We start from the raw sequence: 273,531 nt of genomic DNA on the forward strand, positions 1-273,531 counted from the left end.
ACATCACGATATTAACTCTAACGAACCTACCTCGAGTGAATCTGCAACGACCAGCACGCAGCCATCCAGCGGCATGGAAAAGATCCAACCTCCTCCGCAACTCCAGATCTCCGGCAACCTCGGCACCAACTGGAAAGTCTTCAAACAGAAGTTCCTCCTGTATATCGAGGCCTCCGACCTCGAGGCAGCATCGGATGCCCGAAAGATCGCGCTGTTCCTGTCGACTGCGGGGATCACGTCATCCACATCTATAACTCGCTCACGTTTGCCTATGGCGAAGACAAGACAAAGTTCAAGACGGTTCTGCTGAAATTCGACAACCACTGCGACATTGAGGTGAATGAGAGCTTTGAACGGTGATGGAACCATCAATTCACGAGACACGTGTTTTAAGATATGAACAGTGGTTTTAATCTACTTACTACAGAGCCAGCCTGTTACCCGTTGAACTCTCGATGAACTGTAGGCTGGCCCTGGACACGGTTATTTATACAGCAGTCAAGGGGGAGGAGTCGTGGGCGGAGCCAAGGGTAGAGCCCTGTACAAACTCCTGAGCATTCCCAGACCTACTCCCCCCTAGTGGTCAGATAACGCTACTGCGCTTACAATAGTATTGGTAAATACAGTGTGAATTACTAGGTTACATTCACCACAAACGGTCCATCTTCCAACAGAGGCTTCAGGGTAAGGATGAACCTTTTCAGTCCTTCTTGACCCATCTCCACATCCTAGCGCAGTCATGTAATTATGACTAGATGGCTGATTCCATGATCTGGGATCAGATCGGTTTTGGGGTCCAGTCCGACTCCCTGCGGGAGCACCTCCTCAAAATCAAACGGTTGACCCTCTCCGTCGCCATCGAAACGTGCGTTTTCCATGAGCATGCCAGGAATCGTTACTCCCGCATCAGGGCGGCAGAAAATGCAGAACTAGTCTCCCACGAGGCAGAAAGGGTGCAGGCCATAGCACAAATGCAAGGCCTGAGCATCGAGGAGAGTGGCCGATTCGCGCGCTTTTCCCGGGTCCCTACGCATGCGCGCTACGACCGGGTGGACGATGAGGCCGAAGACCCGATGCGCATGTGCGAAAATCAGCCGACCGTAGTGCGCTTGCGCGATGGCGCACAGAACGTCAGCGTCATGACGTGTCCAAATTGTGGCTCCGCCTATTTAAAGCAATGTTCAGCCAAAAGAAGGCGATGTCTACAGTGTGGAAAGCCTGGGCATTATGCAGCCTTATGCAGGTCCGCTGCACCGACCAACAGCCAGCGATCCCAGCTGCAGCACAGACGTGTCCGCTGCGTACAACAAGGCATGCAGGATTCGGATCCCGACAGCCCAACGGACCCCGATGCTGACTGCCTTGAGTCTCCATACCGGGTGGGCATAATCATCACGCGCGAGCTGGCCTCCACTGTGCCTGCAAACCGCCTTTCAATCCTCACTGTGGATCCTGACGACGAGTGGTGTGCTGTCATCACGGTTAACCAGTCTCACATACAATTTAAATTGGACGCTGGTGCATCTGCAAACCTCATATCACAGTCGGACCTCGACAGCTTCCGAGACCAACCTAGCATTCTTCCACCAGCCTGCCAGCTCCTTGACTACAATGGCAATGCCATAGCTGCCAGTGGATCATGTCAGCTAGGTGTATCTCACAAGGCAATCAAAGTGACGTTACGATTCGAGATCGTCCGGCCTGACAAGGCATCCCTGCTCGGTGCTCGCGCCTGCAAACTCCTAAATCTGGTCCAGCGCGTCCATGCCATCAGCCATGATTGAATGGCGGAGTGGACTCGATGGGCCAAATGGCCTTACTTCCACTCCTATGTCTTATGGTCTTATGCCATGTCCTCGACACCGGCGACTGCCTCGCCCAATGTAAATCTCCAGGCTGAGATAGACGACATTCTCACGCAATACCACAACGTGTTTGATGGAATGGGCACGCTCCCATATCGCTACAAGATATTGCTCAAACCGAATGCCATCCCAGTGATCCATGCACCGCGCCGGGTGTCGGCCCCTCTCAAGGATCATCTGAAAACGCAGCTACGAGAGCTCCAAGACCAGGGCATCATCTCAAAGGTCACGGAACCAACAGACTGGGTCAGCTCCATGGTCTGCGTCAAGAAGCCCTCTGGTGAACTCCGCATTTGCATTGATCCCATGGTAGCATGGTGGTTAGCATCAATGCTTCACAGCTCCAGGGTCCCAGGTTCGATTCCCGGCTGGGTCACTGTCTGTGTGGAGTCTGCACGTCCTCCCCGTGTGTGCGTGGGTTTCCTCCGGGTGCTCCGGTTTCCTCCCACAGTCCAAAGATGTGCGGGTTAGGTGGATTGGCCATGCTAAATTGCCCGTAGTGTAAGGTTAATGGGGGGATTGTTGGGTTGTGGGTATACTGGTTACGTGGGTTTGAGTAGGGTGATCATTGCTCGGCACAACATCGAGGGCCGAAGGGCCTGTTCTGTGCTGTACTGTTCTACGTTCTACCTGAATCGCAACATCATGCGCGAGCACTACCCGATCCCAAAGCCTGAAGAGTTAACCTGTCAGATGGCGCATGCCAAATTCTTTACTAAGCTGGATGCCTCCAGTGGGTTCTGGCAGATACAGTTGGACGAGTCCAGTCGGAAGCTGTGCATGTTTAACACTCCGTTCGGCAGGTATTGCTACAACCGCATGCCTTTTGGTATCATATCAGCTTCCGAAGTATTTCATCGCATAATGGAGCAAATGATGGAGGGCATCGAGGGGGTGCGTCTATGTGGACGACTTGATCATCTGGTCCAAGACGCCCGAGGATTACATCGCTCGTCTCAAATAAGTTTTCCAGAGAAAACGGCCTCCAGCTCAACAGGGCCAAATGCTCATTTGGTAGGTCCACTATCAAGTTTCTGGGTGACCACATTTCACAGCAGGGTGTGCAACCTGACGCTGACAAGGTGCTGGCAATCAATGCCATGCCAGAGGACAAAAAGGCGGTCCTGCGATTCCTCAGGATGGTGAATTTTCTCGGGAAATTCATTCCCAACATGGCATCCCACACCACAGCCCTCCGGCATCTTGTAAAAAAGTCGACAGTGTTCCAGTGGCTTCCCGCACATCAAGCGGAGTTAGCTTGAGCTGAAAACAAAGCTCGCCACAGCCCCAGTACTGGCATTCTTTGACCCAACCAAGGATGCCAAGATATCCACAGACGCAAGCCAGGACGGCATTGGGGCGGTGCTCCTCCAGCGAGACGACTCCTCGCCCTGGGCTCCAGTGGCATACACCTCCAGGGCCATGACTCCGACTGAACAACGGTATGCCCAGATCGAAAAGGAGTGCTTGGGTCTCCTGCAGGAATAGTCAAAGTTTCATGACTACGTATACGGCCTGCCAACGTTCACGGTGGAAACAGACCACAGGCCTTTAGTCCACATAATGCAAAAGGATTTAAATGACATGACACCTCGGCTGCAGCGAATTCTTCTTCATCTCCACCGATATGACTTCAAACTCGTCTACACACCGGGTAAGGAGCTGATCGTCGCGGATGCCCTATCCCGATCCGTCACCACGCCGTGTGAACAGGGCGATTTCATTCGCCATATTGAAACACAGGTGCAGCTGTGTGCCAGCAATCTCCCAGCCACTGATGAACGGGTTATACAAATACGCGAAGAAACTGCCAAAGATCCCCTACTGCAGCGCGTAATGAAGCACCTCGCCCATGGCTGGCAAAAGGGGCAGTGCCCCCAGTTCTTCAACGTTAAGGGTGAGTGACGGTTGTTGAGGGGATCCTTCAGTTGCAGTTGATGTTAGACCAACACAGATAACACATCAGTATATTCTGTTAAATGTTTTTTTTGGTGCAACCATCATGATTTTAACGCGTTTTTACGCTTGCGTTCCATTTCATATACGCTCATAGTCACAGAAATTCAAGATTAAACAGGTGCCCGCCGTCCGGATGGTAAACGCATCCCCACCAATTCGGACAAGCCGCTGCATTTCACGCTCAAATTAACATTGATTGGCCGGAGACGCCACTTGGAAGGAAGTATTGCCTTGGAGAGCATTCGGTCAATCAGATTGACCGATAGCACACCAGCCCATCCAAGCGCACCACTGCAGTGGCTGGTAGAGCATCTGTAGCACCATGCCTAAGACTAAGTCCCAGGAACTATAGTGGTGAAAAGGTCACAGGACAGGGCGGGTTGGAGATACCCTGGCGTGGGTCACGAGAAAGACGATCCCGTTGTCAGAGGGTGGGGGTGGAGCAGGTGGCTGGAGATCTCTGGCCCGTGAGGGGAGTGCTCCCCAACCCCAGTCTGAAAGGGGCCTTCTCATAGAGGTGCCCTCCCCCCACCCTGACACCCTCCTCTCACCCCCCCCACCTCCCCACCCCTACCTGCCTGAGATCGAGATCGAGAACATTTCCCGACCCCGAGTCATCATGTACCTGCCAGCTTAACGATGGTGGCTGGGCAGGATTTCCACCTCAGGCCCTGCCCATAAAATCACGCCCGGGTGAGGGCGGGCATGACCCCGAGGGGAATTATGTCCGTGTTATTTTTATGCCTTCGAACCCACCGGCAAGGGTGAGGAGGGGTGGGGGGGGAGGAGTTGGAAATTTATAAAACTCGAGCCTATCAAGGGTGTATTGGGGTCAACATGAATGTGGGGCTGAAGCCAGGATCGTATTGAACAGCGGAGCAGACTCGAGGGGCCGGGGCGCCGAGGAGCCGGGGGTGGGGGAGGGGGGGAGCCTACTCCTACTTCTCACGTTATGAATTTCGCTGTACTTCAGAATCCTGTCACATATTTTCCGCTGACTACCAATTTCATCACTAATGACGCGTCTGAAATGCTCAGTGCTGACTGAGGAACAGAACACAAGCAAATCACCTGAATAAGCAAAATGCATGTTTTGAGTTGTGTGTGCTCACAGGAAGTCAAAGCAACAGCAAGACCAGCGAAAGTTGGGGGGTGGAAAGGGAAATATTATTATGCAATAACAATTAACCAACTTTCCCCCCACAGCAAGAGCAGTGTAATAGCCAACAAAATGCTGCGACTGGTATTCACGCTGAGCTGGGCAGGTGAGGGGATTTTTACCACCGGATAAAAACTGGAGCAAAGTTCTTGGGAGGTCCATGGTAACCACTCGAGGCCACAGTAATGAGGACAGATCATTGTTCAGAGTTTGGGCCTGATTGACAAGTTGTAGGGGCCACACTAATGCTTCTCTGAAACTTTCGTTTTTGTTGGTGGAGAAGAGATCAGCAAGGCCCATTGGAGGGGAGTCAGGAAAGGTCAGTAGTTGGCCCAGATCTTTGTGGGATCATGAATGCTCACTCACGGTCCCATCAATTCTTCAAACATAGAATTACCTTTACCTGTAGGGTTTCCAAAAGGCCCTTAATAAAAAAGACCAATGGTAGGTTGCTAAAACAGTGCAACGGGGCCTAACATGTACTGGCCATAGCACCACAGAATCCCTACAGTGCAGAAGCAGGCCATTCAGCCCATCGAGCCCACACTGACCCTCCAGGAGAGCACCTTACCTAGGCCCATAACCCATGCTAACCTGCACACCACCCCAACTAACATCTCTGGATTGTGGGAGCACCCATGCATACACGGGGAAAACATGCAAACTCCCGCAGGCCAGAATTGAACCCTAGTGCTGTGAGGCAGCAGTGCTAACCACTGTGCCGCTTGTAATCAGGTTCCTACATTCGACACAAGTCCCCAGTTTATATATTTGGATCGCTTCCCAGCTGTTTCAAACACAAGTAACGGCTGGCATTGTTTAAAGGCTGACGTAAATTAAACCACTCCCGCTAGATTTACCTCCAGCTGCCAGTTGCCCCTTGGCAGATGAGAGGGTGGCAGTGGAGAACTGGCTGCAGTTTTCTGCCTTTCAAAGTTTATGTCTGTGTTTGTTCTTCTTTATAATTTTAGGATTTTGCAGTTTGAATTTTCTGCGGTTCCCTCTCTGAAAGAGAGGGGGCGGTATTCTCTCAGCCCACGCAGGGCCGGAGAATCGGGGGGCCGGGTGCAAATCGCGTGACGCCACCCTGACACTGGTCCACCGATTCTCCGGTGGCGTTGCCCCCCCCACCCCCCCCCCCCCCCCGCAGCGATTCTCCGCCCGGGATGGGCCGAGTGGCCGCAAAACAAATCGGCATCTCGCCGGCACCGTCCACGTGTGGTCTTACCCGGCGGGACCTCGACCTGCATCCCTTTGAGGGCGGCCTGGTGAGGGACGGAAGGTGGGGTCCGACCCCGGGGGGGGGGGGGGGGGCTCCACTGCGCATGCGCACATTCGGGCCGGTCACAGCGCGCATGTGCAGACCCGCAGCGCCCATTTGATGCTGATACCGGCAGCTGGAGCCATGGGTCGCTCCAGTGCTGTGCTGGCCTCCTGTAGGGCTCGGAGTAGCTGCTCCTGGGGCCTGTTGACACCGTCGTAAAAAGCGACGGCGTTTACGACGGCGTCAACACTTAGCCTCAGGATCAGAGAATCCCGCCCATGGTGTTAAGTTTGAGGATCGCAGTTACAGTTGGATTTAATTGGAAGAATACCCTGCTGAAAGTGGATCGGAGATTACGGGCGTGATCAGACCACCACGCTGGATCTAGCCAGCTGGCAAACGCCTCACACGATCCAATATGATCCCTCAAGATGCTGCAAAGTAAATCCCGCCCATTGTAGGCAGGATCACCTTTTGGCAAATCTGCACATTAGAGCGAGACAGCTAGTCTCACGTTAATGAGCAGTTTGCCAAGGCACTCGAGGTACTGGGATCTAGTCCCTTTTCCTCGGAGATCTCGGGCGAGCGCTGTTTGGTACTGGTCTTCACAAACGGGGAGCCGATGGAACGGCACTCGTGGGAGGGTGTCTGGAAATCAGGCACCCCCAAGTGGGCACGGTGATACTAGCACTGCCATACTGGCACCCTGGCACTACCAATGTGCCCAGTTGGCACTGCCAGCTGGCAGGGGCATTGCCAGGGTACCAGGTTGGCACTGCCAAGGTGCCCAATTGGTTCTGGCAGGGGCATTGCCAGGGTACCAGGTTGGCACTGCCAAGGTGCCCAATTGGTGCTGGCAGGGGCATTGCCAGGGTACCAGGTTGGCACTGCCAAGGTGCCCAATTGGTTCTGGCAGGGGCATTGCCGGGGTACCAAGTTAGCACTGCCAAGGTGCCAAGCTAGCATTTTTCACGCGGCGAATGGCCTTGGTGGGCCGTCAGTCAGTTGAGTCGAGTCGGCGGCTCCAGAGATTGGGACGTCACAATCTCTCATTACACTGAGGGGTTCCGGTGGGCAGAACTCCTCAGTGCCGCCTTGGCCATGCGTTCCCCGCTTCGGCCACCTATCTAACCCGAGTGACTTTTAATAGCCTTTTGTTTCTCAGCACTACGAGTGCTGGGAAAGATGTGGTTAAAATCGCTCGCTATGGGACTTTGTTCCCATTTAGTGCCCAACATTAACTTTATTTCTCTCTCCACTGACGCTGCGAGGCTTTACCCAGCATTTTGTTTCCATTTCAGATCTCCAGCATTTGGTGATAAGAAACACACGTTGAAAATAGGACCAGGCGGAGGCCATTCAGCCCCTCGAACCCGCTCCGCCATTCATTATGATCATGGCTAATCATCAAGTTCAATACCCTGATCCCCACCATATCCCTTGATCCCGTTAGCCCCAAGAGCTAATTCCTTCTGGAAATTACACAACATTTTGGCCTCAACTACTTTCTGTGGTAGTGAATTCCACAGATTCCCCACTCTCTGGGTGAAGACATTTATCCTCACCTCAGTCCTAAAAGGCTTACCCCTCATCCTCAAACAATGACCCCTAGTTCTGGACTCCCCCACCATCGGGAACATTCTTTCTGAATCTACTCTGTCTAACCCTGTTAGAATTTTATAATTTCCAATGAGATTCCCACTCACTCTTCTAAACTCCAATGAATAAAATCCTAACCGGTTTAGTCTCTCCTCATGTGACAGTCCCACCATCCCAGGAATCAGCCGGGTAAACCTTCACTGCACCCCCTCCATAGCAAGAACATCCTTCCTCAGATAAGGATAGATAAGGTGTGGTCCCACCAATGCCCTATACAATTACATAAAACATCCCTATTCCTGTACTCAAATCCTCTCGCTATGAAGGCCAACATACCATTTCACTTCTTTACTACCTGCTGGACCTGCAGGCTTACTTTCAGTGACTGATGCAGGAGGACACCAAGGTCTCGCTGAGTATCTACCTTTCTCAATTTACATCCATTCAAATAATAATCTGCCTTCCTACATTTTCTCCCAAGGTGGAACATTTATCCACATTATACGGCATCTGCCATGCGTATGCCCACTCGCTCAACCTGTCAAAATCCCACTGTGTCATCTCTGCATCCTCCTCACAGCTCACTCTCCCACCCAACTTCGTATCATCTATAAATTTGGAGCTAATACATTTAGTTCCCTTGTCCAAACCATTAATATACATTGTGAACAGTTGGGGTCTGAGCACAGATCCCTGCAGCAGCCCACCAGTCACTGCCTGCCAATCAGAAAAAGACTCATTCATTCCAACTCTTTGCTTCCTGTCTAGAACTAGAACATAGAACAGTACAGCACAGAACAGGCCCTTCGGCCCTCGATGTTGTGCCGAGCAATGATCACCCTACTCAAACCCACGTATCCACCCGTAACCCAATGCTAACCACCATGCTACCGTGCTGCCCTAACCAAAGTCTGCTAACCAACTTTCTATCCCTCTCAAGACACTACTCGCAATCCCATGCGCTTTACGTTTACGTAGTAATCTGCTTGTTGAAAGCCTTCTGAAAGACTAAATAAACCACATACACTGGTTCTGCCTGGTCGACTCTACTAGTTACATCTTCAAATATTTCCAGTAGATTTGTCAAGCATGATTTCCCTTTTGTAAATCCATGCTGACTTTGTCTGATTTCGAAACTGCTTTCCAAATGCTGTGCGATGAAATTCTTGATAATGGACTCCAGCAACTTCCCTACTTTGATGTTAGATTCACTGGCCTCTCGTTCCCTGTTTTCTCTTTACCTCCCTTTTTGAATAGCGAGGTTACATTTGCTACCCTCCAACCTGTAGGAACAACTCCAGAGTCCAAAGAATTTTGGAAAATTACCATCAATGGATCTACTATTTCTAGGGCCACTTCCTTAAGTACTTTGGGATGAAGATAATCAGGCCCTGGAGATTTGTCCACCTTCAATCCTATTAATTTCCCCAAAACCATTTCTTTACTAATACTAATTTCCTTCAGCTCCTCACTGAAACTTTCTCAGAACCTCCGCTACAGTATTCATGCCTTCCTTTGTGAAGACAAGAGCAAAGTATGAATTTAGTTTCTCAGCCACTGCTTTTTCCCTGTTTCTGACCTGTAATCTTTTTTTCTTTACATACCTATAGAAATTTTACAGTCAGGTTTTTATGTTCCTCGCTGGCTTGCTTTCATATTGTATTGTCCCCTTCTTAATCAGTCCTTTGGTTCACCTTTGATGAATTTTACACTGCTCCTAATCCTCATGTCTATTACTTTTATGCTATTGCATAAGAGATGCTGCATGTTAGTGGTCTCATCGACCTCACTAAACTTCACAGAACTGGAAACACATTCAGCAAACAGTTTCCCCAATTTAAAAACAAATCCGGCAAGAATTCTACTGTTAAAAAGGATTTTGTAATAAAAAAAGACTCCCAAGTAAAGCGATTTCTACTGAACATAAGAACATAAGAACTAGGAGCAGGAGTAGGCCATCTGGCCCCTCGAGCCTGCTCCGCCATTCAATGAGATCATGGCTGATCTTTTGTGGACTCAGCTCCACTTTCCGGCCCGAACACCATAACCCTTAATCCCTTTTTTCTTCAAAAAACTATCTATCTTTACCTTAAAAACATTTAATGAAGGAGCCTCAACTGCTTCACTGGGCAAGGAATTCCACAGATTCACAACCCTTTGGGTGAAGAAGTTCCGCCTAAACTCAATCCTAAATCTACTTCCCCTTATTTTGAGGCTTTGTCCCCTAGTTCTGCTTTCACCCGCCAGTGGAAACAACCTGCCCGCATCTGTCCTATCTATTCCCTTCATAATTTTAAATGTTTCGATAAGATCCCCCCTCATCCTTCTAAATTCCAACGAGTACAGTCCCAGTCTACTCAACCTCTCCTCATAATCCAACCCCTTCAGCTCTGGGATTAACCTCGTAAATCTCCTCTGCACACCCTCCAGCGCCAGTACGTCCTTTCTCAAGTAAGGAGACCAAAACTGAACACAATACTCCAGGTGTGGCCTCACTAACACCTCGCAAGGTAAGAAAAAGCAGGCGTTCAGGGACGTCTTTCTTTTCTCGAAACTCTCAGGTGCGTCACTACTTGAGGAGGTCGCAGCAAATTTGTAAAGCAGTGTGTATATTCCTCATGCCTTCAATCCAAAGAGGGCGCAAAATATTTTAACGGTAAACTGTAAGTAGCCCACATCATTTTTTTGGGAAGTTCTCATATGGTCAGCAATCAGGCAATCATAACAGCCGAGCTAGCTGCGGACATGCTCATACCTGAGTCTTTAGTCCTGCAACAATTCAGAGAAGTGATAGGAGAAGCTCATTGGGAGTTGGAAGACCAGTGAAAACCCCAGAGAATCATCACGGGAGGGATTCTCCGCCGGCGGGATTCTTCGTTTTGCCGGCGCCCGGGGTTTCCGGATGGCGTGGGACACCCCATTGACTGGCCGGCATCACGGAGAATCCCGCCAGCGGGTCGAGGCAGAAATGTGGCGTGGCGGAGAATCCAGCCCCATACGTAAATGGACGTTTGCGACATTCCTCCTGAGAATTCAGCAATCTCGTTAAAGTGATGTAGAACCACGGCCGAATTCCCAGGTGGTTATGCCAAGCACTGATGTAGAAGACGATTTTTATTTCATTAGTTACTTCCCAGTTTCTTCCTCTTTATTAGTGTGCTTAACATATCCCGTCTCTGTCCGCAAATCACTTCTCATTGAAGTTTTGCCAAACAATCTTCAATGCCTCACATTTTTGATGAAAACTTAGATGAATGAATATAATAAATCCTAACTTTTAAGCTCCAGCCATATTATACAGAGAGTACAGGCTGCTATTCCTCAGGGCTATTGCGATTTGATTGATTCTATGAGGCCAAACAGCCAATTGATGAATGGAAACCAGCATTAGGAATGGTGATGGTTGGAAGTTGCTAATTTGGGTACGGGCATGCCAGGCAACAGGCCTTCCCCTCACGTGGGGCACTACACACAAGTGGCACGGAGAAGACGCAGCCTGTCAAGACACTTTCAGGAGCAAGCTGACCCACGAGGAGGCGGTCACTCCAGTCTCTGGAGCCTTTTGCAGCTAACCACTTCTCACAAATATAGGGTGGATTCTTCTGCCCCGCCCGGCGCGAGAACGTCACGGGTGAGAGGCGGACAATGGAGAACTCCATTGACTTCAGGCAGGATTTTCTGGTCGCCGGGCGAATCCTGCCCATAGTCCCTTTGGCTATGTCAAGGGGAAGTTCTGGAATAGGAAAAAGAAGAAGAGCATGGGAAGCACGATTTGAGGAAAGACTAAAATGGCTTGCATTCACTTTGTCGTTCATGTTAAAGGAAGATGCGCACCCATGTCATACTTTATTTATGGAAATTACAGACATTTCAGTAAAGGGCGTACGTATTTGATGCTGCCATATTGAATCAGAAGATTAACACTGGAAAGGACATCAAGGTAGTTTGATGTGATATTGTTGGAAGCATATATCTTCAGTTTAAGGTGGGCTGGGAGGGGAGTTATAGGAATTGCAACATTGGTTAATTTTGTTAAACGGTCTCGAACATGTCATCAGTTTTCTGATCTCCTGTGCAGCACTCTGTGGAGCCAGGGGGAGATAAGTTGTTCTGATGCTGCCCTTTCATACAGATGTGGTTCCAAAGCAGGTCATGCCAACTTCCCATGCCAAACCTCCTTGAACAGGAAAGCTGTGCAGGGCACAGAGAGCTGGAGCATATTACATCTCTCCTCCTAATGCCTGTTGAAGACACCAATGGCTATCTTACAACAAGCATGTGCTTTGTGCATCACCCCTCTATGCTGTTCTCGCAACTCTCTCTGAAACCATTATCCATACAGAAGAAAGCATGTCCTCTCACCCACAGGTCGCATCCATTCACACAATTAACTTCCTTTAAGAGGTAAAGGAGGACAAATGGAACCAGGCAACTTCCAATAAATCTCACTGGTTTGGAGGATTCTTCGCACACGATGCGCACAATCTGGAAAAACAGGCCTGTTTGCAAACCGATACCTGTTAGCTTATTTTAACTGGTTCAGTTAGAATTGTTGACACAAAGGATTAGTTCAAGAGGTTATATTTTCCCACAGTTTACGTGCGAGTGAAATTAATTCTAGCTCATGAGTGGCAAAGCCAGGTGTACTAAAATTTTAAAAAACCTTAAAACTACCAACTACCAACATTATAAAGACAGGGGTCAGAATCTCTCTGGTAAAGATTATTCCTGTTTAGTATTTATGCTAAAATCATAAATATATTGTGGATAATTTAAACTTTTGGCCGTGGCAAAGGGTAGCTCGTTACAGCACCTGATCTGCCTGTTGACTGCAATGTAAAGGAAAGGGACCGATAATGGGTTGTCAATCCAATATTGTCCTTGTCACAGGATTAATTCATTTTCTTCCTCTTATTGCTGGAGGGTGAAAATATATTTTAATTCTAAAAAAAGAAGTAATGTTTATTACTGGAAAATTTTCTAAGCATCAATGTAATATTTTTAAAGAATTATTAGCTTATCTGGTGGTACAAAGTGTACTTGGCATAATTGTTTTATATGCTTATTTTTAAACCTCTTGGCATATTGCTTTGGCATGTAAGTTGCATGAGAGCTGTTTATTGCCTTGCACTGCAGATATTATCACTTTTGTATCCACCACCATTTGGTATAATTACCACATTCTTTTTCTATCTACCATGTTTGACAGCTTAAATGCAATTCTTTGACCATTTTAATGGAGAAAGTATCTACACTCCAATGATTTAGTCAACTACAGTTTTATCTACACATGTACAAACACAAAGAATTTTCTCATGTGAAGCAATATTCAGATGTCAATGTTAGTGCCTAGCACTACGAGGAGGTGGGAACTAAGTATTGTGCGTGAGGTCAAATCAGATGGCAGTCATGATGGGGCCTGCAGCTGTCTTGCAGATGACAGGAAGATTTATCTCAGACAAGAATACGAATTACACAAGAAATAGGGGCAGCAGGGTAGCATGGTGGTTAGCATAAATGCTTCACGGCTCCAGGGTCCCAGGTTCGATTCCCGGCTGGGTCACTGTCTGTGTGGAGTCTGCACGTCCTCCCCCTGTGTGCGTGGGTTTCCTCCGGGTGCTCCGGTTTCCTCCCACGGTCCAAGGATGTGCGGGTTAGGTGGATTGGCCATGCTAAATTGCCCGTAGTGTCCTAATAAAAGTAAGGTTAAGGGGGGGTTGTTGGGTTACGGTTATAGGGTGGATATGTGGGTTTGAGTAGGGTGATCATGGCTCGGCACAACATTGAGGGCCGAAGGGCCTGTACTGTTCTATGTTCTATCACTGCGGGTTGAAATGACCTTCATTCTTACGATATCGCTAAGAAAGTAAAAGATGGATGAAAATGCCATTGTACATGGCGCTCAGGGGAATTCTTACCGTGAGCCTTCTTCGTGAGCTGTGTTGAGGGAATAAGACTCTCTCCAGATTCTTTTAGATGCTGCATGTTTCCTGGGGAATGTTAAACTGGATTAAAGCATCTGGGGATTCGGTGGAGGGATTGTGCTGTCACTACTGTGGAAATTCCCACACTTTAAGGGTCTTGTGACTGATACAATCTATCTGCCAATACCTATGGTGCAAATTATGTCCTGATGGTCAGAAAAATATTGTAGGGATAGATTCCTTCATATTTATATATCTGTTTTGATCATCTGAACCTCAAGCAATCTGCCCAATGACAAAAGCAAGACAAATTCACACCAATAATAGTCAACACTATACAATAAACACATTTTAGGGAGCTAACTAGCTATTTAAACTGGGAAGAAGCAAAGACAGTTTCACTTGTCACAGTTTATCATAGAATTTACAGTGCAGAAGGAGGCTATTTGGCCCATCGAGTCTGCACCGGCTCTTGGAAAGAGCACCCTACCCGAGGTCAACACCTCCACCCTATCCCCATAACCCAGTAACCCCACCCAACACTAAGGGCAATTTTGGACACTAGGGGCAATTTATCATGGCCAATCCACCTAACCTGCACATCTTTGGACTGTGGGAGGAAATGGAGCACCTGGAGGAAACCCACGCACACACGGGGAGGTAGTTCTCCATTTATCTCTTGTATTTACTAAAAAAATATTCTTTCATCGTCCAATAATTGCCAAATATTAACCATCTCAGTGGTTTAGTTACTGCTCAGATTTTCCGCCCACGTTATTCCATAATGACAAAGGAAGACGTCAAGTCACCCGCTAGCAGTTAAATGATACAATGACACCTCAACAACAATTCATTGCTTTGCTTTTATTATTGAAACGTCAGGTCACAGAAAAATACAGGGCAGAGGAGGCCCTTCGAGATATTTATAAGAAATATGTAAATTATCCTTTACCTAGAATGTATCACATGGAATTGATGAAATTAGTACCATAGTTGCATTTCAGGGAAGTTGGATAAACACATTCGAGAGAAAGGGTATGCTCATAGGGTTATATGATGTTGGTAAAGAGGATCGTGTGGCCTATAAAGCCAGCCCAACTACTCGTGGCTGTGATTTGAATTCTCTTTAAATCTATTAAAAATCCCTCCGGACGCTCCTATTACATAGACAAATGCTGGCAATAGGTCTCAATTAAAAGCTTTAATATGCTTGGGAGTTTCATCAGCTACCAAATGATTTGTGCAGCCAATGCAACCCTTGGAAACCTACATTGCCAGCTGGGACATGGTCATCACTGAAGCAGCTGGTGTACAATACAGGCCCATCCTGTGTTGAATTTCTGACTGCTCTCCCTCACTCCAGCATTGATCAAGGCTGGTTGCTCAAACTTAGCCCACTATTCCATCTCCAAATTGTGCATGGTTTAGGGAACTGGTGTCACAGAGCAGAGACAGTGAATTTTATCGCCTCGGCCTGTACTATATATTGCCATGGAAACACTGTCAGGATTGGTTTCCGTCATTGGCTACTCCTGAAACCCATTGCCATAGTAACGGAGGGAGTCGGAGGACCAAGCCAGCATACAGTTTCCACGCATCATTGAGCCACTTGTAACAGATCTTTAATTGGCTTCTTAGTCCCATTCTGAATTCCATGCTCCTGTCTGACGGCCATTTAACATGCTGGGGTTAACTCATTCCAAGGACAGTTTTACTGATAAAAGTCCCAACTCTCAAAACTGCATTTTGCTGCTAACATGATGAGGAATTTCACCCATTTCCCCATTGTTCTTTGGCATTTCTTCATCAGTAAATGGGCTAATCGAAGCCACATTGCTGTAATTGCATGATATTTTTCACCCGTTTCAAATGATATATTCTTCTGAATATAACTGTGCGTTCTGTATCATTTCTCCGGATTACATCTCTTCTATTTTCTCCCCTACAATCCATCAAAGCCATTGCACTAATTATGGACTAACAATCCAGGTCATGAAGATAGACATCTTACCCAGTGTAGGCTGGTGTCCTCTTGCACAGTTGTAGGATCCTTGTTTTAAATGGGAGAAAATACAGATACAAGTTTCTTCTTCACCTTGAAAACAGAATTACGCAGTAGTTTTTACAGTGTAGATTATGCTGATTATATTTATAGTTTGAAGCAGTAAATTGAACAAAATGAATCAAAATAACCTGTTTGCAGGTGTCCTTGAAACAATCAAGGCAATGGTAATGTTATAATCTAGATAGCATCCTTAAACTCTGGTTAATACAATGATTTATCATCAGTAAACTATAAATCACACAGTAATCATCCTCACATAATTTGTCCACAGTTAAAAATCATTGCGTACAATGTTCACTAACCTGAGTATTCGTCTTCATTTTTACCACCTTTTGACAAACGTGTTGAACATTTTCGCTGTGTTGCATGCACAAGTTATTTTTCACCCACCCTAATCCGACAACGCAATGATATTTCTCAAATTACTTAGGAGAGCTAGCATTACGATAAACTTTGCATTCGTCACTCCCAGTGCGATGCACCACTGGCTCTTTGCTCCTCTTCACCCTAGTGTGCAGATATATATTTTAATTTTTACAAACCACTAATAAGTAGCACGACAAAAAAACTTGACACTGAAACAACTTTGAACCACCTGCGTTCCACCAAACTTCCGATTTGACAACATGGTCTGCAAAACCCAAACATTCACACAATCAGATAAAAGAAACAGGAAATACACTCAACCGTCTAAAACAAACCAAGATTATGCACGGATAATACTCAAGGGCATATTCGTGACAGTTTACGTTTCTGAAACAATGCAATATGAATTTAAACAATGAATAAAAATGTTGTCAGCAAGAAATCTGGAAGGAATATTGTATGCAAGTCAATGGATTATTTTTAGTTTTGAATCACAAAATGAACCCCCTGAATTAAGAGAGCAGTTCATTCTCCAGGGGTGCATGCATGGTAGCCAGAGGGGGATCTGATGAAATGTTGACAATTGTTTTTTTTCAACAGCACAGGAAAGGCAAGTTCAGCACAGTTTAGCAAGGATTTGCTCGATTTTACCTAGACGACTGTCGAAATGAACAGGCTGCAAGAGGGCAACTCATTGAAGTAATTCTGGATTCTTAACAGCTAGACCTGGTTTGCATCCTGCTGCAGTTTCCGACTCACATCACGAGTCCTAAGAAAGGCATCAACTAGCGAGAACAAAGGGACTAGCATTCCTATTCTGTATTCATTGACTATTTGCTGATGACAGCTATTCCTGGCAACACTGGCAGCTATAATCTATAATCCTTGTGGCATAATGATCGTACCGGATTTTGATAGAAATTTAAGTTAATGGTTTTATAGTCTGATATTAATTTGTGAGTTCCTTGATAGTTCTTTGCGGGTTTAAAGTAGCTTTACTGTAGAACTTTTGGTTCAGACTCACAAAACTTAACGCTGTGAAAATTCCAGCAGATCACCTTGTTTGGCCAATTGTTTCAAGTGTTATGACAAAAAAAGGCTTCATGATATTGAATAATTCAATAGACCAAATTAATTCATGTGAGCCAATTCACACTTCGAATAAAGATCCCTCCATCATTTAAATAATTCAATTATCAGGTAAAATAATAGAATTTTCAGCTGTCATTGTAACATTCTCATTGTACAAAGGAGCATACACAAGTCTTTTGTGATTCATGCTGAGAACTTTCAGAACATTCAAAATATATTGTAACGTTTTCTCCAACTGAAACAGTTGATCGAAACAGCTCGAAATATTTCTCACAATTGCGGGAAGAAGAAAAGTCATTTTTGCTTCACAAGCGCACTGGCGTCTAAATTAAACATTGCTAAGAATTGGGGGAAATTAAGATTAACGAAAAATGAAATTGGGGTAAAAGAAAATAAAACAGGGACATATCTGAGGGGGTGTTGAAATGTGACTGAGCACATCAGTGAGAAAAGCAAGCGTTTGCCGAGGTGAATGGAGGGAAACAATGGGGGTGTTGAAAAGGTAACTTCAAAGTGGAGTTAAGGAGATTTATACGTATATGCCAAAAGCCAACTCCACAGGGTGGGTAACATCAGAGGGGAAAATATATATCCATAACACAATGACTGGGGGAAAAGCGAGACAGAGACTATAAAATCCACCAGAGCACACGCATAGACAAGCGGGTAGAAAACAAAGACTGGGTTTATTTTGATATACAATATCCTCCCCTCCCCGAATGTTCTCCTTCCCTGACCTGCACCCAGGCCGGGTTTATATACTGGTGAGGTTTCACCTTGTTAAGTGGGAAACCCCCCCATCCCAAACCCGGTTATCGGGGAGGTTCATATTCTGCAGAGGTCACGGGGAATCTGATTGTCCTTATACTGTGACCTCCATGGGGGTTATAAAAGAAACAAACACACAGACTCAGTTGAACAATCTGCCGAAAAAAAGTTACAGCTGAACGGGCAGCCTGCAGATTTCACTTTTGTTGAAACTGAAGACGGTTTTTCCAAGCATGTCCACATAAACTGCGTGTGGCTGTTACTTGCTGGATTTAACTCATAGAGTTATATAATATTGGATGTATTTGGGATCAAAGGGGCATCTCAGAGTTCTGGAAACATACGTAATTGGAACCAAGGGTAAATTCCTGTGTATAGCCATTAGTGTACTCATGTGTTGCAGAGTATTAAAGTCCGTCTTGCAGTGTGTTTTTCCCTGTTAAGTTAATAAATATTTGTTATTATTTATTCACACAATGACTGGACTATTCCTCCCGGCTTCAGATATTTTTCTCAAAGAATACCAAATTGAAAATATACACCGTTAAGAATTGATGTTGTAAGTTCCTTTCTGGGTTTCGGGATACCTCCCATTTAACATCAATGGGGTTCATAGAATTTACAGTGCAGAAGGAGGCCATTCGGCCCATCGAGTCTGCACCGGCCATTGGAAAGAGCAACCGACCTAAGCCCATACCTCCACCCTATCCCCAAACTTCTACCCTATCCCCATAACCCCAAAAAAACGCTTTTGGACACTAAGGGCAATTTAGCATGGCCAATCCACCTAACCGACACATCTTTGGACTGTGGGAGGAAACCGGTGCATCCGGACGAAACCCACACACACACGGGGAGGATGTGCAGACTCCGCACAGTGACCCAAGCCGGGAATTGAACCTGGGATTCTGGAGCTGTGAAGCAACTGTGCTAACCATTATGCTACCATGTTGCCCTAACAGCACGGTGGCATAGGTTCTTAACAGTACCTGTCTACTGAACACACACAATGTTAATCAATTAAGAAGGACAGAAACCCAGAGCAATTCTGGATTCTCAAAAGCTGGACCTGGTCTGCATTCTGCTATAGTTTCCGACTCCCATCACGAGGCCTTAGATATGTACAGATTTTTGTGTTGGGACTTTTTTTCCCCAAGCAGTGCATCAAACAATACATGTAATTTATACAGAGTAACATTTGCTGTGTTTGTGGCGCCCATAACAATCAAGTCTGTTGAGCGGCACAGTGGCACAGTTGTTAACACTGCTGCCTCACAACGCCAAGGATCGGGCTCCAATCCCAGCCTCGGGTTCCTGTCTTTGTGGAGTTTGCACCTTCTCCCCGTGTCTGCGTGGGTTTCCTCCGGGTGCTCCGGTTTCCTCCCACAGTCCAAAAATGTGCAGGTTAGGTGGATTGGCCGTGCCAAAATTGCCCCTTTGTGTCTAAAGATGTGCAGTTACAGCAGGGGAGTTGGCAGAGGTAGGGTGCACTGTCAGAAGGTCGGTGCAGACTCAATTGGCCGAATGACCGCCTCTTCACTGTTGGCGTTCTCTGTCGGATGCTTATACCTATTTAATATCCATGAGACCTGAAAACAGGCCAACCAGGTTCATTGCTTGAAGAGACTCCAGCTAGCAGGCTACAGACTCAAGCATGCAGATGTGCAGTTAAATTCTCCATATTTTTACAGTGGCAGATTTATAGCTAGTGGGGCCTCATGCTCTGCATTATTTTGGGTCTCCTGGTACAAACAGCCTCAGCCCCCTTCTCCCTGATCATGCCCAACATCCCTCCCTGACTTTGCCCCCTTACCCGTCCCTCCCCTCCTCCTACCCCTTGCAATCTCGAGCAATAAATCATTTAATTGGAAGGGACCAATGTCTGAGGAATGGATGTGTCCAGATTAAATGTCTCAAGTGTGTCCGAGCACTTAATTTTCGCCTCACGATGCGTAAGTAAAACTTAGTAATAAGTTACCAAGGGAACTGAAAATGCCCAGGAAATCCCACAGAATGGAGAGAGAGTATGCTAGTTGTAATTCGTTAAACCTCTGAAGTCAAGTTAGTGGTTACTCCTAGGTGATACATTGACAGGTCAGGTTAAATGTAAAGCATGCGGTGTAGTGCGATTGAAATCGCCAATTTCTGGGACAATGAAGATTTTGACAAATTATCCCTCCCACGACATTATAATATTTAGATGAATGAATTTTCCAGTTCGTAGTTGGGCTGATTGATTTATTCATTCAAATTTGCAAAGTAGAGTCATGGAGTCACGCAGCACAGACACAGGCCCTGTGGCCCATCATATTTATGCCGACCACCAAATACCAATCTATACTACTCCCATTTACCAGCACTTGGTCCTTGGCCTACTCTTCTTTAGCGAGTTAACTGCACATCCAGATGCTTCGTAAATGTTGTGCATCAGCCTGCCTCCACCACCCTCTCACGCAGCGAGCACCATATCTCCACCGCCCTCTGGGTGAAAAAATGTTTCCTCAGGTACCCCTCCAAACCACTTATTCTTCACCCTAAACCTATGCCCTCCGTGCCACGGGGAAAAGATTCTGACGATCTATCCTATCTGTGTCTCTCATAATTTTGTATACCTCTGTCAGATGCCCCCCCCCCCCCCCTCCCCCGCCCCCCGCCTCAGCCTCCTCTGCTCCAGGGAAAAGGAAGCCAGCCGACCCAGTCTCTACTCATAGCTGATCTGTCTAAAATCGTCTCACAATATGTGACTAGTTCACCTTTGAACTCATACTCTTGGTCACATCCCAGACCCATTCAGCCACTTTATTCACAATCGCACGCAGGTACACAGGTAAACGTATTCTGGGAATACACGACGTACCATCGCGTATGAGATTAAAGTTGGTGTCACATTCAACTGTCACCCCGCGCGGCGTGATTTCCGACAACAGTGGCAACTCGCCATTGGCCGCCAGCAGCATCTTCCGGTTCCGTCGATGTCCACCTCCTTTTGCGTGGCCCCTCCGCCCGGCTGCCATGGAACCCACAGTAGGGGTCACCTTCAGCAGGGCCATAAGCTCCCGCTGGCAGTAAGGGCTGGAAAAATGGTGGTGCAGTGGTTAGCACTGCTGCCTCACGGTGCCGAGGTCCCAGGTTTGATCCCAACCCTGGGTCACTGTCCATGTGGAGTTTGCACATTCTCTCCGTGTTTGCGTGGGTCTCACCCCCCCACAACCCAAAAAGGATGTGCAGTGTAGGTGGATTGGCCACGCTAAATTCCCCTTAATTGGAAAAATGAATTGGGTACTCCAAATTTATTTTAAAAACGGGCTGGAAGATCCCACTCTCTGTTTTAGTTTTTGTTCCCAGAATCCCCAGCTGCCAGTTAGTACAGTAAGCAGACTGTACGATCAATGGATGTTCCTCTGACCGGGACTTTAATCACTGGTACTTTCATAATTAATGTTAAACAAGAGTGTGTGCGTGCAAGAGGGTGACACTGTGACACAGTGGTTAGCACTGCTGCCTCACAACTCCAGGGACCTGGGTTCAATTCCCCCCCTCGGGAGACTGTGTGGAGTTTGCCCTTTCTCTCCGGCCTGTGTGGGATTCCTCCGGGTGCTCCGGTTTCCTCCCACAATCCAAAGATGTGCAGGTTAGGTGGATTGGCCATGCTAATTGTCCAAAAGGTTAGGTGGGGTTACTGGGTTACAGGGATGGGATGGAAGTGTGGGCTTAAGTAGGGCGCTCTTTCCAAGAGCCGGTGCAGGCCCGATGAGGCCGAATGGAATCCTTCTGCACTGTAAATTATATAAATGTGACACTAACTGGTGACTATGCTCGGTCATTGCTGCCGTCCTGAACAATTGGGTGGTGATGCCGAGAGATGGACAGACCCATTTCAGCGCACTCCCACACATCCCAATGGTTTGGATGTGCCGGTTCTGGCCTCTTGCAAACTCTTATCTTCCAACTTCCTCCCATTCGTAGAAAAATTCAGGATTCATCAATAGGAACAGCATTGTGAACCAACATTCCGATTATCACGAGTTCTGCTAAATTGTGTTGGAGATGAGCGAAGTAGTTTAATGCAATGGGCTCTCCCGAGACAGTCCAGTCAGACACTTTCCTGGTGAAGAGATTGGATATCAGCTGGAGCGATCAGAAGGGAGGATTGTTTTTTTAAAGCAGGGGTCGGAGAATCCCCAGGGGTCGGCGTGAACCCCGCCCCGACGCCGGCTGCCGTATTCTCCGGCGCTGTTTGTTGGGCGGGGAGGATTCCCTCCACGCCGGTCGGGGGCCGTTGGCAGCGCCCCCCCCCCCGCCGGCGATTCTCAGGGCCACGACGGGCCGAGCGACCGTCCATTTGTGGCCAGTCCCACTCGCGGGACTGGATAGTGCCGGGATAGGGATAGAACCCGTGCTGTCGGCATCATTCTGTTCAGGCAGCTGTTTGAGGGACGTGATCAGCTTAAAGGTAAAAAATTAATTCATCAATTTTCTCTGAGGCTCTTTTATGACAAATGGAACTTCTGAGAAAGAAATCTTAATTCCGCTCCGCTGTTTCTTAATTTGAACCCAAGTGGTGAACATATGTTCACATGTTAATCAGTGTGCATCTTTGAACATTTCTGCATATGGTGAGCAGGTGAGCTAGGCTCCGAAAGCCAGTGATTTGAAACAAACCTGTTGGACTTTAACCTGGGGCTGTAAAACGTCTTACTGTCCTTGCACCAGTCCAACGGCGACATCTCCACATCATGGTCACCAATGGAGAGAGTGCCCACGGTCCTTTGTGAATTCTGGTTAATTTCTTCCTAACAGGGAATTTATTCCCAGTGATTTTCCCAGAATGAAAGAAGGTAAATGAAGTAAACTCTAAAAACGCTCTGATGAATTGCTCGTTTTGCTGTGAATCAGAAAAAATACAGGGACGGATTTCCAATGAAACACATTTTGTGCTCCAAAAATGATGAGTGAGTGAGGAAGTTGATTGTGTTGCCACCTTCGGGCACTGATCGCACCCCTGCTGCCAGCTATGGGCATTGCCCACACCCCTGCTGCCACCTACGGGCATTGCCCACACCCCTGCTGCCACCTACGGGCATTGCCCACAGTCCTGCTGCCAGCTACGGGCATTGCCCACACCCCTGCTGCCACCTACGGGCATTGCCCACACCCCTGCTGCCACCTTCGGGCATTGCCCACACCCCTGCTGCCACCTTCTGGGCATTGCCCACACCCCTGCTGCCACCTTCTGGGCATTGCCCACACCCCTGCTGCCACCTACGGGCATTGCCCACACCCCTGCTGCCACCTACGGGCATTGCTCACACCCCTGCTGCCACCTACGGGCATTGCTCACACCCCTGCTGCCACCTACGGGCATTGCTCACACCCCTGCTGCCTCTCGTTTCATTTCCTCGCTGGCTCTTTAAACACCTAAAACGTCTTTTCATTGAAGTCGCATCCAATACAGCATTTTGATTGGCTGGCGCTGGTGGTTAACCCTGCCTTCGATGGGCCTGTCTCTCCACCCGCCAGCTTACCCATGGCTTTTACTTGTGGGAAAGTCTGAAAATAGGCGCAAAGTTGTTGCTCCAAGGATCCAACTGCTCTGGGCAGTGTTACCTCAAATGTGGGAAATTATGGCGGAAGATTGAACAGAGTAAGGCACCTAATGGGTTGTAACTTCCTAGCTCCAGGGCATTGTATTTAGGGGGCTGCGCTGGGGAACCCCACCCTGGACATTCCCAGGTTAGGTTTGCACGGCAATTACCTGGGAAGGGCAAACTTCCCATCAGCAATTGTCCCACACTGGGAACCATCCAAAAAATTGTGATTTTCAACACGCACGTTTCAGCTGGTTCCAATTGTGTTACCTCAATGGATACCCAGAAACACCTGGAAGAAATAAACCCATCTCCAGCTTCTCAGAATCACAGAATCATAGACCCAGACTGACACACCAACCCACCCCATTCTCCAACTCCGCCAACCTGACTCCTCTCAAGCTCCCTAATTAACCCCCCCCCCCCCCCCCCACCCCCCAGCGGTCCCACCTGCTCTCCCCCTCATCCAGGACTCTCTAACATTCCCCTTTACAGGTCTCCCTGACACCCACCACCCCCACCCCCCGAATTGGATGTCCCCCAACAGTTGACACCCTCATCCTTCCTGAAGGCCAGGGCACTGCCGGAGTGACAGCGCCCTGGTGTCAGATTGCCTGTTCCGGGGACTTGGCAGGACGTTACCCATAGAGGCCCCCCCCCCCCCAAAAAAAACAAAGTCCCATTTAGTAGCGGGGTCATTCTCAGTGCTGCAGGCTCCAAGAAACACCCCGCTCTTGGTGCCCAAAAGGGGACTCTGTTTTTGTTTTGCTAAACCTCGCCCTAGATGTCTTGGTTTGGAAAATGCTCCCTGTTGCCTCTTCCCCTGCTGTGTAACACAGCATTCACTCCTTTGCAACATCACCTCCGACAGACTGAGTAAATTCCACGGGGAATGTGTCAGTTCTGTGTGTATGCGAGATGTTTTCAAGCATAAAAAAATCTAGTTGTTATTTCATTGTCATTTAGTGCCGGTTAGGTTCTCTGAACAACATGAATGTATTCCCGGGTTCGATTCCCGGCTGGGTCACTGTCTGTGCGGAGTCTGCACGTCCTCCCCGTGTGTGCGTGGGTTTCCTCCGGGTGCTCCGGTTTCCTCCCACAGTCCAAAGATGTGCGGGTCAGGTGGATTGGCCATGCTAAATTGCCCGTAGTGTCCTAAAAAGTAAGGTTAAGGGGGGGGTTGTTGGGTTACGGGTATAGGATTGATACGTGGGTTTGAGTGGGGTGATCATTGCTCGGCACAACATCGAGGGCCGAAGGGCCTGTTCTGTGCTGTACTGTTCTATGTTCTATGTTCTATGTCATGGCACAATTGTAAAGTAACTCGGTGGAGGAAAACCGCTTTTGCATTTGAAAATAACTTTAACATAAAATGATGGATGGATCGGCAAGAAGGCCGAAATTGTAATTGTATTTGCTAACTGCTCACTTTCTGTTTGCAGATTGAACTGAATTACTATAAGAATGTCCTGCAGGGGGCAATGTAATCACAGTGAGTATTTTCAGCAAGGTTGGACTGAATATTAATACAAAGTCACCTGCCAACGCCACAATGTGAGACAGGATGCTACTATTTAGATGGCTTTATAAGCCCAAGCGATAAATTGTGTTTTGTGCAAGGAAATTCTCCCTGAACATTTGAATATAATAGTACCTTTTGCATCAGGAGTGTCACAGTCATCAGTGTTAACAGAGCTCAGCTGAGCTTGGTAAACATTTATTTTTCATTCTGTCTGATGAGAGCTTCACCTGCAGAAAGCCCACGGGGTAATGTTCAGTTAAATTAAGGCATTGGCAAATCCATAATATCAGCCCTCTCTCCTGGTTCCTGATTCGAGATGCGGAATACTAATTGCCGTGGCTGCTTTTTTAGCTGGGTGTAAAAAGATTTTGTGTCATGAAAACTGAACGCTGCTGTGACCGTGTTAACAACCATCTGGAAAATGAAATATCAAGTTTTAAAATGGTTAACCGAATATTCCAAAGCGATCGTATAATCTTAAATTTCATCATGGAGAGGGTTGTGCTGTTGTGTTTAATAGTTTAGCATCTGTGGCTAAACAGTAAAGTAGAAGAAATACTATCAAATATAAAATACAAATACTATCAAACAAAACGCAACTTGTCATTTAGTCGTACAGAACCTCAGTAATTGAGTCTTTTTTCAACAATATCGATATACAATAGGTGCATACACAAGTATTAATGATACTCATCACCTTTGTGACCTCTGGGGCACAGTGGACTAAACAGCTGGCTTGTAATTCAGGACAAGGCCAGCAGCGCGGGTTCAATTCCCGTACCAGCCTCCCCGAACAGGTGCCAGAATGTGGCGACTAGGGGCTTTTCACAGTAACTTCATTGAAGCCTACTCGTGACAATAAGTGATTATTATTATGAAGATGATCTACAGTCCACAAACTTTCAGGAATATTCCTCTCCCTGCTGCTGATGGAACTGCACTGATTAAAAACACAAGCTATGGGCCGGGTGCAGGCAGGTGGGATTAGAAAGGACACCTGGGTGTCCGAGGGTGGGCCTGGACAAGATGGGCCGAATGCCCTCCTTCTGTGCTGTAGCTTTTCTATGATTCTGCGGTATCCAAAGTGCGGGAGCGATGGGCAGATCGTTTCAGAACAGTGTTCTGAATTGGCCCTCACCAATCATTGATGCCCCAAATTGAAGCCAGCTAGTTAGCTGCTGCCTCGTCCAACAAAGCTGCACGATCACAAAAGAAATCAACCTCCTATCATGCATGCATGGCAGAAGTGAGTTTCAGATGCAATACTCAAATGCCCAGAACAGGAGGGATGATAATCACTGCAGTAGCCTGTGATGAACGATCACTTGTACAAAGACTCAGATTGGGTACAACTGTGGCTTTATTGCAGTAAGATGCGCGGCCTCCTGCTGCAGCTGACGAAATGGCTGCTGAATAGGGGACACGCTCCTCTTCCTGGGCAGAGCCAGCAGGCAAGTGCTACCGGCGAACCTGTAGTACAGGTCCTACCTTACATCCCCTAATACAGGTGGAACAGTGGTTTACCACAGTCTGGTGAGCTTGTCAGATTATGCAGGACCAGGAAGCCATTCCTCAGGATGACCATTGCTGAATCTCCCTACTGTGCATTGCTGGGAAAATACTTGAAGAATCTTGCTAAATGGCGAGGCATCTAAAACAGGGGGGGCTGGATTTTCTGTTTTTGGGACCATGTCCTCACCCCATTGTAAAAACTGTGGACTTTCACGGCGGAAAAACTGGCGTCAAAGGGCCACATATTCCTAGCCCTGCAGGGGGCGAGCAGGGAACCAGAGTAAATCTCACAGCTTTTGCTGCAGATACAGGCCCCCGCATGTCCGGGTTGGAGGTCGAGCATGCGCATGGCTGTGGCCTCCAGCGACCGTGCCTTGCTCCATGGCGGACTCAGACTGCGGAGCTGGACCAAAACATAGTGCCCCGATTGGCCGTATGCCCTACCCTGATCGCCCACCCAAACATTGCCCGGCCCTGTATAAAGCCCCTTCCCTGCCCTCCAATCGGACCGCAGAATGTGGGAGCAGAGAGGTGCAGCGGAAGCGTGCTGGGCCCATAACCCAGAGGTCGATGGATCAAAACCATTCTCTGCTAGTTACTGGGCAGCACGGTAGCATTGTGGATAGCACAATTGCTTCACAGCTCCAGGGTCCCAGTTTCGATTCCGGCTTGGGTCACTGTCTGTGCGGAGTCTGCACAACCTCCCCGTCTGTGCGTGGGTTTCCTCCGGGTGCTCCGGTTTCCTCCCACAGTCCAAAGATGTGCAGGTTAGGTGGATTGGCCATGATAAATTGTCCTTGGTGTTGGGTGGGGTTACTGGGTTTTGGGGATAGGGTGGAGGTGTTGAACTTGGGTAGGGTGCTCTTTCCAAGAGCCGGTGCAGACTCGATGGGCCGAATGGGGGTGGCACTGTAAATTCTATGATATTCATTGGAGTTTAGAAGAGTGAGAGGGGATCTCATAGAAACTTATAAAATTCTAACAGGGTTAGACAGGGTAGGTTCAGAAAGAATGTTCCAGATGGTGGGGGAGGAGCCATAGTTTGAGGATGAGCCTTTTACAACTGAGGTGAGGATAAATTTCTTCACCCAGAGAGTGGTGAATCTGTGAAAGGAATTCACTACCACAGAAAATAGTTGAGGCCAAAACATTATGTAATTTCAAGAAGGAATTAGAGCTTTTGGGGCTCAAGGGATCAAGAGATGGCGGGAGGGAGAGGCGGGATCAATTTGATGATCAGCCATGATCATAATTAATGCCGGTGCAAACTCACTGGGCCGAATGGCCTCCTCCTGATTCTATTTTCTCTGTATGTTTCTATGTATTTGATGTAAAACTCCTTGAAAGTAATATAGAATGCTGCTACAATGAGTGAGAGCTGAGATATTGATGAAAAAGTTAATTAGGTTGTCCACTTGTTCAAAGTCAAGGGAATAATCTGGCATTGAAAATTTCAGTGGAAGGTATTTCTTCTCAGGAACTCAATTAGATCAGTTTGCAGCATCTTCCTCGGGCTCCTTTCATTAATCTTTAAATATTCCCACTTCTCATGCATTTTAAAAGCTGAATCCGATTGTGTGATTTTCTAGCCAAGGTCTAAAATGTCAAAACTCATTTTGGGCGTTACAAATTTATTATAGAAAGTGCTATATGACGTAAGATTGCTCAGTCATTGGGTCTATTCAATGAGTATTGATTGAGTATGTTCATTTCAAAACAATTAAGGGATTATGTGGATAACACAGGAAGGTTAAATTGACGTCCAACCATGATTCATAGAATCCGTACAGTGCAGAATGAGGCCATTTGGCCCATCAAGTCTGCACCCACCCTCTGGAAGAGCACCCGATCGAGGGTTGCACCCCCACCCTATCCCGGTAACCCCACCTAACCTGCACATCTTTGGACTGTGAGGGAGAAACCAGAGCACCCAGAGGAAACTCACGCAGACACGGGGAGAGCGTGCAAACTCCACACAGACAGCCAGCCAAGGCTAGAATCGAACCTGGTCCCTGATACATTGAGGCAGCAGTGCTAAGCACTGTGCCACCGTGCCGTGATTGTATTGAAGGGTGGACCATCAAGGCCCAAATAGCTTGCTTCTACTTCTTATGTTATATCATTTTATGAGCGTGACATAAGTCTGTTTCCTTGATGTTGTATATAGTACAAGGATTGGAACACCATATCCAATTAATCCAACTAGAGTGAAAGGGTTTCATTTTACATTTGCAGATTTACATATCTTGATTCAGTAGCAAGTATCACCACGGAAATACACGGCAATTCTCAAGCCTCCTTTTGTCACAGGAATTCAAGCGCCTGTTGAAAGTGTACCTGAAACTGGTTTGGGAGTAAAATTCCTTCAGTAACGCAGAAGCTCCAAATCATAAAATATATTTTAACTCTGAACGTCACGCTTGATTTTTGGTGCGAATAAAGTCCAACCATTTTTAACATTCTTGCTTTCGACTTCAGTAATAATACTTTTCGATGTTTGTAAGAGAGTTCAGCATTCGCATTTATTGATTCTGTCAAGGCATGGTTGCTGTTTGATTTACTGTTAGAGAGGCTTTAAATAAATAATCATATTTTCTGAATTGATTAGCGACTTGGATGAAGGAATTTGTATATCAGGGTTTGGAGGCGAATCTAAATTGGAAGGCACAGGAACTAATGGAGTTGAGAGCAGATAGTTAGACAGGGATGTAGATTAGAAGAGCGGGAAGGAACTAAGACCTATGGAGTTCAATTTGGGGAAATGTGAAGTCATCCACTTTGGTGGTTCAGACTAAGAGACGGGAGGTGAGGGGATTCAGGGGCCAGAAGATGGGTGCTTGGTTCAGTGGGGGGGGGGGGGGGGGGGGGGGTGTGATCAGTCCAGGAGGAGAGGCCGCACCTGGGCGAGGTAGAACTAGAGTGGGGGGGGGGGGGGGGGGTCAGTCAGCCGGTAGGACAGGAGTGAGGGACAATCTTGGTGGGGGGGGGGGGGGGCGACAAGGTGGGCTTGGATCCGGCGGGGGGTGGGGATGGTGTGATGGGTCCCCTGGGGGTTCGTGTGTCCCCAGCGTGTCCCATCCCAGGCTGGGTCTGGGTTTTTTAAATAGTTACTCTGGATTTAGAAGTGATTTTTTTTTTCAGCTAAGTCTTCCAGAGTAACTATCAGGGTAAAACTGGCAGAACCATCCAAAGTTAGTGATTTAAGTTGTTTCTGACGGATGTTTCCAGCGGAAGTTAGCACTTGGGAAGTTGGGTAATTGCTAAGGAAACCCTATGTGAGAAATTCCTGGAGGGAGTTCCCAGCCTATCAATGGGGACCCTCCAAATGTGATTCTGGGGAATAAGGAAGTTGTGTGGCTTTGGCTGTGGAGGGGCACCCAGCAGATTCATAAGAATGATACCAGAGCTGAAAGGGTTAGATGATGATGACTCATTTCAATTTGTTTTTGGCTTGCATTCCTCGGAATATAAACAATCGGGTGTTAATTGAAGTTATTAAAATACCTGGGGCGGCACGGTGGTGCAGTGGTTAGCACTGCTGCCTCACGGCACTGAGGACCCGGGTTCGCTCTCGGCCCTAGGTCACTGTCTGTGTGGAGTTTGCACATTCTCCCCGTGTCTGCGTGGGTTTCGCCCCCACAACCCAAAGATTTAGAACAGTACAGCACAGAACAGGCCCTTCAGCCCTTGATGTTGTGCCAAGCAATGATCACCCTACTCAAACTCACTTATCCACCCTATACCCGTAACCCAACAACTCCCCCTTAACCTTACTTTTTAGGACACTACGGGCAATTTAGCATGGCCAATCTACCTAACCCGCACATCTTTGGATTGTGGGAGGAAACCGGAGCACCCGGAGGAAACCCACGCACACACGGGGAGGACGTGCAGACTCCGCACAGACAGTGACCCAGCCGGGAACCGAACCTGGGACCCTGGAGCTGTGAAGCATTGATGCTAACCACTATGCTACCGTGCTGCCCTTAAAGATGTGCAGGGTAGGTGGATTGGCCACTCTAAATTGCCCCTTAATTGGCAAAATAATTAATTGAGTACTCTAAATTTAAATTTACATCTAAATTCCACATCTAAATTTAAAATAATGTATGTGGAGGGCAACTGTTTCCTTTTGAGCAATCCAGAATAGAATGGCATAGTCATAACATTAGGGGCAGCGCATTCAGGAGTGCAATCAAGAAGCACAACGTCACACAGAGCAGTAGAAACCTGACACAATCTCCTCCAAGAGGCCAAGGATGTCAGTTAAGGTTGGGATTGATACATTTATGTTACGTAACAATATCAAGAAATATGGAGCGTAGGTGGATAAATGGAGGTGATGTGTGGCTCAGTCATTTCCTAACTGAATAACAGAATGTGCTCAAGGGGGCCGAATAGTCTATTCCTGTTCCAATGTTCCTGTAGTAATCGGGCTAATTGCCAGCCAAAGCAAATAATTTCAACTCCACCCAGAGCCTGCCATCTCACACCACAGACCTACCTGGTGCTCAGTGCAATTTGGTGCAGGGGAACATAAGCAGAAAATAATTTTTATTCTTTCCTCCAACCTGCCAGTGATTGTACTGGCAATACAAAGCGAAGACCTTTGTTGTAGAAAATTATTTCATGAGCTGAGATTCATAGAATCCCTACAAAGCAGAAGGAGGCCATTCGGCCCTTTGAGTCTACACCGATCCTTGGAAAGTTTAAACCCATGTCTCCACGTATCCGCGTAACCCAACCTAAAACTTTGGACACTAAGGGGCAATTTAGCGTGGCCAATCCACCTAACCTGCACAAGCTTTCAAGGAAACCGGAGCACCCGGAGGACACCAACGCAGACACGGGGAGAAAGTGAAAATTCAACACAGATAGTCACCCAAGGCCGGAAATGATCCTGGGTTCCTGGAGCTGTGAGGCAGCAGTGCTAACCAAAAATTATTTCAAGGGGGCACCTGGATTTGAACCAGGGACCTCTTGATCTGCAGTCAAATGCTCTACCACTGAGCTATACCCCCAACAATGATTGCAAGTTGACTCTGACAATACAGGGACTAGGTGCATGTTTGTCGGTTAACTTGTATAAAAATGATAGAGCTGAGAAATTCAAGGGAATAAAATTAATGCACCTGCCTGCAAGTGTTGTATTTAAGGTCATTGAGAGGAAAATGACTTATTGAGGCAAATGATTTGTTATTTTCGCACATCTACCCAGAAATCAGCACTTTCCCCTCTTCCCCTGACTTCTGCAGAATTGCGTACGTGACATGTACAGAAATACATGGAACATCACAATGCTTCAGTGCATTTGTTCAAATAGGCATATTTTTCCTGGATATCTTCACCATCCAATCTAATCTGCCTCTAGATCTACAAAGAGACAAGCTCGCAATCCCTTTTGCGCTGAGAGCTTTATAAATCATCACCTGGCAAATGAAATACATTTCCCTGAACATTTGCTTTCTCTTTTATAACTTCTCTCACATTCATTTGTGTGACACTGAATAAATCATTATAAAACAATTGACAAGGAATTCATGAACATTCTACAGGCCTTTGTTTCATGGAAATGCATTTTTAATATTGCCTTTGAATATTTTCTAGTACTTAACTTTCATTACCTCAACAGTACTTGGCACCACCAACACACAAGGCTACACGCTAACTAATAATTACTTCGTAAGAATCAATATTTTGAACTGACATGTGTAAATATAGTGTGCGATTTTTTAATGTTGATTTGCAAATCCAAGCGTGTTTGCCAAACCATGCTGCAATGTGTGCAGAGATTAATGAGTACACCGGAGGAATGTCTTCAATTTCCTGTGATGCATTTTGTTGTACGAGAAACAATTTCTCTTTTCCCCCTGTGTTTATTGACAGATAGAAGACAACACAATCTTCAGTGGCTTGATAAATGAGCACATATCAAATATTTTGTATATTGCAATTGTGTTTGGAAATCATCACTTCAGTTCGAGTGACAAAGCAACACTTCGCTCTGCACTATTTATCAAGCACATACATTTAGTCATGAAATATACATTCAAGGTTCAGTGCAGTAAGAAAGCTCAATGTCACTGAGGATAAATTTTTAACGTACTGCAGATAGGTTTTTCTATATTTTTTTCCTTCACGGCCGTTACTGTCTCCAATAGGGAGTTCAAACAAATGAGCCTTGGTCGTTTTAGTCGCACAGGCGTCTGTGCTCTTCCCGTGCAATTTGAAAATATTGGAATAAATTGTGTTAGTTCAGATCCAGTTAGCGGAAGCTAATGGACCCATCAAATTAATTCTACTCCAGCTGGGATACAATATAATCTTTTTTTAATTCTTTTTTTTTACAGGACCGGAGGATCGCTGGCTGGGCCAGCCTTTATTGTCCATCCCTAACTGCCCTCCATTTCAGAGGGCATTTGAGAGTCAACCACATATCTGTGGGTCTGGAGTCACATGAAGGCCAGACCAGGTCAGGACAGCAGATTACCTGCCCGAAAGGACATTAATGAACCAGATGGGGTTTTTTTGACACCTCGAAAATCATTTCATGCTTATCATTAGATTTTTAATTCCAGATTTGTATTGAATTTAATTGGGATTTGAACCCAGATCTTGCTCTGGATTACTAGCCCAGTGTGAATAACCTGCGCCACTACGACCCCACAGCATATTGCCACAGTGAAGCTGATAGAAATGATTTCATAAGACTATCTAAAGTAGTTTGAATTTGATATATTTCAGATTTTGATTTTGCTTCATTTTAATCAGTTTGCCCCTTTAGGTTTTCACGAGTTGATGCTGGTCCCCAATATTCCATGTTTTTTTTTGCCGTGCGCAGGCACTTTATTTAAGTTTTGTATTTATTTATTTTTCCACAGCTGCACACATGCAGTAACTTGAGGACCAATGTCTGCATGGCCTGCGTGGAAACGTTTGGGTTGCTGCGCCTTAATGCAGCTGAAAGGAAACGTTGCTAATGTCAACACACAGAACATACACACCCTCCACACATGTGGCTAAACGTCATGTCCAATTGATTCCAGAAATTCATAGAAATAGTGAGAAAGTGACAATTTCTGAATTGATCTGGCATTCATTGCTCAAGCATCATTACGCATGCTTGGTTGGGAGCCTAAACTCAAAAGGATTATCTCCGCGGGGTTATGTTTTGGCAGTTGGAGAGGATTGTTGAGTTTGCTTGATTGGCATCTTTAAGTGGTTCTTTCTGTGGTCTCTTTTGCAAATGTCTCAATGTTTACTTGCATAAGACTTAAAGGTGTGAAGTATTTGAAGCCTCAATGATCTGTCTGATGCTTTTAGAGGGTTGCAGGAACAGTAGCTTTTTTTCAAGATTCGTGAATAGGTGTTTTTTTTAAAAGTCTGAGCAGTTCCACACATGCCATTTTCACTATATGGCTCTGTACAGTGTTCACCGGGTGAATGGCCATGGAAGATCTCTGGGTTGGCATTGAGGCTATGAGGGGCCGGGAGGGGGGGGGGGGGGGGGGGGGGGGTTGTGGGGAGTGGACGATGACTATGGTTATCACTGAGTTGGAATTGAGGACGAATGAGGGCATGGAATGGAAATGGGTAAAACACATTGACCTGACTTTGCAAAAGGTTCCCAAATGCAGACTATTTGGGAACAGTCAAGGTCGAGGTCCTTCTGAGGTCTGGGAACTGTGGGTCACGGGGAAACTGGTCTGACTCCACATAAACAGCGGGGGCTGAGAGATGCCTCCTCCCCTATAATGGAGCTGTCTTCAGCCAGAGGGTGGTGAATCTGTGGAATTCATTGCCGCAGAAGGCCGTGGGGGCCAAATCTCTGACGATCTTTAAGACAGAGATAGATAGGTTCTGGATTAATAAGGCGATCAGGGTTATGGGAAGAAGGCAGGAGAATGGAGATGAGAAACGCGTCAGCCATGATTGATTGGCAGAGCAGGCTCGATGGGTTGAATGGCCTAATTCTGCTCCTATTAAGGGCTATGGGGAATTAAGGGCTATGGGGAGAGAGCGGGTAAATGGAGTTGAAATCAACCATGATTGAATGGTGGAGTGGACTCGATGGGCCGAATGGCCTTACTTCCGCTCCTATGTCTTATGGTCTTATGGTCTTATGTCTTATGGACCCATAAAAGGATGCATTAAAATCTCAAGAATTTTCCACTTCCCTGAGGTGGAAGATCACTCAGTATGCCTTAATGTTTCTCTATTATTTAAATTTATTTTGCATCCTCCGTTCTAAGTTCGGGGTGGAGCAGAATCCAGACGACTGAAGAATCATCACTATCTATTGGTCCCATCAGCAGTCCTGATCCATTTTGTGGATTGGGTCTCATTTTCATCAGCCTGGTGGGTTATGAATGGAAAGCAAATATCACTGGGCAGGCTGCCAGATCCAAATGACCACAATATCATTATTCATTCTGTGAAACCCTTCTTCTTGTTGGCGTTTCCCTTGCCCAACACTGCTCTTTCTAGGTGCCTTCATCCAATACTTAGAAATCATTCTTTTAAATTCTGAGATTGTTAGCCTTGGGGGTGAGTTTGAGCCCCCGTTAGCCATCAGCGACGATGGTGAGGCAGGAGCAGGTCATGGTGAGAATCGGGAAATGCGATTCTCGAGGGCGAGATTGCATTTTCCAGGCCCCTCGCCGATGGTGGAACGAGAATCCCAACACGGAAGGTCAGGACCTTGTTTAAATGTATTAGTATCTTATTAGCGAGCCCTCCCGCATGGACTCCCCCCCCCCCCCCTTCACTTGTGTAGCGGGATGGAGAATCCCGCCCACAATGTTTTGGCCTCAACTGCTTTCTGTGGTAGCGAATTCCCAGACTCACCATTCTCTATGTGCAAGAAGTTCTCCACATCTCAGTCCTAAATGGTTTACCCCACATCCTTAGACTGTGATCCCTGGTTCTGGACTCTCTCGCCATCAGGAACATCCTTCCTACATCTCCCCTGTTTAGTCCTGTAATCATTTTACAGGTTTCTATGAAGTCCCCCCTCATTCTTCTAAACTCCAGCGAACATAATCACAACTGACTCAATCTTTCCTCGTACGTCAGTCCCGCCATCCCAGGAATCAGTCTGGTAAACCTTTGCTGCGCTCCCTCTATAACAAGAACATCCTTCCTCAGATAAGGAGACCAAAACCGCCCACAATATTCCAGGTATGGTCTCACCAAGGCCCTGTATAATTGCAGCAAGCCATCTCTGCTCCTGTACTCAAAACCTCTGGCTATGAAGGCCAACATACCATTGGCCTTCTTTACCGCCTGCGGTACCTGCATGCTTACCTTCAGCGACTGGTGCACAAGGACATCCAGGTTTTGTCACACATTCTCCTCTCTCAATATATATGGCCATTCAGATGCATTCCTGTTTTTGCTACCAAAGTGGATAACCTCATATTATACTGCATCAGCCATGCATTTGCCCACTCACTCAATTTGTCCAAATCACACTGAAACATCTTTGTATCCTCCTCACAGCTCATCCTCCCCCCTCCCTCCCCAGCTTTGCAAATCGGGAGATATTACATTTAGTTCCCTCATTTAAATCAGAAATATATATTGTGAATAGCTGGGGCCTAGAACTGATCCCTGTGGTACCCCACTAGTCGCTGTCGGCCATTTGAAAAAATACCTGTTTATTCCTAATCTTTGTTTCCTGCCTGCCAACCAGTTTTCCATTCAACTCCATACACTACTCCTAATTCCGTGCACTTTAATTTTACACGTTACTCTCTAATGTGGGACTTAGTTGAAAGTCTTCTGAAAGTCCAAATAAACAACATCCACTGGCTCCCCCTCATCAACTGTACCAGTTACATCCCTCCAAATGATTAATTTGGTTTACCCAATCTTTATGCAGATTAATAATTGCTCATGTTTCTTTATCGAATGCATCTCTAATTTCTTGTTTAATGCCATTCCTGACATCACCACTACAGTTTGGGGGTCTACATACAACTCTCACTAATGTTTTCTACCACTTGGTGTTTCTTAGCTCAGCCCCTCCAAATTCCACATCTTCAGAGCTAATATCCTTCCTAATGCGTTCATTTCCTCTTTAGCCAGCAATGCCACCCCATCGGCCTTTTCGTTTTGTCTGTCCCTCCTAAATACTGAATACCCCTGGATGTTCAGTTCCCATCCCTGGTCACCTTGGAGCCATGTCTCCGTAATCACAACTATATCATACAGGTTTACATATACTTGCATAATCAATTCATCCACTTAATGGCGAATGCTCCGCGCTTGAAGGCCCAAAGCCTTCAGACTTGTTGTTTTAACATTACTTGCCCCATTCCCATTATTTTCACTGTGGCCCTGTTTGATTCTGGCCCTTAATGTCTCTGCCTATTATTCCCCTTTTTGTCCTTGTCGGTGTATCCCCTCCTGTGACTCCTTGCATAGATTCCCATCGCTCTGCTATTTTAGCTTAAACCTTTCTCAACCACTCCCAAATAATCCCCCTGGGACATCAGTCCCCAGTCCTGCCCAGGTGTAACGGGTCCACTTTGTACGGGTCCCACCTTCCGAGAACCATTTCCAATGTTCCAGGAACAGGAAACCGCCTCTCCCTTCACGCCATCTCTTCAGCCACCTATTCATAGAATCTCTCCAGTGCAGGAGAGGCCATTCGGCCTATCATGTCTGCACTTACCCCTTCAAAAGGGCACCCTATCCATGCCCGCTCCCCCATCACCCTGCCCTATCCTATAATCGAACCTGCAATCCCCGGATGCTAAGGGGCAATTTTAGCACAGCCAATCCACCTAACCTGCACAGCTTTGGACTGTGGGAGGAAACCGGAGCTCCCGGAGGAAACCCACGCACGCACGGAGAGAATGTGCAGACTCCGCATAGTCACCCAAGACTGGAATTGAACCTGGCTGCCTGGCATAGTGAGGCAGCAATGCTAACCAATGTGCCACCGTACCGCCCGTATGTTAGAGCAGGAATTAGTCTTTAGGCTTTTTAAGAAAGCTCTGCAGTTTAAATCTCCCAGCATCTGAATGTCTGCTGCTCCCGCCCAAAAAGACATTCCAAAGCACAGGGATAACATTTCTCTGCTGTCCGACAAGATCGCCCGCTGGCATCACTGGGGTCAAGATGCCGCAGTTTAGCCAGCTTGTCCTCTCCAGCACTCGAGGATGAAGATGGGCAGGCTGGTTGATTTGCCATGCTGCTTCTCTTTCTTGGCAGGCAGTGATCGTTCGGGACTCCCATCTGTCATGTCACTTTGAGGGAATGTCCAACAATTGTGCACTGCCCCTTTAAATTTTCGACCCGGTACTTCTGGCTTCTGAATTTCCTGTCCTCAGTGTCAGCTCAGTAAGTTATTACACAGAGAAACATCTCGGGAACAATGCCCCGTGGCTCAGTCTCCCAGAAGTCAAATGGATGCTCTCAATGAGTTAACAGAGCCTCTAATAAGTTGCAGTTTTCACTGGGCAGGTTACTAAAGGCATGAGATACACGTGAGTCTCACAAAGTCAGGAAGGCAGGAGTTACAAAAGAGCAAATGGTGCCGTAAAAAGGGAGATGTCTCGTCTCCCCCCACACTTCCCTCTGTGTTCCCTGGTACATGCTGCATGTTTCTGTGAGAGCCGAGATCAGAAGACCCTGGAAGAAATGCGCGGCATTTTGAGTTGGGGGAATTTTCCAGGGTGCTTGGCAGATCCGCTGCTCAGAAAACGTGGGCCAATATTTCACATTTATTCTGTAATTGTTTTAAATCCCTTTTGAAAGTCGTTTTATGTATTTACAGTTACTTTACCAAATGCTGAACAGGTATGCAATAATCAATTACAAAAATATAAAGTTGACTATGAAGAAATAAATGGAGTGTTTCTGGCCCACATTAACCTTAACTACATGAATTAACTCTTAAATGTAAGACATTGGAGCAGTTATGATATAGTCCATAATTATATCTGATATTCCGTAAGAAGTCTTCCGACACCAGGTTAAAGTCCAACATAAAAGCAAATTACTGCGGATGCTGGAATCTGAAACGAAAGAGAAAATGCTGGAAATTCTCAGCAAGTCTGGCAGCATCTGTAGGGAGAGAAAAGAGCTAATGTTTCGAGTCATCGGACTCGGACTCGAAACATTAGCTCTTTTCTCTCCCTACAGATGCTGCCAGACTTGCTGAGATTTTCCAGCATTTTCCCTTTCGTTAAAGTTCAACATGTTTGTTTCAACACTAGCTTTCGGAGCACTGCTCCTTCCTCAGGTGAATGCTCACAAGGGAGCCGCCCCAACCCGCGCATGCACAGTTGGGGCAGCCCGATCCTGCGCATGCGTGGGAAACGTACCAGCGCCGGCCCCGACGCAATATGGCGTGGGTGTTCAGGGGCCGGCCATGGCGGAATGTTGGCCCGGGGGAGGAGAGGCCGTCCCACCGATCAGTGGGCCCCGATCGCGGGCCAGACGCCTTTGGAGGCCACCGGTAAAAGATCCCCCCTCCCTGCCCCCACAGGCCGCCCCCCCGACCGTTCCCATAGAGTTTAAGCCGGCAGCGACCAGGTGTGGACGGCGCCAGTGGGACCCTATCGTGTCGGAGCGGCTGCTCGGCCCATCCGGGCCGGGGAATCGCCGCTCACCGTTAGCAGCGATTCTCCGAGCGGCCCTGCGCGAATCACACAGCGCTGGTTTTGGGGGGTGGGAGAATTGCGTGCGGGGGTCGGGGCAGCGTGGCGCAACTTGCGCGGCGCCCCGCCGATTCTCCCGCCCGGCGTGGGGGGGGGGGAGAATACCGCCCGGACTTCCCTGATGCCAAAGGGGAATGGGTTTCGGTACTTACAAATTAGGCAATTTGTTGAGAAGGAGCTGGCTTTGTTTCTGAAATTGCCACCACTGGCACTACAAAATAAGATGTTATCGGAGGATGACCTTGGATATATATGGGGAGCTGATGGGGAGATGGACATCCCCGGTGGAGGAAGTCAAATAGAAATGGGAAGAGCAACTGGCGGGGGAGGGGCGTTTGAAGCCTGGATCTGGAGTGAGGCTCTGCGAAGGGTTGACTCAATCTCATCATCTGCGCGACTAAGTCTTATTCAGTTCAAAGTGGTGCATAGGTCACGCATGATGATGTTAAGGATGAGTTGGTTCTTTCCTAGGGTAGAGGATAGGTGTGGATGGTGCGTAAGGAGGACGGCGAACCAGATCCACATGTTCGGGACATGTCCAGAGTTGGAGAAGTTCTGGAAAGCTTTTGCAAAGACAATGCCAACGATTTTGGGAGTGCAGGTGGCTCCGAGCCCATGCTTGGCAATATTTGGAGTCATGGAGGATCTGGGAGTGCAGGTGGGGAGAGAGGCTGACGTGCAGAGGTGGATAGTGCTGGGACGGCGGGACATGGAGCCGTCTTAAGCGGGGGTATGGGTGAGCTGGGTTCCTACACTTCGAAATGATAAAGGGCGCGATTCTCCGCCCCCCACGCCGGGTGGGAGAATCGCGGGAGTGCCGGGCGATTCCCGCCACACCGCCCTGGCACCCGCACGCGATTCTCCCACCCCCCACCTCCCCCCCCCCCCCCCACCCCCCCCCCCCCCCCCCCCAAAACGGCGTGCTGAGTTTTGCGACAGGCCGCTCGGAGAATCGCCGCTCGCCGTTTCTAACGGTCGAGCGGCGATTCTCCGGCCCGGATGGGCCGAGCGGCCTGTCCAATCCGACCGGTTCACGCCGGCGCCAACCACACCTGGTCGCTGCCGGCGTGAACAGCGCGCAAACGCTGCGTGTGCTGCCTGTGGGTGGGGGGGGGGGAGGATCGAGCACCAGGAGGGTGCTCAGTAGGGGTCTGGCCCGCGATCGGTGCTCACTGATCGGCGGGCCAGCGTCTCTAAAAGACGCACTCTTTTTCCTCCACCGCCCCGCGAGATCACTCCGACATGTCTTGCGGGGCGCCCGCGGGGAGGACGGCAACCGCGCATGCGCACACTCCGGTTTTCACTCTGGCGTCGGCACGTAGTCTCCCGTTGGGGGAATTGTGCCCAAAGATTGCCATCAGAGCACGGATGATGGGTTCTTCTCGAGGTGGAGACTGTTCATCGACTTCTTTAAGGAGTAGGAAAATGTCAGGGGGGTTTCTTCCTTTTGAAGTTTGCTACTATAATTAAAAAAATGGGGTGACAAGGTAGCACAGTGGTTAGCACTGCTGACTCACTGCACCGAGGATCCGGACTCGAACCCATCCCCGGATCACTGTCAGTGTGATGTTTGCACATTCTAGCCGTGTCTGAGTGGGTCTCATCCCCACAACCCAAAGATGTGCGGAGTAGGTGGATTGGCCACACTAAATTGCCCCTTAATTAGAAAAAAATGTATAAAAAATAATTTAAAAGGTGGGGGTGGGGTGGAGAGAATGGGCTAGGATGGAGAGATGGGGTAGTTAGGATGTAGTTACTGATGGAGAGTTGAGGGTAGTTAGGATGTAGATACTATTTGACGATTATTGGTGTTGTTACTTTCTCTTTTTTTCTGCATATTCTTATTTTTAAAAATAATTGCTTGCCTGACTCCCTATATGTCAATTGAGTAACTGCGAACCTATCTCAGCTGTGGCTGTGAGCTCGAGCAGATGTCATAAGGAGATGGTGATGTATGCCGATTATATTTGCGACATTTGGCGGTGGGAAATGTGGCCGGCCATGGATGGATGAAGCGCACGGCCGCTCCACCATTTCTTGTTGTCCGAAATTCCGTTTTGAGCCTCCTCGCGGGATCTAGCTCTGAGGGCCGCCGTGTCACCCTTACCGATCAGGAACAGAAAACCCTGCTCCAAGATCCTTCATTGCTTGTAGGAATTAAATATTTAATCTGTATTAAAGCTGATAAATAATCTGAGTCATTACAACGGGCAGCACGGTAGCACAAGTGATTAGCACTGTGGCTTCACAGCGCCAGGGTCCCTGGTTCGATTCCCCGCTGGGTCACTGTCTGTGCGGAGTCTGCACGTTCTCCCCGTGTCTGCGTGGGTTTCCTCCGGGTGCACCGGTTTCCTCCCACAGTCCAAAGATGTGCAGGTTAGGTGGATTGGCCATGCTAAATTGCCCTTAGTGACCAAATAAAAAGGTTAGGAGGGGTTATTGGGTTACGGGGATTGGGTGGAAGTGAGGGCTTAAGTGGGTCAGTGCAGACTTGATGGGCCGAATGGCCACCTTCTGCACTGTATGTTCTATAATCAGCCAAATGGCTGGAAAGTTGATCACTTGGTGATATCATAGAGAAGCTTAATGCTTGAGTAATACAGAGTAAATGATTTAACACCGCTGATAAAATAAGAAGAATAAATCGTTGGGGGGGGGGGGAAAAATCTTTTGCATTCACATCACACAGTTTATTTTCCAAGCTATAATTATCTCTGCACTTTCAGCAAATTCTCTCAGTTCAAGGTTAGGAAATATCAAGTTTGTAACTTCATCTAATTATACAGTATCCGGCAGTGAGATTTTCTGAGCAATTCAACAAGCATAGAAACAGCAAATGAAAAATCTTCATGTGCTAATATGGCTCCACAATGTGCAATTTACCAAGTTGAAAATTTCCACTTATCCCCCTTATACCCAGATATATAATTCAGCTTGTAGACATTTGAAAAGAACATTATTAAATACCAACAATAATAAGCGACTTTCTCGCTTATGAGCCATTATATCAACATAGATTTGAATTACAGGCAACTGGAGGTTCACTAATACAAATTACATATGTATTTCAACCTACCTTAAGTAATCTGAGTTTTTAAAAAGCCTTGCATTTATATAGAGCTTTTCCCGTCCACCCAACATCGCGAAGTGCCTTACAGCCAGCGAAATGAATTTAAAGTGTTGTCACTGTTGTAAGGTTGGAAACTAAAGCTAACTAAACTTACCCATTGAAGGTAACTTGAGTTAGTGTACCTTCCTATTCTCTGGGCACCGCATTCCCACATTAACAGGGTCCCTGTTGTAAAACATGTCCCTGAATGCCACCTTTCATTTGTCAACCAGGAAAATTTCAAATGCATGACTGAGCCACACCACAGTGTACACAGTATAACTCTCGTTGGATAAAGGTGTCTGCTTTGTACATTCTCCCCGTGTCTGTGTGAGCCTCGCCCCCACAACCCAAAGATGTGCAGGGTAGGTGGATTGGCCACACTAAATTTCCCCTGAATTGGAAAAAAAGGAATTGGGTCCTCTAAATTTATTTAAAAAAAGGATAAAGGTGTCTGCCAGATGTCTAAATGTTGGAAAGAAATATCCAGACATTTCTGTTATCATTAGCTGTAACATACGGGGAGTTTGGGATGTCAACTGAGACTGGGATTTTCCTGGGTAACTATACAAGCTGACATCCCCGACTAACCTCCTCATTCCCCGAGTACATTTCCAGGCAAGAAAGTTGAGACTGTCCGTAGTCTCCAACACTAACCCAGAGTCAGAGACCATTTCAGAGGGTTCTTGGGAGCAGGGGCATTGCCCATCAGAGGTTTCAATTTCCCAGGCAATTGCCATGGAGTCATTACGTCAGGGCTTCAGCAGGGAAAACATAGCACTTTGTGGCGCAAAAACTCAGCAGGAAAAGTGATCCAACTATGGCTAACAAGATTGTATTGGATGAAAGGAAGAAGCTTAGAAAGTTGCCAAAAAAAATAGTCAACCTGAGGAATTAGGGCATTTCAGAACTCACAAAAGGATGACCAAGAAATGGATAGAGAAAGTGAAAATAGTATATGAAAACAAACCAGCAACAACATAAAATCACACTAAAAACCGACTGTAAAAGCACCAAAGGTATGTAAAAAGGATAAAGATTAGTAAAAACAAATCTAGGCCCGTTACCGGGGGAGACAGGAGAATTCATAACGGGGAATAAGGAATAAGGAAATTGCAGAGAAACTAAACAAAGACATTGGGCAGCAATGCCTGTGCTGTCGGCCAGAATGGAAGGATCCCACGCCAGACACTTGGAACATCATTAATTATGCACAGGCAAGTTCTCCTTTGTGTCCCCTGGTGGGTCAGCAGCTGATTCGTCCATCCGTCATCACCTGACAGGTTCGAAGGTCCTGGTGCCGATTGAAACACCATTCCAGCACACTCATATTACTTTGTCCAGCCCACCTATCTTCACCAGACTGTGCAGGATGCCTGGAACCCAGAGGGAAAAGGCGAGCAGCCTCACGGGGAAGTCTGTTCCTCGATTCAACCACTTTCTCCCGAGCCCATCACCTGGAAGGCGCCACTCCCTGCTCGGACCTCTGCCCACCTCATCTGGAGTTTTCATCCATTCCCTTCCAGTAAATGATGTGGTATCCCTTTGACCCTCTTGTTTGTGAGCTTTTCATGCAGCCCTGTCAGGGCCCAGCTTCCATCGTGAGCTCTTGCCTTCTCTCCACCCCCACCTTGCACAGCCCTCCTTCCACATTCCCCCCCCCCCCCCCCCCCCCGACTTGTCTTCATTATCAGGCACACACCCCCTCCCCCACCTCACTCCACCCCCGGTTGAACTTCGGACCTTTATTGCAGTGGTTGCATGAGTTTCACAGCACAGTGCTGTACAGATATAGCCTGGTGTGGCACCAGGGGGGAGAAGGAGACCCCAGCACTCCCCAACCTCAGGCTCTGTGGTGATCAGAAACGGTGATATGGGAGTCCATGGGTGCAGCAGTACAGTGCTGTACATGAAGACCAGCTCAGCATGGGGATGGAGGACTGGAATCAGTGTGGCCACAGCAGAGAGGTGAATAGCGCATCAGCAGCAGCGTAGCACTCTGGCAGTGTCGCGCTCAGCCCGAAGTCTCTCGGCAACTGAGAATTGCCTTGTGCGTGCCAGTTATTAGCAATTGGGTTTGACGCCAACGTGGCACAGATAGGCAGCAATGTTAATTAGCATTCATGAGATGCAAATGAATTTGTAATAATCCTCAAGGAAGTCACGGTATCAGGACAATTAGATTCCAGGTGACCTCCTCTGAATATGAGCTCCCCTGGTAATGAGGGGGGCAGGGTTTCCCCCTTAACCGGGGGAAGCAGACCTCTAGTATAAAGACCCCAACCTGGGAGCAGGTCGAGGATGGAGTCCCTTTGGGAAGTGAAGAATGTAATATTGTAAATAAATATATTTTCAGAATGCAAATAGCACTTATGCTACCAGCCTGCGGGAAGACAGACCGGCCGTTAACCCCCCTTTGGGAGAATTGCAACATATTTTACGCTGGTGGGTTTCCACCTTTTTGGTGCCTGCTAGATTCTCCAATTGTGCCCAACACCAAATGCACCATGGTTAGGTGGATTGGCCATGCTAAATTGCCCTTAGTGTCCAAAAAGGTTAGGAGGGGTTATTGGGTTATGGGGATAGGGTGGAAGTGAGGGCCTAAGTGGGTCGATGCAGACACGATGGGCCTAATGGCCTCCTTCTGCCCTGTATATTCTATGTATCTAAGGGCAGGTTGGGAAAATTCTGCCCCTTTCTGTCTGCATTCATGGAGAACATACAAAAACCTCCCAGAAATACTAGGGAATCAAGGGACTAGTGAGAGTGAGAATCTGAAATAGCAGGAAAAAATACAGTACTGGAGAAATAAATACGACTGAAAGTTGATTAATCCCCTGGACCTAATTATCTCCATCCCAGTGTTGAAGGAGGTAGCTGTAGAGGTAATGGAAGCGTTGGAGGGCATCTTCCAAAAATTCCATAGATTCTGGAATGTTCCGTGCAGATTGGAAGGTTGCAAATGTAACCCCACTATTTAAGAAAGAAGGGAGAGAGAAAATGAGGATCTACAGATCTGTTAGCCTGACATCTGTAGTAGGAAAATGCTAGAATCTATGATAAAGGAAGTGATAACTCAGAAAATAATGGTGGGATTGAACAGAGTCAACATGGATTTATGAACGGGAAATCATGTTTGACAAACCAGTTGGAGGTTTTTTTCAGGATGTAACTCGCAGAGTAGATAAGGGGGAAACAGTGGAGGTGGTGTATTGGATTTTCAGAAGGTTTTCGATAAGGCAGGGGATTAGTAACATAATTAGAGTATGTGGGTTTGTGGTTAATACTCGCATGGATTGAGAATTAAGTAATAGATAGTAAACAGAGAGTAGGAATAAATGGGTGACAGGTTGTTATTCATGGGGTAGAACAAGGTCAGTGCTTAGGCCTCCATCTATTCACTATATATATATATCTCAATGATATGGTTGGGGGGAACATATGGAAGACATCCAAGTTCGCCGGTGATGGAAAACTAGGTGGGAATGTGGATTGTGAGGAGGAAGCAAAGAGGTTTCAAGAGAATTTGACAGGCTAACCGAATCAGAAAGAACATAGTAGATGGAATAATTGTGAGAATAAATGTGAGGTTAATCACTGTGGTAGAAGAAACAGAAAGGCAGAATATTTCTTTAATGGTGAAAGATTGGGAAATGCTGATGACCAATGGAACCTTGTTCACGAGTTAATGAAAGTTTGCATTCATGTGCAGAAAACAATTAGGAAAGTGAATATTATGTTGGCCTTTATTGCAAGAGGATTTGTACGCAGGAATAAAGACGTCTTGCTGCAATTGTATAAAACCTTGGTGAGATAGCACCTCACACCCCCCCCCCCCCCCCCCCCCCCCCCCCCCCCCACCCGCGATATTCTCTCTCATCCAACTTCTTCCATTGGGCAGGAGATGCAAAAGTCTGAGAACGCGCACTAACAGATTAAAAATCAGCTTCTTGCCCACTGTTACCAGACACCTAAACGACCCTCTATGGACTTAACTGACCTCGCCACACATCTCGACTGGGTAGTTCTGCATTTGCAGTGTATTGGGCAGCACGGTAGCATTGTGGATAGCACAATCGCTTAACATCTCCAGGGTCCCAGGTTCGATTCCGGCTTGGGTCACTGTCTGTGTGGAGTCTGCACATCCTCCCCGTGTGTGCGTAGGTTTTCTCCGGGTGCTCCGGTTTCCTCCCACAGTCCAAAGATGTGCAGGTTAGGTGGATTGGCCATGATAAATTGCCCTTAGTGTCCAAAATTGCCCTTAGTGTTGGATAGGATTACTGGGTTATGGGGATAGGGTGGAGGTGTTAACCTTGGGTAGGGTGCTCTTTCCAGGAGCCAGTGCAGACTCGATGGGCCGAATGGCCTCCTTCTGCACTGTAAATTGTATGTATGTATTGTTCAAACAATTAAAATATTGTCCGCAAAAAAGAATTTTGCCCAGCTCTGCTGGATGACCTACATTTTATGTTTCTAGCTACTTTGCTGTGCTTCTATCCTGTGTGGCCCCAGACCTGGTTTAGAAAAAGTCACCCTAGAAACATAGATCTGACACAAGGCAAAATGGATGGCATGTGGAAATTTTGGGGGAGGGGGCACCTGCAAAATGTTCCTAAGTTCCCTGTCTCAAGCACAAGCTGGAGACCTTCATCGAGACGCTCATAAATGCCAGCCATTGCTTTCCATTTCATGATTTTCAATTGCAGAGGTTCCCTCTGGATCACTAAGTTCACGCAGAAGAGAGAGAAGTGATGCGAAACAAAAGGATTCCATCGCAGCATATCACTGTCACTGAAAGAAATAGGATCATTACATGGTTACAATCTCAATGGGGGTCGATGGGCTCAGTCCGTTGGACAGTTGGTTTATAACGTGGAGCAAGGCCATAAGCGCAGGTTCAATTCCCGTACCAGCTGAGGTTATTCATGAAGGCCCTGCCTTCTCATCCTTGCCTGAGGTGTGGTGAACCACAGGCCATATCACCACCAGCTCTCAAGCAGGAGCACAGCCCCTAGGGCTGTGGTGACATTTACAATCTCTGTGGAATGTTTCTAATCATAAACACGCCAGTGACGTCAGATTGGTCGAGTCATGACTTCCTTTGATCTACCCCAGCATATTTTAATTTTTAATTCTAAGAATTATATCTGTGGTATCGTTTGACCTGTAGTTGGTGGGAACAGAGACAAAATGGTCTTTTGAAATTTCACACACAAAGGATTTTACGCATGAGAGCTCTTTTTACGAGTTCTTAAAATTAAAATGTATTTTACTTATGGTTGGTGAATTCCCACAGCCTTTTATGAGTTATAATTCACTTGTGTTAAATTGCAACATATCAATTTCTCCTCTGAGCACGTTGAGAGGCATTTCCATTCGGAAAAGAGAAAGGGCTGGATTTTCTTCGCCCCCAACGAGAAGGAAACAGAGGGCGCACAGCAGAGACAATCGAGCACACAGTCCATCTCCGATTTTCTCCCTCAGCCATTATCTCGAGAGTGGGACGAGAGCGAGCCTGGAGACAAGGTCCCTCCTGTAAATAAGGCACCTAGCATTATTGTAGTTCAATAAAAGCCCATTTTCAGTCAAATATTGTTTGTTAAGTTTTTTAAAATTTGAGGCAAGGCGGCCAGACTTTAGCGGTTGTCAGACATCAGGGCAGCCGAACAGAGAGGGCAGGGCCAGCGGCAAGCTTAGGGTTGGAGGATGCAGCTCACAGTTTCACTGGGCCAGCTGTGTGTCGCAGAGGGATCCAATCCTATTATATCAAGTTATCTCATTTTAAAGAACGTGTTACCAGCCTTTGCTGTCGCAGGTTCCACTGCTTCGATCTCGCTATCCTCCAAAATCTCAACTTTGTCAATTTTTCCACCGCAATATTTCACGATGTCGGGGGAGGTGGTGGCATAATGGTATTGTCACTGGGCTCGGAATCCAGAGACCCAGAACACTCTGGGTCCCAGGTTCAAATCCAGCCACTGCAGATTGTGAAATTTGAATTCAATAAAAATCTGGAATTAAAAGACTAATGGTGACCATGAAACCATTGTCGATTGTCGTAAAAACCCATCTGGTTCACTAATGCTCTTTAGCGAAGGACATCTGCCATCCTCTGGCCTACATGTGACTCCAGATCCACAGCAATGTGGTTGACTCTTAACTGCCCCTCAAGGGCAATTAGGAATGCACAATAATTGGTGGCACAGCCGGCGACGCCCATATCCCATCAATTAAAAAAAAAATGGTCGCCACAGCAATGACTGCCATAGTGCATCACAACATGGTCTGCCTTTCAGCTCCTGACCTCTTGATGGGTGACTGGATGGCAGGACCATCCCTTAGACAATTACGTCCTGGCTCAGTCACAACAGCAGCTTTTCCTGTGTTGCGGTGGGAGCTGGAACAGAACCTGCCTCTGGGTTTCCACGTCCAATAGGAAAACCTGGCATCAAGTTGCAACCAGTTTTCTTATTATCATCCCGACTAGCTCACAAATAAAGTTTGAAGAAATTACAATGAGCTGGCATTGAATTATTGCTGAATATAAAAGGCAGAGTACAGTGAAGTGAGGTGTAAAAAATCTAACAGACCTTTTGATTTATTAGGCTGGGTTTCTGGGACCTGACTTGCTGGGCAAGCATGACTCCACTACAGGTTCACCTGCACTTGCGAGATGTGAAGATGACAGACTATGACAGCTGGGAGACAAACGCCAATGGCCATGGCTATGTGGGGGCTGCCTGTTTGGGAGGGCATTGGAAGAGGTGAGCAGAAACAAAAAGCTCAGTTAGCCGAGAAGACGGCCCAGAGAAAGCAGAGACCAGCAAAACTACACATTCTCAGCCCACTCTCTTCCTCTGTGACAGAGACTGTGTTGTGTATTCATGTTTGCTCCGAGATGGAACAAGGTCGCTTTCAGAGTCCGGTCACGTGACATATTGATGACACCATTGGATGTTTGCTCTGGCAAACCTTGTCAGGAGACCCGTCTTGACAGGCTGGTCAAGATGGGTCCTGACACCCATAAATGCTGATGATTGGGCCACGCCGATAGCACCCATGGCACCGGTCAGTGGAGCATTGCGCCCACCCACCCCCCTCACAACTGGGCGCCAACCTGCTGCCAGGGCATCGCACGGCCCATCCAAGGAGGACGTCCACAGTAGACCTCTCAGGAGGGTGCATGACAGAGGACACAAAGCATACTGCTGGCATGGGTAGCACCAGCCACTGGTACCCCTGCCGCAGGGACGGGTGTTGGAGTAAGAGGCCCCCCTCCCCACCGGAGGAGCCAGGCTTGGGGTGCAGAGGGGAAAGTGTCCGGGGGAATGGCCGGGGGGGGGGGGGGGGGGAATGGAGGGGTGTGGGTGTCATGCGGGGGCAGGGGCTGCAATGCAGGCCAGGGCCACGGTGTACCCCGTTGGACCTGGTTGGGCACAGAAATACTCACCATGCTAACATGTGTGCCCTTCACCCCCTCCAGACAATGGATTTTGGTATCCAACCAGGAATGGTTGGCATCTGCCTGACCACCGCAGCTTTGGCAGACGCAGTGAGGGTGCATGAGCAGGAATTGTTCAGAGAGGACCCTGCAGAACAGGAGCCTGTTCCAGAGGGGCAGGGGTAAGCCGGTGAGGATGGAGAGCCGGCCTCCCAACAGGCTGAGGAGGTGGTGGGATGGAGGCGTCACAATAGGTCCCTTATGGATCGACAGTGCCTGTTGTTCGAGGACCTGCCAGACCAGGCCCGTTGCCGAAGATTCTAGCTGACCAGGGAGACCATATGGCTTGTCTGCCGCTTAATGGTGCATCTGGAGCTGTGGAGGACACCTGCTCCCGATGGCCGTCAAGGTGACGGTTGTCCTGAGCTTTTATGCCACAGCATCCTTCTAGGTGCCGAGTGGGGACCTGTCTGAGATCTCCCAGATCTCCCTGCACAGGTGCATCCATGTTGTAACTGAGGCCCTGTGTGCCCGGCCGGCACAATACATCAACCTGAATATAGACCGAGCCCGCCTGGATGCCCCAGGTCCAGGGGGTGATCGACAGGACGCAGGTCCCCCTCTGAGCACCGCTGCATGAGGGGGTGCCCTTCACAAACCGGAAAAGATTCCACTCCCTCAATGTGTAGTTGGGGTGTGACCATATGTTGCACATCACGCACGTCGGCGCCCGATACCCAGGAAGCGTGCACGTGCCCTTCATCCTGAATCCCCGGGCTGTGGGGGGGGGGGGGGGGGGGGGGCGCGACGCTGGCTCGCCGATTGTCTGGCGCTGATTCTCAGGCGCCCGCAGGATCGTCGTCGCGCGGGTCAGGGGCCTTTGACAGCGGCCCCCCCCAGCGATTCTCCGGGCCTCAACGGGCCGAGTGCCAGCAAGGTTCAGCCGAGTCAACGTGGGTTACTCAGGTCCCACACGGCGCTACCTGCAATGTGTGTCTGCTGGGCCGTCCTGGGGGGGGAGGTTCCGACCCGGGGGGGGGCCTTCACGGTGGCCTGGCCCGCAATCGGGGCCTACCGATTGCCGGGCGGGCTGGTTCCGTGGGGGCCTATGTTCCTCTGCGCTGGGCGCCTGTAGGGCACCGCCATATTGCCCGGGGGCCAGCGCGGAGACGGGAACCCCCGTGCATGCGCGGAATCACGCCGACCGTAGCGTTCAAGCGTGGAATCACGCCGGCCATAGTGCAAGCGCGAACCCACGCCAGCCGTGCCTGCATACCGGACAATTGAGGACCGTTGATGCGGGAGTGGTTCGCGCCACTTTTCACGCCAGCGTCGGAACTTGGCCGCGGGATTGGATAATCCCGGCCCCAATCCCACACACACACACACACACACACCCTCACCCCCGGCCAATCACCCCCTTCTCCATCTCCATCCCTGCACTGTCCCCACACCTGCAACCCCCTTCCATGCTGCCCGCCTGCTTCACTACAGGGTGCTGGCCCTGGGTTGGCATCAGTGGGTCTGGTCCATGGGATGGAGGATGATGATGACCCGCTCTGCGATGAGCTCTGATGCTCCATATCATTCGACGGAGTTTGAATCCTGCCCTCGTCTGCCCGACTGATCCCTACATGTATGCCTACCATACTGTCTCACAGTCTCATCGAGCCGCTGGAGAGGCGGGGGTGGGGATGGAGTCCGGGGTGGCGGGGGCTGGGGGGAGGGGGAGACAGGATCGGGTACCGGAGCAGTGTGTGGTGATGGGTCACTCACAGTGGAGATCCTTGTCACCACACAACTGGCCCGTCCCCTGCTGCCTCCGCGGGAGACACCTGGCCTCCGACTGCCCTGGGGATCTTGGCCCATGCCCACCTCAAATGCCTGCGTTACACTACACCGGCCTCCCAACCGACCCAACTGGCACACCCTCTGCTCCCAGCCCTGCCCATGTCTCACACCCTTCTGACAGATCACCGAGGCAGCTCGGAGTGTTGGTGAACAGGTTTTTATTGTGATATATACAAGTATATATCACAAGGGGCCCGAGCCCCAAAGGCTAATATATGTGTCAACTGGTGCCTAATTCTCTGGCCCAACATTCCATCTAGGTGGGTCCCCATGCGGTCCATCAGGAGTGGAGGCGGCCTGCTGTGATTCCTGCTCTGTGGTCTGAGGGCCATTCTCTGGAGTGCCTGGGCCTGAGTGGGTCCAGCAGTCTTCTGGGTGTCACAAGTGACGAGGTAGCACCCTGTTCTGCCCGCTTCCCATCAGACGCGGCAATGCCAGGTGGGGGGAGGCTCTGCAGTGATCTGGCATCTCCCCTGCGGGAGTCACCGGCACAGGCCCCATCACCACCTCCTTCCTTGGGGTGCCTGATGGCCCTCAAGCTACTCCTTGGGATGGGGGTGCAGCTGGAACAAGCGCCGGGGCTCTGCCGTCACCTGGGGGTGCCAGTCCTGGGTCTCTATGCTCACGGCCATGGAGCACAGCAACTGTGCCACATCACTCAGAAACTGTGACAGGTCCCTCTGATGCATGATCAATTACACAAAGACGAGAGTGGGATGCAATTGAGGCTTTATTACACAAAGATGTGTGGCCTCCTACAGCAGCTGGCAAAGTGGCTGCTGTACAGGGAGCACACATATTTATACTCTGCCTACTGGGCGGAGCCAGCAGGCAGGGAACTGCCCCCGTTCCTGTAGTACAGGGCCTTACCACAAAACACCTACACCGACATCCTCTATCTACGATATATACATCAGTGGTGACTACCACATTCACCCCCTGTTAAGATTGAGTCCAGCGGAGATGGTGGAGAACTATATACAGGTAGACTTTTCAAAGTACAGAGAGCAAGCGGGCTGGAGGGGAAAATTAAGTACAGAGGGATGGTGTTTTAAAAATCCAGGTCATGTTACAGATTCAGTCGGTCCGGAGCCTTGATCTGCCGTCAGGAGCACCGCAGTGCTGGTAGTGATTCCGGTGTCGGTTTGGTCTTTGGTAACTCCAGGGGCATGTCGAAATCCTCTTCATCCTCGGGTGTGGGCAAGGGGAGGACGGATTTTCCCGGAGCGGGGGCTGCGGTGGGGTGCGCCGGGGAGGGGAGGTGGCGCTGAGTCGGGGGGCGGGAGTGTGTGGGGAACCTGCTGGTGCCAGGTCCCTGTGGGAGACAGTATCCTGGCGGCCGTCGGGGTACGCTACGTAGGCGTACTGTGGGTTGGCGTGAAGTAGCTGTACCCGCTCAACCAACAGGTCTACCTTGTGGAGTCGTGCGTGTTTATGGAGGAACACAGGTCCTGGAGCTGCCAGCCAAGTCGGGAGCAACACCCAGGGGGTGGACTTCCTAGGGAAGGCAAAGAGACGTTCATGGGGTGTTTCATTAGGTGTGCACAGGAGCGACCGAATGGAGTGCGGGGCGTCGGGAAGGACCTCCTGCCAGTGGGAGGCTGGGAGATTTCTGGACCGTAGGGCCAGCTGGACGTCCCTCCAGACCGTTCCATTGTCCCGCTCCACCTGTCCGTTTCCCCGGGGGTTATAGCCGGTCGTCCTGCTCGAGGAACTGCCCCTGTTGAGCAGGAACTGATGCAGCTCATCGCTCATGAATGAGTCCTGTCGTGTGGACGTAGGCGGGGAAGCCGAACAGAGCGAAGGTGGTGTTGAGGGCTTTGATGACTGTGGCAGACGTCATGTCGGGGCATGGGATGGTGAAGGGGAATCTGGAATACTCATCGACCATATTGAGGAAGTACGTGTTACGGTCGATGGAGGGTAGGGGCCCTTTGAAGTCCACGCTGAGGCGTTCAAAAGGGCGGGAGGCCTTCACCAGGCGCACGCGATCTGGCCGGTAGAAGTGCGGTTTGCACTCTGCGCAGACCTGGCAGTCTCTGGTGATCGCCCTGACTTCCTCGATGGAGTAGGGCAGGTTGCAGGCCTTGATGAAATGGTAAAAACGTGTGACCCCCGGGTGACAGAGGTTGTCGTGCAGGCCAGGGTCCGGAGTCAGTCCACTTGTGCGCTGGCACATGTACCTTGGGATAGGGCATCGGGGGGGCTCGTTGAGCTTACCGGGGCGATACAAAATCTCGTAGTTGTAGGTGGAGAGCTCGATCCTCCAGCTCAAGATTTTATCATTTTTGATCTTCCCCTGCTGTGTGTTGTTGAACATGAAGGCTACCGACCATTGGTCAGTGAGGAGAGTGAATCTCCCGCCGGCCAGGTAATGCCTCTAATGCCGCACCGCTTCAACGATGGCTTGGGCATCTTTTTCAACAGAGGAATGCCGAATTTCGGAGGCGTGTAGGAGGGTTTGCGAGAAAAATGCCATGGGCCTGCCTGCCTGGTTGAGGGTGGCGGCTAGAGTGACGTCTGATACGTCGCTCTCGACTTGAAATGGTAACGTCTCGTTGACTGCGTGCATTGCGGCCTTGACGATGTCAGCCTTAATACGGTTGAAGGCCTGGTGAGCCTCAGCCGTTAGGGGAAACAGAGTGGTTTGAATGAGTGGACGGGCCTTGTCCGCATAGTTTGGGACCCACTGGGCGTAATAAGAGAAGAACCCCAGGCATCGTTTGAGGGCATTGGGGCAGTGGGGAAGGGGGAGTTCCATGAGGGGGCGCATGCGGTCGGATGGGGCCCCAGAACTGTTCTGGACCACATAGCCGAGGATGGCTAAGCGGTTCGTGCTGAATACGCACTTCTCCTTGTTATAAGTTAGGTTGAGGAGAGATGCGGTGCGGAGAAATTTGGAAAGGTTGCCGTCATGGTCCTGCTGATCGTGGCCGCAGATGGTGACATTGTCCAGGTAAGGTAAGGTGGCCCGCAGTCCGTACCGGTAAACCATTCAGTCCATTTCCCATTGGAAAACCGAGACTCCGTTGGTGATGCCAAAGGTAACCCTAAGAAAGTGGTAAAGGCGGCCGTCTGCTTCGAAGGCCGTGTATGGGCGGTTTGCCTTACGGTTGGGGAGCTGGTGGTAGGCGGATTTCAGGTCCACAGTTGAGAAGACCCGGTACTGTACAATCTGATTGACCATATCAGATATGCGTGGGAGGGGGTACACGTCAAGCTGCGTGTACCTATTGATGGTCTGGCTGTAGTCCACGACCATTCTGTGTTTCTCCTCAGTTTTCACCACTACCACTTGGGATCTCCAGGAGCTGTTGCTGGCCTCGATGATGCCTTCCCGAAGCAGTTTCTGGACTGATGAATGTCCTGTCCTGGGTGCTGTACCGTCTGCTCCTGGTGGCAACGGGTTTGCAATCGGGAGTTAAATTTGCAAATAGCGACGGTGGATTGACCTTTAGGGTCGTGAGGCCGCACACAGTGAGGGGTGGTAGGGAGCCGCCGAATTTCAGTGTTAGGCTCTGGAGATTGTACTGGAAGTCCAGGCCGGGTAGCAGGGCAGCGCAGAGGTTGGGGAGGATGCAGAGGCAGAAGCCGGTGAACTCCATGCCCTGGACAGTGAGAGTGGCTGTGCAGTACCCCCGGATCGCCATGGAGTGGGACCCGGAGGCCAGGGAGATTCTCTGGTTGGCGGGGTGTACCGCGAGAAAGCAGCACTTTACCATATCGGGATGAATGAAGCACTCGGTGCTCCCAGAGTCCATCAAGAGATCTCGTGCCCATCAATTTTCACGTTGGTGGAAGCAGTTGACAAGTTGTGTGGACGAGACTGGTCGATCGTGACCGAGGTGAGATGCGGCTGGTCATCGATGGTGACAGGCGATGAGGTGCCCGGGGGGGCATGGGTCCTGGTAAGATGGCGGCGCCCATGGGCCGCATATGTCATGGGGGAGACAAGATGGCGGTGCCCGATGATCCTGGGGAGAACAAGATGGCGGCGCCCACGGGCCGCGCGTGGTCCGAGGAGGGGAAGATGGCGTCGCCCACGGGCCGCGCGTGGTCCGAGGAGGGGAAGATGGCGGCGCCCACGGGCCGCGCGTGGTCCGAGGAGGGGAAGATGGCGTCGCCCACTGGTCGCACGTGGGGGAGTCGGAACAATAGCGCCGACTGCGCGGGCCTGGCACACCGCAGCAAAGTGTTCCTTGTTGCCTCAGGCCTTGCAAAGGGCGCTCCGGGCCGGGCAGCGCTGCCGGGGGTGTTTAGGCTGCCCACAGAAATAACATTTGGGACCCCCGGGGTTGGTTGGCTGCCGCGCGGCACAGGCATGGGGTTGGCTGGGGGGGATCGCTGTTGAGGTCCACGATGGTGCGGCCGTCTGCGGAGTCCACGATGCGCAGGAGAGGTGGGTCGCACGGCCGGGGACGTAGGCCTGGATGGTGCGTGAAGCCACCGTAAGCCAGAGCGCTAGCTTTTTTGTCTCCGCGAGGTTGAACGTGGCCTCTTCTAAGAGGCGCTGTCGGATGTAATCGGACCCTATCCCTGTGACAGAAACGTCTCTCATGAGCTAGTTTGAGTGTTCCGTGGCCGTGACGGCCTGACAGTCCCAGTCTCTAACTCGGGGAATCAGGGCTCGCCAGAAATCTTCCACTGACTCACCAGGAAGCTGACGACGAGTGGAGAGGATGTGCCTGGCGTACAGCGTGTTAGTCCGCTGAGCGTAGTTTCCCTTCAGTGGCGCCATGGTTTCCGCGTAGGTCGGAGCATCCTGGATAAGTGGAAAAACTCAGCCGCATGTAGAGGATTTGAATCTTCTCAGCTTCTGAATTGGGTCTGGCGCAGACCCGATGTAAGCTTCGCAACAGGCTAGCCAATTTTGAAAGTCCTTTTTGGCGTTGTCTGCTTGCGGATGCAGCTGCAGGCGATCCGGCTTGATGCGGAGATCCATCTTCCGAAAACTTAGTGTAATAATTTGATGCACGATTAATTACACAAAGACGAGAGTGGGATGCAATCGAGGCTTTATTACACTAGGATGTGTGGCCTCCTACAGCAGCTGCCGAAGTGGCTGCTGCACAGGGAGCACACATATTTATACTCCGCCTACTGGGCGGAGCCAGCAGTCAGGAAACTAACCCCGTACCTGTAGTACAGGGCCATACCACAAAACACCTACACCGACATCCTCTATACAACATATACATTACTGGTGACTACCACACCCTCTATGTCTGTTTCAGGTCAGCCAACGGCAGGTCAACGCTCTCGATGCCCGCAGTCATGGCCTGTTGCAATTCGACCACACTCTGGAGCGCCGCCGCAATGTCCATGTGGCCCTGGCACATCGTTGCCTGTGACATGGCTGCCCTGTCCTGTGCCTCAGCCACTGCCCACACCGAGGGCCCCAGGCCTTGGACATCTTGACTCATGGCCATTACCATCGTACCAAGGTGTAACCAGGTATTGGCCTGGATGGCATACATGGTCAGAGCCGCTTCCTGACCCTGAAAGAGTTTGGATTCCTCTAACTGCACATGCAGGTGTGCGACGGTTGCTGACATCCCCTCATGTAGTTCCTGACTCTGTGCTGACATCTCCACCTTTGATGGGGCCACCTTTCATGAAGCACAAGACGCATCTGGACAGCAGCTCATACCTGGGATTAGGCCGCCCTCCGAACGTCCGTCCCCTTGAGGGCCCCTACCTCCATCTGATGTACTACTGCGTGTGTGTGTGTGTGCGTGTGGTACGCACCAGATAGTGCCCAGGAACCTCTTCACTAAGGTGTCCAGTCAAGGTGAGTGTCTCTGGGATGGTGGATGGTGCTGGTGACAGCAGTGACGAGAAGTCGGTGTCGTCCTTGAACATGTGCTCCGGGGTGTTGCGGGGTTGTGGCTGGGGGCGTAGGTCACCAACAGGTCCCGCCTCATCACCTGGTGAGCTGCGGGGTTGTGGCTGGGGGTGTGGGAGACCTGATAGACCTGCCTCGTCACCAGGTGACTCTGCAAGAGAAAAGACAGGGCGGGATTCTCCCGTACCCGGCAGGGCGGGGGTCCCGGCGGGACGGAGTGGCGTGAACCACTCCGGCGTTGGGCCGCCCCAAAAGTACGGAATCCTCCGCACCTTTAGGGGCTAGGCCTGCCCCGGAGTGGTTTGCGCCCAGCCAGCAGGCGTGGAAGGCCTTTGGCGCCACGGCAGCCAGGCCGAAGGGACTCCGCCAGCCGGTGTGGGTCCACGCAGGCACGGGAGTGTCAGCGGCTGCTGACGTCATCCCCGCGCATGCGCAGGGGGGGTTCACCTACGCGTCGGCCATGGCGGAGGCTTACATGGACGGCGCGTAGGAATAGAGTGCCCCCACGGCACAGGCCCACCCGCGGATTGGTGGGCCCCGATCGCAGGCCAGGCCACCGTGGGGGCACCTCCCGGGGCCAGATCGCCCCGCGACCCCCCAGGACCCCGGAGCCCACCAGCGCCGCCAGGTCCCGCTGGTAAGGGACCTCGTCCAATTTACGCCGGCGGGACCTGCATAGACCAGGGGGACTTTGGGCCATCGGGGGCCGGAGAATCGCCGGGGGGTGGGGGGGGGGGCCCGCTGACCGGCATGGCGCAATTCTCGCCCCCGCTGAATCTCCGGTGCTGGAGAATTCGGCGGCCGGCAGGGGCGGGATTCACACCGTCCGCCCGGCGATTCCCCTACTCAGTGGGGGGTCAGAGAATCCTGCCCACGATGCTTGATTAGATCACGGGTGGGGGTGGTGTGAGCGGGGTGCTGGGGGTGGAGGTCACACGTGTTGTAGGGAGATCGCAATTCATTGGGGGCTCACGTATCTCTGATGCTGATCTTCGCCTTGGTGACTGCAGCTGCCCAACCCCACGGACCAGGTCCAAAGCCCTCTGCTCTGCGGCGGTGAGGGGTCGCTGGTCCAGCGGGTCCCCTCCCGCCTTCTTCCTCTCCCTGTGGTTGTGGGCCACCTTCTCCTGGGAGGATAGGTGATGCACAATGTAAGAAACAAGGGCGCAGGCTGTATGGGTATTGCCATGTGGTGCAGGTTGGGGTGCTTGCGGAATGTCGGCGGATGGAGTTCGATTGCCCTCCGGGTGGCGTATGGGATGGCCTTTGGTGCCCGGGGCATGGTGGTGGTGGTAACTGACCCTGGCTGGCCTGGGGTCTGCTCACTCTCACCCAGCGCTGCCTCCTGGTCTGCCTGTTGGGGGCTGCATTGGTGGGGGGGGGTTTGGATTGATGGGTGTGGGGTGTGTGGGATAGGGAGTGGGGCCAGGGGACAGGTGTTGGTGGTGGCGACTCACCCTGGCCATCCAGAGGAGGTTGTGCAGATCCTTTCTGGATGGCTGGCCAGTGCTGGTGGGGCCCACGGCGCTCACGGCTTCTGCCACCTGCGCCCTGGCCTGGTTGCCGGCAGCGGGTGGCAGCCTCCTTCTAACCACGTGTCCGCCTCTCCTGCACGCCACCCAGCAATATCTCCAGCTCTGCATTGGCGAACCTTGGCGCCGTTCTTCAGGGTACCATCTTCTTGGCTGGAATCAGAGTGTGTGGGGAGTGGAGTGTTCATTGGCAGCTCCAGCCTGTCAGGCTCCCGGGTGCCAATCCCGATCCCAGCGAATCACACACCGGAGTACGTTGGAATCGCACTAGTTCCACATGGGCCATGCCGGCCCATTAGTATGTCCCGAATGGCTCCGGAACTGGCAGAGCTTTCCAGGCCGTAGAACACTCCTGATTCAGTCCCGGCGTCAGTACGTGGTCTCTCAAACGGAGAATCCCGCACTGTGTTCACCCACCAGAGGAGGGATTTACAATCCCCTGGGAGCGCAACTCGAGAAGCAATTCCATCGCCCTTTCCATGCAAATGTAGGCATGGCGAGGAATTTGAGGGATTACCGAGGGAATCCTGCTATCAGGCCGCCATTTTGAGAGGGCAGCTCGATTGCGAGGTAATACTGGTATACCCCCAGGGACGCCTATAACAGGGTACCCCCTCCCCCGCCCCGCCGGATGGTCAGATGTGCTGCTTCTTAAGTAGGTAGGTATGTGAGGGTGCCTCAAGATAGAAGCTTTGCCAACATTTGCCAACATTTAAAAGTAAACCGTGGACACAACCCGTAAGCCAACATTGTGGCCAGGAAGCCCCTTCACAGGATCATGTGGCCACATCTGTGGCCCTATGGTCATCATGATTGTGGCCTTCCTGAACCGATGACAGGTAGCTTCTTCCATCCATCAGCTGGGCTTCAGCCTCACCCATGGGGAGCCCGCCTGCCTTCTGGAAAATTCCAAATGGCATTTGATGACCATCCTCTTTCGGCACTTCAATTGACATAAATTGCCATCCACCTCTGGCTGGCAGGTAGCACCACCCACATTTCTCACCCAATCCCCCATGGAAATATGTGTGTGGGGGCTGTAATTGATAATGTGGAAAGATGTGTCATTTGAAACATGGAAGTCTGGCAATATCTGGTCTGAGAAAGATCCCACAAAGGGAAAGATCCCACAAAGGGTTAACAGCAGCTGCAAAGAGCAGGATTGTAAAATGCAGATAGCCTTAGTCAAGCACGCTTAGCAAACACACAGGATTTTTGTATGAAGCTAAAAACAATGGTTCACAGGTTCATTGAAATTAACTAACTTAGTAAGCATCTGGAAAAGCATGGATGAAGGTTTCAGTTGAGCTAGGTGATAAATGTAAACCTTTCAAGTTATAACAAAGTGAATTTTTAGCATACAGCTAAAAGCAATGTTTCACACCTTCATTGAAATTAACACTCTTAGTAATCAGCTGGAAAGGAAAGGATGAGGTTCAGTTGAATTTGGTGACAATTCTAGGTGTGACATTCTGCCGATATCAGGTAAATTAAACAAAATTGGAGACTATCAGTCTACGAGAAAGCCAAAATCAAAGTCAAAATTATGAGCTGGGGACACAATTGGAAAATAAAACTATAGAAATGACAGGAACCAAGATTCACACTCCTCTTGAAATCAAAGCATTTTGAACATCACAAAGGACAATGTAATCAGATCTGAGGGATGAGGCCATGCCCAAAATGAATACTTGGTCGTGTTAGAAAAATTTAGATTAAAGGTACCTTTTACAATCAAAGTGAAATAAAAGTTACTTTACAATAAAGTAATAAAAACTTAATAACTGTTAGAAAGATATATAAACCCTGAGAAAGGAGACAGGAGATTAGGAAGTCCAGGAGAGAAGGAGAGAAGCAGAGAAGGAATAAGCAGCTCAGAGTCAGCTTACAGTCAGCTCGGTTATGGGAAAGGGACAGAGCCAAGTAACCGAGCTAAAACAGCTAATACATCTAAGGAAGACCTGGGACGGGATTCTCCGACTACCCGCCGGGTCGGAGAATCACCCGGGGCCGGCGTCAATCCCGCCCCAGCCGTGTTCTGAATTCTCCGCCACCCGAGATTCGGCGGCGGCAGGAATCATGCCGCACCGGTCGGCGGGCCCCCCACGGCGATTCTCCGGCCCGCGATGGGCCGAAGTCCCGCCGCTGACAAGCCTCTCCAGCCGGCGTGGATTAAACCACCTATCTTACCGCCGGGAGCAGGCGGCATGGGCAGGCGCCGGGGTCCTGGGGGGGGGGGGGGTGGCAGGGCGATCTGACTCCGGGGGGTGCCCCCACAGTGGCCTGGCCGGCGATCAGGGCCCACTGATCGGCGGGCGGGCCTGTGCCGTGGGGGCACTCTTTTTCTTCCGCCTTCGCCATGGTCTTCACCATGGCGGAGGCGGAAGAGACCCCCTCCCCTGTGCCGGGATGACGTCAGACTTACGCCGGCCGGTGAGTTCCTTTCGGCCCCGGCTGGCGTGGTGCCAAGGGCCGTTCACGCCAGCCAGCGGAGCGGGAACCACTCCGGCGCGGGCCTAGCCCCTCAATGTGAGGGCTTGCCACCTAAAGGTGCGGAGACTTCCGCAATTTTGGGGCGGCCTGACGCCAGAGTGGGTCACGCCACTCCATCCCGCCGGGACCCCCCGCCCCACCAGGTAGGGGAGAATCCCGGCCCAGAATTTAAAGAGGAGGCAGTCAGCTCAGAGACAGCTCAGAGACAGCCAGCAGAGCCAGCTCTCACAGCTCGGTACATGGGAAAGATAGGACATAGCAACCGAGCTCACCAGCAAATACACCTAAAGAAGACCAAATTTTAAAAAGAAGATTGATTGTCAAGTTGGGCCTGAAGGTCCCTTCAACCAACTAGAAGGATCCAGAAGCAAGATCTTTTTACTTTTCTGTAAAGACAGTGATTGCATCTTTTAAAAGAAAAAAATAATAAAATAACTTAAAAGTTTTAACCTGAAACAGTGGTTATTAGCCTACTTTACTTACTTAGCAACGCAGGACCCAGGATATCAATGCTACTAAGGGGTAAATAGGTGAAATTCTTCGGTGAAGGTATGGGTGAAACCGGGAGATAACTTGAAAATATAGTTTGACCTGAAAAGCGCCCACCAAAGCCTGCATCGGAGTCAGGGAGTGAGAATCCCTGTTCACCATTTAGAATGTTGCCCCTTTTTGCTATAGGGGGAATTCTAAGAATAGTGGTGAGTTTTCAACAACAGGGTGGGGGTGTAGAATATGCTGGCAGAGACATGCCAGTCAGTAGTGTCAATATGCTGGCATACCCGCCCTCAAACAGACCTCCTTAACCCAACCAGATTTCAACCCACTGAATTTCAATTGGCCGTGCTGTCGTGCGTCAAAGAGTTCACATTTATAGTAGCACAGCTTAAAAATCAAATGTAATTTTCACAAGAAAAGGAATTGATGAGGCAATTACTTGCTTCCACGGGCCTACAATTATGAAAATGGATGGAAAAGGTTCATGCTGCCTCCATTTGCTATCACGCTAAGTACCGCTGCAAAACTGTTGAAATACGTGCAGGTTGCTGTGCATGATAGAATTCTTACTGTGGGATGTGCTTAGTAATCATAACTGTGTGACCTGGCACTGCTAGACACTAAATTGGCAATCTCACTCAGACAGGTCACAGAATGATGAAAATGGAAAGCAAAATCATTAGGTTCAGTGAAGATGGAACTTTTGTCTGTAGAGCTTAGTAAGAAGCTACAATTCAAACATAATCTAAATCAATTGTACACGATGGTTGTCTAAGGAATGAATGTAATCAACACCTGGTACGATATAATAACTGCATTCTGTAACTATTTTATGACAAATAAACATTAATTAAGTCCTCACGCACAAAATTAATGAAGCCAATTCCACGTTCAATTGAGAACAAAAGGTAGCATGTTTCTCAAAGGTGGGGTAGGTGCGTTAGGCTGTTGCAGCGAATGGCCACAATTGTAAGATAACCTCCCTATGTATCAGGACAGGATGCACTGGGGTGGGAGGGGGAATAAGCAATCAACTCTCAAGAAAACAGAAAAATCAGACAGACGTGAACAAAATGCAAACATTTGGGGTTTTTAAAAATTTGTGTCAAGTCCAAATTGCAAAATGAGCAAATATGGCAACATCTTACAGTCGAATGTAGTCATTCTCTTAAAGTGGCAAGTCAACCCAAATCTAAATATTCAAGTTGTGGTGATATGCATCGCTGTAAATACACAAAGGGTTAATGTAAATACACTATGACTAAGTAAACACTAGAGGGAGCACCAGTGACATCAGGACATGCAGACATACAGCTAATGAACACATAGAATAGGACACGACCAATGGGCAGTCAAGACACCCAGAGGTGACACTACCACAAGGGGGCATTATACAACCTATATAAAAGGACAGGGCACACATGCTCTTTCTCTTTCCACAGGAGACACTTAGAGAGAAGGACGGGGCAGATCAGAAGCATCACACCCACCACGTGGCTTAGAGCAGACTGATTAGTTAGACTGAGTTACTATAGCAAGATTAGCAGGAGAGTCGAACTCAAGTAGGAGAATTGTTAACTGTTCAATAAATGTGTTAAACCTATCTCCTAAGTCTGAACCTTCCTTTGTCAGAGCATGCATCAAGGAAGCAGCTTATGCTATATGAAGAAGCACAACACAACATAAGTGGAGCAAAATGGTAATTTTTCAGAATAAATCTAAACGTCCGCCATTTGAATTGAACTCATCGCGAATGCTTGTATTTTTAACTTTGGTGTTGAAAAGGCTGTTCAGTTTTTAGCAAAGTAAACAAACGTACGGCCAGTTCTAATAGTCGGTTTGGATAATATTTTACACAATATGCTAATAAGTGGCACCTCATGAAGAGAGACAAACCCGGTTGCCTTTTCCACCTTCTAACACCTCATTATGACATTGCCCATTGCTGAGAACGTCAATAAACTCAGCTGGAGATTTTTGATAAGACAACAGGAGGCAAAAGGGCCTGAAGGCAACCGAGAAACCAAAAGCAAAAATTGCATGTGAACTAAGAACTCCCATTCGTGATTATTCAGATGAACCGATTTCCTCTATTGAACCTTCAAGGTAGTGTCAGTAGCAGGGAATGGTTATGCTGAGTTTGGTGATCTATCGTCATGTAAAAGAAATTGCCACTACCTATTCAGAAACTAAAGATAATAGAACGTGCCAAGTGCTGATTATGAACTCAGTTGCAAATACTTTGGCACAGCATAGCCGATTGAAGCAAATAGTCCTGTCCAAACTGTGGGAGGAAACCGGAGCACCCGGAGGAAACCCACATAGACACGGGGAGAACATGCAGACTCCGCACAGACAGTGACCCAGCAGGGAATCGAACCTGGGACCCTGGAGCTGTGAAGCAACTGTGCTAACCACTGTGCTACCATGCTGCCCTTATAGTTAGACCCAAAGACTAGACTCTAAACTGGAATTACACTCTGATATTTTTAGGCTTGTCACATATCATTTTATCACAGAGTTCCCTCATGGAGAATCCCCCCTTCATGTGGAATGTGGAGGAAATTATGAACCACAGAGAGGATGCTGGGTGGGTTGGTTATACAAGATAACCTGACATGTATCCAACCACAGTCAACCACAAACTTAAATCTCAAAGCAGATGTGACCAGACCTCCTTTAAATAAACAAATCATGTATGCCAAAGCTCTAACTCTTTAACTAGGCGATGTCAGTTATGTCCCTGAGCTACAACTTCACTCTATAGCCAGAAATTTCAGGCTGACGAGTGCCTGGTGCCCGTCATCCAGAGAGTCAGCGGCAAATGCAGCAAGCGGACTTCCCTCTGCACGGGGATGGACGTCCCGCCTTGGACAGCTGTCGGCCAATCTGACTGGAAGCGGTACTGTGCCAAGTTCTGAGATCGCACTTCAGGTAAATACCATGGGCCTGGGGGAATGGTAGGTAGGGGAACCCACGGGGGACGATCTTGGTGTTGGGGGATGGAGGACTGGAACTCCCCGGTAAAAGTCTGGCCCATATTTTTATTAAATATATAGAAATAATGCAGGGCTAATTTATAGAATCTTTAACATTGGATGAAGAATATACAATGAATGAAGTCATTTCTGACTATGGTCAAATAGTGGAAACTTTGTTGCATTCAGAATGGCCACAATCTTGTTCACCTGAAGATGTTCTAACAGCCCTGTGCTTGCAGAGACCAAATTCCCAAGGGTTCTATAAAGGCCCAAAGGCTAGAAGCAGCCATTGGAGACAACCTGTTTGATAGGACAAAGAACCCCAAAATTGCCTTTGAAACATTTAATTGTTCAAACATAACTCATTTCAAGAATCTAGATGAAGAATTATACATCATTTATCCAAATCAAAGCGGAGAAGTGGGAGTCATATCACATGACCCCCCCTCCACCGAAGCATTTTGCCCCCTTCCATCAAACAGACAGTAGCAGATCCCTGAGATGTATCCAGGGTTACATTTCCTGGCCCTCCTCTATACTGTTTCTACAAGACCTTCTGAATTTCTATATCGTAGATGTGGGGCGGAATTCTCCGACCCCCCCCGCAGGGTCGGGGAATCGCCCGGGGCCTTCGTAAATCCCGCCCCCGCCGTGGCCGGAATTCTCCGGCACCCGGGAATCAGCAGGGGTGGGAATCACGCCCCGCCAGTCGGCGGGCCCCCCACGGCGATTCTCTGGCCCGCGATGGGCCAAAGTCCCGCCGCTGTCAGGCCTCTCCCGCCGATGTGGTTTAAACTACCTCTGGGCCGGCGGGAGCAGGCGGCGCGAGCGGGCCCTGGGGTCCTGGGGGGGGGGGGCGCAGGGGGCGATCGGACCACGGGGGGTGCCCCCATGGCGGAGACGGAAGAGACCCCCTCTGACACTCCGGCGCATGCGCAGACTCACGCTGACCGGCGAAGGCCTTCCGGCCAGCCCCGATGACGGTCAGCGTGGCGCCAAAGGCCGTTGCTGCCAGTCAGCGGAGCGGGAGCCACTCCGGCGCGGGCCTAGCCCCAAAGGTGAGGAGAATTCCGCACCTTTGGGGAGGCCCGACGCCGGAGTGGTTGGTGCCACTCCGCTACGCCGGCACCCCCTGCCCCGCCGGGTAGGGGTGAATACTGCCCGTGATCTCTTCTGGAAAAGTGGATTATCCAGCACTCAGCTTCAACCTACTGACTCTGTGAAAGGACGCACCATAGGACTTTGATTACGGATGCTGGACTCGCATGAAGCAATCACCCTCACCTTCTCTGTTCTCTTTGCCCTATACCCCTTTGTTTTTCTTATGCCTCATTTATTGTATGACTGCACAGGGGGCTCTGTAGCGACACCCATTCCCACATTTCGAGTGTGTGTATAATAAATCAACCCCGCGAGTTCACCCTGTCTCCAGTTTGCTGTGGGATTCTTAATAGAAATTAAACCATGGGAAATTTGCCGCCATTTATAAAGCAGAATCTGAAAAATAAAAATAAAACACCTTTCTGTTTCTGCACAGATGGTGAGGGGAGAAATCAGGGCTGTTAAAATCAATCCCCCCGCCCCGTCTGTAATCACAACACAGATGTGTGCAATGTCCTGACCAACTGGCTTGCTGGATGGATCTTAAGCGATATCCCGGTTACAACATGTCACACTCCAGCTGGTGCTGCAGAAAAGAAGGCATTACCCAGGTGACCATTCTGGACGCAAAGCAATTTTGGTCAGAGAAGCCAATGTAGTTGGTAGTGATTCCAATCTGGGAAGACCCAGGAGCTGTTTCTTTCTTTTGTTCTTTTCTTATCGCCGGTAAGGTCAGCATTTATTGTCCATCTAAAAAGGTCGATGGGGAGCCACGTTCTTGAGGAATTGCAGTGATGTGAAGACGTTTCCTCAGTGCTGTTGGGGAGGGAGTTACAGGGATTTAACCCAGTGAAACCCAGCCTTAACTTAGCAAATGGCAGAAATGAAAACTGCAGTGTTCCTCGTGCACCTTTCCATAATGCAGAGCAGGATGATTGAAAAAAAGAGTTTCACGTCTTTTGCGCATCAGAATCATCACCACATAAGTTCATTCATAATTAATCTCCTGCTACCAAGGTTCTACCCAGAGGATTTAACTACGTGAAAATACCTATGACATAGTCTGTGCAAATCATTTTTTGACGGCACTCTCATCATTGAGCTGTTTCTTGGGCCAGATCTCCTTCATGTTCAATTAATGCACAGCTTGAATCTGCTCACACTAGTCTGTCTGCTTCTACTGAACTGCCAATACATTTGGAGTCCATCCTGACTCACTGAGAAACGCTTGGGTCTTGCTCAATGTTTAAACAGCTCCATATGCTCCCAAAGCTCAGCGTGTTCAGACACCTAGTCAATCAATCTGTTGTGTCTTTAAAACTGATTATACTGCCTCAGTATGTCAAAAACGATTACGGTGAGCTTAATCTTTTCAAATAGCCTTTGATAATCCAACCAATGATGGACTGGGTTACCCAAGTGGCATCAACTAAAAAAAATGTATATCTTTTAATAGGGCACAACTAATACTGGACCATAAACAGTCACAGTGGAGTTTGTTGTGTATGGAGAGATTTACACTGTATGATAGCCAACCTTGTACTCTACTGCAAAGCGTACAGTGCCACAGTAGTTAGCACTGCTGCCCCATGGTGCCAGGGACACAGGTTCAATTCCGGCCTTGGGTGCCTGTCTGTGTGGTGTTTGTATGTTCTCCCCGTGTCTGCGCGGTGCCGCAGTTGCGCAGGTTAGGCTGATTGGCACTTGATTAATGTCCGGGGTCACAGTGACAAAGCAGGGGAAGTGGGCCTGGGTGAGGTGTTCTTTTGGAGGGTTGTCGCACGCTCGATGGGCCGAATGGCCTCCTTCTGCACTGTAGGGATTCTATAGTCGGGATTCTAGCCATGGAATATATTTCTGAGCCTCCTGAAAGGAGGTTACCATCTGCAGGTATGTAAAATATTAAATGTAGAGGGACAGAAAAGATAGACCATAATATTACTGGAAATTAAACCATAGTAATAGGACAAATTCTAATTTTTGAAAGGAATATTCAAAATAGACTCCAAAAAAGAGTGATCAACAATGGAATGGGTCTGTGAGGAGAGCAGCGAAGACAAATACTGAGGAATGTATTCATTTACAGCTGGATGCTGGGGTATGCAAGTGTACACCAAATCTTAGCTTTGTTCTGTATGCATGAGCGAGGGTAGACTGAACTGTCTTCCACAATCTGTGCCGGGATTCTCCGTTTGGTAGATTTGTTTTATCCGGGTGATTTGTGTTTGCCTTGGCCAGTCGTGACATGCAAATTGGCCAGCATTCTACCCACTTGAATTGAGAGCAATTCCCATTGCCCCTGATGTCTGATTCGCTGGGACCGGAATTAGCCCTGAAGAGTCTGACAAGCTGGAGTTGCTTATCAGCACCCCCCCCCCCCCCCCCCACCCCCCCCTGCCAAACACACACACATTCATTCATTCCAGCCAAGAAGATGGCTCCAAGGACACCTGCCACCTGATTTTGGGGGAGTGAGCTGGACCAGATGCTGAACACAGTGGAGGAGAGGAGGGACACCCTCTTCCCCAGGGTGGAGTAACGACTCAAGCCAGCTTTAGTCAACAGGGCCTGGGAGGGTCTAGCACAGGTGGTCAGTGATGCCAGACTGACCAGGATGGCTGGAACCCAGTGCTGCAAAGGGATGAATGACCTCCTCTGGCATCACTCCCGCCCCTCACACCTCACTTCACCCACAATCCCCTCGAGGCCAACTACACTGTACCTACCTGCAACACCCTTAAACCCACCCTCCACCAAACCTGAACACCTGTACTGTCCTCCTCGGCCAGGAGCCTTGCACACACTTGCCATCAGCTACAGAACGCCCCCCACCCCCCCTCAGTAGAACCTGCCTCTGTATGTCTCACCATGTCCTTTCTGTGCCCCCAAGGTTAAAGGGGCCTCACGGTAGCATGGTGGTTAGCATCAATGCTTCACAGCTCCAGGGTCCCAGGTTCGATTCCCGGCTGGGTCACTGTCTGTGTGGAGTCTGCACGTCCTCCCCGTGTGTGCGTGGGTTTCCTCCGGGTGCTCCGGTTTCCTCCCACAGTCCAAAGATGTGCAGGTTAGGTGGATTGGCCATGCTAAATTGCCCGTAGTGTAAGGTTAATGGGAGGATTGTTGGGTTACGGGTATATGGGTTAAGTGGGGTGAGCATTGCTCGGCACAACATTGAGGGCCGAAGGGCCTGTTCTGTGCTGTACTGTTCTATGTTCTATGTTCTATAACAAACAAGAACAGTAGACCAGAGGAGGCAACACTGAACTGTGTGTCCAAACCCCTGTGGAGGAGAGAGCAATACAGCTAGCGGGCGAGGCTGAGGAAAGATGGCTGACATGGAGGTCAGCATGCGGCAAACATGTGCCTCACAGCGCCAGGGCGGACTTTCCACAATCAACTTGGTCTTAAAAGTCCGAAGATGGCAGCACGGTAGCATAGTGGTTAGCATAAATGCTTCACAGCTCCAGGGTCCCAGGTTCGATTCCCGGCTGGGTCACTGTCTGTGCGGAGTCTGCACGTCCTCCCCCTGTGTACGTGGGTTTCCTCCGGGTACTCCGGTTTCCTCCCACAGTCCAAAGATGTGCGGGTTAGGTGGATTGGCCATGCTAAATTGCCCGTAGTGTCCTAAAAGGTAAGGTTGAGGTGGGGGGGGGGGGGGTTGTTGTTGTTGAGTTACGGGTATAGGGTGGATACGTGGGTTTGAGTAGGGTGATCATTGCTCGGCACAACATCGAGGGCCGAAGGGCCTGTTCTGTGCTGTACTGTTCTATGTTCTATGTGCCTGTTAGTTGGGGTTACGGGGATAGGATGGGGGAGTGAACCTGGATAGGGTGCGCTTTCAGAGGGTTGGTGTAGACTGTAGGGATTCTAGGGTTCTATGGTTCTAAGTGAGAGTCCAATGCAATGCTGATATCCCTATAGCAAGTGAGTCACGCTTCTCCCACAGACCATTCCTTCCCAAGATCTCACCATGTCTCTTGCCTTTTGTCTTGCAGGACCAGCAACAGTCAAGGCCAAGCCGTCCGGGATTGCTCCTCCCTCCCAGCCACATCCCCAGCACACCCCCTGAGCACCAGTCCGGGGAAAACACTTCTTATCACTGCTGTCACCAGCATCCTCCACCATCGCAGAGACTACCACCTTAGTGGGACATTTTAGTGAAGAGGCTCCTGGGTCACCTTCTGGTGCGCACATCACACATATTGCAGCACATCAGGTGGAGGTAGGGACTCCCGAGGGAGATACAGACACAGAGCCAGGATTTACAGGAGGGGGTGTCAGCAAATTTCCAGAACTTGCAGGTGGATCTGGAGGAGCCCACGAGCCTTCAGGTAGGAGATGATGCTGACAATGCGTGCTTCTCAGGCCAATAGTGAAAGGGTGGCAGTCACAGTTGAAGGCCTGGAGCAAGAAGTCAGAGCCATGGGTGAAGGCGTCCATGGCTTGGGGAACACTGTGCAGTCAATGGCTGAGTCTCAGGCCAAGACAGCCCAGTCACAGGCAGACATGCATCGGGCCCACATGGATATTGCTGTGGCGTTCCAGAACTTGGCCCATTCACAACGGATATTAGATCCGACCCGCTACGGTCATGTCATCAGCAAACTTGCAGATGGAGTTGGAGCCAGATTTTGCCACACAGTCGTGTGTGTACAGGGAGTATAGTAGAGGGCTAAGTACGCAGCCTTCCGGGGCACTGGTATTGAGGGCTATCATGGAGGAGGTGTTGTTGTTTATCGTTACTGATTGTGGTCTACGGGTCAGGAAGTCAAGGATCCAGTTGCAGAGGATGGAGCCAAGTCCTAGGTTTTGGAGCTTTGATATATGAGCTTGGCTGGGATTCTGGTGTTGAAGGCGGAGCTATAGTCAATGAATAGGACTGTGATGTAGGTGTCTTTGTTGTCAAGATGCTCCAGGGATGAGTGTAGGACCAGGGAGATAGCATCTGCTGTGGACAGGTTGTGGCGGTATGCGAATTGCGGTGGATCAAGGCATTCTGGGAGTATGATGTATTTCATGACCAACCTCTCAAAGCACTTCATAATGATAGATGTCAAGGCCACCGGATGGTAGTTGTGGCACGTTACCTGGTTCTTCTTTGGCACCGGTATAATGGTGGTCTTCTTGAAACAGATGGGAATCTCGGAACGGAGTAGGGAGAGGTTGAAGATGTCCGTAAACACATCTGCTAATTGGTCCACGCAGAATCTGAGTGCACAACCAGGGACCCCATCAGGACCCATTGCTTTCCAAGGTTTGACTTTCAAGAAGGCCTGTCATGTTCTGTAGACTGGCCAACATGAATGACGAACGATAGAACATCTAGTTTAAATAATTTATTATGAAACAACTGCGTGATAAAGACAATGAGGATAAATAAGATAATAAACTACTAACACTAGCTTACTATTATAGATTGACTCCAAAATACGTCTAACCTCCGACACGACTTACTTCCAACTCCCCGGACACAGGGTCACTTGATGGGTTTACACTGCCACCTGGTGGTCGGAGGTCGTGTATAGTATTATCTACAGAATTGCTTTATGCATATCATTAGAAGGCCGACCGTACTTCGGAAGCTGCGACTGTACGTATGGGTGTGTCCGAGGCTGCTGGGGCAGTTGACAACGATTTGTTGGTTTCCTGCTCGAAACGAGCATAGAATGCATTGAGTTCATTGGGGAGCGGTGCTCTGTTGATGGAGATGGTCTCCTCGGTCTTAATTGATTTCTTTGTTTAACTCACAAAAGACTTCAGGACAGCATGCCCGCTTGAACAATTTTGTACAACTACGCGCTGGCCAGCAGCGAGACTTTATATGATTTTATTTCAAGAGGCCCCCCCCACAGAAAATAAAATCGGAAAATCACAAAGTGGGACATCTATCATCTATCTGCATGTAATGAGACAAATCGATTCGGCAAAGAAAAATCATCTGTTTGATCGTAATCTGTTGAGTTAGCAGTTTTTCTGTAAAATATGTGTCAGGGCTGTTGTTTGGACCAATCGGAATCGCTGAAAGATGCCAATAGGGAATTTTCCAATGTTTTTCTCTCCAATTAGCCTGGACTTGTAACCTCTGCTGGAAAGCTACCTGGTGTAAAAAAGTATGAATATATGGAACCAGTTGCTTGTTTCCTGTCTGACACTGTATTTCACTGACGATATTCTTCCTAATTTGAAGGAAAATTCCTTGCCACAACAACCACAATTCAGCACACCTTCCCCCGCCATGCCGTCAGTAATGGGATGTTTACTGATAGTTACACAGCGTTCATTCTGTGATTCCTCAGGCAATGAAGTGGGGGCTGAGTCACATGTTTGGATTGGCTGTCGGGTTGTCGGGAGGGGTGGTCAGGTGATTTGGAAGGTTCGTCCCAAAGGGAATAATCAGGTGGTTCAATGGAAAACTTGGTAGATTATAATGATAGTTTAGAGAAAGCAATTAGTCATTTCAGCTGCGCATTAATATAAGAAAGATAGTGGAATACTGTGACTCTATGGTTTGGCATGTAATTTGATTTTAGTTTTGGTGTTTGGCTTCTCTTCACATACCCGCACCACCGATTTCCACCTTTGTAACATTACCCAATTCTTCCCCTGCCTCAGCGTTTTAGCACAGTGGGCTAAACAGCTGGCATGTAATGCAGAACAACGTCAGCAGCGCGGGTTCAATTCCCTTACCGGCCTCCCCGAACAGGCGCTGGAATGTGGCGACTAGGGGCTTTTCACAGTAACTTCATTGAAGCCTACTTGTGACAATAAGTGATGATTATTATTATTATTAGCTGCTGAAACTCTGATCCATGTCTTTGCTCCCTCTAAACTTAAATATTCCAACATGCTGCTGGTTAGTCTCCATATTCTATCCTGAAGTAACCCAAAATTTGGTGGCCAGAGTCTTCACTCGCACCAAATCCTTTTCACCTATCATAGCCGTGCTAACTAACCTGCATTGTCTTCTGGTTAAACAACGCATCTGCTTTAAAATTCTGATCCTTGACTTCAAATTCCTCCTTTGCCTAGCCCCCTTCTTATCTCTAGAATCTCCTCTGGCCCCCACAATCCTCCAAGATATTTGTGTTTCCCATGATTCTGGTGTCTGAAGGATCTCCGCTTAGTGGTTGCATTTTCAGCTGCCAGACCATTAGCTGTGAAATCCCCTCCCATTTCCCTGCCTCTCTACTTCACTTTTCTTCGACTTCAGCCCCCGTGTCTTCTGATCTTCTTTAAGAAAACACCCTTTTGACCAAGCTTTAGGTCACTTGCCCGAATATTTCCTTGACAGAATTGTACATTCCCCAGAGCTGGTTGACAGGCAGCAGAGCCATTTGATCCCTCATGCAGCCTTTCAGCCAGGCTCCCACCCACCTGACCTCTCTGTAACTTTACAGCGGGATAGACGAGGCCGAGACCAGCACCCACCTCAATGTCCCCCTGCCCCTACCCTCCCTTGCCCCACTTAATAATAATAATCTTTTATTATAATAATCTTTATTGTCACAAGTAGCCTTACATTAACACTGCAAGTTACTGTGAAAAGCCCCCAAGTCACCACATTGTGGGACCCTGGTGCTGTGAAGCCATAGTGCTAACCGCTATGCTACCGTGCTGCCCACAGGCCCTTAAGTGGCCAATTAATGACTAATTAAAGGTCGTTTCCCACCTGAGGAATTCAGGGGCAGAGGGCAATCCCAAATAATGATCCAAGTCATGCTTTGGGTGGGAAGGAAGTGAGTTGTCCCCATTAGCATGGGCACCCCTCCCACAATGATTGGCTCCTGCCACCCCGGCCTCTCCATAAACAACCGCACAGCACTCGGCTCAGCTTCCCGGGTCACACCTCCCCTCCCCGCCCTGAGATTCCCAAAACTTACATCGTCCTGAGCTGTGGGGATTTAAGACTGTAGTACCAGTACAGTCCTCTGCAGCCTCTGGCACTGCTGGGTCTGGTGTTCAGCTGGTCCATCAGAACAGGCTCCGAGGTGGGACTTCTTCCTAAATGAAGGACCGAAGCCCCTCCTCCAGCCAATTAACATTCATTGGAGCGTGAAAAGGCTATGGGGCAGCCATAGCAGCGGTGATCAGTCTGCGACCAACTGCTCGAATGGCAGTATTGGAAATGCCCCCCCCCCTTCCTGGGAACCCTGGCCCTTTGTAGTTCACTTTATATTTTTGATTTAAGATATTCTTATAAAGCCCGTAGGATGTTTTATTAAAGCACCAAATAAACAGAAGTTATTGTTATTCCCATAGTATCTTCCCAAAATAATAACTTCACTGATCTATCCAAACTATTACCTTTTTTGTACCTTGTAAGTGATAAACCACTTCACAATGCTAATCTTGACAACATTTGTTTATTCAAGTTACTGCACAATGTGAACAGGCTGTGGTACATGACCAAACACTTTAATGATACAGTCATATGATGTGATCTGATTGGCCACAGTTAGGGAGGTAACATGTCTGTGTTATGAAGTGCACATTGTTCAACAGCTGTATAGAGTAGGGGAGCTGGTGACATGGTGGTATTGTCACTGGACTCGTGACCCAGAGACCTGGGTTCAAATCCCACCATGGCAGATAGTGACATTTGAAAAAAGTCTTATGATGGCCATTAAACCATCTTTGATTCTTAAATGGCCTAACAAACCAAGTTCAAGCACAATAATGGGCCCAGCCAGCGATGGCCTGAATGAGTAAATACAGAAATCCAATATTGTTAATGAGCTATAGTCTACAAGGGGCCCTCAGCATCTTTCACTGTTAGAGAGAATCCAGTAGTATTATAACTTAAGGGAAACCACTCTGCAAGGAATGTAGGCCGACATTCATGAACAAGGTGGTACAGGGATTGAACCCGCACCTTGGGGGCATCATTCGGCTCCACGTTCTCGCCATCTAATAAATTGACTCTAAAAAACCTAATATTGAAAATAATTAAATACCTTTGATAAAATAGTTCTTGAATTGACAAAATCATTTAAAATCTCAGATGTCTGCGCTCCACCCATTCTGGCCTCTTGAGCATCCTGGACTTTATTTACTCCGCCATTAGTGAGCAAGCTTTCAGCTGCCTTGACCCCAAGCTCTGGAATTCATTTTATGGGAGGTGAGCATCGCTGGCTTGGCCAGGATTTATTGCTTGTTGCTAACTGCTTGTTGCTAACCCATTTCGGATGGCATTTGAGAGTCGACCACATCTGGAGTCACATGTAGGCCAGACCATGTAAGGATGGCAGATTTCCTTCCCTAAAGGACATCAGTGAATCAGATGGGTTTTACGACAATCAACAATGGTTTAATGGCCATTATTAGACTTTTAATTCCAGATTTCTATTGAATGCAAATTTCACCATCTGCCACAGTGAGATTTGAACCTGGGTCCCCCAAATCCTGCTCTGGGTCTCTGTATTACTAGTGCAGTGACAATACAACAGCTCCATTCCCTCTCTAAACCTCTGTATCTCTCTCTCCTCAATTTAGGATGATCATACGACCTCGATCCTTGCCCACACCTTTGGTTAGCTTCCCTAATCTCTCCTTATGTCACTTTGATTGAAATGTCGTTTGATAATTCTCTTGTGAAATGTCTTGAAAGCACTATAAAAAGGCAAGATGTTGTTGGTCAACGTGAGAGACGACAGATGGAAATAGAACAACACGAAGTGTTAGAACTGATGAATCCGCTGGACTCCATTGCAGCTGAAATAGTACAGTCTATTTCATGTTCAAGCTGGCTTTAATTTTATACTGACTCCTAGGATTTCCAAATGTCTTTATTTTGGGTGCACACCCTCAATCAGAACTCTTTTTATTATAATCATATGCCACTCCGTTGCACCGCCGTGCCAAGAATGCTTCTTTTTATTGCACCATGATCCAGCTGCAAAGGGTTGGGGGTTGCAGAATATAAAGGGGAGTGGGTGGAGCGGAAGGTGGCTACGAAAGAATGGTGCACCGTAGCAGCTTCTGACTGCTACATTTCTGAGCACTTCAATTCCCCTCACTGCCTCATAACAAAACAGACCTACTCAATGGATAGTTACAGTAATCGGTTTACCAGGAGCACAGGAAGAAATGTCTGAGAACAAAAACAGAACAATAGCGCTTCGAATTAATGAAGCGATTCTAATTAGGAAACCTGCAGAAAGAAACTGCTGCCACATTTTCACAGCCAGTTAATGCGGGGAGCTCAGGCAACTTGGCGCTAATAAATTTCCAGATGTAAATCCGATGATATAACTTCGCCTCCAGTTAACATCTTCGATGGAGACATTCTGAAACAATTTAAGATCTCCCACAACTCAGCTGGAACTCATCATTTTGAGAGCGTTTAAGCACAGGGAAGGTTTTCTCCTTTTGATCGGCAGCAAAGTTGCCGCCTTTGGTTTCTCCCCAGCATTGCCACCAGTGAGGCATGTCAGTCTCAGGGGAAAAACAACAAGAGGAGAAGTAGATATACGGGGCCACAGCATCAGGCAGGACCACCAAGCAGGATTCAGTGGAAAATACTAATGAGCTCAACATATGCAGTCGTTCACACATCACCCACTTTAAATCAACACATTCCCATCTTCGAGTCATAGATGTTTACAGCATAGAATGGTGCCTGGCTTTTGGAGTACATTCTGATTTTCATCAAACTGCTGTACTTGAGAATACAACTTGTCAGATAGTTAACTTTGGCCTTGTTTGTAATGAGAATGTGTTAACGCATGGCATTTCTGAAATTATTTATTGTTCGGTAAATACTACAGCGGTGAAAACTTGAAACCCAGGAAAATTGATTTTCAATCATTTTGAATAGATATTTTATGCTAAATAAGGGTGAGGATGTCACCTTCTTATTGCATTATAGAATCACTGAATCTTTACAGTGCAGACGGAGGCCATTCGGCCCATCGAGCCTGCATCGAGCCTCTGATTGACCACCACCCAAGACCACTTCCCTGCTCCATCCCAATAACTCCTTAAACTAACCTACACATCCCTGGACACTGAGGGGCAATTTAGCACGGTCAATCCACCTGAACTGCACATCTTTGGACTGCGGGAGGAAACCGGAGCACCCCGGAGGAAACCCACGCAGACACGGGGAGAACGTGCAAACTCCACACAGACAGTCACCAGAGGCCGGAATTGAACCCAGGTCTCTGGACCTGTGAGGTAGCAGTGCTAATCACTGTGCTTCCATGCCGCCCAAAGCTTAATTTCTTACAAAGCTTCATTTCTTCATCATATTTTGCTGGCTGCAGTTTGACTCCAGAACCAAATACATCTCAATGAGCAAACACATATGTGAAAGTGTCGGACAATGAGCCTGTCACACGACACTTCGAGTTCGTATAGTGATATTTTAAAAATGATAACTTAGTAAAGATGGTTTGCTAAGTTAACGATGGCCTTTGAAAATTGGATGACACTTGTGAAACAAACTAGGTGCCGGATGAATGGCCACAAAACAGACATCCCTGTAGTCAGGGAGCTACCCTAATAACGACGGGATGCATCTGGAGTGGGGTTTGATTGTTCACAATTGCTTTTCTGTTCGATGTCACGGTCTTTGAAGTTCTTAATGCCCGTGATGAACAGCTTCTGAGCAGTTAGCCAGCTCTTCGTGGGTGTTACAGAGCACCATGAAGAACAAAAGGCAGCGAAAGAGATGTAGTGTAGAGTCTGGAAATACATGGAATCATCTGTTAATATCATTTGTGACCTCAGGGGTTGGCTGCAAAACCTTCAGCGGCTTGGAGTTAAAACTAGGAAGCAGGTTTCCCGACTTAGGTGGTGATGTGAGGAGTTTGATCAAGAGATTGCCTTTTTCAAAATTGACCACCGTCGGAGGGGGCAAGAAAAGAGCTAACTCACGGAAATGGATTATTAGATAAATCACAGAAATCACAGAAAAGTACAGTGCAGAAAAGGCCCTTCGGCCGAGCGAGCCTGCATTGCCGCATTAAAGGCACCTGATCAGCCAATCCTAATCCCATTTGCCAGCACTTGGCCCACAGCCTCATGTGCCAAATGCGCATCCAGGAATTGAAATGGGTTTGGCTGGTAATCCTCATGGCTGGCTTTGTATTTGTACGAACAATGCATACACTTATCAGGAATCTAAAGCCTTTTGATGGACACACAAGTGCCAACATCTTATAGTTAATGCAGGTCCCACACTGCAACAGAACACTCTAGGTACGGTTTATAAGGTCCTTCTTGCAGAGAGTCTGCCATTAGCTATCACCGTCTAATTCTGTTCTTCAGTAAATCCCAAATGACCAAAGGAAAGTGGTGTTAGCAGAGAAAGGAAAATCACTTTCAGAAAACCCAAACACGAAGGGCGGGATTCTCCGTTGGCTGATGCTGGAATCGGGAAATGCGACTGGGCGGAGAATCGGCTTTTCGGCCGAAATCATGTTGGGCACCAGGTTCATGGCAAAATGCAATTCGCTGGTGTCTTGACAGCACCGTCAATGCGTTCCAGAACGCACGTACAGTGTTGGCGTATTATTAGTAGGCCCAACCCGGTATTCTACAGGGCCCCAGTGATTCTCCGCCTCCACTGGGGCGAATTCCCGATGGGGAGGTTCACTTGTGCTTTTAAAAATTGTGAAACAGGCGGCATGGCTGCTGAGGGAGAGACAGTGGGTACGGAGAGTGTCCAACATCGCCATTGCTTACTGACAGTCATGCCGCTGGCAGGGGGGTTTCTGCCAGGGCTGGGGGGGGGGGGGGGGGGGGTAGCAGGGGGTGGCCAGGTGGCAGGCTGTGGGGTCAGGGTGGACAGGCATGGAACACCATTGCCGCAGCCTGCCAGGCAGCCATGTGGCTGCACACGCCGCTGACTGCCCACCGGTAAACTTAGAGCCACAGGTTGTACGGGTGTCCTCTAGGCCACCCCCTAGGTGCCCTCTGGCCCCAGCTGACCTATTTGAGGGATGGCCTGGCTCCAGTGCAACCAGTGCCATCCTGTTGACTGGGCTAGTATGTGTGGGAAGTGAAGTGTATTATTGGCTGCAGCTTCTCAACCTCCTGAGTGTCCATCACGGACCCGGTGAATCCGCACCGTTTCCCATTGGAATCGATTCTGTTCCACGTGGAGCCGGTGCTAGTCCCTCCACAGTCGCTGAATCGGTCCTGATGCAGCATCAGTGTTGCTGTTGTGGAAGTCCACGAATCCTGCCCCGGATGGATTTTCCGATTGCCGATGCAATTGCATTCGGCGGCGTCGCCTGAGGCCCACCCACGATGGGCCAACTTCCCGATGGCGTGGCCGCATGTGCTCACAGTTTTCGGGGACCTCGCGTGGCGGCTGCAGACTGTGTCCAGCACCACCACAGTTGGGGTGGGGGGGGGGGGGGGGGAGCCGTTCCGCTGGCCAGTGGGGCTTCATCGGAGGCTGGGGGGAGGACTGGTGGCGTACTCCGGGGTGGCGAGTGGGGTCACAAGGGGGGCACTACCTGGCAGGCGGATTCGCGCGCGGCCAGCCATGTTGTACGGTGCGACCGCCGCAGGTTGCCGTCGTGCACATGCGCGGCCACGGGCCCTGCAATTCCCCATCTGTATCTGCAGGTAAAGCCGTTGTCTCTACGTGGCGCGGCTGCTCGCCCCCCACTGGGCGGAGCATCGGTGCGGGGGCGGTGCCGACGTTTTGGTCGTAAGACGAGGCACATACTCCAGGCATAGCCTCAAAATGGGAGAACCCAGCCCTTAGTCTCAGGAATCCAGCCCAATATCTGTGCTTTCTAAATAATACAAACATCCACCCCATCGGGTCTGAAACTCAGAGATACATTCCTTTGAAAGCTTTATGTAATAACATCTGTTCCTGCGGAAAACAACTTAAATGTACTGAGCGTTCTCAACTGGTTCACATTACTGACTCGTCAACAGTCCTCAAGTAAAACCATTTTTCTGATGGACTAGGATCCATTTGCACATATGCGTACATACAAAACGCATAATGCCGGAGTTTACAGTGAATAAATACTTGTGAAATCATTTCAAGGCAATAACCTGATTGAGGTGTTTAGATAAATCATAGACCTTGAGAACTCAGGTTATTTTGAAACGTGTTCTGAACCCAGAACACAGAGATACTGTTACAACCTTGAAATCCCAGCAGAGCCCAATTCTATGTTTAGATTATCTGTTGCTATAAACCTTTCATCGCCATCATCAGAGTTGGTTGAATTAAATTAAACACTTTCTCTTTGGAGACTTCACGACATCCCCCAACACTTAGACCGCCCGATGTTACTGAGGGAAACTGTCTATAATCGGACAATTAACGCTGGCCATTTACCAGGTCCATAAGCGTGGATGGTCAGGATTTATTCCCATTAACAAAGAACTCAATAACGAGGATTTCTGGAAGGATGAAAGGAGAGTGGGTGGAGCAGAGTGAGTTGTTTGCACCTTGTGGCTGTTGCACGGAAAGCATGTGCTCCAAAATTAGCTGTGCTGTTGGTCCAACTGTTTCAGTACAGCTGCAACATGGGCATCAACCCAACATTGTCGACAGTACAAAAGCAAAACACTGTGGCTTCTGGAAGTCTGAAATAAAAGCAAAAACAAGGCTGACGTAATTTCGAATGAAAGGTCACTCGACCTGAAACGTTGACTCAGTTTCTCTCTCCACAGATGGGGCTTGAACTGCTGAGCTTCCCCAGTATTTTATTGTGTTTGTTTTATCTAATGTGGAAAATTGCCTCGGTACGTCTGCCGACAAACACCAGGGCAAATCCAATCTAGCCAATTACCCCAATTAACGTGGGCAGCACGGTAGCACAGTGGTTAATAATAATAATCGCTTATTGTCACGAGTAGGCTTCGATGAAGTGACTGTGAAAAGCCCCTAGTCGCCACAGTCCGGCGCCTGTTCAGGAAGCCAGTACGGGAATTGAACCCGTGCTGCTGCCTTGTTCTGCGTTACAAGCTAGCTGTTTAGCCCACTGTCCTGAACCAGCCCCGTGGCTTCACAGCGCCAGGGTCCCAGGTTCGATTCCCCGCTGGGTCACTGTCTGCACGGAGTCTGCACGTTCTCCCCGTGTGGGCGTGGGTTTCCTCCGGGTGCTCTGGTTTCCTCCCACAGTCCAAAGATGTGCAGGTTAGATGGATTGGCCATGCTAAATTGACCCTAGTGTCCAAAAAGGATCAGAGCGGTTATTGGGTTATGGGGATAGGGTGGAAGGGAGGGCTTATAGTGGATTGGTAGAGACTTGATGGGCCGAATGGCCTCCTTCTACACTGTATGTTCTATGGTCTATGTTCTATCCGCTCAGTGACATTATACAAATGTACAGCATGTGAAAAGTTAATGTCATGTTAAAACTAGCCAGTAGAGGGAGCTAAGGGAAGATACTATAAACTGCACTGACTCTTAGATTTCTGGGAGAGAAGAAAGAGTGAGCTGGAGAGAGTCCAGGAGAGGAGAGTAGAAGCGGTAGAGAAGATGATTAGGCATAGGAGACATCAGTTTATTTGAGAGTTCTGCAGTTAGAGATCGCATAGTTTAATATAGTAACCTTATAATTTAGGAATACGTACAAATCTTATTTAGTCGTGCTAATAAATTAGTTTTGTTAGTTAACAAAGCTTGTTGTTCTTTGTTCAACACTACACATCCAAGCCATCCAGGTTAAACAAAGCAGAGAACAACGCACTCCCCATTCCTAATCATTCTACTCTCAATCATCGATAAAGTGATGGAGGTTGTCATCAACAGTGTTATCAATAGGCACCTATGCAGGAATAACTGGCTCACCGATTCACAGTTTGGTTTCTGCCAAGGTCTCTTAATTCTGTGCTTGGGCTAAAGGAGCTGAAGACAACGTGAGGTAGGAGTGACTGCCCTGAGCATTAAGGTAGTTTCTGACTGTGTAGCATCAGGATGCCCTAGCACAGCAGAAGTCAGTGGGAATCAGGGGGGAAACCACTCCACTGGTTGGAGCCATACCTACCACAAAGGAAGATGGTTGTGGTGGTTGGGGGTCAATCATCTCAGTCCCAGGGCATCATTGCAGGAGTTCCTCAAGGTAGTGTCCTAGGCCCAACCACCTTCAGCTGTTTCATCAGTGACCTTCCCTTTCTAACAGCACTGCAGGTGTACCTGCACCACACAGATTGTATAAATCCAAGAAGGAGGCTCACCACCTAAGAATGAAAATAAAAGCTCCCCCGTTAAAAGTGTCTAGTTCCAGATTGTGCTCATCTGCACTAACTGCAGCAGATTGGAAAGGAGGAAGCTGATGACCGTCAACGCAGAAATCAATGTCTGAAACAAGATGGAGGAGGTGTTAATGGAGGAGCCAGCATGATCTCGCACAGCACCTGGGTCTTCCTAGATGTACTGTTGTCAACTTAAGGGCAGCATGAATGCCTGTTCACTAACTGAATCATAGAATCATTGAATCATAGAATGGTTACAGCACAGAAGAGGGCCAATTGGTCCATCGTGTACATGCCAGCTCTCTGTCAGAGCTACTCTACATTTCCCACACCCCTCACCTTTTCCCTGTGGCTCTACAATTATTTTCTCTTCAGATAATTATCTGATGCCCTTTTGACAACCACGATTAAACCTGCCATCCCAACACTCGTTGGTCGTGTATTGCAGATACTAAAATAGTATATCATCCGTGCCGCTGTTGCTTCTTTTGCCAATCGACTTAAATTGGTGTCCTCTCGTTCTCAATCCTCTGCCAATGGGAATGCTTTCTCCCTAACTGCTCTGTCCAGACTACTCAGATTAAATCACCTTCCTACCTCTACTCCAAAGGCAACATCCCCCAGCTTCGCCAATCTTTCCTCATACCTGAAGTCTCTCCTCCCTGCACCAATTCTTGTAAAGTTATTCTGCACCTTCTCTTCGTTGCCTTTGCTTGCTTCTGAAAATCTGGTGTCCAGCCCAGAATTGACTGCAATACTCAGTGGAGCCTAAACCAATGCTCTATAAAGGTTCATCGCAACTATTGGACTCCATGCATCTATTTATAAAACCTTCAATCCTGTATGCCTTCTTGGGAGGGTAGCATAATGGTAATGTTAGCCAGCAAGATGCTCCGGAAACATGAGTGTAAATCCTACCACGACAGATAGGGAATTTAACTACAATTAATTAAATATAGAACATAGAACATAGAACAGTACAGCACAGAACAGGCCCTTCGGCCCTCAATGTTGTGCCGAGCCATGATCACCCTACTCAAACCCACGTATCCACCCTATACCCGTAACCCAACAACCCCCCCCTTAACCTTACTTTTATTAGGACACTACGGGCAATTTAGCATGGCCAATCCACCTAACCCGCACATCTTTGGACTGTGGGAGGAAACCGGAGCACCCGGAGGAAACCCACGCACACAGGGGGAGGACGTGCAGACTCCACACAGACAGTGACCCAGCCGGGAATCGAACCTGGGACCCTGGAGCTGTGAAGCATTTATGCTAACCACCATGCTACCCTGCTGAAATATCTGAAATAAAACGCTAGTCGCATTCATAATGATCATGAACCTATCAGATAGTTGCAAGAACACGTTTTATTTGCTCATTTCTTTTAGAGCGGGAAGTCTGCTGTCCTCACCCTATCTGGCCTACATGTGGCTCCAGATTCACAGCAATGTAATTGATGCTTCTTGGCCTGAATATTTTGGATGGCAGAGTTTCACTTCCTGTTATCTGAAGAGTTAAGTGGGTAACACATCACCAGTGGGGGAGGTTGAAATTTAGGCCCTTGTTTTCTGAAATAACCTATCAAGCCACTCAGTTGTTGGTGGTTCAGCATGACCTGCTCGAGGGCCATGAGGGACAGGTGATAAATGCGGGCCTTCCAGTGGCACTCACCTTCAAAGAATGGATGACAATAATTAACCACGTTCTCAATCTTTCAGCCATCTTCAATCATGCTTCCACATATAACCCCAGGTCACTCTGCTCCTGCACCTCCTTTAGAATTGTAACCTTTATTTGAGAGTGTCTTTCCTCATTCTTCCAACTGAATTGAGTCATTTCACACTTCTCTGCAGTCAATTTCATCAGTCACTTGCCCATTCATTCCACCAGCCTGTCTACATCCTCTTGACGTCTGTCACTATCCTCCTCACAGTCCACAACACTTCAACTTTTGTATCATTTGCAAATTTTGTTTTTACTTGTTTGTTCACAGGATGTGGGAGTTACTGGCTAGGTCAACATTTATTGCCCATCCTTAATTGCCTATGAGATGGTGGTGATGATCTTGAACCGCTGCAGTCCCTGTGGTGTAGGTGCACCCACAGTGCAGTTAGGGTGGAAGTTCCAGGATTTTGACCCAGTGACAGTGAAGGAATGTTCATATTGTTTCAAGTCAGGGTGTTGTGTGGACTGGAGGGAAACATGGAGGTGGTGGTATTCCCAGGCGTCTGCTGCCATTCTAGGTGGCAGAGGTCCTGCGTTGGTGAGGTGCTGTTGAAGAAGTCTTGGTGAGTTGTTGCAATGGATCTTATAGTTGGTAGCTTCCACAGTGCATTGGTGGTGGAGGGAGTGAATGTTTAAGGTGACGAAGCGTGCTAATCAATTGGCTACTTCATTCTGCATGGTGAGGAGCTTCGAGGGTGTTGGTGGAGGTGCACTCATCCAGGAAAATGGGGAGCATTCCATCACACTTCTGACTTGTGCCTTGTCGATTGTGGACAGGTTTTGGAGAGTCAGGAGGTGAGTTACTCACTACAGAATCCTCAGCCTCTGACCTGTGGCCTGTACACTCAGGTACAAGTAATTACATTGCAGCAGTCCTAATGCCAACCTCTGGGGAAACCATATCATATATCTTGTTCCAGTCTGGAAGACCACCATTCACCACTACTCTTGGTTTCTAGTCACTTAACCAGCTCAGTATCCATGCTGTTACTGTTCCTTTTGTTGCATGGGCTTCATCGTTTCTAACAAACCTGTTATATGGCACTTTGTCAAAAGTCTTTTGGAAGTCCATGTACACCACATCAACTGCAATATCCTTATCAATCCTCTCTGTTCCTTCATCAAATTAGTTAAGCATAATTGTCCTTTAACAAATCTTTGTTTTTTTCCCTTCGATAATTCCTATTACTCCGAGTGACTATTAATTTTGTTGTAGGACCAGTTTCAAGGCTTCCACGTGGGCTTTTCTCCTGTGGCTCAACTCAGTACAAAGAGCAGCAGACACATCAACAATCTGAAGACGGTTTTATTTTCTACAAGCTTGCATTCATGTACCAGAGAGATAAGACCTGGATAGCTGCCAAGATCCTTCTACAGAACAAAGACACAAACTCAGCACATATTCAACTTTCAAAAATCAATAGCCCTTCCCTGTTGGACACGATCCAATCCCTGAAGCTGCTATGTTTAAACTCATCCAATAGAATCGCAGGCAATGTTCAAACTTCACCCAATAGAATTGCAAGCAGTGTTCAAACTGGCAAGGGGAACCATGGGGTGGCATACCCATTGTCTTCCTGCTGCCGGGAAAGGTGGCAGATTGACCGCCCAGCCTGAATCCAACTGAGCTACTGACGTGGCCAATTAAAGGCCTTTCCTGCCTCTGTTGGCAATTTGCTCACATCAAACATGTTGGTAGACTGCCAGGTAAACCCTGGCAGCCTCCCAATGGGGAGGGAGGAACCTTCTTTTTTGGGCACTCCATGGCCCACGCTCCCGGTGGCAATGTTACCGCACGCCACCCGCCTGCAGTGGCCTGGCTGCCTTGCCCCAGCATTCCCAGACCCCAATTACCTGTGTTTGAGGGCACCAGCCACGGTTGTACTCCCCCAGCCAGCAGGTGCAGGCGCAGCCACTAGCTGATTGGTTGTTGGCTCTCTTGGGGCTGGATCACGCTGTCTGTATTCGGATGGCAGCTCCAGTAGCAATGACTAAATTGGCTGCTGCCAGCAAAATGCTGCTTCAGGTCCTGCCTCTGCCAAAGTGGATTCACCTCCCTCACTTCCAGTCCTGATGGCAAGACACCTGCTGCCTCCCATAAGGTCTGGCCATTGATTCTAAAAGCCTTCTTACCACCTTAGGTGCTGCATTTATCCATTTTGAACAAGACTGTAACATTTGTAACTTTCCAGTCTCCTTGCACCACCCCTGGGGGTTTGGAATGATTCTGATCATTTATTCGCATCTCAGTGGCTAGGGCACTGGACTGAAACCCCGATGATATCGTTTATTTTGTAAGACTGTGCAGAAAGAATATTTCACTCCAGGAGTGATTGCGTAAAGAAATAAGGCTTTGGTATTTTGAAACAAAACTTTATTAACAACACAGTATTAAACTCTTTAACATGACACCCAAAAACAGCTTATAATTATCCGCTAAACAATGCTACTCAATACAGGAAATACCGTAACGTTAATTATTATCTTTATTCCCAATTAAACAACAAGAAAGAAAAAACATACAGTTCTCAATCCATCCTACATCCCAAAGGCGCAGAGTAATACTTTCTTTCTAGAACAGATTTGGCTCCTGTTAGACCCCTGCAGACTCTGGCTGGTGTCTTCAACAAGCTGTTTCAACTGGTTTGTTTCAGCATTCCTCTGGCCCCCAGACAATTCTGCTCTGCTTTAAATACTATTACTCTTTTTTTTAACTATCCTACAGGGAGAACAACAGACTTTACTTGTGGTCCAAAAGGGTAGCCAGATTAGAACACAACTCACTAAGATTTTTCAAAATGACTGAATACTTTAGCTCCACCCAGCAATGACATCATCTCCCCAAGCTGAAAACAAACAAACTCTCCAGGCTGAAAACAGATTAACTCCCCAGTAACTCCCCCGAGTCAAACAACATTGCGTTAGCGCAGGCTGAAAACACATTACTCTGGGCAGTTTCACCTCTGGTTCCCAAAAGCATTCTGGTCTTGCAAAACAAGACTATTTTAAAAACATGACTACTGCAGTCAAACACACTCTAACCCCAGGCTTTTAACCCTTAAATTGTCAAATGTTTAAAATCCAATATATCTAAAATTATGCATTCATCATACATTTTTTTTGGTAATTCCCACCGTTACGTCCCAGATACGGGCCCGCGCACCCCCGGTTCCAAATCCGCGCATGCACATGGCGGCGGCTTTCAGGACTAGGACCGTGGAGGCATCTGGAAGATGTGGGCCCCCCCGATCGGCCGCGCGCCTGAGGATCTGTCCAGCCTGGCTGCCCATAAGGAGCCCCTCCCCGGTGCCCAATCCCCCCGTCCCCCACGTGGACTGTGTCCGCAGTCACCACACGAGAGTCCCGACCGGCCATACCAGGTTAGTTCCACACCATTGGAAACTTGGCCGGACGGGAGCTGAGGTTCGCTGGGCTGGCCTCGGCAATGCCCCCCAGCTGCATGACATAATTCGCGAATGCACGGATATTTGGCGTCCGGAGTATCGCCGGAGCGGCGCTGGGCCCCATTCCGTCGGGAAATTTGAATCTCCGCCCGTTCCCTCTCTGGGGTAATTTGATATAGCCCTGCCATTTTTCAATTCTAAAACTGACGGTCTTTGGTCCACTTGGCACCATTTGCACAGAGCAAAGGACGATCTAATCATTTTAGTCATTGTCCTGTAGGATAGCTTTTTTAAAATAAATTTAGAGTACCCAATTTTTTTTTTCCCATTAAGGGGCAATTTAGCATGGCCAATCCACCTAACCGGCACATCTTTGGGTTGTGTGGGTAAAACCCACAAGCATGGGGAGAATGTGCAAACTCCACACAGACAGTGACCCAGGGCCAGGATTCGAACTGGGGTCCTCAGCGCCGTAGTCCCAGTGCTAACCACTTCGCCACCGTGCTGCCCCCCCCCCCATCGGATAGCTTTGATGAACATCAAGTGAGAAGGTCAACCAAACAATTGAGTAAGATCTCAGTGAAGGGTCTATGACTCGAAACGTTAGCTCTTTCTCTCCTGATAGATGCCACCAGCCCTGCTGAGTATTTCCAGCATCCTCTATCCTTGTTTCAGATCCCAGCATCAGCAGTATTTGCCTTATTTTAACAATTGAGCAACATCATCTATGAATTTCAGCGCCGGTGTGTTGGCAGTTACATAGGCTGTTTGTCCCAGCAATTGGTTGACCAATTCAAACAGCATGATCCTTCATTGTTCCTGATAGGCAGAGTACAGACCGACTCAGCCAGACCACACTTGCAATACCCAAACCAAACCATATTCTGTTAGTTGTGATTCCTGGGTGTGCTAATAGCTACACTAACAACCAATTCTCGAAATTCAGTCCAAGCTTTTTTGAGTACAAGAGTCGGCAGGTCATGTTACAGTTGTATAGGACTTTGGTTGGGCCACATTTGGAATACTGCGTGCAGTTCTGGTCGCCACATTACCAGAAGGATGTGGATGCTTTAGAGAGGGTGCAGAGGAGGTTTACCAGGATGTTGCCTGGTATGGAGGGTGCCAGCTATGAAGAAAGGTTGAGTAGATTAGGATTGTTTTCGTTGGAAAGACGGAGGTTGAGGGGGGACCTGATTGAGGTCTACAAAATTATGAGAGGTATGGGCAGGGTGGATAGCAACAAGCTTTTTCCAAGAGTGGGGGTGTCAATTTCAAGGGATCACGATTTCAAGGTGAGAGGGGGAAAGTTTAAGGGAGATGTGTGTGGAAAGTTTTTTACGCAGAGGTTGATGGGTGCCTGGAACGCTTTGCCAACGGAGGTGGTAGAGGCGGGCACAATAGCATCATTTAAGATGCATCTGGACAGATATATGAACAGGCGGGGAACAGAGGGAAGTAGATCCTTGGAATATAGGCAACAGGTTTAGATAAAGGATCTGGATCTGCGCAGGCTGGGAGGGCTGAAGGGCCTGTTCCTGTGCTGTAATTTTCTTTGTTCTTTGTTTGTTAAGCTCGTAATGTGGATCATTTATACTTGCTGGAAGCGATGTACATTCATGTGCAGGGAGCCATTCTCTGCGAACAAAAACATTATGTTCAATGTTTGCACCTTTCTCGAATTACCCAGGAGCTTGATGAACCGACAGTTCGCCATTGTTTTCCCAATGGAAGTACCTCAGCCAATCTAGTTGACTTGCCGACCAAACAGCACTCTTTTCTGCTGTAAGTATAAATTGTTGTGAGAGTTTGAAATTTCTTGCACTTTTTTCTGATGAGTGCAAGACCGACATCTTCAGCAACACATCTCTTTATTCAACACTATTCAACCTTAAATATAGCCAGCTTATCTAAGTCCTGTACTTTCTCATTCTTTTAGCCCATGCAGTGTTTCATCTATCTGCTCTTTCACTACTACATTGTCTTTCTTGGTAAAGACAGGCGCAAGATAATTGGCCCTACTCTTTTTCCCACCCCCTTTCCTATTTAATTTTGGATTCTCTTTTCTGTTGGCTGCCAGTATCTTCTCATACTCTCCCTTCGATTGCCTTATTTCTTTTTTCACTTCCCCTCTGAACTTTTTATATTCAATCCGGTTCTCACTTGTATTATCAATCTGATATCTGCCATACACATTTTTCTCTGCTTCATCTTACTCTCAATTGCTTCAGCTTTCCAGGATGATTTAGATTTGTTTTTATTATCTTCCTCCTCGTGGGAAACTACCTTGATTGTACCCAAACTATCTCCTCTTTGAAAGCAGCCCACTGTTCAATTACAGTTTTTGCCCGACAATCTTTGATTCCAAGTTACCTGGGCTAGATTCATCTCGCCTGATTGGAATTGATCCACCTTCAACTGATCATTTTTATTCTGGATTGTTCCTTGCCCTTTCCCATAGCCAACCTAAACATTATGATACAATAATCACTGTCACTAAAATGTTTCTCTGGTGACACTCGATCCTCCAGACCATCTCCTTCCCCAGAACTAGAACCAGTCACATATCCTTTTTCAATTGACTGGGCGCAGTAACTGATGTGGAAAATACCCTTCAACACATGTCAGAAACTCTTTCTGCTCTCTGGATTCAAAAATATGGCAGATAAGACTTGGTGTCCATTCTGCCAGACAAAAGCAGGGCAACTGCTGATTACAGAGTTCCCCGCTGTTAACAGGCAGGACCTCAGCGATAAGGTTCAGTATAATTCTGTGTTCTGTAATATGGCTGTTGATGGCCTGGACTTTACAGTCAGCAGCAAAGGAGCAGTGCTCCCTGCTGGCCATGATAAAACTGCCCACAAAGATTTCAGCAGGCTCTCGAACCTGGATTTCATCTGTTCCCATGTGACTTTGGATTTGGCACCAGGATAGTGCAGCCAGCAATAAGGCTGATCAGCCAAACAGACTAAAGACTTCTCAAAGGCAGGAACAGTGCCCCTGTTGGGGCAGCAGGGTAGCATGGTGGTTAGCATAAATGCTTCACAGCTCCAGGGTCCCAGGTTCGATTCCCGGCTGGGTCACTGTCTGTGTGGAGTCTGCACGTCCTCCCCCTGTGTGCGTGGGTTTCCTCCGGGTTCTCTGGTTTCCTCCCACAGTCCAAAGATGTGCGGGTTAGGTGGATTGGCCATGCTAAATTGCCCGTAGTGTCCTAATAAAAGTAAGGTTAAGGGGGGGTTGTTGGGTTACGGGTGTAGGGTGGATACGTGGGTTTGAGTGGGGTGATCATGGCTCGGCACAACATTGAGGGCCGAAGGGCCTGTTCTGTGCTGTACTGTTCTATGTTCTATGTTCTATGAAGTTGAAAGCAGTGATGGTAATTCACATTATAATCACTGCACAGAAATAAAGATGGCAACATGATTGCATCTGTATAAGACTGCAACAGTGCCCCCTGTGGAGGAGCGGTGTATCACTGACACAAACCGCAGATTTCCATATTAAACTGCGCAGGTGCCAGAAGCTGCTCTCAGTTCTGAATGTTAATGATGGTGATTGCTGGCAATTTCACCACCATTCCAACTGCAATTTTAGAAAGTGTGTCCCATATAAAGGGTGCGATATAATGGGAACTTTCCTAAGTTTCATTTTGGGCGCATTTGGCAGAGTGGTCCTTGACGGCCATGTTGGCGAGATCCTCCACGAGCCATTACTGGTTGTCTCGGTATCTGATTCGTCAGGTTCACTCCTCAGCTTCTCGCTGCTAACAAGGGGGAGCTGCTTTTAGACGCTCCCCTGCCAATCACTCCCAGTCAAAACACAAGCACGGTAGCGCTCAGACCATGCTCCTCGCTTTGGGGATGCTGACCTGGCGCTGTGAATGATACGTGGGGCACCCTGTTCTCCTGAAGGGGTGGGAGGACCAGTAGCAGGGTCAGCAATGCCGCCTGGGAGGCAGTGGCAGCGGCTGTCAGTGCGGGCAGCATGACCAGGAGGACTGCCGGCCAATGTCGCAAGAAGACCAACTACCTCCAACGAGCTGCAAGGGTAAGTTACCACCTAGAACATAGAACATAGAACAGTACAGCACAGAACAGGCCCTTCGGCCCTCGATGTTGTGCCGAGCCACGATCACCCTACTCAAACCCACGTATCCACCCTATACCCGTAACCCAACAACCCCCCCCCCCAATTAACCTTACTATTTTTAGGACACTACGGGCAATTTAGCATGGCCAATCCACCTAACCCGCACATCTTTGGACTGTGGGAGGAAACCGGAGCACCCGGAGGAAACCCACGCACACAGGGGGAGGACGTGCAGACTCCACACAGACAGTGACCCAGCCGGGAATCGAACCTGGGACCCTGGAGCTGTGAAGCATTTATGCTAACCACCATGCTACCCTGCTGCTGTCTGCTGGCATCAATTCTGCCTGCCACCCCTTCAAATTCCCAAACCTACCCCCCTCCTCCGCACCCACAAATCACAAGCTGACACCTCGCACCCTCCCTACATCTGCTCTCAGCCATACAGTGACCCCCAACCCACCAAAATTCCTGGAAACCTTCAGGGAGCTGCCTCCTTCGGTTTTAAATCCTCCAGCTAGGTTGTCACTGGGCCCAGTGCCCGCCACGTTCCTGCCTCCACCCACACAGAGACCCAACCAGAAGGTGTGTTACAAACTGGGTGGGCCTTAATTGGCCACCCAGGGTAATATTGTGTTGAAAACCCCAATCTCGGGCAGGGGCGGGTTCCACATTTGCGTCCACTCCGGACATGCCCGAAGGGTAAAATTCAGACCCTCAATTTCCTGCTTTAAATATATCATTAGAAAAGTGGGATTGTATAATTTTCCAGAATTACCAAAGAACTAGATTTAAGGAGCAAATAAAAAGAGTACGGAGCGGGCAAAGGTTCATGGTCAAGTTGATCCCATTGAATTGGGAATAATTAAGCTACATTTCCTGTGTCTTTATTTTTCACCCTATGGGCAGGTGATGAGAATTCTTAAGTAACTTTATAGGAGTGAAACGGTGTGGTAATGAATCTAGACGAAGAGCATCAATCATTTCCCTTTATGCTAAATTTGGCTTTGATATAAAATTGAAACTGAAGGGTCAAATAGGGGCATGAATTGCAAAGTCCCAATTGGAAACATTCCATGTTCCCATCTACTTGCCTCTGGCAGTCTTTACATATGTGTGAACAGCATGCTGAGTTATTTCTGGCATCTTGCAGTGAGGTGCTGCTTACAAATGCTTAGCTCTATATATATCCTTTGTCCAGAAATGGCCTGGCTGCTGTCTATATCCCACTGTTAGTGTTCTACTTCATCTGAATGGGTTCTTCACAGAAAGAAAATCTGATTATAAAAACGCACATAGAGCATGTACCACTTTCTTTAGGTTAGAAATGAACTGAATGTAATATATATTTTTGAAAAACCCTGCTTTTATTTTCATTTAACATGTCCTTATCACGCAGGGAAGCCCAGATAACCCAGTAACTTGTTCCTAACCTTCTGGCAAATACCACTGTCTGGGCGGCACAATAGCACAGTGGTTAACACTGTTGCTTCACAGTGCCAGGGTTCCAGATTCGATTTCCGGCTTGGGTCACTATCATTGCGGAGTCTGCGCGTTCTCCCTGTGTCTGCGTGGGTTCCCTTTGGGTGCTTTGATTTCCCCCCACAAGTCCCAAAGAGACATGCTTAGTGGGCGAATTGGACATTCTGAATTCTCCCTCCGCATACCCGAACAGGTGCCGGAATGCGGCGACTAGGAGTTTTTCGCAGTAATTTCATTGCAGTGTTAATGTAAGCCGAATTGTGACAATAAATTCTTTCTATATGATGTAATCAGCTTCCAGAAAATATAGACAAAAGCAGATTTGTCCTTTAATACTCTTCATTACTTCTTACAAGGAGTTTTTAAAATAAAAAGTAAAATTGTTTTTGTGAGACGGGGTAAATAACCAGGAAGGGTTTGTTTCTGTGGCCTCTGCAGATTCACAGGTCTCGGCACATAGCAGCCTGATCTTGGAATGTCACAACCTCATGTCCATCAGGGGTCACTTTCGAACACTGATCCCCTTGTCAACAGCGCTGCTATCGTGAGTTATTTTTACACGCCTGCCTTTGTTTTCCCTGCTGTTCCCGATTGTATTCATTGTGTATTCTCTCGAAGGGGAATTATATGACAAGGGGCAGCAGATGTAGCGATCCATCAGACATCTATTCTCATTACAACTGACCTCCAATTTCAGCCACAGAACCGGTGTAAAAAAGGAATTGGACTTCACCCTCCATATCGCCCATGAAAATAATTTCTATTCATATGGCACCGTGAACACAATGAAACACGCCAAGCCACTTCGCAGGAGCATTATAAAACAAAGTACCAGAGCCAGGAGCTATTAAATCAAATGACCAAACATTTGGTCCTTTAATGAATGTCTTAAAGGAGGAATGTCCAGCAGAGAGGCATCGGGAGGGAAGTCCAGAGTTGGGAGCTTAGGCAACTGCAGTCACAGCCACCAAGCAGGGAGCAATTAAAATTGGGCATGCTCAAGAGGCCAGTATTAGACGAGTGCAGATATCGTGGAGGGTTGTGGGGCTGGAGGAGATTCAAGAGGGAGGGATGAGGTCACGGAGGGATTTGAAAACAAGGGTGGGAATTTTGAGATGAAGGTGTTGCTTGACCGAGAGCAGCTATGGCCGAGCAGAGGGGTGGTAGATGAACGATCTTGGTTTAGGGGTAGACAGAGACATCACCAATACTTTCTTTGAAGGAACGCAAAGGGGAGCCCCTAATTCCAAAGTGTGCAGTTCAGTCAAATATTACTAATTACTTTTAAATCTACTGATCGCAGAAAAATTAATTATTTTGATATATCGGTGCAAGTGCTGCTTATACCAATGTTAAGGTTTTGGGCTGCAGTGCTGGAGTAAACAGAATGTTGTCTCCAGCAAGGTAGAAGTAACATTTCCATCTACCTTTCTAGGATGTTTGTCACATGCAGGACGTTACTTTACATTAGGTTCAGTGTTAGTCCTAACACAGGGCAGGATTTTCTGGATGCCCCGCAGGGGGTTTTCAGGCGGTGCAGAAAGTTCTCCATTGACCGTCGGTGGGGTCTTCCGGTTTCTACGGCATTTTGCGTGTTACGCCCGATTGCCACCAGAGAAGCTGCTGTGGGCATTGTCTTCGGCGGGGGACTGGAAGACTCTGCTGGTGGGATGGGCTGGAAAATTCTGGCCACTGGGAATGGACTCCGCAGAGCGAACCGCAATCGGGTGGAGAGTCGGGCGTCCGTCAAAAATCGAGGTCCATGCCCAGCGCTGATTCGGGCACCATGGGTGGAATTCTCTCCCCCCCCACGCCGGGTGGGAGAATCGCTGGAGCGCTGAGCGAGTCCCGCCACGCCACCCTGACACCCGCACGCGATTCTCCCACCCCCCCCCCCAAACCGGCGCGGCGAGATTCATGGCTGGCCGCTGGGTGAATCACGCTCGCCGTTTGTCACAGGCAAGCGGCAATTCTCCGGCCCGGATGGGCCGAGCAACCTGCCCAACACGACAGGTTCCCGCCGGCGCCGTCCACACCTGATCGTTGCCGGCGGGAACAGCGCGGGAATGCTGAGGGGGCGGCCTGTGGGGGGGAGGGGGTTCTTGCACTGGGAGGGGGCCTCATAAGGGGTCTGGCCCACAATCGGTGCCCACCGATTGGCGGGCCGGCCTCTCTGAAGGAGTACCTCCTTTCATCCGCTGCCCCGCAAGATCCATCCGACATCTTCTTGCGGGCGGCCGCGGGGAGGACAGCAACCGCGCATGCGTGGGTGACGCCATTTACGCAGCGCCGCTTTTATGCAGCGCCAAGGCCCGGCGCGTGAATGACACGGCGCCGCTCCAACCCCCCCGGGGGCAGGAGGATAGGGGGCTGCGAGCGGCCTCCGACGCTGGAGTGAAACACTCCGGTTTTCACTCTGCCGTCGGGACTTTGTCTCCCGATGGGAGAATTGCGCACCATGTGCCGGCCCTTCACTGGCTGCGATATTTGCGAGGTTTGTGCCCCACGCTGGTGGCAGCGTGAAAACCAGTATTTGCATGCGTTTAAATGTGATTAGCGGGTTGGACACAATATGCTCCGCCCCTCTCAGGCGGACGTTTCGTAGGTTTGAATTACTACAAGTATTTTCAAATGTGGACTGGGCACCTTGGCTGCGGGGGGGGGGGGGGGGGGGGGGGGGGGGGGGGGGGGGGCGCCTGACGGGAGCTAATAAAACACAGTTGGGCTTGCTGGGTGATGGCCGCCCAGGCCGGGGGCAGTTGTGGGTGGTGACTTGGTGCCCAGTCCGTGGACTCAGGGTGTCCCCATCGGGATGAGTGTGGCCTGGCTCAGACTGCCAACGCTCCAGTCCGTCTTTTAAACACATCCCTTTGGTGCTACTTCGAGGCTCCTGGCTGCTCACACTGCTGAGTGCCGCTGGTGTCCTTTAAATGCTCAGAAGGCCTCTGGTCATCTGGGAGCCACAGAGGCCGCCCCTCTGTGCACTCTCTCATCATCAAGGGCTAAGCTCAATCAGGGGCCCATCAGGTATTCGCACACCTCAGACGCCCTGCCCCATTGCAGAGGAGGCCGGAGATCAGCAGAGCTCATCCCAACCAGAAGACACCTGCACCACGGCCTTTGGAACCCTCTCTGGGTCTCTGCCTCTCTCAGGGCAGAGGACTCACGAGTGAGCCTCACCCCTCCGGATCACCAGCTGTCTCCGCCTAGTGAGACTGGCAGCGCTGGCTGCCTCTGCCACCCACCTCCCAGGCAGTGCTCAGGAGGCAGGGTTGAGTCTGTGGCCCACCCTGGGGAAGAGGGTGTCCCTCCGCACTTCAATGGCATGGAGCTGTGGGTCCATCATTGCCTCCTGACCTATGGGGGCAGGTCTTCATGGAGTTACCGTGGTGGCTGCATTGAGTGTGTGGTAAGTGGAGCATTTAAAAACAGCTCCAGCTGCCAGGCTCTCTGGCGCCAACGCCGGCCCCAGCAGTTAGAATTCCTGCTGGGTCGGGAATTGCTCAGAATTTGCGCCAGCAGAGTCCCAAGCAATTAGCATATACGGAACTGCTCCAATGTGAATCCCCAGTGAGAATGTGAATCGCAATTCAGTCCCGGCATCAACACTGAGGATTGGATTCTCCGATTCTGCGGCAATGTCCGGAGGAAGCGCCTGGTCTTACAACCAATAAGTTGGCATTGCCCCCGTACCGACGCTCTGCCCGGTGGGGGGCAAGCAGCTGCGCCATGTAAAGCCCCAGGCTTTACCAGCAGATACGAATGCAGAATGGACGTGCCCCACTGTAAACCCCCTCGCCACCCCCAGATCACCCCCCCACCAGTCCCCTCAGCCCCCGCCGAAGCCCACCTGCCAGCGGAACAGCTCCTCCCCCCCTGGCTGTGACGGTGCTGGACACAGTCCACAACCTCCACTCGAGGTCCCCGAAAATTGAGAGGACATGTGTCCCACACCCTCGGCAAGTCGGCCCATCGGGGGCAGAGCATCGGGAGAGAGCTTCAGGTGACGTCCTGAGGCCGTTCCAACGGCGTGCGGCATACTCCTCGAGTACACCGGTTTTGAGGTGGCGGAGCATCCGAAAAAAGGCGCCACCCCCGATTTCGGCGTAGAAACAGATTCTCCGGCCAATCGCCAAACTGATTTCGGCGTCGGCAATCGGAGAATCCTGCCTTTTCTCTCCGAAATAGAGAAATTCTCACCTGATGTTACATTAAAATAAACTGTAAACTTAAAGAATACAATTTATGTGCAGCGCAGTAGCACAAGTGGCTAGCACTGTGGCTTCACAGCACCAGGGTCCCAGGTTCGATTCCCCGCTGGGAATCTGTGCGGGGTCTGCACGTTCTCCCCGTGTCTGCGTGGGTTTCCTCTGGGTGCTCCGGTTTCTTCCCACAGTCCAAAGACGTGCAGGTTAGGTGGATTGGCCATGATAAATTGCCCTTAGTGACCAAAATGGTTAGGAGGGGTTATTGGGTTATGGGGATAGGGTGGAAGTGAGGGGTTAAGTGGGTCGGTGCAGACTCGATGGGCCGAATGGCCTCCTTCTGCACTGTACGTTCTATGGTCTAATTAAGGCTTGTTTCTGTGTTTCTATTCTATCCCATTTTGCAATCATTGTTAATTCCATCATCATTGCTAAAATGGAGCAAAAGTGTTACCTCTAAATGGCTGTTACAATCGCACGTATCAAGGTACTATTGTGTTTAAAGTTACAGACCAGGCTCCCCTTCATTGCAGCTTCTATTCAGGTAGCCACTGCCAGAAGTGGATGCTGAAGCACAGCAGGGGAAGACATCAGTGTTGCCAAACCATACAGCACAGGATTCATCCGCAAGGCCACAACCAAATGTAATGATCCAAGCCGGTGTGGAAACTCGCCACTCGCCCTCAGCTATCACACAGCCCACAGCCAACCAGACCATAACAAGCTCAGTGGCACAGAGCCAGGATGGGCTTGTCAAGCGGCCTCCACCACCCACACCAATGCGGGGGGTATGAAGGGGGGCAGGGGGCAGGGAAAGAGATAAAACATAAGCTGAGAGGATAGGGCGGCACGGTCGCACAGTGGTTAGCACTGTTGCTTCACGGCTCCAGGGTCCCAGGTTCGATTCCCAGCTTGGGTCACGATCTGTGTGAAGTCTGCACGTTCTCCCCATGTCTGTGTGGGTTTCCTCCGGGTGCTCCGATTTCCTCCCAGAGTCCAAAGATGTGCAGTTTAGGTAGATGGGCCATGATAAATTGCTCCTTAGTGTCCAAAAAAGGTTAGGTTGGGTTACGGGGATAGGGTAGAGTGTGGGCTTAAGTAGGGTGCTCTTTACAAGCAGGGTAGGTGTGGACTCGATGGGCTGAATGGCCTCCTTCTGAACTGTAGATTGCCTGATTCTATGAAGCTAAAAGCAGGCAGCACTGCCTGACTTGAAGCAATCCAGGCAGTACTGATATAAAGTTAAGGTGCCACGAGACCTAGGTGCCCCTGAATACTTAAAGCTGTGGTAAATGTGGTTGGTTCTTCTCCTCAATTAATATTTAAAGATATTGATCTTTGACCAACTGAGCACAAGAGTCGGGAAGAAGCATTTGGTTCGAGGCTGCTGCAGACTTGGAAAGTAATGAGTATAGACCCCATCCATGCTTCACTGCAGCAGTGCGCCAAATGAATGGCACGACGTACCGTGTGGTGGCAGATGAGAAGCAGAGAATCTGGCAAGAGCCAGAAATCTGGAAACCAGGGCCGGGATTCTCCCTTACCCGGCGGGGCGGGGGGTCACGGCGGGATGGAGTGGCGTGAACCACTCCGGCGTTGGGCCGCCCCAAAGGTGAGGATTTCTCCACACCTTTAGGTGCCAAGCCCTAACCTTGAGGGGCTAGGCCCGCGCCGGAGTGGTTGGTGCCCCGCCGGCTGGCGGGAAAGTGGTTGGCGCCACGCCAGCCGGGGCCGAAGGGACTTCGCCGGCCGGCGGAAGTCCGCGCATGCGCCGGAGCGTCAGCGGCTGCTGACGTCATCCCCGGGCATGCGCAGGGGAGGGGGTCACTTCCGCGTCGGCCATCGTGAAAACTATGGCCAACGCGGAAGGAAAAGAGTGCCCCCACGGCACAGGCCCGCCCGCCAATTGGTGGGCCCCGATCGCGGGCCAGGCCACCGTGTGGGCACCCCCCCGGGGCCAGATTTCCCCGCGCTCCACCCCCCCCCCCCCCCCCCCCCCCCCACGGGGAGCCCGCCCGCACCGCCCTGTCCCGCCGGTAAGGGAGGTGTTTTGATTCCCGTCAGCGGGACCGGCATTACAGCAGCGGGACTTCGGCCCATTGTGGGCCGGAGAATTGACGGGGGGGGGGGGGGGCGCAGACAGGCCCCGCCGAATCTCTGGTGCCGAAGACTTTGGGAGACGGTGGGGGCGGGATTCACAACGCCCCCCCGGCGATTCTCTGACCCGGCAGGGGGTCGGAGAATCCAGCCCCAGGGCTGAACTCACCCAGGACACAGCTCTGCTACAGCTTCTCTCCTGAAACTCAACTTCACCCCCTTTTGACTGTGAGCAGCCTCTAGGTTCGCAGCTGAAGGCTATTTCAAATGAGGAATTAGCATTGGTCGTTGTGAGGGCTCTTCACACTTCTGAACGCTCAAGTGCCTCCTCGAAGGAACAGGTTCCATGTCTGACAGAATGATTAGTGGACTGGATGTCCTGCAACCTCTGGTGCCTGAACAGCGTGCCTGAACTCGAGGAGTGACAGCACCATAGAGACAGCTACCAACAATCAAACACTAAAGAGCAGGGCTTCATGTAGGGGCTGGTTTAGCACAGGGCTAAATAGCTGGCTTTGAAAGCAGACCAAGGCAGGCCAGCCGCGCGGGTTCAATTCCCGTACCAGCCTCTCCGAACAGGTGCCGGAATGTGGCGACTAGGGGCTTTTCGCAGTAACTTCATTTGAAGCCGATTTGTGACAATAAGTGATTTTCATTTCATTTTTCATTTCATTTCCCCTCTGAGGCCAAAGGGTCAGTGGGTGGATGAGTGGAGGACAGCTGAGCACGGCCTCCCTAGTGCTGCTGGCAGAGGTCTGGGATCTGGACTCCTGATCTGGTCGGAGCTTTGCTCACAAAACTGGCTCATTGCATGCCGCTCTGAGAGAAGGCGGGAATGTCATGGTAAGGGGGAAGGGCTGGGGGATTTGAAGGTCCCGGGATGGAAACCTGAACAGATTGTCGGTCTCTCTACTTCTTCAATTCCTTCCAGATATAACAATGTTTTCTGGAGTAGATCCCGCGGAGAAGGCCCCCGCTCTGCTTGCAGCAGCCGAGACGGGCAGACACAGAGGCCGGCTACAAGATCAACGCAGGCTGGAGGCAGCACCACACGTGCACACACTGAAGACCCGGCTGCCCATCAGGCTGAGGACGGTGCCAGTAGAGGAGGTCAGTGATGTGCCAGAGTGTACACAAGTCATTCGTTCTTTCATGAGCTGATGGACAGCAGATGCCGCAGAGGACTCCATCTCACCAAGGAGACTGTGCGGCATTTGTGCCACGTCTTCACGGACATGGCGCCCCGTGGAGGGGGAGGACACCTGTTCCCGGTTGCCGGGAAGGTCACCGAAGCCATAAACCTTTATATCTTCGGGTCATTCCAGAGCTCGAGCGGGGACCTGTGTGGCATATCACAGTCATTCGCCCACAGGTTCATCCAGGAGGTGACGGATGCTCTGTGTGCCCAGACATTCAGCCCTATTTCCTTCAAGTGGATCAGGCCCAGCAAGGTGCCTGAGCTGCAGGATTCGCTCCCATTGCCTGGGTGCCCCAGGTCCATGGGGTGATTGATGGCACGCATGTCACCCTGTAGCACCGCGGCATCAAGGAGAATCCTATATTAACAGGAAAAGGTTCCACTCCCTGAATGTTCAGATTGTGTGTGACCATTGCCTTAAGATCATGCACGTGTGTGCCTGCTACCCTGGGAACATGCATGGCAGCTACAACCTGGGGCACTCGGAGATCCCCGGTGTCTTCGAGGACCACCTCAGGATGATGGGTTGGCTCGTGGGGGACAAGGGATACCCGCTGAGGTCATGGTTGATAATGCCAGTGTGGAGGCCTGAGACTGAGGCAGAGACCCAATATAATGAGGCCCATGTTGCCAGCTGTTGACGTGCTGGAGGAGGAGGGGGTGGAGTGGGGACATGCGGCTTCAACTGAGGAGGAGGCAGACCAGGATGGGCTGGGGGAACGAGCCAAAGGAGGAGCAAGCGGATGGAGGAGAGGCGGTGGCAAGGGTCCAACATGTCACATCATCTCCTGATTCTCCTCGGAGCTGTGTCCGACAGCTCAACGTCCCCTTCCCTCCACCCTCAGCACCCAACCCCTCCTCCAATCACTCAGCCCCCTCCCCAACCATCTGTTCTCCCTCCAAAGTTCGATGTAACATCACTCCAGAGTGATGGAATTGTGTCAGCACTGTCAACTGTTTGGCCCCTTGTTCCGCATTGTAACCAATCACTGTTGATGTACCATTTGTCAATGTACACTGTTGATTATTCTTTTTGTCTGCTACGTACATACTGTGTACGTTCCCTCGGCCACAGAAAAATACTTTTCACTGTGATTCGGCACATGTGACAATAAATCGAATCAATCAATCTTTATACAAGGCAAGAGAATGATGACCACTCGCTGTGAGGAACGTTCCAGTGCGCCTCAGAATCTGATTAAGTCTGACTGCTGAATTTAAGCCGACAGCGCAGTCACACCCATCCTCATCATAGAATTATCATAGAATCATAGAATTTGCACTGCAGAAGGAGGCCATTCGGCCCATCGAGTCTGCACCGGCTCTTGGAAAGAGCACCCTACCCAAGGTCAACACCTCCACCCTATCCCCATAGCCCAGTAACCCCACCCAACATTAAGGGCAATTTTGGACACTAAGGGCAATTTATCATGGCCAATCCACCTACCCTGCACATCTTTGGACTGTGGGAGGAAACCGGAGCACCCGGAGGAAACCCACGCACACACGGGGAGAACGTGCAGACTCCGCACAGACGGTGACCCAAGCCGGGAATCGAACCTGGGACCCTGGAGCTGTGAACCAATTGTGCTAACCACTATGCTACCGTGCTGCCCTCATGACGGAGTCTGCATCGGGGGCTTTTGATCATGGACCACTGTGCTGGTTCGAGGGTGGGAGGGGAGGAGAGGGAGCAGTAGGAATAGAGGGTGGGGTGCGGGCAGGCCCGCTGTGAAGACTAAAGTGGCAGAGGCCTCACATGCCTCAGGTATGAAATGTTTTAATGGTGAACAATTTAACGTGGTAGATTTCTGTTCCTCCTAGCGGCGGATAGTGACCTCGCCAGTGTCACTCCATGCTCCTCAATCTTCTTGATCTTCTGTGGTCCACTGCTACGTCTCTAGCTGTGTCCCCAGGATGCGATTCCAGATGGTCTGGCCGCATCAGCTGGTGATTGGGCAAAGCAATCAACATGTGGTCAGTGAGCGGGAAGGATAATTGTGTGGGACATCAACAACTCACTTGAGATAGGTCATCTGAATGAAGAGGCAGTGGATCTCCACCTCTCTGGTGCACGCCGACCTCGCTGTTAGTTATTGCTCTCTCCTCGCGCAACCCTGCAATCTTCAGCACCAGTTCCTCATAGGAGGTGAGGACTCGGATCTTTGGAATTCCTCCCATTATCTTTGCCCTTTCCTTCTTATTATGGGCTATCTTCTTCTGTGGGGACAAAGAGAGGACATTGTGAGCCGCACCATTGATTGCTCAGGGGGGTCTACAGCAGATGACATGTGTGGGCACCACACCTAGACATGAATAGGGTTGTGCTGGTGGGCGTCAGGGGGTTCTGAGTTACAAGCTTGAAGATCGGATGCGGCAAGGGTTTGAGATATCAGCCAATGGATTGGGTTGCGTGGTTTAGGAATTTGAGGGTTGGCAGGCAGAACCATTGCCAGAAGAGTTGTGGTAACTTACCCTTGCAGCTGGTTGGAGGTTATTTGTCTTCTTCTGACACTGGACATGGGTCCCCCTGGTCATGCTGCCGGCAGTCATTGCAGCTGCCACTGCCTCTCAGGCAACACTGCCGACCCTGTTGTTGGTTCTCCACCCCCTGGGTGGAACAGGGTGCCCCGCCATTCATCCATGGCGTTGAGGAGCCTGGCCACATTGGCATCCCCAAAGTGAGGATCAGGTCTTCGTGCTGCCATCCTTGTTGCTCAAGTGGGAGTGAGTGCTGAGGGAATGTTTAAAAGCAGCTCCCCCTTGTTAGAGGCGAGCAGCTCAGGCGCGAGTTGGGAAAATTAGATGGCGAGGGAGCCAGGCAAGGCGAGGGTCACGGGGGAGTTCAATTTTAGGAACTAAGAGCGGGTGAATAGACGTCGCAATCTCGCCATTACAGCCGACGCGAAACACCCCACAAAACCCGCCCAATCGACACTTTGAAAGATTTTGGATGAATCGCGCCCCATTCTGTTTAGTTAATAAAACTCCCGTTTGTTGGAAGTCCCCAGTGCAGTTGTTGATTTAATGGACCACGCAGAACTATAATAAATATAAAAGGAGAATATGCCTCTCTGTAGTTTAAGTTGTCCAGAAGATTAGTGTTTTTTCCTGGCCATTTGTAACAGTGAAGGTTTTAAAACGTGAAATCTTGTCATGCCATTCTTTCAGCGATTGAAGTTTGAATCTATTTGTAAAGCTATTGGTCTCTCTGGGTTTTGGAACAATCTCTTTATGAAACAACATATTTACCTTTCCCAGAACCTAACAACATCCTCTTCAAGCTGCAAGCACTCCCAAGTTATCATTTTCAAATCTTTCGCATGCAAATTCTGTTGACTGGTTGTTATGCACACTTCTGAAATGATCTAGAATACTATAACATCCAGGGTTTACGATCCAAACACAAGGTTCATCAAAATAATTAGTAGTATTTTGACATTTGGCAATTTCATTAATTTAATGTAGTCTCAATAGAATCCATATTCTTCACCAGTTACTACTCGATAGGATTAAAGTAAAAACTTCTATTTTTAATTAGTTAACAGTCAACTGGAACTTATCTTTAGATGTTTACATTAGGCAAAGGGTATGTGTAGTAGCGTGCCCCCTGAAGGGACGCAATTGGCCAGTCAGGCCAGAGCGCGTGGATCCCGGGCTGAGTGGGTGCTTTCCGGAGCATTATCAACCCTACAGCTGTACCAGTCGGTAGCACATCCGAGCACTTTGGATATAGATATAGTTATTCTAATTAATAGTTTATTGTTGTTCAAACCCGGTGGTCGCCAGTCACTCAGCTATCATATTGACCACAGAAAAATACTTTTCACTGTACTTCGGTACATGAGACAATAAATACCAATCAATCAATCAATCAATATTGGTGACGATGATCATCGGAAGCGCCTTTGTGACCATATTAAGGCAAATAGCAGAGCATTGTGAATATGGACTTGCCCTTAATGACATGTTAAGAGACAGTCTAGTGTGTGGAGTGAATAACATTGCGATACAGAATAAATTGAGTACAAGATCATCCTGAAAAAGGCACTGTAGAATGTTCTAGCTATGGAGAGCACAGAAAAAGGTGCTTTCGAGCTTCAAAGTGTGCACGGCGGCAAAGTCCATCAGGTCTGGAAAGAAGCTGCTAGCGGCAGCAGCGGCAATATTGGGGGCATGGGTTTAATGAGCAGAGAAATGCAGAAAGCGAGAGAATACAGAGATATTAAAGATTCAGTCAGCTGCTTAGGAGCAGGAAAGAGTGCAATAGATGTCAGGAGGGTCCAAAAAATGTTCCAAAAGTAAGGAAGCTGCATGTTTTGACTGTGGTAGAAAAGGGCAGGTAAGGAGCAAGTTTTGGAATAAGGATGGCCTGCCCACTGAAAACAGGTCAGCAATCTGGCTCCAGGTGCACAGCATTGAAGGTAGCTCAGAAAATGGGCCAAAAGTCTTTAGATTGAATAATATGAAGGTGGGCAAGTAGCCCCAATTACAATAGTGTTAATGGTCAATGGTCGTCCACTCAAGCTGGAAGTAGTCATGGGAGCCTCCGCCACGATATCGATAACTCTATGGAGGGGTTCAACCCCTAAGATTAAAGAACGTTGCAGCCGGGCTGGCCATATGGGTGAGGCTATCAGGATTGTGGGGACAACAATTCCCTTATGAGTAACATGGAACAATCTGCCCAGTTACCCTTAATCATAATTTCAGGCCAGAGGTCAGGTTTGATGGGGCATGGTTGGTTCCAAGAGATCAAGTTAAATTGGCTGGATATTTTCAAGATAAATGACGGCAGCCTGCATGACATCCTAAGGAAATACCAAGAGATCCAGGAGTAATTGGGTAAAATAAGAGGGTCAAAAATCAAGATTCATGTTAATTCTGAAGCTACACTGAGGTTGTATAGGGTCAGACCTGAGTCTAACAGACAAGGGAAAGGGGGGAACCTGGCGGAGTCATGGAGAATGAATGGTCTTGATCTTAGTGAGAAAACCCTTCAGGCTCTTACAGTTGTTGGAAGTAAGCTTGGAGGAATCCAAGACCAGCTTAAGTCTGCAGATCTTGTGGATTATGTATGAAAGCAAAATGAAGAAAAATCATGAAACTATATTACTCCTGGGCAATGAAGTATTCCTGATAACTTTGAAAACTTCATTGCGGGACACTGAAGGGATTTTCATCCTGGACACCTGGCAGAAAATGGGCCTTATTAAAAAAAACACACGTTCTCTTCCCCACTCGAAATCTTCACCAACCCGTTGGTTCCAATTTGATGTGACAGCTCTGAACAGGTAGTGAAACCGCCCGTCCACAAGCATTTGACAGAATTTGAACTGAGGGCTGCGATGTCTTTTATGCCAGGTAAAGGGGGGCGTGAAGAATATTGGGAAGCGGCAGAGACTCTCCAGACAGAAACAAGGACACCACAAGCAAAGTTATGAGCTGTTCCCCCACCCCTCCCCCATTCTGCAAGCGCCTCCTGAATTCACTTCTCGACAATGGTGGGAAGCTAATTGAAACCAGCAATTCCCCAGCAGAAAAAAATCCATTGAAATCCCTTCCCCCGTGTAGTGATCTCTGTATGTGTCAATACATGTTCAATTAATGTAAAGTAAGTACAGACAGATGATCACTAGATGGCAACACTAACAGGACCTATAAAAGGAGTTTCCCGCTCTTTCGTAGTTAGTGTGCGTGTGGTGAACAGTTAGAGTTAAGACGTGACCAGATCAGAGTGTAGTGTATTTTTGTAATTGTTAATTTAATATAAACTTACTTAATTCTTTTATTAGTTTAGTTTTGAAGTGAAATAACTCACTAGTTTCTTATATATTACTCAATAAACATTTTTGTCATCATCTGGAAGATTTTAACTATTTCTCATCAGAATTCGATACAACTCGGCAAGACTAAAGGGCAATATTTATATTACAATTTAGTAATATAACACCCCACATTAAGTATGCACATAACATATTTAGACCATAGCAAGAAATTACCAGTGATTCTATGATTTGGGTCACTGTGTTATGTAGAGAGGATAAGGAAGCTAAATCTATTTCAATTGAGAAAAGAGATTAACGTGGATATGCATCCACCTTAAAATACTAAAATAATAAAGGAAATAGATCGAATGCAGATCAAGGGACATTTTTATGGAAAACCATGAGAGACGGACCAGAGAATGTGGCGATTAACTTCAGCCTTAGAATAGCTGAGTAATGGAAAAGACAGGCATGCATTCAAGTCTGGTGAAGCATTCAAAGCAAAATTATTTTGGTTCCTGATTCCAAACACACCCGTGGGATTGTCAGTCCTTCAGCTGAAGGGATTCTACGAGCAAATTAAATAGGATGAGACTGTTTCAAAATTTTTGAATGAACCGTGAGCAAAACTCAACATGCCTCTGAAACTGATGATTCAGAATTACCTAAAGCAGATTCGAATGGAATGCCTGATGACACGTTTACTGCATCGTACCTAATCCAAGTAATCTCCTGCACCACTCAGCATAATCTCATTTGCTCCCTTACCCACTGAGTCATTGTCCCACTTTTCCCCTTGTACATTCATCCCTTTGAATGTTTCCTTTCACGTTATCCGACCACACTGACAACCCTAAATGAGATTTAGTCATCCTCCAGTCTAACCCAGTGACTCGTGTTCAGATGAATAGAAGTCCCTGACATCTTTCAAAATAATGGACTCAATTGTTCCTCGTCTCATTGAAGTCTTTATAAACCAAGATTTGCTCTGGATTATCTCAGCGTATCTGATGCACAAACCCATGTTTCTATTTGTAGCTGCTCTTTCTGTGTTATACTAAATGATGCATTTACATTTAGTCATCAAAGTGCAGGAAAACATAATTATATGCTGAGGTTTATATTAGTTTGCGGAACAAGTTTCTCTCAGCAGGTTTATGATAAGGTATTAACAAAATGGATTGAATTGTTCTTTTGCCTAAAGTATTTCCGGTTTCGAACTGTGATGGGTTACTTCATTCTTTTCGTTGTTACCAAGAATGTTTTATTGTATTTATTTTGGGAGCAAGAAGGAAACGTCAGCATTGAACTGTGGCATTTTCATAAGCAGTTTGTGGAAAAGCACAAACACTTTTATATCTTCACTGTAAATGCCACATGTTGTGAACTAATTGGTCTACAGCTCCAAGTCAGATAAAACATGACCCCTGTGCTCCTGTCTTGGCAATATATTATATCTATATATATATATATATATATAGTCTTTTGGGAGAACACAACTTGAGTATTTCTGTAACAAGACACATGCTATTGAAGCTTTTCATCTTGCACTCACCAGGACATCTGCACAAGATAAACCAACAGTAAACGGAACAATAATTCATACTGCATGAAAAGAGAGTGGTGACTGGTTGGCAAGTGGGCTCATGTCCACACATTACACCTTTTCCAACTAAACAATAGCTTGGGATATCACCATTCCTTAATTCATTTCCCATGGCAATGCCTTGACCAATCAGAGTCGATCTGCCTGGTTTGAGTTTGAAACCAAAGCACAGCATTTATCTGTTAACTGTTCTCTGCTGCAGTTCCCAGGGCAACACCTCTAACAATCAGAGTCCACTTGCCAACCGAACCACACTCTGGGGGTAGAGGGTAGATGCACCACTCGGTATAATGTGAAACCAAAGGAATGAAGACCTTGGACGGGATTCTCTGTCCTGCCACACCCGCTTTCTGATGGGCCCCCGCAAGCAGATGGATTCTCCATCCCGGCAGCCGGCCAATGGGGTTTCCCATTGTGTGCACCCCCACGTTGTCGGGAAATCCCCGGGCACGAGTGAGCTGCCGGTGAAACGGAGAATCCCGCCGGCGGAGAATCCTGCCCCTTGTACTTAAGTTATGCCTCACACCTTTTTGATGCAGCAAAACTCTTTACAGTCAGTGAATGATTTCTGAAGTAACTGTTGCATTATTGGAAAATGTGACAGATAATTTACGAACAACAAGGTCGCACAAACAGCAAACGAAGTGAAAGATCTGGGAACTTTTTTTTGATGGTGTTATTTGAGGGTAGAAGAATAGCTGGAATAGCAAGAGAATCCTTTCTCTTCCTCGAACAGCGCAGTAAAATCTTTTACATGAAAATGAAAATGAATGAAAATCGCTTATTGTCACGAGTAGGCTTCAATGAAGTTACTGTGAAAAGCCCCTAGTCGCCACATTCCGGCGCCTGTCCAGGGAGGCTGATACAGGAATCGAACCGTGCTGCTGGCCTGCTTGGTCTACTTTAAAAGCCATCAATTTAGCCCAGTGAGCTAAATCAGCACCTGGGCAGACAGACATAGCCACTGCCTAACATCTCAACTGGAATGAATAGGGGCTGGTTTAGCACGGAACTAAATCACTGGCTTTGAAAGCAGACCAAGGTAGGCCAGCAGCACGGTTCAATTCCTGTACCAGGCTCCCTGAACAGGTGCCGGAATGTGGCGACTAGGGGCTTTTCACAGTAACTTCATTTGAAGCCTACTTGTGACAATAAGGGATTTTCATTTCATTTCATTTCAATGGCTGGAATTTTCCATTTGATCACGCTGGCGGAATTCTCGCTCCGGTCCAGCTTCAGGGAATGTTGTTTCGGCTGAGCGCCAAATTCTCCGTTCTCGCTGGTGGCGGGGTGAACTCGGATCAGGGAATCCAGGCCAGAGCCTCTGACAATGCAGCACTCCCTCAGTCCTGAACTGAAGTGAAACATTAGATTATGTGCTTGAATCTTATTGCCAGGGAATAACTGGTTCGACCCCTGCATTGTTTTTCTCTGTCAGGGTATTGGCACTAAAATTATTTTCCAGGACTAGACAAGAGGAGTAAAGGAAAACTCTCCTGAAATGCAGCAATCTCTTTGGGAAAGTTTGCCCGTGCAGACATGAGGTAAAGATAAGGATCGTCTCAGGTTCGCTTGTAAGGCTCCCTATGGCAATATAATCTAACACTCTTATTTTCCAATTGCAAACATAACAACAACAATTACCCTTGAGGAGGTGCTTCACTGGCTGTAAAAAAAAAATCCGGAGGTTGGGAATTTATGCAAAATATATATAATTCTCACGTTCTCCCCGGGTTTGCGTGGGTTTTCTCCGTGTGCCTCCCGTTTCCTCCCACAGTACAAAGATGTATAGGTTATATGGATTGGACATGCTAAATTGCCCTCTAGTGTCCGAAGGTTAGGTAGGGTTATGGGGATAGGGCAGGGGAGTGCGCCTAAATGGGATGCACTTTCGGAGAGGCGGTGTAGACTCGATGGGCTGGATGGCTTCCTTTGCACTGTAGCGATTTTATGATTGTATGATTTGAATGATTTTATCTTAAGCCTCTATCTCTTTGATATGGTCAAAATTTGAGCGGAAAAAGTAGGGAAATAGAACCATAAAGTTTCATAATTGATAAACATAGGTAGGATATTGATCTTCTGAGGACTTTATCCCTATGGATTTTATGATCCTCAATCCATGAATGTCTTTCATAAGGAGCTCCATTATTTTTCATTTCTTTAAGGAAAAGGTCATGGACTCGGATGGAAGGTCAGAAATCAATTGAATAGGGCAGCACGGTGGCACAGTGATTAGCATTGCTGCATCACGGTGCCGAGGTCCCAGGTTCGATCCCGGCTCGGGGTCACTGTCCGTGTGGAATTTGCACATTCTCCCCGTGTCTACGTGGGTTTCGCCCCCACAACCCAAAAGATGTGCAGGTGAGTAGGATTGGCCATGCTAAATTGGCCCTTAATTGGAAAAAAAATAATTGGGTACTCTAAATTTAAAAAAACAAAGAAATTAATTGAATGACCATTGTTGTTTTAAGCACCCAGCTAATTTCTCTCCTAATGCTCGACACCTATTGAAGAGGATCGTCCTCTTATTTTCAATGTCCAGGCCATGTGAGGCCATGAATGTAATTTTGTAACAAACTCAATCCACGATTACTTCACAAAGATTCCACTGCTCCCAAACAGCAGTTTTGCATTGGCAACAAGTTCACTCTGCTATTTTTGCTTCATGGAGACAATCATTTGTGAGGATCATGAATTTAAAATATTATGGGCATATGTTTTAGCCCATATCACAATTATGGAGTGATATGGTGACACTATAATCAAACAGCTTGTGCCGCATCGAAGTGAATACTTTTAATATAAATGTACCCATTTTGTGCTAGATTTAGGTAAAATATGTCCCAATTATCAATGTTTACTCGGGGTATTTAAGTAAAACAGTATATTAATAAGTTTACATGTATTCACTATCTTCACTGTTTTATTTGTTCCCTGGCACTCACTCATGTATCATTCCAACTAACTCTGGTATATTCCTAAATAATAAATTATCTTTATTTCAGGACCAGAAAAAAAAACACAGCCCAGGCAGAGAGAGTATGAGTGACTAGCCTATTTATGGAAAGGATTAACAGTTTAAATTTCACTTCAAATTAGCAGCTTAATTATCAAACCCGTGTTTAACGTGTAAGCATAGTCTAAGATTTAAAAAAATATGTTTGCCAACTTTCTTTAGCTTAGAAAGCAGGATATCTTCCAATATATTCAGGTTTCTGCAGTTATGTGTGAGAATCTGGAAGTCGTATTTCAGTCACTTTTACTGCAAAGCTATCACTCAATGTAAGAATAGCTAAACTGCATTAGATAACACACATTGTCTGAATGGCTCCAGTAAGCCAACAGCTGGGTCCTCTTATACAGTCAATAGATGTCCAAACTAATCTATTTCTGGCTACTCTCTTGACCTGAATAGGCTATAAATGTTGTGGTCTATTGCTTTGTTCTTTACAATGACTGTCTCAGCAAGCATTACAAAGGCTCAGTTGAGATCTATCAGAAGTTCATGATTCAAGTTTAAGACAAATTGGTGAATGTTTTCCTGCGTCTGTGCAAATCCAGTTTAGAGTTTGCAGCTTCCATTAAACTAAACTCATAAAAAGGAAATGTTATTAACGTTTTTATTAAGAAATTCATAAGAAATGGAGCCATGAAGAAATGCATGTAGTGAGATCACAGTAACTTCATTGTAGTGTTAATGTAAGCCTACTCGTGACAAAGATTATTACATTAAAAATTTCAACGATTATCAAACTCAGTTAAACCTATCATTAATAATAAAAATGTTGTGTTTTTTAATCCATTCAATGCAGCAAAATTGCCGGATATTTATCATAACACCCTGAGCTAATGCATGATCTATTCCAGCTCCACTTCATAGCTTCATTTCTTATGAACACATCTGTCCTTGGGCTCTAGATCACTGGTGTTCCTTTCTCAGGCTCCTTTTTGGGCCTCTCATTGCCATCAGGTGTCCTTGAACAATTGTACCCCTTCGATCAGGAGATTCAACCAAGTAGGTCTGTTCTGAGCAAGGTGTTGACATCTATGATGCATTTCTTGAGATAGGCCTTCAGAGTGTCTTTGAAGTGCTTCCTTTGGCCTCGTCTTATTCAGGAATCTTCTTTAAGCTGGGAAAAGAAGATTTGCTTTGGCAGTCAAGACTCTGACAACCAGTCTTGGTCTTTCCTGATCTTGTATCAGATGGTTTCTTCATAGCTTGAGATGATGGCTGTCTTCAGCTCTTTATAGTTTTCATCTGCTCCATTAGAATCGACACGTTGGAGATTTTGGATAAGGCATTGTTGGAAGTTCATGAACATGTTATGCTATTGAAGCCGTTCAACATTGATCTTTTTTCTGAGCTGTTTCTTCATATCCCGCTGCTTTTGCTGGAGTTTGATGGACACAGAGGTGGATGAGCCGGTGGTCTGTTCATCGGAAATCTGCACTGGTCATTGCTTTGGTTTCAGGGTGGGATGATGACGAAGTTGATCATGTGCCAGTGCTTTGATCATGCAGGTCTCCAGGAAGTCTTGACCTTGTAATTTCCTCGGTCGGCGGCTACTTCTGGACGGTCCTGGGATCCAATGGGAGAAGTCTGACCTTGTGGAAGGTACGCGGTTGCGTCTGATGGGGTCCCAGGCGTTGGTTGCGATTTTGGGGTCGCCGGGGGGAGGGGAGGGAGAGCATGTTCATGATCTGGTCGGACCCCGAGGTTCCATGTGTGCAGGTCGACCGGTGGGTTTGGGTCCTTGTGTGGGGTCTCTGCCATTTTGGGGGTGTTTAGTCCACGTTTTGGTCGCTGGCAAGGTCTTCCTAAGTCACATCGGGCACATGTTTGGTCCCAGTGTTGGTGGTCTGATCGGGCGTTCCTGGAATTGGAACTTGGAGTCGGCCTCTACATGGATTCTACTCCTTTCCACCATCTGCCGGTAAGTCGGTGCACTGGGCGGGCCTCTCCGGGTTGGGTCGGGCGTTCCAGGGGCCAGGTAAATTTCAACACGAGGTCAGGGTCGGACTTCCAGGTGGAGCCTCTTCCACTTCTACTTCCAAGTCGAGGCCCGGGTCAGATCATTGGAGGTATCCTGCCGGGTCGAGCCAGGTCAGGTCATGTGGGCCGGCCCACGGATTTTGAAGGATCTTCAGACCTATAGGTAAACATAAAGAGAAAGGTTAGAGATAGTGTTGGCGATGTTTTAAAAGGTTAGTATGGTTGTAAGAAATGTAGGACGGCAGCACGGTGGTGCAGTGGTTAGCACTTTTGCATCATAGCGCCGAGGTCCCAGGTTCGATCCTGTCTCTGGGTCACTCTCCTTGTGGAGTTTGCACATTCTCCCCGTGTTTCCGTGGGGTTTGCCCCCACAACCCAAAGATGTGCAGGGTAGGTGGATTGGCCACGTTAAATTGCCCCTTGATTGGAAAAAATGAATTGGGTAACTAAATTTATTTTAAAAAATAGATGTAGGAAGAGGATCTGTGGATGAGAGCTCGCAGAGAGTTACCACGCTCCGCCGCTTTATGTCTTCTGTTTAAAGATACTTCCCTATTATGGATCCACAGCCCGCAACACGGTGCACAGTGGTTAGGACTACTGCCTCACAGTGGCAGGGGCCCGGGTTCAATTCCCGCCTTGGGTGACTGTTTGGCGTTTACACGTTCTCCCCATTGTGCTCCGGTTTTTCCCCACAATCCACAGATGTGCAGGTTAGGTAGATTGGCTATGCTACGTTGCCCCTTACTGTTCATGGATGTACAGGTTAGGTGGGGTTATGGAGAATGGGGAGGGTGGGGGGCAGTGGGCCTCGATAGGGTTCTCTTTCAGAGGGTCGGCACAGACTCAATGATCTGAATGACCATCTTGTGCACTGTAGGAATTTTAAAGCTCTATGGAAATAAACAGAAAGGACTCTTACACATTAGTGAACGTGATCTATTATATCCAGTTCTGAAGGAGAATCATATTCGATGTGAAACATTAAATCTGTTTCTCGCGCAACAGATGCTGCTATCTTTTTTTCCAGCATTTTTATAACTATTATGTTGCGATCATTTTTCCCTGGAGAGCAAAAGCCTGAAAAAAAAACGCAGTGGGGAAAAAAGTAACTCTTTAAATGCAAATGCCTAATTGATTAGGAAGTCCGTTCATTTTGGACACATTAGGATTTTATATATGATGGTTCCAAAGTGCAGAGAAACATGCAAAAATTATTAATTGTCCTAAAATATAAAATATTAGTTTCGTATTCAATCTTTGTTTGCACTGTTTTGCCAATGATATTGCTACGAAGCTAAAGTGGTTAGTTTTATTGTTCAGCTCGCAGTATTAGAACTTCAAATGTACCATACATCTCCTTTTGACATATTCTGCATGCCCGTTAGGATAGTGTCTACAAATTATTTTGCAACTTTCCAACCTGTCATGGGCAAAATATTCTCTGATTTAGGGTCAGAAGCATTTTACTCAAAGCAGCAACAAGTGCGCATGGTGAAATATTGTTCCAGTGGGACATTATGCCATTACAAGAAGGGGCAGCTAAATCAATTTCAACTCAAGTTATCTTTGGGGATAAACTGCTTCTCCTCTGATGACAGTACAAGAGTCACCCTATGTTTTATTAAATGAAATCCAACACAAATGCAGGTAAGTGTTTTTTTTGTTGCACTTTTATTATGTAATATATCAAAATGGCACACTTAAGACCCCCAAATCATCAATAAATTCCAATTTTACACAATCTGAAGTTGGATTTGTTATCATTCTGAAGTCAGTTACAGTGAACAAACGGGAAACAATGTTCCCCAGCACCTGTGGCCATACATAGCCTCCGAGGAGGCCAAGATTGGGTTGCGTGTCTGCTTAGCCTGTTTTAGCACAAGGTGACATATTGGTCAAGGAGTTGGAGCACGTGCTACGCATAGCCATCCAGAGGATCACTGAGGGGGCTGATTGCCACTTAAATTGCCTGCCAGCGCTCATTAAAATGAAAGCATAGCATTTATGGGCCTCCAACCATATTTGAAGATATATTTTCTTACTGCTAGAGGTTTGAAGAGGACAGTTGAAATGGAAGATTCTCTGGGACACTTTTTCAAGACTTCGCCAAGAGTCTATCAAGATTTAGTCTGGAAATTCGTTTGAGGACTTCACCTAAAAAGAGTTAAGTGCTGTGTTATTCTAGTTTATTAGACGTCTTATAGGAGTTACCATGAAAAAGGCAATGCTTGGTCGTGGACATTTTGTTAGGAGTTACTCCTTAGTCTGTCGGAGGTATGGGAGAAGGAGATGAGGCCCTGCAGAGCAGCAGATGCTGTGGGGGTGAGGGTACAGGAGGAAGAGGTGGACTTGTCCCCTCTGTGGGTACGGGACATCCTCCTGTAAACATCGTCTGCCTTGAGATCCCCAGCACCTCCCAGATATCCTGTGTGTCCCCCCTCTCCCTCAGTCCCATCCTGAAGCATGCCAACCACTCCTCCAGTGCAAGTGGGCACACAGAGCTTACAAATTCTACTCCACGAAATTGCTTCTCATCAAAGTCTACATTAAACTTGCAACCTGTCTGTTTTAGTAACTCCAGTCAGTTTCAAATTATGGTAAACAGTAATTAGGCCCAAAATTACACACCAAATTTAGGCTTTCACACAGGGCTGTCTTATTAACAAAGCACCTTCTCAGCACCTGCTTTCAACCTTTTACCTAAATAACCCCAGATAGTGTATTATGGATCACAAGATTTCGCTGGATAGTATTTTCTCCACCATACTGAATTTTGCCAGTTATTTTAATTCATAGCTTGCCAGTGCTACAGTTCTCGAGATTGACCTCTATCCAGGCTGCAATAGAAACCACAATTAAAAGAATCACCGTGTATTTTGTAGCGCAAGGGGCAAGCTTCGAGCTCTTTTATCTGTATTTTAGGTTCAATAATAATCATAAAAGACTTTCCTTTCAAGCATTCTGCGAGCACTTTACTGAACTTTGAAGAAAGATCCTAATACATGTACTTCAAAGCTTTAGACTGTCAGAGATAGCAACTATTTGAGAGAAAATAAATTTCATAGTCATGCTCAAACTATTCAGACATTGGAAGAGCAAGTTTATATTTTACAACCTGTAAAACTCCTTTTGAGGAGGACCTCAATTATAATTGCAGGTTGAGTGATGCCTTGGTTCAGTTAGGGTGGCATGGTGGCACAGTGGTTAGCACTGTTGCATCATAGCGCCAGGGACCCGGGTTCAAATCCGGCCTTGGGTAACTGCCTGTGTGGAGTTTGCACTTTCTCCCTGACTCTGCATGGGTTTCCCCCGGATGCTCCGGTTTCCTCCAAAGGTACACTGGTTAGGTGGGGTATGGGGTTACAAGGTTAGGGTGGGGGAGTGGGTCTCGGGAAGGTGCTCTTTCAGAGGGTTGGTGCAGACTAGATGGGCCGAATGGCCTCCTGCATTGTAGGAGTTCTATGGTTATAGTGCATCTCCACTGAGTACTGTGTATTGAGCAGGACAGCATCAAAATAAACAGATGGCCAGATTATTTTCAGTAAGCGGCAAGCACAGTTCAACAGTTTCAAGCCTGTGATAGTGTAGGATTTCATCCAAGAGTCCCAAAAACAGGGGTCAAAGTCACAAGCGGCTTAAACATTTATTTAAGAAGCAACAGTTTAGATGTTATGCACAAGCTAAATTGGCAATAAAGTCATGTGACATAATAAGAACAGTTACTGGTTTTCCAATCCCGAATCGGACAAATGGACCTCAGGTAGATGGTGGCAGCAGTTTCTTCTCCTGTCTGTTTTCCTCAGTAGCCAGGATGTTAGGCCAGAGCTGTTGCTCATTGTCGCTAAGTGTGCTTTGCACTTAATTTGCTCTGTTTAATCATCTTGCTCTAGAGTCGCCAGGTATGATACCACCACGAGGTTCAAGTTCAAGTGCTGATCAATAACTCAATACACCAGTTAGTAAGATTCAAATCAAAACACATTTATTATATACACAGTCAATCACTACTCATGCATAAAATACTACTCACTAGGCTATTTCTAACACTAACAGGCCAATACTTAGCTTTGGAAAAGGGACCCACTAGGTCAGGGAACAATGGCCTCTCATTCGATCCTGAGTCTGCAGGCTTCCAGCTGGTATGGACTAAGGGTTAGGAGTGCCTATCTCGTAGCGTGCATTGACTGGACACTTACTTGTTGGTGCAGCTGCTAGGCAGCTCTCTCGTTGTTGAGAGTCACGGTCAAGACTTGTTTCGAGCTGCTGAGAGACCCTGCCAAGAAGGACGAATTGAACTTGGGGACTCTACTTTATAGTCCCCAGGGGCTTCGCGCCCTTTTGGGCGGACCCCGTACCTGGTTCCAAGTGATTGGACTGAGTTCTGATCACTTGGATCGATTTCTCCAATACTGGAGCTGTTCCCTGATCGCTGGGCGGTTCCCAAGTGTCCGTTGGCCTTCCTTTGTTTTGGCTCCCGCTGGCGCTGAGGAGTCTGGCTTGGCCTCGATTATCTTAACTGTTTCAATTGTTCCTGGGGATCGCTCATCAATATGTAGATGGTCGTCAGTTTCAGTGCTGTCTGGGTTTCTGCAAGTTCTAATATACAGGAGATTTTGCACCTGCTTGTTTGCCTGCGTTTGGCCCTTTCTCCCTGCATTCTTAGCGAATCTCCATTTTAAAGTCGGGAAGTGGCCACCCGAGGTGGCTACAGAGCTAGCGCGTGTCCAGCCCGGGAAGCTCTTCTCCGTCCCCAGTGCATATTTAGGGAGCTGGTGAATGTTTCATGGCAATCATTTATTCAATTGTCCAATTAGCAAGGAGCAGATATCCAAGGTATTACTATCTGCGAACCCATTAACTCATCCCATAGCTTATCTCTTGCTGGGAAATCATGTCAACCGTATCCAGACAGTTGGTTTAAATATTTGCATGATATTACAAAATCAAGCTTCGGCCTGTTTTGTACCAAGACCAAGTCCTTGATCACAGGTCTATGGTGTCCTGTGTTTGTGTGCATCTGGCAGACTGTTATAGATTCTTTCTGAATAAGGGAGGAAGAGAGAGAAAACTTTGACATTCAATATTGATAAATATATAATTAATTTCTGATGATTTTATAAGGTCGTTAGCAGCTATTTCTTACACAAACACTCTGAGCTTGGAAGGGGAAGGTTGTTCATTTAATCCAGGCTGACCCTTCAGTACTGAGGGCGTGCTGCACTGTAGGAGGTGCTGTCTTTTCGATGTGATGTGAAACTGTGCTCCTGATTGACGAATGAACGAAGAAGAGCCAAGGATATCTCCCTGGTCAATATCACTCTTGCCCAATGAGATACGTTCAATTACGACACAGGAGAGAAGATAGGTAATTCAAAGGCTTTAATCATCTGAGAACTGAACAGCAGCCGAGAAGTGTGCTCATCACATGCTGCCCAGTGAGCCTCATCTTATATACCATTTCCTGGGGGCGGAGCCAGAGACGGAGTCCCCCAGGGTTCCAAGCCCGGTCTTAAAGGGCCAATGCATTAAAGGTAAGGTACCGTTACAGCAGCTACTGATAACATTCATCACACCCAACATCACTAAACCACATTACCGGCTATAAGTGTCCCATTACTGTTGATGGGACTTTACTGTGTGTGAACTGGCTTCTGCATTTCCTACATTTACAACAGTGGTTACACTTCCAAAGTACTTAATTGGCTGCAAAGTGCTTTGCAAAGTCCACAGCTCCTAGAACCATGGAATTCCGGCAGTGCAGAAGGAAACCATTCGGCCCATTGAGTCTGCTCCGACCCACTGGAAGAGCACCCCACCCAGGTCCACTACACCACTTTATCGCCGTAATCCCGTAACCCCACTTGACCTGTACATCTTTGGACACTAAGGGGCAATTTTTTAGCATAGCCAATCCACCTAACCTGCACATCTTCGAACTGTCAGAGGAAAATCATGCAGACACGGGGAGAACGTGCAAACTGCACACAGACAGTCACCCAAGGTCGAAATTGAACCCGGGTCCCTGGTGCTGTGACGCAGCAGTGCTAACCACTGTACCACCACATGAACCACCGCCCCCTGCCATCTTGGAACATGTATAAATCCAAATTCCTTCTTTTCTTTCTTTATCAGTTAATTACAAACATGAAATAATTTGAGACTTGTTTTTTTTTTATGAGAACAATAATAATGTGAAGATCGGCACTGTACAATTACATCCTCAATGCAGTCATTTCAATATCTCTTCAGCTCTCTGCTGAGAGGATTGAACTTTAGTTTTGTTTGAGGTGCTTCCATTTATAAAAGCTTCAAATGATCTTTGTTCATCACTCACATCAGTCAGCTATTTAATTCGCATTGTTCTAAGCCAATTGAACATGCTCATTTACATTTGATTAATAAATAGCAACAAAGGTAATGAATATGCATCATAATAGTTAGGTGGGACTGAATATTTAAGCAATAGTTATCCACGAACCTTTCAGCACAGACAGGCTTGGACATGGATTTTGCTAAACTCTCACCCACGTGAGTATGTTCATATTTTATGGAATGTTTTGATGACTTTCAGGTAGAAGTGTGATACTGCAACCCAGAATGAAGTTCAATGCATCAGTTTAGTGGTATCTTAGCTCAGCCGGCTCATTCTCATGTCACTCCCAGGTTCCGCAGCAATGGCTACAATGAGGACAGGCATGATGCAATCTCAACCCCAAAGGACCAATCCATAGATGGAATTTGGGGGTGTTGGAGTTGGAAATAAGCTCTGACAAGGTATGACAAGGGATTTGGGATGCATTCAAAGACACTTCCCTTGACACGGTTGAGGAAAGGTAGAGTTGCACCTTCACCGACATCCAGCTGTGTGCAGCACAGCCACCCTTCACTTTGATGTGGAGATGCCGGCGTTGGACTGGGGTGAGCACAGTAAGAAGTCTTACAACACCAGGTTAAAGTCCAACAGGTTTGTTTCAAACACGAGCTTTCGGAGCACGGCTCCTTCTTCAGGTCACCTGAAGAAGGAGCCGTGCTCCGAAAGCTCGTGTTTGAAACAAACCTGTTGGACTTTAACCTGGTGTTGTAAGACTTCTTACTGTGCTCACCCTTCACTTTGCCATCGAGCCCACTCCATTATGTTGCTCTGCACAACACTTAACTTGCACTCCTTCTCCATCAATGCACGTCCTCACCACCCCATACATCCATTCATCATTGCCACTTTCTCTCTCGTCCTTCTGCAGCGTCCTCTCTCAATGATAGCCAGCCTCGACAAAGGCACTACCTTGATCGGGTGAGCACATGATATTACGGTCACTCAGAGGTCAGTTCTCCGTCCACTGCAGGAAACAAGTCACAAAACACCAGGGAGAGTGCAGGGACCAGAAATGGTCCTCCTCAGCTTTCACAGCTAGCAATGGGAGAAAAGAATGCAATGGAGATTGGTGAGTGTTTCAGTGTCCTTGGCTATAAGAGGTGGGGACCTCCCAACTAACTAATGATGCCATTAAATATTGTTGACCTAAATGTTCTACAGCACTCAGTCATGTTGTTTTGATGTTTACACATATAAGATCGACAGAGGGCTGTCTGAAGATAACTTAAGATGTACTTAACTGGCTAGTGGTAATTCACATCTTTTTGTCCTCCACCAGTTCAATCACACATACCACAGGAATCCATGGGCCTCACAGGTGATGGATCCTCTGAGGAACTGATTGATTCTGAGGATGCACCATCACAGGTGCAGCACGGTAGCATTGTGGATAGCACAATTGCTTCACAGCTCCAGGGTCCCAGGTTCAATTCCGGCTTGGGTCACTGTCTGTGCGGACTCTGCACATCCTCCCCGTGTGTGCGTGAGTTTCCTCCGGGTGCTCCGGTTTCCTCCCACAGTCCAAAGATGTGCAGGTTAGGTGGATTGGCCATGATAAATTGCCCTTAGTGTCCAAAATTGCCCTTAGTGTTGGGTGGGGTTACTGAGTTATGGGGATAGGGTGGAGGTGTTAACCTTGGGTAGGGTGCTCTTTCCAGGAGCCGGTGCAGACTCGATGGGCCGAATGGCCTCCTTCTGCACTGTAAAATCTATGTAAAGGATTCATGCTCACCATACACCAGCCCAGATATTTGTACTTTGACTGTTTGAGGGATAATTGAGTTTTCACCTGGTGACTGTTATGCCTTTAATTAGTACATCCCTGCTAATGAAACATCACATTAACTGTAGTAAATTCAGCAGGGTGTTTGTTTTAGTTCTCCTCTTAGACTTATATCTCCTGATCGCAACATCTCCGGAATAAATCTAGCATCGTATTTGGAAGAAACCCAAGTTCGTGGCAACTCCATAATTTTTCTCTTTGCGTCGCTTTTAAAATCTAACAAAAGAGAAAACTGGCGACGAGGACGAGGCACTAAAAACGGTCCACGAGAAAAGTGAAAACGGGCGGCTGAGAGCGAGTAAGAAGATTCTTGGGATTGGATTCAAATGTTGATTAAGAGAGAAGCCGCAGATGCAGAAAGGTTTGAAAAAATACAAAGTACAACCGCGAGTCAGAACAAAGGTTTTAAAAAGAAAACTAGAAATGTGGGGGCAGCACGGTGACGTAGTGGAAAGCACTGCTGCCTCATGGCACCGAGGTCCCAGGTTCAATTCTGGGTCACTGTCTGTATGGAGTTTGCACATTCTCCCTGTGTCTGCGTGGGTTTCACCCCCACAACCCAATGATGTGCAGGGTAGGTGGATGGGCCTCGCTAAATTGCCCCTTAACTGGAAAAAATGAATTGGGTACTCTAAATTTAAAAAAAAAATGTGTAGACACTAAGCTGCAGAGACCATGCATGTGGTGAAGTGAAATGGACTGCAGGAACAGGGATTCAAAGTCTGCCGATTCTGTGCAAGTTTCTACTCAAATCGAACAAACGATAGCCCAGGCGGAAAAAAAATATTTTGCATTGTGGCTTAGGAAACCTCTTGCTTCATACATAGAAAAGAAATAGAAGGGAGGAAGCTTGAAGAAAGTATAGACCCTGGGAGCCGATATCCGAGATGGCGGGCAAAGGTTGCTCCATGAATGCATTTGATAAAGGCTGTGAGACCTGGAACTCGTAAGAAGAGAGAGTTCAACTTTATCTCATAGCTAATCAAATACCGGAGGGCCTAAAGGTTACAGTTCTCAGTTTGCTAGGGTGTAAGACCTTTATGATACTGCATCATAGTCCATCCAGAAAAGCCGGGAGCTAAAACCTACAATGAATTGATGAAGACTCTAAAAGAGCATTTCTCACCAAGCCCAGTTATAATAGCAGAAAGGCTCCAGTCCCACTGCTGTAATCAGGAAGAAGGTGAAAGCATCTTACAATGTGCGGCGACCTCAAAGTTAGCAAAATCCTACAGGTTTGGTGCAACGCTAGACAACACTCTTTGTGATAGGCTGGTATGTGGACCCTACAACGAAGCTAATAAGAAAAAGCGACTTACTGAAAGCGCCTTAACTCTTAAATCAGCAATAGAAATTGCCACGGCAATAGAGCTGGCATCAAAAAGATGGAGCCCACCAGAAACAAGCTGCAAGAACACAACCATGCCATTTGATACGCTCAAGTTGGACACTCAGCAGGGGAATGCTGGGGTAGCGAAGGAAGGGCCAGAACTGTAGCAAAAAGGGCCATATTATTAAAGCACGCTGGACACAGCAAGCTTCACCAACACCCAAGGTGTGTAAGAAAAACAAAACATCTAGCCTACTAGTCAAGTCTACAAGAAGGTAGACCAGGTTCAAGACCGCTCAGGAGGCTATGTATCTGGACAAGAGCTGAACCTAGGTATCTTGTCATTCAGTGCCATCCACAACGTTTCTGGGCATTTCCAAAACTGATGGCAACCAAATCAAAATGGAAGTGGTTACGGGAGCAGCTCTATCATTAACACCAGAGATAATCTATAATCAGAAGTTAAAGCATCAGCCATTGAAACCATCAAATATTATCCTGCGAATAGGTGGTACCACTAAAAGGATGTTGCTCCATGGCTGTATGGCGTGGAAGTAAATGGACAAACAGCATAATTGTCTCTCCACACTGTCCTGGGAAATTTCCTCCTTTATTTGGTGGGGCATGGTTAGGAAAAATCAATTGGGGAGCGGCGAATCAGTTGGCTGATGGGAAAAGGACCTATGACAACTTCTTGAAAGGTATAAAAAGGTGTTTTTAAACTCACTGGGCTTAATGACAGGAGTTGAAGTCTAACTCAAAATTAAGCCAAATAGTACACCAAAATGTCTCAATGCCATAACCTTGCCATGCTATTAGACTAAAATAGCAGAACTAGAAAGACTAGCCCAAACAGGAGTTATTGAAACTGTTACCACAAGTGAATAGGTTATCCCGATAGTTCTGGTACTAAAACCAGATGGCTCAGTAAGGATAGGTGGAGATTTTAAGATTATAATGAAGAGTATTGTGCGCAGATCACTATCCACTCCCGCTGATTGAAGACTTATTCGCTGGGCTTTCTGGAGGTCAGAAATTCAGCAAAATAGATCCATCACTGGCGATTTTACAAATGAATGTGGCTGTAGAATCACAGCCGCTATTCACTATCGTGACACACAAAGGGCTGTTCCATTTGAGATAACATCTGCACCTGCTCTATTTCAGAGGTCCATGGATCAATTTCTGAATGGGCAAAATGGGGTGCAATATTCGCTCGAAGAAATCCACGTCACCGGCTCAAGTGAACAACAGCAATTGAAGAACTTGGAAGCTACAGTGGAACGTCTATGAAAACCAGAATCTTCGAGTTAAAAAAAGAAAAGTGTGACTTTTTGAAGACATCTGAAAACTACTTGGGTCACATCATTGATTAAGATGGCTTGCCTATGGAACCAAAAAAAAAAGATGATAGAAATCTTAGAAGCAACACGTCCTCAAACTGTGTCGCAACTGAGGTCATTTCTAGGATGAATAAACTATTCTGGTGAATTGGTTCCAAATTTGTGAGGGGCTGTTTAGCACAGGGCTAAATCGGTGGCTTTGAAAGCAAACCAAGCAGGCCAGCAGCACGGTTCAATTCCCGTAACAGCCTCCCTGAACAGGCACCGGAATGTGGCGACTAGGGGCTTTTCACAGTAACTTCATTTGAAGCCTCGTGACAATAAGCCATTTTCTTTTCATTTCATTTCAATTTAGCAATGCTATTGACACCATTACATACTTTTGTTATGTGGCAAACAAACATGACACCAGACAAACAAATGCAAAAGTGCGTATAAAGAGGTTAAAGTCTCCTTAAAGAAGTCATTTCACTACAATGCCAAGCTGAAGGCACAGCTTCCTTGCGACGCATCACACTATGGGTTTGGCACAGATGTCTCACACATAATGCCTTCAGGAGAGGAACGACCGATATCATTTGCTTCACAAACTCTTACTCGCAGACAAATTCTGCTCAGCTGGAAAAAGAGGCTTTTACTATTATATTCGGAATAAGGCTTCATTGCTACTTTTATGGAAGTCATTTTACTTTCTTGACAGATCACTAACACTTGACGACAATCTTCAGGCGCTATACAAATATATTCCTTATTTAGCAGCTAGTAGGTCACAGAGATGGTCTTTGATACTCTCAACACTCACCCACAATATTCAATTTCGTAAATTGGAGCCATGTGCGAATGCTGATACTTTGTCAAGATTGCCGTGGCATCGAAGCGAACACTGCGAGGATGGCAACCGCAGTGGACAACCTCAACAGCATGTCCCAGTCGCTGGGGGACCCGACCAGTACCAGGTGGGCGTTGATGAGGTGATGCGGAGCATATCTCAGTCTCAGGTGGGCATTGCCGAGGAACATCGGAGCACCTCCCAGTCGCTGGGGAACGTGTCCCCGTTGCAGGTGGGCATTGCCAGCGCGCTCCAGAACATGTCCCAATCACTGAGGAGCATCACCAAGGGAGTCGACACCGTGCGGCAGACATTGGGGAGATGCCAGGGCTGGCAGAGCCAGATGGCGCAGGGCCAGCTGCCTCTCCGTACTGAGGTGAACCCCAAGGCCATATGGGCACAGACCAGGAGGAGGAGTTTGGGATGCCAACCCAGAGCCACCCTACAGAGTGGTGATGGCGGCCACCAGCTCCCCCAAGACAACGGCACATCTCAGAGTCTGCAACCGGAACAGGGTGATAAGGTGGGGAATGTGCCGCCAGTAGGTGCGCTGGTACCCTCTGGCCCCAGAGCCCCCAGAGGACGCCCGCTAAGGGTATTGGTGGCCATGGGACATGGTCGGCTGAGGCTGCCTTCACCTCTGATGTGCATCCTGGGGACACACCTACACACAGTGGTGGAGCTCATAAGGCACATCGGCGATCACTGATAGGGCATGGTGGGGGTTGCCGGTGGCACCATTGGGAGATTGGGGCAGTTGGGGAGAAATTTGTTAATAAAAATCATTCACCTCGACCAATATGAAGCCTGTGGCACTTTTTTCTTCAATGCTGGCCGAGCACCCAACCCATGCCCCATCTCCCAGTCACGGAGGTCCTCTTCCCTGCCCCACAACCCAGCTCATCACGTGCAGGTGACGGGTGTGAGCAGATTGGCAGGGGGTACACTATGGTTTGGCTTGAGGAGCACCAGTGCTCAGCTCTCAGCGGGCGAACATCCCCCAGCCCTCAATCGTGGCCCGCTGACAGGCCGACACAGTCCCATCACCCTGGAGTGATGTTACACAGACCCTGGGAGGGTGGGGAATAGTAGGGGAGTGGGGAAGGGGAAAGGCTGAGGGACTCCCTCCTGACATGCATCCCTTCTGTTAGCCCCTGGACCTGGGGCATCCCTTCGATGGCGGAGAAACCAACTGGTCAGGCATCCTGTTGGGCTTAGCCCAGGTCAAAGTTTATATAGTTAGCTGTCCAGGCAAACAGGGCATCCATGACTTCACCATTTGCTGGGGAGGCCGTGTCACCCAATGGCACAGGTGCAGTTGGAGCAGTCTTTGACACGGCCCTTAGAGGCTCCAACAGCCTGAGATCATTGGCGAAGAGCATCTCAGCTATCAGCAGGAGGAGCCGGCTCGACTTTTGTTCTCCTTCGGGGGATAGCAGCACGTAGGCACAATACAAAAAGGAATAATGAAGTTTGATATTTATACAGGTGTCTGCACATCTGGGGGTTTTGTGGCACAGTGATAGCTTCCTTACCTCCAGACCAGAAGCTCTGGGTTCAAGTCCAACGCCAGGACTTGTTGGCCATGGAAGGTGCATTTATAATGCAGTTCAATCGGCTGATAATCAGCTCAGGAATCCTTCCATCACTTTCCCAATATTCCCCACATGGAAAAAAAGTGTGAAGATATGCTTTAAAAATAATGTACGCACATGGGTGAGTGAGATAATGTCATGTTGTGAAATTTGACTTCCTTAATAGAATCGCATAAACTATTAGTTAGTTCCATTTCCAAGGCCGGTGGAAGTGATACGAGGCGGCCTAGACAAATAAAACAACTTTGTGACCCCTACCTACCACCACAATTCTGAATTTATAATTAGATTCAGTTTACATGTAAAATGAAAATCTGATGATACTGATTGTACATTCTCAGTGTTCCACACTTTTCACAGGCTATGTAGAAGAAGAAATGCCCATTGTGATCTTCAACATGACTCACAAGATACAGTACTATGATTCGGAGCTTTGGAATAGTCATGTGATGGGTAGAATTTTCCCAAGATTGCACAGAGTGCTGGATCAGGCAAGAAAAGCTGTATGAAGCTAGCTGGCTTGAGCAATGCCTTTGCTTGCAGCATTAAACGACCCTCTGCAATTTCAAAGTGGTGGCGAGGACCACACAGGCAGCTGTGGGGGTGGGGTCTAAATACTCGGGAAAGGGCGCCCCAACCTCAAATTTACAAAAAAGGCACCCCCCCCCCCAACCAGGGAACTCCTGGCAAACAAGGGGAACACCCGCAACACCCAGACGCAGAAGGGCAACTGGGTAAAAGCACCAAAATGTGCTCAGCGTTTCAAGATGTCAGCTTTTTGTGAAGTTAGTTTGTGCAAAACAGGATGAAGTCCTGACTAACAGCAGCACATGAGCATGCTGGGTTATGGGCATCATAGCCAGAGATGATTCAGTAAGGGGACAAGGTATCACCACCCATGAGCTAGGTTAGCCATCTGAGAATACTCAGTTGATCACCTATGAAGGCAAGGCGAGTTAGTCCCAGTGATTCAGGGCAGATGATAGGAGGAGCGCAGGATACTATTCTTCCTTAGTTCCTTGGTATTTTCTCTCAAATTTGGATTATTTTAAATACAATTCCCGATAATTGTATTTAAAGTCATCAAAGTCATCTCAAGTTTCAACTACTTGACGCAATGAAACAGAAATCAAACCGGCACAAAGAAGCAGTTTCTTATTCTCCTTATTCAAGGTGTAAATGCATTAGAAACAGTTCAGAGAAGGTTTACTAGACTAAATACCAGGAATGGTCGGGTTGTCTCATGAGAAAATGTAGGGGAGGTTAGGTTTGTACGCACCTGGGCGGCACGATGGCACAGTGGTTAGCACTGCTGCATCACGGTGGCGAGGACCCGGGCTCGGTCCCGGCTGTGTCCATAAGACATAGGAGCAGAATTAGGCCACTCGGCCCATCGAGTGTGCTCCGGCATTCAATCATGGCGGATATTTTTCTCATCCCCATTCTCCTGCCTTCTCCCCATGTGGAGTTGGCACATCCTCCCCGTGTCTGCGTGTGTCTCACCCCCCACAACCCAAAGATGTGCTGGATAGGTGGATTGGCCACGCTGAATTGCCCCTTAAATGGAAAAAAATTATTGGGTACTCTAAATTTGAAAAAAAAGGTTTGTATCCACCCGATTTCAGAAGAATAAGAGGCGACTTGATTGAAACCTTTAAGATCCTGAGGGGTATTGACAGGGTGGATGTGGAGAGGATGTTTCCACTTGTTCGAGAATCTGGAATTAGGGGTCACTGTTTAAAAATACGGGGTCGCCCATTCAAGAGAGATGCAATTATTATTATTATTTTTAAATTTAGAGTGCCCAGTTGTTTTGTTCCCATTAAGGGGCAATTTAGGATGGCCTAAACTCAGGCAGACATGGGGAGAATGTGCAAACTCCACACAGACATATTCGTATATAAAGAGCAAGAGGGTAACTAGAGAAAGGATTGGCCCACTCAAAGACAAAAGAGGGAATTTACACGTGGAGTCAGAAGAAATGGGTGATGTACTTTGCATCAGTATTCACCAAGGAGAGGGACATGACGGATGTTGAGGCTAGGGATGGATGTTTAAATACTCTAGGTCAACTTGGCAAAAGGAAGGGGGAAGTTTTGGGTATTCTAAAAGGCATTAAGGTGGACAAGTTCCCAGGTCCGGATGGGATCTATCCCAGGTTACTGAGGGAAGTGAGGGACAAAATAATTGGGGCCTTAACAGATATCTTTGCAGCATCCTTGAGCACGGGTGAGGTCCTGGAGGACTGGAGAATTGCTAATGTTGTCCCTTTGTTTAAGAAGGGTAGCTGGGGTAATCCATGGAATTATAGACCTGTGAGCTTGACGTCAGTGGTAGGCAAACTGTTGGAGAAGATACTGAGGGATAAGATCTATTCACATTTGGAAGAAAATAGACTTATCAGTGATAGGCAGCATGGTTTTGTGCAGGGAAGGTCATGTCTTACAAACCTAATAGAATTCTTTGAGGAAATGACAAAGTTAATTGATGAGGGAAGGGCTGTAGATGTCATATACATGGACTTCAGTAAGGCGTTTGATAAAGTTTCCCATGGCAGGTTGATGGAAAAAGTGAAGTCGTATGGGGTTCAGGGTGTACTAGCTAGATGGATAAAGAACTGGCTGCGCAACAGGAGACAGAGAGTAGTGGTGGAAAGGAGTGTCTCAAAATGGAGAAAGGTGACTAGTGGTGCTCCACAGGGATCCGTGCTCGGACCACTGTTGTTTGTGATATACATAAATGATCTGTACGAAGGTATAGATGGTCTGATTAGCAAGTTTGCAGGTGATACTAAGATTGGTGGAGTTGCAGACAGTGAGGAGGACTGTCAGAGAATACAGCAAAATATAGATAGATTGGAGAGTTGGGCAGAGAAATGGCAGATGGAGTTCAATCCAGGCAAATGCGATGTGATGCATTTTGGAAGATCTAATTCAAGAGCGGACTATACGGTCAATGGAAGTCCTGGGGAAAATTGATGTAGAGAGAGATGTGGGAGCTCAGGTCCATTGTACCCTGAAGGTGGCAACGCAGGTCGATCGAGTGGTCAAGAAGTCATACAACATGCTTGCCTTCATCGGACGGAGTATTGAGTACAAGAGTCGGAAGGTCATGTTACAGTTGTATAGGACTTTGGTTAGACCACATTTGGAATACTGCGTGCAGTTCTGGTCACCACATTACCAGAAGGATGTGGATGCTTTAGAGAGGGTGCAGAGGAGGTTCACCAGGATGTTGCCTGGTATGGAGGGTGCTAGCTATGAAGAAAGGTTGAGTAGATTAGGATTGTTTTCGTTGGAAAGACGGAGGTTGAGGGGGGACCTGATTGAGGTCTACAAAATTATGAGAGGTATGGACAGGGTGGATAGCAACAAGCTTTTTCCAAGAGTGGGGGTGTCAATTACAAGGGGTCACGATTTCAAGGTGAGAGGGGGAAAGTTTAAGGGAGATGTGCGTGGAAAGCTTTTTACGCAGAGGGTGGTGGGTGCCTGGAACGCTTTGCCAGCGGAGGTGGTAGAGGCGGGCACGATAGCATCATTTAAGATGCATCTGGACAGATATATGAACAGGCGGGGAACAGAGGGAAGTAGATCCTTGGAAAATAGGCGACAGGTTTAGATAAAGGATCTGGATCGGTGCAGGCTGGGAGGGCCGAAGGGCCTGTACCTGTGCTGTCATTTTCTTTGTTCTTTGTTTCTTTGACAGTGACCTTGTTATTATTATGAGGAGAGATTTTTCTCTCAGACGCTCGAGTGTCTCTGGAACCCCTCCTCATCAAAAGGCAATCGAAGCAGAGTCTTTGAAATTTTTAAGGCAGAGCTAGATAGATTCTTGATTGACAAGGGGGTGAAAGGTTATCAGGGTTCGGCAGGAATGTGGGGTTGCGGTTACAATCAGATCGGCCATGAACTTTCACCGACAAGATACAGGAAGCCTGAGAAAATGTGGATTCCCCATTAATGTTAAATCTGCGCAGAAATATCTCTCCAGTCGAGCCAGTTGCAGAATGTAAATATTCCTTCCACCTCCCCCCAAAGAGTTGTGCTCAATCAAATTTGCATGTCCAGGGCAGCAGAGTGGCGCAGTGGGTTACTCCTGCTGCCTCAAGGTGCCGAGGTCCAGGTTCAATCCCGGCTCTGGGTCACTGTCCGTGTGGAGTTTGCACATTCTCCCCGTGTTTGCGTGGGTTTCGCCCCCACTACCCAAAGATGTGCAGGGTAGGTGGATTAGCCAGGCTAAATTGCCCCTTAATTGGAAAAAATGAATTGGGTGCTCTAACTTTATTTAAAAAAAACTTTGCATGTCCAAGTTAAAAGTAGAAAATGGTGGATTGGAGCCGACGCGCTCATATTTCTGCCAGTTTTGACCCACACCGAAACCCACAAATCCCCCAAAGTCTTTGGAAAAGTGATAGGGGGTCGGGGTACAAAGGGGTGGTCACTGTCACTTTGTTTTCTTCCAATGATCCAAGGAAAATGAAGGAACAGCGACAGGAAATAGAAAAAAACACCCCAAGAGATTGATGAGATGAAAACGCAGGGAAGCGAGAGAAATGAAAACATAACAATAATTGGAAACAGAATTGAGGAAGAGAATCAGCACATGCAAGTGGTAATTTTGCAGAATAATATTGTTTGCTTGCGACGCATAGTTGAGTTCTTCCACCTTGACTGGGACATTGGTTTCCTTCTAGATGTCTGAAGCTCCTTCAGTGATGTGCTGCATTTTGATAATCTATCTGACCATCTAGCCCCCATGTTACCCTTCTCTTCAGCATTAGGCCCAGATACATGGGCCCTAATTTTCATGTGGGCAAGGGAAACCCAACCCTCACACTTTTGTGCATTGCGAAATGCACACCCAACCTATGTGTGTCTTTCTCTGGGAATTGTTGTTTTTTTCAGGTTCACAATATATCTTGTGAACTGTGATAATGTGTGTGAGGTGTATGAGTACAGAGGTGGGACAGTTAAACGGTCCACCCTTGATTTGCTAACACAGCAGCTCAGCCCCCAACATTGTTTCAATGCCGCTCAACCTCATCCACCCCATGCCCCCTCAGATCGTCCACGCCACCTCCATGCCCACCTCGACAAACCCTCCATGGTCCCTTAGCCCTGCAACATCCCATGCCACACCATGCTTCCTCAGTTCATCCATGCCACTGCATGATCCCTCAGATTGTCCATGCCACCTTAACGCATCCTCAATAGCCACTCACCCAGTAGGCACAATGTACAATCCTCAGGAGCAATAGAATAGCAATGGAAATTATTTTTAAATCATTTGGAAAAAAATTAAACCTCAACAATTCCAGAGAATCCTGAATTCAAATGCTCCTATCATTTATACTAAAAATAAAGCTACTCCAGTGCAAATAAAGTTGTAACCGTTTCAGTGACTATTACATTTGTAATTAAACAAGAAACCACATCAAAGACAGCCTCTTAAAAGCTTTAATTCTTCTTGGATCCATAGTTCACCTGCTGAGCTGAAGCCATTGACATTTTTTGAAACCCAACCAAGCATTCATAATGGCTACATCTGACCATAAGAGTATCAGACATAAGAGCAGAAATAGGCCACTCGGCCCATCAAGTCCGCTCTGCCATGCAATCATGGCTGATATTTTCTCATCCCCATTCTCCTGCCTTCTCCCCATAACCCCTGATCCCCTTAACAACCTAACAACAGCTTCTTGCCAAATTGTCTGAAACTGCCAAAACAGAATGGTGTCCCATTTCCATTTCAAAGCAGAGTTCCTGCCAATCAATGGAGGGGAGTAGGTGCAGAGAGATTTTCAACTTTCAAGAATATATTCGAACAGATCAATGCAAATCATAGCACAAAGTGTGACAGTAGAGGCTGACAGGACTTTTATATTCTATTTTTTTTAAAGGGGTAATTTAGCGTGGCCAATCCATCTACCCTGCACATATTTGGGTAGTGGGAGTGAAACCCACTCAAACACGGGGGGAATGCACAAATTCCACACGGGCAGTGACCCAGAGCTGGGATCAAATCTGGGATTTCATCGCGTGAAGCAGCAGTGCTAACCATGCACCCCAGTGCTGCCCCTTATTTAACATTTTTAATGCATTATGGTACTTTGACAATTGAAAAAAGTACTGCAGTGCATGCCAACAAAGACAGAATACTGATGGTCAAGGTAAAGCTTATGTTGCAAGACAGATCCCTACAATGCATTAAAAATAGATTTACATCATAACACAACATCTAGGAATGATTTTTTTAAAGTTTCAAAATATTTTGCACTGATCTTTCAGAATGTTCCCGACTCCACAGCAGGTTTCCCCAAGTGGTCATGAACTCTCCACGGTGCATTTTTTGGGAGGTTTCCAAAACGTACACCAACATACAAGAATTGCGTGCGGGAGGAAATAGAATTTTCCTGTGGTCCTCACAATTGTGACCCCGATCACGACCCCGATCACGGTGGGAATGCACCCCAGGACGTCGCCACCGTCAAAGGGCCACAAAAAAGTGGCGTCGGGTCAGGAAGGTACAGGAACAATTATTTTTCCAGCAAAGAAAATACAAATTCAGCATTTCGCAACCAGATTCATATCTCCCCTCAAGTGAGGAATATCTGCCGCTGGTTAGAGCAACTGCCAGGAATCAACAAAACGTCCCAGATACAGACAAGGGCTAACTCCTGGGCTGTGCATTCTGCTTCCTGTTTCTGTCTTCAGGAATTGAAATCTAAACATTAAGTTTCGAAGTGCCTTTAACAAGTTACAGAATAGCGAGTGCGAAACAAGTGTTTATGTTAGTCAGTTCTCTGCCTTAGCTATCTTCTCAGTTTCTGCAGGTTTGTGTTGAATGCAATAACATCTTCTGCAGGACACTAAGTACACAATCTGCTCGGTCTACGGTTATAAATAACTTAAAACCCGTAATAGAAGTGAAAAGCACAGCAGGTCTGAAGGTGTCGATAAGGCGAAAAGGTAAGTCACCATAATCAGGTATAAAAACAGAAAATGCTGGACAAATATATTAAAAATATATGACATAAAATATATATTATTACATCAGATGCAAGGAAGGTTTTCTAAAATTCCAACATTCATAATTTGTATTAGTAAATATTAAAAACTATACCTTGCTTGACCAATTATTTCTAAACTAAAAAGAGTAAATCCACAGATCAATTGCTTTAAATCACAATAGTATATCACTGGCTATCTGCAGCACAAAATGAAAGTAATCACAAAGGCCACATCAATCGCATGACATTTTGTTCATTCCATTTTCTGCTGAAAATAGATTTTTAAGCATCGATTTACAGGCTTTTAAGTTAACAACTCTGCCCTCGACTCCAGCAGACAATGCAACATTACAAACTCAAGTCACATCTCAAGGAATAATTGCACCCGGTACCTGCAGGGAAGGAAAGGACAGAAGGTGAACAAAAGGCTTTACAGATTCACAGTCTGCAACATTTGCCGATGTGGCTTCTGAGCTTCAATCCTAAATATAAATATTCAGGGAAATATTGAGGGCTGAATCAAGTTCACCATGAGAAGTAATCACTGTCCATTTATTGCATTTGCTTATTCATCATTTGTGTAAAGGAGGGTGTGGTAGTCACCACTGATGCATAAGGCCCCTGTACTGCAGGTACCAGGGTAGATCCCTGTCTACTGGCTCCGCCCAGTAGGCGGAGTATAAATATGTGTGCTCCCCGTACAGCAGCCATTTCATCAGCTGCTGTAGGAGGCCACACATCTCAGTGTAATAAAGCCTCGATTACATCCTACTCTTGTCTTTGCGTAATTGATAGTGCATCAATTTATTACACTGAGCTTTCAGAGATGGACCTCCGCATCAAGCTGGATCGCCTGCAGCTGCATCCTCAAGCAGACAACGCCAAAAAGGACTTTAACATTGGCTAGCCTGTTTCGAAGCGCCAGATCCTTTACACGCGGCTGAGCTCCAACGTCTTTCCACTCGTCCAGGAGGTGCCGACCTATGCAGAGGTCATGGCGTTACTGAAGGAAAACTACGCTCAGCGGACTAACAAAATCTACGCCAGACACCTCCTCTCCACGCGGCACCAGCTTCCCGGTGAGTCAGTGGAAGATTTCTGGCACGCCCTTCTTGCCCTAGTTAGACGCTGTGACTGTGAGGCCATTTCGGCCATGGAACACTCGAATTTGCTGATGAGAGACGCATTTGTTACGGGCATAGGGTCTGACTACATCCGCCAGCGCCTCTTAGAAGGAGCCACGCTCAACCTCGCAGCGACCAAAAAGCTAACGCTCTCACTTACGGTCACATCACGCAACATTCAGGCCTAAGCCCCCGACCGCGTTGCCCACCCCTCCTGTGCATCGTGGACTCCGCAGATGGCCGCCCCATCGTGGACCCCATCAGCGACCGCCCTTAGCCAGCCCCACGCATGTGCCGCACGGCAGCTAACCAACCAGGGGGGGCCCAAATGCTACTTTTGTGGGCAGTCAAAAGACCCCCGACAGCACTGCCAGGCAAGGAGCGCCCTCTGCAAGGCCGGTGGCAAGAAGGGACATTTCGCTGCAGTGTGCCAGGCCCGCTCAATCTCCACTATTGTCCCGGCACCCCCCACGTGTGGCCAGTGGGCGCCGCCATCTTCCCCTCCTCGGACCATGTGCGGCTAGTGGACGCCCCCATCTTGCTCAACTCGCAACACGTGCGGCCCATGGGCGCCGCCATCTTGTTCCTCCCAAGATCAATGGGCGTCACCATCTTGCCTTCCCAGACTATGCGGACAAGGCCCGCCCACTCATCCAATCCCCCGTTTTCCCACTGATGGCCGAGGCTCACCAGGCCTTCAATCGTATCAATGCCGACATTGCCAAGGCCGCGATGCACGCGGTCGACGAGACGTTACCATTCCAAGTGGAGACCGATGCATCAGATGTCACTCTGGCCGCCACCCTCAACCAGGCAGGCAGGCCCTTGGCATTCTTTTCCCGCACCCTCCATGCATCCGAAATTCGGCATTCCTCCGTCGAAAAAGAGGCCCAAGCTATCTTTGAAGCTGTGCGGCATTGGAGGCATTACCTGGCCGGCAAGAGATTCACTCTCCTCACTGACCAACGGTCGGTAGCCTTCATGTTCAACAACACACAGCAGGGCAAGATCAAAAATAATAAAATCTTGAGGTGGAGGATCGAGCTCTCCACCTACAACTACGAGATTTTGTATCGCCCCGGTAAGCTCAACGAGCCCCCCGACGCCCTATCCCGAGGTACATGTGCCAGCGCACAAGTGGATCGACTCCGGACCCTGGCCTGCACGACAATCTCTGTCACCCAGGGGTCATTTTTAACATTTCATCAAGGCCCGCAACCTGCCCTACTCCATTGAGGAAGTCAGGGCTATCACCAGAGACTGCCAGGTCTGCGCGGAGTGTAAACCGCACTTCTACCGGCCAGATCATGCACACCTGGTAAAGGCCTCCCGCCCCTTTGAACGCCTCAGCGTGGACTTCAAAGGACTTCAAACACGTACTTTCTCAGTGTGGTCGATGAATATTCCCGATTCCCCTTTGCCGTCCCATGCCCCGACATGACGTCTGCCACCATCATCAAAGCCCTCAACACCATCTTTGCTCTGTTCGGTTTCCCCGCCTACGTCCACAGCGACTGCGGATCCTCATTTATGAGCGATGAGCTGCGCCGGTACCTGCTCAACAGGGGCATTGCCTCGAGCAGGACGACCAGCTACAATCCCAGGGGAAACGGGTAGGTGGAGCGGGAGAATGGGACGGTCTGGAGGGCCGTCCAGCTGGCCCTACGGTCCAGAAATCTCCCGGCCTCCCGCTGGCAGGAGATCCTCCCCGATGCACTTTACTCCATTCGGTCGCTCCTGTGCACGACTAATGAAACCCCCATGAACGTCTCTTTACCTTCCCCAGGAAGTCCATCTCCGGGGTATCACTCCCAACGTGGCTGGCAGATCCAGGACCCGTTCTCCTCCGTAGACACGTTCGACTCCACAAAGCAGACCCGTTGGTTGAGAGGGTACAGCTACTTCAGGCCAATGCTTACGTAGCGTACCCCGACAGCTGCAAAGACACAGTCTCCCTCAGGGACCTGGCACCAGCAGGTTCCCCACACATCCCCCCCCCCCCCTGCCCAGTGCCACCCTCCCTTCCCCGGCACATTCCACTGCATTCCCCGCTCCGGGACACTCCGCCCTGCATTTGCCCACATCCGGGGATGAAGAGGATTTCAACTCACTCCCGGAGTCACCGAAGACCAAGAAGCCGCCGCCGGAGTCGCCACCAGCACTACAGCGCTCTCTACGACAGATTAAGGCACTGGATCGCCTGAATTTGTAATTTTATCTGTACTTTTAACACCCAATTTCCTGTATATAGTTCTCCACCACCCCCGCCGGACTCATTTTTAACAGGGGGTGAATGTGGTAGTCATCACTGATGTATTGTATATAGAGGATGTTGTTATAGGCGCTTTACGGTCAGGCCCCTATACTACAGGTATGGTGGTAGCTCAGTAGGCAGATTATAAATATGTGTGCTCCCCGTACAGAAACCATTTCGTCAGCTGCTGTTGGAGGCCACACATCTCAGTGTAATAAAGCCTCAATTACATCCTACTCTTATCTTTGCGTAATTGATAGTGCATCGGGGCGGGGAGCATCAATTTCATTCAATTGATCAGGGAAACCAACTTTGACTCACTCCAACTTGTTCCAACGTGGGATCATCAAATGAATCAAATTTAGATACTTGCTGTTTTGAAATGTAATTTGTTAATATCAAGGTGGCTCTACTTTAGGAATATCCAAGTTTTTGTTGGTCTTCGGATGTTGATTGATGTGCATCATGGGAGTCATATATAAAGGTTTCCACCCATGTTTGCATTCATTTGCATAAGGAAATAAGGAAGCTGCAGCTATTAACAGATCCAAGTGTCCGGATTTAGCATTTCTCCAGCAATGAAGAAACACTGCTTAAGACCAACTCTTTCCAAACTCCCAGACCCATGAAATTTAAATACACATATTATGGATTATCTGGTCATATTAGTGCTTGTGGGACTTTGGTGGGCACATTTCCTACATTACAGCAGAACGCTTAGAAAGTACTTAACTGGCTGTGAAGTGTTTTGGGGGCACACTGAAGTTGTGAAGAGCACGATATAAATGCAAGTTTTTTTTTTACAGCCTATGGGCGGGATTCTCCGTCGGCAGATGCCGAAATTGTAATCGGCGATTGGATGGAGAATCGATTCCGACGCTGGAATCGAGGTCAGCGCCGGTTTGACTCTGGTTTGCGATTCTCCAGCGCCGCCACACTCGGCCGGAATCCGTGCCACTGGACGGGGGTGGGGGCGGGTGCTATAAGGGCGGGGGTGTCTGGTGGGGGGTGGCCGGGGGGTGGGCTGTGGGGTGGCGGTGGGCGGGTTAGGTTACGCACATGGCCAGCACCATGTTGTTCAGCACGACCGGTGCAGACCGTCAGCAGGGCACATGCGCAGCCCGGGACCCGTCCATTCTCGATGCGATCCGCGGGCATTTCACACAGTGCTGCTGCTGGCCCCAGAATCGGTGAGAGTTTGGCACCGATATTTTTGATGTGAACCTCCCGCGGATTCTCAGTTTGAGCCGGCACTTAGCTGCAGGAACAGAGAATCCAGTCCCATAACTTTCACCAGCAGGGGAAAGCCATGGGCTGCTGGAAATAGAAGGATTTGTTGTGTACTTACCGCCGTTGAAAAATCCCATTGGAACTCCCGACAGGAGCAACAGCCCTCAGCCTGCGGCAGGGCGGCCTCCACAGGCCCCAACGCGGTGCAGGGGGAGTGTAGCCATGCCATCTTATGGCAGGGCAAGATTGGGAATTCTGATTTTTATTTTAAATCAGGTTTTCTTTTGTTATTTCCTTTAAACAATTAATGCTGTTATTATTAGCTCAAGAGTAATTTGTTTTAGTTATGATTTATGATTATTATTCACTATTTATAAGTGAACATAGGTTTTGTTATTTGTTTTAAATCTTTGAAACTATATAAATTGGCAATATATTATGCAACTTTACGTGTGGCATGCTTAAAAGTATTCATATGTTTCAACTTAGAAAACGGAAACTCAAAATAGTGAAGAAGAAAAGCAGAAGTTCACAGACGATGAGTTGGATACAGGCTGTGTATATATATCTTCATAGGTAAAGTAATTGCTAAAACTTAAAATCCTAGTTTCCGACCGTAAAAGTTAAGAAATGTTGTTCTGCCTACTCAGTTTGTGATATGCCAAATGTAACCTTGAAAACACACCATGATTATGCTGTGAAGTAGCCAGTCTAGTATAAATAAGACTGTCTCCTTGCTAATTTCATGAGGTATCGTAAAATGCTGTTAGCTTGGATATGACTCTGACCTGGTCATAAGTGATAAAGTGGAAAAAGTCCCCTAGGGTACAAGCTTTCAATTGTTTCAGTCCTTCAGGAGATGATAACAAGAATTTTAAACTCTGTTTCCACTTCTTTCTGCAGGCAAAACAGGCCCATAATGCCCAAGAATATTCACAGACAGGAGGGAGTGTACCACTGTCTTTTCTTACGAGTACTCCTTTTTAAAATTGTTCTGTGAAGTTGGGGTGAATGCCTGGGCCTGGAGGGCCATTGACGCCGGTGTCAACACTTGGCCGGGGTTTCGGAGAATCCCGGTCCACTTGTGTCATATCTCCATTTAACCTCTTTCTCTGCAAGGAAAGCTTCCTAACTTCTCCCATCTATTCTCATAACTCAAGTTTCTGACCCCTCCAACTATTCCTGTGAACCTCTTCTGCACTCTCTCTATTGCATTTACATTTTTCCTATAATATGGCGCCAAGAACTGTACTAACAGTACTCCAACTATTGTCTTTTTTTTTGTTAAATTTTAGAGTACCCAATTCATTTTTTTCCATTTAAGGGGCAATTTAGCGTGGCCAATCCACCTACCTTGAACATCTTTGGGTTGTGGGGGCGAAACCCACACAAACACGGGGAGAATGTGCGAACTCCACATGGACAGTGACCCAGAGCCAGGAACGAACCTGGGACCTCGGCGCTGTGAGACTGCAGTGCTAACCACTGCGCCACAGTGCTGCCCATCCAGCTATTGCCTTGCATAGGTTCCTTGCTACTAGGATACTATATGATTTATTAAATGCTCTCTCCATCTGTCCTGCCACCTTCAATGATCCATGCACATATATCTCTGCTCCGACAACCCCTTAAGAACTATACCTGAAGTTGCGTGACCTCTCGAAAAGGGAGGGGGGGGAAGCTCCATTGACCACATGACCGGCTCTGGGCCAACCACGTGGCAGCGTGTGAACCCCGGCCAATGGGGAGTTTGCGTGGGGCACTGGGAGCAGGACCAGGGAGCTGAAGAGGAGAGATGATGTTCTGTGCCTTTTATCTAACTGCCTTCGATCAATAAACCCGTTTGTTTAGTACTGAAAACCTCTAATGTATGCCGCAAGCCACCACAGTATCCATTATTTTATATTGCTCTCCATGTTCTTCCTGCATCACCACAAACTTCTCCGCATTGAACTTCATCTGCCACCTGTCCGTCTGCCCCATTAACCTGTCTATGTCCTTTTGAAGTGCCAAGTGTCATGGATAAACTTAACAGGCTCAGAGGTAGTTTCGTGAAGGGAAAATAATCTGTTATTGTATTTGTGTTAATTTGAAGTAATTTTAATATCTTGATATAAAATGACAAGTATTCTTGCAAGCGACAAGGGATGGGGAAAATTTTTAATAATTTAGATAGACAAACTCACAGAATAATTGTGGCAATACATTTCGGTCCATGCCTAAAAATACAAATACCTCCAGTAGTCAGTTAGTACTAAATATCCCAGTGTGAATAACATGGAAAATATCCCAACATACTCTTTGTTTCAATATTTCTCAAATGCTCGTTGTCAAAGGTGGCTCGGATAAGCAAGCCTTATAAGGAAGCAAACCTCCCGACAAACTGTAATGAGATTTAACGTGCACAATATCTAATATTGTAGCAATGCCTAAGGGATGCACAGGCATTCTGGTTAATGTAATAGTTACTGAATTAATACTAACTCATTGTCTCCTCCTAATACTATGACAGCAGAAGCGTAGCCGCTATCGAGCCATGTAACTCAACTACAAATCAGGTTTAATAATATTGACTAGGTTGCAGTAGAAAACTGATGCAACAGATTTCATTTGTTTCCAGGACATTGAATTTACACCACATTGGATATACAAAAATCACAAAGCGCATCGACATTTCTCAGAGTAAAACTACATCCGGATATCATTCATTAGGTTTAGTCTCGCCATCACAGGGTCTCAACCTCGACAAATGCTGCCTATTTTACAACACACGCCTCTCTTATAGAACATAGAACATAGAAAAATACAGCACAGAACAGGCCATTCGGCCCACAATGTTGTGCCGAACCTTTGTCCTAGATTAATCATAGATTATCATAGAATTTACAGTGTAGAAGGAGGCTATTCGGCCCATCGAGTCTGCACCGGCCCCCGGAAAGAGCACCCCACCCAAAGTCAACACCTCCACCCTATCCCCATAACCCAGCAACCCCACCCAACACTAAGGGCAATTTTGGACACTAAGGGCAATTTATCATGGCCAATCCACCTAACCTGCACATCTTTGGACTGTGGGAGGAAACCGGAGCACCCGGAGGAACCCGGGGAGGATGTGCAGACTCCGCACAGTCAGTGACCCAAGCCGGAATTGAACCTGGGATCCTGGAGCTGTGAAACAATTGTGCTATCTACAATGCTACTGTGCTGCCCTTAAGAACAAATTAATCTACACTCCATCATTCTACCGTAATCCATGTACCTATCCAATAGCCGCTTGAAGGTCCCTAATGTTTCCGACTCAACTACTTCCACAGGCAGTGCATTCCATGCCCCCACTACTCTCTGGGTAAAGAACCTACCTCTGAGATCCCCCTTATATCTTCCACCGTTCACCTTAAATTTATGTCCCCTTGCAATGGTTTTTTCCACCCGGGGACAAAGTCTCTGTCGACTATCTATTCCCCTGATCATCTTATAAACCTCTATCAAGTCGCCCCTCATCCTTCTCTGTTCTAATGAGAAAAGGCCTAGCACCCTCAACCTTTCCTCGTTAAGGCCTACTCTCCATTCCAGGCAACATCCTGGTAAATCTCCTTTGCACCTTTTCCAAAGCTTCCACGTCATTTAAGGTACAGGAAAGATCTCTGCCGTAGGTTAACCAACCTTAGCAAATTCAAGCGATGAATTCCAGAACACCTTCCAGATGCAGGACCCCAGCCCATTTTGTCTTGCATTTCCCAGCCCTTAATTGTTTAGCACAGGGCTAAATAGCTGGCTTTTAAAGCAGACCAAGGCAGGCCAGCAGCGTGGGTTCAATTCCCTTACCAGCCTCCCCGAACAGGCGCCGGAATGTGGCGACTCGGGGTTTTTCACAGTAACTTCATTTGAAGCCTACTTGTGACAATAAGCGATTTGCATTTCATTATACAAACGTACAGCATGTGAAGAGTTAATGTTATGTTAAGCCTAACCACTAGAGGAAGCTAAGGGACAGTACTATAAATTGCACTGGCTCTTAAGCTAAGGGGAGGAGATTAGACTGGAGCTGACTAAGATAAGATACATAATGCATTCCAGAGTTAGTACATTGCAGAGTTAGTTAAGATATAATAGTTATAGTTAGTGCATAGAGATAGTGTTAGTGAGTGTAGTTTAATTCTTACATGTATGTTTGCTATTCAGAATAAGTGTTGAACTCAAATTTAGTAGTGTTAATAAAATTAGTTTAGTTCTTCAAAAGAGCTTTATGTATCTTTGTGATCACAACACCTTCCATCCTGGAAACACCTCACACAGATCAATACGATGTGGAGATGCAGCCATTGTACTGGGGTGGACACAGTAAGAAGTCTGACAACACACCAGGTTAAAGTCCAACAGGTTTGTTTCAAATCACTAGCTTTCGGAGCACTGCTCCTTCCTCGGGTGTTTTAAGATTTCTTACAAAGATCACCACAATAGTGACTGATTTCAGGATGAAATATGCAGTCTGCGTGAAATGGTGTCGCTAACAAAATACCATTTGCATGGGAGTAATGCATTAGAAGGGCGGCACAGTGGTTAGCACTGCTGCCTCACAGCGGCAGGGACCTGGGTTCAATTCCAGCCTTGGGTGAATGTGTGGAGTTTGTACGTTCTTCCCGTGTCTGCATGGGCTTCCTCCGAGTGCTCCGGTTTCCTCCCACAGTCAAGCTGTGCAGGTTAGGTGGATTGACCATGCTAAATAGCACCTTATTGTCCAACAGTTAGGTGGACTGTGGAGCTAGGCAGGGTGCTCTATCAGAGGGCTTATGCAAACTCGATGGGCCGAAGGGCCCTCTTCTGCACTGTTGGGATTCTATGATTCAAAGTGACAATTTTGCATACCTGACAGTCACATGTATCTTCTCTGCCATGTCGAAAACATTAAGAATGAGAAACCAGATTGCTGAGTGATTCTCACTCTGCAGGCAATAATGAAATGTTAAATGAACAACTACATCTCATAAATAGTTAATAATATATAGACACACACGCAGACTTTTTATGATTTGCAGTGTGACAACACCTATTCATCACACAGAGCAGGTAGATTAATATTTCTGGATATGCACACACGTTTTGCCAAAATAATTCTTGCTGCAACATTTTCAACAGTTGCCATGGTAACTAGATCAAAGCAAGTTCATATCGCTTTCTTTAAAAGGAAGCAATTTTTGTAACAGAAGTGTGGGGGTGGAGGGGCGGGGGGAGAAAGAGAAAGCAGCCAGGAACAATGGAAGAATGAGAGAAAGAAATAGAGAATGGAAGTCTAGGAGGCACAATAGACGCTAATTTATTTTAACTTTCATCCATAGTATTTACAGAGGAAAAAGTCATGTTACACAATCATTTTAGGTGGTTACATTTATTTGATTCCCGGGCCAGATTTTATGGATCTCCCTTCCCTGCCAGGGTTTTAGGCCGGTCGTGTGGGGCGGGTGGGGTTAAGGAGACGGGATTCCCTCGGTGTTCCTGCCTGCACTTGACACACAGTGACTTGTCCCGTTTTCCCAGTCTATTCTGTCCCAGGATATCAAAACCATAACACTCTACATACTGATTCTATTCTTCTTCAACTTGTGAAACCAAACTTGACGGGTGGCCCGGTAGCGCAGCGGTTAGCACAGTTGCTTCACAGCTCCAGGCTCCCAGGTTCGATTCCCGGCTTGGGTCGCTGTCTGTGCGGAGTCTGCACGTTCTCCCCGTGTCTGCGTGGCTTTCCTCTGGGTGCTCCTGTTTCCTCCCACAGTCTAAAGATGTGCAATTAGGTGAATTGGCCATGCTAAATTGCCCTTAGTGTCCAAAAAGGTGGGATGGGGTTACTGGGTTACGGGGATAGGGTGGAGGTGTGGGCTTGAGGAATGTGCTCTTTCCAAGGGCTGGTGCAGGCTCGATGGGCCGACTGGCCTCATTCTGTACTGTAAATTCTATGATTCAATGATCACCTAAACAAACACATTTTTCCAATTTACCTCATTCCTTTTTACATAATGTGATGCCCTGCACAATAGACATCTGAGCTCTTCATCTTGGTTTGTTCAAATATTACTTTAATCATCTTATCACACCTGAACGAGAGTGGCATTCTCAATACAGGCCAATTTTCTGAGAAAAGCTTCTGGACCTACTCACTTTTAAAATACCTTTTGACCAAAATCGTATTTAAGAGAAGCACTGGAAGGGGGGTGGGGGAAGGGGGGTGGGCACACACAGCTGTGAAACCCTTGGCTGAAGGGAGTGCGTACAATGCAACATATTGAATGGTTTCTGCTAAAATCTAAACAATTGGCCAATATGCGGATATTGTCTTGTCATTCAGAGAGGCAGCTAGCAGCCTGGTATTGGCTTGATTTCTGCTGCATGATGAGATGCCTATAAAAGTCTGAACTTACCACACCAAAAAGGCAAAGAGCTGTGCAGGGGCCGTGGGGTGGGGGAAATCTTTGTTCATGGCATCATGACATGGTACCAGGGGGTATTTATTAATTTAAGTTGATGAAGAGCGGAATGGTTATTGCTCACATTTTCTCCATATTTATTTATTTTTTTAAATATTTTTATTCAAGGCTTTTCAACAAAATATAAAATATACCCCCAAAAAATCAAAAGGATAATCAAAGAGCAACAAAAGACCATCACAATCACCCACCCAGCAACCCCAGCCCTCCAATGCCTCTGACATCAACCCACTACCATGTGCCGCCTTCCCCATTTTTAACCCACCCTTAACTCCCCCCCCCCCCCACAAACCTCCCTGCTCCTTCACTGACCCCTAAACCCTGCTTAAAGAAAGGTCGATGAATGGTTCCCACCTCCGAGTCAACCGTTCCACCCACCTCTGCAGAGCAAATTTGCACTTCTTGAACTGCCGGAGTTCTGCCAGCTCACTCACCCACACCCCTGCCTTTGTCAGCTCCGAAGCCCTCCAACAAAACAAAATCCATCTCCGAGCTATCAAGGACGTAAAGGCCAATACGTCAGCCTCTCTCCCCCTCCCCCCCTGCACTCCCGGGTCTTCCGACACCTGCAAACGTCGCCATCTCCGGACCTGGAGCCACCCTCACCCCCAGAACCTCAGATATAACATCCAAGAACCCCTGCCAGAACCCCTGCAATCTTGGACACGCCCAGAACATGTGGTTGTGATTTGCGAGTCCCTCCGCCCACCCCCGATACCAACACCTGGGCGGCACGGTAGCACAGTGGTGAGCACAGTTGCTTCACAGCTCCAAGGTTCAAGCTTCGATTCCCGGCTTGGGTCACTGTCTGTGCGGTGTCTGCATGTTCTCACAGTGTGTGGGTTTCCTCCGTGTGCTCCAGTTTCCAAAAAAGGTTAGGTGGGGTTACTGGGATAGGGTGGAGGTATGGTCTTAGGTAAGGTGGTCTTTCCAAGGGCCGGTGCAGACTCGATGGGCTGAATGGCCTCCTCCTGCACTGTAAATTCAATGATTCTATGACTCTATTATCCTCCACCCCCTCGAAAAACCTACTCATCCTCGCTATGGTCATTTGGGCCCTGTACACCACTTTAAACTGGATGAGGCTTAATGTCGCACACGATGAGGATGCATTCACCCTCCTCAGAGCCTCAGCCCATGGCCCAGCTCCTCTCCTAATTCCTCCTCCAATTTGCACTTATCATCCTGTACCTGGGAACCCTCCCACTCCATCAGCTATTTGTAAATATCCAAAACCTTCCCCATCTCTATTTCATCCTCCGACATAAGCTCATCTTCCAGATGAGGAACAGTGAATTGGCTCCCCTTTTATCCGGTCCCTTTGGTTAGTCGCAGTAAAGGTTTTAAAGAATTTTTTTCCCCCATTGATACATTTTCCAGTCCAAATGTATTCACCTTTTAAACAAAATCCATCCAAAGATATCTTGAGTCAGAAAACAGGTTATTTTATTAATTACTAAGACCCACGAAAAAACAGACACACATTCTCTGGATTTGTCTTTCAAATCATAGAATTCCTACAGTGTAGAAGGTGGCCATTTGGCCCATCAAGTCTGCACTGACCCTCTGAAAGAGCACCCTACCTACTGAGGTAATATGGGTTGAAGTCAGAAATAGGAAAGGAGCAGTCACCTTGTTGGGAGTTTTCTATAGGCCCCCCAATAGCAGCAGAGATGTGGAGGAACAGATTGGGAAACAGATTTTGGAAAGGTGCAGAAGTCACAGGGTAGTAGTCATGGGTGACTTCAACTTCCCAAACATTGAGTGGAAACTCTTTAGATCAAATAGTTTGGATGGGGTAGTGTTTGTGCAGTGTGTCCAGGAAGCTTTTCTAACACAGTATGTAGATTGTCCGACCAGAGGGGAGGCCATATTGGATTTAGTACTTGGTAATGAACCAGGGCAGGTGATAGATTTGTTAGTGGGGGAGCATTTTGGAAGTAGTGATCACAATTCTGTGACTTTCACTTTAGTTATGGAGAGGGATAGGTGCGTGCAACAGGGCAAGGTTTATAATTGAGGGAAGGGTAAATACAATGCTGTCAGACAAGAATTGAAGTGCAGAAGTTGGGAACATAGGCTGTCAGGGAAGGACACAAGTGAAATGTGGAACTTGTTCAAGGAACAGGTACTGCGTGTTTTTGATATGTATGTCCCTGTCAGGCAGGGAAGAGATGGTCGAGTGAGGGAACCATGGTTGACAAGAGAGGTTGAATGTCTTGTTAAGAGGAAGAAGGAGACTTATGTAAGGCTGAAGAAACAAGGTTCAGACAGGGCGCTGGAGGGATACAAGATAGCCAGGAGGGAACTGAAGAAAGGGATTAGGAGAGCTAAGAGAGGGCATGAAAAATCTTTGGCGGGTAGGATCAAGGAAAACCCCAAGGCCTTTTACACATATGTGAGAAATATGAGAATGACTAGAGCGAGGGTAGGTCCGATTAAGGACAGTAGCGGGAGATTGTGTATTGAGTCTGAAGAGATAGGAGAGGTCTTGAACAAGTATTTTTCTTCAGTATTTACAAACGAGAGGGGCCATATTGTTGGAGAGGACAGCGTGAAGCAGACTGATAAGCTTGAGGAGATACTTGTCAGGAAGGAAGATGTGTTGCGCGTTTGGAAAAACTTGAGGATAGACAAGTCCCCCGGGCCTGACGGGATATATCCAAGGATTCTATGGGAAGCAAGAAATGAAATTGCAGAGCCGTTGGCAATGATCTTTTCGTCCTCGCTGTCAACAGGGGTGGTACCAGAGGATTGGAGAGTGGCGAATGTCGTGCCCCTGTTCAAAAAAGGGAATAGGGATAACCCTGGGAATTACAGGCCAGTTAGTCTTACTTCGGTGGTAGGCAAAGTAATGGAAAGGGTACTAAGGGATAGGATTTCTGAGCATCTGGAAAGGCATTGCTTGATTAGGGATAGTCAGCACGAATTTGTGAGGGGTAGGTCTTGCCTTCCAAGTCTTATTGACTTCTTTGAGGAGGTGACCAAGCATGTGGATGAAGGTAAAGCAGTAGATGTAGTGTACATGGATTTTAGTAAGGCATTTGATAAGGTTCCCCATGGTAGGCTTATGCAGAAAGTAAGGAGGCATGGGATAGTGGGAAATTTGGCCAGTTGGATAACAAACTGGCTAACCGATAGAAGACAGAGAGTGGTGGTGGATGGCAAATATTCAGCCTGGAGCCCAGTTATCAGTGGCGTACCGCAGGGGTCAGTTCTGGGTCCTCTGCCGTTTGTGATTTTCATTAACGACTTGGATGAGGGAGTTGAAGGGTGGGTCAGTAAATTTGCAGATGATACGAAGATTGGTGGAGTTGTGGATAGTGAGGAGGGCTGTTGTCGGCTTCAAAGAGACATAGATAGAATGCAGAGCTGGGCTGAGAAGTGGCAGATGGAGTTTAACCCTGACAAGTGTGAGGTTGTCCATTTTGGAAGGACAAATATGAATGCGGAATACAGGGTTAATGGTAGGGTTCTTGGCAATGTGGAGGAGCAGAGAGATCTTGGGGTCCATGTTCATAGATCTTTGAAAGTTGCCACTCCAGTGGATAGAGCTGTGAAGAAGGCCTATGGTGTGCTAGCGTTCATTAGCAGAGGGATTGAATTTAAGAGCCGTGAGGTGATGATGCAGCTGTACAAAACCTTGGTCAGGCCACATTTGGAGTACTGTGTGCAGTACTGGTCGCCTCATTTTAGGAAGGATGTGGAAGCTTTGGAAAAGGTGCAAAGAAGATTTACCAGGATGTTGCCTGGAATGGAGAGTAGGTCATACGAGGAAAGGTTGAGGGTGCTAGGCCTTTTCTCATTAGAACGGAGAAGGATGAGGGGCGACTTGATAGAGGTTTATAAGATGATTAGGGGAATAGATAGAGTAGACAGTCAGAGACTTTTTCCCCGGGTGGAACACACCATTACAAGGGGACATAAATTTAAGATAAATGGTGGAAGATATAGAGGGGATGTCAGAGGTAGGTTCTTTACCCAGAGAGTAGTGGGGGCATGGAATGCACTGCCTGTGGAAGTAGTTGAGTCGGAAAAGTTAGGGACCGTCAAGCGGCTATTGGATAGGTACATGGATTAGGGTAGAATAATGGAGTGTAGGTTAACTTCTTAACGGCAGCACGGTAGCATTGTGGATAGCACAATTGCTTCACAGCTCCAGGGTCCCAAGTTCGATTTCGACTTTGGTCGCTGTCTGTGTGGAGTCTGCACATCCTCCCCGTGACTGCGTGGGTTTCGTCCGGGTACTCCGGTTTCCTCCCACAGTCCAAAGATGTGCAGGTTGGGTGGATTGGCCATGAAAAATTGTCCAAAATTCTATGATTAACCTAGGACAAAAGTTTGGCGCAACATCGTGGGCCGAAGGGCCTGTTCTGTGCTGTATTTCTCTATCTCTATCTCGGCCCACCCCCATGCCCTATTGCCGTAACTTAATCTGTACATCCCTGGACACGAAAGGGAAATTGATCATGGCCAAACCACCTAACCTGCACATCTTTGGACTGTGGGAGAAAGCCGGAACACCCGGCGAAACCATGCAGACACGGGGAGAACGTGTAAACACCACACAGACAGTCACCAAAGGTCGGAATTGAACCCAGGTCCCTGGAAGGCAGCAGTGCTAACCACTGTGCCATCCCCTTTGTTCAGGTCTGCGTTACGTTGAAGGCACATCTTTTGCTTTCAGAGAGAGAGAGAGAGAGAGAGCGAGAGAGAGAAATATCCCGCTGCTCTTTTTCAGCTGTGTTCTTCGATAACTGCAATGTTTCTTTCTTCCCTCTTGTCCCCTTTCTCTCTGCTTGGCAGATCCAGTCCTTAAACTCATTTCTGTATATTACTGAAAAGGAATTCAATTAAGAACTCTTTTACCGACTGTTGTAGTAATCTTATATTATTTTTAATCTTTCATCTCAGAAACCTTTTGACATATTTTTGAGATGTAAAGCCACAAGAGATGGGATAATTTTGTGCTCTAGAGAGGGTTTAGAACATTCAACATTTTGCATCTTCAATGCTTTCCTTTCAAGAGTCTCTGTTCAAAGTGAACCTTGGCACCCCCCGCCCCCCCCCCCCGCCACCCCGCCCCCCCACCGCCACCCCACCCCCCCACCGCCCCCCCACCCCGCCCCCCCACCACCACCACCACCACCGGATGTGAAATTCCATGTCACAAGTTTACAGTGAAATTGACATAGATTTTTCAGAAAAGTGGTCAATGTTACACTATCAGTTATCAGGTGACTGCTGGTGTCCATCTTTGGTCAGTGTTGAAGTGTTGGCTAGTGTAGGCTTGAGAAATGAACAGACACTTCCAACACTGATGAAGGTTCAACTCGATTTTATTAACTACTTCTAACTAACTAACACACGCTGACTGTGGGTCTAAATGATGCTAACTTAAACTAGAGACCTAAGCCTGGTCCGAACCAGTTGATTCTTTCAGCACGTGTTGTAAGTCTGTGCTGGGCTGGATGAGTTCTTGTTACACTCAGAGGCAGCACCCAGAATGAGCGGGAACTGTGGTGCCCTCTGCCTTTATAGTGTGTGTATTCTAACTGGTGATTGGCTGCGGTGTTAGTACATGTTGATTGGTCCCTGTGTGTGTCCATCAGTGTGTGTCTGCACCATGATATACTGGTGTATATTATGACAAGTGGCTTTACTTGTTTTAAGAAAACAGGTCTTCTTTAAACAGTTCAATATGTTCATGGTTAATTGGTGAAGTGCAGACAGTTCTCACTTTGTGATTGTGACATCTAGCTGTCTCTATTCCTGTCCACGCCAAGGCATGTGTTTCTGCAGTGGTCAGGGGTATGCTTGAATGCTCTCTCAAAGCATGTACCTTTCTTTAAGAATTCCTCGGCCTCATCATGCTCCATCTGCTCCCTCAGCCAAGAAGTGTGGGAGGTGAAAGGCATGAATTGAAAGACATTAATTAGAACACTTGCATAGTGCAGATCTCCACATTTCAGTTAGTCATCAGAACATTCACAAAAGATCGATGAAGATGTGCCAATTGGCAGGAACTTACCAAAATCTGGCACATCTTTGTTCTCCATCACCTACTGCTAATATTTATACCACTCTGCTCATCTCCAACAGGGTGATTTACAGTGCTGTCAGGGTGGATGTCGGTCTCAGCCTCTTCCGGCAGTTGTCAGCTCTCCTGCTGCAAAGAGAGATGGCAGTGAGTTAAGAGTGTGAGAAGTGGAATGACTGGATAGGACGAAATGACAAAACCTTTGAAAGCCGACCGTGAGAGATGGGCACATAAACCAGACTACGTGTCAGTTGTAACTGTTCAAAATGGAGATCTGTGGATCTGCCTTTTGTTAAGGCCACAAAGAATCCAGCACAAGTTTGCCGAGTCAAAAAGAAATAACTTTATTTACAATTACATATATATATACACAACAGCGGCAGTACTCCACCACCGCGCTCTCCTCTAGCTGGTCCCACACTGGCCAGCTCTATTTATGCAGGTGACTCTGCTAATGATTTCTCCGCCCTCCTCATTGGGGGAGCTCATACTCCTTAAGGATTGTAGGATTGTCAATAGTCCCCAGCCAATAGTAATCAGGCAGGTTATAACACTGCCTGAAGATTGAGACATGAATGAAGCTGCAAGGTGTATTGATCAGAGGAGGACTGGGCAGGAGAATGGAATTCATAGAGTGTCGCTTGGCTGCACCTCTTCCAGACAGCGCAAGCAAATTTTCTTGTGGACATTCGGATGCCTGCCACGGTTCAATTCATTGATGAATGTGCGTTGTTATGAAATGAAATGAAAATCGCTTATTGTCACGAGTAGGCTTCAAATGAAGTTACTGTGAAAAGCCTCTAGTCGCCACATTCCGGCGCCTGTTCGGGGAGGCTGTTACGGGAATCGAACCGTGCTGCTGGCCTGCTTGGTCTGCTTTCAAAGCTAGCAATATCAAATCCCACTCTTGGATTGGTCAGGAAACCTGGAATCAGGATCCCAATACCGTTGCTCAGTTACAGAGCCGCACTGAAACATTGGTTACATTCCTATGGATTCCTGAACCATTTCGGACCCTGCCATTGCATTTGGCGCTGTCATTTCAAAATGTCACCACGGTGAAACAATAATTGCGCAAATTCTGAAATGAATTGCAGTGTGAAGAACCAACGAAAAAAAAGTTACATTTGCAGAATTCTAGACAAGCAGGTTCAATAAGTGATCCCAAGATCATTTTCCCCTGTTAATGGCTAAATGCGAAGACCTCTTGCAACATTGCTCATGGTGCATGCAATAGGAACAGGAGCAGAATAAAGTTGAAGATTTAATTAACATAATTAAGGCTAACAGCAGCCTCACCTGGCTTTTTTTTTCCTCAATAATTCACTTTTCGCGGGTTTCATTGGCATTTATTGTCGTTCCTAATTTGTTCCAGAGGTGAGGGATCACAGTTGCTTGGAGAGACTGGAGAAGATGGGGTTGCTCGCCTTGGGGCAGCAGGCTGAGGAGATTTGAAAGAGATGTTTAAAATCATGAAAAAACAAAATAAATAAAGTGAAACTTTCCAAAGGCTGAAGGTCCACAGTCAGAGGGCAGAGATTTAAGGTGTTATTGCAAAAGAGCCAGAGGCAACTGCAGGTTTTATGTATTTAGGATTTGGAAAGAACTGCCTGATAGGCTGATGGAAATTGGTTCAATACTTCATTGTTTCAAAATGGAATTAAATAAATACCTGAAGAAGAAAATGCAGGCAAATTGCAAATAGTACAGGGTGTGACTAACCAGGGGCGGGATTCTCCGACCCTGTGCCGGGTTAGGGAATCGGCAGGAGGGTGGGCGCGAATCCCATGACACCACTGCGACACCGGGCCGCCGATTCTCCGGTCGCCAATGGCGACCATGGCACCGGCGCAATCGCCGTGCCGCTGGTTGGGGGGGCCACGCCCAGCGACTATCCGCGCTCGATTGGCCGAGTGCCCGCCGGGTTCGGCCGAGTCCCGCTGGCGTCGTTCGCGTGTGGTCCTACCCAGTGGGACCTCGACGTTCATGCTGCGGGAGCCGTCCTGGTGTGGGGGAGGGGGGTATCCGACTCCGGGGGAGGCCTCCCCGGTGGCCAGGCCCACGAGCGGGGCCTACCATGCGCGGACTCACGCCGGCCGTGACCCGCATGTGCGGGCCCGCGTCGCCTGTTCTGCCACCCATATCGGCAGCTGGGGCTGCGTGAAGCACTCCAGTGCCGTGCTGGCCCCCGTGCAGCGCAGGATCACTGATCCTAGCGGCCAGATGACGCCGCCGTAAAACGCTCCGGCGTTTACGATAGCATCAACACTTAGCCCCATTATCGGAGAATCCCGCCCCAGATCGCTACAAAATGGATAGCCCAGACTTGATGGGCTGAATGGCCTCCTTCTGTGTTGCACGTTTCATTTTTAAAATGCTATGGCCTTTTGAGCAAGGGTTCCATTCTGGGACCTTCCCGTCCAGTTGTAACAACTGGGATGGTAACACTTGCATTTCCGTAGACTTTATCAAGTCTTCAGAAACATTGTAAAAAAAGACCAACTTTCCACTGCAGGGAGAGAAAAGAGGTAATATTTCGAGTCCGATGACTTTGACAAAGAGTCATCAGACTCGAAACGTTAGCTCTTTTCTCTCCCTACAGATGCTACCAGACCTGACGCGATTTCCCAGCCTTTTCTCTTTCCTACCAGGTACATTGATGTCTTCTTTCACGTTCAGTGGGAATGGGTCTGCTGCCATGAGTTAGTGACAGTACGATTTACTCTATTCATGCTTCCAGTCTGTCTGGTGAAGCTAGTAGCACTTGTCCCGTCATTTATCTTGCCTCAATGATTAATCCATCACTGAAGTGCTGTGACATACCCACAAAGGAAACATGCATCAAGCCACATCAACAATGATCACTGTTCCACCCAAGCCAGATTAAAGAGCAACTAAATGCTCATGCAGCAATGTATCTTCACATTTATCAAGCCAACAGAGATGAACAAAATACCATCTGTGCTGGTGGGTTGGCCCACTAGACATGATAGCAGAAGTTGCCTGCATGTAAATATCTCTTTGGCTTGGAGGTAAGCACAGGCTTGATCATTTTGCCACATGCGGACTTTTCTTAGAATTTGGACCAATTTGATGGCAGCAGAATCGACAGAGTGCAGAGCACCACGTGACAGATCCAAGGAGCGTAAAAGACGCAGCAGAGGTCGTTTTCAGACTTGGAGGGAATTAAACAGTGGTGTTCCCCAGTAGTTAGCAAAGGGATCACCACAGTTTTTCATATGTCTGGATTATTGATGTGGACTTGAGCATAATTTCAAAGTTTACCAATAACATAAAACTTGGAAAAGTGGCAAACATTGAGGAGGATAGCAACAGACTTAGGGGGACATAGGCAGAATGGAGAAGTGCATAGAATCAGGCAGATTAAATTTAATGCGGAGAAGGTTGAAGCAATGCAGTTTGGTGGGAAGTACGGGAGGAAGCAATTTAAGCTAAGCATTTTAACACGTTTTAAGGAAGTGGAGTAACAGAGAGACCTGTAGATGTTTGGGAGCTCCAGGAGAAGTTGGGAAAGGCTGTTAAAAAAAACATATGGTATCCTTGGCTTCATTAATAGATGCATAGAATATAAAAGCAAGGAAGCAATGCTAAGGCTTAAACAAAAATGTTGGTTGGGCCTCAGCGAGAGTGCTGGACACGATAAGTTAGCAAGAATGTCAAGACCATGAAGACAGCACAGAAGATATTTGCTAATACTGGTACCAGGGATGAGGGACTTCAGATATGAGGGGAGAGCAGAGAAGCTGGGATTGTTGTCCTTTGAGTAGATATAGTTAAGAGGAAATTTGATAGAAGTGTTCAAATTCATGAATGGTTTCAATACGATAAGCGAGGAGAAATTGACTCCAGAGGCAGTGGATGGACAACCAGAAGACCCAGTGTTTGGCTTAAAGAACCATAGTTGATGGGAAGACTTTTTTTCCCCAAACAAACCAAGTTGCAAACAGGAATTGCAATGCCTGAAAGAAGCAAAAATTCAATCATAACTTTCAAAAAGGAGTTGGATAGCTACCTGAATGGAAATACTGATAGGGTGAAGTAATGGGATTAATTGGATCACCGATTTAAAGAAAGTATGATGGGTCAAATAATCCTTCTTTTGTACTGTTTAGGGACCTGTTTAGCTCAGTTGGCTAAACAGCTGGTTCGTGATGCAGATTGAGGCCAGCAGCGCGGGGTCAATTCCCGTACCGGTGGAGGCTATTCAAGAAGGCCCAGCTTTCTCAACCTCGCCCCTTGCCCGAGGTGTGATCCTCGGGTTTAAACCACCACCCAGTCAGCTCTCCCCCTCTGAAGGGGTCAGTAGCATGTGGTCATCTGGGACTATGGCGACCTGACCTTACCTTTCGTACTGCATCATTCTATGATTCGATGAAAGGTGAACACCCATTTCATTAATTTGTCCTTATGACCTCCACTTTCTTTCATTTGCAGTAAGAAATAGGAACAGCGTGTTTTGTAAACATACTTAAAGGATGAACTATCCCAGCAAAAAAAAAGCCAACTACCTACATCCATGGAGAAGAATTATATTAAATAAACATTCATTTGATATAAGCACCGGTTATTGTTCCCATTGTAATGGAACAATACCAACAAATGCTGGTAACCTGCCACCATTTATAAGAGGACAGGTTAATGTTTCTGGGAAGTCACGCAATGATATATTAGGTTTATGTTACAAGTGTGTAGATGCACAACACACAATACTCTGGGCACCTTTTCAACTGATAATAAACCGGTAAAGCACTGCTTCTGATGCAGCGTTAGCTTAAATTCTCTTTCTTTTGGGTGGCGCAGTGGTTAGCACTACTGCCTCACGCCACATTTGATCCCGGCCCCGGGTCACTGTCCTTGTGGAGTTTGCACATTCTCCCCATGTCTACATGGGTCTCACCCCCACAACCCAAAAAGATGTGCAGGGTTGGTGAATTGGCCATGTTACATTGCCCTACAGTTGGAAAAAAATAAGTGGGTACTCTTAAAAGAAAAAGTTTTAAGAAGCTTAAATCCTCTTTTAGAGCAAAGAAAATCATCATTGCATTTCCAGATTCTGTTAGGATGACATTACAATCATCTCCTTCAGTCTGCAATGTCACTTAAATTCTACTTTTAACTGTCAAAACCATTGTTTTCATTTTACAAAGACAGCAGGGAATGACTATAATGTTGTCACTTAATCACTCGATCTTTATGCTACCTATAACCATTTGGGTTTTGCCTGTAATTGCTGTTATTTGAGCTCCGCCAAATAATAGATGATTTGATTCATTCCAAATTGTTCACAAATTTAGTCATATTTTTGTAACATGCGCAAAATAAGTGATTCGAAACAATGATACTTATAAACGTTTCTAATGCACACAGCAGCGTAAACATTCAGAATGAAACTACTGCAACTTCAGGATCTTATGCCCCAATGACACGCTATTGCTTTCACGTTCTTGCACAGGACATTGTCCAATAGGTGGCGAGACGCTAATAGTTGAAGGCTCCTTAGGCAGCATCTTCCAAACCCTTGACCGCTACCATTCAGGAGGAAAAGGGCAGCAGGTACATGGGAACACCACTGCCTGGAAGTTCCCCTGTCAGCCACTCACCACCCTGACTTGGAAATATACCACTGCTCCTTCACTGTCACCGGATCAAAATCAAGGAACTCCCTCCCTAACCATATGGCACATGGACTGCAGCGGTTCAAGAAGGCTGCTCACCACCATCTTCTCAAGGGCACTTGTGTCCACATCCCATGAATGAATATTTAAAATGAAGCAAAATCCAGTGTACGATTGAAGTTTCCAACCTTGAAATTCCTGGGACTTGGGAATACGATGCAGCACTGTAAAGTTATTATCATAATATCCACTCATGTATATCATGAGATGTAGACAGGCAGTGATTGACACACAGGATAACCAATGAACACACACGACACAGAACAACCAATCACCATACAGGACACCACCACTATAAAGCCCACAGGGCATTAAGGCTCTCCCTCTCTCACAGGACACGACGAGGGAGATAGTCGCAGTGCACAGGCCAATGAACATCATCACCATGTGGTACAGAGCTAGTCTGGTCAAGCCAGTTAGGAGGTTATCAGTTTGGTTAATAGAGTGTCAACCCACAGCAGATTATGTACAGCAATCAGCAAGTTCAATAAAACAATGTTGGACCATCTCCTGTGTCGGAAGCCTGTTTCTCGTTGCAGTCGATGTTAGACCAACTCAGATAACACATCAGTTATCAGACCATAGTCAGAATTTGGGGGTGGGGTAGAAACTAAGCGCCACTGAATCGCCAACTGTTTTCTTAGTTAGAAAAATTCCATCTGTAGTCCTTGGACCTGAATGGGAATGGCAGGGGAAGTTAAAGTATTGACCACAGGCTCACATTTCCAGACAGCACCAAGGTATGCAGCAAAGCAACAGGTATTTGGCTTCCTCACAATAGAGAATGGCATACTTTGAGTCTATTATATTGTAGGATGCACACAAATATTTCCAGTGTTCAGACATAGGGCATGATCGAACGGCCCTCGTCGCACCCAACTCGATGACATAACGAGGCCGTTAAATCTCACGCTCTCGGAAGATTCACGATACTTGGAACGCCTCACAAGATCTCACAAGATGTCGCAATCTGGATATCGCCCTCACTGGGCAGGATCCAGGTGTACATATTTAAATGAGCAATTGTGCTCATCTAAATATATTAGTACCTGATTCTCCAAGTCCCAGGCATGAATGTCCGTGTCTCAGAGATCTCATCATGGCGCTATTTAGTACTGGTCCGCACAAACATGGACCAAGCATAATGGCACATTGGGGAGGGGTATGTCGGGTCATTGGAGACACCTGGGTGGTCAGGGACAGGCCATAGTGGTAAGCTGTCTCTTCCTCTGGCTCCCGGGAACCTTGCATTGCCACCCTGGCACTACCAGGCTGACAGGGATGCTGCCAGAATGCCAGGTGGCACTGCCAAGGGCTGGGGGCCTCCTAAAGGTTGGGGGTGTGAGTGGTGTGGGCCATGAAAGGGAACGGGGTCCATGCCTGAAATGGGGGTCCCAATACCCCATTGCGGGGTGTCCGCACTTGGGGAGGGATGTGGGGTATTGCCCATGTGTGCAGGGGCAACGTTGCTCATGGGTAGGTGATGTGGGGACCCTCAAGCTCTCTTAGAGTTCGGGGCACCCTTTCAAAATGACGGCCCGATGTTAGAGGAGCCGGTCTCTCCGGCGAGTTATGCTCCGCATTGCTGAAAATATTTCTAAGTTTGGACTAGACAGGGAGAAACTCCCTAAGGCCTCCAAAAAGACCAGGGCACGATTCTCCGACACGGGACAGAGTGTCCGCGCCATCATGAACGCTGTCGCATTTCACAACGGCGCAAAACGGGCGCAGGCAGTCGGGATTCTGGCCCCCATAGTTCACGCCACTCCAGCCTTACTTCCTGGCGCGCACTGGGGGCGGTGGCCTTACTGAATGCTCCAGCCCCAATGCAACATGGCATGGGGGTTCTGGGGCCAGACGCACAATAAAGTACGCCCGGGGGGTGGGGGGAAAGAGGCCGGCCTGCCGATTGGTGGGCCCCGATCGCGGGCCAAACCCCATCGGAGGCCCCCCCAGGGATGAAGCCCCCCCCCCCCCTCACACTGACCGTTCGCCCAGAGTTCCCGCCGTCAGCGACTAGGTGTGGATGGCGCCGGCGGGACTCTGCTTTGTCCACGTAGCCACTCGGCCCATCCAGGCCGGAGAATTGGCGGCCCTGCCGCGTACAGCAGCCCGCGACTGGTGCCGCGCCAGCGCAAATGGCGCTGATTCTCTGCAACTCGGAGAATCGCGCACCGGCGTCGGGACGGCGTGGCACGGTTGCGGCGATTCTCCTGCCTGGCGCGGGGCTGGTAGAATCGCGCCCCCAGTGTGGGTAAATACAGGTGTGGATCTCACCAAAACAGCCAACGAGAAACACCCCGCCAAACCTGCCCAAAATGACACTCAAACATCTTTCCATGAAATCGTGCCAATACGATGTGTTTGGGGCCCGACACAGTGTTGTGGAAAGAGGTAAATAGACCATTCGAGTTATCTGAAGAAGTGCTGGAAAAAGGTGGCTCTGCAGACTGTTGCACGTTTTACTATGGGCGTAAAACGCGTTTATTGGGGTGTATTAACTTCCAAGTGCTTAACACCACTAGGCTCTGTCTTATGTATTTATTCAGCTTTAGGAGTCGCCAGTTGCCGTATAGACAACGTCACTAGTATTCCAAGGTCAAGTTCAAAGTAATAAAGACGATACACCGATTAGTAAGGTCCAAACGATAATATTTATTATACAGTAATAATAAATATTCATGCACACACTAAGAGACTAAGCTATGACTAAACTAAAGTAATCAGAATACTTATCTAACAGGAACAGGCAAGGTCAGGGAGCGAGGCCTTCGTCCTGGTCTTGGGCTGCAACCTTCAGCAAGCGTTCTGGTCACTGGGGGTTCTAGCGGGCTTAGTTCGCGTAGCGAGCGTCGTACTGGCACTTACGGTTCGGCGGCTGGTGCTCAACGGCTGGAGTCAGGAGTCAAGTTCAGGATCACAGGTAGCCGAAGCACAAAAACAGACCGGACAACACGAGGTCCCTATCTTTTATAGGGGTTCCATTGTCCTTCCCTCTTCTCGGGCGGGCTCTACCTATTGGATCAATTTCTTATCGATACTGGATTAATTCCCCAATGCGAGGGGTCTCCGTGATGGAGGGGGCGTTTCTTATGTCCTTTTGTTTGGAGGTTTCTGGTGCCTCGATGTCTGGGCCTTGATTAGAATGTGTCCATTCAGAACCAAATGTATCTATTGTGTGGGTGTTCAAGTCTGATGGCCTCATTAGCATGCAAAGCGTTTTGCCATTTGCACCTAGCTAAGGTCTTCTCACCTGAGCCCAAACTGGTTTCTGCTGCTGCAGAATGCAAAATGCTCTTTGCAGACTGCTGTTCTGGCTAAACTGTCTGTTTCCCAGCAGTCTTAGCGCTTGACCTAATTTTGTAGCTCAGCATCCATTTTAGGTGGCTACAAGACAGGTGGAAGAGTGAAGGGGAGATTCCTGGAAGGAAGGATTGAGGTTAATAAAAGCAACTTTCAAAATTATTTTTCAAATGTCTTCAAATTAACATCCATTTTAAATGGACACTCAAGGAATTCAATGTGACCCCGGTAAAGCTGGGGCAATGACACCAATGCTTTATCGGCAGGTTTCGCTTAAATTTTGAAAACTTCAGGAGGCTACTGCATAAAACAGTCGATCGGTCTTGACGTACGAAAAGGAGCAGTGGAGGAAATACCTCTTACATCTCCAGGTTTGATCATTGCAATGTTCGCATAGGCCCGTCACCCATTCTTCACCTTCTCTAAACTGCAGCTTATCCAAAACATAAGCATCTGTATTTTATGTGACACTGATCACTGCTGTCCTCACTAATCCATGTTGGCTTCAAGCCTCCCCAACATCTCCAATTTAAAATAGTCATCCTCGTTTTTAAATCCCTTCATGGCCTCACCCTCCTATCTCTGCCATCTCCTCCAGCTCAGTCACCCTCCCCACCTCAAATTGTCTCCGACTCTGGTTTGTTGTGATCTTCTGCCCTCTGTTTGTCTGACCATTGGCAGTCACACTTCCTAGGCCTCATTCTCTGCAATCCCCCCCCCCCCCATTAAACCCTCTTCTCATTAAAGGTCCTCCAAAACTTGATCAATACTCCTTCTCTGAACGAGAATCCATGTTTTTTATTACAACTCAAAGTGCTGCACATTGAGATATTTCTTTCTACATTAGAGGTGCTATATAAATGCAAGTTGTTGTTGTTCTCAAAATGACACTTTAGATCACGTTTTTCCTCGCATGAATGCGAATGGGTGAGGACATTTTCAGAAAAGTGTAGAAATACTTAACCTTGGTGCGTTCTCAATCGGCATACAGAAAATTCAGCAAATCTTTGAACATTCTTGAGGTGGAGCTAGATAGATTTTTGTTTAACGGGGGGGGGGGGGGGGGGGGGGGGGGGGGGAGGCGAAAGGATATCGGGGGTAAGCAGGAATGTGGGGTTGAGTGACAAGCAGATCAGCCATGATCTTATTGAACGGGGTAGCAGGCTCGAGGGGCCGGGGGGCCTCCCAATTCCTACACATGCTCGTATGTAAAACGATCCTGATTAGACAGCACAACTCTGAAGGCAGGAACCTAGTGGCTGACATGTACGACAAGTTAAGCATGGGTGTAAACTAGTTTCAGCTTCTAGCAACAACAGACCGCGGTGAATTGCGAATTGGTTGCCAAGGTCCAAACTGACAAAGAAGTGAAATGCAGCGAAACTGTCTCCTGCAGGGAGTCTTATTCTGTCTCACCAAAGCTGGGCGCTGACTCAGGAATGAGGTTACATTCACAGTTCAACTGCAGCATCGGTGTGAAAGCACACACGTCACAATTTTAGTGTGTCTACAGATTCAGTTCCTTACACTTTTAATCATTTCTTTTGCAGTTCAAGTTAGTTAGATTTACTTTCACTGTTGACTTCCATGGCAACTTTATTTTATTAGAAATTCTGGAACTGGAGCGATTTATTCAGTACTGGACCATATTTGGCACTTGTATCGGGGATTATCAGTGCTTCTTTTAAGGTCGTAAGTAGACTTTGGCTCGCTATTGTTTGGTTTGGCTGGAATATTTCAGATTCACTGGCATGTGAAACAATCGGGTATCTTGGCTGAAGTGAGGTACTTCCGAGCATTGCCAAACTGAAAACAAAGAGTAATCTCTCAGCTTTGACAATGCCACTCACGCTGCCAATTTGCAAGGAATGGGCATGGAATCAGGTGAAGAAAACGTGTTGAAACACAATCCAAAAAGAAAATCCAGGAATTTTCCAGGCCCTGCGGAGATGGATTTGGAGACAGGATCAGGAGGAAATTGAGAGAATCCCATTTGAGGGAGTCACTTTGGGGCTGGTTTAGCACACTGGGCTAAATCGCTGGCTTTTAAAGCAGACCAAGCAGGCCAGCAGCGCGGTTCGATTCCCGTACCAGCCTCCCCGGACAGGCACCGGAAAGTGGCGACTAGGGGCTTTTCACAGTAACTTCATTGAAGCCTACTCGTGACAATAAGCGATTTTCATTTCATTTTCATTTTTCACTTTGCCAGAGGCGGAGCCTGATCGCCACCTGGCAGCAGCTCAAATAAATCTCTACATGGAGTCAAATTGATGATACCACTGTGATCCTCCCCATAGCAACTCGGCTCCGTGCTGAAGCCAAAGCTGGGTCATTGATGGAGGATAGCCTTGCGGTGACTAGGGGCAAACTTGCGGTTCTAGGGGCTCACTCTGAATTCCCTTCTCTCCCCCAAAGCTGTGGGTGCCAGAGGGCAATGATAGCAGCTGCAGGCCATGCTGTGGTGGCTTTCCTTCTTCATAATGACAGCTTGGCAGCAGCAGGAAGATCTATTTCTACCTCTTCAGAGGAGACTTCCATTAAGGCCTCAAGTTCTTCGCCCAACATCAGCAGTGTCCACCACTTCCCTGTCAGTCTGCCAGCTGGACATCATGTGGACCCTCCGATTGGGCCTGCTGGATCCCTGCTCCATCTATTGTCCTTAATTGGACAGGGGTCTCAGAGAGCTTCTTAATTGGTCGCCTCCAGAGAAGCATGACCAATGTCCCTCCATGGCCACTTCCGTGTTCTGGAACTGAGTCAAACATCAGGATCCTGAAGATCTCCGGAAAATGCTAGCCTTACTACATCCTGGACAAATGACAGCATGTTTAAGGTTAGGGGATGCTTATCACAGTCACAGAATCCCTACAATGCAGGAGGTGGGCATTCGGTCCATCAAGTCTGCACTGACCCTCTAAAAAAAAAAGCAGCCTACCTGCGCCCAATTCCCCATTCTGTCCCCATAACCCCACCCAAGGGCAATTTAGCATGGTCAATCCACCTAACCCGCACACCTTTGGACTGTGGGAGGTAACTGGAGCAACCCCTCTTAAATAAGGGGAGAAAGTACAAACTCCAAACTCATCCTAGGTTGGATTTGAACCCGGATCCTTGGCGCTGTGAGGCGCCAGTGCTAACCACTGTGCCACCCAGTCAAATGTTCATTTGGAAAAAAAATGATGTTGGGATGCTGTTGCCCATGCTGCAAATATCAACTCTAGGCCTAGTATTGAGACAAATAATAATAGTGAACATTAATAATTCCCTCACCATATTGGGCAGAAATTTCAATGGTTTCACTCAACTGGTGCACGTTGGAAGAGTAGGGCCCAAATCTGCTCTAGTCCAAATAGGGATGGGTGACCAGCAGGTATATCAGCAGTGCCTGCGTTTATCTGGTGAAATGGCAAACAGGAAATATAACTCCCTCAGGGAGTCGAGAAAGCCTGGGAAGGTTAATGGGAAGAGTTGCACAACTCTCAGTTTCCAGAAGGGACTGTGGGACAACCATGGCAAGGTAACCAATGCTCCCTGGGATGAACTTAATTCCCTTGAGTATTTCCATGCCATTTTGAATAACCGTAACAGGACCTCCAGCTATTTGGAGCAGACACGAGTTGCATTGGTGTGAGATTTGACCATTCTCCCAGACATACTCATTTTGATGTGTGTACATGGACTGGCGGTAGAAGATGCCCACATTGGAATTTTACAATCCTCTCCATAGAGGAATATATGTATGTATTGATTTGCTGTAGATACTACACTAATTAGCTCCTGGTTAGGAAACCTCTAAACTATTACTTTGCAATGAATCTTTGGACATTCAATATTGCTTTTTCAAATCTGTCCAACTGTGGGGACTAACCTGGCCACCTCGTTAGGTTTCCTGATTCAATTGAACAGAACTCCATAGGAATAAAGAGAATAAGACAGCAGATACTCAAAAGCGAAGAAAGTTTGCAGTCAAACCATTAATTCCACTCTTCTCTCCACCGGCTACACCAGAGGACTGAATACTACCTGCATTGGTTCAACTTAACTCATTGAGAACAAATCACAGAATTGTTACAGTGCAGGAGGCAACCATTTAGCCCATCGTGTCTGCACCAGCTCTCCAAATGAGCATTTTAACTTTGTGCCATTCCCCTGCCTTTTCTCCTTACCCCTGCTCATTATTGATTAGAAACAATGGCCCAATGCCCTCCTGAATGCCTCAATTGAACCTGCCTCCACCACACCGTTCCGGGCCATGTATTCCAGGCTGCAACCACTCGCTGTGTGAAAAATGTGTTTTCTCACATCACATTTGCTGCTTTGAAAAATCACTCAATCCGTGCCCACTCGTTCGTGAACCTTTTACAAGTGGGGACAGTTTCTCCCCATTTACTCTGTCCAGCTCCCACATGGTTTTGAACATCTCTATCAAATCCCCTCTTCGCCTTCTTCTCTCCAATCTACCCTCACAACTGAAGTTTCTCATTCCGCACTCTCTCCAATGCGTTCACATCCTTCCAATAATGTCACGCACAGAACTGAACACAATATTCCAGCTGAGGTCTAACTAGTGTCTTGTATAAGTTCAGCAAAACCTCCTTGCTCTTGTACTCTATGCTCCTATTAATAAAGCCCAGAATACTATATGATTTATTAACTGCTCTCTCCACCTGTCCTGCCATCTTCTATGATCTATGGGCAGCACGGTAGCCTTGTGCATAGCACAATTGCTTCACAGCTCCAGGGTCCCAGGTTCGACTCCGGCTTGGGTCACTGTCTGTGTCGAGTCTGCACATCATCTCCGTGTGTGCGTGGGTTTCCTCCTGGTGCTCCGGTTTCCTCCCACAGTCCAAAGATGTGCAGGTTAGGTGGATTGGCCATGATAAATTGCCCTTAGTGTCCAAAAATGCCCTTAGTGTTGGGTGGGATTACTGGGTTATGGGGATAAGGTGGAGGTGTTGACCTTGGGTAGGGTGCTCTTTCCAAGGGCCGGTGCAGACTCGATGGGCTGAATGGCCTCCTTCTGCACTGCAAATTCTATCTATGATATCTATGCACAGATACACCCAGGTCCCTCTCTCCTGCAGCCCCTTAAGAATTGTACCCCTTATTTTATATTGTCTGTCCACGTTCTTCCAACCAAAATGCACCACCTCACACTTTTACACATCTGTCCATGATGAAATTGATAGGAAGGAATTTCTGCAAAATAAAGCTGTTCAATTATGATATTCTACAATTTTTATTATTGTCACAAGTAGGCTTACATTAACACTGCAATGAAGTTACTGTAAAAATCCTCTAGTCGCCATATTCCGGCACCTGTTCGGGTACACAGAGGGAGAGTTCAAAATGTCCAATTCTCCTAACAGCACGCCTTTCAGGAATTGTGGGAGGAAACAGGAGCTACCTGGAGGAAACCCGCGCAGACACGGAGAGAATGTGCAGACTCCACACAGACAGTGACTCAAGCTGGGAATCGAACCCGGGTCCCTGGCACTGTGAAGTGACAGTGCTAACCACTGTGCCACGGTGCTGATGGAAGGAGTCAGCATTGATACCATTGCGTAATACCGCACCTCCTCACTCATAACCGTTTCCTGATATTCAGTCGGGATTCTATCAGACCCACTCAGTTCGAGACTTCATCACACAGACCCTGGTTCCAGACATGGTCAAGTGCTGAATAGCCCAAAACAAAAAGGGACAGAAAATGTTCTCATGGTATAAAATCAATCAATTTTCCACCTAGGTCTCTTTGGCCATATAAAGCCATGCAGTATGCCTGAGGAATGCTTGGTGACACCTCAAACACTGCCCCCAACTGGTTACTTGGGGGAGTAGCATAGAGGCGATTCTCCCTCCAATTCTTCTGCTCTGTGGGGAGGTGGGTGGTTTCTGGCATCCCTTTAAACTACCAAGAAGCTGTTTCTCTGGTGAAGTTCCAAACAGGAAATATCACTTCCTCAGAAGGTGAAAAACACAGGATCATTATAAATAGACATTTGTCATCTCAACACAACATATTTCCTCAGGGAACAGTGCTTTGTCCCACTGCATTTCGTGTTTCCATTATCATTCATGACCGATATTCCTCGTAAATGTAGAGACGGTTCACTATTGCTTCTGTGTCCAAAGGTTCGGGTTTTAATCACTTTCCAACACCCTGTAGTCTAAACCAGTGTTTTTCAAACTTTTTTTCCGGGGACCCATTTTTACCAACCGGCCGAGCTGCGCGACCTGCGCCAGCCGACGTTCGCAACCCACGCCGGCCAACCTGCGCTACCCACCATTTTCTCTTACCTTGTTTGTTGCTGACAAAAATGGAGGAAATGGTTTTGGGTCCCATTGGCCCCAATGGTCCCTTTGTCCCTGATGATCGGGCACGCATGCGCAGTGCGGCCCAATTTTATTTAGCTGTTCCTGGCCATTTTGAAGGCCGCTCGCAGCCGGCATTGTTAAAAGCCGACTGCTGCGGCTGTCGCGCGCGGATTTGCGTGATCGGGAGCGCCGCAACGGTCGGTTCCGCGACCCTCCCGACACCCGCCCGCAACCTACCCGCAGGTCACGCCCCCGAGTTTGACAATTCCTGGTCTAAACTGACGAGGATTTCTGCATTGTTCGAGATATTAGGGCACCATTTGTGGAAGTCGATTATTAACATTCGTAATCGTTGCCCATCTCAAACTAATCACAACTTCAGCACGTTGGGCACGCACAGAATAATGTGAAAATGCTGGAGCTTGTGGTCTGTTGCTCGGGGTTCTGCGACAGGCTCTGCTGCGCACCCCCGCTCCCTCACCCCAGCCAGAAATTAGGGAAGATTTCACCTTCCCTGCTCCCTCATTGATGTTAGAAATCCATTGCTCAGTCAGATGTAACTGGAATTTCACAGCGATATGATTAATGAAGTCTGATAAACAACAGAACTGTGAATTAAGAATTAGTTTTATAATCCTGAGCGTTAAATGATTCGCAATTTTTCAAGCTACATTTTTAAAATAATTTCTTCATGAGAAGGTTTTTGCAGAATATCTTGGCTTGAACCGTCACCTGATCTGTATGGCCCAATCTTTAGTTTGCTCAATGGAAAGAAAATTAAAAATGATCCTGTTTTAATGCTTTAGTTTCCTATTTGGGGGGGAAGTGATGCAAGGGTCGGATAGGTGATCAGGGAAAGAATATTTCCTGCACTTTGTGAATCAATAACAAGGGTATTGAAAGTCATTACTAAGAGAATGAAGAGGAAAGAGGTCTGATGGAATTCCTTTACCTTGAGGTTTGGTGAAACATTGATGTTTTACCACAGGGGTGTTTGAGGCAGGGCCCATTGCATTCATAGAACATACAGGGCAGAAGGAGGCCATTTGGCCCTTCGAGTCTGCACCGACCCACCTAAGCCCTCACTTCCACCCTATCTCCATAACCCCTCCTAACCTTTTTTGGACATTGGGGACAACTTAGCATGGCCAATCCACCTAACCTGCACGTCTTTGTACTGTGGGAGGAAACCGGAGGAAACCCACGCAGACACGGGGAGAACGTGCAGACCCCGCATAGACAGTGACCCAGCGGGGAATCAAACCTGGGACCTCAGCACTGTGAAGCCACAGTGCTAACCACTATGCTTCCGTGCTGCCCTCATTCTTAAGTCAGACCTGAATGTATATCTATTGAAAGGCCCAGAGCTGCCGTGCAATAGGATCAGTACGAGAGTTTCTTTAAAAAGTGCCATCTTCGGCGTGATGAGATAAAAAGCCTCCCCTTTTCTGCAGTAAACTCCTTTGATCAGCCGTTACCCCTCAACAAATACCACCTAAAAACATATATGGCTGTCACAAAGGTCTCTTACAAGTATCAGCATTAGTTTTCGACATTTAAACATAGAATGGGGAAGATCAATTTATTTATTATTTTAGGCGATAGCCTTTCTTTAGGTGCTGTCAAACTAGTGCAATTTCTAAAGATCGCCAAAGAAACTACCCATTTGACTCTTTCCTTCGAAAAGTAATTCACACAGCATGGTCAAAGCTGATTTAGCAATTCCACAATTGAAATCTTGGACCATCATTTGGCTGCTCTCTCTTGGATTTTACCACATGTCAGAAGTCAGATCTGTAATTGCTTTTAATACAAAACAAATTTTCTGCTGAGCAATGCACACAATGCATGAGAAAAGTAGGCTTTTATTTAATCTTTGCTGCACTAATGGTTGCCTTGAAAAAATAACAGAGTGGATAATAATCCCTGCATTATAAGCTTTCTTCCTACACAAGGGATCATAGTGGAGACCACATACCACAGAATTCCTACAATGTAATTAAGGCTATGAAGCCTATTGATGCTTTTCGACAATACATTGTGCTACGGATGCGTTTGAAACTATCGGTAAATAATCCACTCTGTGAAGATTACAATTAAAAGTGGGAAAAGGCAGCACAAGTCTTCAGACATCCTGACATGCTTTCAGGAGGAAAGCAAAACTTGCATTCATATTGTACCTTCAACATACAAATTTATTCATGGAGGAATGGGGGAGACGTTGAAGTGGGTCAGTGACTGAAGACTTTTTCAGAAAGAGATGCTTTTAAAAGGAAACCTCAACACCATCTCTCTCAACTCCTCCACTGTTGCTCAATTATCAGACTGTTCACCGCTCCTTAGCAGCAGTTTTCTCACACCTTGGCCCAGGTGTGAATATGCACCATGTCTATCTCTTTCCACTTTCCTGACTTTACCCCGGTCCCAGCTCATCTGTGGCTGAAACCCTCATTCCTGCCTTTGTTACATTTAGACTTGACTATTCCATCACACTCCTGGCTGATCTCCCACAGTATGTCCTCTGAGCCAGAGGTCATGCCCTTATCTTAAATGGCATCAAATCCCATTGACCCATCATCAGCTTGAACAGGAACATTAGTTCCTGTTCAGAGACCCCTCCCACCCAGGCATTGCCTTCTTCCAGGCCCTTCCATCAGGCAGAAGATACAGAAGTCTGAAGACCCGCACATCCAGACACAAGTACAGCTTCTTCCCCACAGCTACTACACTCCTCAACGACTCCCCCTCGGACTGATCTGTTCCCTGTAAGAACACAATTCACGACGCCCTATGCAGCTCTTGCTCATGTATTTGCTTTGTTTGGCCCCTTTGTCAATGTACTCCAAGGAAAATGGTACAGCTCCTCAAAAATGTTTCAAAACACATAGATTCAGAAGGGGACAGGTGGATAGCAATATGGTTGGCGCAGCACAATCATTAGACTCAACTTGGTGCTCCAATACCCATGACCAGAGAACCAGGGAGAGGAGGATAAAGTCATGAAAACATAGTGGTATAGTGCACTTTTCCAAGAGTGATTACTCGCTACAACCATGAGAATTTAGGATAAGGTCTTCGCACCATGTTCGGGTACATATCTCCCTCAACTCCAGCAACCCCAGATCACCAGTAACACACTGTAAATTCTTCCCCTCAGACAGCAGAACCCGTAGGTACCCCTACAGGAGCCAATCACAAATTCTGTAACACCACCCTGACAAAAACAAACTATTACAAAGAAAATGCACGAGAATGCCAGTTCCAAATGGATATTTTACATATGCCACCAAGGAGCAACTCAACCCCAATCTCAAGCAGAGCACAGAACGAGCATCATTCCACACAATTAGGGGCCTCACGGTAGCATGGTGGTTAGCATAAATGCTTCACAGCTCCAGGGTCCCAGGTTCGATTCCCAGCTAGGTCACTGTCTGTGTGGAGTCTGCACGTCCTCCCCGTGTGCGCGTGGGTTTCCTCCGGGTGCTCCGGTTTCCCCCCACAGTCCAAAGATGTGCGGGTTAGGTGGATTGGCCATGCTAAATTGCCCGTAGTGTAAGGTTAATGAGGGGATTGTTGGGTTACGGGTATACGGGTTACGTGGGTTTAAGTGGGGTGATCATTGTTCGGCACAACATCGAGGGCCGAAGGGCCTGTTCTGTGCTGTACTGTTCTATGTTCTAATTATACAGAAAGGATCAGCAAATATTCATACAATAGATTTGGATTATAATCAGTGAGGCCAGCGCCTCCCATCAAGCTAACTAAGACAGGAAAAAAGCAAAGAAAAATGACTAGGAGTAGAGGGCCTCAGGATAAAAAGGGCCAGCACACAGCCATAGGCCCATGTTCCTCAGGTGCATGCCCTCCACCACATGACAAGAGAGAAAGCAGATCTTTTAGATAAAAGATGGTCCCCGATCATAAGGGCGGGGGTGGGGGGGGGGGGGGGGGGGGGGGGGGGGGGGGGACAGGTTATAAACCACAGTGCAAGACCTGACCCCAAGTGCACGTGGCATCAGGAGACCAAGGATACTCAACCCTCAGCCACTAATAATTATCTGTGAGAAAGGACATCCCAAAACATAAGGCGGCACTGGGAATGCCAGCCATAGTACCAGACCTGGCCTAATGCAGCATATTATTGCACGTAGGAGTGAGTAGCCCCAGGATACCCAGCACCATGCTGAACCCTATCACCCAGCCAGCCCCGCTTCCTCGCTAACCGCACCTGGAGCTGCGCATGAGCCGAACCAACACCAGGGAAATCACATCAACCTCAACCAAGGAGACTCCACCAACACAGAGAAGAAGAACCGTCAAGACACCCATTAATTGGCCGTCTTGGGAGGGGTGTCGATTTCCCCCCCCCCCCCCCCCCCCCACCTTAACCCAAAACAAGACTAGCAATGGCACACTGCACACCCAGAAAAAAAGAGTAGAACCCCCCCCCCCCCACCCCCTCCCCTCCAAGGGAGAAATGCCCTAATCAACTAAGGAATGTTGGACACAAACCAGTGCCGTATGCCATTACAAGGAGAATACTAGGGAACAAAGCAGCACTACGTCAACAGAGATTTAAAAAGCACTGCCTCCCCATGGAAAACCTATTACATCAAGGTGGAGATTCAGGAAACCACTATACAAGACCACTTAGAGAAGGGGGCCTAACTCCCCCTAAAGCCTACCCCTAACCTAAAGAAGGGCTCCAACAACACAAGGATGTAGATTACAGAATCTCACTTTAGCACCTTAAGTGAGGATTATCCGACCATGCCCAGGCGCACACCATCACACCCCCTACTCCAACAGCTCTGAAAACATCAACCACAAGGAAGAATCACATTGAACCTAGTCCTCTTCAGGATACATGATCTGTCCGGACCTTTGCAGAGATAAGCACGGATTCTCATGATTCAAAGTAACAAAAAAGCAAAATAAAAACACGATACAGATCGCTCTGACTGAGGTTTCCTCAACCAAAGGGAGGACGTATCTAACCCTACCACGCACCTCCATACTAACCTCCCACCCACCACCCCAACATGGCTCCAATCATCTTCGCTATAAATATGGCAAGGGGTATTCAAAATACACTCCTCCCTCATAAATGCAAGGATTGCAGTACAGAAAAGAGGAAAGACGATGCATAAACCACATACAGTATCACTTTCCCGACTCAACATGGTTTTTCCAAAACAGGAAACACCCCTGTCAGGAGAAAGGCAATAACACATAATCAACAACATAATCACAAGGGAATAAAGCCCAGGGGGAATGATGAACTGCAGAATAATAGCACCGCCCATGCCACTTGGAAAGGCCAAAGCCATGACAATATCGTTGAGCAACCCTCAGGAGTCCTCAGAATTTCTATTGAACGAAACTACGCACAATCCACGCACGAGAGAACCTAGGTCCCGGTGAAGGGGGAAATAACTTGATATGACCAGCCACCTCCAACCCCTTACGATGAACATAGAGGACAGGGACAGACAACAAGAGACCATTGGTTGGGGCCTCCAACCAACCCCAGACCTCGAGGATCAGGTACAATGCGTTCAGTCAAACCTGAAACATCTAGCCTTCACAAATCAAGATTACGAAAGCAAGGCAATAATTCTCAAAATCAGTCGGGAACTGGCTCCCCACTCCGCGCCAGGCTCGAGGCAACAGGCGGCACAGTGGTTAGCAATGCTGCGTCACAGCTCCAGGGACTCGGGTTTAATTCCGGCCTCGGATGACTGCCTGTGTGGAGTTTTCACTTTCTCCTCGTGCCTGTGTGGGTTTCCTCTGGGTGCTCCAGTTTCCTCCCACAGTCCAAAGATGCACAGGTTAAGTGGATTGGCCATGCTAAATTGCCCCATAGTGTCCAAAGGTTTAGGTGGGGTTATGGGACGGTGAAGGTGCAGGCTTAAGGGTCAGTGCAGACTCGATGGGCCAAATGGCCTTCTGCAATGTAAATTCTATGATTCTGTGAACATTCCTAGCCCTGACCCCAGTCCCGGTTTGGACAGGATAGGTGGTCTGTCATGCAGCAGCATTTCCAAGGACTGAAGGTGGGCCCCACCAGGGAAATTGCTTCATCAGAAAATAGGATCCTCTCCTGTGCCTCTATTATTTTACAGATACTTTGCAGTCGGTCAAAGTGCGCAGCAAAAAATCTGCCCCAGGCAGCTGAGATCATCTGCCAAAACATAATTCACGATGGCAGCCATCATTCGGATAGCGACAGCCCTGCTGAGGTATCAGGCCGTTCACGAGCAAAACCGCCATTGCAAACTGGGCCCCGCCCCAGCCGCCTCCAACCCCTCCAATCAAACAAGCATTCTCTCGGATTTAACTCAGCACCTCATTGCCAAAGTCCAGTCAGGACCATCCAGGGACATGTACTTTATCCCAAAAATAATTCTGGGATGTGCATTAAGATAAAATAAAGGATTACAAAACAAGCAGAACCAGAGCTTGTGAAAACGCAGCCGTTCCCATCACACCATCCCCATAAATGCTGACATCTTAAAACCCCATGTTGGCAGATGTGATTTTTTTTTCCTTTTGCGGAATTACAAATCGGCAGACAGATTTGCAACATTTTAATCCTCGTCTCAAGATGGTAAGTATAGATTAGAAAATAAACCAGGCAATTTGTTTTCCATGTTTGTTCAGATTACCGTAGGTCTGTGCAGTTCATCGAACTGCAATTTTATATTATACTGCATTGTTGACCTGACTTGTTACAGAGTACACGCTACAGCATATTTTTCCACAACTTAGTGAGAGTCAAACATAGTTTTAAGTTCTGTACATTAGAATGACGTGCTCAGACGCAGCAACTCTGATAGAACATAGACATAGAACAGTACAGCACAGAACAGGCCCTTCGGCCCTCGATGTTGCGCCGAGCAATGATCACCCTACTGAAGCCAATGTATCCACCCTATACCAGTAACCCCCCCCCCCCTCCCCCCAATTAACCTGATTTTTTTATGACACTAAGGGCAATTTAGCATGGCCAATCCACCTAACCCGCACATCTTTGGACTGTGGGAGGAAACCGGAGCACCCAGAGGAAACCCACGCACACACGGGGAGGACGTGCAGACTCCGCACAGACAGTGACCCAGCCAGGAACTGAACCTGGGACCCTGGAGCTGTGAAGCATTTATGCTAACCACCATGCTACCGTGCTGCCCAAAATATCCATTTAACCCTTCCCCTATCTCCTCTGATTCCACACACAACTTTCCACTACTATCCTTGATTGGCCCTAATCTTAAATGATGTAAGACTGTTGGATTGATCTTCATTGGCAAATATACTTGCTGCACAGAGAGATGCTTCTGAATTTGCCAAGTGGTAACGACTCTTCACTCACCTTGTCAGAGATCAAGTGTAACAAACGCGCCGATGTTATCTGCGAGAGTATCCCAACTTGGCACCGATGCTCCGCGCCTCTCGAATCGCGCGCCGGCGTCGGGGCAGCGTGGCGTGGTTGCGGCGATTCACCGGCCCGGCGCTGGGCTGGGAGAATGGCGCCCAAAATGTCTGATATAATTTCAATACAGTCTTGGAAACAAAAGTTAAAGCAATTGTGAGCAATTTAGTCAGCAGTCAAGACCAGGAAATCTTGGATGTAAAATCACCTTGGAGTGGATTCGCTATTGAAAATGGAAGCTTTGTTTCAAAGTGTAATTTGTAAAACCCGAACTGGATTTCGGAATGCAAACCACCACGGGAAAGTATTATATGAAAGAAATATTTAAAGCATTGTTTTGGGAGTGGGGATTGAAAACTCTCATGTGACAAGCATCTTGGGGGATTCTGAGGAGAAAACCACAGACACTAATTTGGCTTCAAAGTGGAGTGTGTATTTGACCAGTCACCTTGTTTGCTTAAAAGGGATTTTTTGTGTTAATGAGACCATTGTCACTTAAGATGTACTTTGCAGTCCATGTTATTCTTTAAATAGTGTGTACTTGTTAAGCCAAGGAGTATTGTACAATAGTCCAACTTTTCATGTTAATAAAAGGTTTTTTCTTGTGAAAATAATTGACGGTCCTGTGATTCTATTCCTCCACATTTTATATTTTAAAAAAGTAAAAGTTACACTGTTTTGAACCAGGGTTCCATTCTGAAATTTTCACATTCATAACAGTGTGAGGACATTTGAATACACTTGGGCATGTGAAAATTGGAGCATATTTATTATTTTATTTTGAATGTGATTGAAGTACAGTAAATATTCTCTTTTCTTTTAAAAACCTTTCAAGAAGATCTGTCTTGTGTGTATCTACAGTCACAGCATGTAAAAGTTAAACACTCATACAATTTGCAAACATATCCTTTTAAGAAAAACCTGTTGTGGTCGAAGGAGGAACCAGGCTAATCCTCCGCAAATGATTGTAACTACCAGAAAATAGACTTCCCAAAATCACCCTCCCAGAAGCTGCCTAGTACTGAGCAGAAGCTACAGGTGTGTCAATGAGGTGCCTTAATGAAAAAAGAGCTAGCTTTAATGAAATTGGTTAGTGCAGCTTTTACAGAGCGATGGGCAATACGGACTGTAGCGATGGTCAATATTGTGATTAAAACAGGAACTGGCTGATGAGCAACAGGATCCAGAAATCAGCCGATGATATGACTGCAGCACGGCACAGGCCAGTGCAGGACAGAATGAGCCACAAAAAGTCCCAGTGCCGGAGCAAATGCTCCAATGAAGTGGAATATCCAGTCCAAGTCTAACATCAGTGGCTTTGCTGGCAACTGTCTGGCAGGATTCTGTTCTTTAATTGTCCAGAAGAGACTTTCTGAAGGCCAATAAAGAGCGATGAGAGATGGCAGATACTCACCGGTTATAACTGTCTGCATGTGACCACCAGCCATTATAACAGACCAGTAATATGTTCGCTCTTGAAGAGCAGAATTTAGACTGGAGTACATGTATGAGGGACAGAGTTTTCTTAGATATTCTAGCTTCATCAGTTGTTTGCATTCCATGGAAACGTAGATGGTTTTTCTTCTGCACTTTTTCTTCACAAAATTATCACATCATTGTAGGTACAATCTTGCGAGGATACATTTTCAATTGTCCATGTGGCTGAACCTTTCAAATGTTCCTAACTCATGTACTTTGCAGATAATTTTTCACTCTTTTCAATACAGAAAAGAACGTTCACTGGAAGCATACGGGATATGTATGGTTAAGCATATCTTCAGAATGTTTTCCACATTTGGAAAGGTTGCCTGAAAACCATCACAGAAATCTGTACAAATCAGCTGGACATCTCAAAGTACAGAGCTCATCATTAATGGATGAAATGAATGGCTTGTTTCACTTCACCATCAAAACGATGTGTGTCTGTGTCCTCACAATAGAATTAAATTAAACTATTACTACAGCGGTATTCACATTCTCATCCAAACTTTTGTAGAAAAGCACACAAAATAATTCAGCTTCTTCAGAGATTTATTTCTACTCTGCAATTGCACCATCATTGTGTCACAATTATATTGACAGTCTCAATGATGATCTTCTCTTTCCCTTTTAAAGTGATTTCGTAGTCTTTAGTTAGATCAAAAAAAAAACTTCCCATGTCTTGTAAGCTTATCATCTGAGGGACTTGTATTCTTTGTTAATGTTGGTGCTAGTCATTTTGAACTTCGATGACAAAACTTCTAACTGAGGCAAACATTTGTGAAGCATTCAATAAATTGATTCAACTTTTGCAGCAATTTGCTGACAGCATTAATTCGTTGAAGTAAGTGGTTCCACATAAAAGTAAAAACAGCAATTGTGAACGTTTCAAAAACTTCCCTGCAAAGGATTTTACTTCTGCTTTCACATGTGGTTGCTCTGAATTTGATGTGGATATGTCTGATGAGCATTCCTTTAGATCAACAATGTTCAGTCTCAAAGCCAGAACAGCAGCAACACAAACGGGGCACCTGGTATCACAAATTCCTTTGACCGTCAAATGCTATTCATGTGTCTATTGTCATGTGACAGTACCTTAAGAAATGTGTGTGTATGTAAATATCAGTAGTGAGAGAACCTTTAAAAAATGGGTGATTATTACTGGAGTGATGTCAGAAAGTGGGTGGAGCTAGGCTGTCAACTTTTGCCTTTCGCTTTAAGCTGTTTGCTGCAAAGTGTGTTTTAGTTTCATTTTCAGAGCTGGATAGCTGCAGTCACAGCCAGAAGGTGTATTAGCGTCTCTCTCTCTGTACTCTAAAGAATGTAAATCGATCCTTTGGTGACTTAAAACTAATAACTGCTCTCAGTAGTGACTTTAACCTGATATACTTCTGTTTTAAAGGTTTTTTAAAAAAGTCTTTTGGGTGTTAAAAGGAAAGCTTAAAGGATTACTTAGTGTTGTATTTTTGGGGGTTTGGTTGCTAAGATGTTCACTGTGTGTTCTAAAAAGGTGAACTTGAGTTCCTCGAATAAACATTGTTTTGCTTTAAAAAATACTTTTCCATTTCTGCTGTACCACACCTGTAGAGTGGGCCGTGTGCTCTCCATACCATAATCTATTAAAAGTTGTGGGTCAGGTGAACATGATACACTTTGGAGTTCTCTAAATCCTGGCCCATAACACTATTCCAAGTGTGATTGTACCACCATTACATGGAAACCAAAAAGAAGTTTGATCAAAGTCAAAAAAAATGTACGGCTGCCTCACATGATTCAGTTGCTGCGTTGCAGATTAAATTCAAAGAGCGGCTGGAACATGGTATGAATAATACACAGGGGCTTGCATTGTTCGGTCTTGCTTGCAGACCTGAATATTTTCCTACCATAGTTGTGGCATTATTGAAGCTCTGCCCTCGACAATTACTAATGCCCATACCCCAATTTGAAACTATTTCCAAAACTGGTGTCTCCAGGCACATGGTTTGTAGCTGGTCAAAACAGAGAAATTGCTCGACAACTTCACCATCGCTGATCACGTTCCTTAAAATTAATGTTAATTGGTCCTTGTGCTGTTGAATCAACTATTATGGAATAGTATTTGGCATATTTGACTTCATTGGTGAATTGGTTTCGGAGCCTCTCTGCCATTACAGTGACGAAGTCATCGTAGGATCTGTGCGTTAAAAAGTTAGTCTTCCCTGAGTCACAATGTCGATAACTTTTCAAATGCTGAAACTCATCAAATTCACGGAGATATTCAAGGCAGGCTAAAAAATTACCTTTTCAACTCGACACTGATGACTCATCATGTCCTCTTAGAGGTAGCCCGAAAGAAGACAACAGTTTGACTGCGACAATAACACTTTCCTTCAATAAAAACACACTTTTCAAACTGAGCTGATGACACAGAATCAATTCTTCGTGAGAATTTACATCTTTGAACGAACGCAGACAGAGTCTTATTATAACGTTTGGAAGTTTCATGATCAGCAATATCGCTTCCAACATTTCTCCAGTTCGAGTGCCCATCGAGAGCGATTGCTGCCCTTTAATAGTGTCAGGGAAAATTTGCAAATACACCAGTAGACAGCCTTGGAGGTTTCCGAGAAAAAAAATATCAACCAATTTCTCCTTTCCGCCATCCCATTTTTATTAAAAATTATTATTGTCACAAGCAGGCTCACATTTATACTATAATTAAGTTTCTGTGCAAATCCCCTCATCGCCACACTCTGGCACCTGCTCGGGTACAGAGGAAGAATTCAGAATGTCCAATTCACCTGACAAGCATGTCTTTCGAGACTTGTGGGAGGAAACCTGAGCACCCTGAGAAAACCCACGTAGGCACGGGGAGAACGTGTAGACTCCGCACAGATAGTGGCCCAACCAGGAATCGAACCTGGGACCCTGGCGCTGTGAAACAACAGTGGTAACCACTGTGATATTGTGCCACCCATTTAGAACATAGAACATTACAGCGCAGTACAGGCCCTTTGGCCCTCGATGTTACGCCGACCTGTGAAACCATTCTAAAGCCCATCTGCACTATTCCCTTATCATCCATATGTTTATGTCTTCACCCTCTGAAAATGGGGCTCATGAAGACTTCTAAAACTGCTTTCGGCCCTTGAAAAGAGCACCCTACTGAAGCCCATGCCTCTACCCTACCCCATAACCCAGTAACCCCCCCCCCTAATCTTTTGGACTCTAAGGGGCAATTTAGCATGGCCAATCCACCTAGCCTGCACATCTTTACTTCGACCCTAATGGACAATTGCAAGGCTGAGGCTTCTCCATTGCGACCTTCTGGACCACCATATTTTCCCCACTCATATGAGGCCAGGGACCAAATTTGGCCTACTTAACCAATGGGTTTTGACTGCCCCTTAGAACAAAATGTTCAACTTTCCCCTTCGCTGATGTACCGCAGTGTCTGAAGCTAGGATTCTAGTTCATCAACTAGGAGCTGAAGTGCTTGGAGCTGCAGGCACTTATTGTGGATGTGGATCAGACTGTGGTGTCCACCAGCTCCCACATGCTACAGCTGCAACACATCACCTAGTCAATTATTGCTTGTGGACTCTTGCTGTGCATATGTTTTAGATCCCATAATAACAATAATGACAACACTTCAAAAAGTATTTTGACTATGAATTGTTTTGGGATATCATGAGGTTATGACTGCACTCTATAATTGCAAAGGTGTTCATTAGTAAAGCTCTGTTTTAGATGAGCCACCTCGTATTTTCTACCTGTGACTTTCTGTTGAATCTTGGCAGCGTCAAAAGAACCATTTGGGAATCAATGATCCACACATACTGTTAAATTCAGAGTCAGAGTAAATCTGACATTAATTGCCCATACGAATTCTTAACAGTTCACCAAACTTCTCAAAGTAATCCTCTCCATTCATTTCACCTACTCATACACTGAAGAAAATTTTTTTCCAAACAATTGTGTAGTAGATTACTAATCACAATTCTTTGCATCAATTTTGCTAAATAGATGCAAATACTCCCCTTGAAATATATTTTGCCTTGTAATAGACTAGCAATGTTTCACACAGGGTACACACTTGGAATAGGGGAGAAAAACGAATACCTTGCATGGCCATCAGTACCGGAACAGCTTACCTGTGAAAATTAAACCTTTGAAATATTATAATTGTGTTCTTTAAAAGGGAAATATTCTGCTGAATTGGACCATACTCTGAAGTGCTATAAAAGATTAACTACTTTACTGCAGGTGGACACATCCACCTTTTTAACTCCCTCTGCTTGTTAATCCTCAACAGTCTTCCTTCTGTTTTCCCATTTTCCTTAAGTATTCTGTCCCCTCTCAGGCCATACAGATACACATGTTGATCAGGGTGGAGATGCTTCCACAGAAGGCAATTGGAAATAGGAGAGGATTTCTAAGGAGAACTCTTGGCCCATGCTGACATCCACAATGTTTTGCAGGGCCCTGGAGGTGGTGCCTCATCTGCAGTTGACAGTATTGATCATGCTGGAATTGGTGACAAGCTGAAACACAAAATTAGGTCCTTTTAGGGGAGATGGGCTGGTCAGGTATTCCCTTTTTGTTACCGCGCTTCAAATCCACTAGAGAAGAGACTCCCGGGAGCTTGGCAACATGATAATTGTACACTTCAGGGAGTCAAGATTATCGCTATTAGCAGAGAGGATTGCAGCAATAATGGATTATTATTTCTAGCTCGGAAACAGTCTCTGAAATATATTAATAGGGAGTAGTTGTCAGGCTGAGGGGGGAGATCCAGGTCTTCAGTCCCAGCCACAGGCTTTCCTGAGAGGCTGTTCAGTCATAAAGCCTGAAAGTACAATCTGCAGCAAAGTGCAAGAGGGCCCAAAACACTCAACACACATGTGCGCCTAATTTCATGTTTACAAGCCTGATGGCTGGTGGAGTGGCATCCTTCAATTCACATCCTGATGATGTTGCTCATCAAGGCACTCCTCTTGATAACAGGCCAGGACTCTTGATAATCTTACATTGCCAAAAGACCTAGTTCAATGCTTCCTTACAATGCTCACTCGAAAGATGGGGCTTCCGCAACATGTACAACTCCTGCCCCATGAAGGTATATCCCACACTGTGAGGTGTGGCCCACTCCATAGCTAATGTGTGCAATAAAAGTCAAAAAGAACAAGTGCTGTTTCGTATCCAGCTGGAACTGAAGAAATAACAGTCAATCAGCTTCTTCCTGGAGCATTTTGGAGACACCAAAGTTGTTCCTTGATCTCAGGCCTGAATGCACATAGGACGAAGATGAAGCAAGCTACCACAAACCAGATTTACATTGTTCCCAGGGCAAGTAGCCGCATCAAAAAACCTACTGCAAGCACCACATTATCAGAATGTACAATGAGCATATTTTAAGAATTCTTGAAAATGACATTGCACAATTTGCTCACTTTAAGGCTACCATACTCATACATCAGCAGAGGCAGTCGAGAAGAAGAGAAGAATAATTTATGATTTAACAACACATGCAGCTCGGATTCTCAATGCTCCTTGCTGAATCTTAACTGTCTATGCCCCCCATGAATTTCACAATGGCAGAAACGAGGGTGAAATATAGTTTTCAGGTATGGAACTTTTAGAAAGTGTTTGTCTACTTTCCACAGGCAACATTTTAAATTGGAGGCTAAGGGAACACATTTATGCTGTGTTAAACAAGTACACAAGGTACTCAGCTTGAGATCAGGAACAGGAGGCCTGCACAATATACACACAAACTGGTCTTGGCAAAATAACCATTGAAACAAAAATGAATTAATCTCAGATCATTATAGAAAGGTTTTTCTTTGAAAGGAATCACTCACAATTGCAACACTGCTGATCGCGATGGTGTTCCCGACACCCAAAACTATCAATTATTATTGTGCATTTAGAGCTATCGCTTGTATTCCCACATTGGCAAAAGTGCCTATGACGTTTCCAAGGCACAATGCTAGGTTTTGCAATCACAGATAATAAAAGAAAAAGGCCACCACTTCTCCACATACATATTTTTTGAGACACATACACTCGGGTAAAATAAAACAATTACAACTCAGCCAAAAATGCAACCCATTTCACACCCAAGAAAATACCAAATAAAATAAAGCAATTGTCTTCTGACGCAAGAAGCTAAATGAAACAATTGATCATTGTTGCATGAAATTGAGGCAACTAGCAACTAGATGCAACTTCAGTGATGCTGAACGGGAAATCCAAACACAAATAATTGGACGGTCGTCTCTCTAGCCAACTATGCCTAAAAGCACTCGAGACAGATGGGAGGCTGCTGGAATTAGCGAGATCACTATTGCTTTCAGAGTCCAGAGTCACAGAGACTATCACTTTGCAAATTCAACTCCTGTCAACACTGTCCCTCACTTAGCCGCCAGGGAATCAACTGCAAAACAACAGTAGTCTCACAAATAGAGTTGCGACTTGTCCAATGAATATTTCCACTGTGGTGGTGCTGATCCACATGGGACAGAGTGTCCTGGTATACTGCAAAACCTTTGAAAACCCCAACACTTTGCCATTTGTCACTCATCAGCGAGCACAACAACTGATGCCAGGTGTATGTATCACAGCCATAGGGCAAGGGGACATAGCCAGTGTAGAGGTGGATCACCCCACATCTACTTGTGCTCTACTTTGAACACAGCAACTAGCCATGTGCGAGAGTGACCACTGTCCTCTTGGACTTAGATGCTCTCAATGAATACAGGGGCATCTATCAATGTCATGAGACACTAAACATGTACCCAACATCAAGAACGCCTCATTCTTTGCAAACCAGAGATTATGAAAAGTTTCCCTTACAGCAGTGACAAACCACTGAAAGTTCTTGGGACTTTTGAAACGGCAGTATCAGTCAAAGACATCAGAAAGAATGCTGCATTCTATGTCATAATTAAAGAATGGGACATATTTGTCAGTTTGTACACGGCAAAAGACCTGCACATATGATTGCAGTTGCAGACATGATTCCAATGTAAACCAACATTCTTGAATTGTTTGATGATCACTTCACTGGTATTGGTCAACTGAAAGGTCTTACATGCCAGTTTCATGTAAATCTGAATGCGTTTTACGTCAATGGTGTGGCAAGTACCATTTCATCATAGAATCATCATAGAATTTACAGTGCAGTAGGAGGCCATTCAGCCCATCGAGTCTGCACCGGCACTTACAAAGAGCACCCTACTGAAGACCATGTATCGACCCTATCCTCGTAATCCAGTAACCCCCACTTAACATGTTTTGGAGATTATGGGCAATTTATCATGGCCAATCCACCTAACCCGCACATCTTTGGGCTGTGGGAGGAAACCGGAGCACCCGGAGGAAACCCACGCAGACACGGGGAGAACGTGCAGACTCCGCACAGACAGTGACCCAGCTGGGAATCAAACCTGGGAACCTGGAGCCGTGAAGCAACTGTGCTAACCACTATGCTAACCACTATGCTACCGTGCTGCCCTCATGTTAGAAAGCAGACAAAGAAGGAATTTTCTCACTTACTTTCCAACAGTCAGCCCACTAGTCATGAGGAAACGATTACCGAACAACATCTCAGCTACACAAGTCTCAATGAAGGTGCTAAAAATTAGCTGACATCCAAGAGGCAACAAAACAAGATGAGGTGTTAAAACTATGCATAACAGCTATGGAATTACAAAACTGGAAAGATGGTGGCACGGCACGTAGCGGTTAGCACTGCTGCCCCACACCTCCGAGGTCCCGGGTTCCAGGTTCGATCTCGGCCCCAGGTTGCAGTCCATGTGGAGATTGCATATTCTCCCCTTGTCTCACCCCCACAACACAAAACGATGTGTGGGGTAGGTGTGTTGGCCACGCTAAATTACTCCTTAAATGGAAAAATTAAAAACAAAACTGGAAAGACGTGATTAAGAGTATCTACAAACATTGCTTGCACTGAAGGTCTTCACAAGTGTTTGAAATGAGCTCACCATTACAACCATATTTCACCGTATGTCACTCAACAACTGCTTTGTCATTCCACGACCATTGAGAATATGCTGGAGATGAAGGTCACCAAGGTATTGTCAAAACCAAGTAACTCCTTTGGGAAAAGGTACTGATCATTGCCAGCATTGTAAAACTCAAAAATCAGTGTCTGCCGTGTCAAATAACCACAATGTCAAGTATTTGTGATCCGTTCAATGTATCTCCAGGACCATGGATTAACGTTAAGAGTTGATTTTGCAGATTTTCCGTCTGGCAAATATCTGCCTGTTGCCAATGGCGACTACAGCAGATTCCCAGCTATAGAAATAGTCACCTCTATCTCAACAAAAGACGTAATCACAAAGCTCAATCAGATTCTCACATTGGAGACCCTCAAATGGCAAGAGATGACAATGGACCCCTACTCAACAGTAATGAGTTCTATTAATTGGTGAACTACCTGGGTTTCGCTCAAAGAAAATCTCAATCCGTTGGCCAAGAGCTAATGGAGAAGTCGAGACATTTATGCATATTTGAAAAAAATGACATGTACATCTACAGCTCAGAGCAAGTCATGGAAGCGAGAGCGGTCTCTTTCTTCACAATTACAGAGCGCTTCCTGGAAAGTCTCCATCTGCACTCATCTTTGCACATCCTGCGTTCACACATCTCCCTGAGCTAACCTGCAGAACAAATGCCACATGAACAGGAACGTAATCAAGAACAAAAGGACTGAATGAAAATAATTGCAGAGTGAAACATGAAATTTAGAGCTACATCACCAATGCCAGGAGATAAAGTGCTCAAGAAACATGATGGACATGTTCAAAAGCTAACAGCCCCCTACAACATCCAGCCATTTGTGGTGATCAACACAAAAGGATAAATGATCACTGCTAAACGTGGTTCACAAATCACACACAACACACCGTTCTTCAAAGCAGTGAAAATGCCATTCGCAAGCATAGAATGTAACAACCAAACATCAACAGCTCAGATGTTAGGTTAGGTGGATTGGCCATGCTAAATTGCCCGTAGTGTCCTAAAAAAAAGTAAGGTTAAGGGGGGGGGGGGGGTTGTTGGGTTACGGGTATAAGGTGGATACGTGGGTTTGAGTAGGGTGATCATTGATCGGCACAACATAGAGGGCTGAAGGGCCTGTTCTGTGCTGTACTGTTCTATGTTCTATGAAGAACAAGTTCAATGAAACCACACCCGGGCCAGAGCTTTCCAGCTGTTTACTGAATCTTCCAGACAAGTGTACTGAAAAAAGTGAATTGTGCAATCTGTCCACTTGAGGCTACCGTACACAAATACCAGAGAGGGAATCTGAAAGGAGAATAAAGGAATCCATGTTTTAAAGGCACGTGGAGTCAGACTCAAAATGCTCTACGCTGAAACTTGCTGTTTCTTCTCAAGAAATTCACAAACTTAGTAAAAATATGAACCGTTAATTGCAGCCATTGTTACGCTCTTTTGCACTGGGGAAAACACATGTTGAGTGATCTATTAGTAGAAATTTGGTGCACAACTTCTCCCATCTGACATCTCAGCATTCCATGTAATGTCATGAATTGCAGCAATGGGCTGAGGGCAACAATCGTGATGCTGTAACATTCCAATGACAACATGTATGAGGCGCTCTACACAAATGCCCAACTCCAGACTGCCCCTGTTCAGTGGTTGGGAGATGGTTCTAGAGGTCTGCAGCACATCTGCCTGCGCTGGTCAAAAACAACCATCCAGCTATTCTAATCCCATTGTCCAGCACTGGCCCATAGCCTTGTATGCCTTGGCATCGCAAGTGCACATCTAAATAGTTCTTAAATGTTAGGAGGGTCTCTGCCTCCACCACTCTTTCATGCAGCAAGTTCCAGACTCCCACCACCCTGTGGGTTAAAATGTTGTTCCTCACATCCCCTAGAAACCTTCTGCTGCTTACCTAAAAATCTATGCCCTCCGATCATTGATCCCTCTAACAAGGAGGAAGGTTTCTTCCCGTCTACTCTATGTCCCTCAAAATGTTATTCATCTTAATCATGTTTCCCCCCCCCCCCCACCCCCCCCCCCCCCCACCCCACCCCCCCACCCCACCCCTGGTGTCTTCTGCTCTACAACCCCAGCCTAATCCAATCTCTCTTCATAGCTAAAACTCTCCAGCCCAGGCAACATCCTGGTAAATCTCCTCTGCCCCTTTCCAGTGCTATTACATCCCTCCTGCAATGTGGGTCCCAGAATGGTGTACAATACTCTAGCTGTGGCCTAACCAGTGTTTTATACTGTTCCAGCATAACCTCCCTGCTCTTAAACTCTATACCCCGGCTAATAAAGGTAAGTATATCCATATGACTTAAACACTTTATCCACCTACCTTGCTACCTTAAGAGACCGGTATATATGCACATGAAGGTCCTTCCGATCTTTGATGCTTCCTATCATGTATTCTCTTGCCTAGTCTGTCCTGCCCAAGTACATCTACTCATATTTATCGGGATTTAACTCCCATTTGCCACTGCTCAGCCTACCAGCCTGTCTATATCCTCCTGTAATCCAAGGCTCTCGTCCTCACTATTCACCACCTCACATACTGATCAACCCTCCAACATTCAAGTCTAAATCATTTACATAAACCACAATCAGTAAGGGCCCCAATACCGATCACTGTGGGACCCCACTGGACACAATGGACAGGATTCTCTGATCCGGAGGCTAAGTGTTGACGCCACCGTAAACGCCGTGGCCTCAGGATCAGCAATTCTGGCACCTACAGGAGGCTAGCACAGCACTGGAGTGACCCACGCCGCTCCAGCTGCTGATCCTGGCGTCAACTGGACGCTGCGGGGTCCGCACATGCGCAGTGGCACCAGCGCCAACACACGCATGCGCAGTGGCTCCCTTCTTCGCATCAGCCCCGATGCAACATGGCGAAGGGCTACAGTGGCCGGCACGGAAGAAAGTAGGCCCCCAGCCCGAAAGGCCGGCCCCGCTGATCAGCGGGCCCCGATCGCAGGCCAGGCCGCAGCAGAGGCCCCTCCCCGGGATCGGACCCCCCTTCCCCCAGGGGTTGGACCCCTCGCGGCGATTCTCCGGCCCGGCCCCTGGCTGAGAGAATCCCGCCCAGGCTTCCAGTTAGAAAAAAAAATCCTTCGACCATCACTCTCTGCTTCCTGCCAGTCAGAGAATTCTGGATCCAATTGACCAAATTGCCTTGGTTCCCATGGGCTCTTATCTTTAATATCAATCTCCTGTGTGGGACCTTATCAAAAGCTTTGCTGAAGTCCAAGTAGACTAGGTCAAATGCATTTCCTTCACCTACACACCTGGTAACAAGGAGCAAATGAAGGACACCAAAAAGCACATAAATAACTCACTTCATAACACTTAGATTGTTCAACTCCCCTTTATGTCTATCTGTTTTGTTGACGGTATCTTGGTTTACATGAATTACTTTTATAAAATGTGTCCATTGTTAACTGATTTTTCCACAGGCACTTTTGAGTGTCAGAGATGCCGCATTACATTGCACTCCCTCATGTTACAAACAGCTATTTTAAATAAATGCTGGATGCTCAGAACCGACACGAGGATCTGAGGAGAGAAGAGAAAATGTCTGTTTGCTATTCCCTTATGGCAATTTCTTTTTGGTCCATGGACAGGGGATCAGTCCAAAGACACACCACACTCTTTGGGACTTAACCAGTTATAAAAACAACAGCAAAATCTCCTGATGATTTATGCAAGCATTTTCACAATCGTATTTAACTTTCTGAAATAAGACAAGAGAAAATTCCAGAAATAAAGAACAGGTTAAAACTTCAGGTGGAATCATTAAAAAACTCCTTTTGCTCTACGCACCAGCTGTTGCATTTCAAAAGCAATCTGCTGTCTGGCACATTGTGACAGTTCAGGAGAAGGTCATCTGTATGTGGTGCTGCTTCATATGTACTGAGCTACGAAAGGAAAGTGCATATTCCTATACCTTCGGCTTTAAGAATCAAGAAGCTACAAAACGAAATGAATTTCCCAAATTAATGACATTCATAAAAGTTTATATCATTCAATGCTGCTCACTACATTAGAAGTTGATTCGTTTCAATGTGCAAGTCACTAGATTATAGGCAAATAACATAGGCAGTAAATATCTCAACGCTTAGATCCAGTCACTGAGTTCTCAACCTTATGTCTATGCAAGCAAGGCAGAGCTATTAGCTGAAAACACTCCTAATAAGGTGGGAGTCCACACAATCATCTCCTTGGCAAATTTGCTCAGTCAGTGTGCTTCCTTCTCTGAAGTATTTGGACACTTAAAATGCTGGAGCCACATCATTTCTTGTGTTCACCATATAAAGTATTGCTCATACAGCACACTTCCTAACAGCGGAGATGTGGAGGTGATAAAAGAAATTAAGTCCAAAACGTTATTTGCAGATGACACTGAAGTAAAAATGCAGTTGTGGCATATAGAGGGCATAGTTAGCTTCAAGGCTAAGTTAACTGTAATTAACAAATCTCAAGAGTTACATTTTAGCCCAGAAAAGGATGACTGTATCGCTGTGTGTCGGCACGATATTGTGCAGACACTAATGTGACCACTTGCAGCACTGGCACACAGCAACGTCCAAACCTGGGCCATCGTTAGCACATGATTATTACAGTTGAGACATTGAATTTATGGTTTTCATACATAGGATTCAACCGCCAAGCTATGGGAGAAGCTAAATAAACAGCATTCTTCCTTATTTGTTTAAACTTCTCTATATTAACTAACTGATTCAGCACGTGTTGTGTCAATCCGGTTTAAAAATAGCAAAGCAAAGGAACGGACAAAGTTCCATACATGCTGAAACAAAAATAGCACTGTTGCTGTGTCAGCCAGCAGTTGTATTCTCCCAGTCTCCCCAATGCATGTATCAAAACAAACAATGCTGAGTAATGAGTGAGAAATGTTCTCAACTGCCTTACTGCACTGACCTTGAACTGGAAAAATGATCACTTGTTTAGAGCTTTTCGTGCATTTTGGTTTTTTTGCAGCACCCTAATGGTTAAAAAAAGGCCCATTGTCCAGATGATGATAAGAAAATATTTTCAATCATTCAGTAGGCTCGCAGACGGACAACTGCAATTCTATTGTTACGTCTATGCTGCTCACAACTTACCCTTATCGTAAATAGCTGCAGGTACTGAAAATGTTCAGCAGGTCAAGCAGCATCTGCGGAGGGAGAAAGGGGACCGCGTTTCAGGTCTATGACCGTTCACCAGAGCTGTAAAAAGTTAGAGATGGGACAGATTTTAAACAAGTACAAAAGGTCGGAGGGGTGGGATGTTGGAAGAGTACAAGGGAAGATCTGCGAGAGAATTGAAAGTCGGGGAACTCAAAGCAATCGACCGACTGTCTTGTCTTCCCATTGCAGAGATGACACCATCATTAGCAGTGATCGCAGCAGGCTAAATTGAAAGAATGTTTCATCTGGAAGGGGCACTTGGGGCCTTGAACAGTGAGAAGGAAAGAGGTGAAAGGGTAAGTGTTAAATCTACGCTTTCAGAGGAAATTGCCGTAGAAAAGGAGAGGGCTGTTTGAGGCATGGACCAGGGTATTATGGAGGACGTTGGTTCTTTGCAATACTGCTAGGGAAAAGGAAATTGCGTATGATAGTGGTAAAGAAATCCAGAAATTTATTATCACTTTTTTAAAAATGGATTTTCGGCTGAACCAAAACGATAGCTGCTGCAAGTCACATGTTTGTCCCTTCCTCTGGGAACTACTCGCAGTTGCAGGAACAAAATAATTATTTTCTCAGCCAGTGGTATCTTATATCTCATTATCAGCATGAAAACCAAGAAACTCGCACATCAAAACCTGTTATGCTTGCAGAGTTGCTAACAGATTCAGCTCACAACTGGGACTATCCAGGCCCATTTCAAAAAGAGAAGAAACCAAAGGGGCATAATTTGCATCTGTTCAGCTCACCTTGCTACCAGAGTCAGTGGCACTGCCTGGACACTGACATCTCAACACCAGACCCTCAATGCAGATGGCAACTCTTCCCACAACTAATGATGGAGATATTATCAGTCAGCTCCAGACACTGGATAAACATCCCTCTGGAAGTCATTGTGGAGAAAGGCCACATGACTCGCGTGCAATCTCTATACGCCTTTGAGAACTGAGAAATCATCAGGCTGATGAAAGGACTCCAGCTGAGCAAACGATTGGTTACCATCTCAGCCCCTCTAAGCCTCCGTCTGCTGGAAGGTGTTCTACCATCACCTGCAGCACCAACCCAATCTCTGTGCAGCTACTCCACCTGCGATATCCACAGCAGCTGCAAAGTGAGCCCCACAACTCGTGTCTTCTGCCAGCTGAATTCGAACTCCTACATTTGGACATTCCAGGGCAGCACGGTGGCGCAGTGAGTTAGCCCTGCTGCCTCACGGCGCCAAGGTGCAGGTTCAATCCCAGCTCTGGGTCACTGTCCGTGTGGAGTTTGCACATTCTCCCCGTGTTTGCGTGGGTTTCGTCCCCACAAGCCAAAGATGTGCCGGCCAGGTGGATTGTACACGCTAAATTGCCCCTTAATTAGAAAAAAAAAATGAATTGGGTACATTTGGACATTCTGAATTCTCCCTCAGTGTACCCGAACAGGCACCATAGTGTGACGACTAGGGGATTTTCACAATAACTTCACTGCAGTGTTAATGTAAGCCTACTTGTGACAATAATAAAGATTATTATTACAATATTCATAAAGCTGGTCCTTGTACTGTTAATATATATATAATTCCATGTTCTATCCACTCTTTCGTACGCATGTGTAGTAGAGCTGGAAATTATAAACACTTCTCGCCACTGGGCTTTTGAATATGAAATAAATTAGCTTTGAGTTAATTAGAACATGGGTTGCAGTGGATTCTTCATAAATTGGATCATACAAACTGAGGTTTTGGGAAAACACATCACCATGTACTTTAAAAATAGTTTAAATCGCCTTCCGTTTACAGGCGATAAGAAATAAAATAGAATGCCTACAATGCAGAAGGTAGCCATTCAGTCCATCGGGTCTGCACTAACCCTCCAAAACAGCACCCTACCTGTGTCCACACCCCCTGCATATCCCAGTAACCCCCACCTAACATTTTGGACACTAAGGGGCAATTTATCATGGCCAATCCATCTAACCTGCACATCTTTGGGCTGTGGGTGGGAACCGGAGCACCCAGAGGAAACCTACGCTGACAGGGAGAGAACATGCAAACCCCGCGTAGACAGTCACCCAGGGCCGGAATAGAACCTGGGTCCCTGGTGCTGTGAGGCAGCGGTGTAAATCATGGTGCCACCCTTAAAGCACCTCCGATAGTGCTCCCTCGTTACGTAACTGGAGTGTCAGCCTTGATATTTGCATTCGAGTCCTGGAGTGAGACTTGAACCCAAAACCTTGTGACTCAGTGATGTGATTTCTACCAACTGTGCCACAGAAATCAGTGCAATTTGCTACACTGATCCACTGAATGTGAAGGCTGGTGGGGTGAAAGGAGAGAAGAGGGTTCCATTGTGGCTTTGGAACCAAGGGAATGAGTAAGAGAAGGGGAGAGGAGGCAATTACAGAACCCTAGCCACCATGATGCAGTACAGAAGAAGATGACACCATCAGATACAACAGAGAGGGGAAAAAAATGAGAATGTCCTTTTAGGAAGTGAAGTGGATGGAAATGCAGTCCGGATAGATATGGGAGTCAGTGGACTTTGAAGATAGTGGACAATAGACAATCCCCAGAAATGTCGAAAATTCAGAGACAGACCATATGAACGTAACAGAAGGCTGTAAATGGGAAGCAAAGTTGATGAAATGTTCCAGTTTGGAATAAGAGCAGGAAATTACACTCATAAGGTCATCAACCTACCAAAAAATGACAAAGGTGGGGGGGGGGGGGGGGGGGGGGGGGGGGGGGGGGGGGGGGGGGATAAATCAGAATAGGACTGAAACAAGAATGTTCCACAAAAAACACAAAAAAGGTAGGAATAGCTAGGAATCATATGGGTTCCCTTCGAAACATCTTTCATTTGGAGGAAGTGAACAGAGTCAAACAAAACATGTCCAATGTCAGAACAAGGCCAGCCAGATAGAAAAGAGGGAGGTGGACGTGACTGGTTGGGCTTCTATTCAAGGAAGAAGCGGAGAATCCATAAACCATCCTGGTGGGAGATGGAAGTGTAAAGGGACTGGTCGTCCATAGTGATGGGCAGAGGTTTAGGGCTAGGAGATTCTGGAGGAGCGTCCCAGTAGAGTTGTGAATATAGGTGGGTAAACACTGAAAAAAGGAGGAAACGTGATGTCATCATTAGGAAAGAAAATCGGTTTGTGGGGAAGAACAGGGTACAATGATAGGTCGGCCAGAAGGTGTTAAACCTTCAATCCTGCACAATTGCTTTTATGAGATAGGACGCTGGAGGAAAGAGGCAAGGTCATTTTTGAAAACAAGTTGTTGCCCTGGCTGTTTTGCTTTTGATGGTTAGTTGAGATAGTAAATTAGGACAGTAGGTTAATTTTCAGCTTCAAAGAAGAAAATGGGTCCGTCAAACTTGTGCCACATTTCCTGATGCTTAGAGCATCATAACTAGACACTTCCTGTGACTCCCAGGACCATCTAACCCCCCTCACCATCACAGCTACTCACTTCAGAAAGGAGCAGCACATGGATCAATTTGTATCATTTTTAAGTACCTTAAGCTTCAGAAGGGAAGGTTCATTAATATCCAGTCCTACATTTAAAAAGACGCTTTTATACAGAAAGTGATAAAATAATTTTACTACTGCCAAGTGTCATCCTTTAAATATGTAATACCATCGTAACATACACATCTCCAGTTTAATTGTGATAGTTCTCAAAATTTAGCTTTTAACCAATAGCAAAACTACTCCAAAAGATCAAGACAAAGATGAAATGGGGAAAGATTTTTTGCAAATGAACGTCCACACCAGGGTTTGAAATTGCCTTCAAGGTGGGCGGCACCATAGTGCAGTGGCTAGCACTACTGCCTCACAGTACTAAGGACTCAGGTTCAACCCCAGCCCCGATCACTGTCTGTGATCCAGTTTGCACATTCTCCCCGTGTCTGTAGGGGTCTCAGCCCCACAACCCAAAGATGTACAGTGTAGGTGGATTGGCCATGTTAAATTGCCCCTTAATTGCAAGAAAGAAAGAATTGGGTACTTTAAATTATTTTTAAAATTGCCTTCACGACCGAGTGTGCTGTAATTCTATACATATTATCCCTATCTTTGTAATTTCACTGTTAACCATTGATCCTTCCTAATCTGTCAAATAAGATCAATGAGTAAACAATACAGCTTTACAAACCTTTATCTGAATAAACTCTAAATCTACACTATTCCAAAGCAAATAGAGCTAGCTCAGTAAATTTCTCAGAGTAACTAAGGTTCGTCAAGCTTTGAATCGCTCGTGACATTTCTCTGAATCTTTTCCAAAGCCATTATTATCATTTACCATTAACTGGATGGTGTACTCAAAAAGCAATCTCACCCAGGGTCTGTAGAACGACAGAATGTGATCCTCTGGCTTATATTCCCCTGTCCTATATTCAATTGATAAGAGATTTTTAATAAATCTTTTGTTGTCCATCCACAATTGACATAGAGAAGGTGGCGCCTTCGTGACCTGCTGCTATGCATCTGATATTAAGGAGAGAGTTTGGTTCGTTAACTGAAACTCAAGATCGATAAGCTACGATGGCATCATTCCTGGACTACTGAAAGATGCCAAAAGATAAACAGATGCTTTCACCACAATTTTTCTAATCTCAAAGAGCACAGTGGGACCGCTCAGTCACCAATATAACTCTGTTTAAGAGAAGAACAAAATAAAGTGGTTATGTATAATCTAAAGTCAATTGTTTGCAAGTTCTTCAAATCTGTAAAATCCATAGTTCAAGATAAAGTTAGTCAGGATGTAAAAATGCATGGGTTAATCAACAACGGCCAGATTCATCTTGTTAAAGGCAAGTCGTGTTTGACCAATAGCTTTTTTGAATAAGTGATCAATTCTATAGATAAAAGGAATGCCAGTAAATAGCATAAACGGATTTTCAGAAACATTTGGAAAGGTATCGCACAAGAGGCTTGTTTTTTTTAAAATAATTTTTATTCAAATTTTCACAAAATATCAATAACAAAAAATACTAAGAAAAGAACAACCCCCCCCCCTCCCCGTGTATACAAAAAAAGAAATAAATTAACACCCGTCATTAGCAAAGAACAAATATACACGTCTCTTCAGAGGCTTGTTAAAGGAAACGCAGAATGTGCTATTAACAGAGCGTCAGCCTAATTAGAAAGCCGTTTGATGGCAAGGAAACAGAAAAAAAAGCGTTACATATGGTCCATATCAGAGGTTACGGTCAGACTCACTCTTAAGCTGAGTAAAGAGTGGGTGAGATCTTTCGGTCCCACCAAAGGCGACCCCCGCCGATGGCGGGTTTCCTGGTAGCAGGGCGAGCAAGCCATACAAAATGCCTTGGCCAGAAGATTCCGCCAATGGTGAGCTGCCTCTGCTGCCAGCAAACATGTCGAGGGGGTGAAAATACTGCTCAAAGTCTACAGGTGATGTTCGGACTACATTCTGCCAGGTGGCACAGTGGTTAGTGCAGTGACACTGTTCAATTCGCGCCTTGGGTGACTGTGTTTGGAGTCTACTTTCCCCGTGTGTTTCCTCCGGGCGTGCTGATTTCCTCCCACAGTCTAATGATGTACAGGTTAGGTGGATCGGCCTTGCTAAAATTACCCCTTAAATGTCCAAATATTTCCGGGTTAGGTGGCATTACGGAGCTAGGGCAGGGGAGTGGGCCTAGGTAAGATCTTTCAGAGGGTCAGTGCAGACTCTTGGGGCTGAATGGCCTTTTTCTGGGATTCTATGGTTCTATTCTATGGTACACCAAAGGAGAAGTCTTGGCAAAAAGTGAGGTGTTTACAATACTTCAGGAAAACACAAGGTAGGTGACAGATGCATTTTTCTGTGGATGAGTGCAAAGTAATGCTTTCTGGAAGGATAAAACCACGAGGAATTCACTCACGCGAGTATACACTCAAAGTAAAGGCATCGACAGATGTGCATGAACAGAGGGAACCAGAGCTCCTGGAGAGTGTAATTGCAGGTAAATAAAGCCATATCCTGCCCGATAGAATTTGGGGTATTGAAATTGGGGGCAGCAAGCTTCAGAGTGAAGTAGTAAAACATTAGCAAGTGCCATTTTTGCTGTAACCATATAAATATCATTAATGTCATAGAATGCATGCAGATTCGCTAGGGAGGGGAAACTATTGTTATGAAGAATGATTTTAAATAATGAAACTGCTTCCATTGGAGGAGAGATGACCAACAGATTTGGCTTAACTTATAAAAAAAACCAAGAGCCCGATATATAAACAGAGGAAGACTTGGATTGAGAAATAATAAATAGTCATTTTGAAAAGAGTTTGGCAAAATATCTTTGAGAGGTTAGCAGGGAGCAGAAAAGTAAGTTGCATGTCTTTCATCCATGCTGCATTTTTAAAAAACATTCACTATAATAGAATACCATTAACTTTGATTTAATATATTCCTGGCATTTGAGCTTTCCACACATTTAGGGAAACTACAGCAACAAATATAAATATTAGGAGTAACTCAATCACCATCAATCAAAGCATAAGATCATTTGAAACCAGCTCCCCTAGGAGATTCAATTTTGTACGATTCAGATTTTATTTGGGTCTATAGTGCCAGAGGGTCCTTAAACAAAATGTTGGCCTATTTTTATTAAGTCTAGAATTTTCACTCTGTAGAAATAAATTAGAAGTCAATGTTGCACAAGATTGTATGTAAATCGAGACCAATAATGCAACAGAAGGGCAAGGGAATGAAGTGAAATAATCAAGAACATGCAACTACTGTGGAAAAATCATGCTTGGAAGTTCAACTATAAAACTTTTCAATTCTGGGTGGAACGGTGGTGCAGTGGCTAGCACTGCTGCCTCATGACACTGAGGACCCAAGTTCGATTCCGGTTCATTGTGTGTTGAGTTTGCACCCAGTGTCTGCGTGGGTCTCACCTCCACAACCCAAAGGTGTGCAGGGTAGGTACTTGGTCATCCATGAGCAGCACGGTAGCCGGTAGCACAGTGGTTAGCACTGAGGCTTCACAGCTCCAGGGTCCCAGGTTCGATTCCCGGCTGAGTCACCATCTGTGTGAAGTCTGCATGTTCTCCCCGTGTCTGCGCGAGTTTCCTCCGGGTGCTCTGGTTTCCTCCCACAAGTCCCGAAAGACGCGCTGTTAGGTAATTGGACATCCTGAATTCTTCCTCGGTGAACCCGAACAGGCGCCGGAATGTGGCGACTAGGGGCTTTTCACAGTAACTTCATTGTAATGTAAGCCTACTTGTGGCAATAAAGATTATTAAATTGCCCCTTAATTGGGAGAAAAAAAGAATTGGGTACTCTAAATTTATTTTAACAAACTTTAAAATTCAAATCACAATTACAAGGAACGAAAAGCAAAATGTTGGGGGTTGCAACAGGTTGAAAAGGGGCTTTGAAACTTCTGCAAAACCAGTTACTCTTTATGGAAGATGCTGTGGTCATTTATGCGTCTAATTATTATGCAGGCTAAGAAAAAGACTAAATTACAATAAAAAATGTGCATCCTAGTGAAATTGACTGAGCTTCAAGCTGAGAGATACAAAAGTGAAAAACACATTTGTGAATAACAACTTGGGACTAAAATGCATTACATCTTTTTCATCTCGACATTGTTTGCCAAAATCACAAGGGATTTCTGTGAGTTTATTCTTATAAACAGAACTGACATTTTCAAATTTTAAAAAAAATTTAATTACTCGAGCTCTAACCTTATTTTGTTCAACATCAAGATGAAATTAAATTCCATCTGAACATTTGTTCAATAGAAAGAAGCATCACAAAACCTCTGGAAAATCTTGTTTACAGCATTTAAAATATCCCCAGCCATTTACAAAACAGCTCGGTATATCTGGTCTTAAGAATGTCAAAATTAATTTCCTTTGGTTTCCTTTTAAAAAAAAATCAACAAAAATGATCACAACGTCTCATCCATCGCAAGGACTCTGCATTTTTCACTAAAATAGAAATTACCAGATCTCATGCTAATTAAGAACAGACTTGGTGAAAACAGTCAAAACAATTAAAAGAAAAATTACCTTCATTTCTATAGTGACTTTCACAACTTCGAGACATCCTAACTTGCTTTACAGCCAATTGGTTACTTTTGAAGTGCAGTTACTGTTGCAATGTAGGAAATTATACCCTTAAACTTCATGATCTGCAAATTTAAATTTCAGCATTATGACGAACCACTCTTTAGAATTATTAAACCTCCACTGAAATGTTTTTTTGGATTGGTTTCTTACTACTTCAGTGGTTCCTAATCAAACTTGGCCCCTGAACAAGTAGAGATAGAGGCTAATGTTTTTAGCACCACTTTTGGCTGAAGTTCAACTTTGCACCCATTAGCATCTGGGGACTCTGAACCATAGGAACGGCCATCAAAGCATGCAAGTGCCAAGCCTGGATAACACATGCGGAATCCAGCCTGATATATCCCTGGAGATGTGTATAAATTAAGATACAGGCAGCATCTTGTCAAGCTATGTTTGGGCACAATATGCAGCAGCCTGCAATGGCCTCAGTTATTAAACAATCTACCCAAGCAACAACGTTCTGCCGCATCGAAGAGGGGGTAAAGAATGGTCTAACTAGCCAAATAAAGGTGGCTTAAGTAGGGGGATTAAAAGGAGACTACGTTGGGGGATGTGATCCATATCCTCTCCATAATCTCACAAAGCTATCATAATTGGGCTTATTAAATGCATGTAACAGTGCAGCTTTTTAAACTGTACTTACTTACAACAAACAATAACTCAAACATGATGGATATTCTCAGGGAAAGCACTGCACCAAGTTCACATTTTTCAAACCTGCAATAAAATTACCGAAATATTGCAGTCTGATAAACAAGTTAGTAATGCCCAGACGTTGCTCCTCTCGGGAGAGATTATCTGATCTCCCCGGGGCGTGTTTCTCAATGGCAGGAGACAGCCCCACCATTGGCTGGTGGTAGGATCTCACATTGAATCCACCCCACACCATCAGGAAATCCGCAGCAAGGTTGTGCCATTGCGGTGGGGGGGGGGGGGGGGGGGGGGGGCTGGAAGATCCCACCGGCATGAACAGCTAGAAGATCTCACCCATTGGATAGAGCCCATAGATTGGTTTAATGGCAAATTTCTCCACCCAGATATTGTGATATCGTAATAGTCAAAGTTACATGACTTCAACCAAAGAACTAAATTATATAGGATGAATATAAATATTTACAACTTTATTTTTTTTTAAAATCTAAAATAACTAGAAAGATCAATTGTAGCAAAAAGCAGAACCTATGCAAAACTGACAAAGGGCTGGCTAACCACATTATTTATTCCCCCTTGCCCTAAACCCGTTTCAGCTAGATATGGCCCTGATCAATTTAAATCTGCTGAGTGAGCTCCATCACTTCATTCTTTTGAAAGGAAATCAGTTAGCCCACTGAAAACTTAACTCATTGAATTTCCCCCCGATGTTGGTTGGTAGCAATGGCTAGAATTCCACGGATGGGATTCGCCACATTTTCTGCTCAGTTCAAAAGAGAGCATGCTACACGTTTTCCCTTTTACTCCCCAGTAAGGACTAATTTTTACATAGACTTTGACACTAATATTTAGTTTAATATGCAGCATCAGTGGGTGCTCCCAAGTAGAGTCAACAGATGGCCAGGCAACTGTGCATCAGAGACAAGACTTAAAATCATCCGGATTAAAGTCTTAAATAATTGTAGCAACTTGACACCAAGCCTTAGTGAACCTATAATGCAGTAAAATTCCTGTGTATTATTTTAATGCAGTTACAAGTCCCATCGGTAAGAATTCAGCTATTTGAGCAAGAGATCATTGAAAAATGAAGTCGTAGCCACTCTGAAGTCTCCCAATTCGTGTTTTTCGGATATTTGAAAGGTTACAAAGAACAAAGAAAAGTACAGCACAGAAACAGGCCCTTCGGCCCTCCAAGCCTGCGCCGACCATGCTGCCCGTCTAAACTAAAATCTTCTACACTTCCGGGGTCCGTATCCCTCTATTCCCATCCTTTTCATGTAGAACATAGAACAGTACAGGCCCTTCAGCAAGTGTTCAGCAAACTTGGTTTCATTAGCAGTCCCTACAAGATATGAATCACAACCAATTCAATCATATATCAATACAATTTACATCATTGTTTTGCATGCCTGTAAACACAGGTTATAAAAGGCACAGTAAAATAGATTTGCAAATACACCATCCCATTCTGCAGCTCAATTCGGAATCGGAACTATCATCTAAAATATATTTACAGAAGGGTTTAAGGTAGCAAGGTCAAAATTTGTCAAGAATTGCAACACACTGACGCAGTTCACATCTCGGTCTTGGGTTGCAAACCTTTCATCCTATTGCATTTTATATTATTGAGGTTACCAGAAGAGTCATGTTTGGCAATGACCTGATGTTTTGGCCCCAAGTGAGTGAGCTTCCTTCACATATAAAACAGGATACCATTTCTGCACCACTAAACCATACAAAACCAAATTTCACTCGGCAAATAAAACTTCCCCCATATTCCCAGACTTCTTTAGTGTCCTAAAATTTACTGATCTTAAAAGGTGTGCCTAAACAACACAGAGCAAATCAAATGATCTCTAGGGTAGGAATTTTCAAAGACCCTCAATCTTTTGAGTGAAGAATTGTCTCCTCCTTGGACTTAAATGACCTTTTATCCTAAGGCCCCTAGTTCTATACTCTGCATCTTCCCTGCAAGAATTTTGAACCTTTCAATAATATCACCTCTTGTTTTTGTAAACTCGAGGCAATATTGGCCCATTCTATTCAACTCCATATCAATCAAATATTCCCGTCAGCTTTCAAGCTTAAGGTTTACCCCATCAAAAACTTGCTTTAGCTTCCCAGGTAGACCTAAACTCAGCCATTAATAATAATCTTTATTATTGTCACAAAGTAGGCTCACATTAACACTGCAATGAAGTTACTGTGAAAAGCCCCTGATCGCCACACGCCGGTGCCTGTTCGGGTACACCGAGGGCGAATTTAGAATGTCCAATTTTCCCAACATCATGTCTTTCGGGACTTGTGGGAGGAAACCGGAGCACCCAGAGGAAACCCACACAGACGTGGAGAGAATGTGGGAGGAAACCGGAACACCCAGAGGAAACCCACACAGACACTGTGAAGCTACAGTCCTAACCACTGTGCTACCATGCCACCCATACTGCATACTATCCAATAGCCTGCGAGAACATTCACCACTAAAATAGCTGCAAATACTTGTAACCAGTAGTTTTATTTTCCACCTCAACATTTATTTTCCTAATACCATTTCCAGTTACGCTCCACACAAAGGTCCAAAACCAAGTCAGATCAGATGCGATTAATATAAAGTAAATGACACCTCTGAAGATAACGTGGTTATTTAGACGAATAGGTATACTTAAATAATCCTATATTTAAAAGGCTCAATATAAAAATCAGCAAGCATGTTTATGCAGAGTATTCCATTCTTTCCTTAGGCAAGGAAAAGATTATAAAGCAATTTCTAAACGCGTTAATTGCTTCATTTCAAAATCTTTCGAGTAAAACATAAATGGATAAAATTTGCACCAAAAATGAAAAGGCAACATAAAATGTTTCTTATAAACTCTGACATAAAATTTATTTTGAAATGAACTCTGGGCCACAATAATTTTAACCAAATATTCACTAAAAAAAGTCATACTTCTGTCATCAGCTGTACAATACATACAGTATCATAAAACTAGCTACTGGGGTTCAACTAAAAACACATCAAGTGGCGACAGCATTTCACAAAAAAATGTACGTACATATATACAAAGTCAGCATTTATTCAAAATTTATATACATTATACAACTGCAGCATATTATAAACACACATCTAGTTTGGTGCTCATCTTAAAACTAACCTCTGCCATTGCAGGGTAAATAGAACACTAAATGCCCCCTTATAATAGAAATTCGCACATTTTAGCAGAACTGTGCTATCAACAACAATTGCTACAGGTGTCAGGTTGGGTGATACTGTTTAACCCAACTAAAACAAGTTACGAGACCTCAGTGCTGCAGTCTTGAACTTTGTGGAATAAGAAATTGAGGAGTTGTATAATACAGATTTCACTTGATACACACCACAATGCTTACAAAATCATTTAAAAGTTTTCCATTTCATCCAAAACTAGAAATTAATAATGGTGGTGGCTTCAGGGTTAAACAAGTTCATCATGGTGCTTTACCATAGATCAAGAGAACATATCACTTCCAGACGCCTCAGACACCAATTTTCTGGCGACACATATAGCTAGATATGTGAAACGGAATGCACTTTGGTACACACCAAATACCTGGATTTTTCTTTTCTTATTTCTTTAAAAAAAAAACGTTTGAGGTAAAACGTAAAAAAATATTGTTTTTGCCCTCTCGCATTGGGTTGACTATATTTCCTGGGAAGCTGTTTGACTTTTTTGAAGACAAAATTGAAATAACTAGCTAGGCCACCGTTAACTCCTAATAATGCACTAAAGTGTATTTCCACTGTAAAATTAAAACAAAAAATGTTTCCTTGCTAAATACTTAAATGTATATTTAAGGTGCGCACAAAGTATTCTTTGTTGCTTCTGTATTTGTTTGGGGAGGGGCAAGGTAATGAACCTTGTGCACGATATGAGAGCAGTTTAAGGGAATTTGCATATGGCACCTGCAATGGCTGGTATCCAACTAATCTAAATACAATAGGTTAAAATAAATAATTAACACACAGAACTAGCTGTAATAATTGATCTCAACAATTGTGTGCATTGGTTCCCGTACATTAACATGTATATCAAATGTTCAACAGAAGGGTATACATTTTGAAGGATTAAAAGTATTTAAGGGACTTATAGTCTGCTGAATTGGTTCATTATCCAAAATATTAGAAAAGTAGATAGTTATCACTATAATTAGACAAGGGTTCTGGAAGATAAAATCTAGAGAAGCAAGGGGCTAATCAAACACAGAACAGATGTATATCTTCTTTTATAGCATTTAGGATTGTGAAATTCAATAGGTCAAATTTTCCCTTTTAGATACTTATGGCTTTATTCATCCAATTATAGGATACTAATAGAGTAAAATTTCAATTTGGGAATGTGGACTGAAACCAATTCTGTTTTGAACATTTGTGTATAATTTATGTTGTTTCATGTTACATTAAACTGGTTTAGACACAAATAACCACCTCATATACACGTAGAGAGCAGAGGAGCACATTGACTGACTATCCATTTTTGCAAGTGCCCTGATGGCTACAACATTTGTTCTCAGTATTCAATTTTAAAACTGTATCTTAATTGAAATAATAAAAATCACTTTCCGATCCTCCTCCTAAAATTTCTTTCCTTTATTTTTCACCAATTTCCTGCTGTTCCCATGAAGCATTGACTTGGGCTGGGATTTTCTGTAGGTGTGTGGGGGGGGGGGGGGGGGGGGGGGGGCATTGACTTTTGGCAGGAGATCCCAACGAAGATGGGGCCGGAACACCCCAGCCCTGTTGTCGCAGTATGGTTCCATGAACACACCAAAAGTTCTTCTGGAACCTTGCCCAAATATATAAGATGGAGTGTCAGCAAACTACCCCACCACAGTGGTCGCTAGGAAACAAATCGGCAGACAGAGGACCAGACTGATTTACCCCCTCCCTTCTTCATTAATACACAGTGAGGGCCAATTTCCCTATCCCAACCAATGCGCACAATTGCTTTTTTTTTTCTATACTTCAGATTTTAAATTTAGAAGAAACTAAAATATAATTCATATAAATCAAATAAAATGCTGCCAAAGGATAGCTTGAAAAGCAAACAATCACAAATCACTCTATAAACTTGTAATTATATTTCTTTTGGTTACAGCTTTTCTTAAAAAGCAGCTTGAAGAAGTGAACCAGTAGCTTAGGTCTTCCTATAGTGTTGTACATTTTAGGGCTTTTAAAAAAAATAATATTCAAAGTGTGCATTCATTCTCTTTCCAGATAATCATAACAATGAAGCCAATACAACCATGTAAACTGCTACATCACTAGTGTGCCCAGTATTAAGGATTAATCAATTGCATGTAAACCCTACAACATGGCACTGATAACAAAAGGCACACTGTTAACACTAAGGGCACAATTTGCCTGCTGTAAGAAAACAAAGTTTCATATGCCTGTAAAAATCTTACATGGTATAGTTGATTTTTCTTTGTTGTAGTGATGCACTCTAATGGTCCTGATTAGCAACAACGTGAAGGACCGAGTCATTAAACTTCTGTTGTTATTATAACCTGAGACTGCATGACACCGAATTGTCAAGTCAGAACACATACTGTGGGTACGTTCAAACAAGCCACCTACAAGGCTGAATTGATTTCTAAAATTAGCTACCTGTAATTTTGCCATCTGAGCCATTTCTATGCAGTACCCACCAATTTGCAACATCGAGCCAAAGATTACCACTCCCTTAAACAAAAATGGGCTGTAATAATTAGCAAGGGTTAATCGCAAAATGTGCAATCGAGGTCAAGCTTTGTTTGGAGATGTTTCTCAACAACTGAACATACATAAAATGCTCAGAACAGCTTTCAGGCCAATCCAAGTACAAAAATATCTTTCTGCTAACGTTTTACAAATCCGATACACAGCGATAATCTCTGTAGTGGTACTTCAGTGACATTGTACAGTTACATAACATTCAATAAAAATGTATTACAAACCATAAAAGTACTATAAAAGGATTTTCAGCTATTTGAAATATTGCACCATGAAGACAATGCAACATATATTTTTTAAATACACAAAGTCAGATTTCATTCTGCACCAGTAGAATAGGTTTATTGGCTTAAACCTAAACGGAGTGCTGCAAAGCCAGATTTCAATCCTTAATTTTAAATTGTTCTTTCTAAAAACATAAAATCTTCACATAAATAGTAACATTGCCAAAAAATTTGAAGATCTGGATTATTTAAGAGTGTGGAACGGGCAGGCTCCATGTTCCAAATATGCTTTTTTTTTTCCTTTTAAGATACTTGGCAATAATTGCTAGTTGTTTTGTGCCAGCCTAACAGGGGACCATGCTTTGAATTTTAGTTTTTTCAAGATAAAAAGTTTAAAACTTAGTTGAGATTATGAAGAAATGTTCAGGTACTTAACGGCCAACCCAAGTTCTTTCAGGTAATGCAGTTTTGACATTTAGTTCCTTCAATATATTCCAGCTTTTATATTTAAAAAACCCACAATTTCTCCTTCAATCATCTCTATGTTAGGATTGCTCAGCAATCCTGCCCTTTGAACAAGCCCCCGTCTTGTAACTGACTTCCATTGCTCACATTTTCAATGACAAGTGTCTAAATAACACTGTGCTGACAAAAAGTCTTACATTTTCCAAAATAGTTCAGCCAATTTTAAAACCCATTTAGAAAAAAAAAAGGTTTGCCAATCAAAACTGTATTCTATCCAGATTATAATCATTTGTAAAGGATGTCTGTGTTCTGGCTTGTCTGCCTAGTCTGACAAACTGAAGAGTAGATGCAATGGCAGCACAAGGAAGGGCATTCACGAGAGAAATAATCAGGCATTGAAAACCAGATTCCGTGGCACTCCAGATAGAGGGTCTGGTCACAGATTTGCAAAAGCAAGTGCAAGATGTACACTTCATTACTACTGACCGGAAAAAGCCACTATCCACAAAAACAAAAATTCTAAAACACCCAATAGTGGCCAATCATCCATCTGTCATTGTTCTGTCATATAAAAAGAATAGTGACATCTTGGACAACAGTAACATGTTATATGACATACACAATTCACGTGCCAACAGAATGGATTATTCATATGCCAAGAGAATGAATAGGCAATACCCTTCACACTCAATAGATGAAAAACCAACTTCAACAATGCATGGTCCCCAGCAATTACTAAAACAAAACTGCTCTTCGTTCCCAAGAACAGAATGGTACTTAAAATTCCAAGGTTGAATAATTACAAAGTTCTAAAAAATACAAAATCTCAACTGAATAAGGCTCAGTGAAGCGACAATAAATTCTCCTCGCATTCCTGGCATAGATTCATTCAAAGTCAGCTAACTAACTTGGGCAACACGGTTCGTTGTTGAATATTCCCATTGGCATCAGTCATTTGCGCCAAATTAGTTCTTAGTTTTGACGATGAGCCTGAAGTTGGAGGCAATTTAGAAATCGATGTGATAGCACCACTGCTTTCTGTTGCTCTCTTTGATGAGCCTTTCTCTCCAGTTGGAGGCTTTGGTAAACGTCTGCGGAGCCAGGGGTGTCGCAAGGCCTGGCTGGGTGTCATACGCAAAGCAGGATCCCATTCTAAACACTGTTTTAGAAAGTCAAGAAAGAGGGGATCATCGCATCCTTTCAATGCCGCGACCCAGTCCTTGCTCCCTGGTGGGCCACGTAGCTTTCCTCTTCGTGACCGTCCTCCATTGAGAACTACTGAGCCATCGGGCAAAGTAGTGACAGTACAGTAACGGGGATAACCTTTGGAGCTCACAAAATTTTTGGCTCGTTTTGACTGATCTAAAAACTTTTGTGGTGCAATACCCAGCAACTCAATCATACAGGCAAGCTGGTCCGCTTCATCTTCGCCAGGCAACAGAGGGTAACCCGTCAGTAGTTCAGCTAGAATGCAACCCAAACTCCACATGTCTATAGGCATCCCATAGCGAGCTCCAAGGATCACTTCAGGTGCACGGTAAAATCGTGACTGTATGTATGTGTATACACGTTGGTGTTCATAACAACTAGAGCCAAAATCTATCACTTTAATCCCACTTCGCCCCTGTTGTTTCAGCAGAATATTCTCAGGCTTAAGATCACAATGAATAATTCTATTCTTGTGTAAAGAATCCAAGCACAGCAAAATTGAGTGAGCAAACTTGCGAACCAATGGCAGGCTGAACCCTTGAAACTTATTCTTTTTGATCAACTCATAAAGATTCATGCTCAGCAACTCAAATGTCATGCAAATATGGTTGCGGAATGTGAAGTTTTCCAGCATGTGAATGACATTCATGGTATTATCCTTGTCTTGCTTTTTCAGGTGCTCCAGAATCCGTATCTCTTCCGCAGCCTGCCGGTGGAAACGTTTCTCATTCCTCACCATTTTCAGTGCAATATGCTGGTGCTGCTTGTGATCATAGGCTTTCACAACCTGTCCAAAACTCCCTTTGCCAATAACTTTTAAAACTTCATATCTGTAAGTAATGTGATCATGAGGTACGTGGATATAGGAGCCCTGGTCGTCATCATAACCGCCATTATTTGAGCCACCGACGACACCTTGCCGCTTCTTTGCATTTGGGCCAACGAAGTAGATTTCAGGATAGTTGAATATCTCGTGGTGTTCAAATGCTGAAAGTTTATGTATATACTGCTTCATGGCTTGCTCTGGTGTCATGACCATGGATTTCAGCTTTGAAGAACAGTCTGTCGACTTTACCGATGCAGAGCTTCCCTGCCGCCTATGTGAACTCTCTAACTGCTTGTCGTGAACCACGGGTAATGAGGTTTTACCAACTGCGGTCAGTCCATTCGGCTGCGTGGTCAAAATTGTCCTTTTGTTGCTGGTGTCGTCAAAAAGCTGTTGAACCTGGATCTGTCCGTGGGTACCAATGTGTAGGTGATCATTCATTGCGTGCTTGCTACCTCCAACCTAAAAGAATCAGAACAAATTTGGTCGGGGTGGGGGGGGGGGGGGGAAAAGAAGAAGGAAAATATATTTAATTGCTAACATGCATACAAAAGATAGAAGCCATAAACAGAAAACTCAAACCATGTTTTTTTGGTTTCATGCACTTGCCAAATTGGTGTATTCTATCTCATCATTTCGACCTACGAAATATACTCTTTCTCCCTCGTCCCTACCTTTGTAAGGCTATTTTCCAGTTGTTTGCAAGATGAACCAACCTGATCTACAATCTCTTCAAGAAAGCCCACTTTATGCCTGCTTCATTTCTCCCCTTTCCCCAGCAGAGAATACCTAAAAAAAAAAAGCCCCCATGTTCTCTTATTTAAAGCACAGCAAAATGCTTGATCAGCAAGCTGGCCTGCATGTGACAATAACCTGCAATTTATTGGAAACTTATTGGAAACAGACTTAAGTTACGCAAACTTTAAATAGCCATGTTAACTTGATCCTGGATTAGATGAACTCACGTTTAAATATTTCAGACAAATTCTTCTGACCAAAACTAGCAACTAAAGTGTTATTTCATCTACTGCTTGGAACATGTGCAAAAGGGACAGTTTTAGTGAGTAACGCATTAGAAATTTGACACATGCTTTCCCTTCCTATCATTACATGCAAAGCTCAGCAATGTCTTCTAACCACTGAAACATCTGTACACCTTGGCAATGCCACTCTATAGCAGAGAGGAGGCCAATCGTCACCATCTTAAACTGACTCCACTCTTACCATTACTTTTGACTCTAACTTTAATTATGTAGTCGATGAAAAAGCTGAGAGAGGTCCAATTACAAACTATGAGACAATAAAATCTTGTATTTATATCGTGCCTTTAACCTTAAACCCACCCAAGGTGCTTCACAGAAGCACAAAACAAAATTTGACATCGGTCCACAGATGCCACTGCAAGGACAGGTGACCGAAAGCTAGGCCAAACAGATCAACTTTAAGGAGCATCTTAAAGAAATGGGAGGAACAGAGGTTTAAAGAGAATTCCAGGGCCCGGGCAGCTGAAGGCAACGGGGGAAGCTATTTCATAGGGTAATTGCAAGCAGTCAGAATTGCTGGGGTGTTCTGCAGTTTGTAGGCTAGAGAAGATTAGAGGTAGGAGTGAGGCCATGGCAGAATTTGAAAAAATACAAAGAACTTTAAATTACGCCATGCCAGAACAGGAGTCAAGGTAGGCTGGTGAGCACAGAAAGATAGACTCAGACTGAACAAGGCGCTAGTCAAAGATATGGGCAGCAAGGTTTTGGAATAACTTCCAAGTTTATGGAGAGAGTAAAACACGAGGCCAAATGAGAGCATTCAAATAGTCAGGGCTAGAGATACAAAAAGCAAATATGGGTGTTTTAACAACAGATGACTTGATACAAGGATAGACATTGGGGGGTGGGGTTGCAGTAATAAATTAGAGATGGGGGTATCTTGGTTAGAATGGATATGTGGCTGTGAACTCCTCTCAACATCCAACAGAATACCAATATTATGACCATGTCTGGTTCAACCTCAGTTAGCTACTAGGATAGAACCAGTAGCTAAAGAACAGAGTTTGATTTGGGGACAGAGAGAACGGCTTTGATCGTCCCAATGTTTAGTTGGACGAAACTTCTGCTCATCTGGGTGCCAGACAAGCAGTAAGGAAAAAAAGAACCATTGGAGGGGATTGAGAGATGGTAACGAGGACAATATCAGCGTACATGTGGAACTTGATGTGGTGTTTCAAATCGTGGTGCAAAGTAGCACAGAGATAAGAAATAGAAGGGTGTCAAAGAAAGATGCTTGGGTACGCGAGGTAATGGTGCAGGAGCAGGAAGAGAAGCAATAACAGGCAATTCTCCAGCCGTAACTCAATAGACAAGTGTGCATCGAAGTGTGGCAGGAGCACTTAGCTGCAGATGGGAGATGGTGTTGCAGGAAGATGTTGTGGTCAACTGCAACAAAAAGCCAGCAGACATGATGTACTTACGAGGAATAGTTTATCGTGGCTACAGTCACACCAAACATAACATGACTTTGATAAGGACTATTTCAGTGCTGTGGCAGAAGCTCAGAAATGGAGTTATGGGAACGATGCAAACAGATTGTGGTGACATTGGAGCAGGGTTTGAGTGAAGAGAGATTGGTGGGAGCTTGTAGAGACAGAGAGATTTTTGAGATGATCGCTGGTATTGGCAGATCTGAAGATGTAGGAAACAGTATCGGATGATATGGAACCGTTACCATCTAACAGGAGGTGGGTCTCATGGGCAAGATGGCTTCCAGAGAAGGGCAATAGGAGAGAAAGATGCAGTTTCAGGGCAAAGGTGGGAACTTTACAGGAAGGTTGGCTTGGTGGGTTAGGAGAAAGCAGGAGCAGCTGGATAGATAGCCCCAATCTTAATGTCAAAGAGGCGCACGAAAGAGTTCTTTATTGAAGGCGAAAGCAGAGGAGGCCAGGAGTCAACATCTTAGAAAATATACATTGGCCTGGGAGGGAAGGAGTGCAGGATAGTTTGATCCAAATTATATCTGGACTCAAGTGTTAGTTACCATGAGATTACACAAACTTTGAATTGTATCCCTTGGAACTTAGAAAGTTAGGGTGACTTGATTGAAGCCTTCAATATATTTAGCAGAATAGATAGGGTAGATATGAAAGAAATCATTTCCACTTGAAAAGGTCATCACAAATGGCAATATGGTGTTAGATCAGTTATTACTTTTAAAGTGGAGATTTTCTTTTGCCAATTGCATCAAGGGATGTGGGGCAAGGAGATTGACAAGTCATTGGTGTGGAGGCTAAAGGAATAAAGCAGTAAACATGCCTCGGAGAGAAAACTGCTATGGTATTTGGGTGTGCAATTGAAAAATAGGATTTAAAAAGTAGGGTGGTACAACACAAGATACTTAAAATCAATGTTACCAGAGATATGGGGAGATGGACCAAGTTGTGATTTGATGACAAAAGGCCCACATTCACACTGTAAAGTATGGATGAGGCATGTGTTGGAAGGCATAGCTAGAGGATGGCTTCATTTAGGAGGGAGGTGTCATCACTCATTAGTCAAGTTTCCACCAAGGCCAGATTGTTGATGCAATTATCACAATGGATGACAGAGTTCAATGCCCAACCTTCCCACTTGTGGAGCAGTATATCAGTATTGTTTTCGTGTTTTATCAAATTTAAACTAATTATGATATAAATTTGACCTGAACAGCCTAACGCACTGGAAATGGATAACATGCTTGAAGTTGCATGACCATGAAGCAGTTTACAAAGCAGTTCCAATTTAACATTACAAAAACAAAACATGCCTTGCAAAAGGTTCATTTTCAAATTTAAATACGGACATCTGCTCTGCACAGTTAAATGAACGCACGTGGTAAATGTTGCCATCAGACAAGAGATAGCATCATTCACTCTGGCCAACTGTAACACTGGGTTACACCAGCACCCTAAAGTATCATTTAAAGAAAAACAGCTAAATGCCAAGCTAAATTTAACTTTCTGGAACTATCATTGTCATTTCAGTGGTTAACAGCTGAGGAAAACTCTACAGCAATATGCTTGCACTAAAAAAGTCTGGAACACATTCCCTTGAAATAGCAAAAGCCAACACCAAGTGACAATGCAACTGCATTTTACAAAAGTAATGTTTCTGTTACATTACTGGATATAAATCTGCACAATAGTTGACTTGGGGTACACAGAATCCTAGAATACTATCCCAACACTGCAGGAGGCCACTGCCCATCGAGTCTGCACCAACACTTTGAAAGAGCACCCCACCTAAGCCAAACCCCCCCAACCCCCATTCTATGCAATGCCACCCTAAAGGGCCTATCCACCTAACCTGCACATCTTTGGACTGTGGGAGGAAACTGGAGCACCCGGAGGAAATCCGCATAGACACGGGGAGAAAGTGCAAACTCCGCACAGACAGTCAGCCGAGCCGGAATTGAACTGGCGCAGTGAGGCAGCAGGGCTAACCGCTGTGCAACCATGCCGCCCCGAAAGAATGTTAATATTTTTCACAATGTAAGATATAAAGTGCAGCCAATGTTCTAATGCACAATAGAGACAAAGTTACATTAATGCAGTGGAAGAAAGGACTCTTCCATATTAATTTGACTCAAATGGACACCCAATTGGCAGAAAACATGAGCAATCTACTTATGAGGTAGCATTCTAGAGTACCTACAAGAAAATGGTTTACTCCAAAAATAATAAGTACAAATAACAAGTGTTTTACGATGAGGAGGGAAATATGAGGAGGGAAAAGAAAAGAGGGTGATCAGGAATCTTGGCATTATCCCTGTTACTTTTCAGACTTTTTGGATAATTACATCACAAGAAAAAACAAAAGTGAGTGAGACTGACATTGATGCCTATCCTTAGATGCCCGCAAGTGCCTCAGATGGTGTGTCAGTATTTATGTTAGCGCAAGAGAAAATGTCAAACAGCCCCAGAATGGGAGATGGGGGGCACATCAAAATTAACACAAGCAAATTAGTGGTAATGAAGGAAATAATGCTACTGAAGAGTTTCAAATCCCGAAGTGACCAGGTGACCCATTCCCAGGTTTTCAAGGAAGGGGAGAATACTGCAGATGTCCTAAAAAAAGATGCCCTATAATCTTTCAATTCAGAAACCATTCTTCTAGATTAGAAAATTCCACAATTCATTCTGCGTAACATCGGTCGTCGGGAAATGACTAGAGTCCATAATGAGGCAGATAGTGACAGGCCACCGTGAAAATTTCCAGTTGATCAGAGAAAACCAGCATGGCTTTGTGATGTGTAGATAATGCCTAACAAACCCAACTGAATTTTTTTTAAAGACGTGACTAAAGTAGTAGGCAGGGAATGTCTATGGGTGTCATTTATTTGGGCTTCTGCAAGATATTTGATAAAGTCTCTCATAAGAGGCTGTTAACCAAGCTGAGACCCATGGAATCAAAGGCAAATTACTGATCTGGCTAGAAAGTTGGCCACGCATCAGGAGGCAGAGAGCAGGGTTAATCAGCAGATACACCAATTGGCAGGATGCCACTAACTATGTCCTGTAGGAATCTGTTCTGGGGCCTGAACAACTTACTACATTCATTAACTTAGACAGTATGTCCAAGTTTGCTGATTACACAAAAATAAGTGTCACTGAAAGCAGTATAGATGGTGGCATAAAATTACAAAGAGATAATTGACGGATTAATCAAATGGGCAAAATTGCACCAAATGGATATCAAAAAAGTGGGAACATAATAATAATAATCATTATTAGTGTCACAAGTAGGCTTACATTAAACACTGCAATGAAGTTACTGTGAAAAGCCCCGAGTTGCCACATTCCGGCGCCCGTTCGGGTGCACAAGACAATATCCAATTCATCCAACATCGTGACTTTCAGGACTTGTGGGAGGAAACCGGAACCGAGAAACCCGGGAGAAACCTACCCAGACACGGGGAGAACGTACAGTCTCTGCACAGACAGTGACCCAAGCCGAGAATCGAACCCAGGTCTCTGGTGCTGGGAAGCACCAGTGCTAACCACTGTGCTGTGAGTTCATCCACTTTGGCTCCAAATAAGGGTGAACATAAGCTGGAAACAGTTGCATCCCAAAGAGACTTAAGGCATTAGATAAATAAGATAATTGAATCATCATGAACTGCTGTAGAAAATCAAAAGCTATTGGAATGTCTGCCTTCATACCTAAAGAACTAGAATTCAAGGGGGTAGACGTAATTCTAAAGCTGTATAAATCCCTTTTTAGATCGCACCTGGGAATACTGTGAGCAGCTCTGGGCATCATAGCTTAGAACGCATTTGGCTTCGGAGGAAGTGTAGCAGTAATTCCTGGGGTTAAATTGAGGTGCAAATATGCAAACTCAGGGGCCTCACGGTAGCATGGTGGTTAGCATCAATGCTTCACAGCTCCAGGGTCCCAGGTTCGATTCCCGGCTGGGTCACTGTCTGTGTGGAGTCTGCACGTCCTCCCCGTCTGTGCGTGGGTTTCCTCCGGGTGCTCCGGTTTCCTCCCACAGTCCAAAGATGTGCGGGTTAGGTGGATTGGCCATGCTAAATTGCCCGTAGTGTAAAGTTAATGGGGGGATTGTTGGGTTACAGGTATACGGGTTACGTGGGTTTAAGTAGGGTGATCATTGCTCGGCACAACATTGAGGGCCGAAGGGCCTGTTCTGTGCTGTACTGTTCTATGTTCTATGTTCTAAAGTTTTACAGCCTGTAATTCAGAAGGATAAAGGGTGATTTAGAATCATAGCATCACTAATGCAAGAGACCATTCGGCCCATAAAGTCTGCACCGACCCTCTGAAGGAGCACACTACCTCGGCCCAATCATCAGACAAGAACTAGAGGGCATACGTCATAATGTTTGAGGCAGACTTTTCAGGAGAGAAATTAGGAGACACTTTTACACACAGGAGGGCTGTAGAAGTTTGGAACACTCTTCCACGATCAGTATTGTTAGATCAATTGTTTCATTGTAATTCTGAGATTGAAAGACGTATGCTGACCCAAGGTATTAAAGGGATATGAGCAAAGTTGGGAAATAGAATTAGGTCACAGTTTAGCTTTGACCTAATTAAATGGAAGACAGGCTCAAGGGACGAAATGGCCTACTCCTGTACCCAAGTGTGTACATGCAAGCCCATCATATTCATCAGAGTGCAATTTTTAATTTTAGGAACGGTTGCAATAACGGAGCAGTGTGCGTGCCTTTCCACAGATAGAGCAGCAAATACCATACTCCAGAAAACAGGAAAATATAGCCCTGCTCTTTTATTTGTGGCAATATGATCTATTTTGGAACTTTTGCTTGAAGTGCGGGGCAGATGATTTAGGAGGAATACTGATTCTTGGCATTTAAAAACATATAAAATCAGCATTCTCTCAAATGTTATATGAAACAGCTACAAGTTTTAATTGTGCAAGTTCATTTATTGCCTACAGGTGGATAGGATGCATGAAACATTTTATTTTACTTCTGAAAACAATCTTAAGAGAGCAAAAGCTGATTCAGTATTGTAAACACCAACCAACCACTCAGTTAATTTTACACATGCAGCCGAGGCATGATAAACAAGTAAAATCATGGAAGTTCACATAGATGGAAAACTAAATGCTGCTATAGATAGGATTTCACACAAGTCATATGGCTTTTTATCCTCATGCATGAAACCACCCAAGGGGAACATGTCAATTATAGGAATTGGGTGATTTTGGGGTGCATTATTCGTAGTTAAAATATCAGAAAACTAGCGTGCTGGAGATCAGCTATTCAAAAATCTGATTGTGACCCATGTACCCATCTTGGTCATATTAAGCTAGAAATGTCTCTTATCTGGTATGCATAACAATTTTTATTGCTTTTCCACATTCAGAAATGGAGGTGCAACTTTCTCCAACCCATACTTACCACATTTTGCTCACACTGTTGACAGCAACAGTGTGGAATTGTTCCTTCCTCCGATTGACATTGTCCCACCTCAGCGTGGCAGAGAAATGGCACTCAACATACAGAAAGCTGCCCTTCCCTCCCTCAAAGCTGTCTTACATGCCCTTGCCGCTTCAAATAATGTAATCTGGTTGTGGGTTATCATTATCTATGCCAGCCAAGGGGCAGAAGGGGAAAAGGGGTTGGTTGGGCTGAGGGGGGTCAAATTGCAAAGATAAAAAGGTTCAACGGTGTCTCTATCACAACTTTAAATACCTTCAATACATCATCAAGTAATCTAATCATTTCACAATTTAAAGAAAGATCAGCATGGGATTTTCTGAAGCGTAATTTAAAAAAAAATTATAATTGAGATAATAATGCTTTTCAAATATGTGCTTTGATAACTACTATCTCATCTCTCACAGACAATGCTAAATTGCCCCTTAGTGTCCAAAAGGGTTAGATGGGGTTATTCGGTTACGGGGATGGGGTGAAAGTCAGGGCTCGAGTGAGTCGGTGCAGACTCAAGGGGCCAAATGGCTTCCTTCTGCACTGTATGTTCTATGTCAGGTGGGGTCGGTGCAGACTCAATGGGCCGAATGGCTTCCTTCTGCACCGTATGTTCTATGTTAGGTGGGGTCGGTGCAGACTCAATGGGCCGAATGGCTTCCATCGGCACCATATGGTCTATGTTAGGTGGAGTTGCTGGGTTACGGGGATGGGGTGGAGTATGGGCTGAAATAGGGTGCTCTTTCCAAGGGCCGGTACAGACTCCATATGCTGAATAGCCTTCTACACTGTAAATTCTATGACACCGCACCTTGTGGATCAAGTGCTATTTTACATGTAAAATGTAAATCCTGGGAATGTGGGGGGGGGGGGAAGCAATTAATTATTTAGTACGTCTGTACACTAATGTACAAAAAGGATTTTAGTGGTAACAATTTCCCTCGGCAACTATTTCATTCATTTGAACCTTACAACTCAATGCCAATATCATTCCCTCTCTTTATTTTAACACATCAAACAAGCATCGAAATGGAGTTACAGAATATATGCAATGCTATATTTCTTGATTAATGTTTCAGTTTAGATTTAGACTGCACAACTTGTGCTGCATCCTCTCTTCCCCACCCCCCTCCCCACAGACTCCCGCTCCCCACCCCCTCCACAAAAACATGTACATTGATTGCACAGAATGACTGTGTGGACAGCACGATGGCGCAGTGGTTAGCACTGCTGCCTCACGCCGCTGAGGTCCCAGGTTCGATCCGGCCTCTGGGTCACTGTCCATATGAAGTTTGCACAATCTCCCGGTGTTTGCGTGGGTTTTGCCCCCACAACCCAAAAGATGAGCAGGGTAGGTGGATTGGCCATGCTGAATTGCCCCTTAATTGGAAAAAAATGAATTGGGTACTCTAAATTTAAGTTAAAAAAATTACTTCACGAGCTGGAAGAAAATAAAAACCCAATTTCTAAATAAGAACAGAAATGTCCTCGCTCGCTCCTTTTTCCAGGAGAGAAAGCATGCTTTTCAATTCAACAAAGTCCCAGGCAGGCTGCTCCCCACCCCCACCCTGCACGTCTTGTGATCTGTCAGTCCAGAGAGAGTGAAGCCGAGGCCTCAATGAGTTGACGATCACAGCACACATCAGATCCAGACCCATCTGATTCAAAAACAGAACCAAAATCCTGAGGGCACTTCAACCAAACCTGTTGCAGCCTATTGATTTATTACAATTTTTTTTGAGGAAAAGTGATTAGATTCTCCCCCCCCCCCCCCCCACACACACACACACACACACAAAAAACACTAAAACATCGCCTGAACTGCTAAATATGGTCGTTGGCCTGTCATTGTGATTGTCTTTTGTTGCCAATATGGCTTTAAATGTTAGTTTTTTATTCTTTAAAAAGGAAAACACTTCCTATAAAATCTAGTAACGACAAAACACGAGGGACATTGAACACACGAAGGTGCGGTTAGAAAAATAAGAATCAGCATCATGTGGAAAAACCTCAACTGAAAGTATAATCTTGTCTGTCTGCAGACACATGTCATGCAGATTCCACCTCCCAACACAACACCCTCCCCCCACCCCACCCCCCAAAAAAATCTACTTTGTCAGAACCAAACTCGTGGAAAACAAATAGAAGTCAAGCAGATTTACATAGTATCATCGTGCACTTAAAAATAATAGACCCTGGATTTAAGAAAAACGTTATCTTGAATCTTAAACTGTTGCAAACCTAATTGTTGCAACTCGAGTCTGTGCTTTGACATGTTACACGCTGCGGTTTCCATGGCAGATTGTGTATGTGTTATTTTATTTCTTTCTCTCCTTGTGCGGGGTTTAGTTAATCCAGAAGCGGTTGCTCTGGTAATTTTCACAATAACTTGGTGGGGTTGTTCCCTCTCCCTCTCTCTTACCGTTTGGCTTTTCAGTGGCGGTAATCCTAGCGGCGATGGCGGCTCTCCCAGCCCAGATCCGGCTCCACCTCTCCGGCCCTCCGAGCAATCGGTCCCCGTCCTGCAATCTGGCTGCAACACGGTGCTGTCGGCGGCCCTACCTGTCACAGAAAGAGAGAGAGAGGGGGAGAAAAAATACACATTTATAAATAATAAAAGTGAAGAAAAACAGAGTGCTCTCGGTGCTGAAAATACATCAACACGAGGGGGGGTGGGGAAGACCTGACCTCTCTCTCCACACACACACACACACACACACACAGGGACAGACACCACAACCACCTTTTTTCACCACACAAAAAAAAATTAAAAATAAAAGCCAACACAACACGCAAACCTCACCTCAACAAACGTTCACAGGCACCAATTAGGGAGTCAAAGTGCTTCATTTTCTCCCAACCTCCACCCTAGCCTGGGGGAATTGGAGGCTCCTCTCCCTCCCTCCCCCCCCCCCCCACCCCACCACCTCTATGTGAGAAATCAATGACTTCCAAAAGCGACCAAACTGATTGATCGTCCTACAGATAACCCCCCCCCCCCCCCCCCCACCAAAAAAAATCATCATTTCTCACACTTTTGACTAGTCGGAAGTTCCTCCCTACCTCCCCCCCCCCCCCCAAATGTTAAAGGGGGGGGTCCATTCACCCCATATCAGGAAGACCGAAGAAAAGGCGTCAGGTACAGTAGAGGGAGCCGAACATTTAACTGGAGTGTGAACACCCGGCGTGGGGGTTGTTGGCCCCTCTTCCCCCTCGCAATGCTGCTTACCCGGTGGATAGACAGCAGCAGTGCACGGTTTCCTCGTTAACATGGCCGCTCAGACAGACAGAGAGGAGGAGAGAGAGAGAGAGGGGAAAATCTCCAGCTGCTCCTTCTCTCAACTCCAAGCTGGAGGAAGAGAATCGCCTACATCCGGAAAGGCTGCAAACTGCTCCAAACTCAGGCACCGCCGCCCCGCTAACATAATGCACAACTTCATCTAGAATTTTAAAAAAAAATCACTAGCAACACACACACACACACACAAAAACCCCTCCCTCACGCCGCCGCTGTGTGGGAGCGGCTTTGTTTCGGGCACTGGAACGGGAAGCAGGAGATGGTGGCGGTGAGTAAGGCTGATTTGATTGTGGTTAGAACACTAGCCGTCCGGTTGCTAAGTGAAACTCCGCACATACACATTAGAGGCAGAGAGATACCGCTCCTAGCAGCCGACACCCTAGAATGCCTTGGGCAAGCCGGAGCAGCGCACACACTAACGTCACTCGCATTGCCCCGGGGAGACTCTGGGGCACAGCAAGCAGAAGGCAGCGGGGAACCTGCTCTTTAAGGGGGAGAAATGGGAACCAAAACATTCTTGGCCAGTTATCTGTACAGCAAAGAGACAACACCCGGTGTTAAAGAGCAACCTGAAGCACTGGACACAACGAATTGGTGCTATAGTGACAAAAGCTTTTTCATTGAGGCAAAACGTTTATGCTCACCTGGATGACCCCGAGTTCACCAGTGTGGAACTGATAATGGTGTACTCACCTAATATGGGGATCCCCAAGTGCAGGCGTCACCTTATATATTCATTTTCCTCTGTAGAAAAGCCGACCGGACCTGTTTATTTTCAAATGCTGGAAAATAGAAATATCTTGCAGTCCAAAGATAATGCCCAAAGTGCATTTCTTCCCCCCCCCCCCCCCCCCCCAGCTGTGTGTGCTCTTTTTAAAACCTTCAGCCAGTTTGTCATACATTTCACTCACAGGTACACATTAATTAACCAAATAAATATGACGTTAACATTGTTATGGCGGCGAGCCCCATTCAAAATTTTACTCAATTGATTTATAAATTTTTACAAATCTGAAAATGGAGTACTGAAGTGAAAGGAACATCTGTAGCACATCATTAAGTTGAGCAGTCCCCCGTTTCTTCTGCCTTTTTAAAATATATATGTATTCTTGGCAGCGTCTTAAGTCATCAAATTTATTTTCATCGAAATTAATTATAACAACGGCAGTTTTTAGAATGATCTGTTGCACTCATAAATTGGTACATCACTTCTGATCAGTCGGAGGATGCCAATGTAAGATGACAGTGTCAAATTATTGAGACAAGTTTAGAATTTATTCTACCCAACCCAGCAGCATGTGGCAGGGTAATTTTAACCTTTTTTAAATTTTGCCAGGCAAGAGAAGTTAAAATTACCCCCAGAAAGTGCAATGGCAACATACTCTGTTACCATGCAACTTCAAGCAGAGATAGAGCGGTCAAGCAGCAATAGCAGACCGCTAGACCAAGGCGAAAGTAATCCAAGAATAAGTTGCAAACAAATCTGGGGATGGATCAAGTATCCAAGCAGAAAAAATTACAGAAAAATTATTTTTTGGTCGCAGGCTGGGATCACGACCCCAGAAATGCTGGGTCAGTTTAAATTTTGAAGACTGAGAATGACCCCCTCAATACCAGGGCTCGGAAGGCTGCGTACTTTGCCCCCTACTATACTCCCTATACACACACAACACATAAAATACGGCTCCAACTCCCTCTACAAGTTTGCTGATGACACGACCATAGTGGGTCGGATCTCACACAAGGATGAGTCAGAATACAGGAGGGAGATGGGGAACCTAGTGGAGTGGTGTGACGACAACAATCTCTCTCTCAATGTCTGAAAAGCTGATCGTTGACTTCAGGAAGCAAAGTATTGTACACACCCCTGTCTGCATCAATCGTGCCGAGGTGGAGATGGTTGACAGCTTCAAATTGCTAGGTGCACATCACTAAAAATCTGTCCTGGTCCACCCACGTTGAAGCTAGAACCAGGAAAGCACAACAGTGCCTGTACTTCCTCATGAAACTAAGGGAATTCGGCATGTCCTGGTATGGCAACTGCTTGGCCCAAGACCGTAAGAAACTACAGAGAGTCGTGAACACAGCCCAGTCCATCACGCGAATCCGCCTCCCATCCATTGACTCTGCCTTGGGAAAGTGGGCAGCATAATCAAAGACCCTTCCCACCCGGGTTATTCACTCTTCCAACTTCTTCCATTCGACAGGAGATACAAAAGTCGAGAACACGCACTAACGGATTTAAAAACAGCTTCTTCCCCGCCGTTACCAGACTCCAGAATGACGCTTTTGTGGACTGAACTAATCTCTTCACACGTCTTTTCTACTGAGTAGCACTACACTCCGTATGCTTCAGCCAATGCCTGTGTCTATGTATTTACATTGTGTATTTATGTTTGCCCTATGTTTTTTTTTCACATGTGGAATGATCTGTCTCGACTGTACGCAGAACAATACTTTTCACTGTACCTCAGTACACGTGCCAATAAACAAATCCAATCCAAACATTTTCATTGGGTAAGTGTGCCAAAAGATTTGGAGCAACAATGCGTAAGAAGAGTGAAGGTACAGATCAGCCTTGGTATAACGAATGATGGAACCATCTCAAGAGACTGAATTATTCATTCCTATTCCCACACGGTAATCCTCTAAAATGAGCATTGGATAGGGCTGCAAAGTGAAGTTTATCAGCAAAAATGAGACAGAAACAATCTGTGATTGGAGGAGTAGTAGGCACCAGCGGTAGTGATTTGGGGGCCTGGTGTTTGGGGGCCTGGGTGTTGAGTGAATGCAAAGACAATAGCAACTGGAGTGGAATCCAGCATACCAGAGCAGAGAATGAGGCTGCAGGAATGTAGTCCTCTACCATCTGAATAGGTCTGTGTGAGAGAGAGAGATAGAGTTGGGATGGGAAAGGTGTGGGGGGGGGGGGGAAGAGATAGGTGTGGGGGGGGGGGGGAAGAGAGAGGTGTGGGGGGGGAAGAGTGAGATGGGGGGGAAGAGAGAGGTGTGGGGGGGAAGAGAGGTGTGGGGGAAAGAGTGGGGGGGAAAGAGATGTGGGGGAAAAGTGGAGGAGGAAGAGAGAGGTGTGGGGGGGAAGAGTGGAGGAGGAAGAGAGGTGTGGGGGAGGAAGAGAGGTGAGGGGGAAGAGGGGGGAAGAGGTGTGGGGGAAAGAGGTGCGGGGGAAGAGTGGAGGAGCAAGAGAGGTGTGGGGGAAGAGGGGGGAAAGAGGTGCGGAGGAAGAGAGGTGTGGGGGAAGAGAGAGTTGTGGGGGGAGAGTGGGGGGAAAGAGAGAGGTGTGGGGGAGGAAGAGAGAGGTTTGGGGGGAAAGCGAGAGGTGGGGGGGAAGAGAGGTGTGGAGGGGGAAGAGGTGTAGGGCGGGAGAGAGGTGTGGAGGGGGAAGAGACGTGTGGGGCGGGAGAGAGGTGTGGGGGGGAGAGTGGGGGTAAAGAGTGATGTGTGGGGGGAAGAGTGGGGGAGGAAGAGAGAGGTGGGGGGAAGAGAGGTGTGGGGGGGAGAGGTGTGGGGCGGGAGAGAGGTGTGGGGCGGGAGAGAGGTGTGGGGGGGTAAAGCGAGAGGTGTGGGGGGGAAGAGAGAGGTGTGGGGGGTAAAGCGAGAGGTGTGGGGGGTAAAACAAGAAGGGGAAGAGAGAGGTGTGGGGGGTAAAGCGAGAGGTGTGGGGGAGAAGAGAGAGGTGGAGAGGTGGAAAAGAGAGGTGGGGGTTGGAAGAGAGATGTGGGGGAAGAGAGAGGTGGGGGCGGGGGAAGAGAGGTGGGGGGGTGGAAGAGAGGGGTGGGGGAAGAGAGAGGTGGGGGGGTGGAAGAGAGGGGTGGGGGTGGAAGAGGTGGGGAAGAGAAGGGGCAGAGATAGGTTGGGGGGGAAGAGTGTGGGATGGAAGAGAGAGGGTAAGAGAGTGTGTGGGGGTGGAGAGAATGGTGGAGAGAGAGAGAGAGAGTGCTTGAGGAGGGGTAGAAAGCGTGGAAGGAGGGCAAATGTGAGGGGACGTGAGCAAGTGTGAGGAGGCTTGAAGGTGTGAGAGGGGTAATAGAGTTACGGTGTTTGAGAGTGCGCGTGAGGCGAGTGTGTGTGTGTGTATTGGGGCAAAGTGTCCATAAGTCTGGCTCATTCCCAGTATCAGTGATTTCACTCATTTTCACCCAGACACACACACACACCCCGTCATGCACTCTCATTCAGTCTCACAGTGGGTGGGGGTGACTGAGTGAGCACCCTGATTTGAGAGTGAGCCGGAAACAAGCACTCTCACCCTATTACACTCTACTTTATTATTGTGGGTTTTTTGCTCAACTAGTTGTTTCAATTCATACCTCAAGTTCGTTTTTTAATTCAAGCATAACGTTATGTCAAACTTCCGTAATTTACTCATTGGCCCCTTGAGTGATAAAAATTTTGAAATTTGGCCCCACCTTGAAAAAAGGTTGGACAGACCTGCTGGAGAGAAGGTACCTTAGAAGAGAACAATCCTTCAGATGATGCACAGTCACGTCTTCCATCCTTCCCAAGCACCAGCACAGATATTGGCACGTGAGTCAGGTGATGAGCCGTAGGGTTTACGTATCATGAAACACGTAGCACAACATAGCAACTGCAGGTACTGGTGACGGGGACAGTGAGGAGAGAGTTTGCTGCTGGAGAGAAAGTTCTGTCCTAACTCTCCTGAGCAGCTTTGTGATGAGAACTCAAGGGGACCAGCCATGAAAAGGAAACTGCAAATTACTCACTCGGAGAGCATCTTTTAGTTGGACCATAACATCTCATCCGACTGAGTTTTACTACAGGGCGGAATACTGGGCTGAGCTCTGATTTAGCATTGAAATAAAATCATGGCCCTAATTAAATCATAAATCTCAATTTGCGTGTATTATTTGAGAGACCCACACCAGGGATCTTGGATAACTTAAAAACCTCCCACAGCTTCTGAGTTCTGATTGGGAATGCAGCAATAAATGCTCCACCCAAATCTAATCGCATGACCACTGGCTTCCCATTGGGACAGTGGATTAAAATCAAGCATGTAAAACACCCTTGTCTATTTGGGAGGCAATGGGCTGGATTCTCCAGTCGCCGACGGCGAAATGGCGTTCGGCGGCCAGCCAGAGAATCCGAGTTCCCGACCAAATCGGGGCGGCGCTGCTTTCGCGATGCTCCACCCCCTCCAAACCAGCGTACCCTAGGAATACGCCACGCCACGTACCGACGGCCTCAGGACGCCCGTCCCCCGATGCTCCGCCCTCAACCGGCTGAGTTCCTGACAGCGTGGGGCACGTGTGGTCTCACCCGTTGGGAGCTCGGCTTGGTGGTCGCGGACTCAGTCCAGTGCCGCTACAGTCGGGGGAGGACTGACTTGCAGGCGGGGGGGACACTATTCGGGGCTGGGGGCACTGTGTGGGGGGGGGGGGGTGGGTTGGGAGTGGGGGGGAGGGGAGTGGTCCGGGGCACATGAGCCAGCCAAAGGGGGGGACTATTTTACGGGCTGGGTCCGCGAGCGGCCGGCGCCATGTTGCACGTCGTGGCCGCTGCAAGCTGCCACCGTGCACATGCACGGCACGGATCTGGCAATTCTCTGGGGCATATCAGCACCTAGAGCCGGGTGTTCTACGCTGCCGTCCTCCTAGCCCCCAGAAAAACGGGGAATCAGTAGCTGTTTTACGCCATCACCGTTCCCACGCTAGCCTGGCGGCATAGCCCCAGAATCAGAGAATCCAGCCCAATATCTGTGGAGATTTTGAAGAACTTCAGTCATGCCAGAAGTTTCAAGCAGACCTGTAGTCAAATCTGGCGTGACACTATCATCAAATTCGCAGCCACAGCGAATTTTATGTTCTTTAAAGTTGCCACTGGCGACAGAAAACTACAGCCACTCGCAGCCGCAATATTTTCTCCGACATTACACTTCATCTCCCTTTCCATAATCGACAGGATTATGAAGATGACTCCGCAATCTTAATGCGGCAGGATTCCTGAAGGAATAGGTGGTTATAGTTTGCAGCTACATGACTCTAAGTGCTCCGTTGCACAATGCAATTATTTCTAAGAATTGGAAATGATTCCACAGTCCAAAGATGTGCAGGTTAGGTGGATTGGACATGATAAATTGCCCATAGTGTCCAAAATTACCCTTAGTGTTGGGTGGGGTTACTGGGTTATGGGGATAGGGTGGAGTTGTTGACCTTGGGTAGGGTGCTCTTTCCAAGGGCCGGTGCAGACCCGATGGGCTGAATGGCCTCCTTCTGCAGTGTAAATTCTATTCCCAGTGTTCAGCTTTCGAAAGTTATCTGCACCACATCATTGAAAGTAAATGTAATTCACAGTTTTATATACATAGATACATAGAATTTACAGTGTAGCAGGAGGCCACTCAGGCCATTGAGTTTGCACTTAAGCCCACCCTATGCCCGTAACCCTGCAACCCCATCTAACCTAAGGGCAATTTATCATGGCCAATCCACCTAACCTGCACATCTTTGGACTGTGGGAGGAAACCGGAGCACCCGGAGGAAACCCACACAGACATAGGGAGAATGTGCAGACTCTGCACAGACAGTGACCCAAGCAGCAATTGAACCTGGGACCCTGGCGCTGCGAAGCCATAGTGCTAACCACTATGCTACCGTGTTGCCCTGTCATGATTCTTTCATTTTAAGGCAGTTCATGGTCCCATCACTATATGACCCTGAAAATTAAATGCTTGGGAATTAAAATTATCGTCAACTGCAATACCCCATGACACCCCTGCGATATCCAAGGACACCGGTTGAACACATAAATCAGGTACATAGCATGGAGTATTCACAAAGAACATTATCAGTGTGTTACCACAGTTTTTCACAATGGCTTGACTTGGGAATATTCTGTGATATTACCCGGTGAGTAATACCGGGTATTGCTCGCAGCATACAGTACTGCACAACATTTACCTGCAGAGAGACAGACATCATCATCGAGGTCGTGAAGGAAAAAAAATAACAAAGAACAAAGAAAATTACAGCACAGGAACTGGCCCTTCGGCCCTCCCAGCCTGCGGCGATCCAGATCCTTTATCTAAACCTGTCGCCTATTTTCCAAGGATCTATTTCCCTCTGTTCCCCGCCCGTTCATATATCTGTCCAGATGCTTCTTAAATTATGCTATCGTGCCCGCCTCTACCACCTCCGCTGCAAAGCGTTCCAGGCACCCACCACCCTCTGCGTAAAAAACTTTCCACGCACATCTCCCTTAAACTTTCCCCTTCTCACCTTGAAATCGTGACCCCTGTAGTTGACACCTCCACTCTTGGAAAAAAGCTTGTTGCTATCCACCCTGTCCACACCTCTAACCCTAACCCTAACAGTAAAACGTTTTCAGAATCACCCCTATTATAGTATGCCATACAAGATTGTATGTCAAGGTGATCAATAAACAGTTTAACTGAATTGGCTTCACCCGTCAAGAAACAAACCACTATCCATATCTGGAGGTACATGTTTATCAGTGAGCAGCTGTCTTCAGATTGGCAGAACGTCAAATGCAGCCTTGTGCTATCTGTGAAACCAGTGCTATCTGCTGCACATATATTAAGCCAAATAGTGGGGGGGATTCAGTTGTATGGAACATTAGAAAATCGAAGTTAAGGGAGAAGGTAGAACTTAAACTAGTTAAAGTGGGGGGGGGGGGGGGGGTGGTTAACAGAGGTTAGTAAAGCTTCCTGAAAAAGTCATAGATTAGAGACTATGGAAAGCAGCAGGAATCTAACTTCAGGTACAGCAGAACAGGGGCTGGTTTAGCACAGTGGGCTAAACAGCTGGCTTGTAATGCAAAACAAGGCCAGCAGCGCGGGTTCAATTCCCGTACCGGCCTCCCCGAACAGGCGCCGGAATGTGGCGACTAGGGGCTTTTCACAATAACTTCATTGAAGCCTACTTGTGACAATAAACTATTATTATTATTGTACGGGGGCAACTATGAGAAGGGAGGCGGTCAATGCAGAACTGAAGGTGTTGTACTTAAGTGCGCGCAGTAGACGAAACAAGGTAAATAAGCTTGTAGCGCACATTGAAATTGGCGGTTACGATGTTGAGGGGATCACAGAGACGTGGGTGCGAGGGGATCGAAATATCCAAGGATATGTGTCCTATTGATAGGACAGGCAGAGGGGGCAAGTTTGTCTTGTTAGTAAGAAATTTAATTAAATCGATAGCAAGAAGCGATATAATAATAATCTTTTTATTGTCACAAGTCGGCTTACTTTAACACTGCAAAGAAGTTACTGTGAAAAGCCTCTAGTCGCCACATTCCAGCATCTGTTCGGGTACACAGAGGGAGAATTCAGAATTCGCAGCCGGTACAGGAATTGAACCTGTGCTGCTGGGCTTGTTCTGCATTACAAACCAGCAGTCTAGCCCACTGAGCTCAACCAGCCCACATAAAGGCATAAAATCTGTGTGGGTAGAGTTGAGGAATTGCAAAGGAAAAAAGACACTGATGGGAGTTATGTTCAGGCCCCTAGAAGTAGTCAGGATGTGGGGCAGAAAATAAATAGGAGATGGAAAAGGCATATAATAATTAACAGAGGTTAGTAAAGCTTCCTGAAAAAGTCATAGATTAGAGACTATGGAAAGCAGCAGGAATCTAACTTCAGGTACAGCAGAACAGGCAATATTACAATAATTATGGGGGACTTCAATATGCAGGTGGACTGGGACTGGGAAGATCAGGTTGGTAGCAGATCCCAAGTAAAGGAATTTGTGGAATGTCTACAAGATGGATTTCTGGAGCAGCTTTTGGTCGAGCCCACGAGAGAACACACCATTCTAAATTTGGTGATGGCAGACTTGACTAGGGAACTGAAGGTAAAGGAACCCTTAGGGGGCAGTGACCACAGTATGATAGAATGCACCCTGCAGTTTGACAGGGAAAAGTTCAAGTCAGATGTAACGGTATTACAATTGGATAAAGGTAGCTACAAAAACATGAGGGAGGAGCTGGCCAGCATTGATTGGAAGGGGAGCCTAGCAGGGAAGACGGTAGAACAACAATGGCAAGAGTTTTGGGGGCTATTTTGGAAGTACAACAGAAATTCATTCCAAAGTGGAGGAAACATGCTAAGGAGAGGATGAGGCATTCATGGCTGACAAGGGCAGGACGGTAGCACAGTGGGTAGCACTTTTGCTTCACAGCTCCAGGGTCCCAGGTTCGATTCCCGACTTGGGTCACTGTCTGTGTGGAGTCTGCATGTTCTCCCTGTGTCTGCATGAGTTTCCTCCGGGTGCTCCGGTTTCTTCCCAAAAGATGTGCTGTTAGGTAATTTGGACATTCTGAATTCTCCCTCGGTGTACCCGAACAGGCGCCGGAATATAGCGATTAGGGGCTTTTCACAGTAACTTCATTGTATTGTTAATATAAGCCTACTTGTGACAATAAAGATTTTTAAAAAGTCAGGGACAGGATAAAATCAAAAGAAAATGCATACAATGTGGTGAGGATTAGTGGGAAGCCAGAGGATTGGGAAGCCATTAAGAGCAAGCAGAAAACAACTAAAAAAGCAATAAGGGGGAGAAGATGAAATATGAGTGTAAGCTAGCCAGTAATATAAAAGAAGATAGGAAGAGGTTTGTTAATATACAAACGGTAAGAGAGAGGCAAAAATAGACATTGGACCATGGGAAAACACTGGAGAAGTAGTAATGGGAAACAAAGAAATGGCAGAGGAACTGAATAGGTACTGTGCATCACTCTTCACGGTGAAAGACACCACTGGCATACTGTCACAACACCCTGGACTAGGATGTGGTCAATTCCAGACCCGGAGTCTCAACACAATCGATTAATCAACAATTCTTAGAAAAATACCCCAAATCTTTGGCCCTTGGCTGCCCAATAATTACATTAACCGGATTTGTAAATTGAAATGCAATTACTTTTTGTTTGTAACAAGAACGACAATGAAATATGCAGCAAATGCAACTCATTAACTATTATCTAGTTTCTAATCCCCTATTTTAACTTGCTCCAGCCTCTACACACAGACACACGGCAATCAAACAGAGGGGAAGAGAGGGGTGATTAATAATAAGTAGAAGGAAAAAAGAGTCTTTGTTTCAGATGGTTGTCTTTAGCACACTGGCCTTCAAACCAGGCTTTCAAGTCGAGATTTCTGCTTTCTGGTCTGCAATGGCTTCCACTGTAGATTCAATCAGCTCACAGAATCTCTGGTGAAAACACGAGGGAGAGAGAGCAGTGTCCTTTTCTCTTGTGTGTCCTGGTCCCAACTCTGCTTTCCTTCGGTCTCTGGAAATTATCCACTCAGGCAGGATCCAATCATCACCTGTTACCGGGCAGAATATGGGGCGGGATTCTCCATCGGCGGCATCTTCTGCTTCGCAGGCAGTGCACTCATGCCCACCGGTTTCCAGACGGCGTTGGGGTGGCCACAATGGGAAACATCATTGGCTGTCTGCCGGGACAGAGGATCACTCTGCCAGCAGGGGCGTGCCGCACCAGAAAACGGTCTGGCTGGATGAGGAATGCTGCCCGTGACCTTCTGGCCAATTAATTGGCCACCAGCCAACCAATGCAACCGAGTCCCACCCCATCTCTTGGATGCTACAAAGTCTGAGTTCTGCTGTCGAAAGTGAGCAGAGTGTATTATGTTGCAACTTTCTGAATTCCTCATTCTCTCTACTGCTTGACTTAAAGACACATGTCCATTAATCACCCATGGATCAAAATGATAACAGCAAAAATAAAGGGGAAATAAGGTAATCAACAGGAAGGGACCTTACATAACCAGAGTCAGGGGGCAGAGGTGAGTGTAGTGGCCATCACTAAGGAGAAGGTGTTGTGGAAGCTGAAAGGTTTGAACGTGGATAAATCATCCCGATCGAATGTACCACAGCCAGGGTTCTGAAGGAGACAGCTGAGGAGATTTTGGAGGCATTGGTGGTGACCTTTCAGGAATCACTGGAGTGAGGGAGGGTCCCAGAAGTCTGGAAAGTGGCTAATGTAATACGCTTGTTTAAGAAGGGAGGAAAGCAGAAGACGGGAAATTATAGGCTGGTTAGCCTGACCGGTCGTTGGTAAGATTTTAGAGTCCATTATTAAGGATGAGATTGCGGAGTACTTGGAAGTGCATGATAAAATAGGACTGAGTTAGCATGGCTTCGTCAAGGGGAGGTCATACCTGACAAATCTGTTTGAATTCTTTGAGGAGGGAACGAAGGTGTTAAACAAAGGAGAGCCAGTGGACATGATCTATTTGGATAGGCCTTTGGCAAGGTGCCATACAGGAGACTGCTCAATAAGATAAGAGCCCATGGTGTTAGGGGCAAGTTACTGGTATGGATAGAGGATTGGCTGACTGGCAGAAGGCAGAGAGTTGGATAAAGGGGTTCTTTTCAGGATGATAGTGGGTGACGAGTGGTGTTATGCAAGGATCTGTGAATTCACGACATACATTAATAATCTGGAAGAAGGAACTGAGGGAATTATTGCTAAGTTTACAGTTCATACAAAGATATGTAGAGGGAACAGATTGTATTGAGGAAGCAGTAAGGCTGCAGGAGGACTTGGACATGCTTGGAGAGTGGGAAATGAAGTGGCAGATGGAAAACAATGTGGAAAGGTGTGAGGTTATGCACTTTGGTAGGAAGAATAGCACAGACTATTTTCTAAATGTGGAAAGGCTTCGGAATTCTGAAGCAGAAAGGAATGTAGGTGTCCCAGTTCAGGAATCTCCTAAGGTTGACATGCACATTCAGTTGGCAGTTGGGAAAGAAAATGCAATGTTAACATTCATTTCGAGAGGGCTAGAATACAAGAACAGGGATGTACTGCCGAGGGTGTGTAAGACTCCAGTCTGACCAATTTTGGAATGTTGTGAGCAGTTTTGGCCCTCATCTAAGGAAGAATGTACTGGCCTTGGAGGAGGTCCAGAGGAGGTTCACAAGAATGATCCCCAGAATGAAGGATTTTTCATATGAGGAGAGGTTGAGGATTCTGGGTCTGAAATCTATGGGAGTTTAGAAGGATGAGGGGGATCTTACTGAAACTTACAGAATACTGAGAGACCTAGATAGAGTGGGCGTGGATAAGATGTTTCCACTGGTAGGAGAGACTAGAACCCGAGGGCATGGCTTCAGACTGAAGGGACGATTCTTTAAAACTAAGATGAGGAGGAATTTCTTCAGCCAGAGGGTGGTGAATCTGCGGAACTCTTTGCTGCAGAAGGCTGTGGAGGCCAAATCACTGTGTCTGTAAGGCAGAGATAGATAGATTCTTAATTAATAAGGGGATCAGGGGTTAAGCGAGAAGGTAGGAGAATGGGGATAGAAACATATCAGCCATGATTGAATAGCAGAGCAGAGACAATGGGTCGAATGGCCTAATTCTGCTCCTGTATCTCATAGTCTACATGCACCAAATGCTGGCACAGTCAGAGACAGAAATGGCCACCGGCTGCCTAAAGCCTCCCTTCTCCTCAATCAAGGCCATGCTGATGCATGGAGTACACACCCTGGATAAGCAAATTAAACCACCAAAGATCAAAATGTGAAACAACATCCTCAGCAAACTTGCTGGCTCTTCATGGGGTGCAGATGCTCAAGCCTTAAGGACCTCATCTCTTGCCGTCATCTACTCGACTGCAGAGTACTGTGCACCAGTATGGTACAACTCATCCCACACCAGTCTTGCAGATACCCAGCTCAACACAACCCAGTCCCTGAGCCACATCATGCCTCCTCACGTATGGTGGGAGATTGCAACAAGAAACCTCTTGAAGAAGGCTTACATCAACCTGGGCCTGCGCCTACACAAGGACCTCACCAATCCACCTGCTGCTGACCCCCCACCGTGCCAGCCTGTATGGCGAAGGCTACCGTGCTAAAGAATAACAGCAGAGGCCCTACGGCAGCAGGAATGGAACCTACACACCACTATTGAAAACCACTTCCTCATCACAGATCCCACAGTCCGCCCACCTAGCCTCAACCTGCCGCACCAATATTGAGAATCCCTCGACCATTTCCTCATTGGCCAAATCCTCTGTGCAACAAATCAGCACAAGTGGGGCCTTGCAGAGAACCCAGACTGCAGCTGTGGTGAACCCCAATCAATGACTCGCATCGCTGTAGTCTGCCCCCCTGACAGAACTCAGCAAAGGATTCAGCAAGCTCCATTTAATCACTGCGGAAGCTATTACCTGTCTTGTCGATTACTGCATACGTTTATTAAAAGTTGCACCTTCACTTCAGCAAGAATCAATCAGTGTGTCAGGAGTTAAGCTGCTGCATTAATTACCTGCAGATTCCTGCATGCAAATCGGGATTTTGTCCTTCCTTCATTTTCAATTGCTACTTCTAACTGCCACTTCTTGCCTTATTTTCCCTTTTACCCTTTCCAGAGAGCACCATTAGATTAAAACTTTACAACTTTTCTAAACACTGTAAGAAGTTCTTCCCCATCGCATCCTCCACCCACCCCACCACAATGCAGCATTTTAGTGTCCACATGTCTTTCAAGTATACTTACACTGTCATTTGCTGAATTGTATTTTTAGGCTATTTCTCTGCAGCAGGTTTAAAATACACTTGGAGTTGTGCATCTGAGAAAGTGAGTGGAACCAGGAAAATACTTTTCAATTGGAACATTAGAATTCTGGCTGGATTTGCACCAGTTCAACTGTTGGGCACTGAATCATTCTTATTCGTTAAAAAGGAGTCAATGTTTCATTTCTGTTCCTCCAATAGTTTCTTTTTAAATTAGAATTGTCTTTATTACTTCAGGAATGTGGTTGTCACCGGCAAGGCAGGCACTTACTACCCATTCCGAATTGCCCTTGCAACGATGGTAATAAGCTGCCTTCTCGAACCATTGCAGTCCATGTCATGTAGGGGCACCCACAGCGCTGTGAGGGAGACAGTCCCAGAATGTCGGTACGGTGACATTGAAGAAGCAACAATATATTTCCAGGTCAGGATGGTGAGTGACTTGGAAGGGAATTTGCAGGTGATTGTGTTCACATGCCCTTGCCATCCTTGCTCTTTGAGGCAGTAGAGGTCTCAGGTTTCGTAGTTTCACCAAATTTTTAAAAAATATAAATTTAGAGTACCCAATTAATTTTTTCCAATTAAGGGGCAATTTAGCGTGGCCAATCCACCTATTCTGCACATCTTTAAGCTGTGGGAGCGAAACCCACGCAGACACAGGGAGATTGTGCAAACTCCACACGGACAGTGACCCAGAGCCGGGATCGAACCTGGGACTTCAGCGCCGTGAGACTGCAGCGCTAACCACTGCACCACCGTGCTGCCCTAAGTTTCACCAAATTACTCTGAGATCCCATTTGTATATAACCTACTCCTTAACTTTTAGATTTGTCACCTTGATAACATTCTTACTCAACAAAGTATATAAATCACTCCTCAAACCTGTAAGACGTGGAAGGTCTACCTGACACAACATATTTTACAACAAGTAACTCCGCTAATAAAAGGTTTTAACTCCGTGTCGAACTGTGATTGAACCTGAGACACACGGTTCAATCTATCACGTAGCTTCCCTACAGGCCAGAAGGTGGCCACTCGGCCCATCGAGTCTGCCAACAGCCCGAAAGAACATCCTATCTCGGCTCACGTCCCCACCCTATCCCCACCCAACCTTTTGGACACCTTTTGGGCAGCACGGTAGCATTGTGGATAGCACAATCGCTTCACAGCTCCAGGGTCCCAGGTTCGATTCTGGCTTGGGTCACTGTCTGTGCGGAGTCTGCACATCCTCCCCGTGTGTGCGTGGGTTTCCTCCGGGTGCTCCGGTTTCCTCCCACAGTCCAAAGATGTGCAGGTTAGGTGGATTGGCCATGATAAATTGCCCTTAGTGTTCAAAATTGCCCTTAGTGTTGGGTAGGGTTGCTGGGTTATGGGGATGGGGTGGAGGTGTTGACCTTGGGTAGGGTGCTCTTTCCAAGAGCCAGTGCAGACTCGATGGGCCGAATGGCCTCCTTCTGCACTGTAAATTCTATGAAAGATGCAATTTATCACGCCAATCCACCTAAACTGCACATTTCTGGACTGTGGGAGAAAACCGGAGCACCCGGAGGAAACCCACACAGACACGGGAAGAATGTGCAAACTCCGCATAGACAGTCACCCGAGGCCGGAATTTAACCTGAGTCCCTAGCACTGTGCCACCATGCCGCCCTGATGCCCTTAAACTGAGGGTGTTTCTTAAACTATTCAAGCCTATTTAATTATCTGTATTTTAAAAAACTTCCCAAATTAAGTTTCAAAATATGTATTTTAACTTTTATTACCTTCACCAGTTTTCTCCCTTTTTTTCGGATGAGACACGGGGTGAACCGAGAAACACGGTACACAAGAGTACATTTTCATCTTTGTAAGAAGTCTTACAACACCAGGTTAAAGTCCAACAGGTTTGTTTCAAACACGAGCTTTCGGAGCGCAACTCCTTCCTCAGGTGAGGAAGGAGCAGTGCTCCGAAAGCTAGTGTTTGGAACAAACCTGTTGGACTTTAACCTGGTGTTGTAAGACTTCTTACTGTGCTCACCCCAGTCCAACGCCGGCATCTCCACATAATTTTCATCTTTAACACTATCCGTGTTGAGATTTGAGCATGTGTTGGGAATCATGGTGTCTCTGCAACCCCGCTCCCCACCCCGCCTCTGATTTCCCTGCTATCTCCCCCCCCTCCCCCCCCATCCCTCCCAGGATTCCCAGGTCCACCTTCCTTGACCACCCCATCCACCATCACCCCCTTGATTCCTGGGCCTTTTGTCCTTGGTCCTCTAATCCTAAACCCTGGGCGCGATTCTCAGCAACCATGATGGGTGGCAGAATAGCGGGAGGTGCGGGAGCGGACCTCCCGCTATTCTCCCCCCCTCCAAAATGGCGTGTCCGGTTTTGCGACACGCCGCTCGGAGAAACGCGGGCCACCGTTTTTCACGGCGGCCCAGATGGGCCGAGCGGCCTGCCGTTCCCGACCTGTTCACGACGGCGGCAACCACACCTGGTCGCTGCCGTTGTGAACATGGTGCGCCAGGTAAGTGTGGGGCCTAGGGGGGGCGGATCGGGGATCGAGCACCACGACCGTGCTCGGGAGGGGACGGGCCCGCGATCGGTGCCCACCGTTCACCGGGCCGGCGTCTCAAGGGGACGCACTCTTTCCCCTCCGCCGCCCCGCAAGATCAAGGCGGCACGTCTTGCGGGGCGGCTGAGGGGAACGACGGCAACCGTGCATGCGCGGGTTTGAGCGGTCCAACCCGCGCATGCGTGGCTGACGTCATTAGGCGCCGCCGCCGCGTCATTCTTGGCGCGCCGGGCCTTGAAGCCAGGGACAAGGCCCAGCGGCCGTGTTTCCCGGTACGGCCTTCCTATCCCCCCGGGGAGGGGAGAGTAGGGTTTCATGACGGCGTCAGGCCTTGCGGAGATTCTGCCCCCTGTGTTCACTCCTGTGCCTGAGGATCTTTGTGACACTAGTGCTGTTCGCATGTGACGCTTACTCATAGATACTTTGTTGTTCCTGCAACACTTGTGAAAAGTGGCGCCCTTTAATGTGCCTTCTTTTCTCATCTGTTCCTATTCTGCTGAACAGCTACAAATAATCCACTGAATCTTCTGGGTTTAATATGTCTGTGGCCTGAAATGCAAGCACGGGCAGCAAACCTAGCCAGCTAGAAAGTTACAGGTAGTAGAAAACTGCGCACAAAACACACGTGCCATCTTTAATCACCCTGCCCTCATCCTGCACTGCTGCCACTGGACACAACCTCTATCCCACGATACACAATGGTAACGTCCCCAAGATCTTTATAAATGGCATTTATTTCTAGCTTGTATGCATTACAATATTTTTGTCAACGAGATGCAAAATGATTGGTTCCGAATGCTGCTGAGCGTTACTTCCTGTTCAAGATCAGAGCATAGAGTTTGCAGCCCAGTTTGAGAAATGAGGCAATTCTGGTAAATATACAAAACAGTATGGCGTATTGAGCAGCTGATCGAGAAAAGGGCAGCACGGTAGCATAGTGGTTAGCACAATTGCTTCACAGCTCCAGGGTCCCGGGATTGATTCCCGGCTTGGTCACTGTCTGTGCGGATTCTGCACGTTCTCCCCGTGTGTGCGTTGGTTTCCTCCGGGTACTCCGGTTTCCTCCTACAGTCCAAAGATGAGCAGGTTAGGTGGGTTGGCCATGCTAAATTGCCCTTAGTGTTCAAAATTGCCCTTAGTGTTGGGTGGGGTTACTGGGTTATGGGGATAGGGTGGAGGTATGGGCTTGGGTAGGGTGCTCTTTCCAAGAGCCGGTGCAGACTCGATGGGCCAAATGGTCTCCTGCACTGTAAAGTCTATGAAAACAGCCTGTTCCACTGACACTCTGAACACAGCACAATCAGTAACTTCTAATCAGCACCAATAACAAATGCAACTAACAATGCAACTAATTGTGAGTAGTTAGCTGTGATTTTCGATTCAATTTTCATAAGCACATTTCCGTCGGGATTCTATAACTATACATGAAGCTAAATGGTGAATTTTGCAAGTATAAATATGGGACAAGAACAGTATAGGACTGATAGTGAATTAGTGTCAAACATAGTAGAGTGGTGAAGAGGCTGTGGTGAGGAAAACACAATCTTTTATTCTCGGGTCTTGTCCAAATACCCAGAAGATGCTGCAGGGCATGAATAAAACCCACAAAGCATCCCATGACCGGACGCAGTACTCTGTCCCCTGTGCCTCACCCATTACTACCCATCCCCTACTCTTTGATTCAGTCAAGGTTCTTAGTGTTCCTCCTAAGAAAAAAGCCAATCAGCGAATCTCACTAAGTTAGCACCAGGAGTTCCTCCTCAACCTGGCAAGTGTGGAAATCCTGGTATTCTGGAAGATTGACCCATCCAGAAAAAACAGTCCTCCCTGAGAATGCATCACAAAACCTGGTCACTGTTCCTGACCTGAAGCCAACAGATGGTGAACACATGACAGCTCTGTGGTGACATGCCTGCAGATAATATTCCAAGCGCTCAGCAGTGTGACCTCCCACCAGCAGGTGGCGTCAGACATCAGTCAGGTGACATCTGGCTGCCAGCAGAAGGTTGTAAAGCATAGATAAGAATAGTTGGACATAAGGATAGTTCCAGGAGAGTCTAATGTAACTCTGTAATAACTTGGTCCATATAAGATTCTGATTATTGCCTTACCACGTGCACATTAATAAATCATCTGGCAAAGTCACCGGCAGTTTTGTAGCTACATTGCAAGACAAGAACACAAAACATAACAAGCTCCTATGTGAGCTGAGAGCCCAGCATCATATAGACTCTATCTCACCCAAACAGAGCAGTTGAAAATCTGTAGTTGGGGAAAGGGAGGGGTGGTTCTAAGTGGGAGAATGTGCTCCCCCAACACCTCCTCCCCCCACCCCTCCACCCTCCAGGACCTCAGTTACTGCCCTCGCTGAAGCTGACAGGATTAAAAGAAGACCCCCCCCCCCCCCATTCGTTGAATTGGCTGGTGGACAACTTTGGGTGCATCTGGGAACCCCTGCCCACCAAAACATGTCAGTATACTAGCCATTGGTAAATAAGGATGAGGTATCTTTAGTATGTCCTTCTGAATGTGAATGACAGTAATTTCTTTTTAAATTACCCTTGCAGGCTATGGTAGCAGCCTACACCTTCCAACTTCTGTTTGTACGCCTGCATTTATTGGGTATAGCGAACAACAAACCTGCCTTCATCCGCTCCGAGATCAGGGACATATGGAAATTCCCAGTGTCGGGAGTTATCTCCCACATCCTGTTGTACTGCGAAAAGACAGGTCGAGACTCTGACCAACGAAATCCTACGAGGCAGTAACAAAGGCATATTTAGAAGGAATACCCTTCAAGAAAACCTTAAGAGCTCTTCCCCCATGCATAAAGCTTCTCTTTATACGCTCTGCGGATGAGCAGGCTGGGAACACAGCGGGATTGCGTTGTAAATGTGCATTTCTATTTACACATATTAAGAAATGAATTAAATATCAAATCACGTTCTTGAACAAATGTTGAAGAGTGCAAGACCAGAAACTAAATCCTAGCTGGAGGGGTTGCAGTGGGGCCACTCGAGTGTGATTTCCCGAAATCTGTGCAAGCCCGACAAGAATCATGTCCGCTGTGAGCACCAAGTGGCAGGGTCACCACCGAGACACACTCCACAATTTAAATAAGTGCCTCTCATGTTACTTTATCACATATTAAAATGCATGTAATGTGCCTTTATATTAGAATGTGGAAATTTGATCAGTCACTGATTATTTAGCTACTTTATTTGGTATGCTTTCTGTGAAATCAGTGTAGATTATTTGCCTAAACCTGCACAACCTGATGTTAAACACCTTTAATATCCTCCAGCAGTCATCATTACACTATTCTCAGCTGTCAAGTCATCACAGAGGTCCTCAATGCAATGTCAAAAATGATAGAATTGAAAAGCAAATCATTTCCACTTCTTTGAGTTTATTACTGTCATTAAGAAAAGTTATCTTTTTTTTTAAATACTTTTTATTGAAGAAATTTTTCAGAGTACAAACATTTTAACCCCCCCTACATTTGAATTATATCAAAACAAAGTCAAACCCCCCTACTTAACAAGAATCCCCCCCACCCCCCCACCCGCGCGCCCCCCCCGCCCCCCCCCCCCCCCCCCCCCCCCCCCCCCCGCCGACGAACCGGCCGCCCGACCATCTTGTCATTTCTGGCAGTGTCCTCGGGCAGGCCTTGCCCGTGACACCACCGATACCGTGTTTCCTTCGTTGCTATCCCCCCTCCCCCCCCCCCCCCCCCCCCCTCCCCGCCCTCCCCTTCCCTCCCGGGTTGCTGCTGTCACGACCTCAGTTTCTATCTCTGATCTAAGAGGTCCAGGAAGGGTTGCCATCGCCTGAAAAAACCCTGCACCGACCCTCTCAGGGCGAATTTGATTCTTTCCAATTGGATGAAGTTTGCCATGTCGTTTAACCAGGTGTTAACACGGAGGCCTTGCGTCCCTCCACTGAATCAAGATCCTCCTCCGAGCCACCAAGGACGCAAAGGCTAATATTCCAGCCTCCCTCGCCTCCTGTACCCCCGGCTCCACCCCAACCCCGAAGATCGCAAGTCCCCATCCTGGCTTGACCCTGGACCCCACCACTCTCGACACCGTCCCTGCCACCCCCTTCCAGAACTCCTCCAGTGCCGGACATGCCCAAAACATGTGTGCATGATTCGCAGGGCTTCCCGAACATCTGACACACCTGTCTTCACCCCCGAAAAACCGACTCATCCTTGTCCCCGTCATGTGGGCTCTATGCAGTACCTTAAATTGAATGAGACTCAGTCTCGCACATGACGACGACGAGTTGACCCTCTCTAGGGCGTAAGAAAAGTTATCTTTAATGGTTAACCTGAAAATTACAACAAATTATCTTAAACATTGGCAACCGCAGCTCCCTTACAACACTGAGCCATCAAGATAGACCTGAAAAAGGTGAGCTAAAAATACATTGAAACAAAATTACTGTCACCTTTTTCTCTAAATTTCCAAGGCTGTAATCTATTTTGGAGATTTGAAAACATTTAAATAGCTATTTCAATTTGGCTGACATTTGAAAACCTTGCTTCGATTGCAGGTTTGTAATCATACACTGCGATCCATTATTCTATATATTAAGCTAATGCGCCTGACCCAACGAATTTAATCTTGGTCAATGGACGGGCAGCTAATTAGATCATCAGACAAGACTCAAGTATTTTATTTACTCTGAGATCCTGCAGAGTAAAACATGTCCCAGAGTGAGTTAAACCTATTGAAGGTAAACTTCTCCCCCTCTCCCCCCCCTTTTACTGATGGAAATAACTTTCAGATGTATTCTTACATTGTAACTTGCTTTTAATTTTCCTCATTTCTGTTTGCTGATCTTCAGTTTCTCTCCTCTCGTCTCCAGAAAGCATCGATCCTGAAAACCAGTGATACCAGCTTTGTCACCAAGCTCTCGGACCACCCCAACCCACCCAAGGTGATCGACATAACAACTGCTGGAACTACCTAGGGATTCGCTTTGCTGGGAATGTATGTGCCTCCATGACCTCGTCGGTGGCTTGACAAAAAGAACATAAGGGCAGCACGGTAGCATAGTGGTTAGCATCAATGCTTCACAGCTCCAGGGTCCCAGGTTCGGTTCCCGGCTGGGTCACTGTCTGTGCGGAGTCTGCACGTCCTCCCCGTGTGTGCGTGGGTTTCCTCCGGGTGCTCCGGTTTCCTCCCACAGTCCAAAGATGTGCGGGTTAGGTGGATTGGCCATGCTAAATTGCCCGTAGTGTCCTAAAAAGTAAGGTTAAGGGGGAGTTGTTGGATTACGGGTATAGGGTGGATACGTGAGTTTGAGTAGGGTGATCATTGCTCGGCACAACATCGCGGGCCGAAGGGCCTGTTCTGTGCTGTACTGTTCTAAATCTCTAAACATGTGATACAGGAGCAGAAATAGGCCATTCGGCCCTTCGAGTCTCTCCATCATTCAGTGAGATCATGGCTAATCTGATGTGATAATCCTCAACTCTACTTTCCCACCCTATTATCTTTTATTCCCTTGCTAATTAGAAATCTCTCTACCTCAGCCTTAAACATACAGAACGACCCAGCCTCCGCAGCCCTCTGCGGTAAAGAATTCCACATATTCACTACCCTCTGAGCGAAGAAATTCCTCCTCATCTCTGAATTAAATAGGTGACCCTTACTCTGATATTATACCCTCTGGTCCGAGACTCTCCCACAAGGGGAAACAACCTCTCACATGTATCCTGTCAAGTCCCCTGACAATCGTATATGACTCGACTCAGTAAGGCCATCTCTTATTCTTCTAAACTCCAATGAGTACAGGCCCAATCTACTTAACCTTTCTTTATTCGAAAATCCCTACATACCTGCGATCAATCTAGTGAACCTTCACCGAACTGCCTTCAATGTATCTTTCCCTCAGGTAGCAGGACCAAAACGGTTCTCTCCTTGTTTAGATCATTGGTGAGTGGTACACCTGCTGAGACCTGAACGCCTTAAGATTTGATGAGAAAACTTAAAAATAATTTTGAAGTGCCCCTCCTACAAAAAACAACTGAATCCACAAGAAAAATTTAACAGGAGGGAGGGAAATTAGGACCACCCAGCCCCCCCCCCCCCCCCCCCCCCCCCCCCCCCACCCTCCTCCATTTCAGCACTTGGCAACCAAGGCCACATTATGCAATTTCTTCAGCAGGCCAAAGTAGTTCCTCTAGCGATGAATGTATCCAACATAGTAATAGTAATAAGTCTTACAACACCAGGTTAAAGTCCAACAGGTTTGTTTCAAATCACTCACTTTCGGAGCACTGCTCCTTCCTCAGGTGATTCACCTGAGGAACAAGCAGTGCTCCGAAAGCTAGGGATTTGAAACAAACCAGTTGGACTTCAACCTGGTGTTGTAAGACTTCTTACTGTGCTCACCTCAGTCCAACACTGGCATCTCCACATCACAACATAGTAATATGAAGGGTACCTCTATCTGGCCCGGATTATGGAGTCAACAGTAAAGATTCCCAATTGGCATATCCCACCACTTGAGCCCAGATACGCATTCTCATGGATTTATAGCCCGACTAACTGTTACTGGTGTACAATTTCAGTCAATGCTGGCAGTCCACTGATAGCTCATTCCCAGCTGGTCATGTTTTATTTGTAAGACTAGATAGTAATCTGGATATTTTAATTCTGATCATTGGGCAGTGCATAATCGCGCAACCCATAACGTGCTGACCCTATGCCAGTTTCGGGGAACGGCCTCATCACATTACGAGGGCAAGCTCTGGTAATAGTTCGCCATTGCACAATGCGAGGATGGGTCACCAAGTATTTCTGCAAGATTTTGTTACGACGAAATATAATAACTAAATTTCAATTTCATATGCTGGACTCACATATAGAACATTTCTAAAGGGCAGTTTCAAGTATTAAAACAAAGTTAACTTAAGATGGCTACCAGAGGTCACCTGACGTGTCTGCAACTGCAGGTTGGCCAAATTTCTGGACATTTTAAATGTGGATTACAGCTAAGACATGTCTAGACATCCTTTGGGTAGAATTTCACACCTGCAATAAACAATGAGTGGGATTGTCCGGTCACACCCGCTGCCCGGAGAGAGTCCGATCCCACCGAAACTCAGTCTTCCACAGTGGGTCCTGCCACAACAGGCAGCGGGCCCACCACCACCACCTGTTCAAGAGCAACTAATGATGATTTAACAAATGCTGACGTTGGCAGAACTGCTCATGTCCCATGAAAACATTAAATAAAAATTCTCACCATGGAATTGCCTGCAACACTGGATATTGCTGGCATGTCATCTCAGCAATAACAACTTCTCTTGCTCTCCTTTTAAAAGAGAAAATAATGCATTTCAGTCATAAATAATCAATGATAGGTGGTGATCGATCAACTCTCAGACCTACATCAGAAAGAAGCACTCAAAGTTCTCAGAAAGGAAGCCATAAATTGTAGAATAGATGATGAACGTTGAGGCCATTCACAATTTCAAGGCTTGATGCCAGTCTGCTAGAGGGGAGTGCATGGATAAGATATACAACACAAGTGCACAAGGTTTTTTGATGAGAAATAACTTATTTTTCTGGAGGACCAGATAGTATTTTCCTTGACTGACAATTTTAGGATACTGGATCTTTACAGTCCCAATTTTAAAAAAGCTTGCATCCTGAGCAGTTAGCTCCAGTGTAAATATCGGGGACCATGCCAAAATTATGTTGTAAATGGCAGCTGGGATGAATGAATCCACTAATCATGTGTGCAGAAATATGCAGAATGACTTGGTAACATTGCAGTATACTGTGCGGCATGCAAAAGCATCAAGGCAACTGCAACTGGTTTAGTCAAGGCTAAATCGCTGGCTTTTAAAGCAGACCAAGGCAAGCCAGCAGCACGGTTCAATTCCCGTACCAGCCTCCCCGAACAGGCGCCGGAAAGTGGCGACGCGAGGTTTTTCACAGTAACTTCATTTAAAGCCTACTTGTGACAATAAGCGATTTTCATTTAATTTCATTTAATTTCAAATTCGTTCCGCATTCCTAACTGCAGCTGGTGATTCCCGCATGGCTGCTCCAACTCCTGCCTTACAGGCCCCAACAAAGCAAATTGCCTCCTGAGGCTTGGAAATAGTCCTGTGAAAACCTTCGGGCAGAAACTCCCTGATCTCATTGCTGCTGTTGTAACGACGGGAATCTGGAGCAGGTCACTGAGTTGGATGATCAACCATGATCATAAAGAAAAGCGGAGCAGGCTCGAAGGGCCAAATGGCCTACTCTTGCTCCTATTTTTTATGCTTCTCTGTTTCTGTGTAATATTGGTCATGGTAAGGGAGTGCTCAGCAGAACACTGGAACATAGGAACAGGAGTAGGCCATTCAGCCCATCTGGTTGACCGCCTGCTTCAATACCACTTTCCAGCACTATCTGCCTATCCCCTGTCGCTATTAGTCTTGAGAAACCAATTGATTCCTGTTTTGACCAAGCTGCTGCTACAGCCCTCCGAGGTAGAGAATTCCAAAGATTCACCAATGTCTAAGTGAAGCAATTCATCTTCATCACACTCTAAATGGCCTCTCCCTTTTCCTGAGATTTTGTCCCCTGGTCTTAGACTCACCAGCCAGGGGAAAACATCTTATCTCCATCCACCATGTCCAGTGGCGGACTGGCCAGGGTGTCAGCTTGCCCGATGGCAAGTGGGCCCCTGATGAAGTGGGCCCCCTATATCAAATAAAAATGCAATAAAGAAACAAACACAGACAATTGTTTTAGTAATAAAAAGGAATAAGAAAAAAAAGAGAACAGGACACAAATAAGCAGTGAATGAAAAGGAACGAACATAGAACATAGAACATTACAGCGCAGTGCGGGCCCTTCGGCCCTCGATGTTGCGTCGACCTGTGAAACCATCTGAAGCCTATCTGACCTACACTATTCCATTTTCATCTATATGTCTATCCAGTGACCACTTAAATGCCCTTAAAGCTGGCGAGTCTACTACTGTTGCAGGCAGGGCGTTCCACACCCCTACTACTCTCTGAGTAAAGAAACTGCCTCTGACATCTGTCCTATATCTACCACCCCTCAATTTAAAGCTATGTCCCCTCGTGTTGGTCATCGCCATCCGAGGAAAGAGACTCTCACTGTCCACCCTATCTAACCCTCTGACTATCTTATATGTCTCTATTAAGTCACCTCTCAGCCTTCTCCTCTCTAACAAAACAACCTCAAGTCCCTGAGCCTTTCCTCGTAAGACCTTCCCTCCATACCAGGCAACATCCTAGTAAATCTCCTCTGAACCCTTTCCAAAGCTTCCACATCCTTCCTATAATGTGGTGACCGGAACTGCATGCAGTACTCCAGGAGCGGCCGCACCAGAGTTTTGTACAGCTGCAGCATGACCTTGTGGCTCCAAAACTCAATCCCCCTACTGATAAAGGCTAGCACACCATATGCCTTCTTAACAGCCCTATTAACCTGGGTGGCAACTTTCAGGGATTTATGTACCTGGATGCCGAGATCTCTGTTCATCTACACTACCAAGAATCTTGCCATTAGCCCAGTACTCTGCATTCCTGTTACTCCTTCCAAAGTGAACCACCTCACACTTTTCCGCATTAAACTCCATCTGCCACCTCTCATCCCAGCTCTGCAGCTTATCTATGTCCCTCTGTATCCTATAACATCGTTCAGCACTATCCACAACTCCACTGACCTTCGTGTCATCTGCAGGGGAGGTAGTGGAAGGATGTGGAATAGGGGGGCCCGGGTCGGGCATAATTAAAGAAATTCCATGTTTTCAGCAAGAGTCTGTGAATTTAAAGATAAAGTTACAATTCGTGATTTGAGATGGTCGGCAACTTCAAAGGATATCAAGCAGTACATTGAACATAGAACAGTACAGCACAGAACAGGCCCTTCGGCCCTCGATGTTGTGCCGGGCAATGATCACCCTACTCAAACCCCCACGTATCCACCCTATACCCGTAACCCAACAACTCCCCCCCCTTAACCTTACTTTTTAGGACACTACGGGCAATTTAGCATGGCCAATCCACCTAACCCGCACATCTTTGGACTGTGGGAGGAAACCGGAGCAAACCCACACACACACGGGGAAGACGTGCAGACTCCGCACAGACAGTGACCCAGCCGGGAATCGAACCTGGGACCCTGGAGCTGTGAAGCATTTATGCTAACCACCATGCTACCGTGCTGCCGTAGTCTTGGTTCAGCCGGTACATCGGTCCAGGGCCCGGAGAGCCAAGAAGGGGCCCGTGAATTTCTGAAGGAACCTTAAAAATTATAATTAATTAGATAAATAAATCTCCAACTTCTTTCCTGAGATTTGTATTCTAACTTAATAAAATATAATTGTTTTTTAAAAGAGCAATACCAAATAAAAATGCAATAAAGAAACAAACAAATAATCACTCAGTGTATGAAGGAACGAAGCAGTGTTAAACGGATGTGAAAAGGAGTGGAGGGAGGGGGGTGGGGGCTGGTTCACCCGGGTCGGACATAGTTGGAAATCCACGTTTTCAGCAAGAGTGTGTGAATTTAAAGATAATGTTACAGTTCGTGATTTGAGATGGTCGGCAACTTGAAAGGATATCAAGCAGTACACAGGGTCGTGAGGTCACCGAAAAGGAGAAGCGGTACCTTTGACCGTGAATCATGAGGTCAAAGATATTGAAGTGATAAGCCATGATCGGTAAACTCAAAGGGTTGCGACTTGTAACACTACACTGGTATCAAACTAGACATGTTAACTTTGGTCGTGGGACCATTCTTAATGTCTTACTATAGTCGGACCAAACTTCTAAGTTTCAACAGTTGTCTCAGTTGCTTGCTGGTGTGAACACTGGACAGTGGATTGTTTCCTCTTCTGAAGCTGCATAGGCCACAGTAGTATTGACTAATGAACATAGCCTATTGAAGTGTAAGTAAGTTATTTTATATTTTTTATCAAGTAGGGGTTTATCTGGCGTTCCTTCAGGAAGGACATACTGGCACTGGAGCGGGTCCAGCGGAGATTCACACGGATGATCCCAGGAATGGTAGGCCTAACATACGATGAACGTCTGAGGATCGTGGGATTATATTCATTGGAGTTTAGGAGGTTGAAGGGAGATCTAATAGAAACTTACAAGATAATGAATGGATTGGATAGGATGGACGTAGGGAAGTTGTTTCCATTAGCAGGGGAGACTAGGACGCGGGGGCACAGCCTTAGAATAAAAGGGAGTCACTTTAGAACAGAGATGAGGAGAAATTTCTTCAGCCAGAGAGTGGTAGGTCTGTGGAATTCATTGCCACAGAGGGCGGTGGAGGCCGGGACGTTGAGTGTCTTTAAGACAGAAATTGATAAATTCTTGATTTCTCGAGGAATTAAGGGCTATGGGGAGAGAGCGGGTAAATGGAGTTGAAATCAACCATGATTGAATGGTGGAGTGGACTCGATGGGCCGAATGGCCTTACTTCCGCTCCTATGTCTTATGGTCTTATGGTCTTATTCTTGCAATCATCAATATTCATTTTTCCCAATGTGGGCTATTTTTAATTAAGTTTTTATTTCAGGAATATTACCCCTACCAGCATGGAAAAGAAAAAGTATAAATCTGGGTCACTAAAACTCAAAGAACAAAAAGAAGCAGAAAAGAAGGAATCAGCCAAGCGATGCAGGCCTATTACAGAGTTTATAATACCACAAGCACAATCCACATCAATATCCAGTTCTGCAACAAATAATCAAGAAACAATGCTCATGGTGATGATGCAATGACATGCGAGTTACAAGAACAAAGAAGAGCTACTTTGAATGTAGAGACAAATACAAGTGCATCCATTACTAATCAACCCAGGCCCAATATTTCTTCTGGCTTCCTTATTCCGATATCTGTACTGCCTGTAGTTGCAACATCTGAACACATAGCTTCAACTAGTGACAGGGAATCAGATATTCCTTCAAGCATAAATGACTTGGTTTCTGAAGCACATCCTGTAAATGAACCTACGCAAGAAAATGAAAGATCAATTACTGGAATCTTCCAATAGCCATCACGAGCAAAGCTAAAACAGTTTTTTGCTGAACATCCACTTCAGCCACTTGAAGATCTGCCATTTGATGCTCGTTTGTATGAGAGGAAAATTATGAATGACTCAGTCCCAAGAAAATGGCTAACATATAACAAAGAAAATAGATGCTTATATTGTTCATACTACTTAGCCTTTGAGTTTCCCAACACTTATAATCCATCACCCTTTGTACGTGGCTTTAGTGACTACAGGCATATTAACCAGAGCTTGACTTTACATGAATCGACAACAACACATGTCAGAAATGCTCAGCAATATATCAGTGTGGTTAATGATGGCACCTTAGATAAATTTTTTGCAGCATCACTAATTAAAAGGAAAGAAGAAGTATTGAAGCAGAAAAGTATTGTCATGAGGATTATAGACATCATAAAGATGTTAGGCAAGCAAGCACTTCCTTTTTGAGGTCACAGAAATGAATCGGCCTACACTCTAGATAATGAGGTTCTGAATCATGGCAATTTTTTAGCTACAGTGCAGTTGATGGCAAAATATGACCCCATTATGGCAGCTCACGTTTCTGCAGTGCAAAACAAGTCTAAACAAAGAATCAAACGATTAGAGCAACAAGGAAAGGCTCAAAGTAAAGGCCATGGTGGACTTGTTACATACCTGAGTAAAACAACTATAAACATGTTAATCAAAATTATGAAGAATATGATACAAGAAAGAATTAGTCATGAAGTTTCTCAAGCAAAATATTATTCTATTCAGGTTGATTCAACACAAGATAATTCATCCATCGATCAGTTTAGCATTATTATTCGGTATGTGCTTAAAGGTATTATCTGTGAGCGACTACTTCCAGTTGTGCCAAGTAATGATGGTACAGGACAGGGACTTTTTGATCTATTGATTGAAACATTACAGCATCTTAAAATTGACCCCCAAAAATGTTTATCTGATAACACAGATGGCGCTGCAAGCTACCATGGCCAGTATAATGGTTTACAAAGTAAAATTGCTGATGTGGCTGATCAACATGTTCATATATGGTGCTATGCCCATGTCTTGAATTTGGTGATAACTGAAACAACAAAATGCTGGGTGCCTGCAGTTTCTTTTTTCAATTTGCTCCAGAATATAGCAACTTTTGTGAAAGCATCATACAAGAGAATGGCTGTATGAATAGAAGTTGTTGGAAAACACCTAGGACAAGAAAAAATGAAACGATTAAAGCTAATTGGTGAGACCAGATGGTCAGGAAAATCCAAAGCAGCAACAACTATATTTGGACGTTTTGATGATGATGCTGCCAGTACTTTCGTAAATCTATTGACATGCTTATCAATGATACAAGATTCAGAAAAGTTTGATGCAAAAACAAAACATGAAGTAAATGTTTTACTTCAAAGCCTTCTAAAGTTTGAAACCATATTGACAGCATTTACTTACTTGTATATATTTGAAACTACAACCCCGTTATCAAGTTATCTACAGACAAGTGGTTTAGATATGTTTACTGCATGGAGTTTGGTAGATTCAGCTACAACAAAGTTGAAGGAACAGACAAGAACATTTGATAACGTTCACAGCAAGGCTTTGGAATTTGTAAATAAATGTAATGACAGGATTTCACAGATGAATATGGATGAAAATCAAACATTGGAAATTGATGCATTGGAAACAGCATTGCCAGTTAAGAGGCAGAGGAAGAAGAAAAGAATGGCAGATGAGCTTATTGATGATGAAAGAAATTCCTCAGATTCTCTAGCTGATTTTCGAGTAAATCTGTTTAACCTAATAATGGATCGCATTGTCCAGTCACTAGAATCATGCTTTGTACAACACAAACATTGTATAAAGATGTGTCCTGCTTGGACCCAGCAAAGTTTAAAACTATTGCAGAGAAGGGCCTTGAAGATGAAGCATTGGAAGGTATTATTAAGCTGTTTCCACAAATCAGCAAAGATCAAGTAATATTGGAATTGTTTTCTTTTGCTTCAAACTTTGATGTATTAAAGCTATTGCTTAAAGATGGTGACAATATGGATTCCAGTTGCAACAATTGTAAAATTTGCAGCACTTGCCCATCGTGTGTACTAAAAATTCTGGCATCCAACAGACTTCATGACAAGGCATATGATAACCTTTATGAACTTTATAAAGTCATCTGCACACTATCAGTTACTCAAGTCCAATGTGAGAGGACATTTTCAAAACTAAAGATCATTAAGATAAGGTTAAGAAATTTGTTATCTGAGGAGAATTTGGAATCATACATGTTGCTATCCATTGAAAAGGAATTGTTAGATGAATTGGATGCAGAAGCAATTATTGGCAGATTCGCACAATCATCTAGCGAACACAAACGATTGCTCTTAATATAGTGGACTGCATGCAATGCTCTATTGTGCTTTTGAACTATCTGTTAATGTGTAAATTGTGCAGTAAACTATTTAAAAATATCAACCAATTACTTAAAAAAAAATTTTAAAATTCAATTATTACATTCTGTATTTACATTTGGTATCTACTGCCAGTAATATGTACAGTACATGTACACTGTAATTACTAAGAAAAACACTGTTTTTCCACAAAAAAATTATTTGTACCCTTTTTTCCATATGTATTTTTTGAAAATTTTATTGATTCATTATGAAAATTAAATGATAGCATTGTAGTTGTGGGTGGGCCCCCTTTGTCTCCTGGCAACCAATATTTTTAGACCAAGTCCGCCACTGACCATGTCACATCCGTGTCAGTGAGGTCAGCCCTTCATTCTTCGAACTCCAGGGAACACAGACTCAGTCTCTCCTCTCTTTCCTCATAAAACAATCCTACCATCGCAGGGATTAATCTGGTGAGCTTCCATTGCACACTCTCTACGGCAAGTAAATTGGATTGGGTTTGTTTGTTGTCACGTGTACTGAGGTACAGTGAAAAGTATTGTTCTGCATGCAGCTCAGACAGATCATTCCGTATATGAAAAGAAAATACATAATAGGGCACATAAAATGCACAATGTAAATACTTAGAAACAGGCATCAGACACAATGCTACTCAGTAGAGACGATGTGTGAAGAGATCAGATCAGTCCATGAGAGGGTCGTTTAGGAGTCTGGTAACAGCGGGGAAGAAGCTGTTTTTGAATCTGTTAGTGCGTGTTCTCAGACTTTTCAAACTTGCAAGAGAACATAAAAGAGAGGTTAATGATAATGTGAGTGTTAGAATTAAGTTTTAAGAGATTAGAAAGGTAATAGGAGATGTAAGAAGAGGATCTGTGTGAGAGAGCACGCAGAGAGTCGCCACACTCCGCCGCCATCTTGCTTTCCTTAAATAAAAGGACCAAAACTGGGCAAAATACACCAGGTGAGATCTCACCAAGGCTCGATACAACTGCAGCAACACATCTTTATTCCTGTACTCAAATCCCCTTGCAATGAAGGCTAACATATTATTCGCTTTTCAAATTGCTTGCTACATCTACATAACTTTAATGACTCGTGAATGTTTTTTTGGAAATGTTTTTCTTAGATTTTAACATTTTATACAAAATTACCAAGCATACAAACAAATACCTTTAATCAAACACCAACCCCATACAAATCCCCCCTCAACCTCCCAACCCATAAAACAGCAAAAGAGAACAGAACTCTCCCCTAGCTACTCATCCACCCCCCACACCCCCAACAGTTAACAGTGACCAATTCTGTGAAATACAATATAAACAGCCGCCATCTCCGGTAGAACCCTTCAATCGGCCCCCTCATGGTGTATTTGACCTTCTTGAGGTGCAAAAATGCCATCAAGCCCCCCCAACCATACCGAGGCATTCAGCAGCATCGCCAACTGCCAGTCCAGCAGGATACGCCTCTGTGCCAGCAACGAGGTGGATGCAAGGGCATCCACCCAAAGCTCCGACACATCCGAAACCCCAAGAATTGCCACCAGGGGGCAGGGCTCTAGCTCAATCACCGGCATGGCGTTGAAAAAGGACTTCCAGAAACCCACCAGCTAAGAACATCTGTGTGTGATGTGCAACGCTCGCGTCTATCCTCCACCCCTTCAATAAAATGACTCATAGGGCAGCACGGTGGCACAGTGGTTAGCATTGCTGCCTATGGCGCTGATGACCTGGGTTCGAATCCCGGCTCTGGGTCACTATCTGTGTGGAGTTTGCACATTCTCCCCGTGTCTGCATGGGTTTCAGCCCCACAACCCAAAGATGTGCAGGGTAGGTGGATTGGCCACGCTAAATTGCCCCTTAATTGGAAAAAATAATTGGGTACTCTAAAGTTATAGAATAAATAAATAAATAAATAAAATTAAATAAAATGACTCATCCTAGCCTTAGTGAGGTGTGCTCGAAACACAACGTTTATCTGGATAAGGCACCGTCTCACACATGGTGACATAGCATTTACCCTCCACAGCGCCTCACTCCACACCTCCTCCCCCAGTATGGGCCCCAAATCCTCCACCCATTTAGCTTTCACCCTTAACCAAACTCAACTCTTCCCCTCTAATCCGTGCATACATGCCGGACGTACTGTCCTTCTCCGACCCCGTCCTGGAGACAATTCTCTCCAACAAGGAAGATGGCGGCACCACCAGGAAATCCGGGAAAAAAAACTCTGAACAAACTTCGCCCCAGGAGGTAGCAAAACAGCCCAAATTTCTCCTTCAACTTCTCCAGGCTGGCAAACCCCCCTCTCCAAAAATAAATCCCCCACACAGTACCCCAAGTCTGTTAGCAGCCCGACGTCTAACCGCCACCCCCATGGTGCTCCTGACTGACCAGGTCCACCCAATATTGGGCATGATCTGAAATAACTCAGCCTTCTTCACCCCAGCTTGAAGAGTCCGACTCACAATAAAATCCTCGAACATACCTTCTGTACTGAAGGAAAAACTGAGAACTCCTTCTCCCCAGGGTGCATAAAGGAGGGGTTTTATATCCCTCAGTCACCTTTCCATTCCTAACACAAACCTATTGGTTACAGCCCCAAATCTCCCGGAAACAACAGGCAAAAAGGATCAAAATACCCTAGCAGAAGCCGCCTGTGTGCGTCCTGCTTTCACATAATAATAATCTTTATTAGTGTCACAAGTAGGTTTACATTAAACTGCAATGAAAAGGCAGCACGGTGGTGCTGTGGTTAGCCCTGCTGCCTCACGGCGCTGAGGTTCCAGGTTCGATCCCGGCTCTGGGTCACTGTCCGTGTGGAGTTTGCACATTCACCCCTTGTTTGCGTGGGTTTCGCCCCCACAATCCAAAAATGTGCAGTGTAAGTGGATTGACCACAATAAATTGCCCCTTTATTGGGAAAAAAAATTAATTTGGTACTCTAACTTTATTTTAAAAATCACTGCAATGAAGTTACTGTGAAAAGCCCCTAGTCGCCATACTCCGGCGCCTGTTCAGGGAGGCTAGTACGGAATTGAACCCGCGCTGCTGGCATTGTTCTGCTTTACAAGCTAGCAGTTTAGCCCACTGTGCTAAACCAGCCCCTAGTATGTATGTATTTTGAACAATATATCATTGCATCCAGTAAAATCTCTTCTAGAGTAAGAAGCTAATGAATCCCGAGATAAAACCTCGCGATATAACAGCTTGACAGTACTCTGACAGTTCCTTGACAGCTTTGGCTTTTCTTTGACAGTTCCTTGAGAGCTTTAACAGTTCCAATAAGTTCCTGCGCTCTTTAAGCGCAATTATGTTTGCTTTGAACAACTTCAAAGGGAGCCTTACCTCTCCCAAAGAGTGTCTTACTTCTTCCAAATGTGTCTTGGGATCCAAAGGGGTAACTTACCTTTCCAAACAGATACCCTTGCTGTCCATAGATTTTCATAGAATTTACAGTGTAGAAGGAGGCCATTCGGCCCATCGAGTCTGCATCGGCTCTTTGAAAGAACACCCCTCCCAAGCCCATACCTCCACCCTATCCCCATAACCCAGTAACCCCACCCAACACTAAGGGCAATTTTGGACAATTTAGCATGGCCAATCCACCTAACCTGCTCATCTTTGGACTGTGGGAGGAAACCGGAGCACCCGGAGGAAACCCATGCACACACGGGGAGAACGTGCAGACTCCGCACAGACAGTGACCCAAGCCGGGAATCGAACCTGGGACACTGTAGCTGTGAAGCAATTGTGCTAACCACTATGCTACCGTGCTGCCGAAGTGATCTGTCAAGTTTAGACCTCCTCTTACCTGGACAAATCTGTACACTCCCTGTTTCACATTCCTGGTCTACCGAAGTCCCAGGTTAGTGGAGGCAGCTGGTGATTTAAATGGCCACGCCTCTGTAAAGACCCACTCTAGTTGGCCCTTTGAAAATAAGAAATGTTGTGCTCCGGGACAGAACTTTAGAACTTCCAGCCTTTCCAGGATTTTTTGCACAATGCTCAGCCTCTCCATTATAATGAAATTCTGGTCCTCTCTTCACATTCGGTTTACAAATTCAGAATTTATTTCAAATGCCTGCAGCAGAAATGACTGATAATCAAAACTCTCCCGCTGTAGGCTGTTAGAAAAGCATACGATCAAATGTTTATTATTTACTAATATCCAAGACCGGAATCATCAGCAAATTAAATCCTGACTGCCATCTCTTGTACAGTGGAGCAAGAGGAGAAATTTGTCAAATGTAATCTGTCAGTGCACTTTTGGCTCACCCAATACATCAACATCCCTAAATAATTTGCATCTTGGAAATATGGCTTATTAGCACTGACAAATTATTTGCGAGAGAAAATTGAAAATTGCATGCGGTCCTCAAATTATTCTTTTAAAACAAGGTCAGTTACAAAGAGCTGCTTTTGCTCTCCGGCTGTCATTAAACAACGTTGATCATCATAATCAACACTCCACAATGTTGAGTGTTTCCATGAGCAGGAAGTATATAATAGAGCTGTGAGGCCACAGGGCAAACAACTAAATTGCACATAGCAGCACCCTAAAGTGTCGCAGAATGCTCGTTAAGGTAATAACAAACATTTTATTCTCTCCAATGCTATTCCCATTGCATTGAATTTATCTCATTTAAATGTTCAGAGGACCATTGAAACATGAGAATATAGATAACTTCAATCCTTGCAATTGGCATCTATTATATATTGAACAATCTGAGTCATCTGAAGATTCCAAAGGAACTTCAACAATGTGCGTAATCAATGTCACTAGGGTATCATGACAAAGTGGTGCAGATGATTCACCCACTCACCTCTACCCCCCCCCCCCCCCCCCCCCCCCCCCGCCCCTCATCCGGCTACCTTTCACTACCAAAGTGTCCAGAAACCTAAGAGAAATGTTCCACCTCAAATTCCTCATTTTTCCCCAACACTCAGTCTTGATTGAGGCAATTCCACGCCCAAAGCAGACCAGAATGTCTGGGCTCTCACTTTTTCAACGCACCCCATGAGAGATCCCGTTCACTAGTTGCGAAATTTGCAAAACAAACTCGGTACGTCAGCCACTAAAAAGATGGAAAATAAAACATCTGTAGAAACAGCTCGCCGAATATCGATTGAAGCCAAACTGTTTCACAGCAGAGATTATAGAAGTGTACGGAAAAAGCTGTTGAGAAAACCGAGGCTCTGAATCGAGTGGGCAGCACAGTGGGTAGCACTGTTGCTTCACAGCGCCAGGATCCCAGGTTGTGTGCATTCTCACTGTGTCTGTATGGGTTTGCTCCAGGTGCTCGGTTTCCTCACACAAGTCCTGAAAGACGTGCTTGTTAGGTGAATTAGACATTCCGAATTCTCCCTCTGTGTACCCGAACAGGCGTCGGAATGTGTCGACTAGGAGATTTTCGCAGTAACTTCATTGCATGTAAACCTACTTGTGACAATAATAAAGATTATTATTATAAGAGGTCCAAAAGTTTCTTGGCCAACTAATTACTTGTAAAACGTAGTCACTTATGTAGTGTAGACACAGCGAGGTCCCACAAAAAAATAATCTGTTTTCGTGATGTTCGATGAGGAATTAAGATTTGGCCAAGGCAATTTGAGAAACCACCCTGCTCCTTGTCAAATTGTATTGAGGGAAACTTACATCCACTTGAATGAAGTATGTGGTGATTGTAGATCTGAGTAGATGCAATACAACTGAGCAAGCACTACAGGGAGCACGGGAGAGCTATATATACACAGGGACAGGAAGTGACAACACACTTCACAGAAGGCAGAACTCGTAGCAGGACACAGACACACAGGCAGGTAGCATTTGAGGTAGCCGTAAGTTAAGCTCTGAAGACAGAACAAATTCACAATAAAGCATCTCCAACTTTGAGACTACGAGCTTTATTAAGACACGAGGAACAACACAAAGTAATAATTCATGAAATGGCTGAAAGGTTATTGACTTGTTCACAAGAAATTCTTTGACAAAAACTTTCTCTTAGATAACAATGACTTAGTGGAAATAAGTGCTAGTCAAATTGTGAAGTAGCAGCCTGCTATAGTTGTCAATTTTGCATGATCAGATAAGACAACGTTATTTTTACTAATGGCATCACTTGTTGGGAAAAGGATTTGCCCTCCACGTCTCAATTAAATAATAAAACTCCGGTATTCCATTTATAATATCAACAGAAAATGCTGCAAATACTCAGCCGGTCTGGCAGCATCCGTGGAGAGAGAGACAAACAGATAACATTTATTGACCCTCCCCCTGCCGAGACGGGACCAGAAAATTCTGCCCGCATTTCACCATATGTATGTTTATTGGTTCATGAAATGTTTTGCCCTTAGCTGAATACACAGGAGGAATTGTATTGACACTTTGCTTCACAATGTACAACCAAATATGACATAATATTTCATTCACTTTGTAATTAACTTTGCCACACGAGATTGCTTTCCTGTGTTGAAAGGAGATCGAAGGGCCCCAGTAAGTTCAGGGTGAATCTGTTTACAGCTTTTCATTATGATCGTTCTTATTGTCTTTGGTTTCATCTGCGTAACATGATAAAACAACCCATTAAAAGTATACGCCATTACCAAGATAAAATGTCACTACATTAATTATTCAAAGGATAAGTTGGTTACTTGACTTTGTGTCAAATGCTATGTACCAGGAAAAGGTTTCAATAAATTCTACTGAGGGGGTCAACTTTTGAATCAGAGGTTTGCCATCGCCTGGTGCATGAGGAAACAGCTAAGTAATGGTGCAAAATGTATGTGAATTCTGCATACAATTAAGAGTTTCAGATATTGACAGTCTGTTAAAGAGATCCATTGATGTTAAAAGCTGGTCCTGTCCCATGCAGATTCCTTTTCATTGAACAGAAATCTATCTGCAGGTGTTTTATTGACCCCAGAATAAACATGGAGCTCCGCTGCAGTGCTAACAACCACCATGACATTGGCGAGGATTGACGGACTATTTTACTAACAGTGCGGTTACAATCATTCTGAAAGTGTAACCACATCCTTGAGATATTGGAGGTAGATTCTACCATTAGATAAGTCTGGGTCAGTAGAACTTCTGGTCAATACAGATCAATGTGTTGTTCAGTCCAAACAATTAAGCGCAGGCCACCAGCTCTGCGATGACAGCCATCGGAAATAGATTGACAAAGATTTTTTTTTTAAATTTTGGCAACAGTTATGAGGATAGATTGGAGAGTTTGGGACTGTTCTCCTTGGAGAGAAGAAGGTTCAGAAGAGATTTGATAGTGGTGTTCAAAGTCATGAGGGTGCTGGATAGAGTCGATAGGGAGAAACTGTTTCCGCTTGTAAAATGATCAAGGACGAGAGGGCACAGGTTTAAGATGCTTTGCCAAAGAAGCAAGTGTAATCTAAAAAAAAGCTTTTTCACACAGTGAGTGGTTCGGGCCTGGAGGTGCGGGGGAGGCCTGCCGGTTCAATTGAGGCATTCAAGAACGTATTAGATGATTATTATAGTGCCATGGGAGTGTCCCTTTAAGAAAGGTTTTGTCCTATCACATGGCTTCAGTGGTGTCATTCTGTGGTGGAGTTGGGCTTTGGCTGTGAGATTTATTTAGTTTCACTTTCAGTTTGGACTGCTGTGGACTACACCCATAGAAAATAAGTGTTTTGACCTGTCTCCCCCTGTTTTCATTTTAAATATCTGATCCAGTAAAAATCACCTTGGTGGTGGCTTCGGTTATATAAATGCTTTCTGGAAGGAGTTGAATCTGCTTGTTAAAAATTGGATCAGAATTTCAGCAACAAGACCAGGCTTAGTCAAGTGGGAATGTAGAGTGCTGGGCCACCCCCTTGAAAAGGTGGTTTTGGTTTATGGGATTTTGTTTTTGAATTGGAACAGTTAAGGGGATAGTGTTATACATAGATTACTGTAGCTGTGTGGTGTTTTTATGTTTGTAATTGATAAGAATTCTTGCTGTGTGTTTGTATATATATGTTAACTAAGCTCTTAGAATAAAGTTGGTTTTGATTAAAGTATCTAGGAAGTCTGATGAATCACACCTGAAAGGAAGGCTCTTGTGCTCATCCTAGCCAAATCCAACATAAAGGTGTAGGTCAGGTGGACGTCATAATATACTCTGGAGTTTCTAAGCCCTGGCCCATGACAATCAAAACAATTGGGCACGATTCAGCCGCTTTGTCATGCCCAACTTGGTGTCGGCATGAGGCAGTTGAGAGATTTGTGATGCTCAAAACACCTCACGGAGTCTCGTGAGACGTTGCAATCTGGATCTCACCCTCACTGGGCATGATCCAGATCAGCATATTTAAATGATCCATTGGGCCCATTTAAATATGCGTTCGCAGGATTTTCCTGGCGCCTGGGACCTAATGACTACATCCTGGAAAGTTTGCCAGGCTGCCTTACAGCACTGGTTTCCTAAAACATGGACCAGTCATAATGGCACCTTGGGGTGTCTCCCAGGCCATTAGAGACCCCCAGGTTGGCAGGGACAGGGAAGGGTGGCACCCTGACACTCCCTCTGGCATCCGGCCCCCTTGCCACTGCCAGGGTGCCAAGCTGGCAGTGCCACGGTGCCATGTTGCCACTGTCAGAGATTGGGCCGGGTGGGCCTTACCAAGTGGCGGGGGATGAGGGGGTGTTCCCGGGAGTCTCCCCGAGGTTGGGGGGGGGGGGGGGGGGGAGATGGAAAGGTCAAAAAGGGAGGGGGTGGGGGTGGCAAAATCGGGCCAGCTGGATAAAATGTTGCCCCAATCCCAATCTGGGCTTTCCTACTGGGCTCACCAGAGAAGAAGCAGAAACTCCCCAAGGCAAACAAAATCAGCAAAGTGCGTCATTAAATAGTGGGGTAGTTCTCGGCCCTACAGCTGCTGAAATACACCCACTAAACATGCCCAAAACTGGGTGCAGATTTTGTTCCGTTGCATTGCGCCCAATGTGCAGGGTATGAGGAAAAGGCAGAACAATGGCACTAAGTCATAGTGCTCATTTGGAGACCTGGTGCAGGCGTGATGGGCTGAATGGCCTCATCCTGCGCGTTACAATTCTGCGATTCTGCGACTCTGCGAAGGGCTGCATTTATATACCGCCTTTTCAAGAACAGAACATTCCACGTTGCTTCCCAGCCAATCAAGTATTTTTGAAGTGTTATAACGCAGAGAAACATGGCAGCTAATTTGTGCACAGCAAGGTCGCATAGATAGCGATGAAAACAATGCCCTCATTATCTGGAAGGCAACATTCTTTCAACTGCTTGGGAATGTTTGAGAAATTGCAGCCTTATGTATCAGCATCAGAAACTTCAATGTCCTACAAATGATATATTTGTCCAGTGATTCAATATTGTAGCATTATTTTGCAACCTATACAGGAGACTTATCTCGTGGTCCTTGGATCAGTTAGTTCAGAGACACGCAGGCGGGGGATTGGACAAGTGTAGCCTCGCCATACTACCTCCAATACATCATGGATGTGGCTAGACTTTCAGAATGTTATTACATTGTAACTGCACTGTTCATAAAACCGTTGGTCAGTCCTCTCCAATATCATAGTTGTTAGTGCTGAGCTCGAGTTCCAAGATTATACTGGGGTCAATTTACTGCTGCAGATACACCTCAATGTTTTGTTCAATCCAAACAATGTGTAGGACTCAAACTCTGCAAAATTACATACTTTTAAATGAATGTTATGGAGGTATGGGGAGTCACAATAACAGGATAAATACTCCTTTTATGCAGTTTTATTAAAGTGCTTTGTTACAAAGTGCACCTTCCCTTCAATGGAGAGATCCTTGCCTGCAGCAAAAAGGTAAAATGGTGATTTGAGATTTTAAAAAGCAGACGATCAAAAATCAAAAACTGGAGAGAGCAGCTAATCCACCACAACTATCCCATTCCAAATGCTCCCCATTAAATTCATCCCACCACATCCCTTCAGCTGCAATCATACAATCTCCTCCTGGGAGAGGCAAGAAACAGATGAAAACAACTTTTCACCAACTTAAGGGGGGGGGGGGGGAATCTCTGGGAATTTTTTTTTTTGATTCCCTGAGAGAAATATGCAAACTCTGGAAGACCACAGTACCTGCAATGATCTTTTCTCCCTTCAATCCGCCCCCTTACTGAAGATAGAATTAGTATAAGGCCCACAGACCTCGCAAAGCTACAGAAAGTATTTCAATGGTATCAACTGAAATGTGAAGTATGTCCTGATATACAACCAGGCTGACAGCTCAGTCTTCAACACATGTCTGGACTGAAAGAAGGTTGTGAACTGGTGAATGGCTAAGCCTGATATTGAGAGGTCAAACATCCGTACCTAATCTAGGAGCATTTAATACTGAAATGGGGTTAAAATAAAGTGTCAAGTTGTTTAATCGTGAGGGCAGCCCGGTGGTGCAGTGGGTAGCACTGCTGCCTCAAGGCGCCGAGACCCTGGTTCGATCCCGGCTCTGGGTCGCTGTCCGTGTGGAGTTTGCACATTCTCCCCGTGTCTGCGTGGGTTTCGCCCCCACAACCCAAAGATGTGCAGGGTAGGTGAATTGGCCACGCTAAATTGCCCCTTAATTGGAAAAAATGAATTGGGTACTTAAAATTTTTTTTTTTTAAAGTTGTTTAAAGGTAACCAATGACATCCGATATCTTATTATAAATCAATCAGATGAACAATAGAGAAAATTGTTACAATTACGATGCGCACGGCACGGATCCGGCTGTGCTGGGTGCATCTCGGGAGAGCCCAAAATCGGGCTGATCGCGCATCACCTGACTCATAAAGCCCAGTGAGATCTGGATGACGTCCTCGCAGGGTGAGGTCCAGATCAGCATATTTAAATGAACCATTAGGCTCATTTAAATACCAGGATGCCGAATTCACCCAGTGCCCGGGAGACCACGGCAGGGCGCCAATTAGTACTGGTCTGCACCAACATGGACCACGTGTAACGCACCTCACAGGCCATTAGAACCCCCCCCCCCCCTTGGTGGTCGGGAACAGGGCAGGGTTGTACCCTGGCACTTCCCCTGGTACTCAGGCACCTTGGCACTGCTAAACTGGCATGCCAGCAGTGCCACTTGGGCACCACCACCCTAGAACCGCGAGGGTGCCTGAATGTCTCTGCCAGGGTGCTAGGAGCAGTGCCATGGTGCCAGGTTGACAGTGCCAGAGTGCCCAAGTGCCAGGTTGGCACTGCGAGTGTTTGTGCCCAGGGAAGCATTGCTCATTGGAACATGTGTGGAGGGGGCGGGGACATTCCCATAAGTGGGGGGGAGTTCCTAGGAGCCTAAACAAGCGGCGTACCCTCCGAATGCGACACATCGACGGCCTCAGGACATTGACTGAGACCCACGCCCCAATACTCTGCCCTCGACCGGCCCAGTTCCTGACGCCGTCAGTCGCATGTGGTCTAATCCATCAGGAACTCGGCATGGCAGCTGCGGACTCGGTCCAGCGCTGCCACAGCCGGGGGAGTGCCGATCCGCGGGCGGGTGGGGGGCGTGATTTATCAGGGGCTGGGGGCACTGTGGGAGTGTGGTCAGGGGTGTGTGAGCTGGCCAAAGGGGGGCACTATTTCACGGGCCGGGCCCGCGAGTGGCCGGCGCCATGTAGCTCGGCGCGGCCGCTGCAGGCCGCCGCTGTGCACATGCACAGCTATGGACCCAACAGTTCTCGAGCCGTATTGTCAGCTGAAGCCGGGTGCTCCCCACTCCCATCCTGCTAGCCCCCAGCCAAATGGAGGATCGGTGGCTGTTTTACGCCAGGCCTTCTGACGTAAAACGCAACCATTCCCATGTTGGCGTGGGGACATAGCCTCAGAATCGGAGAGTCCAGCCCCAGATCTATCCCCAAGTAATGGTGCAGGAAAATTGCTAGTCTCAAAAGAAGGAACAGAGAGGGAACAAAAGTGTCTCAATACTTTGCTAAGAACACTGGGGGCTCACTAGACCTTTTACAGCCATTTTCTCCCCAATGTGAAGTTCCCTGAAGGGACTCCGCACTCTGCAGCCAAATCAACTTTTCCACTTAAAAGGTGCTTACTTTCTTTAACTGGTGTCAGTCTAGCCTGATTTCCAACTCCGAACAACCCAAGAACAGCATGGGTAAGACTGACTGCCTGTCCAAGTTATGGCAATAAGCCAGTAACACCAGTTTAACAAGGTTCCTGTGACCACCTGAACAGGCGCGTGCAACACATACCCTGATCACTGCATGTCGGATTTCAGGCTTGATCCAATTTCCTGGCTCTGATATTCACAAACTCATCCAGCAGTGTAACTGAATAGTAAGCAAGAATGGGAACCAGACCTTATATTCACTCAGAAGATCAGAGCCAGAAGAGACGCAGCCAACTGTAACACCCTTACAACCGTCCTATTAGCAAACTCAGCACAAAATGAGGATCAAGCCTAGGATCTGGCAGACATAGAATAAATTAGTTAAGCCATCGCTGGAGGTTGAGCCACATATTCAATTACCTGACATAGAAACTCACACTGCTCACACAATTGTCAGGCTAATCGAAAAAGCTTGACTTGCTCCATCAGCTGTTTGTAATGGTAAGAATGTAGAGGTGCAGTGTACAGACAGCACAAATTGCATGTGCATATCTATTTGTATTGGAACATACTTGCAGCGTGTTCTAAGAACCTTTATTCACCCCATTTCCTACCCATGGCTGTCTGCCATATCAATGTATGATTTGTAGTTGTGGTAATTTGGGAGCAACACAGCAGAAGAGAGTCACCTGGCTTGAGGGACCAATTGAGACCGAGAGTAGTTAATCAACCCAGGGGGTGGAATCCTCTCATGGGCAGACAACATGTAGAAGACATGTAGGGGCATGTAGGGACTGGGTCAGCCGTGGGGCTGTTGGTCTCGGTACAGTTTTTCTTGGTAATAAATACCTTTTGTGTTTCTAAGGAAGTCTGTAAGCATGCACCATTGCAGTAGTGTACTCGAAAATTTGGTATAAATTAGGGTATTAAAGTCAATCATGAGTCTGAAAAAGAAAGGTTTGAGGATCCAATCCGTCAGGGAGAACTCTGCTATGCAATCCTCACAGCAGACATTTCACTTCCCACTGTTCGCTGGTCTTCTCCCTATATCTCCTGAAGTTGGGAACATTCTTCCAAAGTGCTCCGGCCATTTTCCATGCTTGCTCCTGAACTGTGAATGTTGGCTTGTTAATTGCCCATGATACAAGCTCGATCCTGTTCTCAACTGTTGTTCAGGGTAACTGGTTGAATGATTTTGCCACTCCACATTGGGAAATTGAAGATACGTGTAGAACCCCCATTGATATTCTCCTTGTGATCGGCCAATGCAGCACACTTAAGACAGAGCCCAGGTTCCTCTGAATTTACCAGTTGAGCTATTATGGCGGCCCTGTGCATATCCCCTTAATTGTAGTCAAACCTCGAATTAAAAAGAGAATTCAGAAAGGATTTATTGCTTTGCTATTGCTCATATAATATATATGAAACAAATGTGAATTACAGTGGTCCTGATTTTACCACCAGGCATGTTGTGGGTGGGTGACTGAACACATCCATTGAGCCTCCAATGAGGACGGGCTATTTTAACTGATGCATCATTGCAATCCCACCGTTGATTTTTTACCCATCCCAGGGAGTAATCATTGGGAAGTGTCGGAAAATAGCATGACGCAGAGGGAGGTGGTGAGATTGGGTTCTAGACATGCTTGAAATGCTATTGTGCGCAAAAATGGTGAGGTGTCCATTGTTTGGGAAGACGGCCCTGCTGCTCCAAGCCCCTTATGCAGCCTTACCCACTGAGGGCCAAGTTAAAATTGTATTCAAGTCTCAATGGTGTCACCATGGGTATGTGAAAATGAACCCTGTTGATTTTGGTCAGGTTACAATTGTGGAAAGCGGTATTCTGATATAACCTTGGTGATTTAGGCTGAACACTCACCCTCTTCTCTGTCAGACAGATAGGGTTAAAATTGCCCAGAATGATCTGACAAATGTATAACTATTTATTGAACTCACATTGGAAAACACCCTCCTGTGGAAATGGAAAGCATTGTTTTTTTTTGGCAGACGCAACTTGTCAGTTTTCTGGCTTTCAAAACTAAACAAGATGATGAAAGGATTCTTATTTATTGCACCTGCCACACCCAATCTGTATGGGAAAAGTGTCAGAAGGCATATTAGGTGTTCAAAGCACCTGCCTGAAACAGACAGTAGGCCGCTTAAATGGACAAACTGAGATCTTGGGCGGAATTCTCCGACCCCCCACTGGGTCGGGGAATCGGCCGGGGCCGGCGTAAATCCCGCCCCTGCCGTGGCCGGAATTCTCCACTACCGGGAATCCGCGGGAGCGGGAATCACGCCCCGCCGATCGGCGGACCCCCGCGGCGATTCTCCGACCCGCGATGGGCCGAAGTCCCACCGTTGTCAGGCCTCTCCCGCTGACGTGGTTTAAACCACCTCTGTGCCGACGGGATTGGCGACACGAGCGGGCCCCCGGGGCCCTGGAGGGGGCGCGGGCCGATCGGAACCGGGGTGGGGGGGGGGGGGGGGGGGGGGGGGGGGCGGCCCACGGTGGCCTGGCCCGAAATTGGGGCCCACCGATCGGCGGGCGGGCCTGTGCCGTGGGGGCACTCTTTTTCTTCCGCCGCCGCCACAGCCTCCACCATGGCAGAGGCGGAGGAGACCACCCTCCACCGCGCATGCGCCGGTGGTGACGTCAGCGGCCGCTGACGCTGTGGCGCATGCGTAGACTCATGGCTAAGGCCTTTCGGCCAGCCCCGACGCCAATCGGCGGGGCACCAAAGGCCGCTCTCGCCGGCCGGCAGAGCGGGAGCCACTCCGGCGCGGGCCCAGCCCCTAAAGGTGCGGAGAATTCCACACCTTTGGGGAGGCCCAATGCCGGAGTGGTTGGCGGCACTCCGCTACGCCGGGACCCCCCGCCCCGCCGGGTAGGGGAGAATTTTGCCCCAGATTCTTATGATCTTCATAGAAACTGGTGACTTTTTTTTAACGTATTTTATTACAAACATGTATCAAAGCAGGTTACAGCAAATAAACACCCCGGGCAACATACTTCCCAACAATCAACTATACAGTCTGTCGAGATTTTCCCCCTTTTTCACCCCCCCCCCCCCATCTCTCCACCACCCACCCCTACCCTCTTGCGATGAGCAACTCCTCAAACATGGTCACAAACATCCCCCACTTTTTTTCAAACTCTCCTGCAGAGCCCCTAAACTCATACTTTATCTTCTTTAACCGCAGGAAATCGCACAGGCCACCCAACCATGCCGCTACTCCCGATGGCGATGCCGGCCGCCACTCCAGCAATATTCGCCGCCGTGCAATCAGAGAGATGAAGGCCAAGACATCGGCCTTCCTCCTCTCCATGAGCCCCGGCTTCTCTGAAACCCCAAATATCGCCACCAAAGGGTCCGGGTCCACCTCCTCCTCCACCACCCTGGCTAAGATCGCAAACACTCCCGCCCAGAATCTTCCCAGTCTTTTGCAACCCCAAAACATGTGTGCTTGATTTGCTGGCACCCGCCCACACATCTCACACTTATCTGCTACCCCCTGGAAGAACCCACTTATTCTCGCCCGAGTCATATGCACCCTGTGCACCACCTTAAACTGTATCAGGCTCATCCTTGCACAAGAGGAGGTCCTGTTTACCTTTCGCAGTGCCTTACTCCATACTCCCCAATTGATCTGCTCTCACAACTCCGCTTACCATTTCTCCTTCATTTTCACCACCCACTCGCCTCTCTGCTCCCCCAGCCACTTGTATATATCCCTAATTCTTCCCTTCCCTTCCACATCTGGAAGCAGCAGTCGCTCCGGCAGGGTGTATCCTGGCAACCTAGGGAACCCCCTCCAGACCTTTTGCACAAAGTCCTAACCTGCAGATACCTGAATTCACTCCCCTTAGGCAGCTCTATCCTCTCCCTTAGCTCCTCCAGACTGGCGAACCCTTCCTCCAAATACAGATTCCTCATCTTGACCAGCCCCACTTCCTTCCACCTCCTGCATACACTATCCATCCACCCCCCCCAGCTTAAACCCATGATTCTCGCACAGCGGCGTTAGCACCGATATCCCTTCCACCCGAAAATGCCTCCTTTGCTGATTCGATATCTTCACATGGACTGCACCACTGGGCTCCCTGAATACCTACTCAGAGCCATTGGCAATGCTACCGTCACCATAGCCCTCAAACTAGACCCCTTACAAGATTCCTCCTCAATCCTGACCCACTCTACCCCTTCTCCTTCCCACCACCGCCGCACCTTGTCCACATTCGCCGCCCAATAATAATGAAGCAAGTTCGGCAACGCCAACCCCCCCTGCTGCCTCTGCCTCTGTAGCAGGGTCCTCCCCACCTTCGGCCCATACAAAGTCTGAAAAAAGGCCTTTGGTAGAAAGATTGGGAGAGCCTGAAAGATAAACAAGAACCTCGGCAGAATATTCATTTTCACCACTTGGACCATCCCCTCAAATGTTAAGTGCAGTGTATCCCACCTATTAAGATCCTCCCTAGCTCCTCCACCAGCTTTGTTAAGTTCCACTTATGGAGCCCCATCCATCCCCTCGCTACCTGAATCCCCAAATACCTAAACCTATCCCTCGCGACCTTAAATGGCATTTCCCCTAAATTAGCCCGCTGTGCCTACATTCAGTTTGTACCCTGAGAACCCTCCAAACCTCCCCAACAGGCCCATAATCCTTCCCATACTCTCCAACGGATCCGAAACATACAGCAAGAGGTCATCGGCATAGAGCGACACCCGATGCTCCCTCTGTCCCCTCATTCCCCCCGCCACTCCGCCGACCCCTTAAGAGTCATCACCAACGGCTTTACGGGCAACGCAAACAGCAGCAGTGACATTGGGCACCCCTGCCTCGTACCCCTGTGTAAGTCAAAGCTTTGTGAGTTCATATCATTCGTCCTCCCCTTGCCCTTGGTGCCACATATAGCAATCGCACCCATGCCACAAATCTCGGCCCAAACCCGAACCTTCCAAAACTTCGATCAAGTACCGCCACTCCACCCGATCAAATGCCTTCTTTGCGTCCATGGATACCACCACCTCCTGTACCAGAGCCCCGGACGGATCATCACCACATTCAACAGCCGTCTTATATCTCTCGCGAGCTGCCTGCCCTTCACGAAGCCTGTTTGATCTTCTGCTACCACCCCGGGACACAATTCTCCATCCTCCCCACCAACAACTTAACCAACACTTTGATATCCATGTTCTATAGTGATATGGGTCTATACGACCCACAGTCCACCAGATCTTTCCCTTTTTTGGGAATTAGTGTGATTAATGCCTGCATCATCGTCTCCAGCAACTCTCCCTTCTCCAGTGCTTCATTAAATGCCCCAACAGATGTGGTGCCAGGTCCGCCTCAAATTCCTGATGAAATTCCACCAGGTACCCATCCGGCCCAGGGTGCCTTCCCCCACTTCATACCCCGAAACTATCCAGCACCTCCCTCAGCCCTAGGGGCTCCTCCAATGTCTACCTCTTTGCTTCCTCCAGCTGGGAAAATTCCAGCTCGTCCAGAAACTGCCCCATGTCCCCCTCCTCTCCCCCTGGATCCAGGTCATAAAGTCCCTGGTAGTACTCCCTAAATGCCTCATTTAACTCCCCCGGCTCCGACACAACATCCCCAGTCCCAGTCCGTATCCTGAGTATTTCCCTGGATGCAGCCTGCCTCTGCAACTTTCTCCTCATACTCATATTGCACCCCTCTTGCCCTGCGCAGTTGCCCTACCACCCTCCCCTTTGTCAGCCTATCAAGCTGCCCCTGCAACTTTTTCCTCCTCGCCAATCCCTCCACAGTGGGCATGCTCGAATATTCCCTGTTCACCTCCACTATCTCACTCACTAGACGGTCATGTTCCAACCTCCTTTCCTTATCCGCGCAAACCGTAAACATAATAATTTCTCTCCAGACCACTGCCTTCAGTGCTTCCCAAAAAATGCCCGCCGACACCTCACCATTCTGATTTAACTCCACATACTCCTGAATCGCTGACTGCACCTTATCACAAAAACCTCCATCCGCCAACAACCCTGAGTCAAACCTCCACCCCGGCCTCTTCTCTCGTCCCGTTCTAAACCGAATCTCCAGCCAGTTGGGTGCATGGTCCGAGATAACTATCCCCACATACTCTGCCCCCTCCACCCCGACCAAAATCTCCCGACTCACTACAAAGTAGTCAATCCTCGAATACTCGAACATCCGGTGGTGGTTATGGAGGAGTAGGTTGCACATTTGATAGCTCCCGCCTGTAACGGACTTTTGGACCTTTTTGCCCCGGTTTTTTCCGGATTTTATTGGATAAATCGGTAAAGAGTGAGACAGTGAGGAGAAATCCCCCTCTGGTGTATGGAGAATTGGACCAGAAGTAGCCGTGTGAGAAGACAAAGTCCTATAAGGGAGACGCAAGTAGAGCTGTGTGATGAATGAGATTCACACGGTATTATAAGTTACCAATGTCACTCTGTTCCCATTGTATATATGTACCGATATTGTAAGTGCAGTTGCACTACCTGACCACCAGGGGGAGTAGCTCTGGGAGTACTCGAGAGTTTGTACTGGGCTCCCCCCTTGGCTCCGCCCAGAACTCCTCCCCCTGGAGCTGCTGTATAAAGATCCATGCCACAGAGTCAGCCAGCCAGTTCATCGAAAGTTCAACGGCTAACAGGCTGGCTCTGTTGTAAGTATATTAAAACCGCTATTCTAATCCTACAAGCACGTGTCCGTAGAATTGATGGTTCCCTCAAGCTGGTAACATGGGACAGCATGGTGGGGCAGCAGGGCCGTGGGGAGACGACACAGTGGTTGACAGATCAGTTGGTGAGGTTTTTTCGAGGATTGCTTCGCCAAGCTGAAGAAGGATATGCTGGACCCGATTGAGGCTTTGATTAATCAAGTGGACCTGATCAAGTGGATCAGGACCTGGGAGTGGATTTGGCCAAGAGACGAGATGGGCTCAATCGGGCAAAAATGACCCCCTTTAAGAAGGGGTTGAAGTTCGGGATGCTCTACCCAGTCCGTCTGTGGGTCACACATGAGGAACGGGACTTCTACTTTGAAACGCCAGACGAAGTCTGGACCTTTATTAAAGAAATGAAGCTGGAGGCGAATTAAAAGACACTGAAGCCTTGGAGAGTACTGTGGCAGCGATTTGTTGTGCTAGATTGTATAAACTTAAGTAGCGCTATGTGAAATAATGGGCTGTGTGGATGGTTAAAGGTTGCTTTGTCTTGCAGGGAGTTGGTTAGAGCGGGGGATGGGCTTTGAATTTGGTTCTGCTTTTTAGGTGATTATTTTTCTGAAGAGACTGTTTCTTCACTGTTTTTTTCCTGATGTTTGTTTACTTGTGAATGTGATGCTTTTAAAATGTTTATTCATGTGGAAGGAGAGGGGAGAGAACAATAGAGAGACAGACTGCTTGTGCCAGGGGCGGGCGCTATCAGGTCAGCATGGGTCAGCTAACTCTCGGAAGCGCAGTGGGGGGTGAACAGGTGTTAAGGTGGAGCTTGACTTGGGAAATTGGGTTTCTAGTGTTGTTGCTAGGGGGGGAGGAAGGGGGGAGGGGAGCTGCTTTGCTGACAGGGGAGGAACTGTTACTAGGAGACAAATGGGGGATTGGAAATGGCGACTGCCTGAGTGTTGGAAGTCCCCCGATCCAAGCTGATCACGTGGAACGTTAGAGGACTAAATGGGCCGGTCACGAGGGCTCGCGTGTTCACGCATTTCAGGGGGCTGAAGGCGGACGTGGCATTGCTACAAAAGACACACCTAAAGGTTACAGACCAGACGAGATTGAGGAAGGGGTGGGTTAGCCAAGTGTTCCACTCAGGACTGGACTCAAAGACCAGGGGGGTAGCGATATTGATCAGCAAACGAGTGGCATTCGAGGCAGGGAGAATCGTGTCAGACAAGGGGGTGGGTACATAACGGTGAGTGGGAAGCTGGAGGGGGTGCGGGTGGTACTAGTGAACTTATATGCTCTGAATTGGGACCACGTGGATTTTATAGGCGGGTTTTAGGTAAGATCCCAGACTTAGAGGCACATGACCTGATCATGGGAGGGGACTTCAATACAGTCATTGATCCGGAATTGGACCGGTCAAAATCCAGGACAGGGAGGAGGCCGGCTACGGCAAAGGAATTGAAGGGTTTTATGGATCAGATGGGGGGAGTAGACCCATGGACGTTTGCACAGCCGAAGACGAAGGAGTTTTCCTTTTTCTTACATGTCCACAAGGTATACTCTCACATCCAGTTTTTTGTTCTGAGCAGGACGCTAATACCGTAGGTGGTGGATACTGAGTACCCAGCAATCGCAGTGTCAGATCATGCCTCACACTGGGTGGATCTACGGGTTAGTGTGGAGACAGGACAACACCCGCTGTGGAGACTGGATGTGGGGTTGCTGGGGGACAAGGCGGTCTGTGGGCGGGTTAACAAGTCCATCCAGAACTACCTGGAAACAAATGATACGGGGGAAGTCTCTGCAGTGACGGTCTGGGAAGCTTGGAAGGCAGTAATCAGAGGGGAATTAATCTCAATACGGGCCCACAGAGAAAAGGCGGAATGGGCTGAGAGGGATAGGTTAGTGGAGGAGATACTCCAGATGGACAGTAGATACTCGGAGGCCCTGGATGCGGGGCTACTGAGGGAGCGGCGGAGGGTAAGGCAGAATTTGGGCTGTTGACCACAGGGAAAGCGGTGGAACAGTGAGGAAGGCAAGGGGGGCGATCTATGAGTACGAGGAAAAGGCAAGCAGAATGTTGGCGCACCAGCTCAGGAAAAGAGGCGACCAGGGAGATGGGTAAAGCAAAGAGTAGAGACGGTAATACTGTCCTGGACCCAGCGAGGGTAAACGAGGTGTTTAAGGACTTTTATAGTAAATTATATGAGTCGGAACCCCCGGCTGGGGTGGAGGGGATGAGGTGGTTTTTGGATCAATTGAGGTTCCCGAGGGTGGAGGAGGACCTGGTGGAAGGGCTGGGTGCCCCAATTGAGATTGAGGAAATAATCAAGGGGCTGGAGGACATGCAGACAGGCAAGGCCCCGGGGCCTGACGGCTACCCGGTGGAATTCTATAAGACGTTTTCAGAGATATTGAGCCCACTGCTGGTGAGGACATTTAACGAAGCAAGAGAGAAGGGACCCTTAAGAGGGTCAATGTTAGGGTTCACCCGGAGGTGGCAGCCGTTCGTCGACTTTCTCGGGGAAATTAAAATGTCAGCAGATGCAGTATTCCAAGGGGCGGAGGGGGCTGGGGGGGGGGGGGGGGGGGTGGGGGGGGGGTGGGGGGGGTGGGGGGGGGGGATTGTTGTTGTATGATTGAGGTGCGTGAAGATTGGGCTGGGGGGTAAATGTTTATTTTACCATGTTGATGTCACTGTTTATGTCACTGTTATAAAAAATTTTCAAATGCTAAAAACAAAATCCTCGAATACACCTTATGGACGTGTAAAAAGAAGGAATACTCCCTTCCCCCTGGGTTCTGAAAACACCATGGGTGCACCAAACCCATCCTACCCATAACCACCCTCCCCCCCCTCCCTTGCCATTCGTTAAAATCTCCTCCCATGATCAACTGGTACGTGGCCATATCTGGGATTGCTGCCAGCAACCCCCTCATAAAACTCACATCATCACAATTTGGGGCATACACATTTACCAACACTACCGGTGCCCCTTCCAATACCCCACTCACAATCACATACCTCCCACCCGGATCCCTCACCTCCTTCGCACTCATGAAAACCCATTTCTTTGCTCATTAAAATTGCCACACCCCTCGATTTCAAATCAACCCCGAGGGAAAAACCTGCCCGACCCACCCCTTCCTAACCTAACCTGGTCCTTCACACGGAAGTGCGTTTCCTGCAGAAAGGCCACCCCGCTCCTGAGGTGCACAAACACCCGTGACCTTTTAAACCGGCCCATTCAGTCCCCGGACGTTCCACATTACCAACCTTACTGGAGGCTTGCACCTCCAATCCCCTCTATCGTCCGTCATCTTCCCTACTTAACACCCGTCCCCTTAATTCTACCCTATACCTAGCCTATCCTAGATGGCTCCTTTCTCCGCCCCTGACCATGCCATCTCTCACCCCCTACCACGTCACAGCAACCTCCCCCCCCCAAGCCCTCCCCCCACTTTCCCCCTTCCACTCCTTCGAGACTGGTAACCTTTAAAGAGAAATTCAAACTTCAATTTATTTGCTGAACTCCTGCAGGCAACATATACTTTATGTTATAAAAATAGGCAGTTCTTTGTTACTGGGGGCCCTGTGCATGTTCTCTTAATTGTAGTCAAACATCACACTGTCCACAAAATCATAGTTCTCATAGTAAACACTTCACAATTGCTCCTGGTTTCCAAGGGAGGATTCCTGTTTTTTGAACTTTTCCAACTGAGTAACTTCTACTCCAAGAACATCCCGCCACTGTGAGAGTTATGCTGCGGATGCCTTCCTCTAGCTCGAAGCTAGGTGAATCATCCAGTCTCCTTTAAATCCTCATGAACTCAGTCTGCCATCTGAGCGCAAGCAGAGACGTTAGCGTCATTCTTGATCCCGACTTCCTTTAATCTTAATAATAATAATCTTTATTATTGTCACAGGTAGGTTTACATTAATACTGCAATGACGTTACTGCAAAAATCCCCTAGGAGTCACAGTCCGGCTGTTCGTGTACACTGAGGGAGAATTCAAAATGTCCAAATTACCTAACAGCACGCCTTTCAGGACTTGCAGTAGGAAACCAGAGTGCCCGGAGGAAACCCACACCGACACGGGGAGAACGTGCAGACTCCGCACAGACAGTGACCCAAGCCGGAAATTGAACCTGGGACCCTGGCGCTGTGAAGCAACAGTACTAACCACTGTGCTAAGTAAAGGAACAGTTTACAAAACCATGGTTTATGACATAATAGTTACAACACCCATTTGGGACTTTGGGAGACTTAAGGGTGAATTTTACAGCCTTCCATTGGAATATTTGAAGGCAGGCGACATGTAAAATAAAGTGGGTGGCCATCCCATCATCTTTCCACACATTCCCTGTTTTCTATTCTGTTCACCTGTTTCAACAAAGAATGGTGCCAGCCAGCCCGAATGCCATTAGGCCGGCTGGGGCCCTTAAGTAGCCAATTAATGGTCACTTGAGGAATTCATTTTGCCTCTGCTGAAATATCGTAAGTGGCTGGGGAAAGCAGGAGAAAGTTTCACTGCAGAGGCTAAAGGCGGGAAATCAGGAGGGAGTCATGTCTGCTATGCCCTTCAGGGGCAACCAAGATTGTACCCTGCCTTTATGACTTGCCCCTGCCTCTAAAACATGACCCCTCCCTCCCCCCCAACCCAGGTCATGAAAACCCTCACCAAGATGCCCCAGACCTACCTGAGGTCCTTCTTCAGGTCTTCTCTGGACCTCTCGTAGTCCCAGCAGAGGCCACTACTGTGTTCTGGTGTTGCTGGAGCTGAAGAGGTGCCAGTTAATTGATTGGCTGATAGCCATTGAGGGCAGGACCTCCTGTCCCTGACTTGAGGAAGTCCCATTCTTAAGGCATCCCGTGTACTATCTCTGTGGGGCTGTCAAATTTGAAGTCTTCATAGTGCTGAGCCTCTTGTCTACTGGGGGAGTGGAGGTGACGAATGAGGAAAATGTCATCCTGTAAAATTCACCATCAGAGTCTACTGATAGTGTAGTGTTTGTGGTGTCTGTCTCCAGTGCAATGCTGGCAGCTCCACATCTAGTACAACCAAAAAGGGTCTTGACTTGAGCGACCAATGGGAATCGAGAGTGAGTGATTACCCCAGAGGATGGAGTTCTCTCTGGGGCAGAATACATCTCGCAGCCATGTCCTATACATGTAAAACCTGGAGCAGCCTGGGCTGCTGCTCCAAGGCAGCTTAGAGCTGCAAAACCTCCTGTACCAAGCTACTCTTTATCATAAATACCTTCTTGTTCCTAATGAAGCAGAGGTCTCTTGACAACAGTAGAAATGTGCCACAATGCATAACGTATTGGCGACGAGGTGGATTAATTGGGTGGCACAGCCTACCTGTGAGTACCCGGATTAATGAAGTTTGGAAAAGTGGGATACCCTCCCAAGTGCCTGATTTAGGGTGAATAGACTCAGCGGAAAGTGGGGAGGTTGTGCCAGACCCTGAGGGGCAAACAGAGTAACCAACCTGGTGTGGACGGCGGGTGAAGAGGTTCAGAGCGATGTAGAAAATTAAATGAAGAGGGTTCAGCCTTCAGGAGCAAGAGAAGTAAAACTTGAGTTAAAAACACGCAGAGAGGGGGAGAAAGCAGCAGCTGTGACAGTTTTTTAAAAATGCTGACAGTCGGAAAGTGGTAATGTATTCAACGTTGTGCAACATTTAATGCAACAACCTCCTCCTGCAGGGTAGGGTTTCTATGAAACCTCTATGAAACCGCAAGAAGGAACAAAGGACAAGTGGCAGGAAAATCCAAAGAAGACCCTAGATAGAGGGCAACTCTAAAAAGGGGGGGTCCGTCAGCAGTGCAAGGTCTCAAAGGAGACAATGAAGGCCTCGAAGAAGAAGCACTGCCAGAGCTCAGAGGAGGTAATAAGCAGCCCCCGACTCAGAGTAGGTAGTGAAAGACTCTTCAGAAGGAGAGTAACATTGGGCCCTGGAAGGAGGGCACCGAAAGAAGGTAAATGACTAAATGAAAAGCTGCCGGACTCAGTTGCGTCCGATACTTAGATATTATAATGAGACGTTCCTTGAGGGTTTTAGCAATACATCACAAGCAAACAATAAAACTGTAATCAGTCAGAAAGTGAAAAAGCCACAGCAGAAGAAGTAGTAAGAGTGAAGTCAAGAGTTGGATATACTTCACCGAGAACTGCAGCAAGTAGAATCTGACACCATAATCAATATCCAGCTATATCAAAGATAAAAAGAATCAAGCAGTATGAAAAAGAAGTAGATTAGGAATCTACAAGGACAGTAGGAAACACTAACAACATTCACCAGCAAGTGGTCAAAGCATTGGAGTTAGAGCATGAAGATGTGAATGGAAGGTAAAAAGCGCAGAGAGGAAAAGCAAACGTGGAACCCAGCAACAGTGGCCATCGCATGGAACTCGAAGGGCCAAGGAAATCCCATTTGATGTGATGCTATCGGTCTTGTAGATTGGTGGTGAACCCTGACCTCAGAGTGAAACGCATCACAGATTTGATCCATGGCGCTCATGTCGGACATCCTGTATCCTCAAGGAGCAAGTCACCTTACTGTTGAAACAGAAATCAGAGCCGCAGTATCATTTACCAGAGCCATTGTGGGGAATTCTCTAGAGATCCAATTGAATGATGAAGTACCTGTCGTGTGAGAATACAAATGAACTGGAGAAATTGGAATTATTCAGGGAGGCAAAACTGTCCAGTCTTGAGGATGCTGAGGAGAACTTCGCATGGACAAACCCAAACAGAGAGCAGAACTATTGGAACAAGCTTAGCAATTCCGGAGAATTGCCTATACATGCACAGAAATATCCATACATAGAAAATAGAAGTAGGAATAGCTGTTCTGCCCCTCAAACCTGCTCCACTGTTCATTCTGATCATCAACTTCAATACCCTGATCCCGCCTTCTCCCCATATCCCTTTAGCACCACAGAGCTCTATCTAATTCCTTCTTGAAATTTTGGCCTCAATTATTTTCCTGTGGTAGTAAATTCCACAGATTCACCACTCGCTGGGTGAATACGTTTCTCCTCACCTCTGTCCCTAAAAGGTTTGCCCCCTTTTCCTCAAACAATGACTCCTAGTCTGGCCCCCCCCACCATTGGGAACATTCTTTCTGAATCTACCCTGTTCGAATTTTCTAAGTTTCAATCAGATCCCCCGACTTTTCTAAACTCCAGTGAATATGATCCTCAACAACTTAGGTTGCTCCTAATCTGACCGTCCTGCCATTTCCATGAATCAGTCTGGTAAACCTTCGCTGCACTCCCTCCATAGCAAGAAACATCCTTCCTCAAATAAGGCCCCCAACAGTGCACACAATACTCCAGGTGTGGCCTCACCAATGCCTTATATTAGTGTTTTTCAAATGTTTTTGCCTGCGGACTCATTTTTACCAACCGGCCATCCTTCAGGACCCACGCCGGCGACTTTCTTTCGCGACCCACAATTTTCGCTTACTTTAATGGGACAGGTGAGCCTGCTTGGTCCTCATGGTCTCACTTGCTTTGTTCTTCAATGTACATTTCAGATAATGTCTTCAGTTGATGATTAAGGTCTCACTGCATTGGTTGAAAATAAAGAGATTGAAATGAAATGAAAATCACTTATTGTTACAAGTAGGCGTTCAAATCGAAGTTACTGTGAAAAGCCCCTAGTCACCACATTCCAGCGCCCTGTTCGGGGAGGCTGTTACAGGAATTGAAAAGTGCTGCTGGCCTGCTTAGTCTGCTTTCAAAACCAAGTGATTTAGCCCAGTGAGCTAAACCAGCCCCTATTTGAGATTTTGTCCCTCAACTCACCATGCTTAGTCTTCAAATGTCTTTGAGGTTTTTAAACTTTGATCTGCCAGTGCTTCCTGCACATAACACCACTGAACTTTGAATCCTGATTTGCAGTGGCACAATTAATAAAGCCATACCTCAAGTAATTATCAGTATGCTGCTTTGTTCTTGTTTTTCAGCTTGTCCTCCATGGGTGTTCACTAGAGGACCTGGAGTTCACACCAGCATTGCTGC

The 273,531-nt window shown here is 46.7% G+C and overlaps 1 protein-coding gene, 3 long non-coding RNA genes and 1 other non-coding gene across 9 annotated transcripts; 1 reads left to right on the forward strand and 4 right to left on the reverse strand.

Moving 5' to 3' along the window:
* Positions 1 to 14,614: 14,614 nt before the first annotated feature.
* On the reverse strand, positions 14,615 to 16,329 carry LOC119955248. Its single transcript, XR_005458418.1, has 2 exons — positions 16,138 to 16,329; positions 14,615 to 15,865 (listed from the first exon to the last, which is right to left on the reverse strand). It is a non-coding gene; the product is annotated as an uncharacterized LOC119955248 (long non-coding RNA).
* A 15,303-nt stretch (positions 16,330 to 31,632) lies between these two features.
* On the reverse strand, positions 31,633 to 31,704 carry trnac-gca. Its single transcript has one exon. It is a non-coding gene; the product is annotated as a tRNA-Cys (tRNA).
* A 79,169-nt stretch (positions 31,705 to 110,873) lies between these two features.
* Positions 110,874 to 196,751, reverse strand: LOC119955114. The gene is made up of 5 exons (XR_005458386.1): positions 195,787 to 196,751; positions 173,036 to 173,226; positions 151,646 to 151,787; positions 150,338 to 150,475; positions 110,874 to 113,111 (listed from the first exon to the last, which is right to left on the reverse strand). It is a non-coding gene; the product is annotated as an uncharacterized LOC119955114 (long non-coding RNA).
* Positions 196,752 to 199,355: 2,604 nt separating this feature from the next.
* On the reverse strand, positions 199,356 to 216,919 carry dyrk2 (dual-specificity tyrosine-(Y)-phosphorylation regulated kinase 2). Of its 5 annotated transcripts, none has more exons than XM_038780181.1 (3): positions 216,904 to 216,919; positions 215,335 to 215,474; positions 199,356 to 205,432 (listed from the first exon to the last, which is right to left on the reverse strand). In XM_038780181.1, the coding sequence occupies exon 3, from the start codon at positions 205,409 to 205,411 to the stop codon at positions 203,831 to 203,833; it is 1,581 nt and encodes a 526-aa protein (XP_038636109.1). In that variant the 5' UTR covers positions 205,412 to 205,432; positions 215,335 to 215,474; positions 216,904 to 216,919; the 3' UTR covers positions 199,356 to 203,830. The 5 variants fall into 5 exon arrangements, with proteins under 5 accessions (XP_038636109.1, XP_038636107.1, XP_038636106.1 ...); XM_038780179.1 differs by lacking the exon at positions 216,904 to 216,919 and adding an exon at positions 216,549 to 216,596; XM_038780178.1 differs by lacking the exon at positions 216,904 to 216,919 and adding an exon at positions 216,142 to 216,538.
* On the forward strand, positions 216,396 to 243,337 carry LOC119954703. Its single transcript, XR_005458300.1, has 4 exons — positions 216,396 to 216,478; positions 229,992 to 230,187; positions 237,184 to 237,308; positions 243,281 to 243,337. It is a non-coding gene; the product is annotated as an uncharacterized LOC119954703 (long non-coding RNA).
* Positions 243,338 to 273,531: the final 30,194 nt, after the last annotated feature.

Source organism: Scyliorhinus canicula, chromosome 20, assembly GCF_902713615.1.
Source record: "Scyliorhinus canicula chromosome 20, sScyCan1.1, whole genome shotgun sequence".
NCBI lineage: Eukaryota > Metazoa > Chordata > Chondrichthyes > Carcharhiniformes > Scyliorhinidae > Scyliorhinus > Scyliorhinus canicula.

Bases quoted from the DNA above. Each gene is read 5' to 3' on its own strand.
- dyrk2 (XM_038780178.1), bottom strand. From the start codon at position 216,184: ATGTTAACGAGGAAACCGTGCACTGCTGCTGTCTATCCACCGG. The intron at 215,475-216,141 runs GTAAGCAGCATT...TTTCTGTGACAG, and splicing joins TGCTGCTGTCTATCCACCGG to GTAGGGCCGCCGACAGCACC. The intron at 205,433-215,334 runs GTAAGAGAGAGG...TGATTCTTTTAG, and splicing joins CGCCACTGAAAAGCCAAACG to GTTGGAGGTAGCAAGCACGC.